The sequence below is a fragment of the Dromiciops gliroides genome, chromosome 2, assembly GCF_019393635.1.
Source record: "Dromiciops gliroides isolate mDroGli1 chromosome 2, mDroGli1.pri, whole genome shotgun sequence".
In the NCBI taxonomy this organism is placed as follows: domain Eukaryota; kingdom Metazoa; phylum Chordata; class Mammalia; order Microbiotheria; family Microbiotheriidae; genus Dromiciops; species Dromiciops gliroides.
The window spans coordinates 74,303,544-74,554,842 of NC_057862.1; the positions used below are offsets into that span (position 1 = coordinate 74,303,544).

At 40.4% G+C, this 251,299-nt stretch overlaps 2 protein-coding genes across 5 annotated transcripts; one reads left to right on the top strand and one right to left on the bottom strand.

Annotated features, from left to right (window-relative positions):
- The first annotated feature begins 138,163 nt into the window (after positions 1-138,163).
- GOT1 (glutamic-oxaloacetic transaminase 1) lies at positions 138,164-165,139 on the top strand. The gene is made up of 9 exons (XM_043984715.1): positions 138,164-138,452; positions 149,995-150,176; positions 155,297-155,420; positions 155,798-155,910; positions 156,231-156,335; positions 157,332-157,482; positions 157,606-157,771; positions 159,680-159,822; positions 164,524-165,139. Exons 1-9 carry the CDS (start codon positions 138,179-138,181, stop codon positions 164,661-164,663), a joined length of 1,398 nt encoding a protein of 465 aa, XP_043840650.1. The 5' UTR covers positions 138,164-138,178; the 3' UTR covers positions 164,664-165,139.
- An 8,984-nt stretch (positions 165,140-174,123) lies between these two features.
- CNNM1 (cyclin and CBS domain divalent metal cation transport mediator 1) lies at positions 174,124-241,744 on the bottom strand. 4 transcript variants are annotated; one of them, XM_043983685.1, is made up of 11 exons: positions 240,120-241,743; positions 219,711-219,854; positions 215,503-215,643; positions 214,155-214,324; positions 208,972-209,071; positions 208,540-208,587; positions 195,733-195,893; positions 181,654-181,837; positions 181,340-181,489; positions 178,118-178,240; positions 174,124-176,712 (listed from the first exon to the last, which is right to left on the bottom strand). In XM_043983685.1, the coding sequence occupies exons 1-11, from the start codon at positions 241,702-241,704 to the stop codon at positions 176,633-176,635; spliced, it is 2,886 nt and encodes a 961-aa protein (XP_043839620.1). In that variant the 5' UTR covers positions 241,705-241,743; the 3' UTR covers positions 174,124-176,632. The 4 variants fall into 4 exon arrangements, 2 of the variants coding, with proteins under 2 accessions (XP_043839620.1, XP_043839621.1); XR_006354781.1 differs by lacking the exons at positions 174,124-176,712; positions 178,118-178,240; positions 181,340-181,489 and adding exons at positions 190,015-190,160; positions 204,109-204,171 and having other exon boundaries at positions 181,704-181,837; positions 240,120-241,744; XR_006354780.1 differs by lacking the exons at positions 174,124-176,712; positions 178,118-178,240; positions 181,340-181,489; positions 181,654-181,837 and adding exons at positions 187,490-187,756; positions 190,015-190,160; positions 204,109-204,171 and having other exon boundaries at positions 240,120-241,744.
- Positions 241,745-251,299: the final 9,555 nt, after the last annotated feature.

Here is a 251,299-nt window from a genome sequence, read left to right on the forward strand (position 1 = left end):
CTACACCTGGCAGCGCCTGACTACCCCCACCCCCACCCCTCCCCCCGACTGATTTCCCCTTTGGGGCTCCGGCCCCCTCTGCTGTGATGTAGATAGAGGGCTTTCAACAGATACTCAAACGCTTGTAAAACTCAAGCTGGGGTTTTTGGCTGGAAGGTACTAGCTAATTAAAAAAATAAAAACAAACGCACTTATATAAAGAGCACTGTGGATTTGGGCAGGAATTGGACCAAATATTTGCAGCTATTGCTTTCATTTCTCTTTGTTAAATTATGTTCATTCTATTTATCCCTGAGCCAATCTAAAAATGTTAGCTCAATACATACTGGTCAGAACGGCCATTTTAAAGAAGGACCAATCCTTTCTCTCCATTCCTCTCTAGTGTCTGGTTCTGACTAGCAACATACTCCAGAAAATTTCCACCTATCCCAAAGTGTCATCAAATCCACCCCTTAAGTAAATGTTTATATTAAGCGATGGACCTAACACTAGAAGGGCAGCTAACCTCTGATTGGGGTTGTGGGAGGAGGAACAAAGGAGCAAATTTTCTTGTCTGCTGAAGCTACTTAATGCTTAGAATCTAGTCCTAGAGTTCACTTTACTACTCTCACCAGGTCAGTTCAGGAACACAAAAAGTCTAGGTCAGCCACTTCCTAAGCCATAGGGGAAGAATAAAGAGGGAAACGAAACAGGTAGTGGTGTTGAATATAAGATTCATTTTGTCTTTCTATAATTTAGACATCATTCTTTCCCCCATTAGATTGTGAGTTCCTTTTTTGTATCCTCAGTGCTTAGCATAGTGCCTGGCACATAGTAGGCACTTAACAAATGTTTATTGGTTGATTGATTGACCATTGCTGATACGACAAAAGAGCAAAGGCCAAGTAAGGGGAGTGGGGTGAGGTATAAAGACGTGATATGGAGGAAAAGCTGTTTTGGGGTGTAGTGTAAAGAATGCTAGACTAGGGATCTGGAGGCTTTGGTTCTAGTCCTAGCTCTGCCAGCAAACTCACTTTATGAACCTGAGCAACTCATTTCACCCATCTAGACCTCAGTTTCCTCACCTGTCAAATGAGCAAGTTGGAGTAGAAGATCTCTAAGATCTCAGGCAGATGATGTTCCAAGAAGCCCTAAGTTTCTAGTGAATTTGGTGTGACCACATTCAGAAGCAGAGTTGAGGTTTCAGGGTCAGTAAAAAGGAGGGAAGGCCCATGGAGGAGAACAGATTCCAGATGAATTGATCAGAGCAGTTGATGTGGATCAGCTCACTAGTGCACTGTGGAAAGAGTAAGAAACCAGGGACAGCCCTTGGCAAAGGATTCCTACTCAGTGAAATGAGAGATGCTCTGTAGAAGTGGTCAGAGAAATGGGTGAACACATTGAAAAGGGCTCTTCAGTGAAGCTCAGGTAGTAATTAAGGAGGGTGAGCTAGAGAAATGAACTTGAATATGATGAGGAATAAGGACAAAGTTCTTTCCTCTGAATAAAACTATTTGAAATCCTGGCAGTGTGTCAGGAAATCCTATGACTGTCTGGAAGCAGGTGGAGGAAAGGGAATCTGTGGAGTCCTTTCTTCTGACAAAGTGGTCAAAGGACCAAAAGAGCTGAAGAACCACTGGCCCCTGCGGCATCATCCTTTTTCTTTGTTGAAAATCATCCCTGAGGGGGCAGTTAGGTGAAATAGTACATAAAGCACCAGCCCTGGATTCAGGAGGACCTGAGTTCAAATCCATCTCAGACACTTGACACTTAATCTTCATTGCCCCACACAAAAAAAGGAAAATCATCCCTGTTATTCAGCCTGTATTGAGAGCACAAAAAGCATAAAGGACCCACTTGATTATTTGGGGAAGCCTTAGAACCAGGCCAGTCATGTCAGGACCTTCATACTACAGACGTTATCCATCCCTGTTCTGCATCTGGTACAATGGATCATTCAGAGCCCTCAGGTTTAAACAAACAATCCTGTTACTAAAAACATATTCCAACACCTTCAGGTAGAAGCTGTTCAGGAATTTTTTTTTAAAAGCTACAAGGTGGGGCACCTAGGTGGTGAAGTGGATAAAGCACTGGCCCTGGATTCAGGAGTATCTGAGTTCAAATCCCGCCTCAGACACTTGATACTTACTAGCTGTGTGACCCTGGGCAAGTCACTTAACCCCCATTGCCCTGCACCAAAAAAAAAAAAAAAAGCTACAAGGCAAGGAGATTAAAAAATATATAGTTTGCAAGGAGGGTCCCAGGGATTTCATGAGCTGCTTGCTAAAGTCCTAAAAACTTTTAAACTCTTCTTGCCTAAAGTGCCCAGAGGTGAGTTGTAGGATCAATTCACTTATGGCAAAGTTATTTCCAACTGCCCTAGATCTGTACCACAATTTTTAAAAATGCTAACAACTCTCCCTAGTACAGTGCCTGGCACAGAGTAGGCTCTATATAAATCTCTTCTCTCTCTCCTGTTCCCACAATTTACTTGTCCGTGATAGTTCCAGCTGATGTGGGAGGGTAAGGGGTTAATTTATGCCTCTCTCATGCCATCAGTATCCTGGACCATGAGCCAAGGTTAAATCACCTGCCTCCTTTCCTCCCCCTAGCAACTCTGGCCTTAACCTGCTTTGGCTCAAATTGAAGCCCAGTTCTAATCTGACTTTTGGGAAAGGAGGAAAGAAAGAAAGGAGACTGGGGTTCCTAGTGAAATACGATTTCACTCTAGTCCTTCACTGGATTAACCATCTGGTGGATGTGAGCATGCCTCAATACTCTACACAGGTGTAGATGATAACTCTTCTATATTGTCTCACCCTATATCATTCTTTTTTTTTTTTTTTAAGTGAGGCAATTGGGGTTAAGTGACTTGCCCAGGGTCACACAGCTAATCGCCACCTAGCTGCCCATCTATATCATTCTTATTCACATCTTTCCAGTGAATCCTAAATAGAGGATGCACCCCCCCCCCAAAGCTAGAAGCCTTCTTTCAATATTTTGCATCTGCCTGGGCAACACTTCCACAATCCATAGCATCCCTCCCTCTCCAAACGTGATCATCCCACCTCTTTTCCAGTAATATAAGGTCTTGATAACAACATCCTTTATGACACTGGGAACAGTGGCGTCATATATTCTCTATGCCTCTCCATAAGTTGGGAAATTATGAAGATATGATCTGCCACATCTGTTCCCTTCTCATGTTTTCATCGAGCATGTCCTCTGTTTCTCACTCTCTTTATAATGTACACACACACAGAGGAACACAGAGGTCTCTACAATAACATAGACCATTCTCATAAAAATTTTATGATTTTTTTAGAGAGGAGAAAATAGTCATATGAGTTAGTAGTTGTTACTTTTTTGGGGGGTAATAATACAGTCCCTAATCTTTTCTATTATTTTGAAATCTCCTCTTTAAGATGTCTTAAAAAGTAATCCCCAAATACCTTTATAGTGGGGCACAAGAGAGCAGTGTCTTTTGGTTCTTCGGAAATCATGAGATTCCCCTAGCTGGGGGTTCAAAGTGAAACAAAGACGCTTCATTAATCAGATTTTATTCTAACTCCCCAAAGAAGATATAATCAGTTGTACATGTTCAGACACCATCAGCTTGCAGCTCCATGAGGGGCTTGACTAGATGATTTCTAAGGTCCCTTTCTAAGCTCTTGGAAGGCAAAGTCCATGTTATACCTTTTTTTTTGTTTTTGTTTTTGCATGTTATACCTTTTTGGGGGGTTAATTACAGGATACTATGTTCAATGGTATACAATAAGTGCTTTGTGAGAAAATAATGAGGTTCTAGGGGACCGAGAGAATCTTGCCTGACCTTTCTTAAGGCCAGCCCAGTGTCAGTAGAATTTCTTTCTTTTTTTGGTGAGGCAATTGGGGTTAAATTACTTGTCCAAGGTCACACAGCTAGTAAGTGTCAAGTTTCTGAGGCCAGATTTGAACTCAGGTCCTCCTGACTCCAGGGTCGGTGCTCTATCCACTGCACCACCTAGCTGCCCTATCAGTGGAATTTCAAAGGAAGTTAACTCACCTCAAGTCACATCAATCCATGGACTTGAATGTTATTGGCCAATCAGCAGTGTTGGATTTGGCCTTGACACCTGTTACTAGTTATATTAGATTCTTTTTTTTGGGGGGGGTGAGGCAATTGGGGTTAAATGACTTGCCCAGGGTCACACAGCTAGTAAGTGTTAAGTGAGGTTGGATTTGAACTCAGGTCTTCCTGACTCCAGGGCCGGTGCTCTATCCACTGTGCCACCTAGCTGCCCCTATATTAGATTCTTTAATTTCTCATAATGGCATGAGGATAATTAGGCACATTGTGGCATAAAGTGATGAAATCAAGCTATAAATCCTTTTTTAAATTAATATCACAATTAATATCACAATTATCTTAGCCCTGTATTAAAGAAGGGTAAAATCAGCACAACTTATGGACTCTTTTGCAAGTAACTTAAGGAGACATTCACTTTTTTTTTTCCTTGGGGCAATGGGGGTTAAGTGACTTGCCCAGGGTCACATGGCTAGTAAGTGTCAAGTGTCTGAGGCCAGATTTGAACTCTCGAACTCTTGAATCCAGGGCCACTGCTTTGGCCAGTGCTTTATCCACTGCGCCACCTAGCCGCCCTGAAACATTCACTTTTGTTAGAAGTTATTATAACTGAAATTAATCAGACAACTTATATAATACATCTTCTCAATTCTTATCTTCTCCACAGGGGGGGTTACAGTAATATTAAGTTTTTAAAAAAGTTTCAATTTGTGTTTTTATTATATCTGTTTCATGCATAACAACAGGACAATACATAATTATAAAATCTCTAAAAGATTCTGAATTTCTTTAGACATGTGTTTTTGAGAACTCTCATTGCTTGATTTGGTTATTGGCAAAGCTAAAGTTGTGTTAAGATCAATTTTGTAGGGAACTTTCCAGATGAGGAGACTTTCTAGCTGATCATCAGCACCTGAAACACCTGAGAGACTTCTCTACAACCATACCTGAGACCATGCCCAGAATCCAAAGTTACATTTAGATGATATCCCAAGAATCATCTGAGATAAGACTTCCAGAGACTTAAATGGATATTTCCCTTTTTGTTTCCCTTTTACTATTGCATACACTATTTATAATATCTACCTCCTAAAGGGGACTGCCCCCTTTAGTTTTTATCAATGTATCACTCAAATTCTCTTCTCTCTTTGTTAATCACCATGGGTTCCATGGTTGAGAGCCTTTTGTAATATGTTATTGCTTTATTTAAGGAAACCGTGTTTCTTAACAAAGCACAGGGTGGGTTATGAGAAAACAATGGGATTCTAGGGGACCCAGAGAGCCTTACCTGACCTTTCTTAAGGCCAGCCTAAAATCCATAGAATTTCAATGGAAGTTAACTCACCTTAAGACCATCCTCAAGCTATGTCAATCAATGGACTTGAATGTTACTGGCCAATTAGCTTGGATCAAAGTGGGGTGACCCACCTCTACCTGAGACAGGTTAAAAACCCTTGAAAGGGGTTTCTTGATATCTTTTTGGCACATTCTTCCCTCTCCTACTCTTCCCTCTGGGTCTTGCTCTCTATCCTAGGTATGTAGAGCTTCTAACCATGAGCTCTCTCTTTCTCTAACATTTAGTATGCTTTAATACATGCTTAGTGCCCCCAAGCTGGTGTAGTAGCCTCTAATTTCTAAGTAACAATATATTAGAAACCCCAGCAAAATTCCCTAAAACTTGGAACAGAGATAGACACTCCCATACATTAAAAAAAATATTTTTTGTGAGGCAATTGGGGTTAAGTGACTTGCCCAGGGTCACACAGTTAGTAAGTGTTAAGTGTCTGAGGCTGGATTTGAACTCAGGTCTTCCTGACTCCAGGGCTGGTGCCCTATCCACTGCTCCACCTAGCTGATCCTTATACATTTTTAAATGACACAACTTGAATAAATGAATGAAGTGCCAGAATATAGTAGCTGCCTTTATGACCCTTCTACCTTCCCCAGGAGACAGGGGACACAGCAAAGAAAAAAAGAAAAGAACCAGAGGTCTTCCAGTAGAACAGAAAGGGAGTGTCCTCAATCCATTCTCTTGGAGTTTTGGTTCCAGCTTATTTTACAGATGAGGAAACTGAGGCAAACTGGGTTAAGTGACTTGCCCAGGTCCCACAGCTAGTAAGTGTCTAAGGCCAGATTTGAACTTAGAAAGATGAGTTTCCCTGACTCCAGGCTCATGTACCACTTAGCTGGTCTATCAGGAGTCATAGAAGAAGTCTAATTAGAAGTCCTGGGAGTGCTTCTTTTATGTTATGATGATCTTAATACAAGAATGGAAAGCAAAGGGAAAGAAAGGTTGGGTAAAATTATCTCACACAATCAAGAATAATCAAAGGTCTACACAAATTATATGTAATTAGAAGTCTATAAAATAAGAAGATAAGAGTGGAAGGATTAGGAGAACCTGACTCATCTGAACTGGTCAGAAGAGGAAAGAATGCACACACAAACACATACAAAGTATGGTATAGAAATACATTTCAATCAACAAGGAAACAAGAGGGAAAGGGGAGGGAGAATTCATAGGAAAGGCAGATTTAGGGATAGATTATTCCCAAGCAACACAAACTCTAAGGATGTACAGCATTTTTTATAGCAGCTCTTTTTAGTATGTATACAGTGACAAAGAATTGTATAACAAGGAGGATGTCCATCAATTGGGAAACGACTGAACAAGTTATGGTATATCAATGTGCTGTAAGAAATGAAGAAGGGAATGGTTCCAGAGAAACCTGGTAAGACTAGTGTGAACTGATACAGAGTAAAATGAGTAGAACTAGGAGAATAATTTGTACAATAACAAAAATATTATGAGGATGAGCCACTTTGAAATACTTAGGAACTCTGGTCAACACAATGACCAACTATGATTGCCAAGATTCATAATGAAACATGTTACCCACCTTCTGATAGAGAGGAGATGTATTCAAAGTGCAGATTGAGGCAACTTTTTTGGACATGGTCAATTCAGGAATTTCTTTTGCCTGCATATATATCATATATATAATAGGAATCTTTTTTGTTTTTGTTTTGTTTTGTTTTTTTAGTGAGGCAATTGGGGTTAAGTGACTTTCCCAGGGTCACGCAGCTAGTAAGTGTTAAGTGTCTGAGGCCAGATTTGAACTCAGGTACTCCTGACTCCAGGGCCGGTGCTCTATCCCCTGCACCACCTAGCTGCCCCCTTGTCTTTGTTTCTGAATGGGGGAGAAATGGGAAGAAATTAAGGCAGATTTTCATTGATTAAAAATAAAAATAATTTAGAAATTTAAATTTCTTAAAGTGTATTTTAAAAGTACAAAAATTGGAAAAATTTGAACACTAATGCATTGTTGGTGGAGCTGTGAACTGATCCAACCATTCTGGAGAACAATTTGGAATTATGCCCAAAGGGCTACAAAGATGTGCATACCCTAAATAAAAACAACTCTGAGGTACCACCTGACACCTATCAGATTGGCTAAAATGACAAAAAAGGAAAATAATAAATTTTGGAGAAGCTGTGGGAAAATTGGAACACTAATCCATTGTTGGTGGAGCCGTGAACTGATCCAACCATTCTGGAGAGCAATTTGGAATTATGCCCAAAGGGCGATAAAGCTGTGCATACCCTTTGACCCAGCAATACCACTTTTGGGTCCTTTGCCCAAAGAAATCATGGAAAGGGGAAAGGGACCCACATGTACAAAAATATTTATAGCTGCTCTTTACGTGGTGGCAAGGAATTAGAAGTTGAGGGGGTGCCCATCAATTGGGGAATGGCTGGACAAGTTGTGGTATATGAATACAATGGAATACTATTGTGCTGTAAGAAATGATGAGCAGGAGGAGTTCAGAGAAACCTGGAGGGTCTTGCATGAGCTGATGATGAGTGAGATGAGCAGAACCAGAAGAACATTGTACACAGTATCATCAACATTGAGTGTTGATCTACTGTGATGGACTATATTCTTCTCACCAATGCAATGGCACAGAAGAATTCCAGGGAACTCGTGATGGAAAAGGATCTCCAAATCCAAGAAAAAAAAAAAAAAGAACTGCGGAGTATAGATGCTGAATGAACTATACTATTTCTTTTGTTTTTGATGCTGTTGTTTTTTTCTATTTTGAGGTTTTTCATCATTGCTCTGATTTTTTCTCTTATAACATGACTAATGCAGAAATATGTTTAATGTTTATATATATATATATAAAACCTATATCAGATTACCTACTGTCTAGGGGAGGGGGGAGGGAGGGGAGGGGGGGGGAATCTGAAATTGTAAAGCTTATATAAACAAAAGTTGAGAACTATTTTTACATGTAACGGAAAAAAATAAAATACTTTATTAATTAAAAAATTTAAAATTAAAATTTTTTTTTTAATTTTAAAAAAGATGTGCATACCCTTTGACCCAGCAATACCACTATTCGGTCTTTTCCCCAAAGAGATTATAAAAAAGGGAAAAGGACCCACATGTACAAAAATATTTATGGCTGCTCTTTCTGTGATGGCAAGGAATTGGAAATTGAGGGGATGCACAACAATTGGGGAATGGCTGAACAAATTGTGGTATATGAATGTAATAGAATACTATTGTGCTGTAAGAAACGATGAGCAGGCAGATTTCAGAGAAACTTGGAAGGACTTACATGAACTGATGCTGAGTGAAATGAGAAGAACCAGGAGAACATTGTAAACAATATCAACAACATTGTGTGTTGATCAAATATGATAGACTTGACTCTCTTCAGCAATACAATGGTCCTAGATTGTTCCAAAGGACTCATGATGGAAAATGCTCTCCAAATCCAGAAAAAAAGAACTGTGGAATCTAGATGCAGATTGAACCATACTATTTCTACTTTTTTTGTTTTTCTTTTTTGAGGTTTTTCCTTTTTGTTCTAATTCTTTTTTCACAGCATGACTAATGTAGAAATATGTTTAATGTGATTGTACATATATAACTGATATCAGATTGCTTGCTGTCTTGGGGAGTGGGGAGGGAGGAGAGTGAGGGAGAAAAATTTGGAACTAGAAATCTTATAAAAATAAATGTTGAAAACTATCTTTACATGTAACTAGAAAATAATAAAATACTTTTATATTTTAAAAAAGTACAAAAGAGGTTTTTTTAAACTTAGGAGATTCCTTGCTGCAGAAACTTATAGCTTGAAATCTCTGTATCAATTACCCCATTGTGCAGACTGTAGAAGAATGACTTTTATAGGGGGCAGCTAGGTGGCACAGTGGATAAAGCACTGGCCCTGGATTCAGGAGGACCTGAGTTCAAATCCAGCCTCATACACTTACCAGCTGTGTGACCCTGGGCAAGTCACTTTACCCCCATTGCTTCACAAAAACAAACAAACAAAAAACCAAAAAGAATGACATTTATAGCACTTATCAATAATAACTATTTGATGCTGATGTTAGTGATGATATTGGTTTGGACGATATTGACATGGACTATTCTAGGTGTTTTTGCCTTTGAATTTTAGGACTTACTATAGTGTATTATACATGGTAGGTTTTTTAAAAAAATATTTGCTGAATTAAACTGAAGTTAATTAGCTATTTGTTTCATGCTTCTTTGTCAATGTATTGTTGGTTGAATTTATGCAGCTGATATCACCCATGAAGGACTTTTCAATTCTGCTTTTGGATATTAGCTGTTTCACAGGCTCTATCTGAATAGAATTCCCTTTGAGTTACATACATACATACATTTATTCATCATTGTAGCACTAGTTTTCTGGGCTCTCTACCCAGATAGCATTTCTATGGAGATGTCAGACCCCAGGAGTGGAGAATAAACCCTACCCCCAAATTCACCATTTTGGTAGTATCTCTTTGAATTTGGCTTTGGGAGACTCTTGGGAAGAGGATACAGGAAGAGAAGAGTTAGATCCCCTATTTTATGCCATGTCAAGGAAGTGCCATTGGCAAGGTTAAGTACAATGATGAGGTGGTGGCACGCAGAATTGATGAGATGCTCCATACCTGTCCCACCTGCCTCCTGCTCCTTCAGATGAGGAACAGACAGGGGGAGAGGAAGAGGCATGACCCCTACCACCATCTACCAGCCCTGTGCAGACAAGAACTCATTTGTGCTCTTTACCATCAGTTCCCTGGGACCACCTTGTATTACCACATATATTGTATGCATAATTATAAGGAAAACATAATATAGTAGCCACCATATCTTTGTTATTTACTTTGGAATAACTAATTTCTAGCACAGATAGAAATCTGAGAAGAGATTTTTATCCCTTTAGAGAGAAGGAAGAAACATCTCTGCTTTAGCATGGGTACAGGTACATAGGGAAGAAGAGGGAGCAGTAGATGCTTATCCCATTTGGGGATCCCATGTGTAAAGCAAATGTACTAATATTATACTCTTGGGCTAGTTAACATTTCCATGAATAGGAGAGATACAAGCAGAGATGTGTAATTTTATATTCACACCCCTAGACTTAATCAAGAAAAAACCTTTGGGGCAAACATGAGCTGAGTCCAGACAGGATCAGCCTCTTGTGGGGGCATTCATAGTTCATGACACTGAGGCTTCCGCTCATACCAATTATAGGTGGGGCATCATGTGCTTTGCTCCACCAAGCATGCCCCATAGTCAGCCTTTTGGAGGAAAGTCATTGTTAGGAAGTTTGTGTGTGTGTTTACTTTAAGTCTCCATTTGGGTCTTCTCTATCACTTCCAAAGATTGGCATTGCTCTGGAAACTGGAAACTGAGTCACAATAGAAAAGGGAAATTGATGGGGCAAGCCCAGTAAGGTAATAGCAGAAAGCTCCTAGAGAGGAGAGCCTAGAATAGATACATTACCACAGAAACCTTGACAGGGTGAAGAATAATGAAGAATACAAAGAAGAGATCAGATAATCATGAGATCATAAATCAGAGAATGAGGTTCTAGAGTAAGCAGAAACAGAATTTGGATAATGAAGAGAATGAGAGAAGAAAGGGGCTTGAAAATGAAATATAAAAACTAAGGAACAAGACTAGCTGAGAGAAAGAAGAGGAAAGAGGAATATCAGAAGAGGGAACCAGGAGTGTGGGGAAAGAGAGTCAGTGAGAAGAAGGCTACATTGGAAAAAGATTAAAATAAAGTAATTGAAGGAACATAATACTGTATTTATAGCAGAAGGAACTTGAACCTGAAAACCTTCTGCACAAACATTAATGCTTTTAGGATAAGAAGGGAAGTGGTCTAATATGAACAAACAACCTTTATTAGGTTTCTCTGATAAAGGTTTGGTATCCAAGATATAGAAATAATTAATAAACATATATGACTAATAGCAATTCAAAGGATATGAATACATAGTCCTCAAAAGAACTCCAAAGTTCATGAAAAAAAAATGCTCCAAATCACCAATAATAAGAGAAATAAAAATAAAAAACAACTTGGAGGTTTTACCTCATACCTTGTAAATTGGTAAAAATGACCCCCCCAAACGGCAACAGTCAATGTTGGAGCGGTGGTAAGAGATAGACACACTAATACATTGTTGGTGGAACTATGAAATGGTGCAACCATTTTGTAAAGCAATTATGCCAACAAAGTGACTATAATGGCCAAATCCTTTGAACCAGATATTTTATTACAGAGCTTATACCTCGAGGAAGCCATTGATAAGGAAAATGTTCCCATATAGTCCAAAATATTTATAGCAGCACTTTGTGTGATAGCTAAAATTGTAATCAAAGTATTCACCATCATTGATGGGGAAATCAATCCCTCATCAATTGTGGAATTGCTAAACAAGTTGTATGTAAGGGAATATTACTGTGCAATGAAAAATGAGGTGTGTTATGAATATATAGAAGCATTGAGAGATTTACCTGAACTGATGCAGAGTGAAGTGAGCCAAGAAAACAATATATACAGTGACTATAACAATGTAAATGGAAAGAATGATGACATACCAAAAAAATAAAAAGTAAATGTAACAAAATTATAAAAAGCAAGCATGACTCAAATGAAGAGAAATGAGAAGATATTCTTAACTAACCCTTTTTTGGAAATGAGAGGTCCCATAGATGTCATAATTTCTCTTTTTCCTCTCCAAAATGTCAGTATTTGTCATATGGGATGGTTCTCTGGGATAGGGAGGGGGAGGGATATATACGTTACTAGGGTGATGTAAGAAACAGCAAATATCAATACAAATTTATTTTTAAAACACTAACAGCTGCATAGTTTATAAATCAGATTATTTGATTATGGGACAGAAGAGAGCTCTATCCATATTTCTCATTAAGCTTCAAATGTGCATGACCATGTATAAAATGCCTAATTCGTGCCTTCTGTTTGTTGCACACTAAATCCCAGTGTCATCAAAGAATTAATACAAGGCAGCTGGTTCACCATGGAGTGAGAAGGCAGAGTAGTAGGTGTTGACACAATTTTTTTTTTTTGGTGGGGCAATGAGGGTCAAGTGACTTGCCCAGGGTCACACAGCTAGTAAGTGTCAAGTGTCTGAGGCTGGATTTGAACTCAGGTCCTCCTGAATCCAGGGCCAGTGCTTTATCCACTGCCCCCAATACTGACACAATTTTAATGACAATTCCAAAGCTTCACAATGCACTGGTTGGGAAAGAGCCAACTTGGGTCTCTAATTTCTGAATGCCTCATTTAGGCCCATGAACGATGCTAACATGATAAATAACTTTTTTGTTTGGTTTTTTTAGTTTAGTTTAGTTTTTATTCTTTTTGCAGGGCAATGGGGGTTAAGTGACTTGCCCAGGGTCACACAGCTAGTAAGTGTCAAGTGTCTGAGGCTGGATTTGAACTCAGGTCCTCCTGAATCCAGGGCCAGTGCTTTATCCACTCGGCCACCTAGCTGCCCTGATAAATAACTTTTAAAGACTTTTCTCCTTTCTTCCCCCCTCTTCTCCTATCCCCTCTCCTCTATTCTCCCTTCTCCTATCTCCATTGAACCTCTCCCTTCTCCTCTTCCCTGGGGGAAAAAACATACTGAGAATCTGGAAACTGAAGTATGTAACTTAATTCACTCAGTAGATAAAGGTACCTTCCAGATGAGAAAACTAAAAACACTTGGCACATCTGAGAGCCCAGCAGAGAAAAAGTACATACACAGTCCAATAAATATTATGTTTTACAGTGATTTTCCCACAAAAAAGTATATCCCTAAACACCAAAGAGTTTAGCACAATTAAACAAGTAGGCTTACTTGAATAGGCACTGTGCCCTTTCCCCCACTGAATCTCCATCACCTTCCAAGGAGGGGAAAACAGCTCAAGCATTGTTTATCCAATAAAAATAATTTTCTAGTAAATCACATTTTACTAGCCACTATACAAGTTCACCCCAGATGGTCTGGTCACCAGCTGTAGACATAACATATGACACAAATAGCCAAACCTCAATGCTATTAATGTCTGCTCCATATTTTTATTCTCAAGTACCTAGCTAGGTGTGAGACCTCAGGAAGGCCAAGAGAAGTTAATTTCTTGTCAGTTACTCCTTTTTCACATTTTCAGATTTTTCACTGGGGTGGAGCAAAGCCCTGGGCACAATTGTGAAGAGGGTCAAATTTGTTAGGATCTGTTCCTCTGCTCTTGGCCTGGAGGTCCTCTGGTTTTTCTTCCATTGGAAAGCCATACCTACACATTTGGAATCAGAGAGCTGAGTCTCAAGATCTGGGCTCTCTACTGCTTAGGTCATAAAGTGTTACCAAATAAAAATCATCAGGTAGACAGCAAATAGGGCTTTTCCTCCTTCCTTCCAAGATGTCATTAAATTCATTCATTCAGCAATAAAATAATTATTCAACTTGTTCATTCAACAATACAAATTATTTTAATTCATTTGCTCAACAATCCAAGAATTATTCCATTCATTCATTCATTCATTGAACAATACAAGAGTTATTTAATTCGACAGTAGAACCACTAAGTGTAAGACCAGGGAGTAGACTAGGTGGAGGAAAGGAAGATGGTACTATAGCTCCACCCTCAAAGATTACAATTTAGCAGGGAAGGCAGGTCATAAATGTAGCATGGTACTATATAATAAGTTCTATAAATATGTTCAATTCTCCCCCTCTATGTTTGCCCTCCATCTACACTACATATATCTCCTCTGTACATAGCTTTTGCATGTTGTCTGCCAAGTTCCTTGAGATCTGTCTTTGATTTTTTTGGTATCCTCAGAGCTTTACAGAGCATTTCACAAAGGGTAAGTGCTTAATAGATGTTTGTTAGTTGATTGAATTAAGTTCATTTCAGTAAGCATTTATTAAGTACTTACTATGTCTAATTAATGGTTAATAATAATGAATAACATTTTTATAGTGCTTTAAGATTTGCAAAGTACTGTTCACATATTATCTCACTTGAGTCTCAAGACTGTGTTAAATAGATACTATTAATTATTTTAGCTAGCATTTATATGGCATTTTAAAGTTTGTAAAATGCTTTGTATGTACTCTCTCATTTAGATGCTTCTGTTGTTTGGTTGTTGTGCAGTTCTGTCCGACTCTCCATGACCCCTTTTTGGGGTTTACTTGGCAAAGATACTGGAGTGGTTTGCCACTTCCTTCCCCAGCTCATTTTACAAATGAAGAAACTGAGGCAAAGAGGGTTAAGTGATTTGCCCAGGGTCACATAGCTAGAAAGTGTCTAAGGCCAGATTTGAACCTAGGTCTTCCTGACTCCACGCCTAGCACTTTTTCTATTGCACCACTTCATTGTCCCCATTTAGATGCTACAGATGTCATCATCACCCCCATTTTTATAAATAAGAAAACAGAATCTCAGAGAAATTAAGTGACTATTCTATGGTCATACATCTAGCAAATGGAAAAGGCAGGATTTGAATCCAGGTCTTTCTGACTTCAAATGCAGCCCTATTTACCATGCTGTGGTGCCTCTCTTTAAACAACAATAATAGTGTTTATAGAGTCCTTTAAAGTTTGCAGTGTAGTCAGATATATTATCTCATTTGAGTGGTTACCACTCCTAAAGAGGAACTCAAAATATAAACACCCTTTTGATTGTATGTCTTGCTTATGCAAAACCATTTTACATGGGTTACAAGACTCAGTAAAGTATATTCTGAAGACTAGGTGCCACTATTTGCACACATGCAAATGAAGATAGGCTCAGTGCCAGAAAGAAGTCAGGTCAAACATAAAGAAATCAAGCTGAGGGAAAGAATTTAAATTCTGGAAGGTAAAGGTTTGGTTAGAGGATATGTGAACGTATCAGTTCAGAAATGACTAATGTTGATCTTAATTGATAAATCTCAAAATTAATTTAAAAAATTCAAAGTCAAACAACCTGTCCTTTTCCCTTCCTCCCACCTACTCCCTCCAACCTCTATTGGCTAAGAACCAAAGAGAGGAGAAAAGAGTTGTTTTAAACATTAGCCAGATGGCTGATGTTCATAGTATCTGGTTAAATACAGAACCATGAACTTTCCCAAATTCTGTTGGACTTAAATAAGCCCTTCTTTGAATTATTACATTTATTGCCTGGATCACACAACTCAGTACTTCAAGATAGTATGTCTTATATTGTTTGTGTGTTTTAGAACTATCATAACTGTGTGACCCAAAGAGAAAGCTGAAAGTAAGATAATGAAAGCCTATAGAGTCAAGTCAAAAAGCATTTATTAAGGCAAGGTACTAAAAGCTCATTTCACCATCAGAGAATATAAATTTTTAGTCAGAAAGTAGTTAAATCCTTCTTTCCAATGTAAAGTCACAGAATCATAGAATTGGGGGGGGGGACATTAATGGTCACCTAGTATAACCTCTCATGCCCTTCTTCCACATTCCTAACAGAAATAGTCTCGACTTTCCTTGAATATTTTCAGTGACAAGATCTATACTTTACAAAACAGCTCATTTTATTCTTAGAAAGTTCTAGTTTATGTCCATACCCCTTGATATAGCAACAACACTACTAGGTCTGCATCCCAAAGAGGTTAAAAAAGGGAGGAAAGGACCTACTTGTACAAAAATATTTAAAGCAGCTCTTTTTGTGGTGGCAAAGAATTGGACATTGAGGGGATGCCCATTAATTGGAGAATGGCTGAACAAATCATGGTATATGCATATAATGGAATACTATTGTGCTACAAGAAATGATGAGCAGGATGATTTCAGAAAAACTTGGAAAGATTTACATGAATTGATGCAAAGTGAAATGAGCAGAACAGGAGAACATTGTACATAGTAACTGCAACATTGCACAATGATCAACTATGAATGACTTGGCTCTTCTCAGCAATACAGTGATCCAAGACAATTCCAAAGGACTCATGATGAAAAATGCTATCCATACCGAGGGTAAAAAAAACCCTGAGGGATTCTGAATGCAGATCAAAGCATACTATTTTCACTTTAATTATTTTTTTTTCTTTTGGTCTGTTTCTTCTTTCACAATACAACTAATATGGAAATGTGTTTTCGATGACTACACATATATAGCCTATATAAAATTGCTTACTGTCTTAGGTGAAGGAAGGAGGGAAAAATTTGAAATTAAAATTTTTTTAATTAATGTTAAAATTGTCTTTATACGTAATTGGAAAAGATAAAATACTAACATAAAAAGAAAGTTCTAGCTTATATTTTGTTAAAATCTGCCTGTTGTAACTTCCAATAATTGATCCTAGTTCTCTCCTCAGAAGATCAATTATGTTCTCTCTTTGACATGACAACAATCCTTCAGATATTTAAAAGCAGCTCTTATGCTTCCCTTAGTGTTTTTTTTAAAATTTTCTAGACCAGTACATCTCAAAGTGTGTTCCAGGGATCTCTGGGGGACCCCTTTCAGGGGTCTATGAAGATGAAACTATTTTCATAATAAAACTATGATATTTTAATTTCCAATATGGCAAATATCAATAGCTATAGCCGATATAAGCCTTTCTGAGCCTCAGTTTCCTTATCGGTAAAATAGGGTTATATAGGGTTATCACTTCTTTCACTACTTGTCTTATATTAGGGTTGTAAGGCTCAATTGAAGTAAAAACTTTATAACAATAAAGGACTATATCAATATGAGTTATTACTGGTAATAAATTCAAGCAAATGACATATAATATACATTTCAAAAGATGTCTTTTAAAATGCCATTAATTCTCAATTAGCTATATTAATAGAGGTAATCAGGTGTGTAGGTAATTTCAAAAACATTTGTATTTGACTTTGAGATACATTTTATGAGTTTTCCTCTTTTCTGCTTAGGCTAATAAAATTATCTTGTAGTTACAGAACACACACTCAGTAACAGAGGAGGAAGCCATGAAGTAGCTTGGATTATAAAGAATTTTATAATGTTAGAGATGATCCACAAGGTGGAAAATCCACACAAGGTTCAATAAGGGTTACTGCAGGTAAGAGCTACCGTGCTATGTTTCATCTGAAGTCTTGAATATATATATGTACAAGGCTGAGTTCAAGGGGTAGAGGAATAGGAGTGTGGGGGAAGGGGTATGGATGGAGAGTTAAAAAACCAGGTTGATTGGTTCCCCTGAAGGCTGGAGAGACAAAGGCAAAAGCAGGATTAGAACCCTGGTTTCCTAATCAGCTCTTCATTAGTAGTCATTGCAGTGTAATATAGTCCCTCCATTTCCCCAATTCTTTTCCTTATTAACAGTAGTAATAACTAGCAATTACATCACAGCTTAGGGTTTGAATAAATGTCTATATGTGTAATTCACTGGTGAAGAGTAATAATAACGGGGCAGCTAGATGGCACAGTGGTTAAAGCACCGGCCCTGGATTCAGGAGTACCTGAGTTCAAATCCAGCCTCAGACATTTGACACTTACTAGCTGTGTGACCCTGGGCAAGTCACTTAACCCCCATTGCCTGCAAAAACAAAAAAACCAAACAAAGGAAAAAAAATAAGAGTAATAATAACAGTGAAAAAGCAGAACCAAGAGAACATTGTATATAGTAATAGCAATATTGCTGGAAGAGTATTGTGAATGACTAAATTATTCTGGGTAATATTAATATTCAAATCAACTACTCTCTTGTTAATCAACTTTGCTTATCCCTGCCTCTACTCATAAAGATCCCTTGTTCTCCAACAACCTTGTATCCCTTCTCTCCTTTAAAATCTAACTCAGAATTGCCTTCCTTCCTAAAAACTTCAATTATTCATCCACACTCAGCTTGAGTTATTCTTCACTACCTCAAAATTTGCGCTCTTATTAGTTTGCATTTTATGAATATAGGGGGAAAATGAGAGGATTAATTGTTTTGCCCCAGGTGGCACAGTTTAATGTATCCTTTCTGGGGGTTCAAAGTCTGGTAATTGCATTACCTTGATGGAAATCCAAGGATAATCAAGTGTTGGGAGAGCTGGCTTGTGCTACCTAAAGATGAACGAGAACTGAAAAGATAGGCAATCTATAGAATTCACATGTGTGCATATACAGGTTGTTGTAAAAGTCTTAGTGCAGTTTTAATAGCTTTAAACTGCACTAAGACTTTTGGGACACGGACAATATAACTATCTATCTAATCATCTATCTTTCTAGTATAGACACTGTAAATGGACAATGAGTTGGGTCCAGAAGCAAACGGAGGAAGAGGGTGGTCTGAATTGCCTTTGGAAAATTGCAAAGCTCTTTAAAAGCAATCCAAGTTTCTCTTTGAAGCAAAAAGCTATCTTCAAAAAAAAAAAAAAAAAAACTGGGGCAGCTAGGTGGCGCAGTGGATAAAGCACCGGCCCTGGAGGCAGGAGTACCTGAGTTCAAATCCGGCCTCAGACACTTAACACTAGCTGTGTGACCCTGGGCAAGTCACTTAACCCCAATTGCCTCACTAAAAAAAAAAAAAAAAGTCTAAAAAAAACCCAACCCACAACCCAACACAATTTTAACCTCACTTCCATTTCTCATTGTATCCCCCCAGAATCATCCCTATAACAAAGAATACAAAAAAATCATTTAGCAAAACTAATTAGCTCACCAACCAAGTCTTATATTATCTGTAGCCTTCTACCACCATAGTCCCATGCATCAGTAAAAAGAAGGTATATTCTCATATCTCTTCTTGAGGGTCACACTTGGTCATTAGAACTTTTTGCTCTCTTTATTTCCATTGTTAAAGTCAGTTAATAATATGTATTAAGTGCCTACTATGTGCCAGGCACTGTGCTTAAGTGCTAGGAATCAAAAACAAAAGGAAAGAAAGAAGAGAGAAAGGAGGGAAGGAAGAAGAAAGAGAGATAGAAGGAAGGAAGAAGGAAAGAAGAGAAGAAGAAAGAAAGGATGAAAGAAGGAAGGAAGGAAAAATGAATGGAATAAAAGATAGAAGGAAGCAAGGGGAAAGAGGAAGAAGGAAGGAAGGGAGGAAGGAAAGAAGAAGAAGGAAGGGAAGAAGAAAAAAGAAAGGAAGAGAGGAAGAAATAGGGTGAAAGAAGGAAAGAAAGAAAGAATGAAAGAATGAATGGAAGATTGGAAGAAAGGGAGAAAGAGGAAGGAAGTAAGGAAAGAAGGAAGGGAGGGAGGAAGGAAGAATCACTGTCTTGACTGAAAAGGGTTGAGAGGAAAGATGCCTGAGGTAGGGGCATGCTGGAGAAGTCTAGCTGAGTACAGCTGCGTGGGAAATTAGAGATGGTTGGCCTGGGTGCTTTTCTTAAATGGAGGTTCTCAGAAGGAGCTCTCCATCTCTATTCTCTTCATTCAGAGGGAGGTGCTTCAGAAGCAGAGTTTTACCAGGTGCATATTTTTTTCTTGGTCCTGCTTACTTCATTTTACATCAGTTCATATAGATCTTCCCATGTTTTTTTTTTCCTGTATTCAGCATTCATTGTTTCATACAGCAGAGTAATATTCCAGTGCATTCAGGTACCACTAGCCTGTTAGTCCTTCCCTAATGGGTAGCAATAGTGTCTTATGGTAGGAAAGTGAAATGGTTCTTCTGTAGAGTCATAAGACCTGAATTCAAATTCCACCTCTGATATTACTTATGAGTTTTGAACTAATGACTTCCCCTTCTTGGGCCATGGTTTCCTCATGTGTAAAAGGAGAGGGCTGGGGGCAGCTAGATGGCACAGTGGATAAAGCACCGGCCCTGGATTCAGGAGGACCTGAGTTCAAATCTGGCCTCAGACACTTAACACTTACTAGCTGTGTGACCCTGGGCAAGTCGCTTAACCCCCATTGCCTCACAAAAAAAAAAAAAAGGAGAGGGCTGGACCAGATGGTCTCTGAGGGCCCTTCTGGATGTATAATCTATCCTATTAAGGTGGATATTCTTCCATTGTTGTCACAGAAGTCTCAGGTCTCTGAAGACCTAATAGCAAGAATCACCCAAAGGGTAATAGGGAGTCACAGGATAGGTAGGAAGAACCAGTCACATATAAACAAGGAATTATGCAGGAGGCACAGAGTAAAGGACATGATCAAAGAAAAAAGGTGAGCTAGTCATTTGGTGAGAGTGAGGGATGATTAACAAACAGCCTGTATGCTCCACCGGTGTCCTAAAGAGAGCAATTTGGTAAATCCCATGGGGTGACTTATAGAAGGATGAAGACACGAGGTGCTCATGATGAGCAGATATATTGGGAGGGGTGCAGCCTTCATCACTGGTGGGAATATATCTCTCTGAGTTCACAGATGCATGGGAGTATCTGGATGTCATAAGACATAACTCTCAAGTAGAGGAAATATTCATGTAGGCATGTTATTCTCTTCTTCTTCTCCAGAAGGAGAGTTTGTGGACCCAATGAACCACATAAAGTAAACATGCAGCAACAGCAAAGAAGAGGGGAAAGGAAGGAACTCCTCACAGGGAAGACTTACAGGACAACTAACAGTTTGAATAAAGGAACAGGCAAAACCCAAAACCCAAATGCAGTGAATAAATGCTACAGGGTAGAAGAGAAGACTGATCCACTTTAATTTAATTTTTGTAGTTGGAGGTTTTGTTTAATACAAAAATATGCAATGCAGTTTACTGATTTTCTTTGCTCAGTCTCTAGCATTTGGATTTGTGATCCTGACAGTTATGCTGTTCTTTCCCCAGCGACATTACAATTCTTAGAGGAGACGCTGTGAGCCATCTCTGTGCAGTAAGATTTTTTGCATATCTGGAGTACTTCTGACTCTTTGATGCAGTGTACCCCAAACTCCCAGAATCCACTAGGGTAATGCATGTTTTGTCCTCTTATTATTTCCATAACCAATACTGATCCATAATCAGGCCTAGTTCTCAAGTCATCTTCACACATTGTCCTCAGTGCCTCTTGGTTTACCCCAATTTCACTTGATCTTGATCTATGAATCTGACTGGTGTAAGACGAACTTTTTAGTTCACTTCTTGAATGTTGTAGGTTTCCCTGGAGCACTGGAGCAGGCACTCATTTCTGGCTAATAGGTACCTTTTCATTTTAAAGATAAAATGGAGGATTATAAAGTAAAATAGCAAAAGCAATTAAAAAAAACCAGAGCACTTTCAAAATTCTTCTCCCCTTTCTGTATCTTCCTCCCATCTTTTTAGCACCCCTAAGCTGCAATACCCTCTTGTTCCTTTTCAGAGTTTAATAAAGCCAATCATGCAAAGGTTGGGGGGAATTTTATATGTTGTCTCTTCTTGGGGTATTTGTGTTTGGAAAAGAGGGCCCCAAGAAAAGGAAAAGACAAACAAAAGAATGAATTTATAATAGTGAACTATCACTATATCAATGGAGGAACAACAAATCACTCTGCCTTCTCTTTTTTCTTTTTTAATCATAAAAGTATTTTATTATATTCTAGTTACATGTAGAGATAGTTTCAACATTTGTTTTTATAAGATTTCTAGTTCCAATTTTTTCTCCCTCCCTCTCCTCCTTTCCCCTCCCCAAGAAAGCAAGCAATCTGATATCACTTATATATGTACAATCACATTAAACATATTTCTACATTAGTCATACTGTGAAAGAAGAATCAGAACAAAAGAGAAAAACCTCAAAAAAGAAAAACAAAAAAAATTAGAAATAGTATGGTTCAATCTGCATCTAGATTCCACAATCCTTTTTTCTGGATTTGGAGAGTATTTTCCATCATGTATCCTTTGGAATTATCTTGGACCATTGTAATTGCTGAGAAGAGTCAAGTCTATCAGAGTTGATCAACACACAATGTTGTTGATACTGTATACAATGTCCTCCTGGTTCTGCTCATCTCACTCAGCAACAGTTCATGTAAGTCCTTCCAGGTTTCTCTGAAATCTGCCTGCTCATTGTTTCTTACAGCACAATAGTGCTTACATTCATATACCACAATTTGTTCAGCCATTCCCCAATTGTTGGGCATCCCCTCAATTTCCACTTCCTTGCCACCAAAAAAGAGCAACTATAAATATTTTTGTACATGTGGGTCCTTTTCCCTTTTTTATAATCTCTTTGGGGAAAAGACCGAATAGAGGTATTGCTGGGTCAAAGGGTATGCACAGTTTTATAGCCCTTTGGGCATAGTTCCAAACTTCTGCATTCTCTTTTTTTTTTTGTTGTCGTTGTTTTTGGTTTTTTTAGGCAATGGGGGTTAAGTGACTTGCCCAGGGTCACACAGCTAGTAAGTGTCAAGTGTCTGAGGCCGGGTTTGAACTCAGGAACTCCTGAATCCAGGGCCAGTGCTTAAACCACTGCGCCATCTAGCTGCCCCCCCTGCATTCTCTTAATGGGTTGTAAAGGCCTCAATTAAGATGGTACTTAAGAGCATAGAAAAAAGAATTAGTACAAGACAGATCATTATGAAAAAAGGTTGAACAAACCTTGATGATCAACTGGATGTGGGAGAAGAGAAAGAAAAGTAAATGATGGTTTCAGTGATTCAAGTCTGGGTAAGTAGGGGAAGAGTGGTGTAGAAGAAAGAAATAGGGAAGTCCAAAGTCAGGGTCAGAAGAGACTTGATTTATGGGGAAAGATGGCTAGAGGAGAGGGAGTAGACCTGTGATTTCATTGATACAGAGAACTCCCAAAGGGAAGAAATTCCCTCCATCAGTGCAGGTTGGTACATTCTCTGCAACTTACATTCTTAGGAAGTTCCTCAGAGAATTGAGAAATAAAATGATGTGCTTAGGGTCTCACAGGCATTACATTTCAGAAGTAGGAATTGAACCCTTGTTTTCAACTCTACTACATTACACAACCTCTGATGAATCTGATTTTAGCCATGTTGATTTGGAAGTGTTATCTGGATATCCATGTGAGTGGTCATTGGAATTATGAGATTGGCCCTTTGGAGAGAGGTCAGAGCTTGTGCTATACACCTGAGAGACACCTCCAGCATGTAATAGCTAGAGCTTTGGTCTTAGATGAGCTTGAGGAGGGAAAAAACATAGGAAGAGAAGGACAATGAGCTTCGTGGTAAAGCTATGTTTAGGAGCTGGAAAGAGGAAGTAGAGTTAGCAAAGGAGACAGATAAAGAATCGTCAAGAAAGTAAGGAGCAAACCAGGGTGGTACAGTAACTCAAAATCCAGTGAAGAAAAAAAAAAGAGTTTCAATGAGAAGGAGGTGAGAAATTAGCAGTGCCAGATGCTACAGAAAGCTCAAGCAACGTCAGAACCAGACAAAAAGAAAAGAAAAGAAAAAAGAAAAACCATTGGATTTAGAGATGAGGGGGTCATTGGTGACCTTGGAAAGAGCTGTTAAAATCTAGTAATTAAAGTGGAATCCACATTTCTAATTCAGCTCATGCTAAAACAAATAAACACAAAACACCACTATCTTAGAGTTCTTATAGGCACACTGAGCCCACACATCCCTCCACTATCATCAAAGTGAATCTGTCTGGACTGTTCTTGTTGTTCAATCATTGTGTTTGACTCTTCATGACTCTATTTGTTTGTGGGGTTTTTTGTTTTTGTTTTTTGGCAAAGATACTGGAGTGGTTTGCCATTTCATTCTCCAGCTCATTTTACAGGTGAAGAAACAGAGGGAGACAGGGTTAAGTGACACAGCTAGTAAATATCTAAGGCTGGATTTGAACTCAGTTCTTCCAGAGTTCTTCCTGATGTTAGGTCAGGTGCCTTCCAGGCCCTGGACTCTTCTACCTTCTTTTCAATTCGGTTTGCATGTTGCCATTTTGTGACTTCTCTTTTCTCTTCTAGATTGCTTTGATATTAGTTCAAATCAGAGTTTACCTGGATAAAAATGGTGGGTACTAGTTAGAAATAAGAGACAGATCTTAAGAAAAAAGGAGAAGAGGAAATCATAATCAAATAATGTGATTTATAGCCCTTCAGAATGGCCCTGTTCTTATACTGCTCCTGAGTAATAATGGTTTGATGTGTTGCCCTCCCAGATATTCAGTTTTAGCAGGAACTTTTCATGTCTTAACCCAAAGGAATAAGTGTGGAAAATTCAGGAGCAGTGTTAGGGTTAATAGGGGAGATTTTTTTTGGATTGGATGACTCCTCAAATCCTCCTACTTAAGACTCATCTATCCTTCTTCCTTTCTACTCAAGCTACTTGAAAAGAGACAAAATTTCTACCAAATCCACTTTTTCCTTATGTAAGTAGCTAGTCAAAACATCTTACTCAAGCTAGAGCTTCTTTTATTGTTGTTGTTTTCTGTCAGATAAACATAACAAAGGCAGGAAAGTAGAACACAAGGGTGTAGGGCTCTTCACTCAGCTTTTGTTCTTTCTCAATTTCACGTGTATGCCAGCCAACCAGGGAGGATCTTGGGCAGAGCTAGGTTTAGCTGACCCAGCCTCTACACTGTTCTAATTACTTTATTTGTTGTTTTTTTTTTTTATTTTTTGGCAGGGCAATGAGGGTTAAGTGACTTGCCCAGGATCACACAGCTAGTAAGTGTCAAGTGTCTGAGGCCGGATTTGAACTCGGGTCCTTCTGAATCCAGGGCTTATGCTTTATCCACTGTGCCACCTAGCTGCCCCCTAATTACTTTATAACAATTAAATCTTTTGTTTTTAACTAAGGTTTCCTCTGGCTAGCTGGTGAAAATAAAATCATTGGTGGGGGCTTCTGAAGGATGTTTTAAAATTGGTCCTGACCCATAGAATGCTTCTGTTTTAGGCCAAGCTTTTTTTTTTTTCCTTCCAGGTGGAACAAAATGAGACGTTCTTAGGCAATATACAAGCAAGAAAAGGAGTTTACTTAATGATACCATGGAAAGGATGATATTCAACAAGAATACAGGATTTGTTCAGGTGGATGCAGTTGCCCTTGGGGAGATAGGCCCAGTACTCAAACAGTACCATCAAAACTGAGGAGTCCTAATTTCTGGTGGTCTTTTACACTTAACAACCTGGAAACTATCAGCAGTTCTAGCCATAGTCTCCTGGTCCAATTAAGTCTCAAGGATGGTTTCATTGTCTTTTTAGAGGGAAACTAACCTAATTTACATGGAGGAGTTGTTGTTCCTACTATATCCTTGAACCTGGGGTAGCTTTTCTGATAGTCCACATATAGTAGACTTACATGTAAATACCCCCTCCCCTCAAATTATAATCTGTTTACTATGTCCGCCAAAGGAAACTCCCTATTTCTTTTTTTTTTTTTTTTGAGATATTTTATTTTTTCCGTTACATGTAAAGATAGTTCTCAACTTTTGTTTATACATGCTTTACAATTTCAGATTTTTCTCCCTCCCTCCCTCCCTCCCCTCCCTCCCCCCTCCCCTAGACAGCAGGTAATCTGATATAGGTTATATCTATATATATCTATACATATACATATAGATATATATATACACACACATATATATACACATAATAACATTAATCCTATTTCTGCATTAATCCTGTTACAAGAGAAAGAATCAGAGCAGTGATGCAAAACCTCAAAATAGAAAAAAAAAACAACAGCACCCAAAACAAAAGAAATAATATGGTTCAATCAGCATCTATACTCCACAGTTCTTTCTTTCTTTTTTTTTCTTGGATTTGGAGATCCTCTTCTATCATGAGTTCCCTGGAACTCTTCTGTACCATTGCATTGGTGAGAAGAATATAGTCCATCACAGTAGGTCAACACTCAATGTTGATGATACTGTGTACAATGTTCTTCTGGTTCTGCTCATCTCACTCATCATCAGCTCACGTAAGACCCTCCAGGTTTCTCTGAACTCTTCCTGCTCATCATTTCTTACAGCACAATAGTATTCCATTGTATTCATATACCACAACTTGTCCAGCCATTCCCCAATTGATGGGCACCCCCTCAACTTCCAATTCCTTGCTACCACGTAAAGAGCAGCTATTAATATTTTTGTACATGTGGGTCCCTTTCCCCCTTCCATGATTTCTTTGGGCAAAAGACCTAAAAGTGGGATTGCTGGGTCAAAGGGTATGCACAGCTTTATCGCCCTTTGGGCATAATTCCAAATTGCTCTCCAGAATGGTTGGATCAGCTCACAGCTCCACCAACAATGCATTAGTGTTCCAATTTTCCCACAGCCTCTCCAACATTTATTATCTTCCTTTTTTGTCATTTTAGCCAATCTGATAGGTGTCAGGTGGTACCTCAGAGTTGTTTTAATTTGCATCTCTCTAATCATTAGAGATTTAGAGCATTTTTTCATATGGGAATAGATAGCTTTGGTTTCTTCATCAGAAAACTGCCTGTTCATATCCTTTGACCATTTCTCAATTGGGGAATGACTTGGATTCTTATAAATTTGATTTAATTCCCTATATATTTTAGAGATGAGGCCTTTATCAGAAGCACTGGCCTCAAAAATTGTTTCCCAGCTTTCTGCCTCCCTTCTAATTTTGGATGCATTGCTTCTGTTTGTACAAAAATTTTTTAATTTAATATAATCAAAATCATCCACTTTGCATTTTATAATATACTCTATCTCATGTTTGGTCAAAAACTGTTCTCCTTTCCAAAGATCTGATAGGTACACTATTCCTTTCTCTCCTAATTTACCTATGGTATCACCTCTTATGTCTAAATCATGTATCCATTTTGACCTTATTTTAGTATAAGGTGTAAGATGTTGGTCTATGCCTAATTTCTGCCATACTATCTTCCAGTTTTCCCAGCAGTTTTTGTCAAATACTGAGTTCCTATCCCAGAAGCTGGAGTCTTTGGGTTTATCAAACACTACATTACTAGTGTCATTTACTACTGCATTTCCTGAGCCTAGCCTATTCCATTGATCTACCACTCTATTTTTTAGCCAGTACCAGATAGTTTTGATGACTGCCGCTTTATAATAAAGCTCCAGGTTTGGTACCGCTAACCCACCTTCCTGTGAATTTTTTTTCATTATTTCCCTGGATATTCTTGATTTTTTGTTTTTCCAGATGAATTTTGTTATTATTTTTTCTAGCTGTATAAAATAATTTTTAGGTAGCCTGATTGGTATGGCACTGAATAAGTAAATTAATTTAGGCAGTATTGTCATTTTTACTATATTAGCTCTGCCTATCCATGAGCAATTGATATCTTTCCAATTATTTAGATCTGATTTGATTTGTGTGAAGAGTGTTTGGTAGTTGTGTTCATAGAGTTCCTGGGTTTGTCTTGGCAAGTAGACTCCCAAGTATTTTATATTACCTACCGTTACTTTAAATGGAATTTCTCTTTCTATCTCTTGCTGCTGGACTTTGTTGGTCATGTATAGAAATGCTGATGATTTATGTGGATTTATTTTATATCCTGCTACTTTGCTAAAGTTGTTAATTGGGAAACTCCCTATTTCAAGATCTACAATACCTTCCAGTCCATGGGTCCGTGTACACTAAGCCAAGAGATGCCAAACCTTGTCTTTGTGATGCCCTTGTGATGACCTCTCTACAACATTCCATGGGCAATCAGAAAAAATTGCTTACTGTGGAGCCTTGCCACTTCCAGGGAATTAAGAATTAGTCAGCAGTCTGGGACTGGTGTGTGTGTGTGTGTGTGTGTGTGTGTGTGTGTGACCCTGACCACTTCTGGATTTTTCTCCCTTCTTGTCCTTCCCTTCTCCCCACCCTCCTTCCCCTTCTGGTGTTGGACTGGTCTTGGGCAGCCATTGAAAGGGTGACAGCAAGGTGTGATGGATGGATGGAGGAGCTGCAGGAGTGGCAGAGCCGTTGGTCAGTAACCTAGGGCTGTGTTTATAAGAAGGAAGAGGCTGTTTCCTGGAACGAACATAATGCAGCTCTAAAAAAGGCAGGGGAAATACATCATGTATAGAGAGCACAGCCCTGGGCGGGTCACTGGGGATCTGAGTACCAGAGAAAACCCTCCAGGTCAAGGTGCCTTTGACAGAAGCTTTTTTATAGGCCATTTGCGTGAGGGTTTGCTGCTGTTTCTCTCTTGGGCTGACAGCAACTCAAGGTCCCATCAGGCAGGGATCTGGGGGAATCTAATCTTAGCTGTGCTTTCCAGCTCTTCTCCCCCATTCCTGCTTTTTTAGAAAAGAAGTAACAAACATGAGCTATTGTCTAAAAGCTGCAAAAATGTCAATTTCTCTCGTTGACTCCAGCTCTGCTGAAAACAGATTCGGGGCGGGGGTGTCATCTGCTGCTTCCCCACTCTCATCTCAGCCCTCCATGGCCAGGACAAAAGGAAGTTTAAGTGGGTCTCTCAACAGCTGTCCTAGGAGCAAGGTTCATTGAGAAGAATGTTGTCGTTCATTCTTGACAATTCTTCATGACCCCATTTAGGGTTTTCTTGGCAGAGATGCTGGAGTGGTTTGACATTTCCTTTTCCAGCTCATTTTACAGATGTGGAAACTGAGGCAAACAAGGTTAAGTGACTTTCCCAGGGTCACACAGCTGGTTAGTGTCTGAGGCTGGATTCAGACACAGGAAGATGAGTCTTCTTGACTTCAGGCCTAGCACACTATCTACTGTACTGCCTAGCTGCTCTATTAAAAAGAATACTAAAAAAAAAAGAATACTGATTTTGTAATTAGGACTGTGATTTGAATCCTGGCTCTTTCACTTCCTATCTGGGTGGCTTTGGGAAAGGCACTTATGCTTACTGGGTCTTAGATTCCTCATTTGTAAAATGAAGATTTGGACTAGATGACTTCTAAGGTTTCTTTCAACTTCAATCCTATAATCCTAAAATGTTTCCCTCTGAGTATAGCAATTCCCCAGTTTATTTCTAGAGCTCCTTCCATGGCTAGTTTATTTTTTTTAATTCTTAAAAAAGTGTTCAATTAACAAAAATTATTCCTTCCCTCCTTGAAAAAAGATAAAGATGGCGCAGTGGATAAAGCACCGGCCCTGGATTCAGGAGTACCTGAGTTCAAAATCCGGCCTCAGACACTTGACCTCACCCAAAAATAAATAATTAATTAATTAAAAAAAAAAGATAAAGAAACATAATATCTAGTAAGCATTTAATGAATTCTTCTTCTTTTTTTTTTTTTGGTGAGGCAATTGGGGTTAAGTGACTTGTCCAGGGTCACACAGCTAGTAAGTGTCAAGGGTCTGAGGTCAGATTTGAACTCAGGTCCTCCTGACTCCAGGGCTGGTGCTCTATCCACTGCACCACCTAGCTTCCCCGTAATGAATTATTCTTGACCGATTGACTGTGAACCTGTGATGAAGAGTTTGATATAATTATGTGCTCTATTGTCATGTACAATATTGTAGGAGAGGAATGCCATGTGGCCCTTCCATGTATTTAGACTGTGATGCCAAGAAAGCAAACTTCACTGTGCTGGATCACGGGGTGGTTGGAGCTGAGCAATAGACACCCAAGAAATCTGTAGCTTAGAAATTCTTCAGGCTAAAGTCTCCACTTAGGCTCATTGGTATTTTGTAGATGGAAGGTAGACTTCCAGACAGGAATGCAAAGCCAACATGGCTTCCTCACAGCCAAGATGGTACAGAGTTAAGGCTCTGTTGGGTCCAAAAGAGGATAGACTTCAACAGTGAATTTTTATTTCATACTTCGTTAGCAATCCACTTATTAGTCTGTACTCCATGTGCTCAGCACAGCATCTGCATTGTGGTAAGTGCTTTAAAAATGCTTGATGACTTAATTCCTCTTGCCTACTCTCATCTTCCATTATGCCTATCCAGAATCCCCAAACGCTGGAATACTGCAACCTTGGAATGTCACATTTTCCAGGTGTATATAACATCAAAAGCATCCCCTCCAATGCTCTCTAATAATTGCCTGTTGTCTTTTTCCAGTGTTAGAACAAACACTTTTGAGCTGATTAGGGGTCTCATTTAAGAAATGTTCTGGGATGGGAAGAAATCAGTACAATCCTCAAAAAGGAACATTTGGAGGACCTTGGCACCTCTAAGGAATATTTCTTCTATTTGGACTCTATTCTAGACATTCTTTGTAGTAGTTTGAGGCAACTAGGTTGTGTGGGGGATAGAACTCTAAGTCTTGAATCAGGAAAACCTGAGTTAAAATCTGACCATATGTACTTGCTAGCTTTGTGACCCTGGGCAAGTAACTTAACCTCTACTGCCTCAGTTTACTCATTGGTAAAATAAGGATAATAAGAACACTTATCTCATAGGCTTGTTGTGAGGATCAAACAATACATTGTAAAGTGCTTAGCACAGTGCCTGAAACAGGGTATTTACTTAATAAATGCTTGTTTCCCTCTCTTCCCCTTTGACAAACATACCTCTCCATGTTTTTTGCCTTGCTTGATATTAATAGCCAGAGGGTTACCAAATGAAGTTATCTCCATTGTCATGTCTCTTGAGGAATCTCATATGGTTTGGGTTGGGTTTTTTTGTGTTTTGTTTTTTTTGTGAGGCAATTGGGGTTAAGTGACTTGCCCAGAGTCACACAGCTAGTAAGTGTTAAGTGTCTGAGGCCAGATTTGAACTCAGGTCCTCCTGGATCCAGGGCCGGTGCTCTATCCACAGTGCCACCTAGCTGCCCCCATCTCATATGGTTTTAACCTATATATGGAAGCCACCTTACTAGAAGAAAGCTTATAAGGTAGAATTTTGATCTGTTGAATTAAATGCATTTTATAGACAACAAAATAGTAAGTACAGTGGGATCTTATATTCTCTACACCTTTTAAGCAGTTGGGTGACTGTAAAGATGTGATTTGCTGAGGATTGTTTCTTGCAAAAGTCTTCTTATTCCTTTCCCACATCTTTACTATGGATGCCCTTGACTGACTGGTGTGTAAATTATTCTCAGAAAGATTTTATAGAAATGAGAAAATAGACATGTCAGTAGCTATGGATTGTCTCACAATCATCTCTTTTCTTTTTTTTTCTTTTTGGGGCAGTGGGGGTTAAGTGACTTGCCCAAGGTCACACAGCTAGTAAGTCTCAAGTATCTGAGGCCGGATTTGAACTCAGGAACTCCTGAATCCAGGGCCAGTGCTTTATCCACTGCGCCAACTAGCCACCCCCATCTCTTTTCAATAATAAGGAAGGGTGGCTGGCTGTATGGTGAAGTTTTTAAAGTTCTGGACCTGAAGTCAGGATGAACTGGGTCCAGATTCTGACTCAGACACTTAGCTGTGTGACCCTAAGCAAGGATTATGGATAGGGACTAGATCTATGATTTCATTGGTATGGGGAGTTCTTAGGTGAAGAAATTTCTTCTGCTAATGCAGATTAGCACCTTCTCTGCAACCTATAATCTTAGACAGTAGCTTGAGAACTAAGACATTAGGTACTGAGGGTCATACAACCAATTCATGTTTAGTCTGAACTTGAATTCCAGATCTTCCTGGCTTCAAGGCCATACTACCATACTACAGAAACTACTTAAATTTCCTGAGCATCAAACAACTTTAATACTTCTCTACCAAACTATGGACTGTAATATGCCTCATGGAAGGTATTCCCATTGATGAAATCACAGATCCTCAAAACATCAACATAGTACAAGCCCATGATTCTTTCCAGAAATTTGATAACCTTAACTCTTTTTTTTTGGAGGGAATCAGGGTTAAGTGACCAGGTTCACACAGCTACTAAGTGTATGAGGCCAAATTTGAACTCAGGTCTTCCTGATGCCAGGTCTTGTGCTCTATCCACAGAGTCACCTTGCTTCCCCAGACTTTTGTCTTTGAGACAATTAATCTCCTAATATCCTCAGAGTCTCTGTGAGATTTTACAATACTCTCTGCAGCATAGACTTCCTCTGTGTATTCTTGGTCTAGATCAGTTACACTTCTTTCTTTGTTTTCTTTTGTGCCATTTCTATTTCTTCATAGAGCATACAGGGGTAATGTAATGTAATGTAAGAGTCCAATTATGGTATTCTCACTGTCATGTCACTAATAGAGAAATATTTCTTTAAATGGAAATCTTGACAGACCCTCTCTATTTTTTCATCTGTTTGTTGTTCTTCCAGCTTCATCCTCAATGCTTCTGGGAGAGATCTGACTTGATTGGTTGGGTCTCTTCCCAAGTTTTCTGCAAACTTCTTTCCCCTCCTCAACTGCTTTTTCACAATTTGTTTGTGTGTGTGTGTGTGGGGGGGGTTAATATTACAAATAATCTTCCACTATTTTCTTTTGTGATATTTTACAGTTGGGTTTCTATTCTAAACCAAACTTTGCCTGCCATGTCTTTCCCAAGGAAATCAAGTGTTTGTTGACTGAAGCAGTTTGAAACTGCCTCTTTCGGTCTTCTTGTGATTTGATTTGTATAAATTAAACTTCCTCAGAAAAATGGTAATACTCTGTGCTGATGTTTGTTCTTTTATCCACTTCCCACTTTTTCAGTAGCAATAGCTTGTTTAAATAGGCCAGTTAGTAGTTACCTCAATTGTATACCACAACTTCTCATTTTTATCCTTTCTCCTCATTTTAATTTTTTTCCCCAGGAGGTCAGTAATTTGACTTTACACAGACTGATGATTTGGAAATTATTTCTACACCAGTAATCAGTCCCTTCTTTTCTGTTAAAATATAATCAACTTCATTTTCTGGGTTGTTATATTATGTCTACCATATTTAATACTTCCTGACTCTCCTCTTGAAAAAAAGTTTTCCTGATATAAAGGAGTGAGATTTCCTCACAGTCAAGTTGCCACTCTCATTTCCTGAACCATGTTTCAGACATATTTTTTGGCTGTCCATCTCTAAATATACTTCTTCATTGAAGTCACTTTAATATTTTAAAGTATAAGCTAATATGGATTGTCTTATTAAGTTTTTGTAGAATATCTCTACCTCTATAGACTGCAATTTTCTTTACACTGGTCTTTTTTGCAAATGGTTTCCATAGGCTCTGTCCTCTGAAATAATGTTTCTTGTTACCCTTGGATGTACAACACAATCAAATCAGTTAACACCTTTATTTGCTTCTTCAAGAACTTTTAAGCAACTTTCCATTTATATGAGACTTTTTTTCCTCATTTAACTTACAGTGAAAATGTCACAATTGAGGTAATTTAGTTCCTCTAACAGGATTACCCTTCATCAGTCACTGGGCAAAGATAACACATTTAGAGTACCAGTAGCTAAGTTAATGTTTAGAAAATTAAGACAGCTCCGTCAAGGAGCTCTCATTTTAGTAGAGGAAGTCAAAGAGAGTTCAGCTGTAGGGAAGATGAAAAGATCTAGTGGTCCTTAGGGTACAGCAGCAATGTAGATGGTAAAGCATCATCTTTGGTGTCATTTCCATTGATAGAATCATATCCATTTATGATGTTGACTCATCTGATGGTGCCAAAGACTTTAGTGATGAGGACTTTCTTTTCTGGGTTTTCAATAGATGTGACCACAAAGGGGGAACTGTGGCACATGTGGAGGCAATTACCAGGTCAAGTCTTCACAAGTCCTCTGGGTAGAGGTGGCTGAGATGAACTGGAAGTAGAGCCAGTGGTCTCGATGAGCGGGGTGCTACTATTCTCAGGGCTCTGATCCTTAGTAGCAGTTGGTCAGCAGTTGGTATTGTTGGTGAAAGGTATGCTTTCCATCTCCATCCCAGCTATTCCCTTGTATGGTGACTACAGGGAAGTGAAGACCCTTCTTAGCTTTGGCTTCCTTTTAGAATCTCTGAGCTAGGTGGTGCAGTGGATAGAGCACTGGTCCTGGAGTCAGGAGGACCTGAGTTCAAATCCAGCCTCAGACACTTGACACTTACTAGCTGTGTGTGACCCTAGGCAAGTCACTTAACCCCAATTGTCTCACCAAAAAAAATAATCTCTGAGTTCCTACTCAGATTTTGAACTTGGTATAATCCAGGAACTCTTGATCCAAGAAGCCTCAAGAACTGCTGGTCTCTGTCATCATCATTCTACACTGACCCCAGCTTAGGATCTCCTTTATTTGCAAGTGGAGATAGTCCTTGTTTTTGTCCATTATTCTTCCAGAAGCTTTTCCCCTCTGTGCCTTCAACACAAAGAATTTTGGGAAATGTAGTTTTTGCTTTCCTCCAGCTAATGTGTATGTCCACACCTCTAGGGATGAGGGGAAAGGAGAGGCTTGTCCCACATGCTTGCTTTAATGGTTAATTTTTAAATGTCTTTATTTCTTTACCATATGGTGAGCTTAAGAAACCCAGTGAAATTAATTTTTAAAACATTCATTAAGTTCAAAATGAAACTGCTTTGTTAAGTTAACATTTTTCAACTCAAAAAAAGTATTGAAATTGATTTGATTATGGAAACTTCATCACCACATATTTTTATGGCATTTGATAACTTCCAAGACACTTTTTCCTACATGTTCCCATTCGATCTTCACAACAACTTTAAAATAGTCAGGGGGAAATTATTATCATCCAATTTTTCAGATACAGAAACAAAAATTCTGAGAAATGCACCAACACGCCTATGGTTACATAGCTTATATGTGGTTGAGGTGTGCATTGAAGCAGTCTCCCAATTCCAAAGGCAATACCCTTCCCACTACTTTTTGCAGCCTTAAGGCAAGCTGGTCTACCCACTTGCAAGCAAGCGGACCCACTTGCAAATTGACTAGTCTCTGCATACAGGCTGGAACATAAGAATTAAAGATGCTCACATGTCCTTGACCTGCCTTGCCTCTCCAACTGGATTTGAGCTCCTCCAAATTGCTTGAAGGCAGAGATTATGTTTGTTTTTACATTGGGCATGCAGCCTGTAGATATTTAATAAATATTTGCAGACTGATTGACTATAGTTCTCCAGCATCAAGTTATCAAGAGCTCATATACAACATCAATTTAATGCTTGACTCAACCCTACACATAAAGTGTCCATAGCAAAATTCTCTTGTAGAAATACCAAAGCTAGTTAGCAAGACCCAGAGAAAAAAAATCAGATTGTGCCCAGCAATGCCCTGTCTCTCCTTTGACCCACAGCAGTACAAACCATCTTTTCACATGATACACACACCAGCATTTTATGTTTTACAAAGGGCTTTTATCTCATTGTATGCTCACAACAACTCTCTGGGGTACACAGGACCCATATTATGATATCTATTTAATAGATTTAGAAAGTGAGCACCAGAGAAGATAAATAACCCCTTCAATGTCAAATAATTCAATCAGTAGGGTCCATGATTCTAAGTTAGGTCAGCTCAAAACATTATTACTTTGCAACATCAAATTGCAAAATGTATAGGGGAAAAAGGGATGCTAGCAAGAAGCGTGGGGTGGGTGGGAGGAGTAAGAGAAGTATAGTTAAGGCTGTTTAGCAGAAATGAGCATCAGGAACTCCACACATTCCTAGTTTAGAGAAATCAGCCAGTCTTTCATTGCTTCACATAGTGGTATATCTTGGTCAGACCAGCCAGTCTTTTATGAGAGATACAGTACAATATGTGAGGCGAGAGGAACTGACAAGAAGATGACTACCAATACCTGAAGCACCTTTGCTGTGTTAGTCTAGATGTTTTCCTTCTGTCTCCTCAGTGTTATTGCATATGGCCCTGGCTACTGCTATACTCCCAGAAAAAGGAATTATGGTAAATTTATGAGTCCTGAAGGTGTCTTGTTCAGCCCAAGGTTGGACCCTGTGCTGTACTGGAACCAGGATATAGAGTACCTTTAAGAGGGAATCTAAGTAGAGATGATATAGCTAACAAATTCAGCCTGAAAAACAAGCATCTTATCTTCTATGACAGCTCAGTCCACTGTTGCTGGGAAAGATTACTCATTGGTCATCATTCTTGTGACAAAGCATAAGAGTCAACAGATCTTTAGAAAATGATAAAGATCCAAGTACAACAAAGTCAGAATAAGTCTGAGTGCAAGAAGATAGAACATTTTAGTTATAATAAAAGAAATCCCCAGAAAACATGCAACTGTACTCTTTTAAATATAATGTCTAAAGTAGCTTTACTTCTATTTTTTTCATGTGGTTAGTGCAAATGGAGAAATTCTAGTAGCCATAGAACTCACGAATCAGTGGCTGGCAAAGCTTTGTACTCTTACAGAGTGGATCTTATCTACAAGGTTGATCTGCTCCTCCCCAAGGTAATATCTTTTTGTTACTATTGCCCCCCACCTAGAGTTTACTCTGGGAAACCTGTGGATATAGCTTGTGTCTAGGTTCCTACAAATATGAGTAACAGTATCCCTAGCTCCTATATAAGCACTCAAGTTAACAAATGAATATTGGATAGGGGACAATTTTTATTTTACCTCTCAGAAAATACAGACACAAAAGACTCACATGAGTCCATTGTAACGATTGGAATAACGCCACCTGCTGGATACTAACTGTAGAAGAGTTCTGCCCATGAAGCGAAGGTCTTTGAGGGCAAGACCAGGAGTCTTTGGTATCAGGAAGTGACGCGGACTAGTGGGAGGAGGAAGGAGGAGACGGAGGCGCTCTTCCTTTTGGACTCTGGCGGAGAGCAGGAGCTAGAAATGTGCTCTCCCTTTAATAGATAGGAATCTAGGCCTTTCTTTTTCTTTACCAAATTCTTATTCTCCTTAATAAATGCTTAAAAGCCTAACTCTTGCTAAAGCTTATAATTTATTGGCGACCACTCATTAAATAGTTTAGACAGTTTAGCTAGAATTTTAGCCCTTAACACCATGAAGAGATACTAAAAACACATACAAAATTCACAGTAATTCTAAAACATTTTATATTCTTGCACTCAAACTCATTTTAACTTTCTGTACTTGAATCTTTATCATTTTTCAAAGAATTCCATGCTTTGCCACAAGAATGATGATTTATGAGGAAACTTAAGCAAACAGAGGTTAAGTGATTTGTTGAGGGTCACTCAACTGGTATGAATATCTGAGGCTGATTTGAACTCAGGTTTTCCTGAGTGAAGAACCAGTGCTCTGTCTCCTGTGCCATTTAGCTGCCTCGTTTCTCATAAAATCCTTTTCCTCCACAGTGTCCTAAATACTATTCTCCTCTGCCTCCCACTTATAGTAGTTTGGATTCTATCCAGAAGGTGAATGTACTTTGTATTTGATGGACAGGAAATCCCCTTGCAGTAAGATTTAAAATAGTCTAAAATGTTGTCTGTAATAGTGGGTAACAAAGTGCAATTTTTCTGCTCTCCCATACCATGCCTTTAATCCCTTACTACTACTCCAAATGTGAGGCTACATAGATGATCTTTTTCTTTATCCATGAGACATGCTTCTCAGTAAATCTCCATGTTTGGATGATTTGTCAAATACCAATAGATAGGGGGCAGCTAGGTGGCGCAGAGGATAAAGCACTGGCCCTGGATTCAGGAGGACCTGAGTTCAAATCCAGCCTCAGACACTTGACACTTACTATCTGTGTGACCCTGGGCAAGTCACTTAACCCTCATTGTCCCAATACTCTTGAGGCAAATGCCAAGACTGTTGCTGCTTCCCCCAAAATATTATAGGATCAAAAGTATCCTAGATCTGGAGCTAGAAGAGACCATAGAAGCCATTTAGTCCAATACTCTCATTTTACAGATGAAGAAAATGAGGGTTTAAGAGGTTAAGTGATTTGCACAAGGTCACATGAGTAGTAAGATCGAAATGGGTTAAGAACACGAGTCATTTGACTATGGAGTCAATAAGTCTCCTGTGTCTGGCCAAATGGCTAAACTCTTGGAGCATGCTCCTAGTACCTCTTCTCTAATCCCATGTGATTCTGCAAGATACTCCATGACTGTCCTGGTTGCTGCCATTTCTTGAGCTGGGAAAAGCCAGTTTCAGTATCTGTTCTATTGAGCTATGTAGGCCTGCCAGATAGCTTTCATGTTCTTCTTCCCCTAGGATCCATTAATAGCTTCTGGTCAAGGAGACTGTATCTGCATAGTTTTCCAACTCCTCAGGACCCAGGTTAACTATTAGTTCTGCCTCTCTCGGGATCATGAAGACAAAAAGGCATCCCCAATATAGATGAACATGCCAGCACAATATATATGTATATATGTATATATGTATATATTTTTTTCATGACTACTGTAGTATACAGTGAATGCAACTGGGGAAGACTGCCCAGTGATCAACATGCTTGTGACAAAATAGAAGGTTCAACATGGTCTTCAAAATGAATGATAAAGATCCAAACATTAAAAAGTTAGAGTTTGAGTGCATGAATGCTAAGTATTTGTTAAATGATAACTGTTTCGGGCGGCTAGGTGGCGCAGTGGATAAAGCACCGGCCCTGGATCCAGGAGGACCTGAGTTCAAATCCGGCCTCAGACACTTGACACTTACTAGCTGTGTGACCCTGGGCAAGTCACTTAACCCCCATTGCCCTGCAAAAAAAAAAATGATACCTGTTTCTATTTTCTTTTGGTAGTTAATCTAGGAAATGAAGAGTCCACAATTCCCATAGAACAACGTTCACCTTTCTTAGAATTTTATTAATTTTTTTTTGCATTTCCTAATTATGTCAGACTCAATATGTCTTCTTTTGTGTCCTGTAGTTATTTTGAAAGCAACACACTGACTACACACAATAGCTTAGCAAGCATCCCATTTGGTGGGAAATTTTGGAAGATCTTTTTTTGAAAAAAAAAAAATACAACAAACTAGGAGGGACAACTGCTGTTGAGGATGTTGTAGTTCCTTTCCAACGGGTCCTTAGCAATGATGTAGATTTCTAAAGCCTCGCATTCCCCTTAGCATTCAGTCAGATGCTTGAGCTATTTCCTTTTTTAGAGGAGTAAGCTTGGGCTAAGTTTGAAAAGGGCCCCTCAAATTGGCTAGATGCCAAAGAAAGATCAGGAGCAACTGTGCCAGAAGAAAAATGTGGATCCTTCCATGCTGTTTATGACAAGTTCTTCCTTGGTTCACTGCTTCAATTCTCACCTCTCCTTCTAATTTTTAATCACCTCTCATGGCACTCTCAGCTCTATAGCACTGTCTGCTGGTCCTCCGGGTTTGCAGTATCTTCATCATCAATTAATATTTGTAGGGGGCAGCTAGGTGGCGCAGTGGATAAAGCACTGGTCCTGGAGTCAGGAGGACCTGAGTTCAAATCTGACCTCAGAAACTTGACACTTACTAGCTGTGTGACCTTGGGCAAGTCACTTAACCCTCATTGCCCCATTAAAAAAAAAGTACTGATCAATTAATATTTGTTGTATGACCACAGGCAATAAAAATAAAGGACTGGTATTATAGAGTTTGAGATATACAGAATCTAGGTGACTTTTCTTTTTAATATAGTGAGATTAGAATAGGAGTTGATAGGAGTGTGATTAGGGGAAGGGATGTTCCACCATCTAGAATTCTCTGGCTGCAGCCTTGTTCTTATGGAAGATAATTTAATCTTCCACATTTATGGAATTGAAAGAACATTCGTATAGAACTCTTCCTCCCACAAATTGCCATCCTGACTTTTGTCTTGCCACTGAATTTTAATGACTCTGAAAGAGTGTGCAGATCTGCCTCATTTAAATCCAATTCATATGCAAGTCAAGACCTCACCTTCATGATGTCATTGATCTTCTTTGAGAACAAAGGATGAACAACCATTTAACCCACTAGGATAATACTTTATTATATTGTAATAAGTGCTGGAATGTTTCTCTCCCCCTTTTCTTCCCTTTCCCTTTTCTTCCTATATGAGTAACTGGGGAAAATAATGTGTCTGCCCCCAAGTTATGCTTGGGAGAGACTGAACAAGAGGAAAAAAAAAAGAAGGGTAAGCATATGAGTAGTGGCAAGTAGAGAAGAAGAGAGTTCTGTACAATTTTGCCTTTATATTGTTTGAGGAAGAGGTCAAAGGGAAATAAGATTTATTCAATCAATCAATCATTAAATATTTATTAAGTACCTAATATGTGCCTGGCACTATGCTAAACACTGGAGACTTGTTCCCATGTAGGGACACACCAGAGAGTGAGATTTAAGGTAGTCAAAATATAGCACTAACAATGATGTTTGTTGCTGTCAAGTATGTACGATAATGACAAGAATGTGACATTGGTAGTATAGTTAGGTGGCTCAGGCTGTTTCAGTTTTTAAATTTAAAAATGTTTTTGTTGCCTTTAGCTTCATCTGTATGTCATTAAGAAAAACTCTTTGTACCTCAGCCTCTATACAGTTCTGGGCAAAATCACTGAAGTGGGGGGCAGTTAGGTGGCACAGTGGATAGAACTCAGGAGGACCTGAGTTCAAATCCAGCCTCAAACACTTAAGGCTAGCTGTGTGACCCTGGGCAAGTCACTTAACTCCAATTGCCTCACCAAAAAAAATCACTGAAGTGGGCTTTTATAATTAATTAAGAGGAATTTTCTAGTCCCAATTTAGATAGTTGTCTGAGGCCACTGGCACCAGGAGAAAGACTGGAAAAAAGAATAGATTTAATCTTAGCCTGAGTTCTTCTAGCTTTTATGGGTTGCCTAGGTGGATGTGGTAGCTCATGGCCCATATCTTGGCCAGGGAGAGGTTTTTCTGGCTCCCTGTATCCCAGTAGATGGTAGCAGAGAGCAGCAGATTATACTGTGGAGACAGGCTGGCTGACAACTAGTAGATGACTACAGAGAAAAACTTGATGACCACAAGATAAGAAGAGACAATCAACAAAGATGACACAGGGATCAGGTATCCCAATTCCAAAAGGAAGATGCAATGGTATCACCAGAAGATATTGGAAGCTTAGGAACCACAGTCACCTTGGTCACATATGTTTCTTCTTCTTTGTTTTTTGGTAGGGCAATGAGAGTTAAGTGACTTGCCCAGAGTCACACAGCAAGGAAGTGTCAAGTGTCTGAGGCTGAATTTGAACTCAGGTCCTCCTGACTCCAGGGCCAGCATTTTATCCACTGCACCACTGAGCTGCACCCCCACCCCCAATCACATATGTTTCTTACTGGTATCTTTGTGGTCACTCTGTTGCTAGTGCTGTCCTTGACAATTTCATTTATTCATTTTTCCTACATTTCTGTTGTTTGGGGTGTTCAAGAAGTGAATCATCTCTTCAGTTATGAATTTCTTTCAGAAATGTTTCAAATTCCTTTTATTATTGAACTTCTATCTTTTTTCCTGTATGGGTAAATTCAAATTTGAAGGGTAGGTCACCTTGGGCTGCATCCCGACCTCCATTTCTCTTTGGAACTCATTATTCCATTCCCTTCTATGTTTTCTATTGGCTGCAGAATAGTCTTTTATTATTCAAATATTCTTTTTTTTTTTTTTGCATTTTCACAAGTGTTCCTAAGTGTGTGTTTTCCATTCATATTCCCTGGACACATGGGTGCCTGGAATATGCCTCTTCACGCATGTTCCATGGTCACATATTTTCTCTACATGTTGTGTTGGTTGAATGTGGTCTCTACACGTATATTCTCCCCCACTGTTGGGGAAAGTATCTTTTCTTGTCAATTTATTTGCTTTGCTATTTGTTTAAATAAATAAGTAAATATTAACAACACAACAAAAATAAATGAGTAAATAAATGCAATTTGATTGAAAAAATCTTTTTGCTTTGAATTAATGTGTACTCTTGTTGATTTTTTAAAAAAAATTTTCTGGTTGATCAATAAAAGTAAACATATAAAAGTGGGGGCTCATCAGCTATCATTTTGATTGGCTGCTGACCCAAAAAGGGTCTTGAACTTATGGGAGCTTTTCTGGAAACCCACATGTGAAAAGGCCACTAAGTTCTACACTCACTCATCTGAGAAGGTGGTAAACTGACTATCTTTTAAACTTAAAGTGTCATAAGTAGAGAGAAAATTAATGTCCCCCCAATTTTTTCTTAATTGTCAGGGGATGATAGGTCAAGGCTAGCTTTATGGACAAAGGGGGCCTCTACAAGAGGAATCCCAATATACAAGGCTATAAATTACTCTAAGATTTTATGTACAACATTTGTATTCCGAACAATTTATTTAATATTTTATATATACTCAGATGCTAAAGCATATTCAGGTCTTTTCAATGGCTTCCCTATTACATTTCAGCCTTTTCCTCGAAACCAGTAGAACTAAATAAAGTATAAAGGCCATGAAGTAGCCCTACAACAATGAAGAAGCCATTTTTTTTTTTTTTTAGTTCCCCACATACACCAGAATAACTTCACTGTCAACTGGACCCACTGTCTGCCATTGTGCTTGCAAGAAGCCACAAACCAGGTTCAGCTACCAAAGATGCAGGAAATAATTGCTTTAATGAATAATTTAGGGCAAGCCTCTCAAACATCAAGGGAGCAGGGAAAAATGCAAAAACATGAAAACTGTCCTGGATGTCAAGGAGATTAGATTATGTTCCTTGGTATGTGCATCTATAAGGAAATACAAAGTGATCGGTAAAGGAAGGTTTTAACAGCTGAAAGGATAAGGGAAGGCTTCACAGAGGTGAAATTTGAGCTTAGTCTTGAAAGATAAGGATTCTAAGAGATAGAATTGAGGAGTGAGTGCATTCTAGGCTTGGGGGATGGTTTGTGTAAGTGCAAGGAAGTGAGAAATAAAGTGCTGAGTTTGAGAAAAAGCTAAGAATCCAGTTTTTCTGGAAGCTAGAACTCATGATGAGGAATAATGGATGTTAAGGATGGAAAGGCAGGTGGGAGTCAGATTATGGAAAACTTTAAACAACAGGCTGAGGAGTTTGTATTTTAATCTAGGATAGAGAGTCACTGAAGATTTTAGACTAAGGAAGTGACATGGTCAGCCTTGTGGAAAAGGAAAACTATTTCATCAGTTGTGTGGAGAATGCATTGAAGATGGGAGAGACTGGAAGCGGGGAAACCAAATAGTAAGCTATTTCAATAGTACAGAAGATGGGTGATGGGGACTTGAACTGGGGTGGTGGCCATCTGAGTAAAGAAGATGGGGTGAATACTAGTGATGTAGTGAAAGTAGAGCCAACAAGACTTGAAAACTAAACAGATGTCTTAGGATAAGGGAGAGGAAAGAGTCAAGGACATCTCTGAGCTAAGAAATTGGGTAACTAGGAAGATAGTAGGACCCCAAAGAACTAGGGAAGTTTGGAGAAAGGGCAGGTTCAGGGGGGAAGTGATCATTGGATATGTTAAGTTAATAATGCCAATGGAACAGTTGTTATCTAGCAAGCAGTTGATGAAATAGAACTGGAGCTCAATAGAGAAATTGTGTTTAGATATATAGATCTGGGAGTCATTTAATAATTGAATCTCATGATATAATGAAAGAAGACAATAGAAATGAGAAAAGAAATGAACCAGAGACACAGGCTCACGGAATATCCATGCTTAAAGTTCAGGTAATTGACAAGCAAAAGAGGTTGAAAAATAGTGGGCAGATAGATGGAAGGAGAAGCAGGAGAACAATATCATGAAAGCCCAAGCAAGGCAAGAGAGAACATCTAGAAGAGGGGGACAGTCATTTCAAACAATGCAAAGAGATGAAGGAGGATAAGGACTAAATAGAAGAAACAGCCATGGAGAAAGTAGTTTCCTTAGAGTAGTAAAGATGGGCATTTGATTGTAAAAGGTGGAGAGTTGAGTTCATTTAGAGGTGGAGAGAGATTGATAATAAACTTCTGCTAGGATATTGACAGTGAAAGGGAGGAGAGATATATGATGACAACTTGAGGGGATGGCAGGATCAAGGAAAGGTCATTTAATGATGCAGGAGACCTGGATATACATTTGGGCCACAGGAAAGGAGCCAGTAGAATGGGAGAGAAAAGGGAATGACAGCTAGGGCAAGCTCCTAGAAGAAACAGGAAAGGATGGGATTGAAGGAAAAGTAGAGGAATTGGCCTTGGCTAAGATAAGGGCCAATTCTTCTCTGAAGACTGGAGCAAAGGAGGAAAGGGCAGGCAAAGATGTTGAGAGTTTTTGAACAGTTGAACAGGAAAGATGAGAAAGCTCAGAGTGCACAGCTTTCACATCTTTAGTAAGTAGGAGACAAGACTATTGACTGAGTGAGAGGAGGAGGAAGGAGGTGCAAGCGGCTTGAGGAGAGAAGCAGAGACTTGTTTCTTTCCTTCCTCCATAATGACTTTGGACACCTGGGTCAAGAAAAAAACATAAATCTAGTGAAAAGTAGATTCCGCTGGCTCTAAATGGCAAATCTAAGCAGAGAAAGACTTGCACCAAATATGTTGAGAGGAAAATACTATCAATTCAAGCTGCTTACCTGGAGAACAAAAGCAGCGGTAAACCTTTGGAGCTGGTACTCAAAGATGTCTTTAGAGGAAAGTCAGAACAGTTTGTACAATATTCTATTAGGGACTGACCACTTTGTTTGATAGATACAAGCCTAGTCATCAGGGGAGACCTCCTGTTCAGGACAATAATTTATTTTTGTTACTGTTGTTGTGTCATTACAATCATGTCCTACTCTTTGTGGCCCCATTTGGGGTTTTCTTGTCAAAGATACTGGAGTGGCTTTCCATTTTTTTTCTCTAGCTCTTTTGACAGATGAGGAAACTGAGGCAAACAGGGTTAAGTGACTTGTCCAGAGTCACACAGCTAGTAAGTGTCTGAAGCCAGATTTGAACTCAAGAAGATGAATTTTCTTGACTCCAGGCCCAGGACTCTATCTACTGCACCATCTAACTTACCATAATAATTTATTAGAGATTTGTAAGTATTTATAACAATAAATATTCAGGTAGGATCCAAGAAGAATCCCTTCTTTCCCCCTCCCTGACCTGGAATGCCCTCCTTCTTCCCTTTAGCCTTTTCAAATCCTAACTATCTTTCAACCTTATCCAGTTTAACTTCCCACCTCTGCCATGAAGACTTCACTGACTATTCTAGTTCATACATCTGATCTTTTCCTCTTCTAAACTCCTAATGCACTTATAGTCAGTACTAATGTTTTTCTTATTTTTATTCATCTCTTTCATTTTTACATCTTCATTCCTGAATGTATCCCTCTCCTCTCCCTTGCCCAGTAAGCCATGCCTTTCCACAGAGATTAAAAAAGAAAGAAAAGGGGGCAGCTAGGTGGCGCAGTGGATAAAGCACTGGCACTGGATTCAGGAGTACCTGAGTTCAAATCCAGCTTCAGACACTTGATACTTACTAGCTGTGTGACCCTGGGCAAGTCACTTAACCTCCATTGCCCCACAAAAAAAAGAGAAAAAAGCAGCAAAACCCATATAATTTCATTAATATATTGTGCTTGATAATGTAGGCAATATTCCTCCCATAGTCCATTCCTCTATGAAGAAGGAAGGGGCTACCTTTACTAATTTTCCCCCCTAGATCCAAGCTTTGCTATTATAGTTACCCAGCTTTCAACTTTGTTTTTTTCTTCTTCCTACTTATATTTTTGTAATCATCAGTACCTTACAGCTTAGCACCTAATAGGTTCAGTTGTATTAAATCAAGCATTGTTGTTCGTCTCTCTTTCTTTTTTTTTGCAGGGCAATGGGGGTTAAGTGACTTGCCCGGCATCACACAGCTAGTAAGTGTCAAGTGTCCAAGGCCGGATTTGAACTCAGGTACTCCTGAATCCAGGGCCCATGCTTTATCCACTGCGCCACCTAGCTTCCCCCGGTTCAGTTGTATTAAATTAATTTTTTCAGCAAGAATAGGGATTCTTAACCTAGGGTCTAAAGATGCCCAAAGGGTCGGTGGTTAGACTTGGATGGGGGAAAATTATTTATTTAATTCACTGCAATTTCCCTTTTTAATACTATTTATTTTACTTTACACATTTAACAACACTATTCTGAGGAGGAGTCCATTGGTTTCACCAGAGCTCCAAAGGGGTCCATGATACAAGGTTAGAAAACCCCAGAATGTAAACTTCCTGAGGGCAGACACTTTAACTTTCATTTCTGTATACCCCAAGTATCTAGCTGCACCAGGCAAAGTGGAAATGCTTAGTACTTACTTGATTGATAAACTGTGTCCAATCTTTGCCTCCCACCTTCCTATCTCATACGGTGAATGTACAAACACACTTTTATACTAAGTGGCTTGGGAGCTATTCTCTAAAGCACAGGGGTTAGAGGATCTAGTTCTTTATGATATTTTTGCTGGTCGTGAAAGACAGTGTCTGTTTTCTAACAGAGCAACCTACCAGAAGCACTATTCCCCTGGAGGGCTGGAGAGAGGGGGTGTTTCTGAGAGATGTCAGAGTAAGGACATGATTCCACTTGTTTGCCATGGAGGGTTTTGAAGTTGGGGAAAGATGTTATTTTTTTTAAATTAAGTAGAGAAAATCTCTCTCCTTTGCCTGAGTGACATTTCATGCCTGTTCACATCTTTATGTCAATCTCTGGGGGGAAAAAACCCCAAAGAGATAAAGGAGCGTCTTTTCTCCATAGACAAAAGGCAAGAACTGGGTGTTTCCCAAGAGGGAGTCCACAGTGCTGAGTGAAGCATTGGGAATGAGACTGAGTCACATGCAAGTTGAGGATGGGTGGTCATAGTTCTCACCTGCACTCTCAAAGCCAGAGTGTGCTCTTCTCCCATCATTACACACACCTGTGTGTGGCAACCAGCACCCACATTCTCTGCAGCTGGGAGTGAGGCCTGGGACTACCTCCTGTTCCTTCTGATTCACTCATTTACAAAGAAAAAGGCTGATATGGAAACTCAGCTAGGCAGTACAGTGGATAGAGCACTGAGTCTGGAATCAGAAAGACCTGAGTTCAAATGCAGCCTCAGACACTTACTATGTGGCCCTGGGCAAGTCAGTTAGACTCTGTCTCTCTCAGTTTCCTCAACTGTAAATTGGGGATAATAACAACACCTACTTCAGAGTTGTTGATCAATGAGATATTTGTGAAGCATTTAGGACAGCACCTGGTACATATTAGGTGCTTAATAAGTGTTTATTCCCTCCCTCTCTCTACTGTTGCATATTAGCAGCTCATCTGTAACAAAGCATTATAGGTTTATATATTATTATTATTAGGTTATTATAGGGTTATAGATTTAGAAAGACTTCATAAGTCATCTAGTCCAACCTATGTGACCACATACACAGGATTATTTAACCTCCTTGAGTCTCTGTTTCCTCACCTGTAAAATGAGAAGATAGGACCAAGTGACCTCTGAGGACTCTTCCAACTCTAAATGGATCATCCTGTCACCTCACAGATGGGGAAACTGAGGCATAGAGAGGCTCCTTGACCTGTCCAAGGTTATGTAGGCTGCCTAAGGCAATGAGAAGTTAAATGACTTTCTCAGGATCAAACAGTCATTATATATCCAAGGTAGGACTTGATCAATGTCTTCTTGATCTTGTGGTTAGCCTTCTATCCATTTACTCCAAGGTGTTTCTCTGGAAACCCAGTGTTCTATTGGGAAAAAAGAGCCAGGCTTCCTTCTTAGGAGGGCTTTAATGGACTACTATGGTGGAAAAGACATTCCAGGATCATGGGGTCATAGATTTAGAGTTCAAAGTCACCTTTGAAGCCATCTGATCTATTTATTTTACAGTTGTAGAAACGGAGGCCCAGGGAAATTAAATGGTTTCTACCATATCCCACATGAACTAGCAGCAGAACCAGTATTTAAGCCCAAGTTTTCTCCAACTCCAGAGACAGCATTTTCCCCACCACACCATGCCATCTCATCATTTATTCTTTTTCTGTTGCTAAAAATGGTGCTCGTCCAGTTGGCATGGTAGTTGCCTTGTTACAAGAAATAAGGACAAGGTTAGGTGGAAATAACGTTACCAGAGCATCATTGTTATTATTCATAGCAATTGCAGAAAGGCAGTAATTTCTAAGGAGCTCAAAAATTGGTGGGAGAAAAGCTCTATTTCTCTATAATTCCTAAGTGAAAGGTGACACTTATTAATATAACAAGAAGTTTTCATTTCTTCTTGAGTTTCATGTAAGCAAGAGCTCAAAGTAGGAGGGAAAAGTGATACCTAGAGGCAGCTAGGTGGTTTAGCATCTAGAGCACAGAGCCTGGAGTCAGAAGACCTGAGTTCAAATTCAGTTATGGAATTGAAAATTGATACATTACTTTATTTTGTATTATTTATTAATTATAGTATTTAATCACTGGCAATACTTACAGATCAGACTTAGACTTGATTGTATAGGCCTCAGTGGTAGAGTCTGTAAGCATTTAACTTCCCTATTCCACAGGGAACAGCCTGACCACAAAGATGCAGAAAAAAAGTTTTGCTAACCATGGAAGGGGTGGGGGAGAGAAAAATGGGTCAAACTGGTCATAGGCTTTCCAGAGAATATTAGTCAAATTTGTTTTTCCCATTGCCATGTATTCTGGAAATCTCTTCTCTGAATCTTGTCAAATGCAAGCCCATCCTTCATCTCTGTATCAGACCAATCTTAGTTTAGTTTACATGTTTACATTACTGAACTATTTTTGGTATCCTATATAACCTGCTACCTTTTCAACTGCATAAAAAAATGAACTGCTCTGGTTGTCAGATGCAGTCTAGACTACTGGGGAGTCTTGGATCCTTTTTATTGGCAATTGCTAGCCTTGCTAACAAATTGATCACGCGCAGAACTTTGTGGCTCAGTTTCTTTTTATCACAGATTTTTATCTCAATACAGCTGCAGATATTTACTACTTGTGTGACCCCAGGCAAATCACTTAACTGCCTCAATTCCCTCATCTATTAGTAATAGCTCCTACCTCCCAGGATTATTGTGAGGTTAAAATAAGATGCTATTTGTGAAGCACTTTGCAAACCTTAAAGAGCTATATAGAGGCAGCTAGGTAGCACAGTGGATAGAGCATGGGCCCTGGAGTCAGGAGGACCTGAGTTCAAATCTGGCCTCAGACAATTAACACTTACTAGCTGTGTGACCCTGGACAAGTCAATTAACCCCAATTGCCTCACCCCCCCCCAAAGAGCTATATAAATACTAGCTATAAGTATTGCCTCTGTATAAATAGTCAAATTGGCACTATGTAACCCTGGCTTCTATTTTCTTTTCATTTCTTTTTCTTTTTAATTTTTTTTTCAAAGATCTGCTTTCTCTCATTCCTCTTTCCTCATTCCCCATTTGAGAAAGTAAGAAAAACAAAATCTCCTGTTACAAACCTGTATCATTCATTACCTTTATCAGGAATATGATAGCTTATTTTATCATGAGTGCTTTTAGAATTGTGGCTGGCCATTGTATTGATCACAGTTTCTAAGACTTTCAAAGTTGATTGTCTTTACAATATTGTTGTTATTGTATAAATTGTTCTCCTGATTCTATTCACTTCATTCTGCATCAGTTCATATAATTTTTCCCATATTTCTCTGAAACTAAACCTTTCATCAGTTTTTACAGTACATTAGTATTCTATCACATTCATATACCATTCCCTAATTGATAGGCACTTCCCCAATTTCCAATTCTTTGTCACTGAAAACAGAGCTGTTGTTGTCAATAATCAATAAACATTTATTAAACACCTTGTGTGACAGGCACTATGCCATGCACTAGGAATATAATGAAAAGCAAAGGACAACTCCTGCTCTCTAGGAACTCAGTCCAATTAAAACTATAAACATTTTTGTTCTTTTGGGTCCTTTTCTTCCTTCTTTCATCTCTTTTGGGGTACAAACCTAGTAACAGCATCACTAGGTCAAAGAGTATGCACAATTTAATAGCTTTTGTTCCCCCCAAAAGGACATAGTTCCAAATTGCTTTCCAGAATGGCTGAAATCAGTTCACAGCTCTACCAATATGGCATGAATGTACCTGTTTTCCCATGGTCCCACCAGTATTTGTCATTTTTCTTTTCTGTCAACTTTGTCAATCTGGGGTAAGATTGACAAAGGTAGGATTTCAGAGTTGTTTTAGCTTGCATCTCTCCAATTGTTAATGATTTAGACAATTGTTCATATGGTTATTTGTAGCTTATATTTCTTCCTCTAAAAACTGCCTGTTTTGTAGCCTTTTGATTTATTAATTGAGGAATAGCTTCTATTTTTACAAACCTAAATCAGTTTCCTACATATCTTAGAAACAAGACCTTTAAAAGAAAAACTTGCCACTAAGATTTCCCTCCTTCCCATTTTCCTTCTCTTCTAATTTTAGCTGCATTGGTTTTGTTTGTGCAAATCTAGCTTCTGTTTTCTAAATTGACCTGAATTCCTTATTTATGCAACCATCTTTTACTGAACAATTACTATGTATAAGGTGCTGTGTCACAGCTTGTAGCTGCCACAAAGATCAATTAAAGTCCCTGTCCTCAAGGAGCTAACAATATCACAGAATGTTATGAGCTTAGTAACTTTTTTTCCCTCCTCACTTACTCTTGCTCTCTAGAATATCTTAGTTTGGGTCCATTTATAATTTTGCTTTGCAACCTGGTCCTGCCCTCTGGGGGGGATCTAGGAAAGAATGTACACAGCACATGCCCTCCCTAACAGGTCACATAACTCATATATTTAAGGTAGGGTCAAAAGCCTTCTAAAACCTCAAAATTGCAAGAGTGATTATTTGTCTTTTTTTTCCAGGGCAATAAGGGTTAAGTGACTTGCTCAGGGTCACACAGCTGGTAAGTGTCAAGTGTCTGAGACTGAATTTGAACTCAGGTCCTCCTGAATCCAGGACCGGTGTTTTATCCACTGTACCACCTAGCTGCCCAAGAGTGACTATTGATAGATATTTAAATGCTACATCCATACATTCATTTATCCTTCCAACAAACATTCTTTTAAGCACCTACCATATTTATGACACTATTCAGTTTCTCAATGGTTATTCATTTCTTGATGAGTTTCCTATCCTTTTTTGGTTTCCAAAAATGGTGTGAATCTTCCTTTTAGGTTTCACTATCTGCAAATAGAAGTTATGATGGGAGGAGTAATTTGGTAAACTGGTAGCTGGGTCTTAAATTTTCCTGCAAAAATTAAGATTTGAGAGTTGTTTATGATACATAAGTGCTATGAAATATTACTATGCTGTAAGAAATGATGACCGAGGGGCAGATAGGTGGCGCAGTGGATAGAGCACCGGCCCTGGATTCAGGAGTACCTGAGTTCAAATCCGGCCTCAGACATTTGACATTTACTAGCTGTGTGACCCTGGGCAAGTCACTTAACCCCAATTGCCTCACCAAAAAAAAAAAAAAAGAAAGAAAAAAAAGAAATGATGACCATGATAAATACAGAGCATTATGAACTGATACGAAGTGAAGGAAATCAAGTAAAGAAAATAATATATACACCTACAATGATGTAAATGAAAAGAACAAGCCACACAACAATTAAGTACAATATTGCAAAATTACAAAGAATAAACTTGGCTCCAAATTAATCAATAGGACAAAATTGGTCCCTCTAGGTCCACAGAAGTACAAATATTGCACATATTTTCAGATGTTTTTCATGTATTAATTGTTTTTTTCTGGTTGCTTTTTTCTTTTCTTTAAAAAAATATCTTTTGTTATATGGGATGGCTTTCTGTGGGGGGGGAATACAGAAGAAAATTTAGTCAATATAAAAAAACAAAAGATGAATTATATTTAAAAAACATAAAGTTCTTGTCTTGATGTCAAAGAACACAGGAAATAATTACTTGAGTATATTTTTCCTGGGATGAAAAAAAATCTTTGCTAGGGACCTTGGCCACCCTAGAGAACATCTAACTTGGGATGCATGAAGCTGGGGAAAAGGGGGTGCCTGGGATATCTCAAGGGTGAAGCAGAATAGTATTTCTTTTTTGTTTGTTTTTTTGTTTGTTTTTTGCAGGGCAATGAGGGTTAAGTGACTTACCCAGGTTCATACAGCTAATAAGTGTCAAGTGTCTGAGGTCAGATTTGAACTCAGGTCCTCCTGAATTCAGGGCAGGTGCTTTATCCACTGTGCCATCTAGCTGCCCCAGAATAGTAATTCAATAAAAAATTGACAAGGAATGGGGAGCATTACATGATCAGACTTGTGGCCAACTGGTCAGGTATACAGAAGAATCATGAGACAATATATAAAACACCTTACGACATTAAAATGATATATAAATGTCAGCTCTTCTTATTATAACTAATAATAATAAAACAAGGAGTATGCTTAACTGAACAATTCTACCTGACTGCTACAACAGTAATTCATAAAGTGAAAACATTATAGAATCTTAGAGCACTGGAAGGCATCTTATGGGTTGTCTAATCCAGGGCTTCTTAAACTTTTTTCACTCTTGACCCCTTTTCACGGGAGAAATTTTTATACAACCCCAGGTGTGTAGGTATATAAAATATGTATACATAACCTTTTACTGTTGCCAAATTTTTCTGACCCCCCACATTCAGTTTTGTGACCCCATATGGGGTTGCAGCTCACAGATTAAGAAGCTTTGATCTCATTCTGAGGTACCACCTCATACCTATCAGATTGGCTCATATGACAAAAAAAAGGAAAATGTTAAATGTTGGAGGACATGTGGGAAAATTAGAACACTAATGCATTGTTGGTGGAGTTATGAATTGATCCAACCATTCTGGAGAGCAATTTGGAACTATGCCCAAAGGGCTATAAAATTGTGCATACCCTTTGACCCAGTAATATCACTACTAGATCTGTATACCAAAAAGATCATAAAAAAGGGAAAGGACCCACACATACAAAAATATTTATAGCAGCTTTTTTTGTGGTGGCAAAGAATTGGAAATTGAGGGGATTGCCCCTTAATTGGGGAATGGCTGAACAAATTGTGGTATATGAATGCTGTAGAATACTATTGTGTTGTAAGAAATGATGAGCAGGTAGATTTCAGAAAAACCTGGAAAGACTTAACATGAACTGATGCTGAGCAAAGTGAACAGAATCAGGAGAACATCATACACAGTAACAGCAACATTGTGTGCTGATCAACTGTGATAGACTTAGCTCTTCTCAGCAATAGAGATTCAAGACAATTCCAAAAGACTCATGATGGAAAATACTCTTATACATCCAGAAAAAGAATTGTGGTATCTGAATGCAGATCGAAGCATATTATTTTCACTTTGGGTTTTTTGTTTTGTTTTTTCTTTCTTGAGGTTTTTCCGTTTTGTTCTGATTCTTCTTTCACAACATGACTATGGTAGAGATATGTTTAATATGATTGGGGGATTTTGTTTTTTTGTAGGGCAATGAGGGTTAAGTGACTTGCCCAGGGTCACACAGCTAGTAAGTATCAAGGTCTGAATCCAGATTTCAACTCAGGTTCTCCTGCATCTAGAGCCGGTGCTTTATCCACTGCACCACCTAGCTGCCCCTGTTTAACATCATTGTAAACATATAACCTATATCAGACTGGTGGCTGTCTTGGAGAGGGGGAAGGGAAGGGAGGGAGGGAGAAAAATTTGGAACTCAAAATCTTATAAAGATAAATGTTGATTTGGAATTATGCCCAAAGGGCTATAAAGCTGTGCATACCCATTGACCCAGCAATACCACTTTTGGGTCTTTTTCCCAAGGAGATCATAAAAAAGGGAAAAGGACCCACATGTACAAAAATATTTATAGCTGCTCTTTTTGTGGTGGCAAGGAATTGGAAATTGAGGGGTTGCCCATCAACTGGGGAATGGCTGAACAAGTTGTGGTATATGAATGTAATGGAATTCTATTGTGCTATAAGAAACAATTAGCAGGAGGAGTTGGAGAAACCTGGAATGACTTGCATGAACTGATGATGAGTGAGATGAGCAGAACCAGAAGAACATTGTATACAGTATCATCAACATTGTGTGTTGATCAACTGTGATGGACTAGATTCTTCTCACCAATGCAATGGTACAGGAGAGCTCCAGGGGACTCGTGATAGAAGGGGATCTCCAAATCCAGAAGAAAAAAAAAGAACTATGGAGTATGGATGCTGATTGAACAATACTATTTCTTTTGTTTTGGGGGCTGTTGTTTTTCTATTTTGAGGTTCTTCCTTATTGCTCTGATTCTTCTCTTATAACATGACTAATGCAGAAATATGTTTAATGTTTATATATATATATATATATATATAAACCTATATCTGATTATCTGCTGTCTAGGGGAGAGGGAGGGAGGGAGAAAAATTTGAAATTGGAAATCTTATATAAACAAATGTTGAAAATATGTAACTGGAAAAAAATAAAATACTTTTATCAGAAAAAAATAAATGTTGAAAACTATCTTTACATGTAACTGGAAAAATAAAATACTATTAAGATTGAAGAAAAAAAGAAAATTAGGACAATAAAAAATAAATGTAGGGGGCAGCTAGGTGGCACAGTGGACAGAGCACCGACCCTGGAGTCAGGAGTACCTGAGTTCAAATCTGACCTCAGACATTTAACACTTACTAGCTCTATGACCCTGGGCAAGTCACTTAACCCCAATTGCCTCACTTAAATGAATAAATAAATAAATAAATAAATGAATGAATAAATAAATAAATAAATAAATAAATGTATTCAGCCATTCTTCCATCAAAAAAAAAAAAGAAGTTTTGATCTAATCCAATCACCTTCATACATCTCATCACCTATAAAATGAAGGTTCAGACTAGATGGTCCCTGTGGTCCCTTTAGAGCTCTAAAGTTCTGATTTTATGAATCCCCTCTATAGCAGACCTGATGTAATTCAAAGATACACAGGAAAAAAGATGTGCCTCTGATACTTGTGATTATCAGTAGTCATTTAATGTCTTTAATCCATCTGTTAAATGGAGATAATAGGACCTATTTCATGAGGGTGTGGTGAGGATGAAATGAGATAATGCCTTTATGGTGCTTTTCAAACCTTAAAGTGCTCTGGAAATGTCAGCTGTTTTTAAGTCCATAGATTAAGTTTTAATAAAACACTGATCCTGGCTGGCTCTACAGTGTTATTCTGTAATGAGGAAATGGTGAGTGGTCAGTGGGTGTGACACAGGATGCATGATGTTAGAAAGGGATGAATGAGCTCCATCTGGTGGTCTTCCCCCTGAGGTAGCTGTGGAGAAACATGACTAGACTTAAGAACCATGGGAAAACCACATGAGAAGGGTCCAAAGACTAGATATGGAGGCCTTTGGACTTTCACCTTAGAGCAAGTTGTGGTGCAGTGATGAGATTCTTCAACCAGTAAGACCAGTAAGAAGAGAATGTGTGAAACTAGGATGGGAAAAGGGCATAGCATTTGTCTGACTTCAAACATCAGAAGGGATATTCATTAAAAGAATTGGGGAGGGGGGAAGCTAGGTGGTGCAGTTGATAAGGCACTGGCCTTGGATTCAGGAGGACCTGAGTTCAAAACCGGATTCAGACACTTGACACTTACTAGCTGTGTGACCCTGGGCAAGTCACTTAACCTTCATTGTCCTGCAAAAAAAAAAAAAAAAGAATTGGGGAGGGGGTAATCTTTTATTTGCAGAAAAAAGAATTATCAGCCCAAGGCAGAGGATTGACTTGGCTGAGAAAGGCTGAGAAAAAGAGAAGGCATAAAAAGCCTTCTATAAATACATATTGATTGATTAAGGGGGTAGAGTTGGGGATTAGGGTCAAGTGGAATCAACAAATAGCATTTATTATACATCAGGCACCAATGCTAAGTATTGGGGATATAAAGGAAAGGTAAGGTTTGGGGTAAAGATGTGAGAGTCAGGTGAAAGCTTGGACTGAGGGTCTGGAGAGCAATCTGGAGCAGGACCTTTAATGGATGGAAAGATTCCTTTCTCCCAGAATAATCTCTATAGCAAAAAAGGATTACTCTGAGACAGGAAAAGACCGGGGTTGGAGCAGAAGAAAATCCAGAAGGCTAAGCTCTGAAAATGACAAGAATTAACTCTGAAAGACGTAAGAGCCTGTATCACCTGGGAAGGTTCCACAGAACACCCCAGAATGGTTTGGGAACATCTTTGCCTCTTTCCCACCACATTAGAGCAAGCAGCATATAGACCTGCAACAGGTACCCAAAGAGAAAGAGGCTGTCTGCCATTTTGGGAAGATCCCTCATTTTGGAGTCAAGAGAGCTGGGTTTGATTCCAGCCTTCTACGTTTACTAATGTTGTGATCATGAGCAAATTACTTTACCTCTCTAAGCCTCAGTTTCTGTATCTGTAAAATTGTTGCTGTTGTTTGTCCTTCATTCTCAAAGAGGACCATAAACTTGCCCAGAGTCATATAGCTAGTAAGTATCTTAGGGGAGATTTGAACTCAGATCCTCTTGACTTTGGGGCCAGTGCTCTATCCATTGCACCAACTAGCTGACCTATCTGTAAAATGGGTGTAACAACAACAGCAATAGTAATGGCATCCATAATATCTATCTCACTGGGTTTTTATGAGGATTGAAGGTGATAATGTATGCAAAATCTTGTAAACCTATAAGACACTTTATAAATGCCACCTATTACTATTCTAAATGGGAAAGCTACCACTTTTACTGCTTGGAAGAAATGCCAATTAAGGAAAATGGTAAGAATTCTGGAGGAAGGCCACACACACATGCCTCCTGGGGGTTCAGTAACAGGTGAACCACATGCTATTTGTAAAAACTTTCATTTTGATCTGATTTTATTTGGGGGAAAAAAATCACAAGATTTAAAATGTTGGTTCTTTAAGGTTCTTTCTTGTAATCATATAACCCTATAACCCATGGCTTTCCCATAGTCAGAGAAGATATCCCTAGAACATGTGGTTATAGTTATGAGGTCTGAGAACTGGTGCTAAACACTCCAGATGCTAGACCAGGCTGGAGAAGTCTCTCTGGAGAATCCCCAGTACTCCCCTTTCTCCTCCCACCACTTCCTACCAAGCAATAGAGAGCAGAGGAATGAGAAAGGATACCTACCACAAAATCCAGCAACAACTTTCAAGAGCTGATATTTGGAGATTTTGTAAAGTATTTCCTCTCAGAACTCATTTATGTCTTGTTAAAATGAAATCTCATCATCACTTAAACTATGAAATCATGGAAATGACAAATCAAAAGTCGAGAGATCAAGGGATAACTGCTTGACCACTGCTGTGCTTCCATTTTCTTGTTAGAATTTCAAGAGAAATGGATGAAAGCTCCCAGGTGGACTCCCTGCAGTAAACTTATGGGAGAATATAGACAAAGGCACAAGATGGACATGCATGGTTAGGTTGTGATAGGAACAATTGGAGCACATTAGAACATATTTGAAGAAGATGAAATATCATCATCACTCATTAAAATTACAAACTGACCTTTGCTCTATCTGATCATAATATCAAAATAACACATCACTCAAAGAGGATATGTCGGAACTCATTATGAATGTGAACCAAGCCACATAAAACCACAATACAAAGGCAACTAAGGTTTAAACACAAGTGAAATCCTGGGTGGAGTCACTCAAATCCAGGAACAGCAGGACCATATCTTAGCTTCACACAAATATGTAAATTGTGTAGTTTTGTTTATAGCTGACACATGGTGAGAGGTCATAGATTTCTCCCCTTGTGACTTCATTATGCACTGAATACCTACTATAATAAAAAAAATAATAATAATAGTGAACATGTATATAGCACCTACTATGTTCAAGGCCCTGGGCTAAGTGCTTCACAAATATTATCTCATTTGATCCTTACAACCTGGGAGGTAGGTGCTATTAATATCTCCATTTACTATCTGTCTCCATTGCTGAAGGAGACAAGATTTGTACACATGGAGCAAATGGAAAATAAGAGAAGTCATTACATGCTAATAAGCTAAAGCACCAATCTATAAAATCAATTCTTCAATATTCGAAGGATCAGATGGTCTCTGTATAGATAGTTCTGTAAAGAATTGTTATTTGAGGTTTTTATGACCCCATCTTTTGGCTAGAATTAAAAAAAAAAAAACTTAGCACACACACTGGCCTCTGGGGCTCCACAAATGGCATGGTGCTCCACCGACTGGTTGTAGCCGTCACCATGGTGCTAGCACCTCACGTCATCACCACTCGCTGACACCTACATGGGCCCAACAAAATTATAATGATTGGAAGCCCAGTGAGGGCAGTCATGTGACTGTCAGAGTGGCCAGTCAATTGGCTAGAGGCTGTGTGTGTTCAGCCTGGGGTCTGCTGGGAAAAAGGGAGGATTTCCACCATTCTAGCTTGAAGCTGGAAGGCAACGGGATGCTGCTGTGTGTTCCTGGGCGGTGGTGTTGTTCAGGTTGTATAATTTCCCTTTCTCCATTTTATTTCCTTTCCCTTGATCCTACTGATCTTGTTTGTGTTTTTTTAAGTTCATTCTTGTTAAACAAATCCTTCTCTGTTTTGAGGGAGGCTGTCTGTCTCCTTCCTTGCCCCAGTATTGTGGTGAGCTGCTTAGCTAACACTCCCCAATTAAAAATTGGTCCCCACAGTTTCTACATCAAAACAGATCACATCCTTCCCTCTATAACTCAATACATGGTCACATCTAATAAATTCATCATCCAGGAGCCAACCCAGTGATAAGCCCCAATGAATTGAACTGAACTGGGCCTGGGACAATGGGCATTCAAGTTCATTACCATATTTGGAGCCTCTCCAGTATGATAGGGCCTTCTAGGCTCTGCCCTGTATTTATTTTCTATTGCGTAAGAGATCAAAATCTGGCATTAAAAGCTCCTCATAAACTAATCTTACCTTGCCTCTCCAACCTTATCACTTCTTCTATAATCTGCTTTCATAACATTTGAAAATCTAGGTTTGGAGCATCTAGGTGGTACCCTGGATTCAGGAGGACCTGAGTTCAAGTCCAGCTTTGGACACTTGACGCTTACTAGTTGTGTGACCCTGGGCAAGTCACTTAACCCTCATTGCCCCACAAAAAAAAGATGGTAACTTGGTATGGGCTGAAGGAATCCAGGAAGACTTTATGGAGGAAGTAGATTTTGGAGGAAAGATCCTTGCTTTTAGATCCAATGTGTTCTTGGAGGCTTAAAGCATGGTCTGATTGATGGATTGCATATTTATCATCCAACAATGAGTCTGGCCATGTTCAGAGGATCTTCACTAGGTTGTCTGAAAGAGGATGAATTTTTTGGTTACAGCATCTCTTGAAGATAGTTCACTAAGGCATAGAAGGATTGTATTCAGTCCTAGTGAAGAGAGGACTTACCCTGATGAGACCCCAGGTTCTTTAGGAACTGTTCTTGAAGCCTGAATCTTAAAGTTAATTTCTGTCACACTTTCCCCCTCCCTCAAATCAGACTATGGTATGCTTCTTTAAAAAAAACAACATAAAAATATTTTATTATTTTCCAGTTACTTGTAAAGATAGTTTTCAACATTTGTTTTCATAAGATTTTAGTTATAAATTTTTCTCTTCCCTAGACCCTCCCCAAGACAGAAAGCAATAGGTTATACATGTACAATCACATGAAACATATTTCTGCATTAGTCATATTGTGAAAGAAGAATCAGAACAAAAGGGAAAAAACTTCAAAAAAGACAACAAAAAAGTAGAAACAGTATGGTTCAATCTGCATTCAGAATCCACAGTTCTTTTTTCTGGATGTGGAGAACATTTTCCATTATGAGTCCTTTGGAATTGTCTTGGATCACTGAATTGCTTAGAAGAACTAAGTCCATCACAGTTGATCATTGCGCAATGTTGCTGTTACTGTATAGTGTTCTCCTGGTTCTGCTCACTTCACTCAGTATCAGTTCATGTAAGTCTTTACAAATTTTTCTGAAATCTGCCTGCTCATAATTTATTTATTTATTCATTCATTCAGTTAGTTAGTTAGTTAGTTAGTTTTTTTGGCAGGGCAATGAGGGTTAAGTGACTTGCCCAGGCTAGTGTCAAGTATCTGAGGCTGGATTTGAACTCAGGTCCTCCTGAATCCAGGGCTGCTGCTCTATCCACTGCACCACCCAGCTGCCCCTGCTCATCATTTCTTACATCATTTCCATTACGTTCATATACCACAACTTGTTCAGAATGGCATGCTTCTGATCTTGCTTTCATCTCCTTTAACATAATCAGGTTCCACCAAAGAAATGGAAAAGTAGATGTCTTCACGAGAAAGTGAGGAACTGCTAAATGTTAGAAGATGTGAAAAAAAGAAAAAATATATAATAAAAAATAATAAAATGAAAACAAAAAGAAAAAAGATAATAAAAAACAAAAAGATAAAAAAAGAAGATGTGAAAAGTGAGGCTTGCCCATTGGCCAACAAGAAGGGAAGAGCATTCTAGATATGGGAAACAGTATGGCATGTGGGTCTCACTAATGTGACTTGCCAGAGCAGAAGGTTTATGGCGTGAAGTCTTAGTAGATAAGTTTGGTGAGGCAAGGGTTAGTTTATGTCAGGACTTGACTTCCAAGGCAACAGAAAAATGAGTATAAGTTCGAGGGCAGGGAAGAAAAGTGATAAAAGTGTGTGTTAGGAAGATTAACCTGATAGCAGTGTGCAATATTAGAACAGGGGGAAGAGCAGGAAGTAAGGGGGCCAGTTAGCAGTGGTCTAATTCCCAGGTGGGGCTTATTCATCTTCAGGTTTCTGTATCTCTGGGTTCATTATGGATTGAACATTGTCATTGCTTTGGATGCACTGTAAACAGTAGGGTTCCTCTGGGACCCATTTTAGAGCTAATTTAACATCTTTATAATTGATCTGCAGGAAATTCTTCACAGAGAAATCCTCCAGCTTATAGTTGATAACTGAACTCTTCTGGTTAGTAAAGCAGAATGATATTTTGCTACTTTAAGTGGACATAATGCCCAGAGGGCTATCACACTGATTCATTAATACCACTGCTAGGTTTATGTTCTAAAGATATCCCCCAAAAGAGGAAAAGGCCTACTTGTACAAAAATATTTATAGCAGCTCTTTTTGTGTTGGCTAACAATTGGAAATCAGAGGAATGCTCATCAATTGGGGAATGGCTAAATAAATTGTGGTATATGATTATAATGGAATATTATTGTGCTATAAGAAATGACAAACAGGAAGATTTCAGAAAGGCCTGGAAAGACTTGTATGAACTGATGTATAGAGAAGTGAGCAGAAGGAGAATGTTGTACACAGTGACAGCAATATTGTTGGATGAAGAACTGTTAATGAAAACTAATTTCAGCAATACAATGATCTAAGACAATCCCAAAGGACTAACGATGAAGCATACAATCTACCTCCAAAGAAAGAACTGATATTTCTTGAATACAGACTGAAGCATGCTATTTTTCACGTTCTTTCATTTTTTCTTTTATTCATGTTTTCTTATACAAAATGTATAACCCATATCTGATTGCTTACCACCTCAGGAATGGGGGAGGAGAGAGGGATAACATTTTGAACTCAAAACTATAAATAAAAATATTTATTATTTTAAAAATATCAAATGAGGTATTTGGTTTTTGCAGGGCAATGAGGGTTAAGTGACTTGCCCAGGGTCACACAGCTAGTAAGTATCAAGTGTCTGAGGCCAGATTTGAACTCAGGTCCTCCTGAATCTAGGGCCAGTGCTTTATCCACTATGCCACCTAGCTTCCCCCTAAACAAGGTATTTTAAAAAGTGGAGATGAAATTGGCAGGGAAAATTCATTTTGGACAAATGCAAGGCTACACATTCAGGGAAAATACTCTAGAGTTCTGCTGAAAGAAACCACAGAACTCTTCAGATCTGACCCATGAGAAAATCCATGCTGTCCAGCTTTGACTTGGCCTTGAGCACTTCTCAGTAGTGTTTTCGTTCCTCTTTGACTTCCCTCATTATGCCACTTTCTTCCATCTCTACCTCAGCACACTCCCCCCCAAAAGCTATTCCAGCCAACCATGACTCTCAAGTCCATTTCTGTGGCATTAACCAACAATTCAGAGGTGCTTGCTGTCCAAACAACCCTGGGACATGTTTTCTGGTAGAACAGGCTTGTCTTGGGCCAGTTCTATTGGTGATCATCTTTTCATGAGTGCTACAGTAGTTGACATCACGCCCTAATAAGGGCCAAGGTGAAGAGGGTAGAACCAGGGAGGGATGAAGGAATTTGTGATCCTCATGCATACACATTAAAGGCAATGTTGGCCCATGTTTAAGGGATGTTCCCCTTAAACTCCCCACAACCTGTAACTTTGATGGAACAGTAGGACCTGAATGAGAGAGTAAGACAGGAGTCGCCCCTGTGTTATCCATAGACTTACCTCCTACGTCCAGCTTGACCCTGGGCTTGGCCATAGAAATGTCAGTAACAAGGGGCTGGCCAGGAGACCGGAGTGCAGGGAGCTGGGTTTTTGCTAGGCCAACCTCTTGGGGGCTGCACTGGGGACAAGGACGTAGGGGAAGTGGCCTCACCTTTGAGGAGCCTTCCCCATTCCTGTGTCCCAGTTTACTGCAGCTGCCAGAATCTCAGCCACCCAGAGATCTGCTGGTAGCAGACATGATGGCTGCTGCTATTAGTGTTTTATCTCCTCGCACTCTGGACCAGACCCTCCCCACTTTTCCCCACTCCCCGCCCCTCCCCTGCTCAGCATGAAGCAGTTATAGAAGAAGACTCTTCACCCTTTTCCTTAGATATAGAGAAGTGGGGAAATGTTATGGGCCCAGGCCACCCCAGAAGTTTTCTGGGGTACATCAAAGAACCGTCTCCTTGAGAAACTAAACCAAATGACAGACATACCTAAAGAGATAAATGGAACCGGATCAAGACTGAGTTAGCTCTGGGACCATCACCCTTCATTGTAGTCTCCCTCACCCCTGGGGAGATAAGATTAGGTGTGGCTGCTGCCTTTGTATTGGGAAGAGGAGAGAGATGGCTTGAGAGATCTGTAGCCACCCCTCACCCAACTTCTCCAGCCACCACTAGTGGGGGATGGTCCTCCCTCAATAAGGGAACTTTCCACAGTGAGATGATCACCCCCATCAATCCCCTATAAAAGTATCTGCCTGTCTCCTGCTTGAGGAGATTGGTATCTCAGAGCCATGCTTTGTGCCATGCCTTCTCCCCATGAGAAGAAGTCCAAGGATCTCTCTCTTGGTTTCCCTTCCCTAGCGCCTAAATAAACTATTATCTTATTCTATTGGATTTGTGTGCAAGAGGGTGTAATTCTTTAAAGAAGAATTCCTAAGGACCCCAAACTCCTACCCCTATCCCAAACCCCCCACCTATTTCCCCACAACACTTTATGAGGAGTGCACCTCTTCAATTAGATCAAAATGTAATCAGAAGTGATTGTCTAACCAAAGCAGCTAATCGTATCTCTGGGAACTTTAAATAACTGTAGGAATTTCAGTCAAGCAATGAACCAGTCCAATGGTAGAAGATTCCAAGTTCAAGAGGTGAGTTGGAGCCAAGCCCCTTAGAGGGAACAGTTCTTGAAGGAGTAGAGTACTTCTCTTTCATCTTTCTTCTCCCCTACCCCCCCCCCATTTATCATATCATCAGGGAGACTGAACCAGTAGCAGACAGTGCATCCAACTTGACTAAAAGAGATTGAACCAGTAAAGAGACAATGGCAAAGTGTTATAATGAGGGTATGGAAAGATAGCATCCTAGGAGAGAGGCAGCTTCAAGGAGTATGACTCCTCACACCATAGAAGAATATTGACTATGGTGTAGTATCCTGATAGGTATACTACGCAGATGTTTTGTCTCTAGAGCACTTTAGATTTGTTCCCATTTTTCTTCACAGATGTTGTATGTATTTGCAGGAGTTTATGACCTAGGCTTCTGTGAAGGAACATTTTTGTATCAACTGTTCTTACTATACCTTTTCAAAAAGAAAATTTTCTAAATGTAAATGGATGATTATTGCTGGGAGTTCACCAAGTGGGGCTCAGGAGCTCTAGTGATAGAAATCCTCAGGGTTACCCCTAGAATCCCGAGTAGTCAGATACCTTCTGAGGATTCCAGCCTGCAAGTGTGAATGTGAGTTGAAGGGAGTAAATTCAGAGTGAATGCTACATTATATACAGAATACATACAAAATAAATAAAAATTATTTTGTGAGGGAGGGTGCTAATAGCTATAGGGATCAGAAAAGACTTCATGTAGAAGTTGACATTTGAGCTTAAAGGTCTTTCCTCCTTTTGGCATGGCCTGAAGACCAGTATAAACCAAAGTTTCTAGAATCTGGTGCTATATTTTCTTCATTCTACTCTTTCCCCTACATTTTTATTTTCTGGTATTTCATTAAAGACCTTGAGTTTCCCCTTATAATGAGCTGTGACAAAGGCCTTTTGCCTTACCATTAGTGGTCAGGTAAATTCATTTGCAAGTCCTCCTCTAAAATAAATGTTAATTTAAATGTTAATAAGAACTGAGACAATGGAAAAAAGACATTTGGAAAAGGGGTTCCACAGTCCACTGTAGAAGAAGACAGCAGGAGACAGGGGTGGGGAAAACAGATGGAGGTCATTGTAGGCTGGGTCAGTTGAGCCTGACCCAAATTGAATCAGCAGTGAGTCAACAGTAAATTAACAGTGTGATATGTTAGTCAAAAATGTTCACATGATCCTAGGCTGCATTTCTTTTTTGAGATCAGATCTTTGATTTCATTAGTTTAGGGTAAGAAAACTCCCTCTATCAAGTAAGATCGGTAGCTGCTATTCAACCTACAGGCTTAGAGAGTTGCTCGAGTCACTGAGAAATTAAATGACTTACCTAGGGTAGCAAAGCCAACATGGATCAGAGGTGGGAGTTGGAAGAACTAAAGTCTTCCTGACTCTTAAGTAGAGTGCAACCATCTATTGAGTAAGCCATGCTGCATCAATACAGGAAAAATGTCTGAAAGAAGGAATGTGATCATTCTGCGGTGGCCATACCTCATCTAGAGTATTGCTTAATGATTGGCAGCTTCACTGAGTAGGTTAGGATCAAGATAAGTTAGGTGGGGGCAGCTAGGTAGCATAGTGGATAAAGTGCCGGCCCTGGATTAAGGAGGACCTGGGTTCAAATCCAGCCTCAGACACTTGACACTTACTAGCTGTGTGACCCTGGGCAAATCACTTAACCCTCATTGCCCTGAAAAAAAATTCAGAGCTTGGTTTATTGTTTTGTCAATTTTCTATACTAAAAAAGTGATGGAGAAAATGTTATTAATAATTCAGATTAAACTTAAAGGTGTGTCATTTTCCTGGACAGCTGGTTGTTAAAATGTTTTCAATACACCCCTTCCTATGACCTACTTGGCAAGTGATTATCCAAATTTGATTAGAAGTTATGGAACTTTGAAGACCTCCACTGGGAGTAAAGCCACCACCTCTTAAGGTAGCCTGTTCCATACTGGGTTAGATCTAATTGTTAGGAAATTTTTCTCTTCAGCAAATCTCATTAGCCTCTTTGTTCCTTCCACCTATTATTCCTTATTTTGCCCTTGAGGGCCAGGAAGAACAAGTCCAATCCCTGTTCTGCCCAATAGTCCTTCAAATACTTTGCCAATCTCAAATACTGAACAGAGAGGAGTCTTCTATTCTCCAGTTCTCTGAACTGATCTTCCTAAGACATGACCTCTTGTGGTTCTGCAACATCCTGGTTTTCCATCTCTGGATGTTGCTGTTGTTGAGTCATTTCAGTTGTGTCTAACTCTCCATGAGCGCATTTGAAGTTTTCTTGACAAGGATATTGGAGTAGTTTGGCATTTCCTTCTCTAGCTCATTTTACAGATTAGAAAACTGAGGCAAACAGGGTTAAGTGACTTGTCCAGGGTCACACAGCTAGTAAGTATCCTAGGCCAGATTTGAACTCAGGTCCTCCTGATTCCAGGACCATCACTCTATCCACTACACCACCTCACTGCACTTCTCTACACTTTCTCTGGGTACTCTCCAGCTAATCTATGATCTAAAATGTAGCACCCAGGCCTGTGGATTGACCAGGGCAGAGTACAATAGAACTGTTACAGCACTAGTCCTAGACAATATGCCTCTCTTGATACAGTCTAAGATCATATGATAATATCCTCTTTTGGGGAGATGCTATATCACACTGTGAACTTAGATTGACCTTACAGTGCAATAAAGCCCCCAAGATTTTTTTCCCTTCAGAATACCTCCCTAATTCTATACTGATGAAATTGATTTTGGGGAATCTGAAAGTAAGGCTTTATATTTATCATTACATTACATTTGCAAAAACATACATCCACAAAAAACAAACAAACAAAAACATTACACTGACAAGATCTTTTTTGGACCCCAACTTTGTCATCCACTGACCCCTTCCAGCTTGGTATCACTTAAAAGTTTGACATGAATGGGACCTATGTCCTTATTCAAGTCATTGATAAAAATGTTAAATTCCACAGAACCCACTACACATCCCTGGGGCATTTTTTCTAGTGACCTCCTTCCAAGTTCACATCAAACTATGAAAGACTAATTATTACTACTTAGCCCACAATTCTCCATATTTTCTACAAGAAAAGTGTGAGGACATGAGTTGTCCAAAAGTAGAGTGGGTTGCCTCAGCAGACAGTGGGTCGTCTCCAGACACTTGTGGTCTTTAAGTAAATGATGCATGATTATTTGTTTGGAGATGCTTTAAATAAGATTATTGTTCTAGTATGAGTTGGAATAGATGATTTCTACAATCCATTCCAACTATAAGAGTCTGGGATTTTGAGAAACTCATTTCACAGATGAATAAACTGAGGACCATTCAGGTTAAAAAAAAATCCTGTTCATGGTTAATCAACTAGTCAGAAGTATTATTGGGCCTAGATTGTAAGTCTCCTGATTCTTCATCATGAGTGTAATAGCTATCCGGAGGCCAAATATGGCTTCCAGATGTCGTAGAATTCTGAAGCTAAGCAAATATCACTGACTAATGAACATCTGCAACCTTCTCAGTAATATTTACCAAATCATACCTTTTATTTGATGTTACCCCAAATGTAGCCAGTGGCTCCTGAATTTGTGAGTATGAATAAGTAATTTCCTTATACATTCAGCTTTTCTTTAATGTTAATACTTTAATATTCATACTCCATAATATTCATATTCATTTAATATTCATATATCCTTTAAGGGATATATGTACATAGTTTTCCAACTCATATATGATTAGACTTGTCCATAAGCACAATAAAACTGAACTATATAGATATAGAACTTTGATCATAGTCTACATACCATTAGTTGACTCATATATCCAAAGCCCATCAAATCACATACCATTATCTGTATTTAGGCCTACATCTACAAACACAGTTGCAAATATGCCCAAAAGAATTAGACATATCATGGCAGAGCAAGGCAGGGTAAAGGAATGAGCTTATTTCTTTTCTTCTTTCTGCCCTATCGGCCATGGACCCTGGGATCTTTTAGGGAAAAGGCGTCTGGGATCAATCCCAGGCATCTCCTCACAGGCCCCACACTCCTTCCATGGAATCACCAATCTCCTTCCCAAGAAAGCCTGTCTAGTTTTTCCAGCTGTCTCTAGCACAATTCTCCACAAATGCAAACTATTAGCATTTCCTGTAAAAAAACCCATTTCTAATAAATAAATGAATGCATCATCTAGCCAACCCTTAGCAGGTCTAAAATTGACCTAGGAGCTACTCTGAGCAAAGGATGGACAGAGACCACCCGCACCCAGCCTGCTGGCCCAGAGCCAAGTCTGACTTTGTTTGAATTCCCACATGAGTGAGTGCTGGGGCTGACGCCAGCCAAACTCTGTGAAATATTATTTTTAATATTAAATAAATACATGGTAGGATGTGTTGATTTTTTTCCCCTTCAGTAAATTGTAGCATCATGACCTAGAAATCTGCTCTTGTATTCATATTTCCCTAGTGAGATGAAGGAAGGCCTGCCATTTTCTTTGACCTTCCTCATGTAGCAGATATCTCCCCAAGAAGCCAAGAAATCCCAGTAGTAGCAATGAGTCTTCAACTAGTTAAACAAAAAAGTTTGCATAGCAGTCCTAGCCATCCCTGAAAGTTCTACACAAAAGGTTCAATACAACTCAAATCTAGTGGCACAAGCTCACAGAATCTTGGAAGACTGAAGGGACTTTGGATATCATCTAATATATACCTGAAGAAGAATTTCCTTTGATCAAGCAGCCATCCAGTTGCTGTTTAAAGTCCTCCAGTGGCAAGGAATTCCTTACTTCATTCCTCTCCCCCAGAAAGCCTATTCCACCATTTGACAACTCAATGGCATCTCTTGACTTTGAGAGTGAAAGAGTTGAAAGAAGAAAAGAGCCACAATGGGCTCTATCAGATAAGAACACCAGCCGGTAAGAATTTACCTTTTAAAGAGGATGGATAGAAGGAAGACTTAGATATTACCCACAACACTCCTAGTGTAGCCCGAACCAGATGAAAATGCAATTGGAAAATATTGAACAAACTAAATAAAAAATATAGTAGAACATTGTCCAGTCATGTCCAGCTTTTTGTGACTCCATTTGGGGTATTCTTAGCAAAGGTACTGATGTAGAAACTAAGGCAAAACAGGGGTAGGGATTGAATGAAATCTCACTGGAGCTGGGATTAGATAAGGGAAGAGTAGTAGAGTGCTAAAATGGTAACCAAAGGCAGAGCTGGGCTAGTCTCCAGACAAGACATTATGTGGTTATAATGTCTTAGCAGTATTGTTAGGTGTAAAATAGCTTTGCTCAGGAGACAACCTTATGTGGAGTATGCCTATGTACTATAGTTATTGTACTTTATGAGTTAAGTGAGTAGAATGACTTTTGAGGACCAGCCTGGGAAAACATATCATTTATTTCTGTGGGAATTTGTATACCAAATTCCAAATACCTTATTTACATATGAACTTTGGGAACAAAAACTCTGAAGGTTGGAAACTGTAAATGTGTGTGCATATACACATACCTACAAATACATAGGCATATATAAATATATAATTATTACATATAGAGAGATATTCTAAATGTGCTACTTACATTAAAATGAATTAATGAAGAATTGACATACCACTTCTCAAAAGTAGCAATTACTTGATTTAGTGTGGTGAATAAGTCTAGACTATCACACATATTTGCTACATTTTTTTATTTCAAAAGAAAATTTGGGAATTCCCCTAAATATCTTCCTCAACAAAGAATTAATTCAGTGTATCTGCGGTGTTCTTTTTATTCCGAAGCAAACCTTTTTCACCATAATTCACAAGCAATCTTATTGGCTCTGATTTCCTCCTTTGATTCAGTTAAAGAATTATTTATTACTGATTTTGGGATTCTTTGCAGAGAGAGCTTCTGATTCTCTTTTGGTCAACCTGATGTCTAGTTCACACCCAACTGGCCACATGTTGAAGGCCTTCTTGCTCTCTTCATTTGTAAAATCTTTCTATGTTTGAAGATGTCTTCCCTCACCCCTACCCCTACCCCAACAGAACTTTTTACTTTGCCAATTAACTATGCAAAAAAATTTATAGCACTTGGTCTTTTTGTTGTTGTTGTTACTTGGCACACATTTATCCTGTTCTTTCAATAATATATTTTGTTCTGTTTTGCAGGGCAATGAGGTTTAAGTGACTTGCCCAGGGTCACACAGCTGGTAAGTGTCAAGTGTCTGAGACTGGATTTGAACTCAGGTCCTCCTGAATCCAAGGCCAGTGCTTTATCATAGCACCTTAAAGTCTTTTTTAAAAACAATAATTTTAGCAGGTGCTAAATTCTATGCTCAGTGCTAGGGATACAAATTGCAAATCAAGACAGTTTCTGCTCTTAAGAAGCTCATATTCTAACTGGGGGAGATAACATATCAAATGTCGATCAGGTCTGTGTTCAGTTTATTACAAATAGAAAACCCAGGAAATACTTAGGCAGCAAAAATATTAGGACAGATGGCAAAGCCCTGAGTTCTTGGGGGAGTAATGGTAGGGCCGTTGGTCCTTTCTAACAGGAGAGTAGGTCAGAGGGTTAGAGTGGAGTCAGGTTCTGAGATATCTCCAAAAGAAATAGGAAACAGCAGGAGGACCTGAGTTCAAATCTGGCCTCAGACACTTGACGCTTACTAGCTGTGTGACCCTGGGCAAGTCACTTAACCCTCATTGCCCCGCAAAAAAAAAAAAAAGAAAAGAAAAAAGAAAAAAAAGGAAACAGCTTAGCATCCAACTGACAGACGACATCCTGTGTCTGATGAGAACTGGGCTATAGGGCAATCAGAGTAGACTGGAGAAGGGATTGGGCTATGGTACCTATTAGTCATTGCCTATTTTCTTGGGTAGGCTTTCACTAGAATTGAGCAAGAAATAAGGTGAATGAATGAATGAATGAATGTTGTTGTTGTTGTTTGGTTGTCTCCAACTCTTCATGACCCCATTTGGGGTTTTCTTGGCAAAGATACTGAAGTGGTTGGTCATTTCCTTCTCCAGCTCATTTTACAGATAAGGAAATTGAGACAAACAAGGTTAAAGTGACTTTTCCAGGGTCACACAGTGTCTGAGGCCAAATTTGAACTCAGGAATATGAGTCTTCCTGACTCCAGGGCGGATGCTCTATCCTCTGTGACACTTAGGTGCCCGAAGAAGTTGGATAGAAAGTAGCAAAAGCCCATCTTCTCAGATTCTCCCTATAATATTTAAAGGCCCAGATCAAGTGTCAAATTCTTTCCTAGAAGCTTCACCCACGTTGATCTGTCCCCTTGACTAGATTCCCACGATACGCTCATTTTGTCACTAATTGTATAGTATCTTTCATAGCAACTTTCACATGTTTATGTCTCATCTCTACTAAATTTTAAGTTCCTGAAGATCAGGAACTCTAACTTAGACTTCTATTTGCATAATAATAACTCTTATTTATGGTGCTTTAAGATGTATAAAGCATTTTTTGCTGCTTCTACTTCACCAAGCATAGTGCTATATACATAGGTAACACTCAAAGCACTTGGTGAATCAATGACTAAAGCCTATAATATTAGTGCATGGCATTAAGAGATGGGCAATTGTTGAATGAATAAGGGGTGCTAATTTTAGTAACAGGAAAAACAATGAATTTTGAAAGTAAACAATGGAATAACATTTGAAGATAATCAATTCGATGTTTAAGTCATAGGATCATGCACTATCTGGACTATTTGTGTCTGACCCATGGTAGAGCATTCTCCTCCTCCTCCTCTTCCTCCTCCTCCTCCTCCTTCTTCTTCTTCCAGGGCAATTGGGGTTAAGTGACTTGCCCAGGGTCACACAGCTAGTAAGTGTCAAGTGTCTGAGGCTGGATTTGAACTTAGGTCCTCCTGAATCCAGGGCTGGTGCTCTATCCACTGCACCACCTAGCTGCCACTATGGTAGAGCATTCTAAACTTGTATTGGTCTGATCAGCCATAGTCGGACGCCTTGACTCACACATAGTGATGTCATTTGGGTCCTCTTCAAGAATGAAGAACAGCCAACCTCCCAAGGATCATGGAATTTCAGAGTTGGAAGGGACCTCAGATCATCTAGTCCAAACCCCTTGAACTCACAAGGTTGTAGAAAGAAGCTCCACTTCTCTTCCTAAAACACAAAAGGACAAAAGATAGGGCCGATGAGCAGATCTTGTTTCTTGGGGACCACATGGCCTCAGAGGGGAGGTCAAAAGGCCCTTTCCCCTTATCACATGGTCTCTCCTTGAATGCTGACTGCCTTTTTGAAGATGCAGACCATTTCAGCTATGCGGCCAATTGAAAAAGGCTCCTCCCTGCTAACATGGTTGGCAACTGGAGCCAGTTACAGAATGTCCATATGGGCTCCATGGTCTTTCCAAGGAACTTCTTGTACACATCATCACTGTTCTCCTGGAAATCATCTTCCTAGCATCCTCCAAGTGGACAGGTTGCATCAGCCAAGCAAGATGATGGACTTTGTATGGGGGCCAGACCTGCATTACATCTTCATTTAAGTTATTGTAGCTGTTCTGTATGTCATTGTAGGGATTGTTTCATTCTTTCTATTTGTCTTCCCAGTGTCTAGTACAGTGCCTAAAACATAGTAGGCATTTAATAAATGCTAATTGTGGGGGCAGCTAGGTGGCACAGTGGATAAAGCACCGGCCCTAGATTCAGGAAGACCTAAGTTCAAATCCAACCTCAGACATTTGACACTTACTAGCTGTGTGACCCTGGGTAAGTCACTTAACCCCTGTTGCCCCGCAAAAAAGAAACAAACAAATAAATAAATAAATGCTGATTGTTTGAGAGATCAATTCACTTTGAGCAATTTATGTCCTTCCAGATTTCTCTGGATTTTTCATGTTTGTGGTTCCTTGTGTTGTAATAATATTCCATTATATTTGTATGTCTTAATTTTTTCATCTATTTCTTACTCATTAGGCATGCTCTATTTCTTTTTGTCATTATAAAATGTGCTAGAATGAATACTTTGATACATGTGGGACCTTTCTTTTTCCAGTGACTTCCCTGGCACCCAGGATGGGGTTCAATAAATCAAGTTTTATTGAATATTTTTAATCTGGGTCAATTGAAGGGTAGGATAAATCTGAATTAACAAAAAGTCTGAGGTATAATTTCTTAAGTTCAGAATAAAATAAAATTTTAAAAGCTTTAAAGAATTGCAATGCTATTGCTTTCAAAACATACAGCTCGGACAGCTTGGTAGCGCAGTGGATAAAAGCATTGGCCCTGGATTCAGGAGTTCCTGAGTGCAAATCTGGCCTCAGACACTTGACACTTACTAGCTGTGTGACCCTGGGCAAGTCACTTAACACTCATTCCCCCTCCAAAAAAACCCCAACAAAACCCTTATTTCTTAATTGGAGCAGCTAGGTGGTGTAGTGGATGAAGGCACTGGCCCTGGATTCAGGAGAACCTGAGTTCAAATCCAACCTCAGACACTCAACACTTACTAGTTGTGTGACCCTGGGCAAGTCACTTAACCCTCATTGCCCTGCCCCCCCAAAACAAAACAAACAAAAAATGTCAATAGAGTTTGTATTGGCCTGTGAAACAAATGAAGGGGCCCATTTATAGAGACAGCTAGGTGGCATGGTGGATAAAGCACCAGACCTGGATTCAGGAGGACCTGACTTCAAATCCAGCGTCAGACACTTGACACTAGCTGCGTGACCCTGGGCAAGTCACTTAACCCTCATTGCCCTGCAAAACCAAAAACATACAGCTCAAATTGGATTACCCAAGTTGGGCAATCTCAAAATGATTGCCCTGGTACCCCGTAGGAGGATCAATGGAACAGAGGATACTGTCAAGTTAGTAACTTTTGTCACAATTCCAAATTATTTTCCAGAGTGGTTAGACCATTTCACATGAATGAATTAGTTTGCTTGTTTTCTTATAGCTCCTCTAGTATTGACTTTTTCTGCCTTTTTAGCCTTCGCCAATTTGATGGGTATAAGGCAAGTTATGTTCACTCATGTTAGTGTACTGGAACTTTAAAAAATATAGATGTTGATAATTTGATTGTTTTAAAATGGTTTGTTCATATCCTCTGACCACTTTTCCACTCTGACCCTTAGTCTTATAGATTTTTAAGTCAATTCCCTATACAATTTAGATGTGGCATGTTTACTATAATTTCTCCCTAATTCATATAATTTATTACTTTAGTTGAACTAATTTTGTTTGTCCAAAAGCTTTTTTTTTTTTTGCGGGGCAATGGGGGTTAAGTGACTTGCCCAGGGTCACACAGCTAGTAAGTATCAAGTGTCTGAGGCCGGATTTGAACTCAGGTACTCCTGAATCCAGGGCCAATGCTTTATCCACTGCGCCACCTAGCTGCCCCTGTCCAAAAGCTTTTAATAAACAAAATCATCTATTTTTTCATAATCTCCTCTATCCCTTGCCTGGCAATAACTTTTTTCTGTAACCAATTATGAAAGATATGACTTTTGACTATGCCTTAAAAGTACTATTAAAAACAAAAAGCAAAAAAAGAAAGAGTTATCAGTTCAAAGATTTTCATGGTAGCATTACATGTAATTCAAAAAATATTAAAACAATAAATGTCTCAGAGTAGGGGATTAGTTAAATGGCTAAATGAATCACACTAATGTAATGGAATACTATTTCTTCTATATCTTTATTATTTTGTTTATTATTCTAATGTAATGGAATACTATGGGGCACAATGGACAAAGCACTGGGACTACAGTCAGAAAGACTAAAGTTCAAATCTTATCTCAGGCACTTACTAACTTACTAGCTGTGTGACCCTGGGCAAGTCACTTAACCCCTACCTGCATAAAACTGGAGAAGGAAATGGCAAACCGCTCCAGCACCTTTGCCAAGAAAACCCCATGGACAGTTGGTCCATGGGATCATGAAGAATTGGACATGACTAAACAACTGAACAGAAACAGACAACAAATGGAATACTATAAAGTATTGATGACTGATACACATAAGAAGTAGAAAGAAATCTGGGAAAACCCTTATAAAATAGAGCAAAATTAAAACAAAAATCAGAACCAGAAGGACCAAGCACATACTGTGACCATATAAGAGGAAAAGTGATGAGAATGAATGGACAAAGAATCCTAATGATGTCTTAGAAAGAGTGTCTGGGGGCAGCTAGGTGGCGCAGTGGATAGAGCACCAGCCCTGGATTCAGGAGTACCTGAGTTCAAATCCAGCCTCAGACTCTTGACACTTACTAGCTGTGTGACCCTGGGTAAGTCACTTAACCCCAATTGCCTCACCAAAAAAAAAAAGAAAAAAAAAAAGAAAGAGTGTCTGAAAATTGTTGATGCTTAATGAACTGAAATTAATTTGAATGTAAATAGTTATTGAGCAAATTTAGTTCAATCTAAATTTTTGTTGTTTAGATATCAGCATTAAATTTTAAAAATTTTAACATTAAAAATTTAAAAATCAATGTTAAATAGTTAATGAATCATTTAATTTTGAAAAGATATGATCTTATGTTATGTTGGTGCTTTTCCTTTTTCCTCTCTTTATTTTTCATGTTGTCTCTTTTCCTTGTATTCTATTTTTTTTTTAGTGAGGCAATTGGGGTTAAGTGACTTGCCCAGGGTCACACAGCTAGTAAATGTCAGATGTCTGAGGCCGGATTTGAACTCAGGTATTCCTGACTCCAGGGCCAGTGCTCTATCCACTGCGCCACCTAGCTGCCCCTTTTCCTTGTATTCTATTCTTTCCCCTTTCCTCTACTCTCACAGCCCTCACCCAAATTCAGGCCTTCATCACTTTCATCGAGACTACTGTAATAGACTCCCATTTGGTCTCCCTGCCCTTGGCTTCTCCCCACTCCAATTCATCTTCCATATAGCCCTTTAACAAACTCCAATCCTTAAATCAAATATAAAATCCTCCATATGACAAACAAGGGTCTCTACAACCTGGCCCCCTCCTTTTATTTCCAGTCTTCTTATGCTTGACTATTTTCCTTACAGGCTACGATCCAGCTAGACTATTTATTCAGTGACAGCAGTCTTTCTCCTGTCTCATTTCCTTTGCATTAGCTGTTCCCCATGCCTGGAATGTACTCCTCTCTTACTTTTCACTTTTACAGTTCCTGGTTTTCCTTCACAACTCAGGTCAAGAACCATCTTCTTCACAAAACCTTTTCTGATCTCTCAGCTGCTAGTATACTCCCTGCTAAAACTAATTTGTATTCCTCTTGTATTTATTCTGCATGATACATATCTAATACAAAATAGTGACCATGGATGGATAGATAGTTAATCTCAGACCAGTTCCACCCTTTGTCCAAGCAAGACTTCAAATTTTACTTTTACGGAGAGAGAAAGAGTACTACCACACCACCAAAAGGTTAGTGGGGAAGGAAGAAACAAGACTCAAAATAAACATTGTTTGGTGGTCTCTACTTTTCTCTGCTATCTCCAAGAAGGGTTTTGGAGCTAGAATTATATTTACCACACATTGAATATTGGTAGCCTAGGGGTATGATGCTCTTTTAGGGGTTCAGAATAGAAGCTGCTCTCCCTACACACTCTAAAGAGAAAGGTAACAGGTAGAGCTTACTCTCAACCCGCGTGGCTCCCTACAACAAAACACTGGTTATACATAAAACAATAATTAATAGCAAGCAATATATTTATCAAAACAAGTAGTAAACTAGAAATTATACAAATTAGGGTAGAACATAGAATACACAAGAGACCCCTTTAGAATTCTATAATATGATACAATTCTTTTTTAAAAAAATATGATAGAATTCTTGCCTATGATGCCAAGGAAGGCAACTATGGATATATTCAGATATATGCTCCAGACTTTAGGAAAGCAGATTCTAAAACTACAGAGGAAAGATAGGTATGAACAAGTCAGGAGTGATGGCAACCTTTCAAAGACAAAGTTTCTGATAATATAATTTAAATTATCCCAATAAGAAAAAATAGAGGCATATAAAGAAACAAAAATGTTATCTGGGAGTTTGCGGATGAGTCCAGATAATGATATATGCTTAAAAGATGAGTACAGCAATAATTGCTGGCATTTATATAGTATCTTAAGATTTACAAAGCACTTAACATGCATTATCTGATTTGATCCACATAAGAGTCCTGACAGTACTATGTATATTTCCCCCATTTTGCAGATGAGAAAACTGGCTTAGAAATGTTAAATGAGTAGCCCATGGACAGACAGCTAGCAAGGGTCAGAAGCAAACCTGTAACTAAATATTTTGGTACATGGGGCAAGTATGTAGAATCAGCATACAGGAGGAATCCTCATACCAACTTTGTAATGCATGATGTACAAATAACATGAAGCAATTTAGACAAATTCAGTTGAACAGGAGGGGAATTTGTTATTTTAGTGACTTAAAGACAGGTGCTAGGGAGCAGCTATAGGTACAGTGGATAGAGCACTGGCCCTGGAGTTAAGGGGACCTGAGTTCAAATCCGACCTCAGGCACTTGACACTAGCTGTGTGACCCTGGGCAAGTCACTTAACCCCAATTACCTAAAAAACAAACAAACAAACAAAACCCACCCCACAGGTGTTAGGATCAATTCTTAAAGTTTGGAAGTTTCCTTACTTCAACACTTTGGTGGATCTCTGATTTCATTGATGTAAGTACTGCTTCCAAAAGAACACATTGCAACCCATTTAGGTCTTGTCATTTTGCCCATGTCCTTCCATAAATCTAGAAACCTTCCTTTTGCTTTATTGACTTTGGGTGGATTCCAAAGCAATGGTGTCCTTTGCTCTTAGAACCCTAATGACCCTTTTCTGAGTTTGCCTATCTGAAGACATCCTTTATGCTAAGGACAATTCATCACCAGTAGTAAGTAGCAGCTTACTCACCTCTACCACGTTCCTCTCCGTTGTCCTTTGGGTGACCCTCAATCCTCAAGCTAAAATAGATTGCTTCTTGTTTTAATGAATTATTTCCTTTTGTTTTCCTCTTAAATTTGTATTAATATCTATTGGTTTTATATAACCTCCAAAAAGGATCTTCATTTCCCAAATTATCTTCCACCACCCAGAGAGCTATTTCCATAATAAAGGATGAAAAATATGAGGGGGTAAAGCAGTTCAACATGTCAAGTAAGTCTGACAGTATGCCCAGTGTTTCATACTGCAAAGAAGAAAGAAAGAGAAATGTCTCTTTTTTTAGAGTTAGGCTTGTTCATTATAATTAAAGTATTTGGTTTTTATTTTTATTGTTATTTTTTCCATTGATATTATAGTCATTGGATATATTGTTTTCCTGGTTCTGATTACTTCAGTTTGTATTAACTTATATAAATTTTTCACCACCTATCCATATTCTCCATATTCATTATTTCTTACAGAGCAATAACATTTCACATTCATGAACCTCAGTTTATTTTTCCTTTCCCCAATCATAGGTATCATTTTTCTAGTTCTTTGTTTCTATAAAAAGCATTACAATAGCTTTTTGGGGGTACACTTGGACCTTTCTTCCTTTCTTTGACTTCTTGGGCATATGCCTAGCTTTGGAATCTTTGAATTGGAAATTTTAGTCATGTTCTTAACATAATTCCAGATTGCTTTGCAGAATGGTTGGATCCATTCACAACTCCACAGTGTGCTAACTTAACTAATTATTCTCACTAACAAAGTCCTAAGCTCAATTGTTAATTCTTTGCACCCTCCAAATTTCAGTGCTCTCAGGGTAAAGCTCCAGTAACTGCATCCTTGTTATTCTTTTGGTCATGGGCAAGATTCAAACATGGTTCTCCTGACTCTTGGTCCAGAGCTCTTTCCACTGTACCATGTTACCTCTCAGAAGAACTAATCTATGGCACTAAAATATGGCAACAACCTATAAGAATATTCAGGAAGCCTAAAACATAGGATTAATTAAAGTTTGTGGGGGGAAAATAATAATAAAAAGGGGGCATTTGAAGATATGTTCAGAGAAAGAAAAAGAATACGGAAGGGTCAGGGTCTAACTATTTGAGATTAATAGTGTAATACTGGGGCAGCTAGGTGTAGCAGTGGATAAAGCACCAGCCCTGGATTCAGGAAGACCTGAGTTCAAATCTGACCTCAGATACTTGACACTTACTAGTTGTGTGATCCTGGGCAAATCACTTAACTCTCATTGTCCTGCAAAAAAAAGTGTAATAACAATGGATGACAGAGAAAAAGCAGGACTACTCAATATTTATTTTGCTTCCATCTTCTATATCAAGGAATAGTTTTTCAAATAGAAAAGAATAGAGATAAGAGAAATATAAGATACAACAAGAGGGTATTTATTTGCTTTAAATGAATTTCAAGTTTTTAGGTCCAGGTAACTTATACCCCAGGATACTGGAAAGTATTTGCAGATGTGGTCAAAAAACTATTGCTTAAATTTTTTGAAAGGATAATAGAGACCAAAAAAGATGCTGGAGTCTTGAAGATCAGCAAATACTCTTCTCATTTTCATAAAAATGGAAAAAGGGGGCAGCTAGGTGGCACAGTGGATAGAACACTGGCCCTGGATTCAGGAGGACCTGAGTTCAAATCCGGCCTCAGACACTTTACACACTTACCAGCTGTGTGACCCTGGGCAAGTCACTTAACCCCAATTGCCTCACCAAAAAAAAAATGGAAAAAGGATGGATTTCATAAACTATAGGCCACTGAGTCTGACACTGATCCCTAACAAAAATTTAGAATAGATTATTAAATTCATGGTTTGCGAGCAATCAAAAAATGTGGTATTGGTAGGAGCCAGTATAGGTTCATAAAGAATAAGTTATGAAGGCTAAAAACCTTACTTCTGTTTATAATAGGTTTTTCAGACTAGTAGATCTGGGAATGCTGTAGACATCATGCTGTATCTATATTTATGTGAAATATTTATAAAGGACTTCATGATATCCATATGAATGAGATGGAGAAATGTAGTTGTAGGACAGTAGGGTTAAGTGGAGTCATACCTATTTGAGTGACTGTCTTCAAAGAATGTTGATTAATGTAACTGGGCTGTCAGTGCTCTTGGCAGAGTATGACATTCTCAGGGAAATAAATGTAGCAGTATAAACAGATGCACAATCCTAGGATGAATATAAAACATAGTTTCAGTATTACTCAACTCACTCTACTTGGGTATGACCTGTATATGTCTGGATTTAAGGTAATGAGACAACCTCACAGTTGTGAACCACAAGACAACTTGGAAAAACATTATACATGTACTCTGGATTGCATCTCGCAGGGAATGGGCAGACTGGTTCACATGACAAAAACCCAGAAGCCTTAAGACATCAGGACTGTTCCTGTAAGTCCCATTTGACCTCTACTTCTGTATTCCCCCCAGGAACCCTCCCCCACCCCACCCCCACACACTGCTTGCCACCTTGTATATATACCAATTTGAATATACAAGTCATGGCTATTTCTAACACTTTCCCTGCTTAAATACTATGCCAGTATGGGCAGAAGTTAGTTTCTAGTCACTTTCATGTTCTACCATGCATGGGATCCTTCTATCCCTACATTCCATTTCACCCAGTTTATGTGTCAACATGCAGGTTTCTAGTTACACAGGACCCTGTCCTCAGTCCTGTCTTATTTAATTTTTTCATCAATGTTTGGATGAAGGCAAAAAAAAAAAAGGCATGCTAACTAAATTGGCCACTGAAAAACCTCAGAATAACTAACATATTGGATGATAGATTCAAGATATATGAAGTCTTGGAAAAGTTGGCTGAAACTAACAAGATGAAATGCACCCAGGAATGAAAGTCTTTTACTTTTGTTCAGAGAATGAACTGTGGAGCAGCTAGGTGGTGCAGTGGATAGAGCACCGGCCCTGGAGTCAGGAGTACCTGAGTTCAAATTCGGCCTCAGACACTTAACACTTACTAGCTGTGTGACCCTGGGCAAGTCACTTAACCCCAATTGCCTCACTAAAAAAACAAAAACAAAGAATGAACTGTACAATCAAAAACAGGCCGTCTTGGGTTAATGGCAGTTCATGTGGAAAACAAGAGTTTGGTGGTTTTTTTTCTGTTGATGATTGAGAGGTCAGATTCAATAGTGTAAGGAGGCTCCTAAGACTGGAAATACAATCTTAGGCTATATAATTCAATTCAAGTAAACAAATACTAATAAAGATAAAATGTCAGGAACAAGCATGCACTACTCTGCTTTGACCACATCTTCAGCACAGTGCACAGTTGAGTACCACAATTTAAGAGGGACGTCGACCAACTGGAGTGTTTCAGGAAGAGGACAACCAATATACAGTGAAGTGTCTGAAAACTGTCACATTAAAAAAGCATGAAGGAACTAGGAATAATTGAAGGCAAAATGATATGGTTGAGAGAATGCTGGACTTGAATCAGAAAGCCAGGGACTCAAATACTACCTCTAACATCAGCTTTGTGACCATAGACAAGTCAGTAAACATCTCTGAGCCTGTTTCTTCAGTATTCTACATGGTACAGGCACAATAATATCTTTGGTGCCTATCTTATGGGGTAGTTAAAAAGATTAAATGAAATAATGTACATAAAGTGTTTTGTAAACCACAAAGTGCTATATAAATACCAGCTGTTATTAGAATTAACCAGAAGAGAAGACAGTATTTGTCTTTAAGTCTTTAAAGGGTTTTTCTGTAGAAAAGAAAGTACACATCTGTAGCTAAGGGGAAGGGAGGGGGAAACTGGAAGCAATGGGTGACAGTTACAGCCGGATTTCATCTTTATATAAGGAGGAACTTTCTACGAATTTGAGCTTTCAACAACTGAATGAGCTGCCTTGGGAAGTAGCAAGTTGTCTACCATGTGAAGTGTTCAAACAGAGAATTGATAAACTACCTGTCAGGGATTATTAGAGAGGATTCCTGCTTGGAGTGGGAGGTTAGACTATAATAATAATAATAGCTCTCACGTGTATAGTACCTTACAGTTTACAGTGCTCCCAAATACATTCTCTTATTTGATACCCTCAGTAGAAACCAAACTCCTTAAAGGTAGGGAATTTTTTTTTGTCTTTAAATTCCTAGTCCCTAGCAGCATCTCACCACAGTAAATGTTTTATAAATGTTTGCTGAGTGGAATTGAACATTGAACAATCCTTAGATGTAGGCAAAGAAGGTATTTTGGTTTCCATTTTACAAATGCATAAGTTTATCCTCAGAAAGATTAAGTGATTTACTCAAAGTTATTAAATTTTGGAGAAGTGACTGTTGAACTCATAGTCTTGGTGCTCAATGCAGTATTCGTTATCTCAAGATGATCTATAAGGATTGTCCCAATGCTCATTCATGCTCTCAAATTCTACTTTATGGAGGCAGCTAGATGGTGCAGTGGATAAAGTACTGGCTCTGGATTCAGAAGGACCTGAGTTCAAATCTGGCCTCAGACACTTGACACTAGCTGTGTGACCCTGGGCAAGTCACTTAACCCTCATTGCCCCGCAAAAAAAAAATTAAATTCTACTTTATGATTCAAATCCCAATATAATTAGATTTCTTTAGTTGTACTACCTCCTTGTGGAGTGATTTGTTTGTTGGAGATTTTTGCTATGCAAAAATTTTTACTGTAACACTCTTGGTTGTAAAAAGATGTGGCCTTGGCTCTGATCACTTTTTTCTTCGTCATTTCATGGGAATCTTTCCATGCCTTTCTAAGACCATTGAGTTCATAATTTCTTATGGCACAGTTGTATTCCATCACAATTAAACACCACAACTAGTTTGGCTAGTCCCCAGTTGATGGGGATCCCTGCAATTTCTAATTCTTTGCCACCATTTTAAGAACAACTTTGAATGACTAAGTCATTTTGACTATTATAAATACACAAATTAAAAATAAAGGACATGTGAAGAAAGACACAATCTGCATCCGGAGAAAGAACTGATCGATACAAGTGTGTATAGGAGAATTTTGCATAAATATACATATTTGTGTCTAGTGATAGCCATCTGTAGGGTAGATGGGAGGGAAGAAAAAGAGGGGACAAAAAAGAAATTTACATGACAACTTTGTTGTATACCTGTGGTCTTTTTTATTGTACAGTTATAGAAATGCTTGTTTTGTTTTGTGAATTAAAAATAAAATAATTTTTTTAAAAAGATGTGGCTATAATGTTCTCTCTATTTAAAAAAAATGAAGTACCAGGAGAAGAAAGAGTTCTTGTCAATTATCTTTTGGGTAGTAGGGCATTTGGCCTCAGTCCCTTGCCTCTTCCCAATTTTAGTTGGGATAGACCGACAAAGTAGGATATGAGTTGAGTTTTGAAGAATGGGAAGGAGTTGGTTTGATGGACCATAATTGAAAAGAAATAAGGCATGGGGAAGGTGTGGAAGAAGGTGGGGGTGTCAGGAATAAGTTAAGAAATCGAAAGAAGAGGGGCAGCTAGGTGGCGCAGTGGATAAAGCACTGGCCCTGCATTCAGGAGGACCTGATTTCAAATCCAACCTCAGACACTTGACACTTACTAGCTGTGGACAAGTCACAACCCTCATTGTCCCACAAAAAAATTAAAAAGAAGAGGAATAAGATAAGGAAAAGGAGGAAGAAGTGGTTGTATGGAGGTGAGAAGAGGGAAAGAGAACCAGGACACTAAGAGAAAAGTATTGAACAACAAATCAGTGGAAAACATTTACCTGGTACTGATTATGTTGGTTGGTTGTTGTCCTTCATTCTCAAAGAGGACCAGAATGATATCACTATGTTGGGGTCAAGGTACTGTGTGTGCAGCTGTGACTGATCAGACCAATGTGAGCTCAGAAGGCTCTACCACAGGTTGGGCACAAATAGTCTATATGGCAGCTAGATGGCACAGTGGATAGAGTGCCAAGCCTGGAGTCACGAAGAATCATCTTCCTGAGTTCAAATCTGTCCTCAGACACTTACTAGTTGTGTGACCCTGGGCAAGCCACTTTACACTGTGTCAGTTTTTTCATGTGCAAAATGACCTGGAAAAAGAAATGGCAAAATCACTCTAGTATCTTTGTCAAGAAAACCCCAAATGGGGTCACCAAAAATTGGACATGACTGAGACAACTGGACCACAACTGATTATGGACAAGGCAGTGACTAGATACATTGTGAGAGATAAAAAGAATTAAAAGAGGATAAAGCACTGGCCCTGAATTCAGGAGGACCTGAGTTCAAATCCGGCCTTAGACCCTTGACACTTACTAGCTGTGTGACCCTGGGCAAGTCACTTAACCTTCATTGCTCGCCCCCCCAAAAGAAAAATAATTAAAAGACCAAATGTAAAGACAATATACATAACCCCTTCCCCACCCTCTCAGCCGAGGACCTCAACTCATATAGTCACTGAAAAAATCAAGGTATTTAGCTATGAGCTCCCTCTTCTCCCCTTCTCCTCACTTCACATTTCCCTGACATCATCCCCATCTGCTCCTTAACTCCATCTGATGAAGAAAAAGCTTGAAAAAAAGTTAATGCTGCCTCCACTTCCTTTCCTTTCATTTTCTTTTAAACCCTCTGTGATCTGGCTTCTGACATCATTGTTCAATGGAAACTGTCCCCTCCAAAGTTACCAATGATATCTTAATTGCTAAATATAAGGGCCTTTTCTCAGTTCTCATCCTTTTGGACTTCTCTGTAGTATTTAACACTGTTGAGCACTTTGATTCTGTGGATATTCTCTCTTCTCTGGGTTTTTGTGACAGTTTTCTCTTGATTTTTTTCTTCTACTTATCTTCAGTATCCTTTGCTGGATCTTCATCCATACCATGCCTACTAACCGCAGATGACCTCCGAGGCTCTGGCCTGGGATTTGCTTCTAAAAAAAAGATTTTCTAGACATGGAAAGATTTTAGAAGAGAAATTTTAGAAGGAATCTTTCTGGAAGACTTTCTCGTCATACTCCCACTTGATGATTCAATAGTTCCCATGGCTTTCTTTTATCATCTCTAGGCAGATGAATCCCAGATTTATATATTCAGCCTTAGTCTCTCTCCTGAGTTCCACTTTCCATTTGCATATTGGCTATTTTGAACTGGATGTGCTACAAGCATTTCAAACTAGACATGCCCAAAATACAAGCCACTGTCTTTCCCCTCAAACCTATCTCTCTGCTAAAATTCCCTCTTACCATTGAATGTATCACTCTTCTTCTAAGCTTGAAACCTCAGTGTCATCCCTGCCTCCTCACTCTCCCCATATCTCCAATATGTTGCCAACTCTTATTTTTGTCTTCACCAAATCTATCCTGTAACGTTCTAATCCAGTCATTCTGTCACCACGATCTTACCCATACCTTTTATTTTAAAAAGCCTAATTTCTTTCCCACCTCAAGTCTCTCCTCACTCCAATTTGTCATCCACACAGTTACTAAAGTGATTTCCCTGAAACACAGGTCTGACAATGTCATACATACACCGCCACCTCTCAAAAACCAATGGCTTCTTGTTGGTTCTTATTGTTCAGCCATTTCAGTCTGACCCTTCGTGACCCCATTTAAAGTTTTCTTGGCAAAGACACTGGAGGGGTTTGCCATTTCCTTTTCCAGCTCATTTTACAGATGAGGAAACTGAGTTAAACAAGGTTGAGAGACCTTCCCAGGATCCCACAGCTATTAAGTGTCTGAGGCCAGATTTTAACTCAGAAAGAAGTATTTTCCTAACTCCAGGTTTGGATCTCTATCCACTGAGCCACCTAGCTGCCCTTGATAGCTCTAGAATCAAATTAAAAAGTATCCATCATTTAAGCTTTCCATAATCTGGGTGCCTACCTATTTTACCAATCTTCTTACGTATTACTTCTGTAACGATTGGAATAACGCCACCTGCTGGATACTTACTGTAGAAGAGTTCTGCCCATGAAGCGAAGGTCTTTGAGGGCAAGACCAGGAGTCTTTTCTTTGGCGGGGAGGAAGTGACGCAGACTAGTGGGAGGAGGAAGGAAGAGACTGGCGCTGAGTCTCGGGCTCTTTCCTTTGGACTCTGGTGGAGAGCGGAGCTAGAAATGTGCTCTCCCTTTAATAGCTAGGAATTTAGGCCTTTTTCTCTCTCTTTACCAAATTCTTATTCTCCTTAATAAATGCTTAAAAGTCTAACTCTTGCTAAAGTTTATAATTTATTGGCGACCACTCATTAGATATTTTAGACAGTTTAGCTAGAATTTTAGCCCTTAACAGATGGCTGACCACGAAGAGGAAAGCTAACCCTCAGAGTCTTCTGATCTGCTGGTTGGGTAAGAAATTTCCCCTCCCTCTCCCTTTAACTGCTAAGTACTGGCGCACTGGCTGTGTTTTCCTTTAAATTTTTTCGAATGGACCTTTTAAACTCCCTAATTACCCTATTTTTGATTTTAGTCTGTTTAACCAGACAAATGGGAGATAAGATCATGTTAATGCTTTGTTTTTGTGGATTTTCTATTTTTCTTTTTATTTTTGTTAAAAGAGCCAGCAACTTACTCACACAAGGAAATATCTCTCCCTCTCCCAACCATGCTTTTTCAGAGAAACCTGAAGAGATTCCCGCAGCTTTTCCCAGTTCTAACAGTAATTGTTGCTTTAATTTTGCATGCCTGGAGGCAATGACCCACCCTCTAGAAGCTTTTAATCCCGTAGTGCCTGGAGGCAAAGTGGGGGAAGAGGAATCCAGGCCTGAGTTCAAAATCAAGTCTGATTCAAATTGTGCTGGTCCCTCCCCTCCTCTCCAGACCCCACCCTCTACTCCTCCTATGGCCAAGCCCATAGCTTCCCCTGCCTGGGAAGTCCAGAGATCTGATGCGCATGCTCAACTTTTTCTACCTGCATTTGCAGCTTCAGGCTCAGTCCTTCCCCATCCTGGCTGTGCTTTTGAGACAATCTTAGAAAACTCTTTAAATTCCAGATATGCTCGTTTTGTTCATAATTTTGCTAACCTGCTTTTGTCTTTAATTAGTAATCTTATAAAGCATTTGTATGGTGAAAAGCCCGACAGACAATGTAGAGGGGTTAAAGAAGAAAAACTTAAGCTGAATAAGAATGACAACCATCAACATAGTTCAAGACTCTGCTTCTTTTGCCATGGAAGGGTATATATTTTAGAGAAATGTAGAAGTAAGCAGCAAGGTATTGATATGAGTGTTGGGGATTTTAGATATCGGAATCAAAAGTGTTCTGAATTCACTCAGAGTATTAATGTCAGTTCAGAGGTTACATAGGATTTCTATGCTATTACATCTACATTTTGAAATTAATGGTATGGGTTTATTTTCATAGAGATTTTCATGCTTTTGAGATTGTGTTTTATACTTAGTTTTTAAAACAAGGAGAATATTTGTAAAAGCTTTTTATAGTCATGTGATCAAGTTTATATTTTATAATACTCTTATTGATATTAAGTTCATATTCATTTAGACTTCCTTAGTTTGAATTTCATTGTCTTTTATTGTTCCATGTGTATTTTCTTCTATTCATTTGTCTATCTAATTTTGAAACATTGCAAGATGGTTTTGATTTTATTATACAATGTTAATTCTAGGAGTATTGTGCTCCCATATTCTGAGTTGTTTGTTTTTGTTATTTTTTCTCAACTGATTATTTGATCAAACTCTTTAAAGCATTTCCGTGGCAAATTGGTTGCCATGGCAAGTGTAAATTGATTCTAGAAGTATTATTTTTGATAAGCATATTCCCAAAAAAAAAAAAAAAGAGGGGAACATTTGTAAAAGTTTTCTATTTTCAAAAAAAAAAAAGTTCTTTGAGATTCTGTTGTGCTTTAACTTATATTTAAATATGTTCAGATTTTTCACAAAAGTAATTGTATACTAAGTAAAAAAGGGTATTATTTGAAATTGTTGCATAATTATATATTGTGTTCTGAGTCAAGATGTATTCACATTTTTTGCAATCATTTATTATCCTCAATTTTTAAATCCATATGAGACTTGGATTATGGGAACTTATCATTTAAGACACTAATTACCTTTATTCTGAGTTATCAGATGCCAGTTGGCCAAGGTGCCATCCAATCACAAGAGGAATACATGCAAGAGCAGACACTGAACTGTCACATGAGGGGAGACATGCATGAAGTCAAGGTATGGCCGAGGGAACGGCTTTTGACAAATGTTGAGGTTGGATTCTCTTGGTTTAATATTTTATTTTATTTTTCCCCACAATATTGTACAGATGGCTGGAAGTATTCATCCCACCCATCTCACTTCTACACCTGGCTTCCATGCTCCCTCCTATATGCCTGATGCCATGGACATCTCAGTCCCATGCATCTGATTAAGTCTGACTCAGTTTCTTCCAATATGTTCGGTGGCATGGACATATATTCCATCCACCTATTTTAAGCCTGGCATACTGTATGGGCAGTACATATTGCTCAAGTGTGGGAATGCTCATATCCCATCATTTCTCTGTTCTTTTATGGTAACCCCCATAATTATCTCAGGTGTCATGATAAATACAGTGTTGAATTTGGCCTTGACACCTGTTACCAATTATATTAGATTTTTTAATTTCTCATAATGGCATGAGGATAATTAGGCAGATGATGCAAAAAGTGATGAAACAAAGATAAAAATTATTTTTAAAAATTAATATCGCAGCAATTGTCTTCTCAAATACCCTCCATAAGGGGGGACTATAGTAATATTATAATTTTAAAGAATGTTTCAATTTTTGTTTTATTATATGTTTCATGTGTAACAACTAAGATTCTGTATTCCCTTAGACATGTTTTTGAGAACTTTCATTGTTTGATTTGATTATTGACAAAGCTATTTTAAAGTTGTGTTAAGCTCAATTTTGTAGGAAGTTTTCCTGGCTGATTACCAGCATCCACACATCAACCCCTGAAAAGACTTCCATTCCACGACTACACCTAGAGGACATCTGAGAAAAGACTTTCAGAGACTTTAAATGAACAGTTTTGATTTGTTGTTTTTGTTGTGTTTTTTTTCTCTTTCTGTTATAATATACACCATCTGTAACATGTATTCTCTGCAGAGGCCCTCCCTTTGCAAGACCAATGTCAAAGCGTCGGTTCATGAGGACAAAAAAAAAAAATCACCCCTCTGGACAAAACTTTCCTCTCTTCCTTTTCTATATTGTTGTTCACATATTATTAGTTAGCAATAGTTATTATATTCTTTTTACTGTTCCGTCAAGGAAACATTTTCTTGAGGAACAACAGGGGGGACTGTAACGATTGGAATAACGCCACCTGCTGGATACTTACTGTAGAAGAGTTCTGCCCATGAAGCGAAGGTCTTTGAGGGCAAGACCAGGAGTCTTTTCTTTGGCGGGGAGGAAGTGACGCAGACTAGTGGGAGGAGGAAGGAAGAGACTGGCGCTGAGTCTCGGGCTCTTTCCTTTGGACTCTGGTGGAGAGCGGAGCTAGAAATGTGCTCTCCCTTTAATAGCTAGGAATTTAGGCCTTTTTCTCTCTCTTTACCAAATTCTTATTCTCCTTAATAAATGCTTAAAAGTCTAACTCTTGCTAAAGTTTATAATTTATTGGCGACCACTCATTAGATATTTTAGACAGTTTAGCTAGAATTTTAGCCCTTAACACTTCCCTCCATGTAATCTGTCATTTCTTCATGTGAAGGTCTATGTCCCATCTCCATACCTTTGCATTAGCTATTCTCCATGCCCAGAACACACTCCCTCCTCACCTTCTCCTTTAGTAACAGTTTTCTTCAAGATTCGGGCTCAAGTGCTACCTTCAGAAGGAAGTCTTTCCTGGTCCTCCCTGCTGCTAACACCTTTCTCTCTAAGGTTGCCTTGTATCCACTTTCAATGTATCTTGCATAAAACTATATGTGTACATGCTACCTCCTCCATTACAATGGGAGATTACATTGTATCCACTTTGAATGTATTTTGCATAAAACTATATGTGTACATGTTATCTCTTCCATTACAATGGAAGGTTACATTGTATCCACTTTGAATGTCTCTTGCACAGAAAGATGTACGGTTGTCTCCACCACTACAATGGAAGCTCTTTGAAGACATAGAGCATTTTTGCTTCTTCCTTTGTGCCTCCAATGCCCAACACATAACAACTGTCTAATAAATCCTTGTTGATTGATTTATACACAAGAAGATAAATGACAGTATAGGGCAGTTAGTTGCATAATGATTGCTCTAAGAGCTCCCTGGCTAGTGGGGAAGGATGAGATGAGAGGTGCTGTAGGTGGGTGGGGAGGTCTGAGGAGAGCCTTGAAATAAACAATCATTTGAATTCTATGCAGAACACAATGGGAAAGTCATTAGACGGGAAGAAGTTGATTTTGTTTAAGCAACAGTGGTGAAAGATGATCTTAATATTCTTGGGGACAACAGAAAATCCCAAACAAACTTCAATGGAGTCTGCCAGACTCAATTCACTTATGCTCAGAAAAAAAAGAGTTGAATGCAGACAGTGCCTGCTCCCATCTACCTTGTTCTGTCTGAGAGAAACCGATGCCCTTTGTTGAGTTACTTATCCACCTCTCAATATCCTTTCTAAGCCCCATTTTTTTCCTTTCCCACCAGATCCCTGGAGAGATGCCCTTTCAACCCGGTATCTCTGCTAAAGGATAACAGCCATGGCAATTTGCAGGAGAGTTGCTTGGATTTACTTAGAGCAGTCTGGTGAAAAGAATTTCAGCCAGGTCCTCACGATCAGGGCTGAAGGTGGGGGGGGGAGGGAATGACAGCTCTTTACCTCGATTGTATACGACTCCCTTTACAGTAACCCACCCCCAGATAGGGAGGGGGAGAGGTATGGGGAGAGGTTGCAAAGGGTTAATGCAGATGCCCTCCCCCCCACCCCAACTTGCTGCCAGAGATCAGCTAATCTGATAATTATGGCAACAAACACAGTTTAGGCAAACACGACCTGACCCTGAGGGTTTGGAATGAAAACATTTACTCTCCCTCTCCCCAAGAGGCATAGCCTGGAGAGAACACTCAGAGAAACACTGGGAAAATACCCCCATGCTGGAGCAACAGGGTGAAAACATCTGTGTTCCGGAGCTGCTTAGGAAGATAAAGTTAATGGGGGAATGTGGGGGAGGGGGGGCGCCTAGTTGGAGCAGATGGAAGATGTAGCAGTAACGGGGAGAACTAAGTGAATTATAATTGATTTTCAAACAGAGATGTGGCAAAGGGAAAGGAGTATTATAATCCATCCTGGGATTATTGGAGGGTATGACCAGAGGAGAAGAAGGCATTTTCTAAAATTCCTAAACGCTAAAAATCCAAGTGAAGGGATTTATTTCTGAAAGCTCTGGAGGAGGAACTTTTTAAGAAATGGATGATTCAAAGTGCTAAGAGTTGGAAGAGACCTTAGTGATCTAGTGCAACCCAACTGCATCATCTTACAGCTTACCTGCCTAGAGGGAAATTATTCTCACCAGGTGGGAACGTGATAGAACAGTTCTAGACAGCAGGGATTGTTTCATTCAATTGGATCTATATCCCCAGTACCTAATCTAAGGCCTGACTTGCAGCAGGTGCTTAATAAATGCTTACTTATTGATGATCATCCCAATTCTATCCCTGATTCTCCTCCCAAACTACCTAAAATGGAAATTCCTGCTCTTCCCCCCTTCCTTGCTCAGTTCAGCCACCCCCTCCATGTCTATCCCCATTTTCCCAACTTATTTCTCTCCTCTATTATTCAAATTACTTCTAAAATACCATCTCCTTCAAGAAAACCTTCCCCAGCCTACCCTGCCTGAATCAGGTCACCTCTCCACCCTAAGTTGTGCCCTATTTTTCACATCCTTCAATACTCCAAATTAACTTAACTTTATATACACAAAGTTAAGTGAATTTTATAGAATATATATGTTATAAATGTGTATATATACATATATATAGGTATAATATAAATGTATACACACATGTATGTATGTGTATACACACACACACACACACACACACACACACACACACACACACTGAAAGAATAGTGATTGATGAACCCTGCCCTATGCCCCAGGTTCATCTCTGGCATACGAATAAATCAAGGAAAAGAACATTGCCTCTCAAGATGGTGATGAATCAAGTACTTATTCATTTGCAGATACCTCCCTTTAAGAGGGATATTGGCACAGTGACAGTGTCCACAAGAGATCAACCAAGAGAGTGAGGGAGGTGGAAACTGCATCACAAGATCAATGTCTGAAGATCTGGAGAGGTTTAAGAAATGTCTGAGGGAAATATGATGGCTGCCTTCAAATATCAGAAGGGTTACTACCTAGAAGAAGGAATGGACCTGCTATGTACTGAAAGGAGAGCTAGTAGCAAGGGGTGGAAGTTATAGGGAGATATATTTCTGCCCATCTCTGACAATTAGAGTTGTCCAACAATGGAAGGGAGTAAACCTATAAGGTTCCAATTTTAAGAGTAGATGATTAGGGGGCAACTAGATGTCGAAGTGGATAGAGCACTGGCCCTGGATTCAGGAGGACCTAAGTTCAAATCCAACCTCAGACACTTGATACTTACTAGCTGTGTGACCCTGGACAAGTCACTTAACCCTCATTGCCCTGCTCCCCCCCCCCCCACCAAAGAGGTAGATGATTGGTAAGGGAAAAAAATTTGAAACTAGAAATTTTATAAAAACAAATGTTGACTCACCTTAAGAGAACACATCCTCAGAGAGTAAAACCTGCCCTCCCTCAAACCAAAACACCTGGGACCCTCTGAAGCTGGGAACAGTAGTGTAGCCTAAAAGCAGGTTTCCCCGCCCCCCAGCCCCAGTGGAGAGTTTAAAGTCAAGTAAAAGGGGGCAGCTAGGTGGCTCAGTGGATAAAGCACTGGCCCTGGATTCAGGAGGACCTGAGTTCAAATCCAGCCTCAGACACTTGACACTTACTAACTGTGTGACACTGGGCAAGTCACTTAATCTTCATTGCCTAGCAATTAATTAATTAATTAATTAAAGTCAAGTAAAAGACGAGCAAGCAAAGAAAGTTCAGAACTATAGAAAGTTTCTTCAGTGACAAGGAGGATCGAGGTGTACCCTCAGATGAGGAAATCAACCACAGGACCCCTACATCCAAAGCTTCCAAGAAAAATACAAACTGGTCTCAGGCCATGGAAGCTCTCAAAAGGGACTTTGAAGAGAAAGTAGGAGAGATAGAAGGAAGATGTAGAGAGAGGGAGGAAAGAATGGAAAGAGAAATGAGAGTGATGCAGGAGAGTCATGAGAAAAAAATCAACAGTTTGAAAAGTCAAATGGAAAAGGAGATAAAAAAACTGTCTGATGAAATAATTGCCTAAGAATTAGGACTGAACAAATGGAAGCTAGTGACCTTATGAGAAACCAAGACACGGTAAAGCAAATCCAATTGAATGAAAGAGAACACGCCCTCATTCTTGTAGAGGATAATGGAAGATCAAGCTCATCTTTGAGTAATTTGGAGGAGTGACATATTGTATTTTGGAGGGGAGAAGATAATTCAGGATGATAGTTTTTCTTCCCCCTTCCTAAGTTGGAGACAAGGAAAAATATGTAAATAGTTACATTAATATGATGTCATTGTTGGACCATTGGAAAAAACAAAAAACAAAACAAAACAAAACAAAAAACAAATGTTATGGGGCATCTAGGTGGCGCAGTGGATAAAGCACCAGCCCTGGATTCAGGAGGAACTGAGTTCAAATCCAACCTCAGACACTTGACACTTGATACTAGCTGTGTGACTCTGGGCAAGTCACTTAACCCCCACTGCCCTGCAAACCAAAATCAAAACAAAACCAAAAAAAAGTTGAAAACTATCTTTGCATTTAACTGGAAAATAATAAAATACTTTTATGAAAAAGAAAGAGTAGATGATTTTTGTAATTCTATTGTCCCTTTGCAGAATTTCTCTCCCCACCCATCCAAAAGTCCAGAGGGTAAAAAAGGCACAGTCCCCCTTTGCCATCTTAAATCCCCAAATTCCTTGGTCTCATGGAAAATCAATGAGAAATAAGTATATAGTATTGTGGTTAAACAACAACAACAACAACAAGAAAAAACAACCTTCCTCATCACTGCTTTTCATCAAGAAAAATAGCTCCCCTCCCAGAGCTTCGAAGTTCCTTTATGTTCTTCTCCCTTTCAGATATTTCTGAAAAATGAAGTGCTTCCCTTAACCACCCAGTCAGTCAACAAACATTTCTTAAGCACTTACTATGTACCAGGCACTGTGCTAAATGCTGGGAATACAAAGAAAGGCAAGAAACATGATCTCTGCCCTTAAAGAGCTCACCTTCTAATGGGAGAGACAATCGGCAAGCAGCCATGTACATACAAGATATGTCAGAGTCAATGAGAAGTAATCTGGGAGTCACTGGGGGGATGGGGCTGGGGAAGGCCTCCTTTCTAAAGTGGAATTTGAGCTGAGTCTTGAAGGAAAGCAGGGAAAGCCAGGAGGTGGAGGTGTGTGTGTGGCGGGGGGGGGGGGGGGGGGGGGGGGGGGGGAGCCAGAGCTCAGCTACAAATTTTATAACTTGTTTCTGTCTCAGCTCCCTAAAACTAGAGCCTTTTCAGCACCTATCCAAGTTCATTAGCTCTGGTGTAATACAATTAGATAGTAACATTTTCTATGAAAAGGGCTTAAAGTTACTCCCCAACACACACACACACACACACACACACACACACACACACACACACACGACTTTAAAAAATCCACTTAAACAGACAGTAACAAGGTTTTTAAACAGAACTATAAATCAGTTTCTCCACTTCCCCAGAAAATGACTGGTTTCCCCTGTAATATGACCCACTCAATACCAGAGGACTCCTAATGCATCCGTCAGGCTCCCTGTTCCTTTTTCAGGACCTCAGAATAGCTAGCTGTCACTCATCTTTTGGCTCCCTGCCTTTGTGGGTGGTATAGGGTTTATGTCTAGAGGGGTGTGGCTCTGTCCTCTAATCAAATCCTAGTTCTCTTGGCCCCACCCCACTGGCCTCTCCCATTAGTCCATCCCCCACTTAGGTTTCATTTAAGGTGACTTATGAAGACACCCCAAATAATGCAATTATATATATATATTTTTAAAATTATTAATCACCTACTATGTTCCAGACAATGAGACAGTCACTGGAGATACAGAGACAGGAATGAAATAGTTCTTTTTTTTTCTTTTGAGGCAATTGGGGTTAAGTGACTTGCCCAGGGTCACACAGCTAGTAAGTGTTAAGTGTCTGAGGCCAGATTTGAACTCAGGTCCTCCTGAATCCAGGGCCAGTGCTCTATCCACTGTGCCACCTAGCAGCCCTTGCTGAGCCCTTTTGAGGGCTCCTCATCTACCTTTGGTGTCCTTCTGGCTTTCAGCTCTCACCTGTGGCTATAAAGCTATAGCATGCTCAGTGGTCACACCCCTGTAAACCTCTCAGCAAGATGGGCTAAACCAGGTTGAGGATAACTGACAGGCCTCAAACCCATTGGTGAGTTGGGGTGTGTGAAGACTTCCTCCAGTGAAATGGGCAGATGTAGAACAATTAATTCCAAAGGCCAGGAAGACTGCTGAAGCAGGATCTTTGGAGCACTTAGAGCTTAGTCGGACTTCAGAGATGCCGAGGTCATTGACCTCATCCCAGGCCATTGCCAGTCACCCTGATTTTTGTCTTGCTACTGGAGTTCAATGACTCTGGAAGAGAGAGTGAAGATGATGACTCTGTGCAACTCCGCCTCACTTAAATCCAAGTCAAGATATCACCCTGTGATGTCACTGGTGCTCTTCCAAAATGAAGGACAAACAACACCAACCCGAACAAGATAACAAGGGCCAATAAGTGGGATATAATGCATGGACTGTGTGGATCTAAGGAAATTCCTGATTTCCCCAATTGCTATATTCCCTGAGAAATTATTGTGTATTTATCTCATGTATGTTTTACATTAATGCGCTGGGTGTTCTTAGAGGAAATGACACCTGAGCTGGGCCTTCAATGAGTGTAGCATTTGGATAGGGTCAGAGGAAGGGGGAAGTCACTGCTGAGCAATCCATCCTTAGACCCCTGCTCTTCTTGGGAGTCAGGGACCTGTGTTAGACTGCAGCTTCTGACCCTTAATAGCTGGTGGCCACAGACAAAGAACTTAACCTTGTAAAGAATTAATTGTTATTTGAGGTTTTTATGCCTCAGCGGGCACTGGCCTGGGGCTCCGCAAACCACACGGTGCTCCACCCACTGGTTGTAGCCATTGCCATGGCGCTGTCACCTCATGTCATCACCACTCGCCAACGCCTACATGGGCCTGGCAAAATTATAATGATTGGAAGCCTAGTGAGGGCAGTCATGTGACTGTCAGAGCGGCCATCCAATTGGCTGGGGGCTGTGTGGAGTGTACGGGGAGGAAGAAAGTTTTTTTCTTTCCAGCATTCTGAATGGAAGCTGGAAGGCGACAGGAGCTCTGCTGTGTATTCTCAGCTGATTCTTGGGTGGTGGTATTTTTCAGCTTGTATAATTTCCCTTTCCCCATTTTATTTCCTTTCCCTTGATCCTACTGATCCTGTTTGTGTTTTGTTTTTTTTAAGTTCATTCTTGTTCAAATAAATCCTGTTCTGTTTTGAGGGAGGCTGCTGGTCTCCTTCCTTGCACCAATATTGTGACAAACCACTTAGCTAACACTCCCCAATTAAAAATTAGTCCCCTCAACCTCTCTGAGCCTCAGTTTCCCCAACAGTAGATTGTTGTGAGGATCAAATGAGATACTACCTACAAAGCAGGCTATAGGCCTTATAGAGCTGCATGAAGTCTCCGAAGGGGCCTGAAAGGCTCTGCCTGTCCATGAAGAGGAACAACTCTGATGAGTGAGCATGCAACTTCTGCTTGAAGATGAAAAAGGAAGGAAAGGTGAGGAAAAAAAACCAAAACAATGGAAAATCGAGAGAATGTTTATACCAAGGCTTGACTTTCCCAGGTGACTCCTAGTGAAACTCAGGTCCAGAGATACTTGCCAGTGAACCAGTGGGAATCTTCTTCACTGGAGCTTATTTCATATAAAAGCACAGTATAATTTGTTTTTGATAATACAGGGTTTGAGGCTTTTTGCTTTCCTTCATTGGCAACTGTAGAGGGTTCTTGGTATTCCATAACATTCTCAGAATTGAGTGTTCTTGAGAAAATCTGAATTCTGATGACCACAGGCATGGCTCTCTGTCGGTCCCCAAGATTTCTTTGCTCTTGAGATTTACATGGGAAGAGGGACCGTATAAAACTGCAAACATTTCCAGGAACATTTTGACTCAAAAAAGAGGGTAGGATCCTTTGAGGGTTGACAGGGCTGTTCTTAGCACTCTTGATTCAGGTGTGTGGGGCTTTATGCTAGGTGACATATACTTTCCTTATTTGTCAAACAAAGACAGATGAGCAGGGACTGGAGTGCCCCTGGGGGAAGTTACCGCCTTGGTTTTTCCATCAAATTCCTTGTCAAGCTTTGTAACTTGAAGAAATGAAAGGGGCGTACCAGAGGGACGTTTTCTAATGAGCTGTCAACGTGGCCCCACCATAGAGCTGGAAGCCTCACTCTATGTCTGTCTGTCTCATCCCTGACTTTGTTCCAGGGCTATTAGGGTAAAATACTTCTATTTCTCACAGAAAAATGGAAGTGGCCTGAGGCTGAACAATGTAGATTCATAAGTAATTTCTCTCATTATACATTTCCAGTGCTTAATAACTATTTCAAAGAGGAAGAGACATTACAGAAGACCTGAATCTTTTCTGAGAGTTTTTCAAAATCCTCCACATTACTGGTTAATCAGCATGCCATTATAATGACCTGAAATGAAAGACACTTGGCCATTGGCAAAGGACAGCTGCAAGTGGGCTTTTGCCCCATTACCTTTTGGGTAGGAGAAGCAAAATTGTCAGCCTGGGAATGGGTTAGGAACAAGGTGGAAGGGGGGCAGCTAGGTGGCACAGTGGATAAAGCACCAGCCCTGCATTCAGGAGGACCTGAGTTCAAATCCGGCCTCAGACACTTGACACTAGCTGTGTGACCATGGGCAAGTCACTTAACCCTCATTGCCCCACCCAAAAAAAAAAAAAAGGAAACAAGGTGGAAGTAACAGACAAATGAGAGGAAATAAAATATAGTAGATGGCCAAATAAGTCAGCTCATAAAATATTAGGTGACTTCTCAGGTCTTTTCTAGCTCTTAATCTAAAATCCTATGTATGCCATTCATAATCAAAGAGCTAGCAAAAGGATTGATGCAGATTTGATTGTTTTTTTGTTGTTGTTGCCGATTAAACTGTTTAACAAAAAGATTATAAATTGAATATTAAAGTTAGATTAAAATGGTAAAGTCTTATTTTTCTCAGAGTATTTGCCAAAAATGTCTAGTCCCCTCTGGAAAGAACTCACAACTTTACAAGGTGGTCAATATTTTGCATAGCTATAGTTTTTAGGAATTTCTTTCTTATAATGAGCTCAATAGGTATATAGGTAGACCTCCCTAAGACTTCTGCCCATTTTATCCTCTGGAGATTCACAGAGTATCTCTTCCTAAGAGTTGTTTCACCAAACTACCTTGGCCTGCCCTATTCTGGAAGGATTCCAGCTTAACACTGTCCCTTTTAAAATGCAGTGCTCAAAACAAAATACTGGGCATATAATCCAACCAATCAAGAGTACAATGGGGGGCAGCTAGGTGGTGTAGTGGATAAAGCACCAGCCTTGGATTCAGTAGGACCTGAGTTCAAATCCAGCCTCAGACACTTGACATGCCCATAGACAAATTTTCCATGGGGGTCTGCCCGGGATACTAAGGGCCTTCTTCTATAGACATAAATAGCACATGAATTGCCTATCAGTTATCCCATGCTCTTGCTATATGACCCATCAATTCTCCAACCATACATCTAATGACCCCCTTTTCATGACCTCTCTACAAAATTCTTCATTGGTCATGTGGTACCACCCATACACCCCCACGAAGTAGCTCTCTATTTTCCTCTGTATGACCCTCAACTCTAATTCTTTGGAGCCTTCAAAGACTCATAGCTGTATAACAACACAAGAATATTTTTAATGGGCTTTTACATTTATTCTTAGTAACTTGTATTGTGATAAAAATCTGTCTTTTGCGGTAATCTGTTGAGATTTTTTTAAAATTGCCATCAAATGTATTATTGTTAGGGGCAGCTAGGTGGCGCAGTGGATAGAGCACCGGCCCTGGAGTCAGGAGTACCTGAGTTCAAATCCGGCCTCAGAAACTTAACACTTACTAGCTGTGTGACCCTGGGCAAGTCACTTAACCCCAATTGCCTCACTAAAAAAAACCAAACAAACAAATGTATTATTGTTAAATAGTCCTGCCATCTTTGTATCATCTTGGAATATGTTAAGCATGTCATCAATGCCTTCTGCTGTTACTTGTAAAAAAAAACAAAAACAAAAAAAGAACACACAACAAAACTAAAGAGAATAGGTTTGAGAACAATTATGAATTCAGATTTTACCCTCTCAATAAGTCAATCATTTAATCTATATTTTTTTGGCATAATCATTTAACTAGCTACAGGTCTACCTCAATATACTTGTCCATATGTATATAATTACTGACTTCATATATATTCTTCTTGCAGCATTCCCCTGACCTATCAGTCTAGTAAACCTGTCAAACAGGAAATAGATTAGTAGAGCATGGTTTATTCTTAGTGAACCAAGTCATGTCAGATTAACTTCATAATTCAGTTTCTTTCCATAAAAATAAACCCCCTCATTAACCTAACAAGTAATTAGTCACTTAAGAAAGGATAAATTTAGAAATGCTCCTTTGGGGTAGGGAGGTGTGGAAAAAAAAAGAACTTGGAATGAGCAGAGGTGTTAGTTTGAATTTTGGCTCCACACCTTAAATGTTCTGACACATTAAGTAAGTCATTTAACCTCTAAATCTCAGTTTCCTTATCTGTAAAATGGAGATAAGGACACTTGTAATCTCTAATTTGCAGAGTTGTTTTGAGGAAAATGTTACATAAGTATTCATTATTATCAAATACAAAAGAAATAAGAATGGAAAAAAAAATGCCTAAGCACCTAGTGTTACTCTTGCCTATACAAGCCTCTCTTTCCTAAGGCTTCTACCAAGTCTGAGGATTGGGCTACGATTGCTACTTTAAAGCTTTGAGCTCTGAATATATATGCATAGAGGAGGCCACATCATGTGTTGAAGACTGTAATCTACTATATTTAATTCACTATTACCCTATCTCCTACCTAGTTTTGGCCTGGATTCTTCAAGATTTGGGTATGGCCTTTACAACAGACTATGTCTGCTGTCTGAGAAACAGCTTAATTAAGTAGAGAAAGACTCATCCCTAGAAAGATGGCCACTCACTGTTGAATTCTCTGATGCCTTATGACCCATTAAAATTTTTTGAATGGCCCCTTAAGACCTATTTGGCCACTTTCCCTTCCAAAGTAAATTACCATGCAGGTTCCCATCACTCCTGTTTCAATGAAAGACTGATTACTGTTCAAATGCACTTGATTGGTTTCTCATTCCTGATGTTAAAAATGGGGAAATGCTTGGGAATAGCAAGAGGATGATCTCCAGCTCTCAGGCACAAGGAATGGAAGGTTCCCAACATAAAAGGCAACAAAAGGCAAGGTGGGGGTTTGAAGGAAAGAGAAAATCTAGAGAAAAGACAATCTGTCACTCACAAAAAAAGCCTTATGGGTCTTGAAAAAGCTCCTGGGGGGGGGGGCAGCTAGGTGGTGCAGTGGATAAAGCACCAGCCCTGGATTCAGGAGGACCTGACTTCAAATCTAACCGCAGACACTTGACACTAGCTGTGTGACCCTGGGCAAGTCACTTAACCCTCATTGCCCCACAAAAATAAAGAAAAGAAAAAGAAAAAGCTCCTGGGTCCCAAAGAGAGGTTTTTTTGTTTGTTTTGTTTTTTAAAGACTACCACAATCTCAAAAAAAGCATAAAACTCCAAAAGCAAGAAAAAGATCATAGACGGTACACTTATTGACCCCCTCTCCTGCAATACACCTAAGAGAACATCACCATATGTCTATGCAACCCTTGTGTTAAACACTTTTACATGAAATGAAGGCCCCAGATACACTTTTGGGGAATTAATTTTAATATTTTTATTTTTTCCTAATTATATGTAAAAACAATTTAACATTTATGTTTTTAAATTGAGTTCCAAATTCTCTCCTTCCCCCTCTCTCCCCTTCCCCCCACATTGAAAAGGCAAGAAATTTGATATAGATCATACATGTACGGTCATGCCAAACATATTTCCATAATAGTCATATTGTAGAAGAAAACACACGCAAAAAAAACAACAAGAAAAATAAAGAAATAATTTAAAACGTATGCTTTGATCTGCATTCAAATTTCACCAGCTCTTTCTCTGGAGGTGAATAGTATTCATCATAAATCCTTTGGATTTGTCTTGGGGGTCATTGTATTGCTGAGAATAGTTAAGTCATTCACAGTTCATCATCGTACAATAGTGCTCTTACTGTATACACTGGTTCTTCTCACTTCACTTTACATCGGTTCATGTAAGTCTTTCCAGGCTTTTCTGAAAGCATCCTGCTTGTCATTTCTTAAATCACAATAGCATTCCACCAAAATCATATACCACAACTTGTTCAGCCATTCCTCAATTGATGGGTATCTAATTTCTAATTCTTTGCCATCACAAAAAGAGCTGCTATAAATATTTTTGTACATATAGGTCCTTGATTCTAGTATGTTCCTATTTTCCCATTTGTTTGATAGTTTTCCTATTTCCCCTTTGGGTAAACAACAACTTGTAAACCATTCTCTTTTAAGGACCTCAGTGACTTTGTAAATATTTTTTTATAGACTGATAGATTATCTTCTCTCTCAGTGACCTAGTATAGAGTAGCTCTCCATTGATATTATCTTATGTTTTCTGGGAACATCAAGATTTATATCACATCTCTTATGGTTGACACAGTGCTAGGCTCAACATACAGAATTTACAAACAAAACAGTTTGGGCATCTGCGTCCATATTACCTCTTCCTGACCAAAAGTATACATGGAATTCATATTTGTCTAGGACAGCTACCCATCTCTGGTTCTGTGGCATCCAACCTGGCACTAGGTCAGAATTTAGGTGAATTGGTTGCTGTCCATGCATATCTGGAATTGAGCTCCCCATACAAACTTTCTAATGATATTATTCTGTTATCACACTGATTTCAAGACACTTAAGCCAGCATAACTATGTATCACAAAGGGCTAACAGCAAAAAGTCACCACCAATTTCTATATGAAGCAGAGGTCACTGAAGGCTTGGTTACACTTCTCATCCCAGGGGTCTCCAAAGGGCACCAAGGGAATCAAATCCAAACCGTTCCTCTGTTTGGAACATATTCTCAGAACTTCCCTTTTGTTTATAGTTCCTCTCAACAAGATATCCAAAGGCAAACTTTGCAGTGATGGCAGCATTTCTCTCAAGTATGTGATACAAAACTTCCAAACCCCAGAAATATCTTCAATTCAAGGTAACTTTTGGATGTGGCCAGGTAACAATTGCTTCTTAGGGTCTGTGCTCTTTTCCTATTGAGATAATACCATGAGGGGGCATCTAGGTGGCACAGTGGATAAAGAAAGCACTGGAGTCAGGAGGACCTGAGTTCAAATCTAACCTCAGACTCTTGATACTTACTAGCTGTGTGACCCTAGGTAAGTCACTTAACCCTCATTGCCCCACCAAGAGAGAGAGAGAGAGAAAATACCATGTGACTCACATAATTAATAAATGTTTGTCAAAATTGACATTTTGCCAATCATTGGCTTTAGGTAAACAGCCTACCACATTCGATAGTCCCTCCTACATGAATTACCATACACAGGGAAATTACCATGGACAAACATGTTAAGTCATTCATATACCCTTTTCTTATTTTCTCCAATGAGCCCTTGATAAAGGGCAAAGGCCTTGGGAATCTTTTGTAGGGCATGCTCTTCGGCACACTCTGCAACCTACTCAGGCAGTGAAAATACTTCAGAGCTGGCACTGTGTTGCCCAGACAGTCGTTCCATTCCTGGGACACTGGGAAGTCCTCAGAAGCAAATTTCTCAGGATACACCCATGAGGCTAAAGGTTCATGGGACAATCTGGAAGCACTGGGTCAGAAAGACTCTCTGTGCTTCCTGTAGGCCATGCCTTCTGTCCTCCTATGGGCTTCTAGGTAGGAGGGGCTCACTCAAGTGCTGGGTGCTTACACACTGACTCCAGTACTCAGAAGAAATCCAAGGATGCTGGAGTTTGCCTAATCAAAGTGGTCATCCCAGACATACTGTTTGGGTCAGAATGGTCTGTTTTCACCTCTTTGCTCATGTCTGTGACCTACCTTCCTTGGAAATTTCACAAGTGTTTTCCACTAAAGACCAAAAAGGTTTAGTCATCTGAGTCTGTAAGTGGTGCTTACCTTACATCTCTGTTATAAAATGATTTCAACATCATTGTTACTTAAGATCCGTCAAGCACCGAGTGACGCCCCCTGCCTTCAATCTTCATTGTTGTAGCTATAGAGACATTTACATACATGATTCTATAACTATACAAACATATATATTCTGCTATATATACACATAAATGTATATATGTATACATGCTTAATATGCTGGTGTATGTACACACATATTTATATATTTAGTGGGATAGATCCAGGGAAGGTTACTGGGGAAGAGATTAATTTTTTAGGGGACTGGAATTACTTCTGTCTTTGGCACAATCACTGTTTACCAACATTGATTCTATGGATTACAGTTTCTGTCAGACTAGTGATGGCTTCTTGTCTTGGGTAGTGCCAATGCACATGTATCAATTCTGTTCACAATGATAACAACAGACAGGGCAGCTAGGTGGCACAGTGGAGAGAACACTAGCCCTGGAATCAGGAGATCCTGGGTTCAAATTTGACCTCAGACACTTACTAGTTGTGTGACCCCGAGCAACTCACTTAACCCCATTGGGAAAAAAAAGTATAAGAAAACAAAAAACCACAATTTCCCTCTAAGCCTGCACTTTTAGTGACTGGTGCTTATTTCCTCTCCTGTGAACCTGAATTTCCTTAGTTCTTTCCTCAGCAGGGTTGGGGGTGGGTGGAAGGGCTGGGAACTTAATAGCATTCCACAGAGCAGCCACTGTGTTTCAAGTTTCTTTGGAAAGGTCTTTCTTGTGGCTGTTTTCTTCAGCACTGAAATTTAATGGTTCTTGTTCACCCCATTTGAAACAGTTGTTCAGGGCCAGGGACAGAGAGAGCAGACTCATACAGTCCCTGCTTACTCTTTCTATCTGTTTCCCTTGATCACTGTGATTGGCTATTCTGCTCGGGCATTTTCAGTTGACACAATAACTGCTCATCTTCCTGAACCTTCAGCATCAGTCTAAAGACTGTGAACTCTTTCATCACCATACCTTTAAGCAACATTCTCACCAACTCATGCACAAAGCTAAAAATCCTTTCATTGGGCTCTTAGAACAGAGTTGGAAATTGGACGCAAATTTCCTCTCATTCCACCTTAAGGGGCCACCTACTGCTACAGAACACCCAAGTATGGTAACAAAGAAGGGTTCCATATTGAAAGTACATAAATAGACAGCTAGGTGGCACAGTCGATAAAGCACCCACCCTGGATTCAGGAGGACCTGAGTTCAAATCCAGCCTCAGACACTTGACACTTACTAGCTGTGTGACCCTGGGCAAGTCACTTAACCCTCATTGCCCCACCCCCCCAAAAGGGCACAAAACATCCAAAGCAGAGCCCTTGGGCCTCTCCAGAGGGTGTCTTTACTTTGCTGTGTCAGGTTTTTGCTGATGACAACATTTCAGTGGCGTGCTTTAACCAGGGTCCAAAGATTTCCTCCCCTGACAAATGAACAGCATAATTGTCTGAAATGTACTACCTCAGATTGCACTGCTTACCTAAGGATCTATTCTCTTGCCTGAACCTGTGCCCCTGGTGACTTAGGATGACTTTTCAAAGGGGAAAATGTCATGAAACAGGGTATGCTTGTCACATCTCTCTTTTCTTGTGAGATTCTCTAGAAGGTTCTCTTTGTAGATGACATTATTATTATTATTACCCTGAATCCAGGAACATCATAGTTCCTCCTCAACAAATTCCTTGATCACTGAAAAGAGGTTGGCAAAGAAATTCACTCTGGAAAGGCCAGGAAGATTTTTTTTAAAGCATTCATAACCTAGGTTGTGACACGCAGCTAATGGGATAGGTCGCTGAAATGGTTCATCAGTACGTGAATTTTTAACAGATGGACAATGAGCTGGGACCAGAACTAAATAGATCAAACTATCTCTTATTTGGAAAGATGCATAGCACTTTCAATAATCTGGAGCAAAATCTCATCACTGTTGGTGTTCTCCTGGTTATGCTATCTATTCGTGATTATGAATCATGGAAAACCATGATATTTGATAAATCAGAATTGTAGGAGACCCAGAGAGTAGTGGAAAGACATAGGATACTATAATTATGATCAGCATATAAGAAGTTGTATATATGAACAGCTCATACAGTGGTACCCCCCCCTCCAAATATTAAAAGAAGCAGAGGAAGGCTGTTAGCCTTTTGGGTAGATCTGTTATGGAAATGGACAAAAAAATCACACAGAATGAGATGTGGATGGACCATAGGGTGCAGAGGCATTCTTTGAAGCATTCAAGTACTGGAGAAAAATCTCTTTTTTTCAGGGCAGCTAGGTGGCGCAGTGGATAGAGCACCGGCCCTGGAGTCAGGAGTACCCGAGTTCAAATCCGGCCTCAGACACTTAACATTTACTAGCTGTGTGACCCTGGGCAAGTCACTTAACCCCAATTGCCTCACTTAAAAAAAACCAAACACATTGTTTCCCAAGTGGATCTGAACTAAAAACAACAACAACAACAAAACTCTTTCCTCCAAAGTTGCTCATCTGTAACCATAAAGATTATAATGCCTAATCCCTCTCCCCTATGAGAACATTGGTGGTGTAAAGGAGAGTATAGAAGGGACAGCAGAAATGCAGGTAAAAGGTGCCAGTATTACCCCTTTCCCCTCCATTATTGTCAAGTGCCTCGTTGAAGCTTCCAAGCAATTCTCATGGTTTGGGAGATGTTCCTCTGCTAGGGAAGAGACTGGAGTGTATGTGCTTATCTCCAGCCTCAAAGACACTCAGTGGGGGGAATGCCTTGCCTCTGTGGGAGACATAGCCTAAACCCTCAAGTGGGGAGGAAGTGAAAAGAATTCACTAACCCCAACCCATCTATGACTGATCACTAGAGACCCCTCAATAAGAGAGGTGGATATCAATATCTCCCCAACCACCTGAGTAACCCTTTTGCATTTAGCAGGCTTAATTGGGTGATGTGGGGGCTAATTAGATAAAAGGCCAAACATGTGCTGATTAGCCCTTTGAAAGTAATAAAGGTAAGCAGCCTTCACAGCAGATGCCAGTTTCAGCAGATGGCAGCAACAACTCAACCAAAATGTCGTGACAGTAGTCTCAGAGGCAGATAGCAGCTATGTAAGGCAGAGATGAGCGATGGCACCAAGGGCAACTCTGGGAACATCACCAGAGAACGGGCAGTGGCAAAGCCCAGAGGCAGTGGAGTACATTCGGTTCCTAGGAAATAGAGCTATGAGAAATCAGGCTAGAGAGGTGGTAAATGGGGATTGGAGACCAGCACAAATCCACATTAAGGATGTTACCTAGAGTAGTAGGGACACCCAGGGAGAAGTGCAAGTAGTTGATAAAAGGTCGTTTGTTCTCTGGATACCATATAGAGGTTAGCTTTCTGCACAGTGGGGTGGAACGGTGTGCCCATCATGGTGAGTTTGAGACTCCTAACTCATGTTGAATTAAAGCAGGTAAGTGGCTATTGAACATCACTTGGTGGTTAAACTTTTGTTGCAGAATTCCTTTATCTACCAGTTTTATGTTTCTTCGTTTTATTTTAGGAAAAGGGTTAGAGAATCTAGATTTAGAGATGGCAGGTCTTATCTTAGAAGTCATCTAGTCCAATCCATTAATTTTACAGATGGGGAAACCAAGGCCCAGAGAAATAACATGACTTGCCCCAAATCACAAAACTAGGATTTGAACCCCATTCCTCTACTTCCAAACCTAATAGTCTTCCCACTGTACCTCACCACTCATAAAAAATTGTCAACTACCCTAAGTATTGCCTTTCTCAATTAAATTTTCTTACAGATGCCTATAGGGTCCTTTGCTTTATATTTGTTTCTTAAGTTTAAGAAAAGTTAATGTTGCACTCAGAGAAACTTTTTTTTCAACCACAATTCCTGACATTTGTCTTCCATTCAGAAGGATGGAAGAGAAGAACCTGAATTTCCCATCAGAAATACCAGATGATTGAGGTTATTCTCATGACTCAGCTTAAGTCAACAGGTGTTCTCAGTTTACTGATCATGACAAGTCAGACCAAGCTTTTAGAAGGATCTCAGCATATTTCCTTTGCCATTGCCAGTTTGGTTGTCTCTTGGTTTGGCCTCGGACCGTGTGTCTGGCTTTGGAGCCCACTGTTTCCTTGATTTGCCACCTATACAAGTACATCCCTTTGGTTTAAAGGCTTTGTTGAAAATTTGGCATTGATTTCTTCCTGCCATCACCACAGAAGATTCCCGGAGGCTATGAGCCTTGATTCTACCCTGAAAAGGTCAGGTTAAACAGGACACTTCAGATAGATAGCTCTAGTCTGGATCCGACCACAGCTTTATTATTATTTACTTCTCCAATTCCAGTGCATTCTGTGTGTGGGCTCAGGAGTAGCACAAGCCAAGACAACAGATCAACTACATAGACACCTGTGAACACCCCACCACTCACCATCGACAAAGACAGAAGGGGAGAAAGACCCAGGAAACAACACCCTGAGCACTTCAGTCACACTGGTTCCCAGTCTTAAATGGTGTCTCTGATTTGTGCTCACCACTCGCTCTCCTAGTTAATACACATAGGCCAACGTGATTAATGACAGACAAGCCTCATCCCCATTCAATGGGTGCCCTTAATGCCTTGGTCGAAGTGTTGATGCAATTAGCCTTCACTCATGTGCGTGTTTCTTTGAAACCTCAGTGCCACAGACTTGTCCCAGGGCTGTGAGGGTGCCCTCTTCTGTCCCTGGTACCTGCAGCATCCTATTCTCCCAACTGGAGTGAAAACAGTCATGGTACTTCACATTTTTTCAATAGGATATAGGCCTGAAGATGCTTTCATTTTTCCAGTGGGCATTTTCCACATTGATGAGTTGTCTATAGAGTAGTTTTATTTCTTTGAAAGATAAGTGGTAGTAATAGTAATAATCATGTGATTTGAACCAAACCTGTGATTTCACTGTCATAATTAACGGATGATGAGGCTACGCTCTATCAAGGCTTTGCACCTGACATGGGATGCTGATAAATTAATCCCAGGGTCACATAGACAGTACATGTCAGAAATGGGACTTGAAACTAGGTCTTCTTGATTTCAAGGCCAGCTCTCCCTCCGTTTAAAGGAGGTAATGTTAACAGGGCATCTCTGTAGAACACTCTCTTCCAGGAAGGGAACTGGGATCCCCTGATTAATCTATTCAGCCAGTTAGGAAGTTATATATTATACTCTCACCTTTCCCATTTCCATTTTCTCCACAAGAATAGCAAGGGGCATTCTGTCAAATGCTTTACTAAAATCTAGGTAAATATATGAATCCTTTTGACCTAGCAGTTTAGTAACATCAAAAAGGAAATGTGTAGGGGCAGCTAGGTGGTGCAGTGGATAGAGCACCGGCCCTGGAGTCAGGAGTACCTGAGTTCAAATCCAGCCTCAGACACTTAACACTTTCTAGCTGTGTGACCCTGGGCAAGTCACTTAACCCCAATTGCCTCACTTAAAAAAACAAAACAAAACAAAACAAAAAGGAAATGTGGTTAGTTTGACAAGACTTATTCTTGATGAGGCCGTAATCTTTGATGAGTGATCATTGCTTCTGTATCTAGATAGACACTGAACATCCTTTTAATACTTTGTTCTAAATTGATAGTGTTGGAGTCCAGCTCATTGACTTATGGTCCAAAGTCTCTTCTCTTTTTTGAAAATTGGTGCATTTGCTCCTCTCCAACTCTGCTATCCCTCCCCTGTTCTCCATACTCTTTCTTTTTTTTTAATTAATAAAGTATTTTATTTTTTTTTCTGCTACATGTAAAGATAGTTCTCAACTTTTGTTTATACAAGCTTTACAATTTCAGATTTTTCTCCCTTCCTCCCCTCCCTTCCCCCTCCCCTAGACAGCAGGTAATCTGATATAGGTTTTATATATATATATATATATATACACATAATAAAATTAATCCTATTTCTGCATTAGTCATGTTATAAGAGAAAAAATCAGAGCAATGATTAAAAACCTCAAAATAGAAAAAAAAACAGCACCAAAAACAAAAGAAATAGTATGGTTCATTCAGCATCTATACTCCGCAGTTCTTTTTTTTTTTTTTCTTGGATTTGGAGATCCTCTTCTATCATGAGTTCTCTGGAACTCTTCTGTACCATTGCATTGGTGAGAAGAATATAGTCCATCACAGTAGATCTACACTCAACGTTGATGATACTGTGTACAATGTTCTTCTGGTTCTGCTCATCTCACTCATCATCAGCTCATGCAAGACCTTCCAGGTTTCTCTGAACTCCTCCTGCTCATCATTTCTTACAGCACAATAGTATTCCATTGTATTCATATACCACAACTTGTCCAGCCATTCCCCAATTGATGGGCACCCCCTCAACTTCCAATTCCTTGCCACCACGTAAAAATCAGCTATAAATATTTTTGTACATGTGGGTCCCTTTCCCCTTTCCATACTCTTTCAAAGATCATTGATAATGACTCGGCAATAACATCTGTCAGTCTTTTCTGTCATGGAGACAATTTAGGCTCTAATATTCTCTCTTTATCTTGGATGTAAAAAGAGCCACTTTGGGTTTTCTTTTTCAGTTCGAAGGTCATTCTCCTTAGCAGAGAAAATAGAAGCAAATAAAAATTGAGTCCAGCACATTCCCCATTATCATATATCATTATGTTATCCAACCTGAGCAGTAATCCCATTCCTTCTTTAGTACTCTTCTTTTCTCCAACATAGGTTTTTTTTGTTTGTTTGTTTTTAGTGAGGCAATTAGGGTTAAGTGACTTGCCCAGGGTCACACAGCTAGTAAGTGTTAAGTGTCTGAGTCCAGATTTGAACTCAAGTCCTCCTGACTCCAGGGCCAGGGCTCTATCCACTGCTCCACCTAGCTGCCCCCCCCCCAACATAGGTTTAAAGATCTTTCTCCTTTTTATCGTCCTTAGTTTTCTTCCCAACCTCAGCTCATTTTGAACATTAGCACTCCTTACTTTATGCTGCACATTTATATTCCTCCTTTTTTGCCTTCTCTTGCTCACCTATTCTATAGATATCTTTTAAACACAAAGGGTATCACTAGGAAGAGCCAGCTTGAAATCGATGAGGGTCAACGATAAGGCCTTTCTCAGACTTGAAGATATCTCCCCCATATAAGATACAACATCCCAATTGATATTTCCAGCTTTTTTTCTCTTTTTTCTAAACATATCCACATTAGTCAAGTTGTGAAACAAGAATCAGAACAAAAGGAGAAAACCTCAAGAAAGAAAAAACAATAAAAAAGTGAAAATGATATTCTTCAATCTGCATTCAGATTCCACAGTTCTTTTTCTAGATGTATTGGGCATTTTCCATCATATGAGTCTTTTAGAGTTGTCTTAGATCATTGTATTGCTGAGAAGAACTAAATCTATTACAGCTGATCATCACACAATGTTGCTGTTACTGTGTACAATGTTCTTCTGATTCTGCTCACTTCACTCGGCATCAGTTCATGTAAGTCCAGGTTTTTCTGAAATCTGCCTGCTCATCATTTCTTATAGAACAATAATATTCCATTACGTTTATATACCACAATTTGTTCAGCCATTCCCCTATTGATGAACATCCCCTCAACTTCCAATTCTTTGCTACCACAAAAAGAGCAGCTATAAATACATGTAAGTCCTTTTTCTTTTTTTATGATCTCTTTGGGATACAGACTTAGTAGTGGTATTGCTGGGTCAAAGGGTATACACAGTTTTATAGCCCTTTGGACATAGTTCCAAATTGTTCTGCAGAATGATTGGGCCAGTTCACAACTCTACCAACAATGCATTAGTGTTCCAATTTTCTCACATCTTCTCCAACATTTATAATTTTCCTTTTTTTGTCATATTAGCCAATCTGATAGGTGTGAAGTGATACCTTAGAGTAGTTTTAATTTACGTTTCTCTAATCAATAGTGATTTAGAACATTTTTCATATGACTATAGATAGCTTTTATTTCTTCATCTGAAAACTACCTGTTCATATCCTTTGACCGTTTTTCAATTGGGGAATGACTTGTATTCTTATAAATTTGATTCAGTTCTCTATATATTTTAGAAATGAGGCCTTTATCAGAAACACTGATTGTAAAAATATTTCTCAGCTTTCTGCTTTCCTTCTAATCTTGGTTGCATTGGTTTTGTTTTCACAAAACCTTTTCATTTCATTTTCATTTTATAATATTCTCTATCTTTTCTTCAGTCATAAATTCTTCCCCTCTCCATGGATCTGAAAGCTAAACCATTCCTTCTGTGCCTAATTTGCCCACCCTTTATGTCTAAATCATGTACCCATTTTGACCTTATTTTGGTATATGGTGTAAGATGTTGGTCTATGCCTAGTTTCTGCCATACTATTTTTCAGTTTTCCCAGCAGTTTTTGTCAAATAGTAAGTTCTTATCCCAGAAGCTGGAGTCCTTGGATTTATCAAACAGTAGATTACTAGTCATTTAATACTGTGTCTCATGTGCCTAATCTAATCCACTGATCTACCACTCTGTTTCTTAGCCAGTGCTAAATAGTTTTGATGACTGCTGCTTTATTTTTTAACTTCTTTTTTTAATTTACTTATTTTAGTTTTCAACATTTGTTTACATAAGATTTCCAATTTCCAATTTTTCTCCCTCCCCCATCCCCTAGACAGCAGGTAATCTGATATAGGTTTATATATATATATATATATATATATATATATATATATATATATATATATAAACATTAAACAAGTTTCTGCATTAGGATGACTGCTGCTTTATAATAGAGTTTTAGATTTGGTACAACCAAGCCACCTTCCCGTGCATTTCTTTTCATTAATTCCCTTGGTATTTGATATTTCCAGCTTCTTAATGAAGTTGAGGGGTGCTCTTGGACTGGGTACTTGTTTACCTCACTAACCATAATTTGTAGAATCGTGGTATTTTTGAATCATTTGATCAGGTTCAGGCTATTTAGATCTGAACTGGACTCAAATCTATTAAAGAAAACAGTGTTTCTAGAGACCCAGAGCTGAGCAAAGAGAGATATTAAAGACTTGAAATTAAATATGAAACTTTCTCTGGGCAGAGAGTCTGCCTATCCATATATAGCCTCCTCATCAAGGAATCCCCACAGCCTCAGAGACAGAAGCTATGAAAAGGCACTGGGCTTCCTCAGGAGATCCTAGAGGTTTCCCTATATGGCCCCAGGAAAGGAAGCGTCCAAATGGCTTACAAATTGGCAACATCCAAGAGGTAGTCATAGAGTATTGAGAGTTATTGGACTTCAGTCTTCTGGTCAAATGGTAAGAATTCCTGAATCTCAGCGTTTTGGAGAAAAGATGAGAAATCCCTGGTCAGTATCTCCTGAATACTACTCAGTGGCTAATACCCACAGTACCTGATAATACAGTAGTAGGCATTTAAGAAATGTTTGTTTCTGGAGAGGAGGGCAAACCTGAATCATAACCTACTAATACTGAGTTACTCAAGATAGCGCAGGGCCACTTGGAAGTTGCCTCTCAGGCCCCTTAAGTGGATCTTTTTTTTTTTTCCCCAGGGGCATTCCATCCACAAATTGGTGATAGGACTTTTCTAGGGAGGAAAGAAGGTATGCCTTGCGTGTTTATGGGTTTCTGCTTTCTTGCATTCTCTCTAGGGTGAAGTAAAGGGCTACACAAACACACACACATTCATCCATTCATTTATATTTCTATCTCTTTTTTTTCCCTTTTTTTTTGGTGAGGCAATTGGGGTTAAGTGACTTGCCCAAGGTCACACAGCTAGTGTTAAGTGTCTGAGGTCAGATTTGAACTCAGGTCCTCCTGAATCCAGGGCTGGTGCTCTATCCACTGCACCACCTAGCTGCCCCCATTTATATTTCTATACATGCATATATATGTGTATATATACATTAACATTTATGCACACATATACATACATATCTAAAACTTGAGGGTTTACACAAGAACTGAGGAACTCTTTTATTTACACCAAGACATGAACCATATTCTAATGTTCCTGTAGAAAACCCAGCATTGAAGCAGGAGTCAGGCAGTGATTTGTGGGAGACATTCCCCACAAAGATTCATCCCAGAGCTTGTCATTCTGGGCCAAAAAGATACACTAAACTCTTAAGTTTATTGTTAAGTGCCCTGTGTATTTACATTGGTCTTTCTAGACCACTCCTTTTTTTTTCCTCTTCAGACTGTAAGTCTTCACAGTTTCTCTTGAGATCATCCCATCCCTTCTAAATGTACTTCACCTGTCTAATATTAGTGCTTGAGATAGTACCTATCCTTTTCTGAATCCTTTTAAGTTTGTCCTCCCCAAATAAAGGGCATGTCAAACTACTCCGAGTTTTCCTTTCCTCTCTCATAGATCCTAAGATAGAATTTGGTTACTTGCTTTCAAGTTCCCATCATTTCCACCCCAGAAACCAACATCCTCCTTGTGGATGATAATAATGAAAGCCAGAAAAGAATGGTAACCCTACCTCTTGAAGGGGGAAGTCACCATTTAGGTAAGTCAAGAAATTATTAGCTGCCCTGCTTTGGGCAGAGTTCTAGAAGGTAGCTGGATAATTGAAATCCTTCATAACCAGCACATAGCATAATTCTGTTCTAAGCTGTAATCTGTTTCCAAAACTCCATTTTTCATCTAGGTGGTCTGTTGTATATTCTAATATGATACTGCTTCTATTTCTGTCCCTACTGACTTCACCCAAACATTCTCTACCACGTTTCTTTCCCCTTGCCCCATTCCTAAATTTATTCTCATCAGTGTATCTTCTTAATAAACAAAGCCCCCTCAAGTCCACCCCACCCCATCCCCTGTAATGCCATTTTATCTATAATGTTTATTGTGAAATAAGAGCTAGCCTTCCAGTCATTTTCCAGTGATGGGTTTCATCCCTACCAATTCTCAGTGATATTAATGAGGTCAGATTTGCTCTTACACATTAGGATTTCCCAAGGTCAGTGTTAAGAGCAATCCACGGTAGAAAACCATTAGGAACTATTAATGTAATATTTTATAATTATTATAATAATTTAATCAATTGTAATTTGAATCACTGATTAGAAAATCAAAGCAAATTCAAAGCCCCAAACCAAATCTCTTAGTCCCTTAAAATTATTTTGACAATGTTGTTATGTAACTTTTTTGCTACTCTTACTAAATACCTTTCTCTTTATTTCTTCAATTGTTAGAATAGGATACTTCTCTGTTTAGAACCTGGAAGCAATGTCAGAAAAGAAGTATAGTGACTTTTATCAAAGGTATAAGGGACTTCCCAAGTTCTTATTTAAACACAATTAATGAATTTATGATGAAGTTGCTAACTTTAATCCATCCTACCTAAAGGGCTCAGTTTGAAGATGCCTATAGTCCTGTGAGGAACCTCTGTGATCCATTAGTATGCATACTATCAAGACGTCTAGAGCAGGACTTCTTAAACTTTTCCCACTTGTGACCCTTTTTTGCCTGCGCCTGCATATATAGATATATAAAATAGGCATAAAAATCAAACATTTATGGCCAAATATTTCATAACCCCCATATTCAGTTGTGCGACCCCACATGGGGTCCCACAGTTTAAGAAGCTTTGATCTAGAGGAAGATCATTGGATGAGCGCTTTATTGAGTATTCATAGGTTACAATTTCATTATTGGAAGAAAAACCAGAAATCACAAAAAAGTTTTTAAGTACTTTGAATTCCTTGGGAGAAGGAACTAAAGACATTTGCATCCTATCATAATACCCCAGATACCAGGTCCTCAGTTAACTAGGACTCAAACAATGTGGTGAGCCCTGAAGTCCTAGGAGGCAGCTTAGGATGTCACATTAAAAAAACAAAAACCTTCATATATATTAATCAAGGGGGTGGCTAGGTGGTACAGTGGATAGAGCACCGGCCCTGGATTCAGGAGGACCTGAGTTCAAACCCAGCCTCAGACACTTGACACTTACTAGCTGTGTGACCCTGGGCAAGTCACTTAACCCTCATTGCCCCACAAAAATTAAAAATAAATAAAAATAAAAATATATTAATCAAGGACCATCAGTTGGGTAAACTATGATGGGGATCTGGGTGTCTAAAGTTGTATCAGAACCAATGCAAATAAATCTGTTATTGAAATGTCTTGTTAAACTTTTGCTTACAATTTACCCAGACTACCTGAAACTTCCCATTTTTCTCTCTGTAGTTTTATTAGCAGGGCAGCTAGGTGGCACCATAGTACACTGAGGGCCAGACCTGAAGTATCTCTGCTAAGAAAACCCCCAAATGGGATCAGGAGGAGTCAGACAGGACTGAAATGATTGAACAACAGTTTTATTGGGGGAAAGGGAGGAGGGAAATGGTCTAGTTTAGAATCAATCTGGTTTTATGTCGATGGCTAAGAGATTTGGAGGCAACTTATGATTCATATTTTTGTGTCTAATCACTCTGACAGAGAACTAGCCTCTGAATAAGGGAGAATGTAGTTAAAGTCCCACCTCTGAAATACAGCTGCTGAGTGACTCTGGGCAAGTTGTTTAACATTTCAGGGCATCAGGCAGTCCTCTAAGGTAATAAAGGAAAGGAGAACCCTTAGCAGGAAATCCTTATACTAATGAAATCACAATTCTAGTATTACCCCCCTCCTTAAAAAAAAAAAATAGAAAGTATTTTCTGATTGTCCCAGTATTTTTTTTTAGTTGATGACCTTTTGAAATCAAACTTTATTTCTTAAATATTTATTTTTTTAATTTCTAAAAACTTTTGGAGCTTTCTCTGGAATCAGCATTTCTGAAGTTTGGAGAGGCCTTGTGATGCAGTGGAAAGAATGCTGGGTTTAGAGTCAAAAGACTTGATTTTGAATCTCTGCTGCCTCCTGCCTACATGACCTAAGGCAGATCACTTCAACTCTGGAAAATGAGGTGGATAAAGAAGATGCCTGTTAAAGTCCCTTCCATCCAGGAACCTATGATCCTATCATTTGAGAAAGGTTCAACTCTGCCCTTTAGGTTTATTTTGCATAGATTATTTGTTGATAAAACTTTTAAGGCAGAAAAAATCTTTTTGGATGACATTCTAAGAATATATATGTGTGTGTATGTATATATGTATATATATATATACGTATGTACATATATATATATCAAAGCTACTTTGTACATATAGATTTTTCAATTGCTAAAAAAGAAATTTTCATTATTAACCTTATCCATGTTGATTTGCACGTTTCTATTACTTTATAGGGCAGCTAGGTGGCCCAGTGGCTACAGCACTGGGCTTGGAACCATGAAGACTCATCTTCATCAGTTCAAATCTGACCTTAGATGCTTACTAGCTGTGTGACCCTAGGAAAGTTATTTAGCCCTGTTTCTTCATCTGTCAACTGAGCTGGAGAAGGAAATGGCAAACAATATTGTCAAACCACTCCAGTATCTTTGCCAAGAAAACCCCAAAAGAAGGTTACAAAGAGTCAAACCTGACTGAAATGACTCAACAACAAAAAGTTATTTTATACAAGATGATACAACCAAAGGACTAACGAGTAATTATGTATTGTACACAGACGGCTTTGTTCTAAAGTATTTGTATGGCCAAGGAACTGGAGTGGAAGGTCCAGAAGTTTTCCTAAAAGTTTCTCCTATTAGAACATTAACTAGTACCATGTGATTATGGAATTCATTAAATTTTTTTTTGCAGGGTAATGAGGGTTAAGTGACTTGCCCAGGGTCACACAGCTAGTAAGTGTCAAGTGTCTGAGGCTGGATTTGAACTCAGGTCCTCCTGAATCCAGAGCTGGTGCTTTATCCACTGTGCCACCTAGCTGCCCCCATTAATTTTTATACCAAAAGACCCAGAAAGCTTAGTTTTGAGATTCTAAGGTATGAGCCATGGAAGTAGAAAGAGGAGAAAAATATAGTGCTTTTGACAGTGTGTGTGTGTGTGTGTGTGTGTGTGTGTGTGTGTGTGTGTGTGTAGTTAGGGTTGGGGAGAGGGCATGGGAATTCTAATCCTGAGCTCTACAGTTGTTGACATGTTTGTAGGATACTGAGAAGAGTCAACATTTATTTATTTTAGCTATAGAGAATAACAAGTATCAGCTAAGAGACTAACAAATATTTAAATAACATTGTTTCCTGTTCTTTCTATTTCTTGAGTATTGTATTATTATTGTTATTGTTATTATTACTTCTATTTCTATGTATGTGAACATGTACTTCACCAGAAGAAGGTAAGCCCCCTGAGGGAAGGAACTGCTTTTCTTTTTTTTCCTTTGTGTCAATCAGCACCTACCACAGAGCTTTGTACACATGCCCCTTAAAAATATTGATTGAACTGAATTGAATCTAATGCTGACTCATGCTTTAAATCCTTCAGAGATGGACTTGAATGATGGGCTTGGACAGACTGATGACATTATAGTAGATGACTTTGGTTGCTTGACTCAAAATTTGCGGTTGGCCTCATGGAGCTAATAGTTGGGTAAAAAGAGTAAAAACATGTACACAAATAACTGGACAAATTAGAATATGCCATATGCATGGGAAAGGCGGTATAGTGGAAAGAGCTCTGGATTTGGACTTAGAAGACCTGGGTTCAAATCTCACCTTTGTCATTTACCACTTTTTTATATGACTTTGGACATAGCACTTAACCTACCTGAGGCTTAGCTTCCTTCTTCATAAAATGAAGAGTTTGGACTCAAAAGTCCTTTCCAGCCCTAAACCTAGAATTCTAAGGGATTTTGTAGATTTTTAGATTAACTATTATAACTCTGGTCACTTGAAATAGTTCTAATTCAGAGGGTTTATATCCTAAGCAAGGTCTTTCCTTCCTGGGAAGTTTCACTAAATAAATCATTTAACCAGAACCCAATTCCCCACATATGCCAGCTAATTTTTATTTACAGTAGTGCTACCGGGGGCCGCTAGGTGGTGCAGTGGATAGAGCACTGGCCCTGGAGTCAGGAGGACCTGAGTTCAAATTCGGCCTTAGACACTTGACTCTTACTAGCTGTGTGACCCTGGGCAAGTCACTTAACCCTCATTGTCCTGAAAAAAAAAATAAAGCTTTATGGAGAGAAACAGGGGACGTGCAGGATATAATCAATGCTACAGATATACAATACTGCTACCAAAAATCTATTTCTACTAAGATCTAACACACTTGTTAAATAGTCTGCTTACTGACTTCCCAGATTGGGCCTTTGTGGGTCAGGCATTGTATCCATCTGTCAGGACTGTAGCGTCCATGTATTGTCCTGGACTATCTCATCTAGGGCTTTGCTGCTTTGTCCTCTGTTCTGAGCCCAGGGCTGAGTCTGTGATGCCCTCAGTACCATTGGACAGCACCGTGTGTCTATTCAGAAGGCAGAGGACAACAGTACTAGGTTTGTCTTCTAAGCCTGGATATATGAGTCCTCAATCCCAGTGTATTCATTCCACAGCTCCACCTCGGTCACATGCCTGTTGGTTGGATTTGTGACCTCGTGCTGGAAAAATGACCCACTGTGGTTTGTCCCCAGATTTTTTGATCATTATTAGATCTAGTACTCATCTTAGATGTTTATTGGAGTAGAAATTGTAGGGGGAACTGGGTTATATTCCTTCCTCCTACTCCACCATCTTGGCTAGTCTCCCAAATATTCTGAAAATGAAATGATTGGTACATGAGTTTTAATTTTAAATATAAATCTTTTAAAAGATCTCTATAATTAAATCTTTAGATAGATGGCAAGTATTCTTACCCATTTTGAATAATGGGGAAACCACTGTATAAAAAGTGACAGATGGCTTGATTCTTATCCAGTAGAAGAGAGAACAGGCTTCTCCTCCATCCCAACCTGCAGCTGTTGGCGAATGTTGCACTGACAGCTCTGCCATTTTTTTTTTAGCTTCTCTGATTACATGGTAGAAGTGTTGAACTAGTACAGAGGGGCCATCACTAAACTTCCACAAGAATAACCAGAAGCACTGGCAACTGGTAGAATATATGAGGAAATTAAGATACAGAACAAGGAAAAGTGACTTGTCTCCAATCGTTCCATGGGAAGATCTAGGATTATAACCATCACTGCTATTCCAAGGCTCTTTCAGCAAGCTAATGTAAACAAGTGTTCAGTGAAAGTCCATATTTACTGGGTAACACATTTTTATTTAAACTCATAATGCAGTTGGTAAATTTCAAGATAACTTTCTACTGACCCTAAAATATAAAAGAAAGGAAAACTAACAGAGAAGAGGGAGTTTTCTTGCCTAAAGTCAATAAATTAGCATTTAAATACAATCTTTTACATCTTTGACCTAATGAATCACTCTTTTAAACATATCCTGCTAGTTCACTGGTGTGACTTCAACTGCACAAGCATTAGAATTGTTCATATGATAACCCTATCTGATTACTCAGGGTCAGACTAGTGTTTATCTCTGCCAGACGGTAACCCATATCCTGGAGAGGGCACTAAAACCTCTAATGTGTTTTTCACCCATTAGCATTTCAAGACAATGTAGGTTCTGATAGTCCTTCTGCATAATTCCCTGGACAATTAAAAAAAAATTCTAATGTTTACTGGGAAAATGTGCTTTCTAATAGGTCTAGGTTTTTCTCCTCTACCTCCCTTCTTCTTCTTCCTTCTTCCTTCTTCCTTCTTCTTCCAATTGGGGTTAAGTGACTTGCCCAGGGTCACACAGCTAGTAAGTGTTAAGTGTCTGAAGCCATATTTGAACTCAGGTCCTCCTGAATCTAGGGCTGGTGCTCTATCTACTGAGCCACCTAGCTGCCCCCTTTACCTTCCTTCTTAAAAGGAATTAAAATATAATTTAAAAGAGCAGTTCTGCCCTCTGCTGGCCATTTTTTGTAATGTGAATACATGAGAACATAATACCATAGTAGTTGCTCAAATCTTATTATTGTTCAAATAATATAATATTAATAATATAATCATTGCCCCAATCTTTTTGGAAGATAATGTGTTACAATGGTTTCCAAATGGAATTTCCCTTCAATCACAGAATTCTATGAAACATCTTTAGGAGCACCTTTAAAACGTGGAAACCACGTTTGATTAATGTACATTATTTCATCTTGTGTACCACTATACCAAGGGTTGTGGTTTGAGGACATTCCACTTAATTCAATTAATATTTATTTATTAAAGGCATTCTATTATGTGCAAGGTACTGTGCTAGGCAAAAAAAAAGACACAAGGCAAACAATTTGTGAATAAATGAGAGAGAGAGCAAAGTTAAATGTAACATGGATAATTTCAATTACATTAAATTAAAAGCTTTTTGTATAAATAAAATAAATGTAACCAAGATCAGAAGGAAAGCAGAAAATTGGGGCGGGGGGAATTTTACAGACAGTTTCTCAGATGGGGGTCTCATGTCTCAAATATGTGAAGAACTTTGTCAGATCTTCAGGAATCTGTGTCATTCTCCAATTAGTGGAAGGTCAGGGCTTATAAACAGGCAGTTTTCCAATGAAGAGATCAGAGCAATTCATGGTCATATGAGGAATTGATCTGAGTCATTACTGATTGGACAGATATAAGCTATAACAACCTTACGATCTAATTTTATACCTACTAGATTGGCTAAGGTGATTAAGGGGGAAGGCAAAAGGTGTTGGAAGGGAAAGATTGGGACACTGGTTCATTGTTGGGAGGGGGGGGGTATGTGAACTGGTCCAACCATTTTGCAGAGCAACCTGGAATTATACCAAAAGAGTTATTAAACTGCCTATACCCTTTGACCCAACAATACCATTACCTGTTCTATTTCCAACAATGAATAGGGGAAAAGGAAAAGAAACTATGTGTTCTAAAATGTTTATAGCAGCTCTCTTAGTTGTGACAATGAACTGGCAATCACAGGGATGCCCTTCAATTGTGGAATAGCTGAACAAGTTGTGATATATGATTGTGATGGAATACTACCATGCAATAAGAAATCATGAGCTCAGTAATTTTTTAAAAAACATGCAAAGACTTGCATGAAATAATGAAGAATGAAATGGGCAGAACCAAGAGAACATAGCATACAGTAACAGCAATATTATTTGAAGAATGACTTTGAACAAATAAATCATTTTGACTATCATAAATACTCAAATTGCAAAAAAATAAACAAATACCTAAATTCACTATAAAGTATATATGAATACACTGTCTGTAGCCAGAGAAAGAACTGATAAATAGAGGTATGTATAGAACAGGCAAAGATGAAGAAGAAGTTAATTCACTGGGTGGGCAGTGATTTTGTGCTGGGGATTCTTAATATTTTTGTGTCAGGGTCCACCTTGTCAGTCTGGTGAAGCCTATGGACCCCTTCTCAGAATAATGTTTTAAAATGCATAAAGTAAAATACACAGGATTACAAAAGAAGCCATTATGTTGAAATACAGTTATCAAAATATGTTATTTAAAAAAAACAAATTTTGGGCAGCTAGGTGGCGCAGTGGATAGAGCACTGGCCCTGGAGTCAGGAGTACCTGAGTTCAAATTCAGCCTCAGACACTTGACACTTACTAGCTGTATGACCTTGGGCAAGTCACTTAACCCTCATTGCCTTGCTTCCCCCCCCCCCAAAAGAATCAGAATTGGGCAGATGGAAGCTAATGTACTCAATAAGAAGTAAAGCAGAATCAAAAGAATATAAAAGTAAAAGAAAATGTAAATTATCTCTTCAGAAAAACAACAGCCCTGGAAAATAGATCCAGGAAGGACAACCTAAGAATAATTGGCCTACTTGAGGACTATGATCCAAAAAAGATCCTACACAGCATTTTTCATGACATTATCAAGAACTGCCCCAGTGTCTTATAAACAGAAGAAAAAAATAGTCATTGAAACAATCCAACTATCACCTTCTAAAAGAGACCTCAAAAGGATAACTTTGTAACTTGTAACTCTTGAGAACTGTATCGTTATTAAAGAATTGGAAATTGAGGGGATGCCCAGCAATTAAGGAATGGCTGAACAGAGGCTGGATTTGAACTCAGGTCCTCCTGAATCCAGGGCCAGTGCTTTATCTTGTAAGGGCTAAAATTCTAGCTATACTGTCTAAAATGTCTAATGAGTGGTCACCAATAAATTATAAGCTTTAGCAAGAGTTGGGCTTTTAAGCATTTATTAGGGAGAATAAGAATTTGGTAAAGAGAGAGAGAGAGAGAAAGGTCTAGATTCATCTATTTATTAAAGGGAAAGAGCATTCCTAGCTCCCTTCTCCACCAGAGTCCTCAGGAAAGAGAGTGAACCAGTGCCTCAGCCTCCCCCTTCCTCCTCCCACAAGCCAACGTCACTTCCTGATGCCAAAGAAAGCCACATGGTCCTGCCCTCAGAGGCCCTCTCCTCATGTTGGAGCTTTCCTAGAGTAAGTCTCCAGCCGGTGGCATCATTCCAATCGTTACAATCTACTGTGCCACCTAGCTGCCCTGCCCCCAATTATGATTCTTAAGGAATTATTTTCCCCAGTTAGTTTTTGCACCTTCTATTCCATTTGGTGAGTTGCAGTTTTTAGTGAGTTGTTTTCCACAGTCAATTTTTGTCCTTTCCAAGCTATTGACTCTCTCTTGCATAACTCTCTTTTCTTTTCCCAATTTGTATTCTACCTCTCTTATTTGGTTTATAAAAACCTTTTTGAGCTCTTCCAAGAGTGCTTTTTGGTCTTGAAACCAATTCCTCTTCCCTTTTAAGGCTTTACATGTAGGCATTTTGACATTGTTGTCCTCCTCTGAGTTTGTTTTGAATTTCCCTGTTGCCATAGTACTTTTCCATGGTAAGGGTTTTTTTTTTATTTTTTATTCATGGTTTAGCCTCTTTTGTGCCTTTTAAAGTTGAATTCTGGTCCTGGGGTACAATATGCACTGTCCCAAGCTTCTTTTGCTGGGGGCCAGGGGCCAGTCACTGACTTTCTCCTCTGAGCTGCTTGCAGTTTGCTCACTTCACTAGAGTGACCCAGCCTAGTTGTGCCTATTAGGTAGCAAATACCCCCAGCTGGCAGATTGTCTTCTGAACTGGGACTGGGGGCCTCACAACTGGCCTGCTATGTCACTAGCTTGCTGAGCTAGGACCTCAGGTCCTCAGCTACTGATCTGTCATGTGATTAAGAACCTTTTGCTGGGGGCAGCTAGATGGCACAAAGGATAAAGCACTGGCCTTGGATTCAGGAAGACCTGAGTTCAAATCTGGCCTCAGACACTTGACACTTACTAGCTGTGTGACCTTGGGCAAGTCACTTAACCCCATTGCCTTGCAAAGAAAAAAAAAAGAACCTTTTGCTGGCTTTCCCAGATACCCTCTGCACTTAGCTATGCTCCCCTTTTACCCAGATGAGACAAACCTTTCCTGAAGATCTTCTAGGTTATCTTAAGTCAGAAGATTTTCACTCCTTTTTTTTTTTTACAGGTTTTACAGCTCCAGAATCTGTTGAGAGGCTTGATTTAATATTGCTTCTGAGGGAAATTTGGGAGAGCTCAGGCAGCTTTCTGGTTTCACTCTGCCATCCTGGCTTTACCTCTGGAATTCACCACTGTTAGGTTTTAATTATTTATGGACAGTACTTTCAATTGTTTTGGGATGACCTAAAGTCTTTACAAAGAATTCCTAAAACATTTTTGGTTTTCCTCCCATGATATTCTTGCTTTCCCTCACCCTTTTGCTTCAGTTCTGTCATCTCCCACATTCAGGACCAGCAGTGGAAGAGAGAGGTATGTGAGATTGAACACATAGAAAGAGAATTTTGTACCCACAGCTCCACCAGGGCCAAACCACTTACCCAAAAAGCAGTCAAGGTTTCCATAGCAAGCACAAGAATGTCTTTGCAATGAACAGATCAACAGTGCCACCCAGTGGCCAAAACAGTTACTTCCTCTAAAACTGATGTAACTCTATTGAGAATTATTGTGTCCTAAAGAGTATGTATAGAAATAAAACAATCCTAAAATAGAATTTTAAAATAGTACATTTATTTACACAAATTAAAAATTATGTTGTGGTGATTTCTAAATAGTAGCATCCTATAACTAACCAGTGTTAGTTTCAGTCTTGCCGACAGCTCTAGAAATTTACAAGCTACTCAAAGGTCAAGGATTAATGATCATAGATTATACATTTCTAGGTACCAGGGTCTCTTTGGGAACTAAACCTAGACCCATTTCACACTGACCTGTCTTTCCTTTGAGAGAGGAATAATAAAGTCCAGTTCCTATACTTCTTCTTGGCAGGAAGGTGATTATGTATTCTGTGATGTTTAAAATCTAAATGTGTGGTTGCCTTAAATTAGAAGCTTTAGCACCAGTCTTTGGGCATTAAGCATTTATTAAAGCATACCAGGTATTCACGTGGAGTTCAAAAAGTTAAGAAAAGGCCTATCTAGCCTAGAGTCCCAGCCTGGTTGGATCCTTCAAGTCTTCTACCACGAGCCTGCTTCAACCATGAACTCTCTAGCAAACTGAGTGTGGAAGCTTTTTATAGATCTGGAGCAGAGGTGGTCCTTACACACTGCTTCAAGCTGATTGGTAGGCATCATAAAAATCCATTGGTTCACTGGGCTTGAAGGTGGTCTTGAGTTGAGTTCAAAGTCTTTAGCTTCTGAGAACAATACCTCTTTAAGAGCCAGCCAGGTGTGGTTACAATCCAATTAACTTGAAGTAGGCTCATCAGCAATCACTCTCACTCAATTCAGTCAGTTTAGATTAATCTCCAGGTGAGCTTTTGAGTATCTGCCAAATCACATTATTTTCTTACAATTCTCAAAGGCTAATTCCAGCAGAGCACAAGCCGTGGTGAGATGCAGCAATGGACTGTATAGTTGAGGACCAGACTAAGCACCCAGAAGTTTACAGGGTGAAGAAATTTTTAGGTATAGTCACTTTCCTGAACAGATATCCCCTAATAATTTTGGTTTCTGAAAAGATGTTTACCAGAATGTGTTCTAGTTTCTACATATACCCCTCACATAGGTAGGTATTAGATACAGCTTACTCTAAAGCAATATTCCATAACCACGTTGAACTTGCATGCATCTCTGTTCCTAAGTTTCAACTTTCACATAAGGAAGTTCAACCCCATGTGATCTGGGGTATGTCTAAGTAAGCTAGAACAATAGAATCCTAGAGCTTAAAAGGGATATTAGAGATCTCGTAGTCCACAGTTTTCCAACTATTTTGGTCTCATGCTGACTTTATACTCTTAAAATTAAGGACCACCCTCCCCCATACCCCACCAAGAGCTTTTGTTTATATTGGTTATTTCTTTTCTTTTCTTTTCTTTTTTTGCAGGGCAATGAGGGCTAAGTGACTTGCCCAGGGTCACACAGCTAGTAAGTGTCAAGTGTCTGAGGCCGGATTTTAACTCAGGTCCTCCTGAATCCAGGGCTGGTGCTCTATCCACTGTTCTACCTAGCTGCCCCTATATTGGTTATTATCCATGTTTACCATTATTGTTAATAAAACCTTGAGAGTCAGAATTTCTAGATATTATTGATAACTTAGACTAAACAATAATTTTTTTTTAAATTTTATTTTTATTTTTTCCCAATTACATATAAACATATTTTTTGAATTCCAAATTTTTCTCCCACCCTCCCTTCCCTCCCCCCTCCTGAGGCCAGTAAGCAATTTGATATAGATTATACATTACTATCATGTTAAATATATTTCCATGTTAATCAGAACAAAAGGAAAAAAAACGCAAGAATAAACAAGAACAATAACAACAAAAGTAACAAAAGTGAAAATAATCTGCTTCAGTCTGCATTCAGACTCCATAGTTCTTTTTCTGAATGTGAAGAAATTAAATATTTTCCACAATAAGTCTTTTGACATTGTCTTGGATCATTCCTTTGCTGAGAAGAGTTAAGTCTATCACAGTTGATCATCACACAATGTTGTTGATACTGTATACAATGTTCTCTCGGTTCTGCTCAGTTTACTATACATCAGTTCATACAAATTTTTCCAGGTTTTTCTGAAATCCATCTCCTTATCATTTCTTACAGCACAATAGTATCCCATTACATTCATATGCCACAATATATTTATCCATTTCCTAATTGATGGGTATCCCCTGGATTCCCAATTCTTTGCTCCCACAAAGAGAGTAGTTATAAATAATTTTGTACATGTGGGTCCTTTTCCCTTTTTTGTGATCCCTTTGGGATACAGACCTAGTAGCAGTATTGCTGGGTCAAAGGGTATGCACAGTTTTAAAGCCTTTTAGGCATGGTTCCAAATTGCTCTCCAGAATGGTAGGATCAGTTCACAGCTCCACCCACAATACATTAGTGTTCCAATTTTCCCACATCTTCTCCAACATTTATCATTTTCCTTTTTTGTCATATTAGGCAATCTGATGGGTATGAAATGGTGCCTCAGAGTAGTTTTAATTTTCATTTCTATAACATTTCTATATTTCTATGATTAGTAGTGATTGAGAACATTATTTCATATGACTGTAGATGGTTTTAATTTCATCATCTGAAAATTGCCTGTTCATATCTTTTGACCACTTCTCAATCAAGGAATGACTTGTATTCTCATATATTTAATTCATTTCTCTATATATTTTAGATATGAGGCCTTTATCAGAAACACTGTAAAAATTGCTTCTCAGCTTTCTGCTTTCCTTTTAATCTTGGTTGCATTGGTTTTGCTTGGGCAAAATCTTTTTAATTTAATGTAGTTAAAATGATCCATTCTGCATTTCATGTTTTCTATCTCATCTTTGATCATAAATTCTTCCCCTCTCCACAGTTCTGACAAGTAAACTATTCCTTCCTCTTCTAATTTGCCTATGATATCACCCTTTACGTTTATATCTTGTACCCATTTTGACTTTGCCTAGGTGTTGGTCTATGACTAGTTTCTGCCATACTATTTTCCAGTTTTCCCAGCAGTTTTGGTCAAATAGCAAGTTCTTATCTTGGAGGCTAGAGTCTTTGGGTTTATCAAATAGGAGATTGCTATATTCATTTACTGCTGTTTTGTGTGCCTAACTTCTTCCACTGATTCTTCTTTCCACTTCTTAGCCAATAACAAATAGTTCTGCTGATTGCTACTTTATAATATGGTTTTGGATCTGGTATAGCGAGGCCACCTTCCTTTGCATTTTTTCCCCATTAATTCCCTTGATATTCTCGACCTTTTATTCTTCCATATGAATTTTATTATTTTTTTCTAGCTCTATGAAATACTTTTTTGATAGTTTGATTGGTATGGCACTGAATAAGTAAATTAATTTGGGTAGAATTGTCATTTTTATTAAAATAACACAGCCTACCCATGAGCAATTTATATTTTTCCATTTGTTTAGATCTAATTTTATTTGTGTGAAAAATGTTTTGTAATTATGTTCATATAGTTTCTGGTTTTGCCTTGGCAGGTAGACTCCCAAGTATTTTATATTGTCTGCAGTTATTTTAAATGGAATTTCTCTTTCTATCTCCTGCTGCTGAACTTTGTTGGTCATATATAGAAATGCTAATGATTTATGTGGGTTTATTTTATATCTGCAGCTTTGCTAAAGTTGTTAATTGTTTCAAGTAGTTTTTTTAGTTGATTCTTTAGGATTCTCTAAGTATACTATCATATCATCTGCAAAGAGTGATAGTTTTGTTGCTTCCTTGCCTATTCTAAATCCTTCAATTTCTTTTTCTTCTCTTATTGCTAAGGCTAATATTTCTAGTATGATATTGAATAATAGTTGTGATAATGGACATCCCTGTTTCACCCCTGATCTTATTGGGAATACTTCTAAATTATCCCCATTGAATATAATGCTTGCTTTTGGTTTAAGATAAATACCATTGGGGCGGCTAGATAGCACAGTGGATAAAGCACCGGCCCTGGATTCAGGAGTACCTGAGTTCAAATCCGGCCTCAGACACTTGACACTTACTAGCTGTGTGACCCTGGGCAAGTCACTTAACCCCCATTGCCCCACAAACAAACAAACAAAAAAAGATAAATACCATTTATCATCTTAAGGAAAGCTCCATTTATTCCTATGCTCTCTAGTATTTTTTTGGTTTTGTTTTTGCGGGGCAATGGGGGTTAAGTGACTTGTCCAGGGTTACACAGCTAGTAAGTGTCAAGTGTCTGAGGCCGGATTTGAACTCAGGTATTCCCGAATCCAGGGCCAGTGCTTTATCCACTGTACCACCTAGCTGCCCCCCTCTAGCATTTTTAATAGGAATGGGTGCTGTATATTGTCAAAAGCTTTCTCTGCATCTATTGAGATAATCATGATTTTGGTTAGTTTTGTTATTAATGTGGTCAATTATATTGAACCAGCCCTAATATTGAACCAGTCCTGTATTCCTGGTATAAATCCCACCTGGTCACAGTGTATTATCCTGGTAATAAATTGCTGTAATCTCTTTGCTAATATTCTATTTAGAATTTTTGCATCAATATTCATTAGGGAGATTGGTCTATAATTTTCTTTCTCTATTTTTGTTCTTCCTGGTTTAGGTATCAGCTCCATATTGTCTCATTAAAGGAATTTGGTAGGATTCCTTCTTCACCTATTTTTCCAAATAGTATTGGAAGTGATTGTTCTTTAAACATTTGGTAGATTTCACTTGTAAAACCATCTGGCCCTGGAGATTTTTTCTTAGGGAGTTCATTGATGGCTTTTTCAATTTCTTTTTCTGAAATGGGCTTATTTAAGGATTTTATTTCCTCTTCTGTTAATCTGGACAGTTTATATTTTTGCAAATATTCATCCATTTTATTTAGATTGTCAAATTTATTGGCATGTAGTCAGGCAAAATAGCTCCTAATTACTGCTTTAATTTCCTCTTCATTGTTGGCGAGTTCACTCTTTTCATTTTTGATACTGGTAATTTGGTTTTCTTGTTTCTTTTTTAAAATCAAATTAACCAAAGGTTTACCTATTTTATTGTTTTGTTTCTGGACATCTCAATCTACCCTCCCTTCTATCAGCCCCACCTCCCATTTGTATGGAAACTATGTCTTGGAACTCTTTGAATTATCTTACAGAAGAAAAAGTTGAGGGCAAAGTCAAGGTAGAAATGAAATGGATGGATGGATGTAAAAGCATTTATTTATTCAGCTCTTACACTGTGTTAAGTTCTAGTAATACAAATACAAAACAGAGAAAGTCCAATATGGGAAGACAACGCCTTTAGGGGAACAGTGACTAGAACAGGAAGTTTGGGTCTGGGTAGCCACCAAGATGGTGAGTTGATTTACAGGACAGCTGAATAAAATGTCCTTTTCCCAAAAGCAATGGGAATATTAATTTGATTATCGAGCTTAGTCAGGTAAGTAGATGGCAGGACAAATGTTCTGAACAGATTTATGGATGGCAAACATGGCCTGGTCTGAGACTGGCTAGATATAGTAGACAAAGAGGTTTATATTTATTCATTAATCAATACAGATCAGTCCTAAGGTGGATGCTCCAAATCCAAGTAGATTGACTACCCAAGGGGCTTCATTTTTTTTTGTAGGGCAATGAGGATTAAGTGACTTGCCCAGGGTCACACAGCTAGTAAGTGTCAAGTGTTTCATGTGTTTCATGTGGAGAAAAACAGGGCAAATGGCAAGATGGCCCAGGTAGATAGCAATTTTACAGATATCGTTATCTTCTTTTTCCTCTTGTCAAAAAAATACCTATATCTTAATGTGAGGAAAATGCTTGAAACTTTAATGTAATAAAGAAAGGTAGTCAATAAGGTTGTGACTTCTGAAAAAGTCATTTCACCCTTCACGGACTCAATTTTCTCACTTGAAAAATTGGGGGGGAGGGGGTGGATTATATGACCTCTAAGCAACCTTATGGGTCTAAAACTACATGGTATATTATCACTTATTTATGGTCTTCATTGACTTTTCACCTAAAGAACCATGTCTAGTTCCCTATTCTTTGCACAGAACTGCTTATCTTTTACTTTTTCTAGTCACTCATCTTCTAGATCAGTTAAAATTCCCAAGAGCTCTGTTCACTATGACACCATCCAGCTGCCTCTAAAATAGAGGAAGAACTTAAGGACTGAGGGCGGAAAGGAAATGAATTCAAAACATCACATGTAGGACAGGGAGAGTAAGAAAGTTATAAGATCTAGTGAAAGCAACCTCAGAGATCATCTATCCACTTATTTTTTTAAATCAGAAAACTTAGATCAAGGGAGTTGAATTGATTTTCCCAAGGCCACACAGGTATGTGAAAGCATGTTTAAAAACCTCCTTTTTAGTAAAACTGAAAATATTAAGGAATAGTATTTTTCTTTTTTAAAAATTCAATTTTATGGGCAGCTAGATGGTGCAGTGGATAGAGCACCGGCCCTGGATTCAGGAGTACCTGAGTTCAAATCCGGCCTCAGACACTTAACACTTACTAGCTGTGTGACCCTGGGCAAGTCACTTAACCCCAATTGCCTCACTAAAAAAAAAAATTCAATTTTATTTTATTTTCGGTTCCAAATTCTTTCCCTCTCCCACCCATTGAGAAAGCAAGAAATAAATGATCTATTACAAATATGAAGTCATGAAAAACAAATGTCTATATCAGTTATGTTCTGGGGGAAAAAAAAAGCAAGAAAAAGATAAAGAGGGGCAGCTAGGTGGCGCAGTGGATAGAGCACTGGCCCTGGAGTCAGAAGTACCTGGAGTTCAAATCCAGCCTCAGACACTTAACACTTACTAGCTGTGTGACCCTGGGCAAGTCACTTAACCCCAATTGCCTCACTTAAAAAAAAAAGAAAAGAAAAAGATAAAGAAACATGCTTCATTCTTCACTCTGAATCTGTCAGTTCTCTTATCCAGAGGTAGATGGTGTTTTTCTTCATTACAATATTGCTGTTACTGTATAAATTTTTCTGGTTCTGTCCACTTCACTTTGCACCAGTTCATGTAAGTCTTCCCAGGTTTTTGTAAAACCACCCCCTTCATCAGAAAATTTTACACACACACATATGCACATATACATATATGTGTCTGTATGTATACACATGTATATATGCATGCATATGTTATGTGTGTGTTTGTACACACACATACACACACACATACGCATGCTCCCTTTCCAGACTCCTGAGAAAAGACCCTTGGGTCAAAGATAAAAAGGCTTTTCTTAGTAAAATTGATTGAGTGGCATCCAACCTTTTATCAAGAATAATTATTAGGGGGCAGCTAGGTGGCACAGTAGATAAAGCACTGGCCCTGGATTCAGGAGGACCTGAGTTCAAATCTGGCCTCAGACACTTGACACTTACTAGCTGCGTGACCCTGGGCAAGTCACTTAACCCTCATTGCCCCACCAAAATTAGATTAAATTTAAAAAGAATAATTCTTGTCTTGTCCATATCTTTAGTCTTTCTAATCACTTGAAGTAATAGGATTTAGGAACAATGCCTCCTTAGAGAAAGGATTAAAATATCAGTGATAGGGAAGAAGGGAATGGGATAAACAGTATGTTTTGTGACAGTTCTCTGACATAAGGAAGTCCCTCCTGGAAGGACACAGAGTTTCCCTATTGACCCTTGCTTTGTACAAGTGGGCTCACAGTGCTATACTCTCCCAATACAGATGTGGCTACCAATAGGTTAAATCCTGGTCTCAGTCCCAGTTTATGTCAAAGGAATGGCCCATGCACCAGATGTTGGGAAAAACAATCCCTTAATGAGTTCAGATGCTGAGAATAATGTGCAAAACAATGGGAATCATTTCAATGCAAAGTTTTATTGCAAGACTGGGGAAGAGGAGGAAAGGGAAAAAGAAAAGGAGACCCAACATACAACTCATGCGTACACCCTAACACAGAGTATAACTCACTTAAGGGCATTCAACAGGGAGTATTTCAAGGGGGAAGATCTGCTCCAAAGTGCCCCTTTGAGAGTGGGGTTCTCGGGGGCAGCTAGGTGGCACAGTGGATAAAGCACCAGCCCTGGATTCAGGAGTACCTGAGTTCAAATCCAGCCTCAGACACTTGACACTTACTAGCTGTGTGACCTTGGGCAAGTCACTTAACCCCATAGCCCCGCTAAAAAAAAAAAAAAGAATGATGGAGAGTGGTGTTCTCACACTCTGATTTGGGGAGGGTCTCCCTGGAGCTGGCCAATTTACATATCAGGAGCCAGGGCAAGATATCATTTAGGGGCATTGTTATCAGGAAGAAAAACAAGCTGGTGGTAGACAAAATATCATTTGGGGGACACAGTTATACTAACCTTCAAAAAAATATTATTTTTAGTATTTTTCCATGAAATGTCTGACTCCAAATCTAGGCTTTTTCTTCTATGCCATGCTTTAAAAAAAATGTATTAGCTTGTTCCCAAAGAATTTGTAATTGTAGCTTTTTTCTTTTCTCCCAATTCTGCTTGCTATTTTCCTTAGAAAACATTTCCTGAAGTTCAAATTCAAGTAAGGCTCTCTAGAGATACAAAGTAAATCCTTCCATAACTTTAATAGTTTTGACATGGAGTTGCTTCATTCAACATTCCTATCTGATCTTTGGGTGATAGCCAGTGCTTTAGTTACCCAGGGTGAATGACGTGAAGAATGACTAAGATATTGGTTAACAAATACCATAAAGACAGTGCCCTCCCACCCACCCCCCAACCTTTGGAAGGTTGAGCTCATGAGCTGTAATTCAGCACCTGCCCTTTTCCTTTAGTAAGCCTAGAAAGTTCACAGTGTTATTTGAACTTCAAATCTTTGGCTAGAACTTGTAGTTCTCTATGGGGGCAAACATAAAACTGATATTGAAATATTTTTGGCAGGGGCATTTGTGGTTAAAAATCGAGAGGCAAAGCTGTCCACAAGAAATAGTGACCAACATGTATAAGGTAACATAAACATGTATTTACTAACATAGATAACAAACATCATTAATATATAGTTATTCACTAAGACCTATTTCTTTTTTTTTTTATTTATTTTGGTGAGGCAATTGGGGTTAAGTGACTTGCCCAGGGTCACACAGCTAGTAAATGTCAAGTGTCTGAGGCTGGATTTGAACTCAGGTCCTCCTGACTCCAGGGCCGGTGCTATATCCACTGCGCCACCTAGCTGCCCCAAGACCTATTTCTTAATCTGCAGGTGGATGTATTCATCAACAAGCACATTTAATAAGCACTTTCTAGATATTGTTTATACAAAGTCATAAATTAAACATTTCCTGCTCTCAAGGAATCTACATTTAATAGGAGAAAATAGCAAGAGTGATTAATTTTCTTTTCTTTTTCTAAACACATGGTATTATTCCTGTTAGGAAGGAACTGAAGCACATTATTGGAGAATTGAGGGACCTGTTCATGCATACATACTTGAAAGTGTAAATCTCATACATTTTGGTGAGAACTTCATGCATTCCCTCTAAGAAACACAGAAACCACTAAGCATCTTTTCAAAAAATTTCATTTATTTTTTTAAAAACATTTATTTATTTAATTTAATTTAAAAGACAGTGTTCAATCCTAGGAGAGCCACTAGTCTGAAATGATAATCTATGCGTAATTTAACAGTAGACAAGTCTTTGGTTTGCCTGAGGGTGAGAGTTTGAGTGATTTACCATAGTCATACAGCTAATCTGAGGCAGGATCTAAACCCTGATTTCAATCTCCTGATTTAATTATTTTCCAGTTACATGTAAAGATAGTTTTCAACATTTGTTGTTGTTGTTATTTGCAGGGTAATGAGGGTTAAATGACTTGCCCAGCAAGTAAGTGTGAAGTGTCTGAAGCCGGATACCTAGCTGCCACCTAACAGATTTTTTTTTTTTTGCAGGGCAATGAGGGTTAATCGACTTGCCCAAGGTCACACAGCTATTAAGTGTCAAGTGTCTGAGGTCAGATTTGAACTTAGGTCCTCCTGAATCCAGGGCTAGTGCTTTTATCTACTAAGCCACCTAGCTATTTTATAAATATTAGAGTTCCAAATTTTTCTCCCTCCCTCCCTTTCCTCCCCCCTCCACAAGACAGCAACTAGATTATATATGTACAATCCACAAGTGATCTTTTCATCAGTTCTTTCTATGGGAGTGGATAGTAAGCTTTGTCATTAGTCCCTTGGGATTGTCTTGGATCATTGCATTGCTGAGAGTAGTTAAGTCATTCACAATTGCTCATTGAACAATTCTGCTGTCACTATGCACAATGCCCTCCCAGCTCTACTCACTTCATTATACATCAGTTTCATGAGCCTTTCCAGGTTTTTCTGAGATCATCCTGCTTGTCATTTCCTATAGCACAATACCATTCCACCACAATCATATAGCACATCTTTTTCCATCATTCCTCAGTTGATGGATATTCCGTTGATTCTCAATTCTTAGCCACCACAAAGAGTTGCTATAAATATTTTTTGTACAATTTTCCCCCTTTTTTCTTTTTCATGATTACTATTGTTAACTGTTTCCCTTCCATCATCTTCCCTTCCCCATGATATTTATTCTATTATCCATCTTCTTTCATCCTATCTCTCTTAAAAAGGGATTTGTTTCTGTCTGTCCCCTCCCCCAATCTGTCCTTTCTTCTTTTGCCCCTCTCTCTTTATGCCCTTCCCCTCCTATTTTCCTGCAGGGTTAGAGAGATTACTTCATCCAATTAAGTGTGTATATTATTCCCTCCTTGAGCAAATTCTGAAGAGATTGAGGTCTTTGATGAGTGTTAGGCTCATTTACTACCCAGATTAAATAGATTACTCCATGCAGTTGGGTGTGTGTGTGTTAATCCCTGATGAGTTTAAGGTCTTTGAGCCTTTTCTGATGAGTGTAAAATTCATTTACTGCCCTGCTCCTCCCCCATATCTTCCCCCCACTCCATAAGCCTTTTCCTGTTTCTTTCATGTAGGATTTCACCTCCCCTCCCCTAGTGCATTCCCCATACCCCTCAATTTAACCCTAAAGATGTCATCATGGGGCAGCTAGGTGACCCAGTGGACAAAGCATCCACCCTGGACCCAAGGGGATCCCAACCAAAACCCGGCCTCAGACACAAGACAGTCACCCACTGCACGACCCCAGGTATGTCTCCCAACTCCAATTTTTTATGGTTCTCTAGGGTCCTGTATTTGAAAGTCAAATTTGCCATTCAGTTCAGGTCTTTTCATCATAAATATCTGAAGTCCTCTTTTTCATTAAAGTCCCATTTTTACCTATGAAAGATTATGATGAGTTTTGCTGGGTAGGTGATTCTTGGTTGTAATTCCAATTCCTTTGCCCTCTGGAATATCATATTCCATGCCTTCCAGTCCTTTAATGTAGAAGCTGCTAGATCTTGTGCTATCCTGATTTCAATTTACAGCAGTATAGTTGAAAGCCTGCCTAAACTCATATCCTGCCTTTAATGTCTCCTCTGTAATATGGAGCTGTCATCTGTGAAGAACCTATGGCACAACATGGTTGTTGTAATATAGTAAAGCACTTTAAAATATACACTATTATTATGAGAGAAGAGGCAGCTATGTGGCATAATGGATTAAACTTCAGATTCAAACCCAGGGAAACTGAGTTCAAATCCTGCCTCAGACAATTACTAGCTTTATGACCCTGGGTAAGTCACTTAAATTCTGTCTGTCTATTTCCTCATCTGTAAAATGGGGGTAAGAATAGCACCTACTAGGGGCAACTAGGTGGCGCAGTCGATAGGGCACCGGCCCTGGATTCAGGAGGACCTGAGTTCAAATACGGCCTCAGACACTTGACACTAGCTGTGTGACCCTGGGCAAGTTACTTAACCCCAACCGCCTCACAAACAAAAACAACAACAACAAAAGAATAGCATCTACTTCCCAGGGTTGTTGTGTGAATCAGATGAGCTAATGTATGTAAGATGCTTTGTAAACTTTAAAGCACTCATAAATGTTATTTACTACTAATAGTTAGAGATGTCAGAGAATGCCAAAAGTCAAGTTTCCTTAGTCTTAGGATCTTTGTACCGGGGGAAGATGCAGAAAGAGTGTTGGATTTGGAGTACAAGGACCTAGGTTCAAATCCTGAACCTCTCTGGGCCTGAGCTTCCCCATCTGTTCAATGAAAGGGTTGGCCAAGATGGCTTCTAAGGTTTCTTCCAGTTTTATGTCTAAGATCCTGCTTGGAACTCTTCCAGAGGAGAAAAACAGCCCTTCAGTAGTGAAAGGACTAAAGCATTTGAAGTCAGATGACCTTAGATCGGAATCTTGATTCTGTTACTTATTCAGCACATGACCTCAGATGCGTCACTTCTCTCTGTGGATAGTTATCTTCTGTAAGATGATGGGGCCCAATAAGGTGACCCCTAAATTTTCTTCCAGTCCCATTTTCTATGATTCTTCTAGGAACTCTTCCAGAGAAGAAAAATCAATACTGGTTTAGAAAACCCTGAGTTTAAAGCCTGCCTCAGACACTTACTAGCTTTATGACCCTGGGTAAATCACACCTATCAGTTTCCCCATCTGTAAAATGGGGATAAGAGCCCTGACCTCACAAAGTTGTTGTGAGGAGCAAGTGAAATAATGTATGCAAAATGTACTTTGTATATGCTATTATAACATTAATAATTATTATTGCAAGGAACAATGGATTTGGAGTCAGATGACCTGCATCTGAATCATGTCTCTGTGCCAGTGTTCAGAGGAAGAAATCCACACTACCAATAGCCATATGAAAAAAAAAAAACTTTAAATCACTAATAGAGAAATGAAAATGAAAACAAATATGAAGTACCTCATGGCACTCATCAGATTGCCAAAGCTGACAAAAGGGTAAAATGACAAATGCTGGAGGGACTGTGGGAAAACAGGTACATTAATGTATTCCTGGTGGAGTTGTGAAGTATTCTAACTATTCTGGAAAGCAATTTGTAATTATGACTAAAAATCTATTAAATTACGAATACCCTTTGACCCAACCATAACACTATTTGTTCTATACCCCCAAAGAGAGCAAAGAAAGAAGAATGGGACCCATACATACAAAAATATTTGTAGCAGCTCTTTTGTGGTGCAAAGAATTGGAAGTTCAGGTTCATCAAATGGAAAATGTGACAAACCAAGTTACAGTCTATGTACACTATAGAATACTATTCGGCTCTAATAATGATGAAGGGAATGGTTTTAGAGAACCTGGGAAGACTTGTATGAACTGAGGCAGAGTGGGATGGGCAGAACCTGGAGAACAATTTATTTAACAGATGACAGTGTAAGGATAAACCACTTTGAAAGACTTGGGAATACCCATCTACACAATAGAACTGACCACAATTCAAGATGAAACATAGCCCACCTCCTGATAAAGGGGATGGACTCAAGTGTGCAGATGGAGAAAATTTTGTTTTGGACTTAGTTAAGTTAGGCAGGTGTTGGTGAAGTGGATAGAATGCCAGGCCTGGAATCAGGAAGAGTTCAAATGTGACCTTAGACACTTATTAGCCGTGTGACCCTGACCCTGGGCAAGTCACTAAACTTGTTTGCCTCAGTTTCCTCATCTGTAAAATAAGCTGGAGGAAATTGCAAACCATTCCTAGACCTTTGCCAAGACAACCCCAAATGGGGTCACACAAAGTCTGACACCACTGTTTCAATGAGGTCATTGGTTTTGCTCAACTATACATATTTGTAACCAGTCTTGGTTTTCTTGCTTTCTCCATGGAGGGGGACAGGGAGAAGAACAAAGTAGGAGAGAGGGATCTGCAAACAAAAATTAATTTAATTAAAAAAAAATCTCAGCTCTGGCAATTACTACCAGTGTCTCCCAGGACGAGTCACAACTTTTCTGTGCCTCTCTTTCCTCAGTCAAAAATGAGGGGTTTGGCCAAGTTGGCCTCGAAGATCCCTTCCAGGTCTAAATGACCCTATGACCTTTCATTCCCAGGCACGGAACCTTCGTCGCCCGCCTCTGGTTTCAGATAGGGAGATACCGGCAGTCGCCCGTAGACAAAAGGAGCAAGATAAAAGGCTTCGGGGAGGGGGAGTGCCTAAGGTCGCCGGGCCCCCGCGGGGCTAAAGGCTGAGCCAAGAAGTCCTTGGCCCCTTTGATCAGACTTGTAAGTTTACTGCCCGGACCCGGCGGCGTCCGCCAACAGCAGTTCCCCAGCTGGAGCGAGGATGCCAGACCCTCCCCCAGGGTCTCCTCACAAAGGTCAGGAATGGCTCACCCCGGGCGCCCGGAGCCAGGTTCGCTCCCTCCCGGGGTTCTGACTTGCAGAGGCGCATCAAAGAAGCTCAGCTCGCTTACGTTCGCTCTCCCCCACCCCTTCCCCCGACTATGTCGTCACCGCCCCCGGGGATGATGTTTCCAGCCATAGGAGAATCTTCCTGCCACTCGAACATTAGCTCCCGCTCACACCTAAGCCGGCTCGGGTTTCCCCTCCCTTCCCGGCTTCCCCGTAATTTGCCACGATCGGGTTGGCCCAGGTGATTGGCCCTCCCCGGAGAGAAGGCCGCGACTGGCTGAGTGAAGGCGCGAGTTTCCGCCCCCTCTCTCCCATTGGACCGTGGTTTGCACTACCCAGGCCCAATGGCTGACCGGGAGAGTCTCCTCCCCCCGCGACCATCTGTGCATCGTCTTGGGCGCGATAGGCTGCTGTCTCCTGTCAAGGACTTCAGGATCGACGCCTTTGGAGCCGGAGCTGGACCCGGAGGAGTCCGCGCCCTTGCTGCTGCCCTCGGCCTCGCCATGCCTTCGTCCATCTTCGCCGATGTACCCCAGGCACAGCCAGTCCTGGTGTTCAAGCTCACTGCAGACTTCCGGGACGACCCAGACCCCCGCAAGGTCAATCTAGGAGTGGGAGGTAAGGATGCTTTGGGGGAAGGGGGATGGCAAGTGTGTGTGTGTGGGAAGCATTGAATATCATCCAGCGGTGCCCCGCAGCTCTCAGCAACCGCGGAGGGCCTGGGGTCCACGGATGGAGAAACAAGTGGAAAGACCGAGAGGCTTGAGGGAACCGTATTGAATGGGAATGCAGTCACTCCGACAAATCCGCCTTTGGAAAGACCTTGATCTTGAAGGGGGGGGGGGCGGTAAAGGCTCAGCCTTGACCTCTGTGGTGGATTTTCCGGCCCCCTACCTGGAAGTGCTGTAGCCTTGGGTACATTTGCATGTACCCCGAGACTCTGGGGCCCCACGGGGGAGGCGTTTTGCCTTAGGGGATAACTCTGGATTTAAAGTGTCAGATCTGGCTGTACTGCTTGTGTGACCTTGGGGAAAATCCCCTCTCCCTCTCTGTGTTATTAGCATAATAATACCCTCGTTTTCTCCTCCGGTCCGCTAGGGAAAATGCTTTGGAAATGTTGATGCAGATTGTCTGCTGGGAGACTGGGGGTGGATATGGTTCGGACTGTGACGCTGCATTCCAGCGGGACTCGTTTATCCTGAGAATGACTCTCTTGTATTCTTGTGACCTTGAGCAAACTCACTTTGCAACATAAAGGTCAAAGACACCATCCTGAAGTCTTAGAGGCTTTGTAAACTCTGTGACTTTGGGCGAGCAGAATGACCTCCCTGAGTCGCAGCGTCCTTGTGTGTTCAAATGAAAAAGTTGGTCGAGGTCTGAGGCCCCTTCTTGCTGCAACGTGACGTGATTTATTTGCTATTTCAGCATCACCACGTGGATGTTTGAATTCTTATAATTTCTTGCCTTCGCTGTCCAAAAGGTTGCCAAGTAGAGGCAGAAGTAACCTGTGGGAGGAAGCATAAATATATTAATAGTCAGAGATGTGAAGAAAGAGGTTACTAAGCAAAGGGTGTATTGAAGGAATGTTGGGAGACGTTTTTTTCTCATTGTACTCGTCTGTGTACAACACAGAAACACTACCACCTGTGCATAAGGAGGACCCATTTTAGGGGTGAGATGGCCAGAGACAAAATGTTTTATCACACAATAGGTTGGTGGAAGTGTTCATTTGAATTGCTCTGAATGGTAATGAGATGGTCACCTGCAGACAGTTCTTTGTCAAACCCTGTAATACATATGTTCTGCTGTTGTTTTTCTATTCTAGAGAAATGATGTTCATCTAAGGAGAATTCTCTTTTGTTTTGGTTTTTTTGGTGAGGCAATTGGGGTTAAGTGACTTGCCCAGGGTCACACGGCTAGTAAGTGTTAAGTGTCCGAGGTCAAATTTGAACTCAGGTCCTCCTGAATCCAGGGCCAGTGCTCTATCTACTGCGCCACCTAGCTGCCCCGAGAAAATTCTCTTAAAAAAAAATTCATAAGCTATTTGGGTTTTTCCTTCATATTATTATATATTAATTTCTTTGGTTCTAAAGCTGCAAGACCAAACAAGTTAATTCAGTGTTTCCTCTTGATTTGGAATAGATATATTCTGACTATTCTGGTGTGAGGCTCTTGAGTTAGGTCTGGATAATATTGGTGGGCATATCCATTTTTGTGATTTTTTTTTTAAAGGCTGTTCCTTTTAGAACTGCAAAAAGCTTTTTCCAAAGTTTTCAGAAATATTGTATTTGGTGGGGGAGGCCAAGTTGGGGACTCATAGTGTGGAAACTCCTGCCATGCAGACCAGAAGCTTCTCATAGAGAATTGCCTTGGTGCACTGAGAGGTTTATCAGTTTGCCCATGGTCACACAGCCTTATCAGGGGCCAAACTGAAACCCAGATTTTACTGACTACAAGAACAGGTCTCTGTCTACTTCATCCTTAGGACTCAAAATCAAAGAATCTTAGGTTCCCAAGATCATCTAATCTCATTTTTACAGATGAGGAAACTGAGGTCCAGAGAGGGAACATAAACTGACCCCAAAGTCACATTCAACGCTGTTATGACGGCATTTTTAGCAAGTCACATGAAGTCGTCAGGGGCATTCAGACTCTGGGTACTAAAACTCCTTATTCACTACCAAGTTTTCACTTAGGGCAGCACCACTGTCTTAGCAATCTAATTGGTTACTTTAGAAGCCTGTGTATTGCCTCTTTGTATCATTGCATCCATAGATTATTGAATCTTTATTTGTATGTTGCTACTGTGTCCTCAGTAGGACTAAGTTGTAACAACTTCCTTTATGGAGAATTTACAGTTGCGTAAGAAAATTGCTTCAAGGAAAACCCAGGGGAGACGCCCAGCCCACTGTACTTTGATTGTTGCATTTTGTTGTAAATTTGTCAATGTATTTAATGTTGTATAGTTGAAAGAACCCCCTACTACCTTTGAAGTCTTTGAATCAGAAGGACTGCATTTGAATTCCAGTTACAGCTCCTACCAATTTAACAGTGTGGCCTTCAGCAAGTAGTTTTGACTCTCTAAGCCTGAGCCCCCTAATCTGTAAAATAGGAATAATAATTCTTGGGTAGGTGGGGAGAGAGGAGGGAAGTGCCATGTAAATCTTTGGGGTTTTCGTTTTTGTTTTTTTTTTTGCGGGGCAGTGGGGGTTAAGTGACTTGCCCAGGTTCACACAGCTAGTAAGTGTCTGAGGCCGGATTTGAACTCAGGTACTCCTGAATCCAGGGCCCGTGCTTTATCCACTGGGCCACCTAGCTGTCCCCATGTAAATCTTAATGGATTGGCAGGTAGGTGGCTAGAATACTGCGCCTGGAGTCAAATACTCTATCAGATATTTACTAGCTGTGTGACCCTAGGTAAGTCACTTCACCCTGTTTACCTCCATTTCCTCATGTGCAAAATGAGCTGAAGCAGGAAATGGCAAATCCAGTTTCTTTACCAAGAAAACCCCAAATGGGGTCTTGAGGAGTCTCATATAACTGAAAAAATAACTGAACAATAACAAAACTTAACCATAGCATTGATTGATGATTGATTGATTGATTGATTGATTGATTGTCGGGGCAATGAGGGTTAAGTGACTTGCCCCGGGTCACACAGCTAGTAAGTGTCAAGTGTCTGATGCGGATTTGAACTCTGGTCCTCCTGAATCCAGGGCTGGTGCTTTATCAAACACTGCCATCTAGCTGCCCTAACCATACCATTTAAATGAGCTATTGTTGTCATAATCTATTTAGCCAAACTCTTCTTATTCTTGTATTCAACTAGTTTCCTTTCCCCAGATATTTGCTGGAGATACTTCATACATTTTTAATTAAAATTTAAAAATTTGACCTCAAGTTTATTGCTTTAGGGAATTCCTGATAAGGAAACTCTAGGAGGTCTTAGATTTAGAGATCTACCTAGGGGGTTTGTAGGAATTAAGTTATTTGTTCTGGAGTACACAGCCAGCTTTGTGCCTGAGGCAGAATTAAAATCTGGTCATTCAGTTAATAAGTAGTTTGTTTGTTTTTTAAATGTAAATAGTATTTTATTTTTTCCAATTACATTCAAAGACAATTTTAATCATAAGATTTTGAGGTCCTAATTTTTCTCCCTCTCTCCCCTTCCACCTCCCCTAGATAGCAAGCAATCTGATGTAGGTAATAAATCGTTTCTGAGGGTCTGCTGTGTGCAGGAACACTGAGAATACAAAGAAAGGCAAAAGACTGTCCCTGCTCTCAAAGAGCCCATAATCTAATGGGGAGGCAACTTGCAAACAACTACAGGCAAATAAAGCTATCTATAGGATAAATTGGTGATAATCCCACAAGGAAGACACCGGCATTAAGGAGATCAGAAGAGGCTTCTTACAGAAGGTAGGATTTTTTAGTTGGGATTTGAAGAAGGCCGGGGGAGCCTGGTAAGGCAGAGTTAAAGAAGGGAGTGCACTCCACAATTTGGAACAACAAAGAAAGTCAATATTGACTGGACCAAAGAATATATCCATTGAGTAAGGAGTAAGAAGATCCGGAAAGTTCTTCCTGATCTTTCCCAGGCTACCTCTTATTATAATTTAAATGAAGCCAAATATCACAATGTGATACCAACAGGCCTTTGTAATATTAATACTTAGTGCTCCATGGAGTCATCGAGCTTTCTATGCATAATCCCATTTGATCCTTAGGAGAGTTGTGAGATAGGTCTTGTAGATGACTTATGCTGTGTCACATGTAGTAAATGGTTTCCAATTCCCACAGTCCAGATTTCTTTCCATCATAGTGTTCTTAAAACTCTGTAGTTGTCAAATCACCATAAACATGTAAGAAGAATCATGAGAATCATTTAATTTTCTGTACTCTTCCCTTATTTTCTGTGTGTAGTTTCTTCAGTGTAGTTCTCAGTCATCAGTTTCAAAGAGAAGTAGATGGAACCTGGAAAGGCAGGCATGGTGTATTTGCATGTCTTTGAAGGTGCCCTTGAGGTGATTCACTCTCTGGACCTTGTTTACCCACTCCTGGACTCTCCTGGCTTTAAAAAAAGTGTGTCTTAGTCTTGGCTAGCTTCTAGAACGTCGAAGACCCCTCAAACAAATCTACCACAGGGCCAGGAAAACTGACCATAGATAACATTCCATTTTACTGCTACAACTGCCTCCTTCAACTCTTTATTTAAGGTCATTAGGCAAAGGGCACTGATAATAAGGTCAGACCTGAATCTTTGTGGGCCGGGGCCTGTGTAGGAAGAAGAGAAAGGAGCCAAAGAAAGCATTAGTCAGTTTTCCATGTACGAATTTGTATTCACTCTCAAAAAATGCAAAAGATTTTTCAGGGACACACCGAAGGTACTAGAGGTTATATAACCAAACACATTTCTAGATTTCTCTACATCAAGAGCTTAAAGCAAATTGGTGTCCTGACTTTATTTTACTCTTCTTATGGACTCAACTATGTTATCCAGTTTATCATCCACCTTATTCTTGGCTTTGAATGAGTTGGACTTGTTTCCAGAAATGAAATGCACCCTACAACGATTGAAGACCTGCTATCACCACACAAGAATGTCCTCCAAGCTCTTAAGGAGAGCTCCAAAAATAGAATGAGTGGTGGGTGGTGGCTTCATTGCAATTAAATATATAGCTTCCTAATGTGACTACTATAAAGAGAACCACACTACTGGATTTATAAATTCTGGCATTTAAAAATCAAGCATCTTATTTTAAAGTCACACTTTATAAATTAACTTTTGCTTTGTTTTTCTTTTTTGTTGGTAGGGATACTAGATTGGTAACTGGTCAATTGAATGAATAAATGAAAATGTCTTCAGATATTTTAGTGCCATACACTAGGTATACAAAGGTGAGATAATACAGGTCAGCTGGAAAGGTGTTTACATCCTAATGCATGGAGATAACCCATATAGGACAGCCAGGGAAGGGAATTCGGGTTTGGGAAATTGAAGGAATAGTGTGAGCGGAACCTTGTGATAGTTGATTGTCAGTCATGGTGTCTGTCTCTTGATTTCAGTGAGCATTTGACTAAGTCTCCCATAGTAATCTTGTGGATTGGGCGAATGGACTACTGGATGGTTCATGGACTGTTTGGTATAATGGAAAGAGCATTGGACTTTTGTTGGTGTAATCAAAGTGCTTTGTAAATCATAAAGTGTACTATTAACTATGAACTGCTGCTATTTACCTTCCCAAAGAGTGTTGATTAGTGCCAGTGTCAATTTAAAAACAGCTCTAGGGTGGAATACCACAGGGCCTTTGGGCGTATTCTTTCCTTTCCTTTTCCTCCCTTATCAGCATGTTTACTTTTATTAGTCAGCCCGAGAAAACATTTCTAAGCAAGGGCACTTAGTGGAATAATGTGTTGGTTTTTTTAAAAGTAGGAATAGCACGTTCTCCCACCATACAGAGACACACGACCTGTCACTAGGAACAGTATACATACCTAAGGAACATACACCGAGGAGTATGCATGTTTGAGGACATATGGCCGGGCATACATGTGGAGGAGGGGTTACACATAAGGAAACAAATGTGGCACATGCAAGGAAAAGCAGCTTGTGCCTCCCGTGCCACAGGGCCTACCTACTCTTTTCAACATTTTAATCAATAATTTGGATGAAAGTCATGTTTATAACTGTGCAAATAACAGAACTGGGGAGGAGAGCTAATTGGATAGATGTAGCATAATGATTCAGAGCAGTCTTAACAAGCTGAAAACCTGGCTTGAGTTGAATACATTGAAATTTAATAGGGATAAGTGTAAAAGACTTCATTTAGGTTAAAAAAAAATCAGTTGCATAAGTATAGGGTAGGACATGGTTGACTACCCAGCTGTTCATTTGGAAAAGATTGGAGGGATTTATTTGATCACCAGCTTAATGAATCAGACTATGATGCAGCTACTAGGAAAGCTGGTGCAATCTTAGGCTCTGTTAATAAAAACATTGCATCTAGATCCTGGAGAACAACAGACCCATTGTCTTCCTTGCTGCTCAGTGCACATCTGGAGCATTGTGCTCAATCCTGGGGGCCACAACTGGGAGAGTGCCATTGCTAAACAAGAGGGGGAAGATTGGAATGATGAGATGTCTGGAAGTAGAGAAGATCAAGGGGGAAAGAGCAACTGGTTCTAAGTATTATAAGGGCAGTCACACAGAAGAGGATGGTGTATACTTGGGTTCTCTATTGCTGTCAGAATTAAGGACACAAGTTATGGAAAGATGTTTTCAAATTATATCTGAGAATTTTTTCTTACAATTACAGTGGTATTAACAGTGCAGTAAGGTGCTTAGTAGAACATTAGCACTAGAAGTAACCTTGTTCAGTCATTTCTAACTCTTCATGATGCCTTTTCTTGGCAGAGATACCAGTTTTCCATTTCTTCCTCCTGCTCATTTTACGGATGAGGAAACTGAAACATAGGGTTAAGTGACTTGCCCAGGGCCACACAGCTAGTAATTGTCTGAGGACAGATTTGAACTCAGGAAGATGAGTCCTCCTAATTCCAGTCCTGGTTCTTTATTCACTATACCAGCTAGCTGTCCAGGAAAGAACCTTAGAGGTTATCTATTTCAACCCCTTCATTTTACAAATGGGGAAACTGAGCCTTAGAAAACTTAAAGAACTTATCCAAGGTCACATAGGTGGTAAGAAGTGGGGCCAGGACTAGAATTCAGATCTTCTAACACTTAGCGGTGCCCTGGAAAGTGTGCTGGACTTAGAGCTAGAGGACTGGGTTGATAACCCTGCCTCTACCACTTATACCTTTGCTACTGTAACGATTGGAATAATACACTTGGCGCACTTCTTCCCACCACACTGCCTCACTTTTTTTCCCCCTTTTGAGGTAATGCATGCCATTAAGGACATTGCAAGCAGCAGCTAGAGGGGACGGTCTGTTAGGGATGCTCTAAAATAGATCTTAGCTCTCGTTCAACTCTAACATACTTTCATGGGTTCTGTAAATCATAAATGTCATAACTGACTCTGGAAAGGAATAAGCAGGAATTTGCCCTGAGGCAAAGATGATGAGATAAATGGTATAATTTAAATGAGTAAACAGCCAGAGACCAACAGACACTGGAATATTAAGAAAAAGCAGGGCCGTAAACATTTGTGGAAGTGTGAAGCCTTGGATAATTGAATAACATTTTATAGGAGGGTTTTTTCCCCAAGGGCTCATTATTGATTCTGTCAGGTGCCAACTCCAAATCCTCTTTGCCCCCATCTGCCACTTTCATATTCATAGTGTTAATATGCATATATGAATCACCTGGATTTGATGTAGTTACCTTATTATCCAAAAGGAATTTTATGAAACTCTGGATTAATAGGAGCAAAATGTCCTTCAACTGAACTCCAAACCTGAACCCAGATAGCTAGCAGATAAAGGACCCTTCCTAGTGACTTCTTTTCCCTCAGGATAGTAAGTCCCTATCTTATGGTAACATCTGGGCGTCCTCATCCTTGCTAAACCTTTTTTTGGAATCCTGTAATCTTATCATGATGCTTCTGTATTTCCTCCATACTTGGTATAACAGAAATTGTTAAACTGCTCTTTGCTTCTGGGTTGATTTCTGTATCATACTGTTGAAACTGACAATGCCCTGTAATCAGGGGACTAAAATCATATATATCTTCAGAAATGGGGAGTCCCCCGAGCTTCTCTCTTAGGAGGGGAGTCTCCACATGATCATGTTGTGTTATCTTCTAGGGACAAAATATTAAATTGATATGTTTTTCTGTCTGTCTCTGATTTGTTTCGTGGGAGGACAGATATCATGTTCTCTGATCTGGTTTGTTTTGTAGGAGATATTATAAGATGTTGTAATTTCTCTGATCTGTTTATTATATTGTAGGAGAGATTAAACATTTATGATCTGTTTGTAGGAGACAGATACTAAAACTAGATTTTAATAGTCAATAATAGGAACCAAGTTTACCCCACCAAAAGGTAGCAATCGTTTTCTGAAAAAAAAAAAAAAACGAAACAGGAAAGCTGAAGAGCAGAGGGTTTATTTCAGTGAGGGTAAGTCTCAACTATTTTATTTTTATGTGCTCTGTTTCCCCCCGAAACAGGTAACATGTTTAGGGACTTCAGTATGGGCTATACCTCAGAGCAGTCACAGGAAATGTCTAATGTATTTGGAAAGAAGTAGGGAAGTGAAGATTTCTCTTATTGACACCACTTCAGGTATTTGTGTTAGGCTCAATCAATTTTATGGCCTGGTAATAGCATGCAAAGCCCGTGTGGACAGTCTCTGTTCTCTGATAATGTCCTCAGAAGTGTCCCTCCACCCAACCAGCTAGCTGGCTGTGCTTCCTCTCTTTTAGATATTCCCTAGGGCACTTTAATACTTATCTGTGCACTTGTAACCTTCTGTGGACTATAAGCCCTTGAGGGCTGGGAGGAGCTACCTTTGTTTCTCCTGCACCTTAAGTGAAGAGTATTGAATTGAATGGCTCTGCTTATCTATCCCTCAGACATTTTGCCAGACTAAAAGCAGATATCTCTCCTCACACAGTCACCACCCTCATTTAGGCCATCTTAACCTCTCCCTCTCGTAAGGAAGACAGGTGCAAGAGATGTTGTATAGGTATGTACAATCAACAAGACCAATAACTCCTTGGGTGTGGTGTTTGAGGGAGAGAGGAATTGAGAATGATTCTGAGGTTGCCATGCTCCATATCTAGAATAGTGGTATCCTTAAAACAAAAAATAGCAGGGGCAGCTAGGTGGCGCAATGGATAAAGCACCGGCCCTGGATTCAGGAGGACCTGAGTTCAAATCCAGCCTCAGACACTTAATAGCTGTGTGACCCTAGGCAAGTCGTCACTTAACCCTCATTGTCCTACCAAAAAGTGAGAGAGAGAGAGAGAGAGAGAAAATAGCAACATTTGGAGGAGGGGTAGGGTTAGGGAACTGGGGGAAAGGGTAGGGAATCGGTTCTGTCATGGGGAGATGGGGTAAGGAGCTTGGGATAGGGGTAGGGGTTTGGGGTCCTTAGGAATTCCTCTTTAAAGAATTACACCCTCTTGCACACAAAAGCCATTAGAATAAGATGGTAGTTTATTTCGGAGCTGAGGAAGGGAAAGGGAAGAGAAGGGAAGGGAAACCATGAAAGAAGTCATTGGACTTCTCATGGGGTGAAAGGCACAGAGAGAGTGGCTCTGAGATACCAATCTCCTCGAGCAGGAGACTGGCAGGTACTTTTTTTTTTTTTAAGTGAGTCAATTGGGGTTAGGTGACTTGCCCAGGATGTTGTGTCTGAGGCCGGATTTGAACTCAGGTACTCCTGACTCCTGGGCCGGTGCTCTATCCACTGTGCCACCTAGCTGCCCCCTGGCAGATACTTTTGAATAGAATTTTATTTTCCAAAATAATATGTAAAAACAAAATTTTAACATCCATTTTTAAAAAAACTTTGTGTTCCAACTTCTCTTCCCCCCTCCATCCCCCCCCCAAGAACTCAAGCAATTCAAAATAAGTTATACATGGATTAGTCATGGAAAAATTCCCATATTAGCTAGTTGTGAGAGAAAACAGTCAAAAAATCCAAAACTTCAGATTAAGGAATTGTCAAAGAGGAAAAGGAAAAAAAAAATTTTAACGTGTTTCCATCTGTTTTCTGATACTATCAGTCCTTTCTCTGCAGATGGGCTGCAATCTTCATAAGTCCTTCAGGGTTATATTGGATCATTGCCTTGCTGAAAATAACCACATGCTTCCCAGCAGATCATCCCCCACTATTGCTGTTATTTTGTATACAGTACATTTCACTCAGCTTGAGTTCATGTAGGTCTTTCCAGGTTTTTCTGATAGCATTCTGTTCATCATAACCTGTATATAGTACCTTAAGCTTGACAGAGAGTTTTCTTCATAAAAGCCCAGCAAAGTAGGTACCATACATTTTGCCATTATAATAAATCATCATAACTATTTCCCTCCATCCCACTCCCTTCCCATGACAATGAAAGGCACAGAGAGTGACTCTGAGATACCAATCTCCTCAAGCAGGAGACAGGCAGGTACTTTTATAGAGGACTGATGGGGATGACCATCTGACTGGAAAGTTCCTTTAGTGAGGGAGGACCATCCCCCACTGGTGGTGGCTGGAGGAGTTGGGTGAGGGGTGGCTGCAGATCTCAAGCCATCTCCTCAGGACACAAAGGAAGCAGCCACACACTCCAGGGTTGAAGGAGACTAGAATGAAGGGTGGGGGTGGTGGAGCTAGCTCAGTCTGATCTGGTTCCACTTATCTCTAGGCTTGTCTGTCCTCTGGTTTAGTTTCTCAATGAGAAGATTCTTTGTGTCCCAGAGAACTTCTGGGGTGCTATGGGCCCATAACAGGTTCCTTTCTATTTCACATTTAAAGTTTGAGATGCCTATGGGATATCCAGGGGATTTCTGTTCATGCACAAGATGGACTATATGGCTTTGGAGATAGGTCCCTTCCAAATCTTTGGTTCAATGATTCTAAGAGTTTTTGTACATTGCCCTTACTTGAAGGAGCCATTGATGGCAGTAGCCAGTGGCTACTTGTTTTTGAAATGTGGGTGCATTCCTAAGTTATCTTTGGTTATTAACTAGTAATGCATACCATAGAGAGAAATCAGGTACTGCTTCTTCTATCCCTTTCTACCTTCATGTATAAATTTGCAGGAATAGAGTATCTTGTACTGGAACTTTTCCCTATATGGGCAAATTTCTTGGACACATTGGCCCATTTTGAGAACATTTATCTCTACCACCAGATGCAAGGCATCAAGAAAGTGAACCCAATCCCAATGATACCATGGCCTCAACATAATGTGTAAGGTTTCTTTATAGTGAACACTTTTTTTTTTTTTTGGTGAGGGTTAAGTGACTTGCCTATAGTCACACAGCTAGTAAGTGTCAAGTGTCTGAGGCCGGATTTGAACTCAGGTCATCCTGAATCCAGGGCCGGTGTTCTATCCACTGCACCACCTAGCTGCCCCTATAGTGATCACTTTTTAATTTAGGATTTTATTAAGGATTCTCTATATTGTTTTGAAGAAGGAGGTGATAAAGTTCTCTGCTATGTCAAACTTTCATACCAAGTAGGATACTCATTTTTGTCCTGCAGCATATCGCACAGATGATTGCCAGCCCTGGGTTTTGCCAGTAGTGAGAAAGGTGGAACATCAGATTGCCAGAAATGACTCTCTAAACCATGAGTACTTGCCTATCTTGGGATTGCCGGACTTCCGAAGCAATGCTTCCCGCATTGCTCTTGGGGATGACAGCCCAGCCATCAAGGAGAAGCGGGTAAGTTCTGGGTAAGGAATCATTTTTTCCTTTAAAAAAACGTGTGGAGAAAACTCACACAAATGACACTTTGAAGTAAACCAAATGCCAGTGATAAACCTTTATTTAGAGCAAAGTGACTTGTAATGATCCAGACCCAAACAATGACTGTAGCTGATCTTTTGGTATACCTTCTTAGCTGACTGTGAAGAATCCCTATTTTGTGTTTACTCTGCTAAGTATTAAGGAGCAGCTAGGTGGTATAGTGGAGAGAAGAATCGGCCTGGAGTCAGGAAGTGTCTCATCTTTCTGAGTTCAAATGGGGCCTCAAACACTAGCTGTGTGACCTTGGGCAAGTCATTTAACCCTATTTGCCTTAGTTTCCTCATCTATGAAATGAGCTACAGAAGGAAATGGCAAACCACTCTAGTATCTTTGCCAAGAATGGCTGGAAAAAAACAAACAACCAAACAACAACAAATGCTAAGCACTATCAAGGATCTAGGAAAAGTTTAAGACAAGGGCCCTGTCGGAAAGATTGGGGGAAGATAGAAGACAATTGGAGGTAGTACATAAACAAGTTTGCAGTTACTCGTGATACCATTTTGTTTCAAGCAGAAGAAAGACATCTGCAAGAGCTGATTAAAAAAGACTTGGTGCAAATGGAACTTAAGGAGGGCCTTTGAGGATTGGCAAAATTTGAAGAGATGAAACAGAATAATGGATAGAGGGCCAGACTTGGAGTCAGGCAGATCTGGGTTCAAGTTTTATCTTTGATACATATTGTGTGACATGGGGCAATTCTTCATGACAGATTCCCAATATGGAAACTCCATACTGGGAATTTCTCACACTGACAAAATAACAAATCCAGGGACCCCCCCCTGCTACGTACATTTTCCCCACCCCACCCCCAAATGAATACATGATTGATTGATTGATTAAGAAATAAGGGGCAGCTAGGTGGCACAGTGGATAAAGCACTGGCCCTGGATTCAGGAGTATGTGAGTTCAAATCCGGCCTCAGACACTTGACACTTACTAGTTGTATGACCCTGGGCAAGTCACTTAACCCCAATTGCCTTACCAAAAAAAAAAAAGAAAAGAAACAAAATATTTGTATAGGAAAAAGGGGAGCATTTCCAGTGAGGGGAGCAATACAAATGAAATCAAGAAAGCAGAACTAAACACAGCATAATTGTGGGACAATGGACTGGTGCCTAACTGGAATCTTAGGGCATGTTACCAAGGTAGTTGTGGGAAATAAGTTTGGGCAGATAGAGTAGGGCAAAGCCTTGAGACGAACTTTGTTTTTATAACCCTGTTGCCTAGTTCTGTTCCTTGTACATAGCAGCCACTCGATAAATGTTTGTTAAATTTATCATAGAATTCTATTTTTTTCTTTTCTTTTTTTTTTGGTGAGGCAATTGGGGTTAAGTGACTTGCCCAGGGTCACACGGCTAGTAAGTGTTAAGTGTCTGAGGCTGGATTTGAACTCAGGTCCTCCTGAATCCAGGGCCGGTGCTCTATCCATTGCGCCATCTAGCTGCCCCATAGAATTCTATTAATGGAAAGTTTTTCAAAACTAATTGAACAGGATTGTTAAATGAGTTTGACAGTATTTAAAGTGTGCATTGGAGAAAGGGGAGCATGGCAGTACAGGCTTTTTTCAATAATCTAGCTATACCTGATGCCATTTCTAGGCTGTCCTTACTTTGAGTGGGAGTGAGGAGGGGTTGAAAAGAGTTGCCAGTTCTGGGCTTAGAGTTGCTGCAATGCAGCATCTAGCCTTTCCTAGGTCATAAGTAATACCTAAGAGAAGGAAACAGGCCTGGGTGTCCTGCATCTGGAGCACCAACATTCTCACTAGTCTTTAGCTTCCTTCCTGGTAGACTGTTGCCAACATGCCCAATGAGCAGAATTTTAGGGTAGAGTTAAGCTTTCCTTCCTTGAGGAATCAGGTAAGCTCTGAGGAGCGGGGAGGGTTCTTGGGAACCAAGGTAAGTAAGGACACATATTTCTATGTGCTACTGACTCAGTCTGGATGCAGTTTGTTTGTCTCACACATACAAGGCAATATAAATAAAAGCTGGTAATGAGTGATGGATGAGATAAGGAGGTGGTTATAAAAACATCACTGCCTTAGAAGCACTAGAATCCTGAAGAACCAGACTAGGGAGTAGGCATCTTGGCTCTTTTTCACTGCAGTGAGTAACAGCTAGGTAGGTTTAATGAAATCACTTCTAATCAGGTACAAGGCATTTGCGAATCAGCAAATACATATTGAGACACTGATCAGATTTTTGCATGGCCTTAATTTGACCATTCTGTACCTAGCTGTCCCCCCCATAGCCTTAATTTGAAAGCAACATTTTTATTATGAGGATGAGCTGAAAAAGCATATCAGGTTAAGACTGTGGCTATTGCCAGTAGTAAATTCTGCTAAATATATTAAATAGACATAGAGAGGGTGTAACTGTTTCAGGTTCCATGGGGTCAGTGAAAACTAGTGAAAAGGGAATGAGCTGCATGATTTATGTTAGTATCTCTATACTTTTCACTATAAGCCTACCAAGGGGTTAGTGTGTGTTGTCAGCTTATCTTAGTTCAGAGAGACTCATTACCAGCTTAGCCACAGGATAATGAATTTCAGCCACAGCAATAAAATCTTAACAATTAAACTTTAGCAAATTAACATATGCACACACATAACTATAGGCTTGGACCCATGTTTTGGGGCATTCATTTTTTCCTAAACGGTTTTTCTTTTTTTTCCTTGTTTTCTGTTTAAAATTTATATCTTTTTTTTATATGACATGTTTCTCCTCTCCCAGACCCATCCCTTATTGCATAGAATTGAAAAAGTTCAGCAAAACCACCTTACACATCAAAAGAAGGTTTCTAATTTAGAGTATTTCATATATTACTTCAGTAAAGAAGAAAGGGAGATAGTTTTCTCATGCTTGGTGTAACTACTGCAGTAATTGTTTCTTACAGAACAGTAACGATCTGTTATATTCTGTGATGTTTAAAATCTAAATGTGTGGTCACCTTAAATTAGTAGCTTTAGCACCAGTCTTTAGGCATTAAGCATTTATTAAAGCATACTAGGTATTAGGGGGGAAAAAAAGAACACATGAAGTTAAGAAAAGGCCTGTCTAGGGGAAGCTAGGTGGCTCAGTGGATAGAGCACTGGCCCTGGATTCAGGGGGATGTGAGTTCAAATCCAGCCTCAGACACTTACCAATTACTAGTTGTGTGACCCCAGGCAAGTCACTTAACCCCAAATTGCCTCACACACACACAAAAAAAAGGCCTATCTAGCCTAGAGTTCCAGCCTGGTCTGGTTCTTCCTCAAGTCCTCTGACACAAGCCTGCTTCAACCATGAACTCCCCAGCAAACTGTGTGGAAGCTTTTTTTTTGTTTGATTTTGTTTGTTTGTTTTGGTGAGGCAATTGGAGTTAAGTGCCTTGCCCAGGGTCACACAGCTAGTAAGTGTCAAGTGTCTGAGGCTGGATTTGAACTCAGGTACTCCTGACTTCAGGGCCGGTGCTCTATCCACTGTGCTACCTAGCTGCCCCGGAAGCTTTATAGGTCTGGAGCATAGTCGGTCCTTATACACTGCTTCAAGCTGGTTGGTTATCATCCAAATCCATTGGTTCACTGGACTTGAAGGTGGGCTTGAGTTGAGTTCGAAGTCCTTAGCTTCTGAGAACAATACTTCCTTAAGGGCTAGCCAGGTATGATCAATCACTCTCACTTAATTCAATCAGTTTAGATTAATCTCTAGGTGAGCCTTTGAGTATCTGCCAAATCCCATTATTTTCTCCCAATTCCATGCACCACAACTTGTTTAGCTATTCTCCAATCAAGGCTTTTTTGTAACTCCTTCAAGATTCTCTTTTGTCATCTTTACCAATTTGCTGGGTGTTAGATGAAACCTCATAGTTGTTTTGATTTATATTTCTACTATTATTGGTTGCTTGGAGCATTCTTTCATATGGTTGTTAATAGTTTGCAGTTCATGTGAGAATGGTGCGTTCATTTTCTTTGACCACTTGTCATTTGGAGAGTGGCATTGAAACTTCTATTCCTATCTTCTTCTTTTGTTTTTTTTTTTTTTTAGTGAGGCAACTGGGGTTAAGTGACTTGCCTAGGGTCACACAGCTAGTGAGTGTTATGTGTCTGAGGCCGGATTTGAACTCAGGTACTCCTGACTCCAGAGCTGGTACTCTATTCACTGTGCCACCTAGTTGCCCCTTATTCCTATCTTCTTAATGACTGATTTGTGTGTAGTTTATTTTGGAAATAATCTGATTCAGGCTTGTTATGTTAAAACATTTGTTAGATTTAGTTTTTAATTGGATGTAGAATTACCAATAAAGATAGACTTAGGCAACAGGGCATCTCAAAATTAAAGGATAGAAGAAAATGTGTGTGTGCATGTGTAAGGATGCTCAATCTGAAAACTAATCCACCCTATATTTCACTGAATTGCTGTGACTCTTAAGATGATGTGACTTATGATGCAACTCTTTTTTTTAAGTGAGGCATTTAGGGTTAAGTGACTTGCCCAGGGTCACACAGCTAGTAAGTGTCAAGTGTCTGTGGTTGGATTTGAACTCAGGTCCTCCTGAATCCAGGGCCGGTGCTTTATCCACTGTGCCACCTAGCTGCCCCTTATGATGCAACTCTTAAGAGGAGATAAAGCTGAACAGAGGAAAGGACTGATTGAGTATAACATGATGTCAGAATGTCTGAAAAATAAGACTGGTTTAGAAAGATGGGACATCTTACTAAAAGACAGATTAATCTGACAAGTTGAAATCATTTCGTTTCTTTATTTGCAGGGCAATGAGGGTTAAAGTAACTTTGTCAGGGTCACACAGCTAGTAAGTGTCAAGTGTCTGAAGGCAGATTTGAACTCAGGTCCTCCTGACTCCAGGGCTGGTGCTTTATCCTAGCTGCACTAAATTTGGCCTAAACACCCTGAAACCATTTCATTTCATGTGGTTTCTTAAGAATTGACAAATCTTCTTGGTTCAGATTCTGCAGAAATCTACAGTGATTTTTTTTGACTCTCTGGAAAATGAATAGAACTTAATTACCCTCAACCACTGATCATCCTTCTCTGTTTCAGATGGGAAGCGTGCAGTCTTTGGGGGGAACAGGTGCCCTTCGAGTTGGAGCCGAGTTTTTACGCAGGTGGTATAATGGAACAAATAATGCAGCCACTCCTGTCTATGTGTCTGCTCCAACCTGGGGTGAGTTTTTCATTGTCAGGAAAGAATGATCCTTTTGACTTCTTTATTGATCGCAGAGAAAATGTTAACAAAACCTTGAGATGACTTGTGGATTATATATGAGTGACCTGAGGCTAAACTTCAGATTTCACCAAGAACAAATGGTAAAAATGTGAGATGGGAATATTGGGCAGGCAGATAACTTGGTAGCAGGACACACCACTACAATAAAATATAATTGCAGCTTTAATGTAATGAGTAGAATTTATATCCTCTTATAAATGACCCTGTTCCAAGAAGTCTCATAAAAGAAGTCTTCAAGATCCCTAAGTATTTATTGTGGAATTTTAAATTATGGCAAATAATGTTTGTGACACACTTTAACTTTTTATTTTCAGAAAATCACAATGGTGTGTTTGGTGCTGCTGGCTTTACGGATATCAGAACATATCATTACTGGGATGCAGCTAAAAGAGGGCTTGACCTTCAGGGCATGCTGCAAGATATGGAGGTAGGAAACTTCTTTATTCATTCATGCATGCATTTATCTGTCTGTCCATTTATTTACTGGGTAATAGAAAGTTACAGGGAACCATGTGTCATTAGGAGAGGCTCTCTAGGAAGGAGAAGAGAAGGGATCTTATCTTTGGGTTGAGAAGGGCTTGAGCCACTTTCCTTGAATCAGGTGGTGTTTTCTGGGTTTTAATCACATGTTTGGAACAAATCCAGCTTCCTCATTACCTCTGTTGGCTTACCAAGCCACTACTCATTCTACTTCCTGATATTTCCTGTTGATACCACTCTGAACTGATGCATGTTACTTTTCCTTAGAATGCTCCGGAATTCTCTATCTTTGTCCTTCATGCCTGTGCACACAACCCCACTGGCACTGATCCAACTCCAGAGCAATGGGAGAAGATTGCTGCTGTAATGAAGGTAACTATCACTTTCAGACATTTGTCGATCATGCTGTTGATGCAGCCAACTACCTTTTTAATGCATGTGCTGGTGTGATTCCAAAAACCACTTGATTGGTGGCATAAAGGCATCAGTAAATCTGGAGAATTGTCTCTCAGCAAAGTCCATAATATTGTTTCTAGAACCCTGCCCCAGGGGTAGAATTGGCATTGGCATTAAAAATCAATGTTGAGGGGTAGCTAGGTGGCACAGTGGATATAGCACCAGCCCTGGATTCAAGAGGACCTGAGTTCCAATCTGGCCTCAGACACTTGACACTAGCTGTGTGACCCTGGGCAAGTCACTTAACCTTCATTGTCCTACCAAAAAATAAAATTGGGGCAGCTAGGTGGCGCAGTGGTTAGAGCACTGGCCCTGGAGTCGGGAGTACCTGAGTTCAAATCCGGCCTCAGACACTTAACACTAGCTGTGTGACCCTGGGCAAGTCACTTAACCCCAATTGCCTCACTAAAAAAAAAAAAATTAAAATAAAAAAAAAACAATGTTGAGAGAGGGACCTTGTGCACTAAAGTTGGAGGTTGTGATCATTTTCTTTCAAGAGTTCTTGGGAAATACAATGTTAAAATGTATTGACTAAGGACTGTTCATTTGGGATCTCTAAAGAGATTCAATTTCAGGAGCACCAAGGATTTCCCCTTTAGTGTTCTCACATTCTGATGTATATGGTGGGATTATCCTCAGGTTTGAATAGACTCACATGTACTAGGGCCATCTCCCACACTGTCTATGGGTCTGTCCAGCTCCTGGGTTCCGGCTTGCTACTCTGCTCATTGATGAACTGAGGAGAGCAGCAGTTTTATCTATAAAAGAAGTTTAGGGGAAGAAATTGAGGACCTGTAAACATCTTGTATAAAATGCTCATTCTGAGAAGATAGGTTGCTTCAGTTGGGGCAGGAGTTTGGACTTAAGTCTAGGGCAAATTCCCCTTCTCTAACTCTCCTTCCCTCCTTGCAGCGCCGATTTCTGTTCCCTTTCTTCGACTCAGCCTATCAAGGTTTTGCATCTGGGGATCTAGACAAGGATGCCTGGGCTGTCCGCTATTTCGTGAATGAGGGCTTCGAGCTCTTCTGTGCTCAGTCCTTCTCCAAGAACTTCGGGCTCTACAGTGAGTGCCTTCCTAAATAAATACCTTTAGCATACCCGTATCACACAAGTCTTGGCTGGGTTGGAAGCTTTTGTGTGTGGATGGATCACTGGATTTTAAATTGATATGTCTCTCTCTCTTTAGATGAGCGGGTGGGGAACCTGACCGTGGTTGGGAAAGATAGTGATAACGTCCAGCGTGTCCTTTCCCAGTTGGAGAAGATTGTGCGCGTCTTGTGGTCCAACCCTCCTGCTCAGGGAGCTCGGATAGTGGCCACTACCCTTTCCAACCCTGAGCTCTTTAATGAGTGGTAAGGTTCCCAAGTAGAAATAAGAGAATTAGAAGAATAGGGGGTTTCTACATAACCTATCCCATTATATAAACTAGATGATTTTGCTTTATGTTAATAACCAATAGCCAGACTAATAGTTATTCATATTAAGGATTCATTTATCAAATGTTTATTGCTTGCTGTGGTATATGGAAGGTACTAAGTGCCTAGTCTAGGGTAAGGTTGGGGTGGGGTACAAAGATGTTTACATTTTCCTGCTCACAAGGAGCTATGCTTTTTAGCATTTCTGTGGACCTGAGAATCTCTTAGGAAGCTAAAACAGGGGCATGGATTAATACAACTCAAATTCCCTTTCATCCTAAAATCAATCCAGTATTCTAGAAAATAAAGGATCCATAGAGTATCCTAGTACTTCATTTTCTACAAAACAAAATTTTCAACTCTCCTCTTCTTTGGCTAACTTTGGCAAAATGGGATGGATGTGTTTTGGTCAAACATGGAACCAAATTTTTAAAAAGCGAAAATATTACCTAAGTCAAATATTTGTTGTTGTCCAGTCGTGTCTGATTCTTTGGGACCCCATTTAGAGTTTTCTTGGCAAAGATACTGGTTTGCCATTTCTTTCTCCAGCTAGCTCATTTTACAAGATGAGTAAACTGAGGCAAATAGGGTTAAGCAACTTTCCCAGGGACAAACAGCTAGTTAGTGCATGAGGCCAAATTTGAACTCATGTTCCTGACTCTAAGGTTGGTGCTCTATCCCCACTGTGCTTCCTAGCTGACAAATCAAATGTTACTACAACATTAATGTAGGCACTTGGCTGTGGGACCCAGTGGGAAGAACTTTGGTGGGTTAGACTTGGCCTATTGAAAAAGAAATAAGGGCAGCTAAGTGGTGCAGTGGATAAACACCATCCCTGGATTCAGGAAGACCTGAGTTCAAATCCAGCCTCAGATACTTGACAAATACTAGCTGTGTGACCCTGGGCAAGTCACTTAACCCTCATTGCCCTGCAAAGAAAAGAAAAAAAGAATATGTATTTTATGGTACTCCACTACCCCTGGTAGCAACATTGATTTACTCGTTTTGTCTATACTAGGTCTATCCATGCTGTCCTCATGAAGTAAGGAGAAGAATCTGTAGTTTTACCACATGAGACTGATAATGCTTTTTAAAATATTTTTTTTAGTGAGGCAATTGGTGCACTGTGCCACCTAGCTGCCCCAATGCTTTTTTTTTTTTAATTACTTTTTGTTTTTGGTGAGGCAATTGGGGTTAAGTGACTTGCCCAGGGTCACACAGCTAGTAAGTGTTAAGTGTCTGAGGTCGGATTTGAACTCAGGTACTCCTGAATCCAGGGCCAGTGCTCTATCTACTGCGCCATCTAGCTGCCCCCAATAATGCCTTTTTAAAAAAAATAAGTAATATGATTCTTTCAGAAATCGTTAAATGATCAAATGGTTCTTAGCTTGATTAAGGCAAACTCTGAAATACAGGGTATTAAAACTTAAGGTTGCACTAAGACTTTTGAGACACCCTATGTAACCATTTTAGAGAGTCAGTAGTCAACAGTTCCTGTTTAATTAGGTTCAACTGTAACTCATTAGACCTGTATGAGATTTTTGTTTTTGTTTTTTTAGTGAGGCAATTGGGGTTAAGTGACTTGCCCAGGGTCACACAGCTAGTAAGTGTTAAGTGTCTGAGGCTGGATTTGAACCCAGGTCCTCCTGACTCCAGGGCCGGTGCTCTATCCACTGCGCCACCTAGCTGCCCTGACCTCTATGAGTTAAAACGTTATCTTTACAAAAAAGCAGACCAATCCTTCTCTGAACCTATTTTTAATGTTAGCTGATTTTTAGTTGGTAGTTGTGTTACTATGTTCCCTTTTATCTAGGTAATAATTGACTTCATTTCCCACTCTTATAGGAAAGAAAATGTTAAGACAATGGCTGACCGGATTCTGTTAATGAGAGCTGAACTCAGGTCTCGCCTTGAAGCCCTTGGCACCCCAGGAACCTGGAATCACATCACTGAACAGATTGGAATGTTCAGTTTCACAGGATTAACTAGTAAGTGCACAGCAAACCACCTCGTGGGTTGTCCATTTGTAACTGTTGTTCCCTGAAGCTAACTTTATAGGAAATAAGGGCAAAGTAGCTACTGTAACCTACCTCCTTCAGCTTTGATCCTCACTTCCTTTTATCCACCTCCTGCAATTTCCTTTCCATTTCTTATCCACTCTTGTCATTTATTCCAGTACTCCTTCTATCATTGCTTCCTGTAATTCATCTCCAACAGGGGCTGTCTTTTAATTGGTCATCAACTAAGCTGTTAAAGCCTAGTTGGTCAGGGTAGGTAAACCTTAGGGAACCCAGTGACCTGGAACAAGTAGGATTTTCTCATTGTTTCCCACTCAAATCTCCTGAGACCCTTGAGAGTTGCAGTAGACTGACTTGGTAGCTTAGCAGCTGACAGATGGTTTGGGCTTTTTTTAGCCATGTGGGCCTGAATAGGTATAAGCCAAGGATATAAGCAAGTTAGAAAGGATATCAAGTTTCAATTCTTTCCCAATTTCAGGCCACAGTTTAATGTTGAATCCTCGTACATGTTGCCCATTATCTTTCAGCTTCCAGAGCTTCACTGGGCATAGAGATTTTTTTTTAATTGTCTTTTGATTTTATTTTTTTGATCTTTTGAGGACTTAACCCATTTTAAAATGTAACAACCAGCTGTGTGGAATTTTTGTTAGCTGGCAGGAGGAAAGCAATCCCTTTAAATCCTAGAGGGTCTTACATAACCAGTATGATGTGAATAATAGGAGGGAAAGGGTTAGGAGAGCTAATATTTACTTGCCCTAGAGTCACTCACAAAGTGTTATAGTGGAAGGAAACTTGGACCTGAGAATTGAAGCCTCTTCTACTTAACAGCTATATGATCTTAGGCCAAGTTCTTTATATCTATGCCTTTGTGATCCTGGGAAAGCAGTTTTACTTCTCTTAAGACTGTTGCTTTGTTTTTAATATTTTTATTGCTGTAAGAAAGGTGGTTTGTGAACCTTAAAACAATAAAAATGGGAGCCGTTACTATTAGAAGAAGGGTGGTATAGTAGAAAGAGTACTGGGCTTGAAGTCACAAGACTGAGCTTACATTCCTAGCTTTGCTAAGGCTTTCCTGTGTGAACTCAGACAAGCCACTCATAGGACTGATCTTTACTAATCTATAAAATGAAGTGGTTAGACTATCTTTACTGTTCCTTCCTACCTCTAAAATCCTATTATTCTTTTAGCAATAGTAATAATGATAAAAGAGATTTTGTAGAAAGTGCTTCATAAGGTATTATATAATTCTTAGTTTTATTGTAAGTGATAACAAGAATTTTCTTTTTTTGCACGGCAATGAGGGTTAAGTGACTTGCCCAGGGTTACACAGCTAGTAAGTATCAAGTGTCTGAGGCTGGATTTGAACTCAGGTCCTCCTGACTCCAGGGGCCTGTGCTTTATCCAATGAGCCACCAAGCTGCCCCCTGCACCAGGAAGTATTAATGGAATTGTCTTTGCTTCTTACTTATGCTTAACTTCCAATTATTTATACATAATAAGAAAGATAAATCAAAAGTTGTACATATTTTACCATAGACATCAAAGGAAATATTTCTACCTTTAAAAATGGCACCTGTATTGTTGTATATTTTTGTCACTACTTGCTCTTGGAGGCATTTTGGGTCACACTTTTTCCCCCTACTTGCTGTTTTGAATATAAATGGATAAGTGGAATTCTACTGGACCTGAATTCCACATAATAATTTATAAATGACTGGGTTTTATAGATTTGTGTTTTATTTAGACTTCATTTTTCTGTGGCTTTAGTCAAGCAGCTATTGAGTATAGAAATTAGGCCTTCTGTTATCAGATCTTCAGCAACTCTGGCCTATAAATTTGGCCCTCAAAAACATTGGTTTCTTCAAATGCAAATCCAGGAAATGGGGTGAAGGAAAGGAACCACTGGAAGTCTTTTATCCTAAAATGAGGGGTGGCCTGCCACTGTCTTAATGGGCATAAAACCAGAACTGCTATCAATATAATAGCTTTGGTTGTTTTGAATCTCTTACTTAAAATTGTAGAGTTTTTACATAAAGAATTATCAGAATTCTTTTTTAATATCTAGGACCCAACTTGAATTTAACTTGTGAAGGACATTAAGCAGCTATACAGTTCAATTGTAATAAATTATCAAATAAAAGGGGTTCCTAGGGGCAGCTAGGTGGTGCAGTGGATAGAGCACTGGCCCTGGATTCAGGGGTACCTGAGTTCAAATCCGGCCTCAGACACTTGACACTTACTAGCTGTGTGACCCTGGGCAAGTCACTAAACCCCAATTGCCTCACTAAAAAAAAAAATAATAAAAATAAGATAATAAAAGGGGCTCTTTTGCAGGCTTAGGGAGCTTGTCATGGGAATAGAACCTAGTAGAGTTGTAACTGTAACTGTTGATAGTTTTCTTTGCTGGCTAACTACATTGTATCTTACAATATGAAAGAAACTTGACTGTTGTGTTTTCTGGAAGACAAAGCCTAAGATTGAATAAGCCTTGGGCCATTTTCAGAGTTAGCTCAAGTGTAATGGAGGCAATCTCTCTACCTTAAAAGTAGCTTTGTATTCCAAAAGCTAACTTGGAAGTTGGTAATGTTGAATTTAGATCATATTTTCCTATATGCAGGTACTGACCAGTGGTGACTAGGTTCCTAGGCTGTCCTGTAAAAACCTATTTATTTAATCCAAATTTAACACTATCTCAGTAATGGAGGGAAAATATTGCAGTACTAGTAAATAAATGTACTACTTTCTAACTCATTTTGATTAATAGATGAAGATTTTTATGGTGAGTCTAAAGGGTATTTATGAATATTTCTAGGGCTACTAGAGGTTGATGGTACTGCCTCTTGTGTTTTAATTCCCTGTATAGGAGAGACAAATATTATGCTTAGGACTAATTTTATGCTTATGGCCACAAATAAGGTAGTAACATAGGCAAGAGTTAGAAAAGTGGAATTAAATAGGGTGGGTGGAAAGATTGCCTGACTGTATAATTAACTTCTCTGTGAGCAAATAAAGAGAACAGAAAATTGAGGAGATTGATGCTGGATTATAAAGAGCCACTTTATCATAACATTTATATAGCATTTCATAAATATCGGATTTTTTTATCAACAGCCTCACAAAGAACAAGTCATGCCAAATAAACCTTATTTCCTTTTTTTTTTTAAACAAGATTACTTAAACTGGTAAATCTGAAATAAGTTGTAGCTACAGTATATCCAAATTTTAGCAAAGTCTTTGATAAAGTATTTCATCTCATAGATAGATATAGGGACTGAATCTGTGATTTTATTTTATATAGAGAACTTTTTAAAAAGGAAACTCTAGTAATGCTGGTTGTCAACTTTTCTGCAACTTAGCGTCTTTGGGAGCTTCCTAAAAACATTGTGGGGCGTGAGTGACTTGCCCAGGGTCCCAGAGTCAGCATAAATCAGAGGGACTGAGGCCTTACTGGCACTATACCACAATATGCCTCCCATATCCTTTCTCATCTTATGTTTGTGGAATGTGTGGGACTAGGTAATAATACATTTAGGTGGAAATAGAACTATTTGGATGACAACACAATATTAACTTGGCAGGAGATCTCCAGTGAAGTGTCCCAGGAAAACTAATTTGGCCTTGTATTTTCTAACATTTTAATCAGGGACTTTGGTAAAGGGTAAATGACGTACGTGCTGGACAAATTTGCAGATGATACAAATCTGGGAGGGATATTTTGTGGAGGAAAAAAATATATATATTTATATATATTTTATAATATATAAATATATTTATATTTAAAATATATAAATATATTTTATATATTATATATATATAAGTAGCAGCTTGTTTTTGTGTTAGCAAAAAATTGGAAACAAAAGTAGATGCCTGTCTATAAGGGAATGGTTGAACACATTATGGTATGTTAATGTTGTGGAATATTCTTGCTCTATATGAAACAATACAAGGAATTCAAATAAGCTAGTATGAACATAGGAAGAATGAAGCTAAGTAGTTCCAAGAAAACAAACTGTCCATATAATCCAATAATATAAAGGAAAACAACAGTGAAAGATACCAGAACTCTGAACAATACAGCAACCAACTTTAGGATGATTGAAGGTGAAGCATATTTTCCTCAGTAGCAAAAGTTGGACTATATAGATATGGAATGAGATGTATTTTATCAAATATGGTCAATAGGGCAGCTAGGTGGGTGGCACAGTGGGTAAAGCACTGGCCCTGGATTCAGGAGGACCTGAGTTCAAATCTAGCCTCAGCCACTTGACACTAGCTGTGTGATCCTGGGCAAGTCACTTAACCTCCATTGCCCTGCAAAAATAAATAAATAAATACAGTCAATGTATTGGATTTGATTAACTACTTTTTTGGTGGAAATGAAAAGTCTTATAAAAAGGCATCAACAAAACATGTTTTTTAAAGCTGGGAGAGATAGCTATTCAAAGATGTTGATGCTGATATAGTGTTGGGAGGGTTATAAGATAAACTTCCTCAGAGCCTATTATATTAGCTTTCAGTTTTTCTTATGCAAGTTAAATAGAATCTCTCCTTTGTCATTTGGTATCTCTTTTGGGGAGTGGAGGAAGGGAAAGTCACCCCCTCCTAAGTGCTCAGCTTCCATTGTGATCCGTGTCCTTGCTGTTTTAACCATGACTTTTGTCTTTTCAACAGCTAAGCAAGTGGAATATCTGATAAACGAAAAGCACATCTACCTATTGCCAAGTGGCCGGATCAACATGTGTGGCCTGACCACAAAGAATCTGGATTACGTGGCTACCTCCATCCATGAAGCTGTAACTAAAATCCAGTGAAGAAGCACCAAGCCAACCAGCACCACCAAAGTTGCTGTCTCTTGTGTGTGTGTATCCCCTGCTTGCAAAAACCCATTATCTATATAGTGTCACAGTGACAATCAAAGGACTGAAATGACTCCAGTGGCAGGATACCAAAGTTTGGAGTTGATGTGATTTGAGATTGCCCAGGATTAGGGTCCCTTTTGGAGACCCATGCAAAATGAACGTTTTAATATAAAGGCAAAAAGAAGAAGAACAAACCCCCAAATCGTTTTGATCATTATGTGAGTTAAGCATGTTGACCCATCCTCCCCCAATCAGTGTGTTCATAGTTCATTTGCTTCTCTGTGAGTGTTGTAAAGGATAGATTGTGTCAAATCATTGATTCTTGGAGCAAAACTCAACCCCAAAGATCAAGTCAGCCAGAAGAGTTGTGTGATTATTGTAGCCATTGGCAATGCCATTAAAGACAAACAACATTTTATCTCTGCAAAGGGTTTCTGTTTCTTTCCCTGTTGTTTTCTCTACTTGGTTATCCCTGTGCCCTGTTTTAATGCCTTGGTCATTTTCCAAGGCAAAAGGAGAATTTCTCCCCTTTGTTTCGTAGTATTGACAGACACATTCCTAAACCAGGTTAAGACTGCTAATTAAGGAATACAGTTCACTCCACTATGGTAGCTCTGAATTTCAGCTGATGCAAGTATGATTTCTTTGTGTAAGTTAAGATACTGAAACCAAAAGAAGAAATAGTATACCTCATGTCCCTATTGGGACATTCCTCCCCCTCCCCCCCCCCCCCATGGCAATGAGGGTTAAGTGACTTGCCCAGGGTCATGCAACTAGTAAGTGTCAAGTGTCTGAGGCCAGATTTGAACTCAGGTCCTCCTGAATCCAGGGCTGGTGCTTTTATCCACTAATGCCACCTAGCTGCCCTCGGAACATTCTCGTCTAGAGAAGGGAACCCTTTTCCCATTGAAAACCAATGTGTTTTCCCAGAGACTATGACACCACTGCCTATCACTTGACTCAAACCCAGTTTTAGCTACCTAACTATAGGTCAATGCCATGATTACCTTGAACCCCATAAATCTCAGAAAGTCTAATCTTTCTTCTAATTGATAAACCTTCTAATAACTCTAGGGAATTATAGGATTTGGAATGAGTAGGATTCTTGGAGAGCCAAATTACCCCCATTTTACAGATGAGGATACTCAGTGTCAGGGGTATAAAGTGGAGGCCTAGGCTATACACCTAACAAATAGCAGAACCAGTATTCAAATGCAGGTCTTCTGACTCCAGGTTGTTTCTGAATTCAACCATCTTCCACCTTTCTTTCCTCATCTTCTACTCTAAGCTAAACATTTCCAATTCCTTTAACGTTTCCTGATTGGACATGTTACAACTCACCAGATTGGTCACACCAATTTAACCAATGTCCCTCCTAAAAATATGGCACCCAGAACAGAATACTCCAAATGTAGTCTCATCGGCACAGAATACTTTAATTACCTCATTTTATTTGGTCTATGGATGTAACTTGAGATGGTTTTGGTTAATTTTCTACCCAGGCACATCAAACTGATTCAACTAGATTGCCTGTATCTTTTTCAATTGAATTGCTTTCAAACTATACCTTCCTTTATTCTACATTCATGTTATTATTTTTTTCATTTCTAAAAACTTTTCATTCTCAAATATTATTCTTTAAAGTAGTGCAATTTCACACATGACAATTTATTTTCTTAGAAGGTAAATGGGGGGGGGGGCATGCAGCTAGGTGGCTCAGTGGATAGAGCACCGGCCCTGGAGTCAGGAGTACCTGAGTTCAAGTCCGACCTCAGATACTTGACAGGACACTTACTGGCTGTGTGACCCTGGGCAAGTCACTTAACCCCCATTGCCTAAAAAAAAAAAAAAAAAAAAAGGTGAGGCAATGGGGGTTAAGTGACTTGCCCAGGGTCACACAGCCAGTAAGTGTCCTGTCAAGTATCTGAGGCCGGACTTGAACTCAGGTACTCCTGACTCCAGGGCCGGTGCTCTATCCACTGCGCCACCTAGCTGCCCACACTTTAACTCTTAAAATTTTATCCTTTGCATTTTAGGTTAGCATTTCCACCTGCTGAGATCAGTTTGAATATTGATTTTTATTATTTCCCTACCTTTTAGGTCTTATTGTTGGTAAAAATAATGCAAACAAAAAAATTATACATTGTAAACTCCTTGTGGGCAAGTATTATGATATGTATCTCTGTATCACTTTCAAAACAGCACTATATTGTACATGGCATCCTTTATTTCTCCTCTCCCCAATTCTTGCCAACCTCTTTGAAAGAGTTGTCTACACTTGGTAACTCTACTTGGTTGCCATCTGCTTACTTCTGAATCGCTTGCAATCTGACTTTTGACCCCACCACTATAAATTCTCCAAGGTTACCAGTGAACTCTTAAATCCAATGGCCTTTTCTCAGTCTTTATTGAGCTCTTGGTTGCTTTTGACACTGTCCTTTCCTTGGCTTCCATGATATTGCCTTTTCCCAATTCTCTTCCTATGTGGAACCCATAAAGAACAATAATAAATAACACACCTTTATGCAACACTTCTAAGTTTGCAAAGCACTTTGCAGAAAGTATGTGGGATCATGAGTGAAATAAGAATGTCCATTATCACCAATATTATTCAACATTATACTAAAAATGCTAGCAATAGCAATAAGAGAAGAAAAAAATAGAAGGAATCAGAATATGCAATGAGGTAATAAAACCTATATTTTTGCAGACAATATAATCTTATGCTAGGAAAATCCTAGTGATTCATTTAAAAAGTTAATGGAGGGGGCAGCTAGGTGGCGCAGTGGATAGAGCACTGGCCCTGAATTCAGGAGGACCTGAGTTCAAATCCAGTCTCAGACACTTGATACTAGCTGTGTGACCCTGGGCAAGTCACTTAACCCCAATTGCCTTACCAAAAAGAAAAAAAAAAGTTAATGGAAACAATTTTAGTAAAGTAGCAGGATATAAAGCAAACCTACATCAGTATTTTTATATATCACGAACAAAGTCCTTTAAGAAGAGATAGAGATAGTTCATTTAAAATAACTGTAGACAATATAACATACCTGGGAGTATATCTTCCAAGACAAACCCAGAAATGAAATGAACACAATTATATACATAGCATCCCTTATTTTATATAAAGTCAGATTTAAATAATCAGAATTATTAATTGTTCATGGGTAGGCCAAGCCAATATAATAAAAATGGCAATTCTACCTAAACTAATCTATTCAATGCCATCCCTGTTAAGTTACAACCCCCTCCAATTTTTTTTTTGAGCTAGAAAAAAATAAAATTCAAGAAAAACCAAGGAATTAGTGGAAAAATGTAAAGGAAGGAGGTTTAGCAGTACCAAACTTTAAAACTATTATAAAGTGGTAATTATCTGGTACTGGCTAAGGAATAGGTAGTTCAGTGAAGAGAATAGATATGTAATGTTCAGTAAATGATTATAGTAACTGTGTCTAGTAAATATATAAGTTTTGGGATAAGAATTCACTATTAAAAGGGGTTTGTAGAAATAAAACCAATGTAGCTAAGATTGGAAGGAAAGCAGAAAATTGCAAGGGATGGGATTGGGGGTGGTTTAATTTTATAGACAGTTTCTCAAATAAAGGTCTCATATCAAATATATAGAGAACTTTGGTCAAATTTGTAAGAATGAGTCAAATCCCAATTGGTAAATGGTCAAAGGATATGAGCAGGCAGCATTTGGAAGAAGAAATCAGCGGCATATAGTCATATGAAAAAAAATGCTCCAAATCATCATTGATTAGAGAAATTAAAACAATTTTGAGATACCATCTCAACACCTATCAGATTGGCTAAAGTGATAGAAGAGGAAGATGACAAATGTTGGAAGGGATGTGGAAAAAATGGGACACTAATACCTTTTTGGAGGAACTGAACTGATCCAACCATTTGGGAGAGCTATCTGAAATGTCTAAAGTGTTATAAAACTGTATACCTTTTTGGCCAACAATACTACTTACTAGGTCTGTTTTCCAAGATGTTGAAGGAAAAATGAGAAGAACCTATATGTTCTAAAATACAGCAGCTCTCTGTGATGGCAAAGAACTGGAAACAGGATGCCCATCATTCTGAGTAATATGAATATTAAAGTCAACTACAAAATACCTATACTTGTAAATTCCCAAGTAGAATGTAAGTGTCTTGAGGGCATGGACTGTTTCATTTTTTGTCTTTGTTTTATCACTCCATTGGACTACAAGTGGACACTTAATAAATGAGTTTAATTGAAAAACCTGAATGAATAAGAGACTCATCAGAATTTTTTCTAGGTCAGGGCTTCTTAAACTTTTTCCACTCACTACCCCTTTTCACCCAAGAAATTTTTAGGTGACCCTGGGTATATAGGTATATAAAATAGGTAAACATAACCTTTTACTGTTGCCAAATTTTTCCTGACACCCATATGCAGTTCAATGATCCCATTATGGTGTCACAACCCACAATTTAAGAAGCTTTGGTCTAGGTTCACAATTCTATTAATCGACATGCTTTTGAGTATGGTTAGCAATTAACCCAACAAACATCCCACCCACATTGCTCCATTTTGCCTCCAAAGATATCACATTTAAATGAAATAAAAATTTACTATATCTTTAGCAGTAGTCTAATGTACTAATCAGTCCTAGTAACCCCAACCTAAAAATAAAATGAAGATAGTTGATAGGACTTATTTTGAATAAACCCATGCTGGCTTCCAGTGATCATCACTTTCTTTTCTGTGTGTACACAGATTTTGCTACTATTGGCACCAGGCATATTTATCAGTAGATTGTTTGCATTTTTTGTCCTGTTTTGAAAATCAGGGCAACTCTTGACTTTCTCCCATTCTCCATGATTTCTCATGGTGCCGCTGTTACATCCAGCTGCAAGTTCTTTCTTTTGGGGAGGGGGGCAGGGTAATGAAGGTTAAGTGACTTGCCTAGGGTCACACAGCTAATAAGTGTCAAGTGTCTGAGGCCGAATTTGAACTCAGGTCCTCCTGAATCCAGGGCTGGTGCTTTGTCCACTGCGCCACCTAGCTGCCCCCATCTAGAAATTTTTATGTGACCCCAGGGGTACAGGTCTATAAAACAGGTATACATAAGTTTTTACTGTTGCTAAATTTTTCATGACCCCCACATTCAGTTATGTGATCCCATATGGGGCTGCAACCCACAGTTTAGGAAGCTTTGGTGCAGGTTTACTGGATTCAGTTTGGGGCATCACATTTTTATTAGATACTGATAAACTTGAGACAATCAAAAGGAAGACAACCAAGATGGTGAAGGGTCTCAAGAAAATTCCCCATAAGGATTGGTAGAAAAGTGCTTACTCTCTGGGTTTTCATGACACTACTCTCTCCTGATTCTACCTGTCTCAGTCTCCTCTGTTGACTCATCCATATCATGTTGCCAAATGTGGGTTTTCCCCAGGCTTCTCTGTCCTGGGCTCTCCTCCCTTTGTATACTCTCACTTATAACTCATCTACTCCCATGGGCTTAACTATCAACTCTCTGAATACTCAAATCTATATATGCAGCCCCAGTTCCTGCTAAGCTTCAGTACTGCGCCACCATTTGCTTATTGGACATTTTGAACTGGACGTCTTAGAGACATCTCAAACCCTACATGTCCAAAACTGAACTTACCTTCTCCACTCCCCTCTAATTCTTCCACCTAAGCTTCTCATTTTCCAGCAAAGGCATTATCATCCAGTCTTCCATATTTGTAACCTTAACATCACCCTTAAATCATCATTCTTCCAGAACCCAAAACATCCTTTTTCCAATGTTGCCATCTCTACTTCCACAATATTTCTTGTATTCAACTCTTTGCCTACACTCAGACTCCTGTCATCTCTCAACTAGATTATTCCAACAGCCTCCTTAATGGTCTGATGTCCTCAACTCTCATACCAGTCTAGTCCATCCCAAACACTGTTACCAAAATAATCCTCCTTAAGCACAGATCTAACCATGTGAATCCCCCACTCACTCAACAACAGTGGTTTCCAGTTGCATTTAGGATAAAATATCAACCTCCATTTGCTTTTAAAGCCTTACCCAACCTGTTTCTTTTTTAGCCTCACTGGACATCACCCCCCTTTCCATGTTCTGCAATTTATCCAAACTGGCCTTCTCTGTTCCTCAGAACAGTCCATCTTCTGTCTTTATGCTTTTGCACTGGCTATCTCCCCCCCCCCCCCCGCCCCCACCTGGAAAGCTCTACCTCCTTATCTTAGAGTCCTTCTCTTCCTGTAAGGCATAGCTCAGGCAAAATTTGCAAGAAGCCTTTCCTGATTCCTCCAGCTAGTAGCGTTTTCCAGCCAAATTAGTTGTATTTGAACTATTTTGTATTTATTTGTATTTATACTGATATGTATATATGCATATCCATATGTTATCATGTACATGTATGTGTATATATTTCTGCTGTTATAAGATCCTTGAAAGTAGGGATTGTTTCATTCTTTATACTTGTATCCCTAATGCCTAGTACAGTGCCTGGCACATTGTAGATGCTTAATAAATAAATGTTTGTTGATTGAAACAAACTGCAGTAGAAAAGGTTTTTTTTGAAGTTGTTTTAACATGTAATTAGGGGGAAATACTATTTTTTAAAGTCTTACTGGATAGTTGATATGATAGCTATTTTCAAGAGTTTTAAAGTTGCCATGTGACAAAAAGATCAAACCTCTTCTTTTTGCTCAGAATTCAACACTAGGAATAATAAGTAAATGTACAGGGGGCGGCTAGGTGGCGCAGTGGATAAAGCACCAGCCCTGGATTCAGGAAGACCTGAGTTCAAATCTGGCCTCAGACACTTGACACTTACTAGCTGTGTGACCCTGGGCAAGTCCCTTAACCCTTACTGCCTCGCCAAAAAAAAAAAAAAGTAAATGTACAGAAAGGCAGGCAAAGGCTTGTGGGAAAAGATTTTCTATCAATTAGTTATCCAAAAGTGGAACAGCCTGCCTTTGAAAGTTTGAAGGCTAGATGGCCACCTGCTGGATATGTTTTGGAGGGTTTCTTGTCCAAATATGGATTGGAAAATGCCTTGGCCTGTGGAGTCCCTTCCAATTTGAAGATCCTGATTCTGTATTCTATTTCTTATTTCTATCTATTATATAAAGCATGGTCCAAGAAACCAAACCCTGTTTTTTGTCACTACAGTTCCCTTCCAATATTCTTCCTTTTCCAAGGTCATAACCATTGTGCTGGAAGAAGAACTCAAACCATGTGCTTTTTCCTTCAGGACTTCTCATTTGCTTATTCCAGTGTCTTTATTCCCCATGAGTTAACAGAGAACACTTAGTGGTCATTGGGCTTGATGAATTAGGGTCTCTGTCCTTTCTTGGGTAATGGCTCCAGAAAGACAACACATTTCTTGATAGCAATATCAAGTCTAGATTTGACCACCTCTGTGAGCTCAATGGAGTCACCATGTAGTTGTTGGGGAATTTCTAAGGCCCTCAAGGGGAATAATTCCTCCCACCATGGTCCATTTGAGTGGAGGCCAATAAATCAGAAGGCAAGGCTAAAAGATAAGAAAATGGGTTTTAATAGTGTAACCAGCTGGTGGATTGTTGCCAGATGGATGGCAATGATTCTAAACCAAGAAAGAATGCTTACATATACAGGCTCTGTCACGGGTCTGGGGTGACCTTACACAGAAAAATGAAAAGTTTAAATCGGCCGACAAGGCGGCAAAATTCTGTTACTTTATTTGGGAAGTTGAGTAATAGGGACAGTATGGAAGGTAATTTGGGAGAGAATGTATTAACCTTGGCATTGAGAACCTTAGTTAACCCTGGGGCCTTCAGGAGTTACCAATGATCAGGTCTGTTCAAGTGGGGATATTTTCTCTGTAGTTAATCTTAGAATACCCTGTTAGGGCAGGAGATACCTAAGAGAGTGGAGGTCTTCCTCAGGATAGCAATCCATGGGGCCCATCCTGTGCCTGGCAGCCTGAAGGGGTCTCTATTTACACAACCACACAGTACATAGTTCCATGTCTTTGAGCTCTAAGCTTCCTTTACTTCTCCAGAGAAGATGCCTTCCCCAAACTCCTAATAACCAGGTTCATCTACTTCTACAAAGCATTCTATCTTCCCCTTGAGGTTAGTTGCAAGATTCCTTAGGTTTCCTAGTCACTGTGTATCTTGTGTTAGTGTCTTACAAAGTAAATGGTGCTACTACTACTGTTGTTGTGTTAGTAGGACCAGAGTCACTTCCCATGTAGGAGTTGCGGGGGGGGAGGGGTTCTTTCATTTCTCTGCTGTGTCCCATCTCCCTACTTTGACCAATGGTTTGGATTTCCCTCTGTTCCCTTCATAATCTTTTCCTACCTGGATTGCTCTGGTACTTACTAAATCAGAGTTATGGTTAAGGAGCATTTTTCACTCTTTCATCTAACTGGTGACCATTTCAGGAAGGAAAAAGGAAGATAAATTTAGCCTTTACCTTACAGGTCACTAGATTCCCTCTTAATGCATCATTTGTGGCTCTCCTACTAAGCTGGGGCTCCTGGGAATCCTTTATAGTTGGATAGGCCAGGACAAGTTCTCTCCTCCTTCTCCTCCCTCTCCTCCTTCCCTTCCTCTTCCTCCCCCCCTCCCTTTCCTCCTCCAACTCTCCTTTTTCCTCCCCTCCCCCTCCCTCTCTTTTACCCCTTCCTTTCCCTCTTCTCTCCATTCCTTCCACCTTCCCACATTCTTGTCCTCTTCTCCTTCTTCCCTCCCCTCTCTCCCTAGGCCACTAACCCAGTAGAGTGTAAGCAGTTAGGACAATTAGCAGGTATCAAACCTCACCCAACAATGGCAAGCAGAGCAGACAAAGACCCCATGCAGCCTCAGCTGAAGAAGTGGAGCCTTCTTCAGGTGTCCTCACCAGAACTGCAGTTAAAGTAGCTCTGTGTGCGCCTGCTACCAGCAGCTTCAGATCCAGTCATTTTCTTTCTTTCTTTTTTTTTTAAAGTGAGGCAATTGGGGTTAAGTGACTTGCCCAGGGTCACACAGCTAGTAAGTGTTAAGTGTCTGAGGCCGGATTTGAACTCAGGTACTCCTGACTCCAGGGTCGGTGCTCTATCCACTGCGCCATCTAGCTGCCCCTCAAAGTCATTTTCAATGAATATATAGGAACTTGACAGAACTTGAATTCTCCTGGGATGGTGGGAGTATGGAATTGCTTTAGGAAAGCACTACTTCCTCTATGAAATTCAAGCATAATCCCTTTGTGGGACATTGGGAACATCCAAATTCCTTTGTCATTAGGGATTTTGTTTAAATGTACACACAAGACAAAAACCTGACATTCCCAGTCTTCCTGAACACTGCAGTCACTGCACATTTTTTTCACCAGTGTGGCCTCCTCTTAAAGTCACAGAGATTACAGGGAAGAAGAATCAGCCACAATCCAGGGAAGGCATTTCCATTTTATTTAAAAACTATTTACAATTTATTTGACCCTTCATAAATACTTTATCTAAAATCTTCGCACAGAATACTTTTACCTGAAGAAAAATGTACTATTGGCTGGGGAGTTGAGGGTGAGAAATGAGGTGGGGGGCGGGGGGGTGGGGATTAACGACAGGCTCTTCCTCTGATCTCTTCAATGGGGTAGAAGCATAGTGAAGAGCTAGGACCCAAGGCCTGATCAGTGAAGGGAAGGATAGAGGGAGGAGCCAGGTGGATGGTGGGTGAAGGGAATAATTTGTGGCTTAGATCTAGGTCCCTCTGGCCCATGCATGAAAGAGAAGAATGGATAAAAAGTTGCTCTGACTCAAACCTCCTGGCAAACCTAAACAAAGTCTTCTAGTCTTGACCAGTGACCCTGAAAGCCCTGGGGCAATTAATAGACACTACATATATTCTTATGAGGCAAGAGGGTTTATGCTAGGTCATATACCACTGGGCTGCCGGCCATACTTGGAAGGGAAAGGTCAATGCCATACTGGGTAGGGCCATAGTTCACACACTGAGGCTTCTAACTCACCTTCACCACACTTAGAGGTGAAACTTTCATGACACCCACTCTACTCGGAAATTGGTCCTGGTTTAGGGGAAGAGAGAGGGAGGAAGTCTGGCAGCAAGCAGGCTTGTAACCTCTCTAGCATTTCCCAGGAATCTCTGACAGTCTCCAAGAGCCTGGAAGGGCTGGCTTGATTTATGGGCAAAGTGGGTAGTTGTCTGCGCAGTGAAATTTAAGGGATGTTGTGGACATCCCACCTACCCTCCCAATCTTTCCCTCAAAGTTGCTGAAATTCTTTCCTTTACTTTGCCCCATGGTTTCTGAATTCTAACAATGACACATTCATTTGGGCGAACAAGCATCCTTTTTCAAAATGCAAATAACCAGGGATAGTTATAAGCCCTTTACATTTTAGTATGAACTAGGTAAATCTGATCACTGTCCTCCTAGCACTCAGCTGAGATCATCTCTGAGGGATGAGAAGTTTTGAGAGGATGGGTGGTATGGGAAAAGAAATAGGGAGAGGTAATTCTGGAAAATCGGGCTCTTGGGGAGGGCTAGTGTTGATGAAGTACTTAAGGAGGGAGTGAACTTTGGGCATCTCGTGGGCACCAGGCCCCTAGGAGAACAATTAGGAAGGAGATGGGCCAGAATAGAAGAAGGGGACCAAAGACAAAAGACCTCATTATAGGCACAATTATTTCTGACCTGGGATGCCTGGGCATACCAAGATATTGTCACTTCACTGTCATATGGCTATTTCTGAAAACTTCCCTTCCTCAGCATCCCTTGAGAAAGAGCAGAAAATGAGAAAAACTGCTAAGCTGGCCAGCCAGTCTCGCAGGAAAAAGAGAAGGAAGAAAGGAAAAGGAAAGAGATTGTGAGGAGCAATTCTCCAGCATTCTTGGGGATGCACGCTGCAGTTCCTTGAAAAAGAAACATACCTATGGGTCATTCTCTTTGACTGACCTGGCACTCTTTGGTTTCTCAAATAGCAAAACTCATTTCCACAACTGTTTACAGGTTTCTTGCTACTTTCCTTAAAGGCTGAAATTTCATCTCTTGGCTTTCACCGGGGATTTGGCTGATCCACGTGAGCTTGTCTTCTAGCACAGACCTATTAACTGATTGGTGACTGCTGGGTGCTGCACAAGGCATCCAGAATGTGTGGCCAAGCCCTAGCCCTCTATTCCTGGGAGAAAACGGTTACTCGAGGATCCTTCTCTACCATGTTCCAAACCAGCTTGGATACAGTGTATGCTTCTGCCACCAGAATCCTTCACAAGCAGAAAATGGACCACTGGAAGAGGTTTTAAGTTTTCAAAGACGATGTTGAAAAAAAAAATACACACACACATACATGCATGTATATGTATGTGTACACATGTATACATGTGAGTATACACATGTATTTTTTTCAAATTTTTCTTCAAATAATGCTTTGAAATCTCATCTTTTACTCCCTCTCCTGGGACAATTCTTTCACCTGCCTCTCCATCTTCTGGCCCACCCAGAGCTGAGTCATGTGCAAATGTTTTGATTGGGTCAATGATGGCTTTCTGTTGTAGAGAAAAGGGCCAATGTAGTGAAAACAGGTGGCCTAACCCAGCACCAGGGGATTCTCCAAGATCCACCAAGGAGCTATGAGATGGGTCGCCAAGGGAGCACTGGTAAGCTGTGGCCACTTCTTTACTGTGTGGTATAAGAACCATTTCCTTAATGTTCCATTCAAGGCACTGGTTTCCTTTTACAACATCAGCAAGTCTCTGAGCCAGAATGGAGGTGAGAGGAAATACCTGCTGAAATTGACACGTAGGAAACATGGAGAAAAAAAACATGGCGCCTTATTGCCTTTGGCAGGTCTCTGGGGGTGGAGGAGATGATAGAAGGATGGTCTTCCCCAAAGCATGTGGAAATCCATCAACCCACCTAAAGTTCAAGCATCACTTCCTGTCATGTGATTAGAGGTGTTAAATTGGAATTCTCCTCTGGGGTCCTCTCTCCATCTGGTGACTTCTTCCTTTTCCCAACACCTGAAAAGACAATACAAAATCTAGGATCTATTTGTGAAGCATTTCAAAACCTTGTGTTATTTTTAAAGAACCCCACATTTATGACGTTATATTCCTTATGGACAGGGATTCTTTGCCTTTCTTTGTATCGGCCATGTTTAGCAAGCTTCCTGAATTGACTCTCCCTCAGAGACTACTTCTCTCTTCTCTGCCTTCACATTCTGTGTTGCCCTTGTAGGGTAGCTGCTCTTTAGGGTTGGTGGGAGCAGGTGAGACCCATGCGCAGTTGCCAGAAGTCTGCCCAATCAGCAATACAGAAAGGAACAGTGACTGGACCAGAGATTTACTGGGAAAGGGAACTCCCTCTACTAATACTGGTCAGCACACTCTGCAACATAGTGTTTTGTTTTTTAATTTAATTTTTTTGTGGGGCAATGAGAGTTAAGTGACTTGTCCAGGGTCACATAGCTAGTAAGTGTCAAGTGTCTGAGGCCGGATTTGAACTCTGGTACTCCTGAATCCAGGGCTGGTGCTTTATCCACTGCGCCACCTGGCTGCCCTTTGCAACATACAGTGTTACTGAATCCCTGGAGTCACCTAGAAGTACCATGTCTTGCTCAGGGTCATATGGCCAGTATGTGTCAGAGCCAGAACTAGAAACCAGGTCTTTCTGACCCCAAGGCAAACTCTATCCACTATGACATATTGTGGGAATAATAAAGTAAGATCCTTAAAGAAACAAGAGTAAGTGCTCTACCAAAAAAAAAAAAAAAAGATCAATTTGGGTCGGGGTAACTTGCTTTATACAGTGGATAGAGGACTGGTTTGGAGTCAGAAGGGGACCTGAGTTCAAATGTAATCTCTGCTATTTACCACCTATGTGATCTTGGGCAAATTAACCTCTCTGGGCTTCAGCATCTACATCTATAAAATGGAATTATTGGACTAGATTACTTTTTTTTTGACGGGGCAATGGGGGTTAAGTGACTTGCCCAGGGTCACACAGCTAGTAAGTGTCAAGTGTCTAAGGTCGGATTTGAACTCAGGTACTCTTGAATCCAGGGCTGGTGCTTTATCCACTGCGCCACCTAGCTGCCCCCTAGATTACTTTTAAGATCTCTTCTAGCTCTAAAATTGTAATCATTATTTATAGGAATGAACTGTGCTTAACCTTGGTCTTTACTATACATTGGATTTATTTCTTTTTGTTTGTTTGGCAAATTGGTTAATGAATTGTGGATACTTACTGCATCAGAATGCTTCCCCAAGCCATAAATAGAACTGTTATAGTTCTAAGCCCACTGGTGAAAATAATGCTCCCAGTTCTGGCCCCTTCAAAGTCATCCAGTGACTCCATCTTGGAGTGACTCCACCTCCTGGGCTTGCCCCACCAAGAGACTTTCCAGCTGGGTGGGGATCTACTCACTTAATGTTCTCAGCAGCTTCTTGCCCAGAGTCTCCTCAAAGTCACTGCTGGAAGGGCTGGTCATACTCCCTAGGTTGGGGTCCTCCGAGTCCAAGATGAGATTACAACATTCACTGTCTGTTTCTACAAGATGGGGAAATAGAAGGAAAAAATGAGAAATAACTTTTGGACCATAGATTTAGTGCTGAAAGCAATCAATCTTGGCGGGCACCTCGTATAACCCCACCCCTCACTTTACAGATGAGGAAATGGGACCAGAGAGATGAAAGTTCACACATTTAGTAAAGAGCAAGGGTGAGATTCAAACCCAGATCCTTTGACTCTAAATGCAACATGCTTTCCACTGTACTACACTGATTCTCTTTTCAACCAAGCCCATTCCATTTACGAAACCAAATGAAATTGCCTAGTTCTCTTTTGGTCTTAGCAAGGTGGGTCCTTACTGCCTAGAGAAATATATCTCAGTGCTAACCTTAAAATATAAAGAGCACTGTGTTATGGACTGGGGTAATTTTCCTTCTTTCTTTCTTTTTTAATTATAAAAGTATTTTATTATTCTCCAGTTACATGTAGAGATAGTTTTCAACATTTGTTTTCATAAGATTTCTAGTTTCAAATTTTTCTCCCTCCCTCCCCCTCTTTTTTTTTTTTTTGTCGTGGCAATGGGGGGTAAGTGACTTGCCCAGGGTCACACAGCTAGTAAGTGTCAAGTGTCTGAGGCCGGATTTGAACTCAGGTCCTCCTGAATCCAGGGCCGGTGCTTTATCCACTGTGCCACCTAGCTGCCCCATCTTTTTTTTTATTAATGTATTTAATTTTTTTTTTTGAAAATTGACCCTAATTACATGTAAAGATAGTTTTCAACATTCATTTTGGTAAGATTTTGAGTTCCAAATTTTTCTCCCAGTCTTCCTTCCCTCCTTGCTCCTGAAGCCAGCAAGCAATCTGATATAGGTTATACATTACAATTATGTTAAACATATTTGACTGGGGTCATTTTCAAAATGTGAGGGAGATGGAATCAGGCTCGTTTTGGGTAAGGTGAATCCTAGGATCTGAGGCAGTGGAATTAGGAGTCCCAGTAACAATGAGGCTGCTTTGAAGGGCAGCCACTTCCAGAGAGATTGGTACAACACTCATCACATGAAGCATCGGAAGCTGACTGTTTAGACTAATCAGCAGCAGTGAAGGGGAAAGAAAGGTCACCTGTTGTAAATCTAGAGGGTTGACCTGTGGGTTGGGTTGAATTATTCTGATGGGGAAAACTTTTGATGGTTCTTTCCTACCTTCTTAGAGATTTTAACATCAACAAAAGCAGGTTCTTGTTTAAATTTTCTATCTGTCCAGGGCATAGCAACAGTTTGTACACAGTAGGAGTCTGAGAAATATTTACTGAATGAATAGCTAGCTAAGTGATTATAGAGCAGCAATAGGAGTGGAATACCCCAAACCCTTCTGTTCAATCAGGAGAGGTCCTGGTTTGCTGAGAGAGAACATGGGATGGGAAGAATGAGCAGAAGAATTCTATCTAGAGTCCAGATGGGAGATTTCTGTGTGAGGGTCATTTTCTGGGGGTCCATGAGGTATAAACTATTTTCATAATAACACTACAATGGTTTGTTTGTTTGTTTTTGTGGGGCAATGAGGGTTAAGTGACTTGCTCAAGGTCACACAGCTAGTAAGTGTCAAGTGTATGAGGCCATATTTGAACTCAGGCCCTCCTGAATCCAGGGCAGGTGCTTTATCCATTGAGCCACTTAGCTGCCCCCTTCACTACAGTGTTTTAATGTCCAATTTGGTGAATACCAATAGATATAACGCACATAAAGAGAAGCTCTTTGTGGGATGGGGACCTCAATAACTGTTAAGAGTACAAAGGGGTCCTGAGACCTAAAAATTCTAAAACCACAGCTCTCAGTGGAGAGACCCTCTCACCTAGAAGGGATAGGTTAGGGTTAGGGTTGAGGTTGGAGAAGTCTAGTTAAGGATCAAAGCTGAGGAATCTCTCACCTGAATTATACGGATTTTATAAACTATTATGCTTACTGCTTCTTGATGTATTATTTCTGAATATATGCATGTGCATACGTAGACACACATGTATGTGTATATTTATATAGCACAACACAATACATATATGTACATGTGCATAAACATACATGCATATATATTGTTCTTCTTTCTAGATAAGCTAAATTTTGGGGTCTGGATCTTTATAACAGGGGAAGATGTGGAGAAGGAAGTGGAAGCTAGACCAGATATGATGGTAGTGCTGGTGCTATGATCTCAAAGTGGCTCAGGGGCCAGACAGATCCAGGAGGCCTAGTGTCTCAGGTTAGGGTTCTGTGATTATGGAGATTTAGAAAGTAGACATGAAAGCCCTCTGGGTACAAGTCCCCTGGGGCCATTAAATCTGAGGAGCTACTGCCTGGGAGGTGAATTCTGGGTGGAGTTCCATTAAGTCACCTTGCTACAGCACCACTAGCAGCCTGAAGAAGGTCAAGGGTATGGCAGATCAGGATAATGACTACCTAAAGCACCTATAGAATCAAGGGAAATTAACTTCTCACCTGGGCATAAGAACTAAATCCAATCCCAATATTCCCTTCGCTCAGCCTCACTGGCCACCCTCCTATTAAAGCGTGATCATTCCCATATTCCTTTAGTTGTAGAAAGACCCACATGTTCTTAGCACTAGAAGCAGAGATTGCAGAGAATGCTGGATTTGGGAGTCAAGAAGACCTGAATTCAAATTCTTCCCCTGACACCTCCGGCAAGTCACTTAGCTTCTCTTGCCTTCAGTTTCCCCATCTTCAAAATGGGAATAAAAATAGCACCTACCTCACAGTGTTGTAGTGAGGATCAAATGAGGCATCATATGAAAAGCAAACCTTAAAATTCTATATGAAGGGGGCAGTTAGGTGGCACAGTGGATTAAAGCACCAGTCCTGGATTCAGGAGGACCTGAGTTCAAATCCAGCCTCAGACACTTGACACTTACTAGCTGTGTGACCCTGGGCAAGTCACTTAACCCTCACTGCCCCACAAAAAAAAAAAAAAAAACAAACCTAAAAAAACCCATTATTACTGTGACCTGAGGAAGTCATTTTGAAAGAGCCTTGGTTTTCTCCCCTGTAAAATGGGGAAGAATATGGTACATTAGATAATCTCTAAATCCCCTTTCTGACTCTAAAACCCTCTGAATCTCCAGTGCCCTCTGACCTGGTCTAGTTGGAAGAGCAGCTTCTGGGAGTACAAACTGAGGGTTTCTGCTCTCCTCAGTGGCATCCAGTTCCTCCTGTACAAAGGCAATCTCTTCCATCTTCAGGTACACTGCTTCACTAGGGCTCTTCAAACCGTCTGTCTGACTGCCTGTAGAAGACACCAAACCACCAAGTTGATCTGGAGAGGTCCAAAGGCCCCACCTGAGTCCCAGCAGGGCAGCGATGGACTGGTAGCTAGAGAGACTGGAGGCTCCTAATTTCTTGGCAGTTTCCCATAGATTACTGCCCCCATCACCTGCCCCACTGACTTACACTGAAGGCTGTTCCTGTCATTGAGCAGGGTGATGGCAGGGTCATCCTTAGGGGTCTGTGGGGTTCCACGAGATGTTGGTGCCTTGGTGGAATCTCCATCCGCAAAGGCCTCCATGTCTGGAGACTGGGGGGAGCTGTCCATGTGGCAAGCAGTGAGAGCATTCTGATACTGTTGTCGAGTGATCTAAAAGAAAGCAGAGAGAAGGGATGGACAGTTCAGGCTGGGTTAATCACACCTCAACCTGTGGAGCCCATCATTTGGTGTAAGCAACCATCTCATCCTAGGTCAAGAGGCAATGCCATTTTGAATATCTACCATCTGGCATCTGGACCTACACAATGGAATGAGAAACACCCAGAAGAGCAAGGACAACCTGCTCAAAAATGTGTCCCCAACTGGTGACAAAGTCTTCCTGTACTACTAGCAAAATTTAAAGCAAGCCTCAAAAAACACGTATATTTTCTGAGACTAGTAACTCAATGCCATTATCAGCCTTTGATACTTTCATGCTAATTAACTAGACAAGCACCAGAGGAAGACAGTCTTAAGATAATAAGACAAAGGATAAAAAGAAGAAAAGAATCCCTAGTGCAGGTCTCCACTGGAGGAGGGATTAGACTTTTCCGTTTGGCCTCAGAGGGCCAAGCCAGAAGGAATAGGTGGCTATTGCCAATAGTTAAATTTAGATTTTATAAAGGAAAACTTCCTAAGAATTAGGAATATCAAAGAGTGGAGCATCTTCCCTTGGGAAGTAGCAGCAGTCTTACTCACTAGAGCCTAGCTTCTTAAACTGTAGATCATGACCCCACATGGGGTCACATAACTGAATGTGGGGGTCACGAAAAAATTTGGCAATAGTGAAAGGTTATGTTTGGTTTTTGTCCTTCGTTTCTGAAGAGGACCATGGCATTGGGGTGATGTCATGACTTGTACTGAATTGGATTTAAGTGAAGGAGGGCTATGCAAGGTCACCAACCTCACTCTCTCCTCCAGAAGAAGATATACTATCAAGATGACTGGAGATGGCCCCAGATGTTTAAGGCAACTGGAGTTAAGTGACTTGCCCAGGGTCACACAGCTAGTGAGTGTCTGAGGTGAAATTTGAACTGGAGTCAGGTCCTCCTGAGGTCTTCAAGCAAAAGCTAGATAACCAGTTGTCAGATATGTTGTATACGTATAAAACTTATCAAACAGCCAATGATGATTGATTGACACCATCTGGCAAAAGCAGACTGCCTGCAGCTGCAGTGAGGTGTGAGGGGTGGGGAGGGAGAGGGAAGAGGGATGTACTTTGGCAGTCAAGGGGTAATATAATAACAACTAGCATTTATATAATGCTTTGAGGTTTACAAAGCACTTTAAAAATATCTCATTTTATCCTCATAACAACTTAGGAAGGTAGGTGCGATTATTATCCCCATTTTATAGATAAGGGCACTGAGGCAGATGGAGGTGAAGTGACTTGCTTAGGGTTATACAGCTAATATGTCTCTGAGGCCAGATTTTAATTCAGATGTTCCTGACTGCAAGTCCACTGTTCTATCCACTTAGCCACCTAAGTTTCCTAGGTGAATAAATCATATACTGTAATAATGAGGACCAGGAAGGATGTATAATCTCTAGAGGGGAGGTTGGCAGAAAACAAACACTGCCTACTTCATAATTTTGTTGAGGGCTATGCTCTATTAGCCAAAACACTTAATAGAAATTTGCTCAAAATAAGGCCAGGGCACTGGTCTTTCAAACTCTCTCTTGCAGTAGGTTCTTTAAGAATCCTTATCTACAATGGTTGAGATCTGAGAGAAAAAGAAAGCAAATAATCACTCACTTGGGAATAAAAAGCCACATGCTTTTGGAAAAATCAGAAAATCCTTCCCACAGTTCCTAAGGATGACCGCACCTATGCTCCGTGTCACTTTCTTCCCTTTACTTAGACAGGGAAAGACTTTATCACAAAATTAGCTTCAAACAGTTTCCAGGTCATACAGAGTTTTGGGGATCCTCTAAACTGAGATTCACAGGAGGTTTCAAGAGATAAGTGAACTTGTATAGGAAAAAATACATCTTTTCACTCATTTCTAACTGAATTGTAGCAAGGCACCACGTTATTGCAAGGGGTCTCTAGGCTTCAGTAGACTGCCAAAGGAGTCCACGGTACATAAATGGTTAAGAATCCTTGATATGGGCTGACCACCTCATTTTACAGATGAGTAAGCAAGAGGCTCAAAGTCACACAGAGAGTTAATGGAACAGCTAGGACTTGGGATCCAGGTCTCAATGCCAGTCCAATTCCCTTTACACTACACCACAGCTGCCTCAGATGATAACTTTAAGCTTTGAAGTTCTTCAAGAGGCCTGGGAATTTTGCTGTTTAGGAACTGTGGTGTCAGAGGAAAAGTAGCTACAAAGGAATTCATCTAGAATCTTTTTTCTTTTAAGTAAGAAAATCCTAGGGGATCGGCAGTTTTTGCTGTATTGGATTTCTATGGCCCTGTATTTGTGAACTCTGGAAAAGAAAAAAGTATTTTGACATTGATGAATAAAATTCTTTTCTTTTCTTATCCTGAGGATATAAAAGAAGAGACTCATTTTCTTTGCTATGGACAAGGTTTAGCTAAGTAGTAAAGCTGGGTGTTATGTGAAGAAAGGCTCCAAAGAATCTTTACTGTCCAGAAGAGAGAATTCCTGTCAGTGTTGTCTGGGTTGTTGACAAATTTTTATAACCCAATTTTTAGGTTGTGAGATGAAGGATCCAGTAAGCAAAGGATGATGAATATGTGCAAGGGGTAACCTGTGTCTTTGGGGGATAGTGTTTTGGCTTCTCCAAAGTTCAGCACATTTGATGCTGAATTTCCTGGAGCATGAAAAGCATTTTGGTCCCTAGACACAATTTTGCTCACGGCAGACCCCTCTGACTTGTAAACAAGGTGGAGGTAGATTCCAGAATGAGCTTGAAGGCAAGGTTGTGTTTGGATATTCATGAGTGTGCAGAAGTATTTCTTTCCTCTATCTTCCCTATCCCTTAAAAGCCATGGGAATTTTATTGGACTGAAAGGTCAATATGATTCAGTAGTGAAGCATGGCAGCCATTTTTGATGGCCAATCTCCCTTCAGGCTGAATCAAGAGAAGCACAGGTTTCAGAAATAAGGAGGTGACAGTCCCACTTTACCCTGCCCTGGTTATACCACATTTGGAGTGCAGCATTGAATTAAAAACACTGTCATTAAATCAAGAAACTTCCTATTTTGCTGAGAGGGAACCTAGGATTGGAATAATAAACCAATGACCGGGTTCATTGGGTACCATGGTTTAGAGATAACCCTGATTAGATGGAGATCATTCAGAGGAAGGCAGCCACAGTGGTGAAAGGCCTCACGTTCTTGCCATAAGAGACTCTGTGGAAGGAACTTGTGATGTTTAGCCTGGAAAAGAGAAGATTTAGGTGGGGCCAAAGGGTCACCTGGAGGAGGGATTGATTGAACTCATACCATTTGGCCCTAGAGGGCAGAACTAGCAGCAATGAACCAAAGGTGCATAGAGGCAACTTCAGGGCTGACATAAGGAAATGCTTCTTAACAAGCAGAGCTATCCAAGGGTGGAAGGGGCCACCTTAGGGATCTCGAGGGTTCTCTCAATGAGGATCTTTTAAGCAAAGGCTGGATGACCATTTGCTACAGTCATTGAGGTCCCTTCTAGTTCTGAGAGTCTGTGGTTCTGATCTTTCCTCTCAGTCACCACTTAATCATGGTGTACCCCAAACCCACCTAGTCTGTGGCACCACACCCACTGCAACAGCTTTATTTGGGGAAATCATTTTGGACTCTCTCTGGATCACAGAAAAAAAACCTCACCGAAACAAATAAATGCCACTGCTGGAAGAGACCTTTAGTGATTGGATTTAGTCTAACCCTTTTAATTTTTACAGATAAGGAAATCGAGGCTTCTAGAAAGGAAGTGACTTGATCAAATGGTGAATTGGTGGCACAATTGAGAGTCAAAACCAACATAGCCTCCTTCAGGTTATCATCCCATAGCTACAAAACTATAATGTAACACATATTTTTAGTGTTTTACAATTTAAAAAAAAAAACAAAACACCTGCCTTCCTTACAGCCACCCAATGAACAGAAAGGGCACAACAGGGCCCATTTCCCTCTAATTATACCTACACCTATGACTGTGCAAGTGTTAGTCTCCCTGTTTTGCAAATGAGGATACTGAGAACTATGATTCACTTTAGAACTATGATTCAAACCCGGGTCTTTCCTAACTCCAAGGGTAGCATTCTTTTTCTATTATGTCCCATTATGTTTACAGATTTTTTTCTATCTTGGAATTTTTCTTATAAGCTTATTTTTAATACATAATTTTTTCCCTTTGCAATTTTTGGGGGTACAGTATTTCCAGATCCAGATGGAAACAAAATGGAACAATGCCTGGCACATAGTAGGCCCTTAATAAATGTTTATTAATTGACTGAAGTAATGCTTAAATCACAGTGCAAATCCTGAGTCATTTTAAAGACAGACATGGAGTGACACAAGGCTTTCAGCTGGGTGGACAGCAATTTCTAGCGCCAGCTGAATGAGGAGGTTAAATATTGAAGTGGCACATCTTATCCAAGACTTTGACCATTATTTGCCACTAATAAGCTGGGTGACCACAGACAAGTAATCTCTCTGAGCCTTAGGACTACATGACTCTCCTAGATTTTTCTAGGCAAAATTGAGAGCACACTCTTGAAAAGTGGCAAGCATTTAGGTCACCCTAAATGTGACACTCTTTGATGCTGGTTCCATGGGAAAGTCATTTCCTGAGTCGGAAAATGACAAAGACTGGGTTTCAGCTATTTCAGGAGCCGAGGTGTGGCCTTCCCTGGGAGCCAAATGAAGGATTTTCTGCTTCATCCAAATCTGAGTGGTTTCTTAAGTCTCCTGTGAGTCACTGGCTGCTTTCTTGCTGTCTCCCATTTTTCAGCTGAGACTTCCTCACAGACCAGAGCCCCTGCCTCATCCCTGAACAAATATAGGCCCTGGGAGTCTCTAAATGCACAAGTCCTGGTTAGGGAAAAGTTGAGTCAAATTCCTGTTCAACACAAGTTGGAATAACTGTTTCTAAGGATAAAGTTCAGATGTTTGAATACATAACTTTGCTAACAAGAAAAACTTCAGGGAAACACGGGGAATATCTGTCCTTACACCAGCAGCTACCTGAGTGGGTAACGATACCCTAGGCTCGGAATCCTCCCCATACCCTACAATCACACAACAAGCCTTTTCCTGACTTCTTCATTAAGGTGCATAGAACAACTACAATTAGGAAATAGTGAAGGCTAACTGGACAAGGGTCAAGATCAAAGGAGGGTGGCAGGGTATGGCAAAGATTAGAGCTGAGGGCGTCCTATTAGCCATAGTCACTTTCAGGTTACATGCGGGCTGACTGCTCCCCAGAGCTGAATTCTCAGCCCTCACCACCAGCTCTGCCATTCCTTTCTTCTCTTCTGCTTGTATTATATTTGTTTGGAACCAAATCCTTGAGAAGGGCAGCTAGATGGCATAGTGGATAGAGAGCTGGACCCAGAGTCAGGAAGACCTGAGTTCAAATTTGGCCTTAGACACGTAATAGTTGTGTGACCCTGGATGAGTCACTTAACTGTTTGCCTCATTTCCTCATTTGTAAAATGATCTAGAGAAAGAAATGGCAAACTGCTTCAGTATCTTTTCCAAGAAAACCCCAAATGAGGTCACAAAAACTCAGACATGACTGAATACCAACAACAACAAACTCTTGAGAAAGGAACACACAAGGTGGTAATGCCATCCATAGCCTTTAATCAATCCTACATGGTCACAGGAAGCCTGATTAATCATTGGCAAGTATGTTTTATGGGAGGCAGCATGGTATATGAAAGCTCTGGATCTGGAACCAGTGAGCCTGGGTCCAAATCCCCACTGCACCACATGGTACTTCCCATGTGACTTCAATAAAATGACTTCATCTCTTTGCTTCAGTTTCCTCATCGGCAAAATGGAGGGCTGGGGCAGACTTGTTGGCCTCCAAGGTCTCTAGCAGCTCTGAATCTATGTTCCTATGAATTCCTCCTAGGGAAATGAATGCAATGAATCTTCTTGGGCCTCAGTTACTTCATCTATAAAACAAGGGCTTTGGACTAGATGATCTCTAAGGGTCTTTCCAGCTCCCCAATTCTATTTTGGTAGATAAACCTGCGTGCAGTGTTTTTGCACCTGCAATAAGATCATAGGGTCCTCCATTAAGACCTGGAAAAAACCTCAGAGGCCATCTCGTCCAATCCTCATCTAACAGATGAAGAAACCGAGGCCCTGGCAGTTGAAGTGACTTAAGGTCACACAGGTAGTAGGAAGTGTCAGCAGCAGGATTTGAACCAAGGTCCTTTGATATCAGAAACAAGTGCTCTTTCTACTATACTATCTCGGGGTAAAAGTACATTTTGTAAACAGGTTTATATTTTTCAACCCTGGTGAAATCTCTTATCAAAGAATAGTAGAGAGGGCAGCTAGGTGGCACAGCGGATAAAGCACCAGCCCTGGAGTCAGGAGAACCTGAGTTCAAATCCAGCCTCAGACACTTGACACTCAATAGCTGTGTGACCCTGGGCAAGTCACTTAACCCTTATTGCCCACAAAAAAGGAAAAAAATGAATAGTAGAGATGAAAGTGACCTCAAGAATTATCTATTAACGCCCTTATTTTACAGAGAAGGCAACTGAGAAGCCAAGTGACTTGCCTAAAGTCAAATAGCTATAAATACATACAATAACAGTGCAGCTAGATAGGTAACACTAGGCTTGAAATCAGGAAGACTCATGAGTTCAAATCTGACCTCAGATATTTCCTAGCAGTGTGACCCTGGGCAAGTCACTTACCCTGTTTGCCTCAGGTTCCTCATCTGTAAAATGAGCTGGAGAAAGTAATTTACATTTTTACAGCACTTTAAGATTTTCAAAACGCTTCATATGCATTTTCTCAGGTTTGTGGACTCCTAGATCAGCATTCTTTCCCCTCTACTGTACGTCCTGTCTTCCTTGGTCTCTACCAATTTGTATTTCTCCCACCTCTTTTCTCTTGTCCTTGTTCTTTTCTGTTTATTCTTCTTGGAACAAAGGTTATTTTTATGCGGGATACTTTAGGAAAGCCTGGAAGGACCTCTTCACCCCAAATAGCTGCTATACTAATTATGCCTCTATTGGAAAAGGCCATCTTCCACTGAACTCGAAGCTATGTGAAAGATGCAGATGAAGTGGTGGGGGACAAACAGGATACCCACCTAGCCAGCCAGATCAGACAAATCAACTCTCTGAAACCTACTGGCTGTGTGACTCTGGGCAAATCACTTAACCTCTCAGTGTTTTAGTCAACGCTATCTAAGACTATGCTTTGCAGAGGAGGTGCCAGCTTGCATTGGTGGAAGGAGTTTCCTCCCTTGGGAGTTCCTTCTACCAGTAGAATCATAGGTCCTGTCCCTATCTCTATTAATTACTCCATGAGGCCTTAAATGATTAGTTGGTCTTTTGGGTCAAGGTGCTGAAAGCCTCTTTTTAAAATGGTACCAAGTGGGACACAGGAGTAGTAAGTCTAATGTCAGGAAGAAGGGGTCTGAAGATGTCTGAAGCCTGGACCTTAGACACGTAATAATTGCTAAAATGGCAGATCTGAGTGCAGCATCAAAGCAGGACACCCCACCCAAAAGACGCTGCCTGTGCTTCTGGGAGAAGATAAAGGGATGACAAAGACAAGTCTTCCCTACTTTGATTTAGCTCAATTAGTATCATTGAATGTCTATTACGTTCAATCTTCAAAATTCACCCAAACCTCAAGAAGTGGGACAGATTTCCAAGTCAAGCTGGCATTCATATTTGGGGGACCCTGATAGATCTGGCAACGTGGTTCCCCCACTCCCACTCGGATAATTATTAGGAGATGGAATACCAGAATTTTAACAGCTGGTAATCCCTATGTCCTTTTCTTTTCTTTTCTTTTCTTTTCTTTTCTTTTCTTTTCTTTTCTTTTCTTTTCTTTTCTTTTCTTTTCTTTTCTTTTCTTTTCTTTTCTTTTCTTTTCTTTTCTTTTCTTTTCTTTTCTTTTCTTCAGGACAATGAGGGTTAAGTGACTTGCCCAGGGTCACACAGATAGTAAGTGCCAAATGTCTGAGGCTGGATTTGAACTCAGGTCCTCTTGAATCCAAGGCAAGTGCTTTTTCCACTGCACCACCTAGCTGCCCCCCATGTCTTTTTCTAATGGTCTGTTTCAGGTACATCACCTTTACTATTCCTTTCCCAGTAAAAGCATCCAAGGCTTGGCTCTCCATGCTACCAACGTACCTGGCCACATTAGGTTGCCCTCCATAATCCCACTTAGGTGGCCTTTCTCAATCTCTTTAGGGGAGGTGACTCAAACGGGACCCAGTGCTCCAACTACTGCTTTATAGTGTTGGGGTCACCTTCACCTGGTTGGCACCTCTGGGCATCTATAAGACAGAAAAGAAGTCTGGTACACAGGCATGGAACCAAAGCTCATAATCAAAACCTCCTTCCATAATGGAACCAATGGATTCTTCCATAAGTGAAGCCTTCCCTGGTATCTCCCTGAAGCTCATAAATTCAAGTACATTTCCTGACCTCTACATTACTAAACTCAGGACGGTTAAGTTTCAGGCTTCATGACAAACTTGTCATTTGGACAAGGCTTACAAACAACCAGGGGTAAGATAGCTACTTCTGAGCTCTGCTATTTATACGGCTCAAGTGGTTTGTTTTCCTTCTTTCTACTTTTTAATGGTCAAACCAAAGTTTAGCAGTTAGATCTTAACTACTCTTCCTGTGAATCCTAGATGTCTACGTTGGCAATGACATACCATGATCAGGGTAGAGTTTTCAGAGGGAGGAGTGGTGTCCCTTTTCATAAAACATGGACCTAGGGGCCAAGGGCTATGGGTGTGGTGGGGGAGGCTTCTGAAAGGTAAATTCTTGATGAAGAGAATGAAGAAAAAGGGAAGCCAAGAAAGAATAATAAGGGAAAGACAAGAGGGAAAAGGAAAGGAGAGCTGGGGAAGGGGAAGGGAACAGGAAGGAAAAGACAGGGGAGGGGAAGAGAGGTGAAAAAAAAAAGGAGAGCAGAGGGGAGGAGAGGAACATAAGGGATCTATTATAAAGGACGTATAAAAGGCCTAGTTGATCAAGGGTGGGACTGATCAATAGATGTGATTGGTTATACAGGCAGGGTGGGGCAGGGGGGACCTTGGAGATTAGTGTTGCAAAGTGTTTTTTTCCAGTTACCCAACTAAGCTTTCCCAACCCAACTCATTTCCAACCAACAGAAATAGTTCCCGCTTCCTTTTTCTTTCTCCATAGAAGCAAATACCAACTAAGCAATCCCTGACATTTTGTTAGGGGCTACTGGGCTGCTGTTATTTTGCAACTAATAAGAAAAAAGGGGCATTTTCAGGAAGCTGAGCTTGACAGCTGGAAAGACTAGAGACTAACCTTCAATCTTTGGGGAAATGATCTCATTAAATTGGAGCATCTTCTTTATATTTTCTGTTAGTATATAACCTTAAGGTTGCAGCTTCCAAGATGTTTAATAAGCCTTATAATATAATAAACATATGGCATATTAATATACAATAAAATAGACCCTACATGATCAACAATAAATAGTAAATACAATAAAGTAAATAAATAGACCCTGTCAAGAAAATAGATCCTATAATTTAAGCCCACTTCTACTAAGTGGTGATAAAATGATAATTTCAAGGCTCTGTGGTTTAAACACAGAGTTTTGGAATTTGTTTCTCTCTTGACTAGGCAGGCATACCTTTTATTCCTTTTAACATATATCTATATATCTATTTATAGATCTCTCTCTCTCTCTCTCTCTCTCTCTCTATATATATATCTTTATCGAAAGGTCTAAACAACAACAACAACCAATAAGGCTCTTAAAGATATAAAGCAGAGGTCGGCAAACTATACATATTTATTGTGTATATGTATATATACACATATTGTGTATATGTATATATATATATGTATATGTATATGTATATATATATGTATATGTATATATATAAAACTTTATTTTAAAATGTAGAAACCATTCTGAGCCCAGAGATTGTATAAAAAGAGGCTGGGGGGGGTGTGGGAGTCAGATTTGGTTTTTGCACCATAGTTTGCCGACCCCTGAAAAGTACAAAGCTATCTTTGAAAGTTCTATAACTCTCTAAGTCCTCTTTTGTAAATTACTCATTAATCCTCAACTCAAGGTAGCCATAGCTTAACCTGATGCTATTCTTCCTCCCTGACAATGATTAAGGGTTCCCTTTGAACTTATGTAGAATCTTATCTTGCCCCTTCCAGAGGCACCATTGGCACTTCTGGCCAGTTGGGCATAAAGAGTCTTTGTAGCTAGTTCACTTCGGACCCGGAGCCTATGGAATCATTGTGGGGACCACCCTCTTCCGCTGTTATTCTTCAGAGTACTCGTTCCTCCCTTCTATGGGGCAAAAGAAAGAGAAATAAAGGAACTGCCTTAGAAATGGTGGCAATGCTCTGTTTCATTCCTAAGGAACAATAAAGAGCAGGCTCCAGCACACAGTAAGTGCTTAATAAATGCTTGTTGACATGATTTGACTTAAACATCCCTTCATCAAATGGTTACTTCTTGTGGTGACTACTTGCCACATAGAGCTTGAATCTAGCAAAAAGTAATATTTTTAGCAACAGCATGAGCTCCCAAGCTGCCTTCTTTTGCAACGTGTTATTATAAATCTTAAAATAGAAGAGCATTCCAAATAAAACATTTAAACAAGTTTTCTGAACACAGATTTGACCCGTCTCTGCTTTTCTCAAGTTCCTCCGTATGTGTTACTTTGCCTTTGATTCTTCAGTGGAAGAAATCATTTTACCTATTCAACTATGTATTTGCAGTGTGCAAGGTTGGCCCTGAGACTTGACACACAAGAAAGAAGGGTTCTTGGTAGTTGTGGAAGATTGATTGGCTATACAAAGAAAGGTACCTGGCATTCAGGCGAGGCTAATCAAACCCTTCTCAGACAACTAAGAAATACCCATTTTATGGGACTTAACTGAATCTTGTAATCTTTGCTAAGGGATCAAAACTACTAGATTTGTGATCTCCTTGGAAGAGATAAAATCTGCCCTAATTTCTTTAAGTCCTCCAAGTTAACTTGGTAGCATCTCTGTCCTTGATGATAACAACAAGATATCCTGTAGATATCCTTGGGGTCACTACTATGAGAGATAACAACTATACTTATGGTTAGCATTTTTTTCTCTTAAGGACCCATAGTGCCTACCCATGATAGATCTTATGGAACAAGCTACTGTGCTTGATGCTCTTTGAGGAATCACTGAATTCCTTTCCCCAAATACTTCAAGGCCTATAAAAATTTCAAGGTGCTCAAGAAGTGTCTTGGCTTACAATACCAGGAGCACACCCATCAAAAATGTTATCCACAAACATAGGATGCTCTACTCCAAGCAGCAGCCAAACTATACAATGATCACCTCCTGATCACCAACAACAGTGAAGGAGGAAAGAATGGACAAAACCCTTAAATATTCCAAAGTCTTCTTGGCTTTACTCCCACTTCTAGCAAATAAAAAAGAATTGGTAGCTCAGATCCTAATCATCTTCTGTTATTCTTATTTAGCTCTGACAAAGGTTTGTATTAGCAGTGAAATGGTTACAAAGTGGAGAAGACAGTCATGGAGAATTATCTCATGAAAAATCAGATGTATTCTGAAATTCAAGGACATCAGTAATTTTTAAGTGTTTCATGCCCATGTGCTAGCTTCCATACTCACTTTTTGAGGGTCCTAATGGTTAAGGCAATGGTGTGGTGGAAATAGCACTGGTTTGGGAGTTGAAGGACCCGGGTTCAAATTCCAGCTCTCTTCCCTGCTAGTTGTGTGACCGCAAACAAGTCACTTTACCTTGCTGGGTCTCAGTTTCCTCCTCTGAAAAATGAGGGGCTTGGACTAGGCAACCACTAAGTTCCCTTCCAGCTCTAAATGGACGTCCCTCTGTTCTGCTACATGTACCTTGTTTCTTTTCATACACACCCATCCTGTAGCTTTCTCCTATATAGTGTAGTTTGAATAACTGATTGTGGTCTTACTGTGGTGATTCCCAGGGCTCTGGCTCTTATGCCCAGTGACATGCCCAAGAGATCACTCTCTCTCTTGTAAAACATCAGACACTGTCTATCCCTTTGCTACAACAGTGCAAGTAAGTTTTTTTTCTTCTTATATCTGTGATTCCAACGTGCCTCCTTTGAAACCTTAGTATATCAAGTTGTGAGGTGAGGACTATGAGTGAGGGAGCACCCCTGAGGCAATTTGTTATTCTAAACCAAGATGATCCAAGGGGGCAGCCAGGCACCATGATAATGGTGTTACTGTTGCCAGCCACAATAACTTGTATTTATAAAGCACTTTACATCTGCAGAGGACTTTGCCTTCATTAACTCATTGGATTCTCACAATAACCCTGGCAGCCAGCTAGCATAAATCTTCCTATCGCTGATGAGAAAATAATGGCCAAGAAAGTGGTTTGCCCTAAGATGGATGGCTAATAAGGATGCTAGAGCCTTCCCTTCCAAGATTACTTTCCATCTGCTTTGAATGTAACTTTTATGGACCTAATTATTTACACACTCCCTCCCGAACTCAAAAGTGAGATGCTTGAGGGCAGGGACTCTTTTTGCCTTTCTTCATATCCCCAGTGCTTAGCATGGTACTTGTCACATAGTAAGTTCTTAATAAATGCTTGTTCATTGATTGATTATTGATTGATAGCATCCAAGATTCAAACCCAGATCTTCAGACTCTGAAGTTCAGTGCTTTACCCGCTACACCGTGCCCAGATCACCAATAGATTTTAAACAGTTTGTAGAATATAAGTGCAAGGAAGAGTAGGGGCTGCAGGGGAAGGAGGAGAAAGGACGAGGAGGAGAAAAAGAAAAAGAATATTTATTGGGAAGTTTTTGTGTTGACACCAACTTAAATAAGGGGCATGATAAGCTTTGCTTTTCACTAATTATACATACAGATGGCATGGTAATCTGTTTTATGTGACATTTGAAGAATACTCCCTCCCCCATCATATCCTGCTAACACACAGTAATATCAAATAATAAAAAGGTTTTCAGGCAACTGTGGTCGACTTCTGCTTTAGATTATAAATCTAAAGCCATTCTGATTACAGAATCATAATACCTTCTCTTCCATACATGTGGCCCCCAAAGCATTTGCATATTATTGTTTTTATTGATATTGTTATGGGTTTTTTGTCCAGACTTGTTATTTAATTGGCATAGGTATTAAATATATATGTATATATATTTAACTGGTATTGGTATAAAGATTAAATATATTTAATTGGCATATCTAAATTGGTTTCCCTGTAGGGAACCTCCCTCTGTTAATATGTGTCAACAGCTACTCAGCAACTTACAGTCTAGGAGAGTTGCCTAGGGCCATACAGGTTGTATGTATTAGAGATATAATTCGAACCAAGGTCTTTCTGATGCTACAAGTGGCTTTCTATTCATTAGACAACACAGCCTCTCTTTAACTTTATAATATCGAAGGAACACACACAAACAAAACTGGACCATGTTGACCATGATGGAACCACGAGTTTGGAATTCTGTTTTGCTCTTGGGGAAACTGTTTCATCTTGCTCTGTGCCTTAGTTTCTCCATGTGGAAGAAAGAGAAAAGAGACCTACCTTACAAGAGTGCTGCTGGCTATAACATGAGGAATAATGAAGGTTAATGAAAAAAAAAAACAACTGTCTTTATGAATGTCAGAGAATGACTGCTTCCTAGCTGACTGCTGGACCGGGGATGGCTTCTTGGACACTTAGTGTTTCGTATAGGGTCACCCAACCTAGGGGACGCTCCGTCATAGCCCGATCGGCCTCCGTGGCTCGGGGCAGCTTTCTAGCCCCATGGGGTCTGTGCAGAGTGGAGGGGGCCGGGTGGACAGGACTGGAGAGTCCTCCTGGAGGGTTACCTTCACAAACTGCACATCACTGAGGATGTGGACTGAGTAGTCAGGCGTGTAGAGGTTGTTGCTGCAGTACAGCTGGGTGGTGCTGCCCCCATAGTCGCTGCGCTCTCGGTTTGGAGACTCGGAGCGGTTCAGCCCACTGCAGCGAGAAGGGGACCGGTTTACTGCAGATGTTGACAAAGGAGGAGGAGGAGGAGAAGGATGAGGAAGAGGAGGAAGAGGGGAGGGGGAAGGAATAAGGGCGAGAAAAGATGGGGGAGGAGGGAAGGGAGGGGTGGAAAATGGAAAAGAGACAAAGAGAGGTGTTTACTGAGTACCTCTGGACTTTGAAGCCATGGTCACACTGGGGAGTGCTAATATGCCCCTTGTACTTTCCACTTAACCTGAGCTCAGTCTTGGGGGAAGTGTCACTTTATTTATACAAGGGGTCAATAGCCTTAGAGAGGAATCCCCTGGCACAAACAACTCAGCGGGTGATTATTCTTTCCCTTCTTTCATTCTCCTTCCCATTACGGTTTCTACAGAGAAGTTGGGACATTTTTTCAGGAAGGATGCTGAGGTCATCCACAGGACTACAATCATCCCTTGGTAGTTCCGTGTAGCTGCAAAGAAGGACCAGAATAAGATGAAAGACAGTGCTGGGAGCGCCCACTGCCTTACAGGACCAAGTGACTTATGTATTAACTGAAATGAATCTTTTACCAGGGGTAGCATTGAGGTTCTCACAGACCCACCATTTCCTGCATACACAATTGCTAACTTTCCTGTGACTGATCATATGGTTATAGTTACCCACAAGCCTCCTGTTCTAATCCCCTGATTTCACTGGCTCCTACCTTTCCAGATGAAGATCTTCCTAAGTTTCCTATGCAAAGGAAAGTTTGTTGTGGGAATACGTACTGGACTCCTGATTTCATTAGTATAGAGAACTCCTTGGCATAGAAACCTCATCCACCAATGCAAGGCAACACCATTTGTACAACTTCTAAGACAGTTGCCTAAAGAGCTGAGAATCTAAGTGATATGCCCAGGACCATGAAGCCAATATTCATCAGGGGTAGTACTTGGCTCCAAGGCCAGCTTTCTACCCACTAGCCACACTACTTATATTTCTGGGAAACTTCAAAAAAAAGGGGCAGCTAGGTAGCACACTGAATAGAGCACATGACTTGGAATCTGGGTGACCTGTGTTCCAATCTTGCCTCAGACACTTACTGTGTGACCCTGAGCAAGTCACTTAACCTCCAAAAAACAAAAACAAAACAAAAAATATAGAAAAAGAAAAAGAAAACATTGTCAGGTAGTTTCAAAACTAGCTTCCTTGATATAAGTTTTCTTTGTACTTACCATCACAAAGTCACCTGGAAGGTGACAATAATTATAATAGCTAGCACTTATGTAGCAAATCTTTCATTTGCTCTTGCTGTCTGTGAGAAAGGTAGTTGTTATTATTATTCTCATTTCATAAAAGATGAACCTGAGGCAGACAGAGGTGGAGTGAGGAGATGGCAGCAGCTAACCCCAGCACTTATAATGAGGGGCATTTATAATGTGGGCTAAGGAGCAGAACAATCAGAAGCTTGTGGATTCTGTGCCTAGTTCTGTCAATGAGTAATCTTGGGAAATTTAATTCCTGTATCCCAACTCACCAAACTATGAGCTAGGGTGGTCATCATCCAATTACAATATGTATTGTATTAACAGCTGCCACGCATAGGGGGTTATCCCTTTGACAAAAAGAACTTGAATCCAGGAATAATGGTAAAGTGTAGTCTGAAACCCTTTCTTAGTAGCACTGAGACAGACACATAACATTTAAAGCCTTGGACCCAAGTGGATGGAGGGGAGAACACATTCTCCTAACAGCCATAGGGATCCAGGCTGAATATCTTAGAGGAAAACTGGGTCCCTGTACCTAAGAGGGCTTCAGGATCTGAATGGTTCAAGGGTAAAGATCTAGGATTTCTCTGAGATGTGACTTAGAAACTTTCAGAGAAATCTCTATTGTGGGCCTTTGTTGTTGTTGTTGAGTCATATCTGACTCATACTGATTATGCAAATCACAACCTGTCAAAGGCCTACTCTCTCTAAGACTACTAAGTTTCAGAGAAGGTGCTAATATTCCTGAGTAGAGGGAATTCCTCATCTGGGAGTACCTTATATTAGTGAAATCATTTTGGTCCTTGCATCTTTAGCATCTAACACCGTGTCTAGAACACAATAGGTTCTTATTAATAATAACTAACTAACCAACCCTCTCTCTCTCTGTATGTGTGTGTGTGTATTCTTATTTGATCTCACAGCTGATCTGTGAGGCATTATTATCCCCATTTTACAGATGAGGAAACTGAGTCTGAGAGCGGTTAAGTGTCTTACTGAGGTTACACAGCTAGGAGATGTTTGAGGCAGGATTCAAACCCATTTTCCTGACTCCAAGTAGCTGCCTGATAAATGGGAGGCTCATCATTAGACTGGAAGGAGGGTGATACAATGTTCAGCCACAACAGCTCTTAACAACCATGCACTGAGTTACTTAGGAGACACAATTTTCACTATTGGAGGAAATACTCCCATTGATAAAATCCTGGTGAGCAGGTTTAGAGCTAATTCTTCTCACCCACCTGATTTAGTGGTGACTATAAGCAGCTCATTGGTCCAAATGAATGAATTTAGATTTAGATTCAGATACAATTAGATTTAATTTAGAGTTCAAAGAAGCCTCTAAGTGCTCCTAAGTCAAAGGTCACTCAGGTAGGAAGGGCCTGAGATAGGATTTGAACCCAGATCCCCTAACGCTGAATTCAGAATTCTCTCCACTGTTCCATGTGGCCTCTCTAATAAGGGAGGTTAATAAGAGGGGACTGGGAAGTTTGAGGGCATTCTCAAGGGTAGCACCAAAACAACGGTTCGTGTTAGTGGCAGAGACGGTCAGTAGAAAAACAAAACAAAACAAAAAAACAAAAAACCCCAACATTTACTTCATTTCCTGTTAAGAATGCCCTTGAAAACAATCTGCCTTGAGTTTTGGCAGTAGCTGCTCCCGTGTCGTGACTGGTTCAGCAGGGACCTGGGCTTATGTCTCCACCCAACTCAGTCTTATGTAATTGTGAAAAGTAGGGCAGTCTGTCCACGAGAAGCCTCTCTTTCAGTGGGTTATCTGGCTGGAAAACACCAAGTCTCAGCTTAAAGGGCCTGACCCCAACTGAGATGTACACAGCCAATGGGGAAGGAGGGTGTGTTAGGGGTGGTACCTTTAGAAACCACTCAATCTGCTTGATAACCTCTGACTTTCCCTATGTTAATATGTGAATCACCCAACTGCAGGTGAGGAAGGGCACTCTGCCAGGTGTTGCTCCTTTCCCTCTTGGCTCACAATAAGGGAGATATAGCATTTCCTTTTTCTGCAAAAGACAGGGATTGAACTGGCTGATCTCCCATATCTCTTCTGGCTCTAAAAGAGCTCCTTCCACTGGCTTCTGTGGCTACTACTGGTCACGTCTCTTTATTCCCTGTAAACCGGGAAAGGTGGTCACTCCATTCCTTACCATCTCCTACCACCTCCCCCTAAAAGGACTATGAGAGCTAGGATTAGCACATTGCTGAATCAGAGATCAGGGTGATGTCACAACCTAAGTCATATGTGTTGAAAAAGGGGTGGATGGGCAGCAGCACCCACCTCCAAAGTTACAAAATAAAATTCCACAGATGGTTGACTTGTCAGCAATACTGTAGAGGGGACCTTTGGTCAGGTCTGGGCTAGACTATATCAGAAATTCTTAACCTAGGGTTAAGAATTTAAGTATATATATATATATATATATATATATATATATATATATATATATACACACATACATACATACACACACACACATATATATCAAACTATATTTTGGTATGATTGATTTCCTTTGAAATCCTATAGATTTTATTTTATGCATTTAAAAAGATGATTCTGAGAAAGGGTTCATAGGATTAATTCCTTCCACACTCTTGGGCTTTGTAAGTGTGAAGCAGGGCATGGATTGACTGATCAAATCTCTGAGACTGGAAGCCTGTCCTCTTTTTTTTTTCCAAAGGCATAATTGATATCAACGGTTTTTTTCCCCCTTGGTAAATTCTTTTTAAGGAAAAAAAAATGCTACCTCTGATGTGACAGAGCCCCAACTCCTCTGAATTCTGGGTAAAAAAAAAAAAGCCTGTTTTGTTTCTCCAATCTGACATTCCCTGCTAGATAAGACATTGATGACTGGACATTTTAAATAAGCATGTGCATATACTTAAAGACTTCTGAGCAAGGGGCATGGAAATGCTTTTGATAAAAAGAAGAAAACAGTAACAGTAATAGATGAATGTCATGAACATGGTAAACACCACCTTGTCCAGTTTCCTTTGGCGTTTCCTAAGAACACAGAGGCAAAGACTCAGGAAATATAGCACGGAGAGAAAGCCTAGTACATTCCAAGGAGGATGGGACAGAACCCCGATCAAAGGTCTTGGTAAAGGAATGTCCAAGTCTGGGAACCCTCCCTATTGTAAACAGCTCTGGCTGAACTGGTGAACATGACCTGCTATCTCACACCTTAATGTTGGGAAGGAACTAAGGAGAACTTGTTATAGAAAGTAGGAAAGGGAATCCTGCCCAACTTGGTGCCAAGGAGTGACTCTGACTAAAAGGGGTAGGACTGAAAATCATGACAGGTACAATTGGTGTGTAGGCATAGTTGAAAATTCTTCAGTGTTTCAGAAGCCCTCCAAACCACAGTAATGGGTAGGAATTCTAAGGCCCCACAGCAGTTGTGTTAGTTGTAGCACCTGTATCTACAAGCTAGGGATGAGAAAAAATGAGAAAATTATGGTTCCTCTCAACTGTGTCCTGGATATAGAATCAGTGAGTCCCAAAGCTTGGCTGGTACAGAGGTGGTACTTTCCTTTAGTGTACATGGATAGGGATGTGAAGCAGAAGTCTGGCATGATGTCCATTTGTTACACCTTCTGGATCTTCAGCACTGGGGCCCAGGACCTGTTAGTGATCCCAACTGTTGGCCATATTGTAGAGGGGACTTTTGGGTCAGGAAAAGGTTGGACTACATAACCCCTGAGTTTCCTTCTAATTGAGACAGAGACAGAGTCAGAGAGATAGACAGAGACAGAGTCAAAGAGATAGACAGAGACAGAGACAGATGGAGCGGGAGACACAAATGGGAAGAGATACAGAGAGAGGGAGAGTGTGAGTGAGTGAGACAGACAAAGAAAGGAGAGAAGGGGAGGAAGAGGGAGACACAGAGAGAGACATAGAGACAGAAAGACAGAGAGAGAGAGACAGAGAAAAAGAGAGACAGAGGGAGACAGGGACAGATGGAGAATGAGAAAGAAATGGGAAGAGAGACAGAGAGAGGGAGAGTATGAGCGAGAGAGACAGAGAAAGAAGGAGGGGGGAGAGGGAGGGAGAGGGAGACAGAGAGACATAGAGACAGAAAGAGACAGAGACAGAGAGATAGACAGAGAGAAAGAGACAGAAACAGAGAGACAAAGAGAGAGAGACAGAGAGAGACAGAGACAGAGACAGAGACAGAGAATTTAGTTTGGGCATTGTCATTGAGCTATACCTTTTCTTTGCCAAATTGATTGAGACTGCATATAGCTACATGACACCAAAATAGTAAAAGTTAGAATTTTAGGACCCATTATTTGGTGGTACAGATATGCAGAACTGGAAAAAGAATCTGCCAAAACATTTTGGTAAAGCAACCTCTGGCCACAATCTAATTCCTGCAAGTTCATCTGCAAGTTACAGTCCTGGATCAACTTGCTCACATGCCAATGTTCACTCTAGCAGAACTGACGAAAACAGGAACATTTCCATTGACCATATTTCACAAAAGAAAAAAACAACAACATTTGTTTTAGGCTGCTCAAGTACACTCAGAGAAAATGCTAATTAGTAACTTATTTAGCTGAGAATTTCAAAGCAATGAGCCCACAGTTACATGGCTATTATTATTATTATTATTAGGTGAGGCAATTGGGGTTAAGTGACTTGCCCAGGGTCACACAGCTAGTAAGTGTTAAGTGTCTGAGGCCCAATTTGAACTCAGGTCCTCCTGATTCCAGGGCCCATGCTCTATCCACTGCGCCACTTAGCTGCCCTGACGTGGCTATTATTAATCAGAGGAAAGCCAAGGTATTCAAAAAGGAACTTTAAGATATAGTTGCTTGACTCTCCAGAGAGTCAAGGCTCTGTATCAGTGAAGAACTCACATCTGTCACAGATAGATAATCTTCAGGACAGGAAAAGAAAGGGTAAATGGCTGGGAGGGGCAATGACATTGCAGTAGATTGTGGGGCCCATATAACTCCAGCAGGGATGTGAGAATGTCTGTTTTTAATGGCTTTCCAAAAATATTTGCCACTTTTTAATGAACTCTACACTATTCTCTCTTTAACTCAAACCGAGGGTCCTATTGAGAAACAACCACTATGAACAACATGGACAAGGTTTAACATTCTACAGTGCAACAGTCTATGAAGTGGCCATGAACATCCCCATTCCAGATACTGGACCCCCTTCCTTCTGACATCAGCTTAGCTGCACCTAGCACTGGTCCAAGAAGTGGAAAAGATGCTTGAGATTGCTGGATTCTTATACCATATATGAGTAGGAGACTCAGATAGGAGGAGAGTTTATTATTATTTTTTTAAATACTGTGCACAGACCTCACTCCCACCTTGCAAAGGGAAATGGAAAATGAAAATATAGGATGACATTTCCATAATGCTGGCAGTCAAAGAAGGAGCCCAAATGAGAGCTGAGACTTCTTTTTATATAATCTATTGCTGGTCTCAGAGAAACATCATAAAGAGTGGTGACCAATTAGTAGCTGCAGTAGGGGCACTGATTTTAGATGCCCAGAGGAAGTGGTTGGCAAAGATAAGGCACCAAGAAGGAAAGTTGGTAGAAAGAATAATACTCCCACATTTCTTCCTATTTTCCTTCTGTTGTTCTCATCATTCTATCACATACAGTGGAGTGAAGATGGAGGAACAACTCATCCTGCTTCAATTGGATATATCCCATTTCTTTCTATGTCTAAACATTTAAGATCCAAGCTAAGGATGAAGAATGAATGAAAAGTTGAGAAGGACCTCCTGGGCATGCATTAGCCAAGCATTAGCAGAGAGATCTGTGCAAAAAGGAATCTATCATTTCGAGTTCCAGCCTGATCTTGACTGACTGTGAAGCTTAAACAGTAAAATGTTGAGTAAACAGAATTCTTGGAGAGTGTTTCAGCTAATACAATTTTCCAGTTACCTGAGGGTTAAGCAGACAATCCTTTCAATTTCAGTCCTTATTGATGAAAACTCTTAAACCTTTGAGTCCATTTTTCTGATTTCAAAAAGAATGGTATACGGTGACCTCTTTCTCTACTGTCTGAGGTTCTTTCAGGGAATCCAGGCTATAATTCTGAGTATTATTTATAATCACAGGGCCTCTGGAGAAATAGAGGATTTTGAGATTGGGCTAAATATTAAGTAATCCTTGGGCATACTCTGGAGTCTGGAAGTTTGTCATTTGCTTCTTTCCTCCAAAAGTGGACTGCCCCCCCCCAAAAGTGCAGTCTATTAAGACTTTTAATGAATTGGATTCTGGTTAATCAAGGTTTTACTGAACCATGTACTTGTCTCAGGTTTTTACCTTATTTGCAAAATAGCAACAAGCACAGTAATGTCTAATTATTTTATAGGAGACATGGAATTAATTGGAAAGGTTCTTCAAGGTTCTTTCTTGTTTTCTTTTTGGTCTGAATCTGTGCTTTTATTGGTTCAGGAAACTACTAAACTTCCTCCATCATTGTGGATCAGCAACTCACCTGGGACAGTCAGGAGCTTCAGTCTGAGCAAAACTGATGGCAAGAGATGCTCTGTGAATACAGAGGGTTGCCCTAGAGGCTGAATGATTTACCCACAGTTACATAGCTAGCAAGTGTTAGAAGCAAGTCTTGGACAAGAATTCTCTTGACTCCATATCCATTATGCCATGCCACCTAGAATAGTTTCTCTTGGACACTGTATGTGTAGTTCACAGATGTACTCTGTGGAGTTACATTCTTAAATGATATCATACTGGTACATCCTGGGCTATATTTTACTGGCAAATTCTAAGCTGCAAATGTAAATTATTATGCTTTTGCATGTGTGAGTATGTAACATCCTATGATGTGGTCATGAATGTTGTCAATCCAGACAATGGGCTCACTTCCTATCCTGGTATAGAGGTACAGACCAGCTCCTCATGCAAGGCAGGGCAGGGCAGGGCAACCAGCGCCTTCCAGTCCCCTAAGCTCCACAGCGTCCCCTGAGACAGCCATGCACGATTACCTGGGGAGCCTGCCAAGGATTCCCCTCTGCTGAAGGCGAAGGTACGTGACACTGAGACAGGCACTAGAGAGGCAGTGGTCAAGGAGATGTGGGTAGGAGAAAGGAAAGATAAACACAAGGAGAAAAACAAAGGAAGAAGGAAAAAGTGTAAGACAGTCTGTTCCTGGAACTTCACAACATTACATTACTTTATCTCTGGATCCAGAAATAACAGACCCTCAGCTAGAACCAATGAGCCCCCAAACAGAGAAATGGAGAAGGGACAGCAATGGTTAGAGCTAGGTCTGCTACTATCATATTTTTAAATGATGCTTTTGGCTTCTAGGTAAGCAGATAGGCTGTCTTCAATGATGTAAATAATCTTGGTGATCAAAGTAGAAATGCCAACTATCAAAAAAGATAATGCCCAAATGGAGGAAATCTGAGAGTAGAATTCTCTCTGAGGTACCAGTTCTGGGGCAGCTCAGACCTTAGCACCCTGACATTAAATTCTAGCTACCACACAAGTACTTCACTTCTTTTCCTAACTGAGGAAGCTCATATAGTTTCTTAGAGTCCTGTGAGAAAAAACCACTTGTTCAACATGATTCCATTAAAGATATAAAATGAACACTCTTTGTAGCCCAAACAACTTAGAAGCAAGTATCACCAAATAAACCCTCAATTCAATTAAGTTAAGCTAGAAGAGAACCTAGGACACCTCCAGCCTGGCTACTGAGAAGACTGTAACCTAGGTTATAGTTCACCTGGTCTGGGGGGGAAGGAAGCTGCCATCTATTAGGCTCTTATCTTACCTAATTATTCTTGTTAACTTGGTGCCATACTCAGTTGTTTCTAAGTTTTTTAAGGGTTAAACATTCCCAGTGCCCCCTTCTAAATTCTGATGCCCTGGAGACAGAGCCCTAGTCACCTTGTCCTAGTTATATCTGGTATCCACACCTTTGCAAGTAGTAACTTTTGTGGGAAATACATTAAACAGTTGTACCCTCCTTGTATCTGAACTAGGAGCTCCCTCCCCATGGATAACAGTGCTATGCCATGAATAATGAAGAGGTTGGGGTGGGAGGTCAATTCTTTTGCAGCCTTAATTCCATCTACTTCTCAACAGGCATAAGCAGCACTCCTTGTCCTCTCCCTTCTTTCCCCTTTTCATTTCTCTCTTCTTTCCCAAAAAACTAAGGTGGGTGAGGGGAACCTAACTTGAGGCCTTTGTAGGAGTAGACCATGCATTACCAACAGGTGAGCACACATTGAAACTGACAGCCTCTACTTGCCACAGTGACTAACCAGAGATGAGGTAATCTTGAAATCTCTCATTTCCACACTTGCAGCAACATTAAGGCTGCTTCAGGGGACAGGAGGGATGCATTTTTCATCAGAGTAACTGACATCTGAGATATCTGGTGGAGAAGCCAACTTCACAAGTGGCCTCGTTGGCCTCCAAGATCCCTCCCAGCTGCTATCTATGAACCCATGATCTTATTAAGCTCACCACTGCACTGTAAGATGGCTTCCCATAGGTAGAGGAGTCTCTTGGAAAGTCTCATGCCCTACCACTATCTGTAACTTCAAGCCTGATTTTGTATGATGGCCATGGGCAAATTCTCCTGCCACCTTATTATATTTACTCTTTAGCCTCATTGGCTGGTATGGTTTAAGCCTAGCCATGAGTCATAACATAGGAAACCAGGCGAATCAAGGGCTCATCTCCCAGTTCAATCTGCCCTATGGTCCAACCAAAGTTTCTCCTATTTGCTTCACAGCTTGGTCTGTGAAGGGAGATGGCTTTGTTGGGTCAGATTCTTGGTGGATGCTTCCTTCTAAGCAGGCGTCCCATAAGTAGTTATCACCAGGTTTGTAAACATTTTGTTCACTGGTGGAGATAGACAAGTCTTCAAGTTCACTAGCCCATAGGGGTTTTTTTCCCCCCTAAAGGATTATATAAAGGGTTTTTGGTTTTGTTCTGGTGAGTTATGCTACTTACTGGGATTTCACTGAGAAGAAGCAAAGTCATTTGTCATGTCAGCACAACAGTGACTTCAATAGTGATCTAACCTTTCTTTCAGTCAGACAGTGTAGAAGATTATGCTCTTGCCTCACTCATCTTGTTGTTGAAGAGGGCCAAAGTGACAACACGATGTCGATACCAGGGTCAACGTACAGCATGTCCAACTGTGGCTGATCAGACTAATACGAGCTCAGAAGGTACCACAGGTCAGGCACAAACATGCTTCCACCCCACTAAGTGACTGGGACAATACTTTTAAAACTTTTAAAATTGGAAGAAACCTTTAAAAACATAAGACAAAGGAGAGGAGGCAACTAGAAATGTTATATTTTTTCTCACCTGTTTTTGAGAGAATGAAAGTAGTCTGAGTTGAAGGGAAGAGAGGGGATTCTGAACTAGTCTTCCATCACTCCTACATACTCCGGAATTTGGGGTGTGTAACCCTTTGGGGAAGACCTCCTTATAACTCATATCCAAAGGTTACTCTTGCTTATATTCCATAGATCTTCAAGGGGAAGTGAGCTCTGGAGCTCACTCTAGGGGAACAAAATTCTTCTTATCTCTTCCTGACTCTGCAGGTCTCCTTGAGCCACTTACTGCCCATTACTAGCGCATTAATGAAACCAGCGTGTCAACCATTCAACTCATAGAGGACCGGGAGTACTTATGATGGAGCCCCCACTTGGACATGACCTCACCCAGATGGCATCAGTAGCTTTCACTGTGTTCCTGCTTAATGATTCCATCTCTCCCAGAAGACTTCCCCAACTACACTTAAGCTTTATGACCTTCACCTACCAAACTAAGCAAGACTGCAGTGTTCTGTTCTCATTTTATTTTATTTTATATATTTTTTTGGTGAGGCAATGAGGGTTAAGTGACCTGCCCAGGGTCACACAGCTAGTAAGTGTCAAGTGTCTGAGGTCGGATTTGAACTCAGGTCCTCCTGAATCCAAGGCAGGTGCTTTATCCACTGCACCACCTAGCTGCCCCTCTGTCCTCATTTTAGAGATTGGCTACATCTAAGGTTCTGCCATCAGCTCAGGGGATGCCTAGGGGAACATCCTTTCACTTTCATTTCCATTTCTATTATGGCTATGAAGTTAAATTATATAGCAAATGATTCTGTGAAAATTCAGTTTCCTGATGCAGAGTAAGGGACATAAATTCTGAATCTCTCTGATGTAGTATGAGCCAGTTAGAGCCCTGGGTTGGGACTCTAGTTTCAGCTAGGCTGTTGACTTTCTATATGATTTCAGACAATTAACTTTTTTCCCCCAATTTCTCCTTGTAGAGTAGGTTATGTTACCCTAATTATTAATAGTAATGTAATAGCGTTGTAATTCATAGCAATGTAAGCACACACAGAGGAACACACTCACCAGGAAATATGATAATCTAGTGCTTTGGGATCCTTTGATGAAAGTATAAAAACAAAGTGCTATTTGACTTTTGAATGTTAAAAAAAAAGAAACGAAAAGAAATGAAGAAAAATGTTTTCCCTAGATATATAAATGACTGAGTCAATGGCCTAAAGTAACACAAAATTTAGACTGGGGAACCCAAGAGCACACGAGAGAAAAATACCTCCTGGATCACATATGCCACATCCATGCACCTATATCCAACCATAAGAACGAAATGGAAGAAAGCAGGCCAAGGGTACAGAGAGAAGACAAGCAGTTGCCATGTTATTTACAGCTTAGCAGAAATCAGCCTCATATCAGCACTGTCCAGATTACATGCACTTCCTAATCGATGGTACATTGCTACTTACTCGGATTTCATTGAGAAGCAAAATGACCTGTCTCACCAACTCAACAGTGATTTCCTCAGAGTGCCCTCAACAGTTCTTACCAAGGACCAAGACCAGTGAACACATTAATGGTGTCTAGTGGTCTTTAAGTAAAAGCCTAATTCATGAGGAATCAGAGATTTAGAGATGGAAGAGACCTTACAAGTCATTAGGCAAACCTCCTCATTTTAGAGATGAGAAAATTGAGGCAAAGAGAGATTAAGTGACTCATCCAAGGTCACACAGGAAATAAGTGGCAGAGCCGAGATTCAAACCTAGGTTTTTGGATTCTAATGCTCTTTTCACTACATCAACCATCTCTCCATCTAGTACAAAAAGAAGAGCCTTAGACTTTTTTTTAAGAAGCATGAATATAACCTGACTCTTTGATATTTAAAAATAAATAATGAGAATTCCCCTCTTCAATATTTCAATAGTATGTAGATAAGCAGGAAGCATTTTAGTCACACAGAAAATAAACAAGAGCTGCCCAGCAACAAGAGGACAAGATGAATTGTGCTCATTCCAAGCTTGGGGCCTGAACTGCTCAGTCCACAAGCCACGTGCAAACGGGTCTGAAGCAGGTGTAGGTTGCCATATGTGAGAAGGGGAATCAGGAGATACATACAAAAGACAGAAGATCCAGCCAGACTTCCAACCTTCCGCACGTCATTATCTGAGGAAAGAAGCATGAAATGGAGTCACTGGTAACTCAGAAAACATATCTTCCTACTGAATCCTGCCCCTCTCTCATCCCTAACTCCACCTGAGGCCACAAAAACTGAGAATACACACAGAGGGTTGGGGAAGGGAAGGGAGAGGGAAGAGGGAAGGGGAGGCGGGGAAAGGAAGGGAAGGGGGAGGGGGAGGGGAGGGGAGGAGGAGGAGGAGGAGGAGGAGGAGGAGAGGGAAGTGAGGGGGGGAAGGAAGGGAAGGGGGAGGGGGAGGGGAGGAGGGAAGAAGAGGGGGACAAGTCCGAGAGTCAAACCCCCAGGTCCAGTTGTTACTGGCTTCCAACGCGGTTATGCTGAACAGACTGTGGTGGGGGTAATTGCAGTACCTGAGCACACAGTGGTCATGATAGCTGGTACACCATAGTAAGTGAAGGCTCCATTCTCAAAGCGAAGACCTTCTTTACCAACCTCCACTTCGACTTTACCCTAGGGAAAGAAGAAAGGACATTGCTTCTATCTCGTGGGTAGCAGCCTAGACAAGTCACCAGACACTGCAGTAACCCTTGGCTTAACTAGCATAAAGGAGATTCAGTGTTGCTTGCACAGGCGTGAGTCCAAATGGGTATCGACCGGGTGCTTACTATATGCAGAGTCTATGTTCTAGGCAGTTACTACTGTATGAGGCGCTAGAGGAACAAGCCAAGTTTAGATAGAGCACACTACCTGCCTTCAGTGGGCTTACAATATAAGAAGAGGAAAAGACGTGTAATATAGTCATTATCACACATCATGATGATGTGAGTAATAAGAATAACAGCTGATTTCAGAAAAACCTGGAAAGACTTACATGAACTGATGCCGAGTGAAATGAGCAGAACCAAGAAACAAGTTAAACATATTTCCACATTAATCAGAACAAAAGAAAAAAACACAATAAAGAATAAACAAGAACAATAACAAAAAGGCAACAACAAAAAGTGAGAATAGTAAGCTTCAGTCTGCATTCACACTCCATAGGTTTTTTATTGAATGTGGAGAGCATTTTCCACTGTAAGTCTTTTGGCACTGTCTTGGATCATTGCATTGCTGAGAAGAGTTAAGTCTATCACAGTTGATCATTACACAGTGTGATAAAATAATGGGATTTGGCAGACACCCAGGGGTCCCACCTGAGGATTGATTTAGTATTATTTGAATTGGGTGAGACTGAGAAACTAAGTACCTACTTAAGGGTGATTGATTGGATGGAGACCACACCGGCTGGCCCTGAGTATTTTAAAGTTTACAAAGGGCTTAATATGTATTATCACAACAAACCTGTGAGGCAGGTGCAGTTATTAGCTTCATTTTACAGATGTGAAAACTGAGAGTCAGAGAGGTTGAATGATTTACTTAACGGTCAAACTGCTAGAGAGAGTTTGAGGCAGAATTCAAACCCAAGCCTTCCATACTCCAAATCCATTCTATCCACTATGCCAAGTCTTTAATATGTGTACAGCAGTGCAGCATGCCAAATTGCCAAATGACTGTGTTGTCCCAGTGAATCAGAGTGAGTTATACAGTACATCCCAAAAATCTTAGTGCAGTTTTAATTTTTGATAACTTTGGAAATATAAGTTCTACAAACTTACAAAAATGTCATTTGAGAGGTTACTTATTTAAATTTCTTTTATACTTATTTAGGTTTGTGGATTTTGAATGATACAAGGCAGTACAACTTGTCATTATACATTTTGTGTGTGACAGTTACTGAACGACACTTTCTCAGAGCAGTGGTTTGGTAGAGGAGGGCCTCTTTTCTTGGCCACCTCTGCCACTTGACCTGTCTCCATTAGACTTTTTCCTAGTGCGGATCATAGCAAAACTTTCCTGTGTGCATCAAAACCTCATTCTTTGGATTGTCTTAGATTGCAAATACAATCCTTTTCAGTCACCGGGCAGCACCTGATGAAAGCTATTATTAAGTTAAAAACTGACTAGAGTGATGTATAGCAGAAGACTACAGTTATGTTGAATTTTTAATAATAAACACAATAATAATTAAAATTGGAGTAATTAAGCTCTCAAGTGTTGTTTTTCTTAAGTTTGCAGCATTTATATTTCTGAAATTATTAAAGGCTAAAACTATATTAAGACTTGGAGGCAGCTAGGTGGCGCAGTGGCTAAAGCACTGGCCCTAGATTCAGGAGGACCTGAGTTCAAATCCAGCCTCAGATACTTAGCTGTGTGACCCTGGGCAAGTCACTTAACCCTCACTGTCCTGCAAAAACCAAAAAACAACACAAAACAAACAAACAAAACCAACTATATTTTGGCACAGAGGAACTGAATAGAGTCCTAGAGTTCTAAATCTGGCTCAGTTTGGTGTGGATTTTGTTTTATTATTTGAAAGTCAATATGTTTCTCATTAACTCATTTATTTAGACATTTAGCACCATACTGCACTCTATATATGTTTATTCTCTTCCTCCCCTTTTTATCATGCATTATTGTTGTTCAGTTGTTCGGTGTTGTCTGACTCTTCATGACCCCATGGATCATATTGTCCATGGAGTTTTCTTGGCATAGATACTAGAATGGTTTACCATTTCCTCCTCCAGTGGATTAACGAAAACAGAGGTTAAGTGATTTGCCCAGGGTCACACAGCTAAGTATCTGAGGCTGGATTTGAACTCAGGTTTTACTGACTCTGCACTCTTATTATAGATAGATGATGGTTTAGGACCCTTTAAAGAACAGAATATATATTAAAGAATATACCTCCTCAGTGGAGAAGAGACTTTCTGACCAAAACTATTGATGGAGACAGTAGCTAAAAGGGGACCTAAGATGATGATTATAGTTCTGGTATGGAAACTGATCATAATGGAATGATGGAATACTATATCACTACAATTATTATTCTTGTTGATGTAATTTTTTTTTTTTTTTTGGCGAGGCAGTTGGGGTTAAGTGACTTGCCCAGGGTCACACAGCTAGTAAGTGTCAAGTGTCTGAGGCCAGATTTGAACTCAGGTACTCCTGAATCCAGGGCCAATGCTCTATCCACTGAGCCACCTAGCTGCCCCTTGTTGATGTAATCTTATTCTTCTCACCTTTTACAAAGGTGTTTAGGTAGAAAGTGTTGTGGAACAAGTCTTTATTTTGCTATTATTCCTTTATATTCTATGTTCTGTAGACTATTGCATAGGCATATTAAAAACTTGCTTTTTGGGGGCAGCTAGGTGGCGCAGTGAATAGAGCACCAGTCCTGGAGTCAGGAGGACCTGAGTTCAAATCCGGCCTCAGACACTTAACACTTGCTGGCTGTGTGATCCTGGGCAAGTCACTTAACCCCAATTGCCTCACCAAAACCAAAACCAAACAAACAAATAAAAACTTGCTTTTTGTAGTTGAATAAAATCATCAGAATGTAAGCTCCTTCTCTGAAGGCTTAAGGAAAACATTCTTTGTATAATTCCAATAGCAGATAGGACATGGAGGAATGACATGGACCTCATCCTATCCCCATGTTGTTTTTATCTCCTCAGGGTCTCTGTACCCTGAAAACTTTTTATTCCACAAAGCCTGGAGAGTATAAGTATTTGGGATAATGTTATCTCTTTAAATGCTGTTTTTAAGTTTTTATGCATCAATGCTGTATCAAGGAGATTGTGGGCAACAGTTCAGTCTGTGATCACAGTCTAGTTCCAATATAGTTTATTGGCTGAGTTCTTCAAGATATTTCAATGCCTGTATAGACTCATGTCTATCTGGCCATAAAAGATGGCAAGCTTCTGATGATCTGTATAATCCAAGCCTCACCAGGTCATGTCTAGCTAGGTATTCCACTGAGTCATCTGAAAACTGATTCCAATTAATAGCATATTGTAACAGTGTTATTTTCTCTAAGAAAACAACTGTACTCTCATAGTTGCCTTCAACCTTTTAATCCAAAGAAGTGGCTAATATGGTCACTTCAGATACAGAGGCAAGACTAGTAGGGACATATTGTTGGGTGTAGGGGAGTGCCTTGTGGCATTCTCTAACTGTCTGACTTTAAGTCTGCTGTTGTCCAACAGAACTTGGCTCACTCCAGGCCACTGTTCTCTAACTCTATCCCCACTGGAACAGAGAATAAAGACACTCTAAGAGGCTCCTCTGACAAGTATGAAAGGATTGTATACATTTTTTGGTAGGATCTCAAAACTGGAAACATGGAGACCCCATCAGTTGGGAAACAGTTAACCAAATGGTGGAATATTCATGCAATGGAATATTATTGTCCTACAAGAAATGAATGAATATAAAGACTTCAGAGAAACTGTGTAAACAGAGAGAAGAAAATAATAAACCAGAAGGCTTTGTAAATATTATGACCATGCTTGGCCCCAGAGAAGAGTTCAGTGAATAAGGGGGTTGGATTAGATGACCTCTGAGGTCCTTCCCAGCTCTAAATCTATGAGTCTATGAACCTCCCTCCATTTTTTTTATTGTTGTTACAGAAGTGGGAGACTATGGGTATGGAATATTCTATACATTGTGTGGAAATGTATTTCTTAAAAATATAATTATAAAACTGAAAATATTATGAAATAATATTCCTCCACCCTATTACCTCTTCAAGACTTTTCTCTTGGAAAATCAAGAACAAAGCCCCTAGTCTTTTCCTTTGATGTTAAGTCAAGGTGATAATCAAACTTCTCTTATCTAGATGAGATTGCCCCCTAGTGGGGCAATGATAAATTAAGTTAAAAACTGACTAGAGTGATGTATAGCAGAAGACTGCAGTTATGTTGAATTTTTAATAATAAACACAATAATAATTAAAATTGGAATAATCAAGCTCTCAAGTGTTGTTTTTCTTAAGTTTGCAGCATTTATACTTCTGAAGTTATTAAAGGCTAAATCTATATTAAGACTTGGAGGCAGCTAGGTGGCATTTGTTTTTGTTTTTGGTGAGGCAATTGGGGTTAAGTGACTTGCCCAGGGTCACACAGCTAGTAAGTGTTAAGTGTCTGAGGCCGGATTTGAACTCAGGTCCTCCTGACTCCAGGGCTGGTGCTCTATTCACTGCGCCACCTAGCTGCCCCTCTCCCTCTTTCCCCCTTTTCCTCTCTTCCTCTATGTGTGTGTGTGTGTGTGTGTGTGTGTCAGAGAGAGAGAGAGAGAGAGAGAGAGAGAGAGAGAGAGAGAGAGAGAGAGAGAGAGAGAGAAAGGAACTAGAATAATCTTAAATAAAATTATTTCTAGCAGACTGGTGCCTAGACACAGAAAAGAGTATTAACTTTTTTCTTCAACAGTTGTCAGGCATGGTGGAGGTGTTGGCTAATATTGCTGAACCGCCTGCTTTTTCTCTCTTCTTTTCTTTTTTAAAGGGAAGAGGAATATGTTTGGATAGTGGGAAAGTGACAAAAACATAAAATAAAATAAAACCATTAAAACCCAAATATTGGCTGAATTGAACTGAATTCTACCCCATGCAGGGTGCTGTCACTGCTGCTGAGCCGGAAGGGCCCCTCCCCTTATCACTGATGACCTCTACAGGAGTGGGGGGGGCAGGGTTCCTTTGCCTTCTCTGTCTACTCACCTGCAAAATGAGCACAAAATAGTCCACAGGTCGGTTGCGTTGGTAAAGGTAGTGCTCTGGAGCTTTCTTGTTCTTCTCATCAAATTTCAGCTCTTGGATCACATGAGGATGTTTCAGGAGTCGAAGCAGGATCTTCTCCGAAAGGTACAGAGACTTAAAGGGCTCCACTTCTAGAAGAAAGGAAGCTGTGCTGAATTCAGCACAAGTGGGGCCCAGCACTGATCGTAGCAGCAGTCAGAGCTAAGCTGTTTCAACACTAGTAGGTAAGGACTGCACAACAAGCCCCTACAGCCATGGTCTGAGTGAGCATTGAACCCTAAACAGATATGTCTGGGTAGGCTCCCCTAGACATTCATTCTGGGGTGTATAACATGCTGGAAATACAAGTTCCTGGGTTATCATCGCAAAATAAATAATCCATTCTAGGAAAAAATAAGAGTGTCACCATTAAAAGACCCCCTGGAACTTATCTCTTAGCTTGGAATCAGGAAGATTTGAGTTCAAATTCTACCTCAGGCATTTACTAGCTATGTGACCAAGTCAGTTAACCTCTCTCAGCCTCAGTTCCCTCATCCATAAAATGGAGATAATAACACCCACCCCCAAGGTTGTTGTAAGGATAAAATTAAATAATATTTATAAAGTGCTTTGCAAACCTCAAAGCAATATATACATCCTAGCCATCATCATCATTATTATCATTATTAATTATTATTACTAACTAGATATGCAACTGTGTTATTCCAAATGCTGTGGAAGACCTGCAAGTGTTTTCAGCACTTTTAAAATTTGGTGCCCCTGGGCAAAGTTCCAGTCAGCCCACCCTAGTTATGGTTCTAGCAGTTACCAATGACTGTAGCTTCCTGGGAGCCATGGACACCATGATGTTTTATAAGGGGGGGATGGGGAGAATCTTCTGGATTGATCTCTTAATAGAAACAATTTACTTTTCCTTGGACAAGCAGAGGCAACAGTCATGACTTATAGCACTCTGCAAAGCACTTTCCTACCAAACCTGTGAGGTAGGTAATACAGATGTTCTTATCCCCATTTTGCAGATGAGAAAACTAAGCCTCTGAGACTTTAGTTGTGACTTACCCATGGTCCAGTGTCTAGTAAGTATCTAGGGCAGGATTACAGATCAAGCATCTTGACTCAATTCCAGCAGCTCTGACCATTAAACCATACTACCCCTCAAAGGGACTTGAGCAAGAGCCATGTGATTGGCCAAGGGGCACGCTGAAGAGCATATTACTATTAGAATTGGCAGCCACTTTCTGCCAATTAGTGTGGCTCCTCCTAAAGCAACCTCTGACGTGGAGGGCTCAGTGGAACCTGACAGACGTACCTGTGGCCATAAATCGATGTGTTGCCAACAGAAGCTGTGGGGAAACCTTCACTTTCATTTCAGAGTCTGAAAGCTTGAAAAGGGAGAAATCGTGTCTCTTCCTCTCCCGATGAGGGACCTGCTGCTTTTTCCGATTGTCTGCTAAAGAAACACAAGGAGACAAAGGGTGTGTGTGTGCCAGCATACAGGGCAAACTCTAGCTGTCTCACCAACAGGCTCAGTCCTTGAGAAATTACATACAAACCTCTGGCAACAGAAAATAGACAAATGAAAAGACTTGATCACATTTTGGCTCAGTGGGAACAGCACAGGATTGGGAGTTAGAGGGCCAAAGCTGAATCTTGGCTTGGCCACTTTTACTAGCTATGTGAGCCTAGGCAAGTCACTTCACTGGTTTCCTCATCTATAAAATGAGGAGGTTCAATCATATGGTCTATAAGACCCTTTACAGCTCTAAACCTCTGATCTTATTTCTTTGGGTGTAGAAAGAAATGGACAAGGGATAAAAGATGGGAAGGGAAGCCAAAGCCTACTGAGTTCTTATAACAGGTTCACCATCAGCTACAAGGAGGCCAGCTTACTTCAGGGGCTAGTTCCTTTTCTTCCCATCTCCTAAAAAGATTTGTCACTCATATCCTTCCTGGTATTTGGTGAGCATCCCTTAACTCAGGCCTAGCTGAGGTTGACCAGCTATGGAAAATGCAAATTTGAGGGGCAAATGTCTCCCAGAAATCCTCTGCTACTGCTATTTTCCAGACCTTGGTTCTTTGACCTTTGCCAAACAAATGGTTTTTTTTGTTTGTTTGTTTGTTTTTAGTGAGGCAATTGGGGTTAAGTGACTTGCCCAAGGTCACACAGCTAGTAAGTGTTAAGTGTCTGAGGCCGGATTTGAACTCAGGTACTCCTGAATCCAGGGCCGGTGCTCTATCCACTGCGCCACCTAGCTGCCCCTCGAACAAATGGTTTTGATCTGAACCTTCCAGGACACGGCCCTGGGAGTCCCTTTTCATGTCACATGGTCTGAAGCCTTGCAAAGATCCTGTCTTGGATGGGGGGAACATGGTAACTTGGATCTTTCTGGGGTACCTCACACTTATGTTGCCCTCTATATCATTTTTGTGGGCAAACTTCCTGTCCAGACCATGGTTTGAACCTGAGCTTCCTATGACTGACCCTGACCTTGGATTGTAGAAGTTGGCACCCCCAGTACTGCTACCAGGGTCATCCTCTCCCAGATTGTGTGCTTTTAATAAATACTTCAATGACCCACTTTTCTTCCTCTTCCTCCAACTCCTCCTCCTTCTCCTCCCTCTCTCCCTCCTCCTCCTTCTTATATAACCTTAGTTCTTTTTCTAAAATACAAGTCTAAGGGCAAGTTAACAGAAGAGTCGAGATTGGAGAAACCAATCACAATGGTAGGTTAAAATGGACTTCTCTGCCCCTCCCAATACCACCACATTTTTTCCCCCGATTTTCTTTCTAGATACACTGTGTCCTTGGCAAACAAAATCTTCAGGTTGTTCTGAAGTTAAAAATAAAACCTAAGCTTGTGGGTTCCCAGAAGCCACTTCCTTTATCGATCCTAAAGCCTCAAAATCATATAGCAATCGAGCCACAATAAGAGGTGGTTGAGGGCATTTGTCAATATCAGCAGTGGGAGGCATTACCCAAGGTCATTCATGGATGGGCCATTACCTCCTGGAAAGGAAATTTACAGCCAGTGGTCTGTTCTAGTTCCTTTCCTGCCTTCCCATTCCCCAGAGGGGAAAGTAGATGGGAGGACTAAGGCTTTGTCATAGCAGGCCAGCCAGGGGTCACTGGAGGATGAAGAAGACCCCCGACCTGGTGACCCGAGGCTTTCATTGGCCACAGATCTGTCATCAGGTGTGTTAGGTTGCTTACACATTCTCCTTGGAGGACAGGGGACACAGAAACTAGCTCACCAATTTCCATGATCCAAATAAACTCTACTGGACAGAATGTTACCTTATGGTTCTCATCATTGCTTCTTCCATACTGGCCATAGGTTGGAAGGAACCTTAGAGGCTATTGAGTTCAACTCTACGTTTTGACAGATGAAGAAGATAATGCCCAGAAAGGAGTGAATTGCCCAAGGTTGTATAGTTAGCAGAGTTAGAATTTGAACTCAGGTCCCCTGACTCCAAATCCCCTCTTATTTACCATTCCTAGCTGCCTGCTTTGTGAGGAATACTGGCAAGCAAACCCCAGATCTTGGCCCAGAAACATCCTCACCATCTCTTATCTCACCACAATGACAGCAAAGTGAAAAGTGATCCAAGAAGAGTATCCATAGGGCTGCCAGGGGTCCCAGCCTTTCCTGGCCTTCCTTCATTCACTCCTCTCTTGCTGGAAGGCACATTCTCCAAAACCAGCAATTCTCCTTCCAAGTTGTAACACTTCTAGTACGCTGGACAGTTTCAATGCACCATATTCCTAACTATTCCAGCAACTAGTCTACAGAAATCCAATCCAACAGGCTCTTAGCACAGTGTCTGGCACATAGTAGGTACTTGGTAAGTATAGATTAATTGATGTGTTTAATGCCTACTGTGTGCTAAGCACTGTGCTGCAGAATTGTAATTGATTGCTTTCTATCCTACTTTGCTCTGAGATGCTGAGGACTGGGGGGGTAAGAAGTAGAGAACATTCCTATCTATGTAGCTGTACCTGTGTCTCTCCGACTCATACCTCTACAGCATCTCTAGACAATGTGAGTCAGTGCACACACTGCAGCAAGGTCTTTACTCAGACCAAGGACTCAATGGGAAAGCCTCCACCAGAGCTATTCCATAGCTGCTCTAGACACCACTGTGGTCCTGGACAGCTGCCCTCTTAGCTATGCTGGTAAATGTTTAACAACTGGCTCTTCCGGAAATTCTTTAAAAATGTACACACAGCACACTATTAAGTTTAATCTTCATTATTTTTTTTCATTTTTTTTTCTGGAGGGCAATGAGGATAAAGTGACTTGCCCAGGGTCACACAGCTAGTAACTGTCAAGTGTCTGAGGCTGGATTTGAATTCACGTACTCCTGAATCCAAGGCCAGTGCTTTATCCACTGCGCCACCTAGGTGCCCCTAATCTTCATTATTAACATTTCCTTATAATTTTCTTCAGTTTGAACAATTAGCAAAACAAGAAATCAAGTCCCAATCACTCCTGACTCCATGTGCAGTGCTCTATTCACTAAGCCATGTTGTTCCAATATCTGAAATGGGAACTCATTAATCCTTGATATGCCCTATAGGTCATTTACACAATACATTTTATTGATGCTTTTTGGTTTTAGATCATAGTCCTTTCAGGAGTAATCCACCCCCACCCCACCCCCCCAAACCAAACACTCCCTTAAAACAAACCACACCCGGGGGCAGCTAGGTGGCACCAGCCCTGGATTCAGGAGGACCTGAGTTCAAATCCGACCTCAGACACTTGACACTCACTAGCTGTGTGACCCTGGGCAAGTCGCTTAACCCTCATTGCCCAGCCCCCCAAAAAGAAAAACAAACAAACCATACCCTCCAAAAATTAAATAAATAAATAAAAAAATAAAGCAAAAACAAATAATTCAGTGAGCATGTCTGATAATGCATACACCATTCTGCCTCCAAGGTCCCTTATCTCTCTGCTGAAAGAAGGGAGATGTGTTTCCTTATATGTCCTCCAAGACCAAGTTTACTTATTAAAATGATTCAAAGCTTGGTTTCCTTTCAGTGTTTGTTCCATTGACATTACTGCTAGTCACTGAGTATATTGTTCAAAGGTGATTATTTTTGTCTTACAGGAACAATACCTCATAGGAAGATCCAAACTGGGCCATGATCCGCTTCTGACATGTGGCCAATGTAGCGTAGCTTTTCTTTCTTTCTTTTTTTTTTTTTTTAACGGGACAATGAGGGTTAAGTGTCTTGCCCAGGGTCACTCAGCTAGTAAGTGTCAAGTGTCTGAGGCCGGATTTAAACTCAAGTCCTCCTGAATCCAGGGCCAGTGCTTTTATACACTGCGCCACCTAGATGCCCCCATAATATAGCATTTTTAAGTGGATACTGTCCAAAGGTGAAGAAACAATTCTGGCTGACACTTCCCCCCCCCCCCCCCAAATCCTATGCTTTAGCGACTCTCTTCTCCTGGAGTCACCATGGGGAAAGATTGGAAATCTTGATAAACACAAACATTTGAAACTTACTGTACAGGTCAGTTTCATCCAGGATCTCTGATTTAATGATCTCTTCTATGATGTCCTCGAGAGTAACGATGCCCATCACTTCATAAAAGGGATCTCCCTCTCCCTCATTATTCACCCTCTGGACAATGGCTAAATGAGATTTTCCTGTTGAGGCAAAGAAATTTGAAATGTAGACACATCAATTTAAGGATCTGGGAGACTCTCTTCAATTATCCTGTTGTCAAGAAGTTAAGCACACTGTTTCTACTTTTAGTCAGCTGCTCAACCAGGCTTTTATTTATTTATTTTATTGTTTTTTAGTCAATCAATCAAGAAACATTTATTAAGTGCCTACCATTGGTCTGTCACAGAGCTAAACTCTGAGGACTCAAAGAAAGACAAAAACCAGTCCTTGGCCCCAGGGAGTTCATTTATATTACAAATATTTACAGATTATTCTCCTCCACCCCACTCCAGGAGAGGTCTGTGGTAACAAAGTGAAGCCATGAAGTCAAACTAACAATACAATAACCTATCTGAAAATGCATGCAATGCTTCACTTCTGTAGCTTTAAAAAAACCAAACAACAACAAACCAAAAAAAAAAAAACAATTCCCGCCTCAATGCTTTTCCCAGTTGTGATCTGAAATAAATTATTGTATGCATTAGCCCATTTTGAACTCCCTTCACATAGCATAATTTTCATGGAAGTTATTTAATGGTTCCCTAATGAGTGGAAAGTAAATTCACTTCTATGATCTTCCATACAACATGACTCAATGGAATGAGCGCTAGATTTGAAATGCAAGGATCTGGATTTAGGGAGGATTCAAACCTCATAAATTCCCGACTCTAGGTCCAACAACCTTTCTGGTTCAAGTCCAGCATTCTTTATATTAAACCTTTCTGCCTCTAAGAAGAGGTCAGGAGGCCAATATCTTGGGCCTCACGTGTGCATCATCTGTGTTCCCTAATAGTACTACCACAATTAGCTTTGCTTTTTGTTGCTGTATAGACTCATTACGCTTTCAAAAGTATGACTGAAGTGGCAAATACTGGCAATAGTGCTGAACCTAGGGGTAGGAGAAGCAGACATCAGCTTAAGGTTAAAAATTTGGTGGGGGCAGGGAGACATTTTAATTTTATTTTTTATAAATGCATATTTTTAAATGCTAGAGAAGTCTGCTCTCTGTGGCACACTGCAATTTATTTAATGATAAATAACATTTGTTATATGAAAGCCTCCTAGTCTAGTAACAGAATGCACGTAGGGGGTGTCATTTTCAAGCCTTGTGCAGCCTAGGGCACACAAATGCCTTGTCCCAGCTGTGATTGGCAGTGCCAGTCTCTGGATCTAGGCTGTTACCTTACTTTGTCCAAAAGAATTCAGAGACCATTTGAAGAGAAGTTAAGTAAAGGTACTTGTCTAAATATGAATCTAGCAGGAAAAAATGTCAAGTTCCATCATTTTAAATCCCTTCTAAATGGTTGGCCAAGGAAAAATGCAAGACATAAATGAGCTGTTGGGGATAAAATGAGAGGTGATCATTTAATTTATGAACACCCACCCCTGCCAGAAGAAATTTTGCCCATTGTCTGTTTGTACTGGGACATAATTCTTTTCTCACTTTTCAGTCTAGAATCTAAAGGTGAAAATGAGAAAGGTTTTGTGTCAGAAATAAGCCATGAATTGAGAGCTTTAGAGGAAGCTATTCTATGCCTTTTTTTTCCTTTTCCTTTTTCTTTTTTTGCAGGGCAATGGGGGTTAAGTGACTTGCCCAGGGTCACACAGCTAGTAAATGTCAAGTGTCTGAGACTGGATTTGAACTCAGGTCCTCCTGAATCCAGGGCCAGTGCTCTATCCACTGCACTACCCAGCTTCCCCCTATTCTATGCCTTTTGTTGCAAGTGTCTATGTACCTACAGTATTCATGGTTTGGGGAAAAGAGTACCAGATTGCTGGGTTCCAATGCTAGCATTGCCACTTGCCACCAGAGAGACCTCAGGGAAGTTACTGAACCTCTCTGGACCTTCAGTTTCCTCATCTATGAAATGAGATGGTTGGGCCTGACACCCTCTAAAGTTCCCTTCTGTGGTTTGTCCTTCATATTTGAAGAGGATCATCCCTTCTAGCTCTAAATCAATGGTCTCTCTTACTAGACTTTCAGCTTTAGAAGACAGTAGGTCCTGTGACTTCTTGCATCCCAAATCCTAACAAAGGACCTTACACACAGTAAGTGCTCAGTCAATGTCTCATGAGCTGAAAAATTCTATGTAAAAAAAATCAGAAAGTGATTTTCCTTAGTGCTTTTTTTAAGGTCATACTCTATGGGGAAAACAGATGTGGGAAGATGGGGAAAGGTGCCATTCCACTGGGAGGAATAAATTCTGTATAAAAACCAAAGGTTCAAAAATAAGAGAGTAGTATATGTAGAATACTAGTCCTGGGCTTATGTATTCTGTTGGACAAGGGTCTAGTGAGTGGGTAAACAGCATGTGTGGTCATAGACCACCCCAGAAATAGGTGAAAGAGTTCCATCTGGTGGTAATTTCTGGTGATGACAATGAGGAAATAAATGATGGTCCTCATGCATCTGTTCATTGGATTGGGAAGGTCTTAGTACCATCAACGGTAGCCCTTAGACCCACAATTCTTTCAGTCCTTTACTGAAGCTTTAACTGGCTTGCCAGATACTTTTTATGGGTATTTAGAGCTGGAACCTGTTGGTGTCACATTGGTCCTAATTTTGCAAGCATCTTCATTTTCCTTTGGGTAGAGGCTGCTTTGAAACACAAATAATTGATTCTCTTATAACCTTTGTATCTTTGTCTCTTAATGGCAATAATGGAGGAAGTGACTTGGATCCTGACTGTGCCCTTTTCTCTCTCCTTTCTTGGGATGGTCTGAGAAATTAGCTCTTGAGGCAGAAGGATTTATAGGTACAGATGGGAACAATGGTACTTCTAGCTGTGTGGAAAGCAGCAGAATTTCAAAAAAAGCTTCCCCAAGAATATCACTACATTGATTTCAGCTTCTCCTCACATGATGACTGAGAGTATCCTTGGAAAAGAGGGTTGCTCTTTAAATAATTTAGAACCACATAAAGCTGGGGCAGAGGTCCAAGAATTATTTTTTTTTTATTTCAGCAGGAAGATCTTTTTAGTTCTGATATATTTATATTTCAAGCTAACTATGGCATGGAACCATGAAATGGAAAGCACCATGACTTCATGATTACGAAGCTTTTCCACATCCCTGTGAAAGTCTAATGCCCAGTTTTTCTTGAGACAGGTTATCTGGGCTGTAGACAAGTTCCCTTCCTCTACATGGCACCCCCTCCTTTTTCTGGAACCTCCTTGGCTCAGAAACTTCCATGCTGAAAACTTCTGTCTTCCATGAACCTGGCTAGACATCAGAGGTGGGCAAGCAAAGAGTATTAATTGGAATGACACCCTGGATTCCTCTATATCCCTGAATGACTCTTCTGGAACAGGCAGTCCCTGACATAGAATGATAAGACACCAAACAGGTCTGTCATCAAACCCAAGATGTATGCCAAGCCTCTAGTGACATTCATGTTGTAGCCATTCTCTGCCCCTTGCCCATCCTTCTTTGTACATATCAGCTCTTTCTATAGTTTGGGGATGGGTACTACCTCTAAATGTCTTTCCTTCATTGTTGTAACCTCCATTTACAAGTTTCCAGCATTGGGTTTCTCCAGTTAAGCCACACATCCCTTCCTAAATGTGCCAGATAAAAGCCTTTTATTCTGCATTGAGTGGCTGGTCGTGATCTTCTTCTTCTTCTTCTTCTTCTTCTTCTTCTTCTTCTTCTTCTTCACAGGGAATTGAGGGTTAAGTAACTTACCCAGAATCACACAGCTAGTAAGTGTCAAGTGTCATGAGCTTAGATTTGAACTCAGGTCCTCCTGAATCCAGGGCTGGTGCTTTATCCACTGCACCACCTAGTTGCCACCTGTAGTTTTAAAATGCAATTTAATTAGACAAGCATTTATTGAGCACCTGTTATATGCCAGGCACTGTGACAGGTGCTAGGAACACAAAGAAAAAAAAAACGGCCCTGGACAGTCAAGGAATTTATAATCTCCTCCTGACTCCTAAGTGTAACACACTCTGCCTTGGGTCCTCTTCTCTTTTCCCCTTATAATTCCTCTTTTAATTCCTATTCCTTTAATTTTCATCTCTATAGACAACTACCATATGTGTCTATGTAGTCTCTCTACTTCCTTCCAGGGTCTGTTTCTAAGTCCCAGGATAATAGCTACTGAATACAAATGGTACACTCCCAGGTGACTCCAAGGACCTGGTTTTGAGTGATCAAGATTTAGCTGGTCTTAGCTGGTCATTTCTTATTTGGGCTCCAGTGGTTCATTTAAAAGGCTCTCTAGACTCATCCTTGGACCATTGTGACAAAAGACTCTTCTCTGGCACTGGAGAATTTCAAGTGAGTTAAAAGAGTGACTTTCTTTCACTGCTTTGGAGGAGCTGAATGAGGCATTGTCACTCTGACCTAGAATCCAATGTGAAAATCAGCCACAGTATTATACTGGTCTCTCTCGTAAATTTAAATGGTCTTCCTGTTTATTTTTTCTTTTTAGTGTGTTTTGCTGATAGATGTGCCTATTATTCATTCATGTGACATGAGATGGTGTGGGCAAATCCCTGTGCTAAGGATGCTGGGCACAGTCATGCCTCTCTTAGAAATGAGGAAGATGTCTGATGGGAAGGTATATCCTTCCTCAATAAATCCTCCCAATCCTAGAGATGAAAGCAAACCCTGTTAGGTATTATTTCTGCTCAATTCTACAACTGTGTGGTTTCTGCTCAATGCTGTTCTGTGAATTCTAGGACCGAGGCTTATAGGGATTCAGGCTTCAAGGTTTGTGCTTCTAAAGATTAGGGAGACTCACAGTATCTGTAGCTCCCTTCAATGCTCAACCTGAGATCCACCCCCACATAAAGCCTTTCCTGATATCCCCAGCTTGCTAGTCTCTCACCCCCAAATTGTTTTGTATTTATTTACATGTGTGCCTGTTTCCTTAATTCAATGTAAGCTTCTTGAGGGTAGGGACTTTTTTTTAATCTCTATCCCCAGCATCTAGCACATAGTAGATTGTTGTTCTTCAGTTGTTTCTGACCCTCTGTGATCCCATTTGGATTTTTCTTGGCAAAGATATTGGAGTCATTTGCCATTTCCTTCTTCAGCTCATTTTATAGAGGAGGATACTGAGGCAAACAGGGCTATAGGACTTGCCCAGGGTCACACAGCTTAAGTGTCTGAGGCTGTATTTAAACTCAGGTCTTCCTGATTTCAGGCCTGGCGCTCTATCCATTGTGCCACCTAGCTGCCCAATTCATAGTAGAAACTTGTTATAAATGCTACCATGTAACCTATATCTCACTCAACAAGAACGATTCATAAAATACAAGCCTGAATTGCTTGACCAGTGCCTCAGGGGACAGGGAGATTGAGAGATTCAGGGCTCAGTCATGTACATATTTATGTTTTCCCCTTATGTAGGGAGAATAAAGGATGCTCCACACCATGAAATACCCCTTTGAGTGTGGTAGGCATAGGATCACAGAGTCTCGGCAATGGGAAGAGATCTTGGGGATCATTTATTCCAATGCTTTCATTTTGCAGATGAAGAAATCAAGGCCAACAGAAGTTACGTGTTCTCTCTAAAGTTGCACAGAAAGTTAGTAGTAGAGCTGAATCCATGTCTCCTAACTCCTTGTTGAAAGTTATTCCTTCTCTCCATCTTGCCACTCTCACTATAATCTAAGCCCATTAAAATCATCATTCCAATGCAATTTCCTTAGTTTTTCCTTTTAAAAATATACTTGTCTTGCTGAATGAGGTCTTCTGGTAAGGTGTGAAAAGAGCACTGGGTCTATAGTCCAGGAACTTGGTCTTGGGTTCAAATCTCAGCCCAAATGCTGACTTTTAGTGTGACCTTAAGCCCAAATTTAGCCTCACTTGTTTAGCCCAAATTCCCTCACTTGTAAATGGAAAGGAAGAGACTAGATCAGTGGTTCTTCACCTGGGGTCTGTAAACTTGTTTTGAAAAAAATTCTCATAACAATATTTCAATATAATTTGTTTCTTTTTGAAACTGCAAGGTGGGGCAGATCAATAGACCAGTGGGCCAGGAATCAAGAACATCTGAGTTCCAATTTGGACTCAGACCTTTACTATGTTGAGCAAATCACTTTACCTCTGTTTGCCCCAGTTTCCTCATCTGTAAAATGGAGATAGTAATAGCACCAACCTCAAAGGGTTATTGTGAGGATCAAATGAGATAATATTTGTAAAAGTGCTTAGCACAGCGCCTGGAACATAGTAGGCGTTATATGAAAATGCTTATTCCCTTCTCTGTTCATTTTCTGCTTTTATAAGACAGTTCTCCCTTCCACATCACAGAAGTTAGGGGCCCAGCACCCCACAATCTGGAAAATCTGCGTAAAAATTTTGGCACTCCCTTAGTACCAGAGAAGAAGTCTGAATTATTATGGTATTAAAAGATAAAGCATGTTGACATTATACAATTCTATACATAGTTTTTATGTATTTCTGAGTTTCTAAACTTTTTCTGTGTTGTCTGCTGGCCTTGAATGTTGACCGCGATGGGGAAAATTGTGATGTGGAAAGGATAACTGTATTATGTATTTTATTTTATGTGTTTAAAATATTTTGAGCAAAGGTCTTTAGACTTCACCAGGCTGCCAAAGGTAACATAAAATAACCACAAAAAAGGTTAATTTAAAAATTAACCCCATGGATTTGTAATCTCTAATGTTCTTTTTTTTTATGGGGCAATGAGGGTTAAGCGACTTGCCCAGGGTCACACAGGTAGCTTACTACCTGTCAAGAGTCTGAGCCCGGATTTGAACTCAGGTCCTCCTGACTCCAGGTCAGTGCTCTATTCACTGTGCCACCTATCTGCCCCTCAGACTTTATTTTTTAAACAATGTGATTAGGAGGTATCCCTTCTCTTATCTTTTCAATTAACAACCTATAACATTTACATAGTACTTTAAGGTTCACATAGCACTTTACATATAGTATCTTATTTGATCCTCACAATAACCAGGTAAGGTATAATGCTATTGTATTCTCATTTTATAGATAAGGAAACTGAGGCTGAAGGAAATTAAGTGATTTACCCAAGGTCATGTAGCAATTAGGTGTCTGTGGCAGGATTCAAACTCCTTCCTGGAGTCTTTTTGACTCCAAATCTGGTACTTTAGCTACTGAGTCACACAGCCATCCACTAGTTTTTGATCTTGTACTGTGTGCATAGTTCCTAGTATCTTGATAAAAAGAATACTGTGCTCAGCCTTAGAAAATCTAGATTTGAGGGCCACTAACAATGGAACTACATTACTAAACACTTACTATGTATTAAGCACCGTGCTAAGTGTACAAATACAAATAGAAAAAAAAAAAACCAAAAAACCCCAAGTCCCTACTCTAAGGGAGCTCTAAAATAAGAGGGTTAGACTTATATGATCCCTAAAGTCCCTTACATTTTATGACTTTGGAGCTCTGTCTAAAATTAACTGATCATAGAATATGAGTCCAATCTCTTCATTTTACATAGGCAGATAATGAGGTTCACATGTCCTACCACCTCTGTCCGCATTGGTGCTTTCTTCTTTATCTATAAAATGGTGTGTGTGTGTGTGTGTGTGTGTGTGTGTGTGTGTGTGTGTGTGTGTGTGTGTGTGTACATGCACATGTGTAGGAGGCAGGGAATGAAAAGGATGATCTCTAAGGGCACTTCTAAGTTTCCTCTCTCTGTCATTACTTTCATATTCTAGTAATGAATTTGTCTTACTATACTTTTAAACTTTAAAGTTTAATCACTCAAATCATGCCTTACCTTCGAATTCCTTTTTCTTTAAAGATTTTAATTAGCCCTCTTGCTCTACATTCTTATTATAGTACAACTAATTATTGATTATCTATGCTAATTCTACTATACAATACACTCCAGAGAATAATTAGTTCACCAAAATAGCTAATTTTGAATAGGAGAGAAGAGAATTAATTTGCTTCTGATATTAACCATAAATAACTAGATTGGAAGGGGTGTTGAAAGTTCATCTACAGTTAATTTCATTTACATGAAATTGAAAAGTTTTTACATGAACAAAATCAATGCAGCTAAGATAAGAAGAAAACTACAGATTGTAGAAAATCTTTGCATCCCATATCTAGTATAAGGATCTCATAAATATGTTAATATATATAATATATTATAATAAGGATCTCTATATAGTACTTTAATTCTCCATGTGCATATAAATGAGATCCATATCCTAGATATGAGATGGAAAGATTATATATAATATGCATATGCATTATATATAATACATGTGGAATTAATATAAATCCACAATACCAAGAACCATCCCCAATAGATAAGCAAAGGATATGAACAAACACTTCTAAAAAGGAGAATTACAAACTATTAACAAGTGTATCTGGCATGGAGTACTGATCAGTGGACCACAGATCCACTGAGTTTTCAACTCACTTCATGAAATTAAAAGAGGCAATGGGCAGGTAATAGGGACAATAAGGTACAAAGTTTGGTGCCTTCTGGATTTTCAATTGTTGCATTTTAAGACACAAGGGGCAGGTAAGAGAGGCAATAAAATGCAAGGGTTCATGGTGTTCTGGGCATCCCCCTCAACCTGCCCCTAAAATGCTGCAAACAAAATCACTCAGAGTCTGAAAAGGATAAAGCTTGATACTTCTATAAAGGGGCAGACTATCCTGCCAACTGTGCCAAATGTAAGGGGACAGATCTGTTCTGCCCTAATTGTAGAGTGGCATATCCTCTGAGATACCAAAAAAAAGAGGGGCTCATACCAACTTGGTTATTAATAGGTTTTATTAGGGTTAATTAGGTTAAGTGGGGGAGTTTATTCATAAGAGGCCAGGCATCCTCTTGCTGTCCTGGCAGCAGCAAGACAAAGTAACATCATGGATCCCTGCACCAATCCCAGGCCACCTCAGGTATTACACAGAAACAGAACAAAGAAGGCATAGTGCCAGGATGGCCCAGAGTTGTATGTAAGTTTTCCCATGGGATAACTGGAACTTCTTTTCCTGTTTACATTTACTCAAGGTAGTTTACATTTTTCTGTGGAGTCATAGCTCATGTTCCTACTCTGGTCCCCTCCCACCCCCCAACTTATGTTATTTGCCAATTGTTCAGGAATTCCCTGATCAACTCTTTACTATATACCTATTCGAAAGATTGCTCCAGGTCACTAATAATAACAGAAATGAATAAGAAAACAAATGCAGAAAGACAGGTACACTAATACATTGTTGGTGGAACTGTGACTTGGTATAACCATTCTGGAAAACAATTTGGAGTATGCTAAGAAGGTTACTCAAATGTCCTTTGACCCAGAAATCCTACTGTTAGGCATATACCCTAAGGAGATCAGAGACAGAAAGGTCCCCAAAGCACCAAATTATTCATAGTAACAGTTTTTGAGACTGCAAAGAGCTATGAACAAAGTAGGCATTCATCAGTTGGGGAATGGCTGAACAAACTGTAGGATAGGAATGTAATGGAGTATTTATTACTACCTTGTAAGAAATAGTTACTATAAAGAATTCAGAAAAGCATGGGAAGATATAGGAACCAATTTGTAGTGAAATAAACAGAGAAGCTAGGTGGCGACAAAATGCACAGAATGCTGGGCCTAGAGTCAACATGACTCTATTCAACATGAACTTCCTGAGTTCAAATCTGGACTCAGACACTTACTAGCTGTGTGACCTTGGACAAGTTCACTTAACACAGTTTGCCTCAGTTCCCATCAAGCAAACAATGGTTACCAACATTCCCAAGACTTGAACAAATTGCTATGATTCATTGGAGAGAAAAACATAGCTAACCCTGGCCAGCACCCTAGTCGAGGAGGGCTATAAAGCACTCCCCAGGTACATCCCACTCACCCAGACAGGGTCACCCATTGCAATAGACTGAGAAGTGGGAGCTCTGAGCACACACAAACAGTTGTCAAAAAAAACCCCAGTAACAGTGGCCTGCCCTTAAGCTCTACCACCAAATCTACACTTGTATCCAATTCTTGAACAGGCTTATTTGTCTGATTTCTTAGCCCACAACTAACTGGAAGCAACAGATTCAAGTGAGGTGAGGGTAAGCAGGCAGACACAAAGGCCCGAGTAAGAAGTGACAGCTTTGGGGGGCAGCTAGGTGGCGCAGTGGATAAAGCACCGGCCCTGGATTCAAGAGGGCCTGAGTTCAAATCTGTACTGCAACACTTGACACTTACTAGCTGTGTGATCCTGGGCAAGTCACTTAACCCTCATTGCCCTGCAAGAAGAAGAAGAGGAAGAAGAAGAAGAAGAAGAAGAAGAAGAAGAAGAAGAAGAAGAAGAAGAAGAAGAAGAAGAAGAAGAAGAAGAGACAGCTTTTAGCCTGACAGCCAGAAAGACTTAAAAGGAGACACAGAACTAGGCCACAGTATAGGGCAGCACAGGAATGGAAATTCAAAATGATGACCTCCAGTCAGCAAGAAGTGGGTAATTACATTCTGTTTCCTCTGTCCAAGAAGGCAGAGATTTACATAAGATGTTTTGCTAAGATTTCCCTCTCACACAGTGAAAATAAACAAAATTTTGGTCCTTGTAGAGGCAAACTTTAGTCATCTAGAAAATGCATTTTTATAGAATACCTTATCTTACTTTATTCCCCAAGATGTTGGATAAAGATGGTATTCAAAAAATTGCTTGAGCATTTTCTTATTATTTATTTTTTTAATTAAAAAATTTTTTTAAAAATTATTTTTGGTGAGGCACTTGGGGTTAAGTGACTTGCCCAGGGTCACACAGCTAGTAAGTGTCAAGTGTCTGAGGCCAGATTTGAACTCAGGTCCTCCTGAATCCAGGGCTGGTGCTCTAGCCACTTTGTCACCTAGCTGCCCCTTGAGCATTTTCAACAGAGCTCACTTCCTGCTACTTTTATGCCTCTGTTGGAGAGGAAAGAATGGAAAATAATGTAGTTCTGGTGGTGGGATGGGGAGGGCTGGTTTGGAGGGGGTGGTACTCTAATAATGCTGTACTGAATGATTTTAGTCACAGAACACAAGAGGTCATCTAATCCAATCTCCACATTTCACAAAACAATAAACTGAGGCCCAGAGAGGGAAAATGGCTTCTAGGGAAAAGGGTATTTACTCCAATCCAGTCCAATCTCACAAGCATTTATTAAATGCCTACTGAATGCAAGGGAATCTGCTAGGTGCTGGGGAAACAAAAACAAGACAAAAACACTTGACCTCAAGGAGTTTATATTCTATTTCAGGGAGACTATCAAGAGTAGAATAAAAAAGGAAGATGATAACCTGGTTAAACAAATGTACAAATCTATAAAATTGCATCTTATGGCTAAGCTAATTTGTAGACATTTACTTGACACTATTTTCAAATGTTCCCCTTCCAACAGAAAGATGGTATTAATATTTTAAACCAATGGTCCATTAGAGATCTAATCCAATTCCTTCATTTTACACATGAGGAAACTGAGGACCAGAGAGATTAAGTACTCAAGATAATACATTATTGTCATACCATAGATAGGGCAGTAATCAGTACCCAAAAGGCCTTTGACCGCATGACATATTCCTCTGAATGCAGTGGGTAAAATGTCTTGTTACACTTGATCCTAGCCAAAAGTCTGGGTAAGAGATGACTCTGCACAGAGTAGGTGCATTATCGAAGTTTGTTGGACAAATGAGTGAATGACCAAGCAATCTCAATGTTCCATTACCAGCTCTAAATTTGTCTATGCTTCTAAGATTCACTTCCTCTAATGCCATTACAGAATTATTTTTCTCTTGAAAGCACCAAACCACTGAAGGCAGAAATAATTGCCAAAAATTAAAACTAAATTAAATTAAAAATAAATTCCAAAAAATTAAATACCATGCCATCTAAGTAGAGGCACATGGAAGATGCTGGGACTTGATCATCTCAATGCTCTTTTTCTAACACTTTAAAAATCTCATTTGGTTCTGTGCAACAGCCCACAGTGCAAGGATTGAGGATGACTAATTAGATTTACTGGAGAAACACAGGATATGTTTCCCATTACAATAAAGACTGATCAAGAATGCTGCCTAGATAACTAAGAATTAGAAATTGAAGAGATGCCCATCAATTGGGGAATAGCTGAACAAACTGCGGTATATGATTCATAATGGAATATTAAGTGAAATGAGTAGAGTCATGAGAACATGGCACACAGTAACAGCAATGTTGTACTATGATCAACTGTGAATGACTTAGCTATTCTCAGCAATACAATGATCTAAGGACAATCTCAAAGGACTCATGATGAAAAATGCTGTCTCCACATCTATCCTCTCCAGAAAGAACTGATGTTGTCTGAATATAGACTGAAGTATACTATTTTTCTTCCTTTTTCTCTCTTTTTCTTTCTCTTCCTCTTCCTTCCTTCCTTCCTTCCTTCCTTCCTTCCTTCCTTCCTTCCTTCCTTCCTTCCTTCCTTCCTTCCTTCCTTCCTTCCTTCCTTCCTTCCTTCCTTCCTTCCTTCCTTTCTAGCTTTCTTGAAGAAAAGTGACTGATATGGAAATATTTTACATGATTGCACATGTATAACATATCAGATTGCTTACCATCTCAGGAGTGGGGGAGGGGAGGGAGGAATAAAATTTGGAACTCAAAACTTAAAAAAAAACCCAATGAATGTTAAAATTTGTCTTTACATGTAATTGGAGGGAAAATAAAATTTTATTAAAATGTTTTCCATTTTTAAAAAAAAAGGATGCTGTCTTTATATGCTCCTGTTAGGCTCAGCCTCCCTGAAGCACAGAGATATCATGAGACTAGCAAAGGATTAGAGAGTGCTCCCATCTGTAAATATAACAGGGACCTGGTGCCCTCCTTTGATGTTTGATTTTCTCTACTCCTAAATCCTTCCATGACCAACTCTTCATACTACAGAATCAGAACATCTTATAGAGTTGGAAGGCACCATGGATGTCACCTATCCATGGCAGGGGTTTCTAAATTGGGGTCCATTAGCTTGTCTTAAAAAGATTTTGATTTAGCTGTATTTTAATAAAATCAGCTTCCTTTGTAACCTTGTGTCTATAATTATGCATTTGGAAATATGATTCTAAGAAGTGGCCCACCAGCTTCACAAAAAAGGTTAAAAACCATGAATCTAGATTATCCCTCCCCTCCCCTATCACTTAAAAGGGACTGAGATATAGAGAATGCAGAAGTATAAACACTGGACTTTGTATCAGAAGATCTGGATTTGAATCCAACCCAAAGACCAGTGATGGAAAAATCTTGTGGGCAAGACACAACTCCTGAAGAGCCTCCAGATCCTCATCTGTAAAATGGACATAATAATACAATATCTAAATTATTTTGTCTTTTTTTTTTTTTAGTGAGGCAATTGGGGTTAAGTGACTTGCCCAGGGTCACACAGCTAGTAAGTGTTAAGTGTCTGAGGCCAGATTTGAACTCAGGGAGTCCTGACTCCAGGGCCGGTGCTCTATCCACTGCGCCACCTAGCTGCCCTAAATTATTTTGTCTTAATGGATTTTTGTGAAAATTATCACATGACTAGAAATCACTCAGAAGGTGGTCTCTAGTAGAGTTCCCCAGAGGTCTATGCTATTTAACACTTTCATTAATAACTTATGGCCGTCAGGTGGTAGAATGGACAGAGTGCTGAGCCTAGAATCAGGAAGACTCAGACATTTCCTAACTGTATGACCCTGGGCAAGTCACTTAACCCAGTTTGCCTCAGTTTCCTCATCTGTAAAATGAGCTGGAGAAGGCAATGGCAAACCACTCCAGTAGCTTTGCCAAGAAAACCCCAAAAGAGGTAACGAAGAGTTAGTTGAACATGACTGAAAAAACTGAACAATTGATGACTTGGATGAAGGCAGAGATGGCACATTGATCAAATTTGCAGATGCACAATGTTTGGAGGGCTAGCTAACATGTTGGATGATAAAGTTAAAATCTAGAAAAGATATCCATAGCTTAGAACATTGGCCTGAATCTGACAATATGAAATTCAAATATATCAACTTCTTATGCTTGGGTTAAAAAAAAAATCAACTCCCCAAATTCAAAAGGTGGGAAATAAGACTAGGTAGTACTTTTTTTTTTTTTTTTGGTGAGGCAATTGGGGTTAAGTGACTTGCCCAGGATCACACAGCTAGTAAATGTCAAGCATCTGAGGCCGGATTTGAACTCAGGTACTCCTGACTCCAGGGCTGGTGCTCTATCTACTACACCACCTAGCTGTCACCTAGCTGCTCCCTAGGTAGTACTTTTAAAAAGATCTAAGGGTTTGAGTGAATTGGAAGTTCAACATAGGCCAACAGGTCAACAGGTCAAGAAAATCTAACATGATCCTGGGCTTCATTAAGAGAGGCCCAGAGGGGCAGCTAGGTGGCGCAGTGGATAGAGCACTGGCCCTGGAGTCAGGAGTACCTGAGTTCAAGTCCGGCCTCAGACACTTAACACTTACTAGCTGTGTGACTCTGGGCAAGTCACTTAACCCCAATTGCCTCACTAAAAAAAAAAAAAAAAAAAAAAGAGAGGCCCAGTGACCAGCACTAGGGAAATGACTGTGCTATTCACCACTTCTGAAGTACCACGTCCACTCCTGCATGCCTCATTCTGCAAAGATCAGAGTCTAGAAAAGGGTAATAGGTATGGTTGAGTGGCCCTAAGATCATACCATAAGAGAACTGTCCATGGAAGAACTAGGAGAGTATAGTTACATTGTGGGTGGGCGAGAAAAGAAGGCTTAGGGGGAAGATGATCAGTGCTTTCAATTATCTGAAAGGCTGTCATATAGAAATATTAAATTTGTACTGCTTAGACCCAGAGGGAAGAACTAAGAAGGACCAGAAGATGCAAAGAGGAGAATTCACATTTGGTGTGAACAACTTCGTAACCATTAAAGCTATCCAAAGTGGAACAGGCTGCCTTGGGAAGCTCTCATCAGACGTCTTCAAGCCAAGGTTAGATGGACATGTATTGAGTATATTACAGAAAGTTTCTTGTTCAGTTATTGCTTAGACTTACATATTCTTGACATCCCTTCTCATTCTGAAATTATGTGTGTAGAAATCCTATTCTATAGGTGCTGAAAACAAAAAACAAAAACCTGTTGGTTGGTTTTTTGGTTTTTTTTGTGGTGGTGGTGGTGGTGGTGTTGTCTCAGTCATGTCTGATTCTTTGTGACTCCTTTTGGGGGTTTCTTGGCAAAGATACTAGAGTGGTTTGCCATTTCCTTCTCCGGCTCATTTTACAGATGAGGAAACTGAGGCAAACAGGGTTAAGTGACTTGTCCAGGATCACAAAGCTAGTAAGTGTCTGAGACAGGAACTCAGGAAGATGGGTCTGACTCTATTCCTGGCACTCTATCCACTGCACCACCTTCCTGCCCCAAAACATCTCTGTAGTGAATTATTGCAGAAGAGACAGCTCATAACCTAACCAAAGGGGTCTCCCATGGGGTGTCTGGGTAGGGTTTTGTTTAGATGGTCAAGATGTTTGAAGTGGGAAGATGTGAGAAAATTGACGGGCAACCATAAGGAGAGAGCAGGAGAGCATGACTCAGCTCTCCTCCCCCACCCACAATGTAACTAGCACATAACCTGAAAGAAGTATCTGAGCGCTTTTATATTCTATTCTGTTGATACTGTAATTCATTGTTACCAGAATTAAGTACTCTTACTTAGGTCTGGCTAAAGCACAGGACAATTACTCTGTTATACAGAAAACTTCTTTGGAAGGTTATTCACTGTGATGGGAATCTATATTGCCAGGCACTGGATTTCTTCACTGCCAATAGACTGTTAACAGAAGCTGCTTGCAGAGGCCTCTCTGGATCTGATTAAGGAAATCTGTCATGGGGATTTCACTAAGGTCTATACAGTAGGGTAAGAGAAGAGATATGAAACTCACAGACTAACCTCCAAAATACTCTGATTTCAGATGAATGAGAAGCACTGTGTTGTGGTGGAGAGAAAATAGGGGTCAATTTCTGCCTCTAATTCTAGTTGCATGACAATGGAGTCACAGAGATAGAGTGCTGGGCCTAAAGTCAGGAAAACCTGAGTTCAAAGCCAGCTTCAGAAACTTACTAGCTGGGTGACCCTGGGTAAGTCACTTAACTTCTGTTTGCCTCGGTTTCTCAAAAGTAAAATGGGGATAATAATAGCACCTAACCCTGCAGGGTTGTTGTGAAGGTAAAATGAGATAATATTTATAAAAGTATTTAGCACAGTGCCTAGCACATATAAATGTGCATTTTTTGTGTTTGTTTTTGCCTTTTTTTTGCAGGGCAATGAGGGTTAAGTGACTTGCCCAGGGTCACACAGCTAGTAAGTGTCAAGTGTCTGAGGCTGGATTTGAACTCAGGTCCTCCTGAGTCCAGGGCCTGTGCTTTATCCACTGTGCCACCTAGCTGCCCCAGAATAATGCTTTTAAATGTGTAAAAAGAAATATATGAGATTACAAAGAAAGCCAATTATGCTGAAATGCAGTTATTCAAGTATTGGACCCTAGGTTAAGAACCTCTACCAAAAGCTTTACAGTTTGGATCCTATGTCTAGAGCTGAAAGGGACTCAGAGCTCTCAGGTCATCTAGTCCACTTCCAGATGGGGAAATGAAAGCCAAGACAGTTAAGTGACTTGCCCAAGGTCACACAGGTAACAAACATCATAGGTAGGAACCCACATCCTCTGACCTTAGAACCAGGGTGTTTTCCTTCATACTACACCAGGAGCTGTGCTCTGTTGCTACAGCCTTGGAGAACCTCAAGGTACTAGGATGATTCTTTGATGAAACACAGTGCCATAGAAATGTCATTATTATACAGATTAAGTGTAGTCAACAGAATCTGGCAGAAAACAAGAAAGACAGATGGAAGGGGGAAAAGAGTTGCAGCCCTATCTAGTTGGTACTAAAAAGACTGAGGCTTATATGCAGATTGCTGTCTGTATGCATGTTATGTACATGCACATGTGTGTGTGTGTGTGTGTGTGTGTATGTTTTGGTGAGGCAATTGGGGTTAAGTGACTTGCCCAAAGTTACAAAGCTAGTAAGTGTTAAGTGTCTGAGGGTGGATTTGAACTCAGGTCCTCCTGAATCCAGGGCTGGTGCTCTATCCACTGTGCCACCTAGCTGCCCTTGTACAAACACAAGACAATCATACCTAATCTTTACCTGTATAAAAATGTTGAGAAGGGGTAGATGACTGGTTCCAGCAGAGTAACTGGACCCATTATAGAGATCTGTCACTCCTCCCCCAATTCCCATCCCCACCACTGCAGGCAAGGCACCATACAAAAAGCACTAGACTAGAAGTCAGGGCAAAGGATCACAAACAGAGATCTGGAAAGGACCTTCGAGGGCATTAAATCGAACTCTTCCCATTTTTCAGATGAGCAAATTGAAGCCCAGAGAAATTAAATGAGTCACACAGCTAATAAGTGTCTTTGTTGTCAGATTTGAATCCAAGAGGTTTTCTTGACTCCAGCTCCAGTGCCCTTTATGATCTACTACTCCCTAGAGGCAAATGATTTTAACTCTTAATTTGCCCAAATAACAGGTTTAGACTAGATGGATCATCTCGAAGGTTCTTTCCAGTTCAGAAGTTTTGAGTTTCTGAAATGTGAAGTATGACTATAAGGAAATGAGATAAATGACAACCACCACCACCCCACCACTACTATTATTACTCTCCTACTCCTACTCCTACTCCTTCCCCTTCCCCTTCTTCCCCTTCTTCTTCTCCTCCTCTCAACAGAGCCAAGACATGGCCAAGAGACAACCAAGTCTGGTGAATAAAGTGACTCATTAATCTGGGTCACACATGATTAGGAAGTAATAAGATTTTTGTCTCCATGGCCAATAAATTTTCTCTGAAGACAAGTCCAAGAGAGGAGTTCCAGAAATGAGAGATGGCATGAAGGTGCTGGACTTGGAGTCAGGAAGTCGTGGGCTCAAATGCTACCTCAGACACTTACTGGCTGTTTGTCCTGGGGCTGGTCACTTAAGCTTTCTGAGCCTCAGTTTGTTCATCTGTAAAATTGAGTTTGTCTCAGTGATCTCTAAGATCCCTTCTACTCTTAAGTATATGATCAATCTTCTGATCAAAGTAATAGTAGTCAGTGTAATAAGAGTGTACAGCTTCACAAGGGGACAACTTTGAAAGGAAAGACAATAGAGACCGGGTGCTTCTGTGTCCTGGGTTTGAATACCACCCCTGCTATCTACTATGTGCCCCTGGGCAAAAGTCACTTAATTTCTCTGAGCGCCAGTTTACATTAGTAAAATATAGACAATAAAATCTAAACCTGTTTCACAGGATTGTTGGAAGAAGCTTTAAATCTAAAAAGCCAGCTATAATTAGGGAAAAACCAGGCTCATGATTTCAAAGCTGCATCTCTTAGCATCCTTGCCCCAAAACTTCACTAGTTTCTTGTTCGGTATAGCAGGAAGGGCACCCTACTTGGAACCAGAAGACGTGAGTTCAAGGTCCTGCCTCTGTCATTTAGCTCCGTCACCCTATACAAGATACTTCAGCTTTCTGGATTTCAGTTTCCTTTTCTTTAATATGCAGAGATTGGATTAGACTGTGGTTCTCAAAATATGGTCTGGAGACACCCAAATATCCCCGGAGACCCTTGGCGGGGGGGTTGCAAAGTCAAAACTATTATCATAATAATGTTAAGATGTCTTCATTTCTAACATGAAAAATATCAATTCACATAAATCATTTAATTTTATAACTCAGTTTTTGAGGTCCTTAGTAATTTTTAAGAGTAAAGGGGATCTTGTGACCAAAAAGTTTGAGACTTGCTGAACTAGATGATCCTCAGTGGTCTAATTCTAAATCCAATGATCATGAATCAAGGCATAGACCTCAGTTTCCTCATCTCTAAAATGGGGATAAATAATACTGGTACTACCTAGCTGACAATACTGTTGTAAGGACCTACTGGGATGACGTATGTAATATCAGACTGCCTCAGTTTCCTCATTTGAACAACACGTGTGTGTGTGTGTGTGTGTGTGTGTGTGTGTGTGTGTGTGAAGACAATCAGGGTTAAGCAACTTGTCCAGGGTCACACAGCTAGTAAGTATCTGAGGCTGGATTTGAAATCAGGTCCTCCTGACTCCAGGGCTGGTACTCTATCCACGGTGCTACCTAGCTGCCCTGACTCCAACAACTCTTCATTTCCCACCAGTGCCACTCCTTGGACTGGACTTTATCATGTACTTGTATTTCTCCCTTCCCACCGTTTTCAACTTCCTTTTTTCTGTATTGTCTTCCTCTCTTAGATTGTAAGCTCCTTGAGGGCAAGAACTGTCTTTCTTTTCTCATTTACATCTCCAGTGCTTATGGTACATGGTAGGCACTTAATAAATGTTTATCAACTGAATAACTGGCCTGTAGCACTGGGTTAATAACACCATCTCAATTTACCTCAGAGGGTTGTTGTATGGTCACAAAGTGGTAATATATGAAGATTGCTTTGCAAACTTTAAAGCACGATTTAAATATCAATGCTTATTGTTACTGCTATAATTATATGTTATTGTCATCATGCTTAGTCCATAGCTACACTGCTGTTGCCCCAGGCAACTAATTCTTTCCTGGCTCTCCTGAAATGCCCAGTTCTTGTCTTCCTGAAGCTCTAAAGCAGCCTTTGACAATTAGGGAGACAGAAACTTTTATTTTGAAGACTGTTAAGCTCAGGCAATAGGGAAAGGTGTGGGAGGAAGACGAGTGAAGAGTATTCCTTATGTAATACTAGAAAGGAGGAGTGACTATGTTAAGGCTTTGGAAGATGGGAGAATGAAAGGCAACGAGGGACAGCAGAAAAGGCTTGGGATTTGAAGTGAGAGCATTGGGTTCAAATCCCAGCCCTGCTACATAGGGTGTAGTGTGACCTTGGGGAAGTCATAGCCTCTCTGGGCTTCGGTTTCCTTACTTGTAAAATGAAGGATCTAGGTTCTAAGATCTCAGAGGTCTCTTCCAGCCCTAAATCTATAAGGTTATATGTTGCAATATGCAAAGATAAGTGAGGGTACCAGACTTAAATACAAAGGGAACCAGAGAGGCCTCGACAGGGAAGCATTAAGAGAACACACTGGAGTCACATGAGGTTGTGTGGGGGCAAAAGTTTGAAAAGGTCTAGAAGATGCTCCGTTGGACAAACCGAAGGGAAGCGGGAGAGGGAGGGAGGGAGGGAGAAGCAAACCCATACAGCCTTAGGAGAGGTGGCTTTCTGGGCCCAGGAAGACAAGACTAGAAATCAGGGGGGGGGGGGCGATGCTCACTCACCCTTCTTAAACTCCTCCAGCACCATGTCCAGCCGGGTGTCGTTGAAGACGCAGTGAAGGGGCCGGTTGTAGAAACGGGTGACAGTAAGGAGCGGGGTGCAGTCGTCAGGGTCCACAAAAGCCAAGTCCTTAACAAACAGGATGTCCACGATGTTGTGCCGCTGGTCGCCCTCGTACACCGGGATGCGCGTGTAGCCGCTGCGCAGGATCTCGGAGACGGTGGAGAAATCGAGCACGGCGTCCGAGCGGAGCATGAAGCAGTCCCCCAGAGGGGTCAGCACCTCCTCCACCACCTTGGTCCGCAGCTCCAGAGCGCCCTGAATCATGTTCAGCTCCTCCTTGACCAAGTCATTGTAGGGGTCTGCGGCCCTCAGCGTCTCCAGCAGCTTCTCCCGGGTGTAGAAGGTGCTGATCTCCTGGCGCAGCGCCCAGTCCAGCAAGCGGCCGAGCGGGTAGCACACCGGGAAGGCAGCAGCCATTAAGAGCCGGGTCAGGTAGACGCTGTGGGAGGCGATGGCTAGCCCATGCCGGGAACACACCGAGTACGGGCAGATCTCGGCGCCCAGAAACACCGCGCCGGTGCACAGCAGCGTGGGCAGCCAGGGAAAGTGACTTCCCACGCTCCAGTCTTCTTCCCCTTCACCCCCGATGCCCGGGGGCAGCGAGGCGCACAGCCAGCCAGCCAGGGCTGCGTTGGCTCCGGCCTGCCCCAGCAGCAGGGTGCACAGCAGATGCGTCCCACGGCCCCGCACCGCCTGCACCCGGCGTGCCTGCTCCTGCTCGGTCGCCGAGCCGCTGTTCCTCAGCACCCGTAACTCAACCGGGTCCAGAGAGAGCAGGCTCAGGCGCAGGCCGCTGAAGAGGGCCGACAGGGCGAGCAGCAGGACCGTCCCTAAAGCCCGCAGCCAGACCGGGGGCAGCAGTTCCCCGCCCGGGCCGTACAACCTCGGCCTGACTAGAAGCAGAAAGCCTCCAGCCGCGCCGTGGTGGTGCCAAGCGCGCCCGTCCCAGGCGCACAACGAAAAGAGCTTCCCGCGGCCTCCTGCGCTGGTCCGCTCCGCCTCCCCCTTGCGCAGCTCTCGCACCCGCACCTCGACCAGAGCCGAGCCTGCCGCGCCGCCGGGCCGCAGCGGACCCAGGACCTCCACGTCCGATGCCCAGTCGCTCTGCTCGCGGCACCGCTGAGGCCCCGGGGGTCGGCTCGGGAGGGCGCTGGGGGCCACCACACTGCTTCCGGGGGGCTCTTCGATAAACACGAGCCTCGGGGCCCAATCGCCGGTGCCATTCTCCCCCGAGGAGCGGGTCGGGGGAGGCAGCAGCGCAGGGTTCGTCCCTGTCCCCGGCTGGAAATAGACCCGCAATAGGAAACTGGTCCCCTCGGCAGCGCGCAGGGTGCCCCCCTCCAGGGAGACGCGGCCGCCCGCGGTGTCCTCCGGCCTCAGCCCCAGCAGCCAGGCGGCCGAGGCGGGAGGTTGGGGGGACAGAGAGAAAAACAGCAAGAGCACGGCGCCCCGGTTGCAGCAGCACCGTAGACTGGCACCAGCCACCGCTGCTGCTGCTGCTGCCGCCGCCGCCGCCGCCGCCATCCTGCACCCGGCCCGGGCGCACGTGATACTGCAGTGAGGGGAGCACGGACCGGGAGGAGGAGCCGGGAGCTGGGAACCCAACCCCAAACGGGTCACCACGTGTGCGCCTCGCTGGCAGGAGGCGGCGGTGGCTTCCTCCCTGACCTCCCCCCACCCCCCGGGTGATGCCCAAGGCCCCCTGGCACAGCTTCAAAGGTGGTCCCTGCAAAGGTGGGCTCCGATCTCCGTGGACCAATTGGGGGCCACCCCAAAAGCGAAAGGTAGTTGAACGCGTAGTCTAGTGTAAAGTATGTGTGTGTGTGTGTGTGTGTGTGTGTGTGTGTGTGCTCGCGCGTGTGTTAGAATTGTCTGAGCTCTTTGTTCAGCACCTGCCCTTTCTGAGGACAACGAGACCAATCGAAGTGACCAGTAGGGCTAGGGCTCCAACCCGTTCAAACCCTCTGAGAATGGCCTGAAGTGACCGAACTGGCTTTATCCATCCCAGCTACTTCTACCATTAGCTCAGCCAAATGCATCCTACAGCTTTCTCTTGGCAAGTTAAATTGTTTTGCATTTTGCCTCGTTTGAGATCAACCCATCAGCTGCATTCCTTCCTGTATTTGCAAGAGATTCTGGGAATAATAATTCGCAATTTGGGTGCAAACTTTGATACTTGGGCTAAACTCTCCAAACAGCCTTTTATGTTCATTGTTTAAAATTATTTAAATTAATATGGCCTTGCTTTCCCTACATAAACAGAAACGGATAGTCTTATGTTAACCTGTTCCTTTTCTTCCCCAGTCTTCCCATCAGTAGTGAGAATTGATTCTCTTCCCCTTTGTAACTAGGCAGAACTCAGGTGTCTGGCTTCCATTATCTTTCACCAGAAGGTATAGAAAATAAACATTTAAAAAAAATTTATTGAAATCTTTTGTTCTTACCTTTCATTTCTAAATATATCTCTCCTTCAACCTCTCCCTCAAAAATAAGGAAAGGGAAAAGTAAAAAGCAATTCATCAAAATTAAGCAACACAGGGGCAGCTAGATGGCACATTGGATTGAGCACCAGCCCTGGAGTCAGGAGTACCTGAGTTCAAATCTGGCCTCAGACACTTAACACTTACTAGCTGTGTGACCCTGGGCAAGTCACTTAACCCCAATTGCCTCACTAAAAAAAAAAAAAATTAAGCAACACAACTACACCAGGTACAACATTCCATACTGGGCTGTGTGCAGCAAACCTGACAGCTTTAAAAAAAGGGGAGCCAGGCCCCAACCACAACTCCTGTGCAGGTTTTGGATAGGAGGCAGGAGGGAGGCCAGATCTGAGAGGGGCCCATCAGTGCCCATTGGCGCCCCAGCCTTGTCATGTGAAAAGTAAAGGAAAAAGACATGTTGGGGCAGAGCCATGCTCAATGATGGGACCTTCCTTTCTTTTTCCCCAACTTCATCTCTCTACCTCCTTCTCCAAGAGAAAAAAGGCATCTGAACTTCAAGGTGCTCTCTCATCCCTCCAACATCCATAGCCTTGACTGAGGCACTAAAGACAAGATGTCTCACAACCTCGAATCACAATCTTAGAATCTTTATTTTTTTAAATAATATTTTATTTTTTCCTTCAATTATATATTTTTTTTGTTTTTGCTTTTTGTGGAGGATTGAGGGTTAAGTGACTTGCCCAGGGTCATACAGCTAGTGTCAAGTGTGTGAAGCCAGATTTGAACTCAGGTCCTCCTGAATCCAGGGCCCATGCTTTATCCTCTGTGCTACCTAGTTGCCCCCCCCTCCAATTACATGTTAAAGCAATTTTTTTAAATGTTAAAGTTTTGAGCTCCAAATTCTATCCCTCCTTCCCCCGTTTCTCTGAGACAGTAAGCAATCCGATAGTTTATACATGTACAATCATGTAAAACATTTCCATATTAGTCATTTTGTACAAGAAGACTTGAATAAAAAAACAAAGTGAAAAAATAGCATGCTTCAATCTGTATTCAGATAGTATCAATTCTTTCTCTGGAGGCAGATGGCATGCTTCAGAATCTTCTTCACAAAGAAAACCTGTACCTTTTTAAAATTGAACAATGGAAAAAAATTGAAGAGTGCTCTCTGATAGTAAAGGAGGATCAAATACCTTTTCCTTTATCTGAGTCCTAGAAGGTTCCTGAGTTTCCCAATGTCCTGATGTAACTGAGAGCACTCCAGGGACATGGTGAAAGTGAATGTGCTACCAAAAAAAAATAGCTGTCCAATACCCTTCCAGCTCACTATGGCAGCATGCAACATGTGATGGAGGAGAAGTTGGCAGATTTATCAGGGAGCTGGAGTGAATAATATCTGTCTGCTATCCAGCTCCTGTGTTATTGTGAAATTGAAAGTTCAGATGTTTAGAACCTAGGAAAATGATACTGTCCAAGTTGAAAGCACCATCCTTCTCTGTGTCATATTACATATTTCACATTCAATTTCATTTAACACATTTATTAAGCACCAGCTGTATGCCAGCCAGAGTGCTAGGTGGCTGGTGGTACAGAGACAATAGCCTTTCAAGGACTTATAGTTTTACTCTATAGGAACATTAAACTGATTTTGCTCAAGGCAGGCCTTGTTATTAAATCCAAATTACGGAGAGTTGAAACGCCTAACCAATTGGGTGGGGTGGAAAAGAAAAATTTGAGGCTGAGTCATATGATGGAGCTCATCAAAGGGCAAACTGCTGGAAGTGATGGACTGGAGCTCAAAATTGGCACAACATTTAAAGCATATCTGCTGTCTTCTCTGACTTCTTACTTTTTTTTGGAGGGAATGGCAAGGGGGTAGGACCTATTACCATAAGTCAACTGCTTCTGTTACCAGGAAGCCTAGTGATGATGATAGTAACTGGCACTTTTAGGTTTGCAAAGCACCTTACAAATATTATTTCATTTTATCTTCACAACAAACCCTGGAAGGCGGTTGCTAATTATTATCCTCATTTTACAGATGAGGAAACTGAGACAGACAGGTTAAATGACTTACCAAGGACCCCCAATTAGTGTCAGACAGAATGTAAACTCAGTTCTTTCTGACTTTATATCATAAATGCCAGAAAAACAAACCAAAAAACCCCACCCCCAAACAAAACAAAAACCACCTAGTGCTAAGCACTTCAGTATGGAAACTTAGACAGGAATTCTAGGCTCATAATAAAAATAATACAATGAAATATTTCAAGAATCCACAATATTACTAGTGTGGGTATGCGTGCTCTGCACCTAAGCAGAGGGAAGTCTGCAACCTCAGTAAATTGCTGAGGCTTTGTGAGTTGCTGTGGCTAAAAAATTCATCATCCATTGGCCAAGTAATAATTATTCAGATTTTCATAGTGGTAAAGTGTTCTCCTACAAAGTAAGAAGTACAAAATACCTGCATCCCCATTTTTTATAGGTGACAAAGCTGAAGCTTAGAGTTGTTAGTGACTTCCCAGTGCTTAGCACATTGCCTGACACATAGTAGGTACTTAATGTATTTATTGATTGATCTTTCACAGCCACAAGGCTAATAATTGCCACAGTTGGTACTCACTCAGTTCTTCTGAAACCAAATCCAGTAGTCATTCCTAGCCAACAATAGGCTAGTCATGTGGCATTTCGTCATTTGTCACTGTCTGGGTTAAGGAGTGGGTGTTCAAAGACATGTATCTTTTGCCCAAAAATAAAGAGACACTTGAGTACTTCTACATAAGGGAAATGGAGAGCAGGAGGGATTAGGTAGACAGAAGTCCAGGCCAAATCTGGCCACTAGCCAATCAATTCATTGAGAATATGGTCCAAATAATCTTTTGCGGGATGCCAGGCTAGAACAGAGTAAAGAAAAGGCTAGAGATGGGAGGTCAAATAGCGTCCAGCCAATCAGGAGATACTGCTAGGAGGCGTGCATGGAATTGCATTTAGTAGGAATATTCTGGAAAATCTCAGGGTCACCGATGTGGTAGCTGACCAGGGATCGATTGTACCCCTGATGACCCTGTCTTCGGGAGGATAATCTCAGGGAAAATAGACAATTTAATGTAGTCAGAGGCTAGGGGTGGGGATTCCAATGGTCTCATCTAGGGAAGATTTTGCAGGAAGATTTGTTTAGGAAACTGAATGGCGTTTTAATTTTTTTAAACAAATGAAAAGAGCACCTGTGTACTACATCTGCGAAAGGGGTTTGGTCTCTCACTTTAGACGCCGGCACCTAGTCATAAAGGAATAGCAAGAGGGTCCCTTAGTAATCCCTTTCTCCAACATCCTGTCTCAAATGTGTTAATTAAATTTGCAGATGACACTCAATTAGGCCATGCTACAAGTGCCAATAAAACCCAAGTGAAAGGATTTTTTTTTAAAGATTAGAAATATGGGAAAGAAAATGATACTGAACTTGGGAAAAAATATACATTGAGGCATCTAGGGGAAAATAATCATTAAGGCAAATTTTCATTGGGAGGGCAACACCTGGAAAAGAGTAATGGCTGAGAGAGGCCCTCTGGGTGCTGCTAAGCAGCAAATTAGATACATGTCTACAGCAGAATCTTGCAAGAAAATTATGACTGCAACAGACCAGCCTCATGTCACAAAGTGTGGAGATGACTGCCCTCTCTATGGAGTCCTAGGGAGACAGCACCTGGAGTACTGTGTTCCATTTTGGACACCTCATTACCAGAAAAACACCGATAAACAGGAGGGAATTTGGAGAAGAGGAACAAGAACAATTTAAAGCATGGGTTGACATGGCTCAACCAAATAAAAGCAAAGCCAGCGAGAGGTAGAAAGGGACAGTTGTATTTAGGTCATAAATAGGGGAGGAAATGGGAAGGGTATTTTTGTTCATGGTTTTTAAAAGTCTTTTCTCCCACTCCAGTTTCAGCACCTGCATGGCCGACAGGGCAATTAGAAAGAACTGCTTTCCATCCATTATTTCATTTGATTTTCCCAGTAGCCCTGGGAGACCCATAGCCCAGGGATTATTAATCCCATGTTAGATATAAGGAAACTAAAGCTCAGGTTAAGTGACTTCCCCAAGGTCACAGAGTAAGTATGGGAGCCAAGACTTGAATCCAGAGCTATAATAAGGAATTTTGACACCTGGGGCATAGTTAGTTGATTGGGGGGAAGAAGGGATAGATTAGAAACAGTGGTCATGGAAGTTGAAAAGGCTGAGGAAATGGATGGAAAGGAGGTTGGAAAGGCTGAGTCCTGGATGTTCAAAGGAGACAGTGGTCCAAAGCAGATAAGAAAATGATGAGCCCATGTGCTTGAGGAGGAGGACGGTAACCAAGAGGTCCAAAGAAAAGAGCAAAGATCTAGACCAAATGGAGTGAACTTTAAGGAATAGGAGGCAATTGTTGATCGGTGGTGGCAGAAGGAGGGGCTGAAAAAAGCCTTTTGTATAAGAGGATTTGAGAGAAGGAGCAGTCTTAGAGAGTGTTCGAAGACATCCTGTCCTTCAGAAGAAAGCTAATGAGGGGAAGAGATGATAGGATCCTAGAGCTAGGACCTCTGAAGCCACTTAGGCTACCTCTGGAGGTCATTAAGTCCAACACTTTAATTTTACAGGTGAGGAAACTGAAGCCCAAAGAGGTGACTTGCCCAAAGTCACACAGGAAGTCAGCTTCAGGGATATGATTCAAAGCCAGGTCCTCTGGGATCAAGCTAAGTTTATTGACAGTAGAGGTTGGGTCAAGACAGTGGAAATGCAAGGCAGAGATATATAAGAAGAAGACTTAAGGAGGACTTTACTACTGAGAGAGCAGGGAGAAGGAATATTCCCCATCACCATTTATACCCGGCGGAGTCCAGTTCTTCCTCTGGTGGTGGTCTCTACTCCAAGGGATACATCAGAAATAACTTGTCCTAGTGTGAAGGCAGGTCCTAAGAGAAGGTTGTGATCTCCCATGGAGCTATCATCCCTCAGGGCTCAGACTAAATCATGCAAAATGAGTTGGTTTTGTTTTGTTTTGGTGGGGGAGAATAGTCATGAAGCAGCTATACTTATATATCCACCTTACCACTGTGGGCCAAGGAAGGATTTTAAAAAAATTTAATAGCTTCAATATTTTAATTGTTTTTATTATTATTTTTTAAAAAGATGCTTAGAACTGGATTATTTGGCCTTTTTCTCTCGTCTCCTCTTAGGACAAAATGCCCATGTTTCTCAATGGTCAGCCTCCCCTTAGGTCTACAATTGGGTCCAACACGTTCAAGCCTCAGTACAGTCTTGTGGTCATACCTTTATCTCCCTCCGATTCTAGTCATAGAACCTAGTATGTGCTTCTCTATGTGGACTCTTTGCCTTTGTGGGATCCTGGCCCTTTGGGAGTCTGGTGCTCCATGTCCTTGTGGCAGGAAGTTCTGAGATTTTAGGGAGATGTTCACCATCTCCAGGGACACACTTGTCCATGGTAGGAGAGGATTTAGGGAGGCCAAAATTCAAAGGATTTAGAAAGAAGTGTGGCAGTACTGTACTCAGAGGGAGAAGGAGCTGGGTGTGAATCCCACCCCAGAGACACGGCATGAGCCTGGACAAGTCTAATCCAACCCAACAAGCATTTATTAAACACCTCCTGAGTACAAGGCACTATTCTACATGCTCAGGCTATAAAGGCACAAGGAAAAATCATCCCTGGCCTCATTACATGAAATAAGTGTGTATGTACACACATATGTATGTATGCTCATATATATTGGTATATGTAGACACGTGCATACATAGCCACAAAAATACTTATATACACCCATCATTCATATACACATAATATACATACATACACATACACACATACACAATTTGAGGAGGAGACTAAGGGAACTAGGATAGGCACTGACTCAAATCCAGGGCTCTGGCCATTATACCACACTGCTCCTCTCATGGGTCCTTCCCTGACTCCCACATATCCCATTACATGGGGTATATAACACTGGGAGAGAACACTTTGAGCCTATACTTGCATGGGTCCTCAGATGTTCCCAGGCCTTGCTCCCTTATCAAGGACTAAGGCTTGGGCTCCTAAAGCTAATCATGTCAGTCAAAGAGGATACAGCAGTGGGAGAATTCACATCAGGATCCTACCCACAAACATGTACAGCTCTTCTTACCTCTTCTATCCCAGTCCTGACCAGGGCAACTGCCCCAAACCTAAAAGGTAGACTCAATTTCAATGCCTCCATTTACCATTTTCCCCTCTTAGGACCTCAGTTTCCTCATCTGTGAAACAAGCGGATTAGACCCCTTGACCTCTTAAGGCTCCTGCTGGCTCTGATCTGCACTGCCACCTCACCCCTCATCAAGGTCATTGCCTGGGCTCTGAGCTCCCAAGCCTCCCTTTGTCCCTAGCTCTCTAATATGTTCTACCTCTAGCCATGCTCCAACTCCATTTTTATCTTCCACTCCCAGGCCGACTTGGTAGAAGTGTCAGTCAGTTGGCAAACATTTATTAAGTACTATGTTCCAGGAGGTACACCTTAGTATTGTGCTGGGGCAAAGAAAGGCAAACAGCAAACAAACAAACAAAAAGCAGTGCCTTCCCTCAAGGAGCTTCCATTCTAATGGGGAGACAAACATGTAAATCACTAGATACATATAACATGTGTAAAAAGTGGATGGCAGGTATTGAGAGGTGTAGGCACTAGCAGTTTGGGGGCAGGGGAGGAGCTTGCTGAAGGTCTCTTAGCAGAAGATGAGATTTGAGCTGAATCTTGAAGGAAGCCATGGAAACTAAAACGCAAAGGTGAAGGAGCAGAGCATTGTAGGTGTGGGGCCAAGCCCATACAAAGGCAGGAGACTGAAGGTAGGGTGGGATGTTCAAGGTCTGGCCACAAAGTCAGTGTAGATGGATTGATTGCTATAGGGAGAGGAAAGTGTAAGAAAACTGGATAGGGGAGAAGGGGCAAACAACAAACATGAGATTTTATATCTGGTCCTGAAGGGAGAAAATGGAATTTATCAAAGGGGACAAGAAGGATGACATGCTCAGACTTGTGCTTTAGAAAAATCACCCAGGCAGATGAATCCCTGGAGTGGGGAGAGACTTGAGGCAGGCAGACCAGTCAAAAGGCTACTGTGATATTCCAGCTGTGATCCTGGAAGACAAGAAAGACTTAAAGGAGGGACTGCCTGGCCTTCCTTATTTGTAGAAGGGGGAAATAATAGCCCCTACATTACAGGGTGGTCCGTACATGCAATCATGTACAGAAAGCACTTTACAAACCTTCAAGGGCCACATAAACTTTAGCCATTGTCATTTAGCATGATTTCCCCCAAACCTCCCCTTCTTCCTCACCCGTTTCTGTGGGAACCACCACCACCTTTTCACAGGTATCCTCTCCTGTTTACTCTCCCTTACCACTCTTCTCCCACTTACCCCCACCCTCTAATCAGTTGTCAAGTCTTCTAGATTCTGCCTCTGCAAGAGTTTCCCCTCAGTCCTTGTCTTTCTACTCATAGGGCAGTTCTGGCCTTCATCACCTATCCTTTGTACTATTTCTGTGGTCTTCAGATTCAGGGGTTCTTAACCTTTTGGGGTCCATGGACCCCTAGGGAAACCCCTTTTCAGAATTGTGTTTTTAAATTCATAAAAGAAAATACATAGGATTACAAAGGCAGCTAAAGTTAGTAAAAATAAACGTGTATTTTTTCCCTACCCAAGTTCATGGACCTCTTGGAATCTATCCGTGGACTTCTTAGGGAAGGTCTGGGCACCCCAGGTAAAGAATCTCTGTTCTAACTGGTCTTTCTGCTTCCAGCCGCTTTCCTCACCATTCTACTCTCCACGTAGATGCCAAAATTATATTCTGAAAGCCTGACCATGTTGTTCTCTGGTTCTAAAAATGTCAGTGCTTCCCTATTGCTTCAAGGATAAAATACAAGGTATTGTCTTTTTTTTGGGGGGGGGCAGGGCAATGGGGGTTAAGTGACTTGCCCAGGGTCACAAAGCTAGTGTCAAGTGTCTGAGGCCGGATTTGAACTCAGGTACTCCTGAATCCAGGGCTGGTGCTTTATCCACTGTGCCACCTAGCTGCTCTGGTACTCTGTCTTTTAAAGGCTTTCACACCCTGGCACCAACCCCTTTCTAGATTGATTTCATCATGCTCCCTTCATGCGTTCTACATTTCAGTCGAAAGTGGTGCCACTCATCCTCCATGGCTCCCAGGTGTTCATCCATATGCCCCTTCCCCCCAATTCCCAGAATCCTTACCTTCCTATTAGAAGGCTAGATTCTTTAACTTCTCACTTGCATGATGTTCCAGAGGTCCTTCTGGGTTCAACTTCTGGGCTGAGAAAAAGCCCAGTAAAATTTTTTTTTATCTGGGAGGGCTGAGCTCTGAATTTTACTTCCTAATTAAATATACCATGTATACATGGCTCTAGGGCAACTAGGCAGGACAGGTTCCTCCTGGCCAGACTCATGAATGAAGCCTGAATGTCTGCCTGCACTCTTCTGGGCAAAGTAAGCTCTCTTCCAAAGTCCTAGGAACTGAGGAGTTGCTTAGTTATTGTGTTCCCTGCTGGTCCAGCAAGCCATCAAATGTCAAGATTGAGAAGAAAGGGGAGATAGAGGAGAGACCACCCAGAGCCAAGCTCATGGGCTGGTTCATGGCAC

Coding starts and splice junctions, on each gene's coding strand:
- GOT1 (XM_043984715.1), top strand. CDS start 138,179: ATGGCTGACCGGGAGAGTCTCCTCCCCCCGCGACCATCTGTGCATCGT. Junction 150,177..155,296: donor CAGCCATCAAGGAGAAGCGG/GTAAGTTCTGGG, acceptor TCTCTGTTTCAG/ATGGGAAGCGTGCAGTCTTT. Junction 159,823..164,523: donor CAGTTTCACAGGATTAACTA/GTAAGTGCACAG, acceptor TCTTTTCAACAG/CTAAGCAAGTGGAATATCTG.
- CNNM1 (XM_043983685.1), bottom strand. CDS start 241,704: ATGGCGGCGGCGGCGGCGGCGGCAGCAGCAGCAGCAGCGGTGGCTGGT. Junction 215,644..219,710: donor GGATGAAACTGACCTGTACA/GTAAGTTTCAAA, acceptor GTGTTTCTTTAG/CAGACAATCGGAAAAAGCAG. Junction 208,588..208,971: donor CATGACCACTGTGTGCTCAG/GTACTGCAATTA, acceptor TTCTTTCCTCAG/ATAATGACGTGCGGAAGGTT.